At 49.7% G+C, this 288358-nt stretch overlaps 1 protein-coding gene across 1 annotated transcript; it reads left to right on the plus strand.

Annotated features, from left to right (window-relative positions):
* The first annotated feature begins 111982 nt into the window (after positions 1-111982).
* Positions 111983-235567, plus strand: SLC6A11 (solute carrier family 6 member 11). The gene is made up of 14 exons (XM_068982886.1): positions 111983-112237; positions 115234-115368; positions 115489-115629; positions 118955-119045; positions 138765-138897; positions 173686-173820; positions 204336-204439; positions 212680-212804; positions 223030-223142; positions 225788-225925; positions 228434-228536; positions 229245-229345; positions 230141-230311; positions 233378-235567. Exons 1-14 carry the CDS (start codon positions 111997-111999, stop codon positions 233528-233530), a joined length of 1884 nt encoding a protein of 627 aa, XP_068838987.1. The 5' UTR covers positions 111983-111996; the 3' UTR covers positions 233531-235567.
* The last annotated feature ends 52791 nt before the right edge of the window (positions 235568-288358 follow it).

Genomic DNA, 288358 nt, shown 5'->3' on the forward strand with positions numbered 1-288358 from the left:
TGACAGAAACAGTCGCTGAACTCTATTGAAGTGTCAATTACTGTTCTTAGAATTTTGAAAAGCCTGATTTCATCCTCCCAAGGAGTCTAGCAGGCAGGTATTTGTTAGCAGGTGCTGCCAGCATGCCACCCTCCCCCCGACCTGGCAGGTATGCCCAGCCCCTGGCTCTCTGGGGGCTGCCTTCTCACACCTGCGCCCTTCTCTGGAGGATATGGTCCTTGGCCAATGGGAACCACCAGGTAGCAACAGCCTATATGGTGCAAGTCACCCCCCCAGGACTCCCCAAGGGCTGAGGCTGAGGGTGCACTTGTCCTAAACCCTGAACCCACGTTTGCCAAGCGCCTTTCCCTTCCCTGTCCTGCCCTCATCCTTCCCCAGCAGGTTATTCCGGGAGCACTCCCTCAGTAAATTCCATGCACGAGCATGCCCATCCCAGGCTCTGCTTCTGGGGAACCAGACCTCAGACCCTTTTCTTATTCCCATTTTGCAGTTGAGGAAGTGAAGGCACTGATCTCGAAGAAGGAAGAGCCAGATCGTGGGCCTCTTCTCCATCCACAGGAGGATTTTTCTAAGGGGACAAGGGATCATGTCAAGGGCTCATGTCAGAGAGAGACGAGGAGACAGGGCATGAGAATGTGGGGTTGGGGTCTGAGGTAGATGGAGCGTGAGGGTGTCAAGTGAGAATGGACAGAGAGGCAGGAAGGATGATGACTTTGCAGTCATCGGCTCCACCTGAGCACGCATCCCTCTGTTTATCTGACGTGTGTGCTGGGTCCTTGCACGATGTGCAGGATTCAGAGATGTGTACGAATCCTTTTCCTCAAGAGGGGCTGGTGGGATGGGAGGGGATCAAGGAAAGGAGATAGACCCAAAGCCAAATGCTCAGCAAAGCAAAATCAGACAATGGGAGCTGGTTCTGCAATAAGAGAAGGGAGCCACAGAGTGAGACAGAACAAGGGAAGGTGGAAATAAGGGAAACGTGTTCAACTCCATCTCTCTGTGAAAGAGGATGACTCTTGGGCTGACCGTGGACCAGCCTGGCCAGGAGGGACAGGTCTATTCCCCTGTGTTATTGTTGTTCAGTCACTCCGTTGTGACCGACTCTTCGCGACCCCATGGACTACAGCACGCCAGGCTCCCCTTCCTTCACCATCTCCCGGAGCTTGCTCAAACTCCTGTCCCTTGAGTCAGTGATGCCATCCAACCATCTCGCCCTCTGTCATGCCCTTCTCCTCCTGTCTTCAATCTTTCCCTGCATCCAGGTCTTGACTATAGGCTTAATAAATGCCAGCATGGCTGCTGGGAAAGTTAATGCAGTTGGAGGCAGGAAACACTGGTCAGGGCAGGAACGGCAGCACAAGCTGAGGAGGGAGAGGAGGGTTCTCAGGCCACAGCTATGGATGGTGACCGAGCAGAGAGACCAGATGCATCAGCAGGAATTGGAAGGGCAGGATAGGGCCCCCAGGAATCTGACTGCAGTCCTGCCAGGGATGACCCTCCTACAGAGGAAGGCCCTCACAGAGTCAGAAGGTGCAGCAAGTAATCTCTGGGGTTTCCTCCAGCCTGGACCAGACCTGGAAGGCTAGCAGGGCCCCAGGAAACGAGAGCACGAGGGTGTGGGTGAGGAGAGCTGCCAAGCGCGGGGGAGGGAGGAGGAAGGCCTTCTCTCCTATAAATATGTGGTCTTTAAATGTCAGCTTGGGAGAAAACACAGCAACCTTTTGAGGGTGAGAGTCTGAGTGGCATCTGAAAAAGGTGCTGGTAGTGCCCCACTGCACCGCCCCCCAGCAAATGCAAAGTCCTTGCTGAGAATGTCTGCCTGACTGTGGGAGCGCCAGCCCACAGGCAGGGCAAGGCAGACAGACTGGAGGGCCATCCCCCACCCCACCCTGCCCAGGAGCAGCCTTCAGTAGCTGATGAAAGGAGCTGGGCTGTGAGCTCTGTGGCCCCCACACACGGCGGGCAGGATAACTCTGAGCCCGTTGGTCTCCACCAGCTCCCAGGCCACCTCAGTGGGAGTCAGCTCTGCTGGTCCCCGGGGTGAATGGTTTGATGAGGACGCTTTGCTGGCCTCCTCTCAGCCCTTTCCTGTCTCCCTTCCCTAGCCCCACCTGGCTTCCTGGAGTTACCTCCCAAGTAACCTACTCAAGCTTGAGTCCTGGTCTCAGGATCCGTTGGGGAGAACCCAAAGTTGGAAAGCATCACAGTGTAACTTGATGGGGTGTAACATCACAGGGGCTCTGCAGTCAGAGGACCCAGCTCTGGCCTTCACCTCGACCAGGTATTTAACTTCTCCAAGCATCCATCCCCTCATGCTTAAAATGAGGATGGGGTGATAATTGTGACTGCCTCATACATTTCATGTGAGCATTCATTCATTTCACAAATATTCACTGAACGCCTACAAGGTACCAGGCACTGTTCGAGCTCTAGGGACACAGCACGAAACAAAACTAAATTTCTGAGCTTGTGATGTTTACCTTGTTGAGGAAATCAGATACTAAATAAATATATAATATCAGGCAGTGATAAATAACCGAGGGAAAAACTAAAGCTGGATAGAGAATGATGGGGGTTATTTTAAATGTAAGTAAATTAAATGAGAGAATTCACACCATATTGAGCATATTGCAAGACATACAATAATCATTCAATAAATGTTTGCTAATAAAATCTCCAGGCTTCCCTGGTGGCTCAGTGGTAAAGAATCCACCTGCCAGTGCAGGAGACCCAGGTTTGATCCCTACGTTGGGAAGATCTCCTGGAGAAGGAAATGCCAACACACTCCAGTATTCTTGGCTGGGAAATCCCATGGACAGAGGAACTTGGTGGGCTACAGTCCACAGGGTTGCAAAAGAATTGGACACAACTAAGCAACTAAAACAACAATAAAATCTCCGCCACCATCGCCACCATCACCTTCTCTTCCCACCCACCCATGCCATTTGCTCATTGACTCAGACGAGAAATGTATGTATTGGTCCCTCCTCGAGGCCTGACCCTCTGTGGGGTGCTGAGGATACCGTGGTGAGCAAAACAAACATTATGGTGACTTTCGTGGACTCATGGTCTAGTGGAGGAGAACAATAGCAAATAAAAGCAGATATCGTTAGACATTTATATGCTAAAATCAGCACCTATGAGGGCGGACACACACACAGCAGAGTGCGAGAGGAATGTGCGCAGCATGTGCAGAGGCCCTGGGCCGGGGCAGCGAAAGGACAAGAGGAGGGTCCGAAAGAAGGGAAGTCTGAGCAGCCAGAGCAAGAGGGATCGTGGACAGGAAGAGGGAAGTAGAGGACAGACCATTCCAGGCCATTCCACTATTTATCAGGCACCAATCAACATGTCAGCCTCTGTTTTAAGCTCTTTGTGTATTTTATCTCATTAAACCTCAAACAACTCTTTGAGCTGAGTATCTTTATTATAAATCTTATACTCCCAAAACCCAGAGTCTCAGAGAGGCAAAACAGCTTGTCAAGGCCAGAACCTGAATCCACATCTCTCTGACTCCAGAGCTAAACGAGAACAATGATCTCCAGCTTCATGTTAAAAGCATCCAGGAACAGTGATTCAAGATATTGCCGTGGGGGTAAACTGGGTTTCGAAAGCTACACGGGATGTCTCCTATTTATTGCAATTGCGTGCAAATCTACGATTATAAATATAAAGTTTAAGGAATTTTCTGAAAAACAATAGGAAGCCTCTGAGAGTTCTTAAGCAGGAAGTTGCCCTGATCCAAAACGGCATTTGCATAGGATCCATTGGTTTCCCGGAGGATCAGAGCGGGGAGCAGTGCAGAGGCACTGAAACGATCAAGTGAGAGATGACACTGGCTTGAATCCTGCATGCGGGGGAAATACAGGGAATTAAGAGATGCTTGGGAGGTTCATGGTGCCTTCCATAAATGGTTTGGCTGGGACGCAGGGTGAGAGAGAGACTGGGAGCTGGTGGAGGATCAGAGAAACAGGCTCAGGCTCTAGTTCTCAGCCCAGAGTCTGACTTCCCGGGGACCTAGGGCGCCATCATTTCCTTGGGGCTCAGTGTTGTCAGGGTGTCATGTGGGGGTGAGGTGTGCCAGACAGCTTCCAGGGAAGCCTAGCTGGAGGAAACGCCACCCTCGGCATCAGGAAAGGGGCGTGTGGACCAGAAAGGCTCCCTGGTGCGCAGCCCGCCATACTGAGCACCGTGCTGCTGGTGTTCTCCCTGTCCATGCAGGCTCCCTCCTGCAAACTCAGCTCTCCTAGGGCAGGTGGGCTCTCCTGGCACTGGGCTCAGGGGCTGGATGAGGAACAGGCTCCAAAATGTTTGCCAAATGCTGCACAGCTCTTCCAGTGGCCTGATGGTTAAGAAGAGCTGATGGTCATACACCAGCCCAGACTTAGAGAAGGATCTCTAGGCTCCACAGAAAAGGCTTTTTTCCATTGCACAGTCTTCAGTGCAGGGTGGACTCCAAAGGCAGGGCCAAGTGCCCTCCTTGTCACATTGTCAGAAGAAAGAATAGCAGGCCTCCCACCCCACGTTCTGCACAAAGGGAGAGAACACCCCCCAGATACGGGAGGGCTGGGTCCATGGGCTGAAGTCTGAAAGGGGAAAGGAGACATCAGTCTCGGGGGGCTCTTGAGTGTCTGGGGTCCAAACAGGAGCACCCAGCCCTGAAAAGACATCCAAGTTCACTGCAGAATCACCGGTCCAAGGCCCAAGACATCTGGGAGGAGTCTGGGAGAAATGCCAGAAGGCTGGAGGCAGGGGAATTGTGTCTCGATTTTCAAACAAGGGAAAAGGCGACGTCCAGAAAACTACAGCCCTGTATGCTCACAGGCAACCTCTGTGATGAGACAGACGAATGTGGGTGTCAGCGGCCTGCCCCACGCCAGGCCCCGCCTCAAGCACCCTGGGTGAGCAGTTATACAGGGCAAGAACTTGTTTTTACTGAGCCTGCCGTCTGTCAGAGGCATGCAGGGCATTAAGAGCAGAGGGGAAAGGAAGTCCCATTTGTTTAAGGATCTTGAAAAGCATCATGAGGAGGCGGGTTTAAGTTGGATTCATACCCTGAAACCTCAGTCATTAAACCAGTGTAATACTGGCAAATATGGCAGATAGGCAGGCATACCCATGGAGCAGAAGAGAAAGTCCAGAAACAGGCTCAAATCCATACAGGAAGTTGGTAAATGATAAAGGAAACATCTCAAATCACTGGGGCTCAAATGGACTTGATAAATGGTATTGGGATGAATGGGCAATCATTTAGGAAAATATATGATTAGATCCATACCCTATACCATAGACAAAATGGATCAGGAAATTGAAATGCTGACTTAATAACCAAACATGAACCCATAAACTATCAATATCACGCTTGGGCAAACTCCTTTAACACTTCGAAATGGGTAAGGTCTTTCTATCACCCAAAATTCAAAAGTCAGACTGTCGAATTTAACAAGATAAAAAACCTTTAACAAGATAAAAAAAAATCTTTCACACTTCTAAGTGAGGAAAAAAAACATAAAATTACAAGAGGCGAATAACAAATAGGGGAGGAATAAAGTGTATCTTATGTCATAGACCAAGGGTTAATCGCCACAATATATAAAGTACTTCTAGAAATCAAGATGGAAAAGACCAGCAATGTAATAGGAAATGGGCAAAGGACATGAATAGGCAGTGCCACCCCTCGATAAACCTAAAGTGCTCTTAAATATATGAAAAGCTGCTCAACCACACTCATAAGAGAAATTCCATTTAAAACTGCACTGATAAAGCTTGACGCCAATTGTAGGCGAAGCTTGGGGAAGCAAGTACTCTCATGTACTGGGAGTGGGAGTGAAAATCAGTACAACTCTCTGGACGGAGGCTTGCAATATCTGTCAAAATGATAAATAGAGCTACCCTCTGACCCAGCAATCCACTTGTAGGAATCTGCCCTACAGTTCCCAGCCCACACAGGGAACATGTTATTTCTATAGCATTGTCCAGAGAAGCAAAAGGACTGGAATGATCCCAAGTGCCTGTCAGCTGCAGCCATGGTAAACAACGATGAAACATTTACACAGCGCAATCCACTGTGGCTATGTCAAGAATGAGGAAGCTCTGCAAATAGTGATGGGAAGAGAGCTCCAGGCTCTACCGTGAAATGGGAAGAGCAAGATACAAAACAGTCTGTATCAGTGAATGCAGCATCCTGAAAAAATGGGTTTGTTGAGATACCATTTGCCTATCCTAAGGTTCATCTGTTTAAGGTGATGATTCAACAGCTTTTAGTATATTTAAGGGTTTACGACTATCGCCATAATCTAAACTTTATAACATTTTCATCGAAGTTCCAGAAGGAACCTTAGTACTCTACGTTCTGCATAAGAGGAGAGATGAGAAAATAGACATGCAGGCATGCATCTGTACCCACAACACGCATATATGCATGTGCTCGTATAACCCTAGAGGGGAGCGCAAGACGCTAACACAGGTGTGACGGACACTAGCCATGTGACTGCTGCTGCTGTGTGCGTGGGAAGCGCTGGCGGGAAATGACCCGGGACAGGCCAGCTGAGGTGAGAATGCTTAAGGCCTTAAGTACTAGGCTAACCAGTTTGGATTTTAGCTCATAAAGTCCAGCGCTGTCCAGACAGAACTTCTGACAGTGAGGAAACATTCTATACCCATGCATTCCAATATGGTGGCCACGTGTGGCTCCTGAGCATGTGAGGTGTGGCTCACGGGACCGAGGAAGTGCATTTTACATTTTATCTCACGTTAGCTAACCTACATCTAAATGGCCACCTGTGTCTAGGGGCTGCTCCACTGGACAGCACGGTGTAGACCGGCGAGCCATGGAAGGTTCCGCAGGTGGGAAAACACAGCCTGATTTTAGTTTGAGGGGGTCTGTAAAGGATGGATTCCCGGGAAGCCAACAGAGGTTGGAGATAGCTGGAGGGGAAGGGCTATAGCAAAGTCATCCAGAGGGGAGGGAAACACCCTGACCTTAACCCAAAGCAGGGGCCCAGGGCTGGATAAGAAGGGATGGGTTTGAGAAACTTCTAGAAGGGGATGTGAACAGACGGTGAGGCTGAAGGCAGAGCTGAAGATGACTCTGCAGTCCTAGCTTGAGTGGGGAGGACAGGAAGGAAGGGGCCCTGGTGGGTGGAGCAGGTGAGGGTGGGACCAACCAAGAGCTCACACTGGGCCTCCTGGTCTTAGAGCAACCGAGGGCATCTGCATTTAGAACACAACCTCAAATGCCCCACAGGGCGCTGGGAGCCACCAAGCTCTGGCCATCACCCACCTCTCCACGCTCATCCGCCACTTCCCCAGCGCCCACTCATGCTGGCCCTTCCATTCCCCAACTCACCAACCCCTCCCACCACAGGATCTCTGCACCTGCTGCTCCACTTATCTCAGGGCCTGGCACACAGTAGGTCTCAAAAAATGCCCGGCGATGAACGAAGAAGGCAAAGGGCCAGCTTCCCCGAGAGGACTTTCCAGAGACCTGGGGAGGAGTGCCGCGGCTACTGTGGTGAGCACTCCCTGCGCTGACCACTCGGGGGACAGGGTCCTGGCTTTCCCAGCCTCACAAGACCGAGAGCAGGGACAATCCGGAAAACCAAGTCCACACACCTCACCAAAGCCGTTGCTGCTTGCTGAAGAGGGTGGGCACGCCATCAAAGTGAGACCTGCACGCCCATCAGAAAGAAGCCCCAAGGAGGACAGACCAGTGTGAGCACCGCAGCGCCCAGTGGGAGTGGAGGTGAAGAGAGCTCTGGCCCCGGTTCGATTCGGGCTCTGCCTCTGGCCAGCGTGGGAGCCTGGGCCTCAGTTTTCTAATCTGAAAAAATGGTGGTAATAAGACATCTATTGAGGGACAGTTGTTAGAAGTAAACACAAAACTTCCCTGATGGCTCAGAGAGTAAAGCGTCTGCCTCCAATGCGGGAGACTCGGGTTCAATCCCTAGGTTGGGAAGATCCCCTTGAGAAGGAAATGGCAACCCACTCCAGTATTCTTGTCTGGAGAATCCCATGGACGGAGGAGCCTGGTAGGCTACAGCCCACTGGGTCGCAAAGAGTCGGACACAACTGAGCGACTTCACTTTCACTTTCAAGACATATTGAGCGACAGTTGTTAGAAGTAAACACAAAAGGCTTGAAACATAGTAATGAGTTGGTCACTCAGACTCCTTGCAACCCCATGGACTGTAGCCCACCAGGATCCTCTATCCACAGGACTTCCCAGGCCAGAATACTGGAGTGAGTTGACATTTCCTTCTCCAGGGGATCTTCCCGATCCAGGGATCCAGCTTGGGTCTCCTGAATTACAGGTGGTCTCCTGCATGGCAGGCAGATTCTTTACTGTCTGAGCCACTAGGCAATCCCCTGATACACAGTAGAGCTATAATCTCTACTACGTGGAGTTTCCGAAACTCCATGACCTGTGGGACCTCAACTCATAGTAAAAAAATGTCACAGAGAGTGCAGCTGGGCAGGAGTGAGGATATTCTGCCTAGAAATGCCATGTCATAGTAGGAGAGACAATAATAAAAACAATGACAGTGATAAATGGTGATTATGTAGCTCTTATATTGTGCCACTTAAAACAGGTTTTAAGTGATTTGTTTTAAGTGGTTGGCTTTTATCAATTCATTTAATCCTCATGAGATCCCATTTCACAGATGAGGAAACTGAGACATGGAGAGCTGGAGATACTTGCCAGATCACAGCCTTTAAGTGGCAAGATGGCCCTGTCTGTGTTCTGAGCCAAGACTCTGCTGGCCCCCAGGAAACAGGGGCTTCAGGGGTAAGACCCATCTCTGCCCCTGAGCTAGACAACTGGGCATCAGCCATCCGGTTGGTCCTGTGTGTTGGACAAGAACCAGCCATTAGGCTGGAGTACAAACACTGCTGTTGTTCAGTCGTTCAGTTGTGTCTGACCGTTTGTGACCATGGACTGCAGCATGCCAGTTCCCCTGTCCTTCACTATCTCCTGAAGTTTGCTCAAACTCATGCCCATTGATTCAGCGATGCCATCCAACCATCTCATCCTCTGTCGTCCCCTTCTCCTCCTGCCCTCAACCTTTCCCAGTATCAGGGTCTTTTCCAATGAGTTAGCTCTTCACGTGAGGTGGCCAAAGTATTGGAGCTTCAGCATCAGCATCAGTCCTTCCGATGAATATTCAGGGCTGATTTCCTTTAGGATTGACTGCTTTGATCTCCTTGCAGTTCAAGGAACGAGCTGGACACGACCGAAGCGACTTAGCACACGTGCATGCAGGATGGGGTCTGAGGTGTGAGCTCCCGTGGGGAAAATCTGACCTTCACTGCATCAGTCATCAGTCCCGAACTCCTGGGGTACCAGGCCTCGTGCTGGTTGGAAGGAAACGCTTTCCTTCTGGTCCAGCACTCACAGGACTATGTGAGATTGAAACCAGACAGGACTGACAGACCATGGCCAGAGAGGCCTCTGGAAGGAGGAGAGAGCTGGAGGAGGTCAACCTCAGGTGACAAGCAGGAGTCTCGCAGGGCGTGCGCACAGGAATGAGTGGGTGGAAGGGCGGGCCTGGCAGCAGGAACAGCAGGGGCAAAGGCAGTGAGGTGGGAGGCAGCCTAGTGCGTGGAGGCGACTCGAGCAACTCAGCGTCTGGATGGAGTGGGAGCTTGTGGAAGGGGAGATGGGGCCTTGGAAGCCCCGTGAGGATGGCAGGATTCCACCCTGAGGGTGTCAGGAGCGGTGGGTGGGTTTAAGCCGCAGTGACAGGATCACAGTGACAGCGATGCGCGTTTCTGGGAGAGCTTCTGCCACCCCACACCCTATGCCCCAATGCCCCTGAACGCCACGGCCACGTGTGTGGCCTCAGGACTGAAGTCCTGTCCTGTGGGTGTCCACACCTCCCTGGCGATGGCTGACACCCACACCCCGACGTAACACAACCTGAAGAATCTTGACGTTCAAGGCTCCGGGTTCTGTGGAATGAATCAGTGCCCTTCTTCTTCTACATGACGCTGAGAAATGTGATGAAACAGGTGCCCCTGTAGATTGTCCAGGAAAGACGAATGGGGCAGAACGAGGGTGTGTGGGTCCAGAGCCAGGGAGGCAGACGTGGAGAAGGCGCGTGCTCTTACGCTCAGAGCTGCCCGGTGACCAAGCGGTCATCCTGGAGTCACACAGCGGAGGTGCCTGGCAGAGCCGGCTCCCCAGCTTCCAGACAGGCCCTGGGCAGTCATCCACCAAGGCGAGCACGGAAGAGAGGGTGTGACGAGGACTGCACACAGACAGAGCTCTGCCGGGTGAAAAAAGGATCACCTTCACCGACTCCACGGCTCCACTTCTCCAAACTGTGCCTGCTGCTTGCAGAACAGAACCTCTTAAAGGTTCACTAAGAGCACACCAAGACCTGTCAGCAAGTCTGAACCCACTTGTTAAAGGTAGTTTGTTGAAAAGTGAAGCTGATTCTCTCTTTTTTGTTGTTGTTTTGCCTCCTACTGTATATATTTTTTATCTCCTCTGGCATTCGACTAGACCAAAAAAAGAAGCTGACGGGCGAAAAAAGAGAACTCTGAATAACAAGTTCTCTGTGGGGTGGAGGAAATGTTCATTTCAAAAATAATCAGAGAGCATGGAGAGACAGTCCTCATTCCTCAAGGACAAGGCGAGATCTCAGTGACTCTCTTGAGCGTCCCATAAACTGAGTCACATTTAAAAGGCGCCTGCTTTCTTCACCTCTCATCGTGAATGTAGCTGTTTTCCTCAGTCCTGGGCTTCCTTCCCGGACAGCATCACACAGAGGGGGTGGAACACGCCGTCTTCTGGCCCCTCCCTGGCTGCCTCTGACCCTTCCCTCCTCTCTCCCCATGTTCCTGAAGAGGCTCAGGCTTCGTCCCTTCTCTGTCTTGAAGCCCCTGGACCACTGTGCCCGCAGGACATCTGGTCCTTGGTGGAGCAAGCACTAGAGCTGGCGCTGGGAAACAAGCCCGTGTTGGAGTCATGGCTTTGCTCCTTGGTAGCCATTTGACCTTGGACCTTGGACAAGAGGTTGGCCACACCGAGCCCCAGCCTCCCCAGCGGCTGAGTGGAGTTAGTCACCCCTCCCTCCCTGTGGTGCTGGAGAAGAGCGTGATGGAGGAGCCTGCAAAGCCTCAGATGGTTCCAGGCATGCATGCCAGGCTGCTCGGTGAGCTCGAGCTGGATCAGAGAGGGCCACCCACTGGTCAAGGCTTGGCTGCGGAGCAGCAGTGACAGGCTCTGAAGAGTCCAGGGGCTCCCCTCCTTTGCCAGCCCACCTTGCCATCAACTTGGGGCTGCCATGACCAGCCCCGGCGGATGGATCCCAAGCCCCTCCCTCTTCTCTTCCTTCTGTGCCATGGACATTTGCGGGGCCACAGGGGGAATGACCGAACCCAGAGGTCCTGGAGTCACCAGATGGAGAAAAGACTTTCCATGGGCAAGAAATGCACCTTTTTATTCCAAAGCCACTGAGATTTCAGAGGTTTGTCTGCTCCATTAATTAACATACCAGGTAAACCAAGCAACATTTGTTGGGCAGTTACTGTATATAATGACTTCCCAGGTGGCTCTGTGGTAAAGAACCTGCCTGCCAATGCAGGAAACCCAGGTTCGATCCCTGGGTTGGGAAGATCCCCTGGAGAAGGAAATGGCAACCTACTCCAGCACTCTTGTCTGGGAAATCCCATGGACAGAGGAGTCTGGCGGGCTACAGTTCATGGGGTCGTAAAGAGTTAGGCACGACTGCGTGTGGATGCATGCATCATACATAGTACATGCCAAGCACTGTGCCGGGTGTCACGGTTACAGCACCAATTGAGGGGTGTGTGCCACAGCAGAATCGCACATGACGTGGGGCTGGGCAGATGGAGTCAGGACGAGCACTAGACCCAGACTCAGACTTGCCCTGGAAAATCCTAACCGTTGCAGCGGTGTGGAGGGCGGAACTCTGCGTGGGTTACTCTTAGGTCCAGGAAAGTTAGCAAACCAGTGAGCCAGATGAGAGGGAGAAACACAGGGGAAAGACCCCACATCAGGGGCCTGGTTGTTCCAAAACTCTGAGGTGACAACTGCAGATGGCACACGTGCGTCCATCTGTCTGCCCCAGTCAGCTCTGTGCTCATACAGACTTCCCGGCACCAATCGCTCTGACGGGTGTTCCTGTGGGTGGAGCTAGGGTGGGGCATCTAAAGAGCAATGAGTCAAGTGTAATTCCACACCATTGTCCCTGCCCCCTGGGTCACAGAGCAAGGGGTCGCCTCCAGGCGAGATGAGTTTATTTGCATAGGTTTCTATGCAGCATTGTTCCACGTGGGGTTGGGTGATGATACAGTCTTCACCACTGCAGAGAGTGCCCTCATCTCTCCAATGATCATGTCCATAAGCCTGTCATGGGTACCAAGGATGGAGAGAGGTCAGGGAGCGTCTTTGAGACCCAGAGACTCTGCCCTGAGCTCAGGGACAAGGATAAGCTGGGAGCTAACTGACACCCCATTGTGCCCCCTCTGTGAGCTAAGAACATATAGACGGCCCCATGCAATTTTTATCCACTGCACAGAGTCCACCACCAAACCCAGAAGCACCTGCCCTCTGCTCACTTCCTAGTTCCCAAAGAGCTTTTCCATAGCAAGACTGAGGTCTCCATCTTGCAAGTGGGAAGCTGCATCGTGGAGCAGTCACACAACCAGCTGGTGAAACCGTCAAGACCCAAGTCCATGCGGTGATTCCTAACCCAGGCTTCTTTCCAGTCTACCAAGAAGGAACCCAAACCTCAAACCTGATCGGAAGAGAAGGCGGGCCCTGCCCCCAACCCTGCAGCCTCCTATTTACACGAGGGAGTGCCTGGCCCTAAAGTTAGCAAAGAGAACCACATCCCTGGCTTTAGCCTCCTGTTTCAAAGTGCTCAAGGGGCCGGATCTTTTCTCAAGCACCCCAGAGGCCCTGGGACATAAGGTACCATTTGCAGCCTGAATACATTAATCATTTAAACGCCGAGATCCAGTTTGGAGAGTGGCTGGGTATCCACTCATCCATCCTCACAAAGCACACCCCAGGTCGATGTGTGCCTTGGAGCCAAAATTGGAAACGCAGCCAGCCTAACCACGCAGGCCATTACTGGGAGCAGCTGAAAGTGGAAGGATTCAGAGAGGCTGCGGGCCCTGGGCGGGGGCCAGTCCTCCGTGGTAACACCCCACAGGGGCACCAAGCACAGGCAAAGCGTCCTCATGCTTCAGACCTGTTGTCATGGGTGATCCTCGCAGCACCCCCGAGAGGGTGAGTCGCACCAGCCCCTCACAGATGAGGACACTGAGGTTCAGAGAGGCTGAGGGACTCCCGCGGCCACGCAGCTGGTCAGTGGAGCGACCGCGGCAAACAGGGCTGAGCCCCCACTGCCCTTCTCCAAAGGGCCCAGAGTGGCCTCCCTGCACCTGCCCCGTCACCTGTGGGTCATCAGTTATAACACTGCGATGCGCCTGCGTCACGCGCGGAGCTGTGGATGCGCCACGGTCCAGGCAGGAGCTGCTGGAGACACGGGCCCACGGTGACGTGGCCTCATCCTACCCCGGCTCCTCCCCGCGTCCCCAGGTGAGCCGTGGGACAGCCGGGGCCAGGCCTTGAGAGGAGGGCGGGCACTGGACTGGAAGGTGATTGGGGGCACAAGTGGGAAGGCTGGGGTTCGGGAGGAGGGATGTGTTGGTTGTGATTGTGTCCTGGGGAGACCCCTCCAGATGCACTTCAGGGGCCAGGCCAGAGGGCCAAGGCTGCAGGCGGTGGGAGAAAGAGGGGCAATGAGAAGCTCGTGCCAGGAGGTGTGACCTGGGGGCTGGAGGGTCAAACAGGTGGCACCCAGGCTCTAGAGGCAGCATCGGACTGCCATCGAGGGTCTGTGCGAGGCGAGAAAGAACGGGCACAAGGAGCTGCACCCCACACCAACCTCGGTTCCAGCAAAGGAAGAGGAGACGCAAATTCGCTCATTCAAGGCAGATTTCCTGAGCACTTGTTCTGTGTTGGGTCCTGAGGTTAATAATTCAGTCTAGAATAAGAAGACCTTTAGAGAGCAGTCGGTTCAAACCCAACATCACACAGGGAAACAGAGACTCAGAGAAAGATGGACGTTGACTCAAGCACACAAGGCAGAGGGACACAGCTCCCTGGACCCCAGACCAAAGCCCTGGGTGCCACCCCAATGCATCCTTCTCAACACACCGTCTGGTGCCAGACAAGGATTTCTGGAAGGCATTTCCAGGTCTTGGATCCAACCCAGGGGGCTCACTCTCTGCAGCTATGCAAAGATCCTGTGTTTACACACAAGCTTGATGTCATCTCTCTGCTTCTTGGGTGCAAGACGGCTTTGCCTGGAGGTCTCAGAGGATCAGCTCCCCACGCTCCTTGAGATGGGATGCCAGTTTTGCTCCTCACTGGGGTTTTCTGACCTACCCGCCCTCTTTCTGACCTACCTGCTTCTTTCATTCCTGCCTTGGAGCTGGGATTCACACCATCTCCCTGTTGGGTAAATAACCTGAGGGGGAAAAAATAGAGGAAAACCTGGGCTATTTCACAATCCAGCAAGGCAAGCTCAACCAAATTACCTCCTCCAGGCCACAGACAGGTTTCGGGACCTGTGTTTAACGAGGTCTATGTTTTTATGAGATCTTTCGAGCCAGAGATCCTGCTTGGGTGGCCAGGCACTTCGCTGTGCCAGGCCTCAGCTTCCTCATCCGTAAAAGGAGAGGAACAGGGCCAGCACGTCTGCGGATCCCAGAGTGAGCCGTCAAGGAAGGGTTCAGCCCGGAGCCCAGCACACTGTCGGTTCCCGGTGGATGCCACCCTCGCGGGGACATGCTAGGACCTCTGTAAGAGTCAGGCTGCCCGCCAAAAGGCTGGCTGTTCTGCCGGTTCTTGGTGCCATTTCCCACAAGTTAGCCTGCCTGAAAGTCATGCGGGGAGACTGTGAAAGCCTACAACCTACAGATTTAGAGCTTCCCACCCCCAGAGTCTGGATGGGGACTGAGGACCTACGCATTCACCAGCTCCTCTGGGTGGCTGAGGACGCCAAAGGCCAGGCCGTGAAAAGGCACAATGTAGGTCGCTGCATCCTCAGGTGACCCTGCCGTGATGATGTGGCCTTTGAGAAGCAGAGCGCGCCAGCCTGATTCCACATCCTCCTATGACGAGGTGACAGGACGGGGAGCAGAGGACAGAGGTGGCCTTGGGCGCGCGTTCTCCATCGAGGGGGGAGGAAGGAACGGGAGGAGCGGGGACATTCGGGACCCCGCAGGTGAGTCACACCTGGGTGCCAGGGTGCTTCCTGGCTGGTCTTGGGGACCAGCTGTGGCCGCGCCTCAATTCCAGGGCCCCACTGGGTGCCAGGGCGCTTCCTTGCTGGTCTCGGGGGCCAGCTGTGGCCATGCCTCAATTCCCAGGACCCCCAGGACAGTCTTTTCTGTCAAGCCCAGCAAGGCTTTAGGACCCAGATCTGTGCTTCATTTCCTCATTCCGTCGCTCACTTGCTCAATCAACAAACACAACCTGAGCCCTTCCTTGGCACGTGGACTTACATGTGTTTGATGCTGGACTCTGTGGCAACGAAAGCAACGTGACCTTCAACTTCTCTCTCCTGTGAACCATCCGTAAAGGGCAAAGCGACAATATGCTCTAGAGGGTTGCCACGAGGGTTCTGTGAGATAACACATATGAAGCGCTGGGTCCAGGGCCCGACCCCCTGAACGTCAGGACTGCTCACGATTCCTGAAGCACGTGCTCCACACATACCATCTCATCCATCTGCCGAACCCCTCCAACTCTCTGTATCCCAGAAGCAATGAACTCTGCTCAGTTCCTCGGAGGATCCTGTTCTCTCTTTCCTACAGACCTTTGCAAAGCTGTTCCCTCGGCCAGGAACACTCTTCCAGCCCCCCAGGTTCCCTTTCTATAGACACATTCACTGCCTGGGCAACCTAACCTTGAGCTTTCTGTACTTACTCCTTCCGGGATGCCTTCCCTGACACCCTCCTTCCCAAGTTGAGGACCCCTGCCCTGCTCCTATAGCAGTGTTTCTCAACACTGGACTTTTGACATTTGGGGCTGTGCGATTCTTAGTTGCGGCAGTTGCTTGTGTATTATGGAATGTTGAGCAGCACCCCTGGCCTCCATACACAAAGGCCAATGGCACCACCATCCCCCCCAACTCTTCACAGCAAAGCTGTACAACCAAAGGCATCTGCAGACACGACCGAATATACACTGTGCGGAGGCAGGGCCGTCCCCAGTTGAAAACCACTGTCTCAGCGCCTTGTTTCTCCATCATGAACACACAGCCTGCAGCTCGCTAAGAGACCTTCCTGAGAGACAGCTCCATGTGGGTAGGATCTGGAATTGCCTTTCCTACTGATAAAATCCTCAGCATAGAACTCACTTGCAGGCAGAGAAAGTTCTCAAGAAATATTTTTTGAATGGACAGACAGACAGACAAAGGATGAGTGGATGAAGTGATTTGCCCAAACCCGCACTCCAAGCAGACAGCCCAGCTGGACTTTGAGCCCACTCTCTGCTGGTAGGACCCACAGTCCTTCGGCCTCACCTCCCGGGGCTGGCTCACAGTCAGGCATCAGAGCACGTGAGGCCTCCTGAGATGACAACCAGCATGCGCCCAGCTCAGTTCATGGCCCAGGCAAGGGACCAAGAGTGGGGTCATCAGCGCTGCCAGTGCAGCTGCATCAGGAGTGGCGAACACATGGGGAGGAAGGGAGGGCGCCCTCGGAGAGCACTCCAGACTAGAGGAACGTCATGATCCTACCAACAAGGAGCGAGTACCAAAAGGAGATGGGGCAGAAACAGCAAACATGAAGAGGCAATGTCAACGGAGGAAGGAGCCCAGACACAGAAGAAAGCGATCCAGGGGTCACAGAGGCTCACGAGGTGAGTCAACAATAGGATGCTGTTGGCATCCCTAATCAGCTCTCCTTTCTTCACCCTTTCCCTAGGCAGACCCAAATCTTATTTCCCCTAAAGCCACTCAGAGCTCACTCCTGTCTCATAAATCTCCATTGGTCCCCTTGCCTTCAGACCAAGTTCAAATTCATCCCTCCCAACAAGCCCACCCCACCCCATCTCTGCAAGCTTCATTCCTCAGGCTACCATATAGACCCAATACTAGGGTTATCCTGAAGAATAGGAAATGAGAGAGAGAATTCTCCCTTCCGCTGCCTTTTTGATCTGTTTGGGCTCTCGAAGGATTGGCTGATGCCTGCCCTGGAAGTTGTTTCCCTGCAACTCTAAGAGATGCCCTAAACCAGAACAATCTAGCTGAACCTTTCCTGATGACCTGACCCACAGAAACCATGAGAAAGAGCAAATTGTTATTATTTTGAGCCACTAATTTGGGGGTGATTTATAATAGACAGCCAGAACACTCACCCTGGCCCACTTTCAACTCCACAGCTTTCTCACTCTGCTCCTTCTGCCCGGCATATCTCCTTTTCATTTTCCTCTCTCACCACTTCTTTACCAGATTCAACCATCCTTCTCGGAGGCCCAGCTTGGGTTACTCCGCTTCCATGCAGACACCCCCAAATGCTGCAGTTCTTGGCCTCACTCCCGACATTACTCCCCGTGGCACTTACCCTCCCTTCTATTCATCTGCACTTAGCAGATGGATGGCTTTTATAATCACTGTCTTTCTAGGTTCATTCTCCTGCCCATCTTCAGGGACCAAACCTTTTCTGGCCATCCCCTGAGACCAATAGCAAACGAGTTCCATTACGCAGTGCTGCCCGGGAGTGAGATGCTCCCGCCCCCTCCCCCCACTCCTGCATAACAGTGCCTGTGTGTCCACAGCTGGACTGATGCTTGAAGGTCATGGAGAAGTCAGGAGAAGCAAAGAAAATCCTGCAGGTGACTAAAGGGGACGATCAGCAGGTCCTCCAGAGAAAGAGGAAAGTAATGAGGGTCACTTGTCCCAGATAAGAAGACTGCAAAATAATCCATGCAGGTTTCAGCTATCAGTGAACTGGGCTGAGGGCGACCAGGCCTTAGAGACAGACGATGCTGTAGCTCTCAGCTACCTAAATAACACGGGGCATTTGTCAAATTACAGTTTTCTGGGCCTCTTCCCAGACCTGTGATGGAGCCTATAATTCTGCATTTTAAATAAACATCCCAGTTGATTCTTACAAGTCTGGCCAATATTGCTCCTTGTTGCGAAGACAACATGTACAAACTAGAGTGAGAGGTGGCAAGCTTTCATTCATTTATCAAGCATTTAATGAGCACCTACTCTGTATCAGGCCCCATGTTAGGTGCAAGGGAATGAGCAACAAACAAAACAGATAGTTTCTCCCTTCAGGGAGCCCACAGTTTAGTGGACAAGACTTTAGTGATTTAGTGACATCGGTCACTAATTAATAATAGCTAAGAAGAAGTCCGGGTTACTATAAGCACGCAAGCAGGAAACCTAAACAAGACAGATATTTTTCATCCATATAGAAGCTGGATTCTATTTTTTTCAGCACATGATGTAAATCCTACCAATCAAATGCTCTCACTTAGGAGTCTTTTTTGTGTCTGGAGTGAGGGAAAAAAGGAGCAGAGAGAGTGTTTCTTCTTGAAGGGGCTGGAGGTAAGCATGGATTATCAGTCTAGTGAGCAGAGCTTCCCACAGTGGTTGCATTCTGTACGAGTTATCTATTGCTGCATAACAAATTACCCCAAACTGAGCAGCTTGAAAGAACACACATGACAAAGCTTAAAGGACAGCCTCAAAGGTATCAAGCTGTTTCTGCTAACTTTACTGCATCCCAGAACAAAGATCAAAAATATTTAAGGAAAATTTAATAAATCCATCATCCAACATTAAATCCTGAAATAACTTTTAAGGGAAGTACTAGGCATCCAAAGAAGCATAAAAAAGTGTGAGCCATAATGAGGAGAAAACTCATTCAATTGAAACAGATCCAGAAATGATGTAGGTGATAGAGGTAGTGGATTAACATTTAAACAGCTATTTTAAAATAGTCTATATATACAAGAAGATAAAGAAAAGCACAGGCATGTAAAGGAGTGATACGGAAGATATAAAAACCCCCAATCAAACATCTAGAGAGTAAAAGTAGAATGTCTGGAACACACACAGGATTAACAGCAAGTTTGTTCCAGCAGAAGAAAATATTAGTGAACTTTATGAATAGCGGTGAAAATTATCCAACATGAAATACAGGAAGAGGAAGAGGAGGAAGCGGAGAAGGGAAGGGGGCTGAATACAGCATTGTGGGCTATGAAACAAGGGGCCTAACATTCATAGTATTGCTGTCCCCAAAGGAAAGAAAAAAGAAGCTAGCTGATGGAAGCACTGAAAAAAATATCCTAAGAAATAATGGCCAGATACTTTTAAATGTCGTTGAAAACTATTAATCCACAGAATAAAGCAGCTCAACCAACGTCAAGCACAGGGAAGATAAAAATACACTATAAACAAGCTGCTTAAAACTAATGATAAAGAAAAGCTTTACAAGCAGTGAGAGAGAAAGCACTGACTGTAGAGACAAGGGAGAGAGAAGAGTAACAGCAGACTTTTCACTGGAAACACTGGAAGCACGGAGAGAGTGGAACAACAGGACCGGAAAACGAAGACAAAAATGTCACCCTATGATTCCATCCACAGTGGAAATGTCTCACGAAAATGAAGACAAACAATGAGGCAGGGTAAAGGTGTGGATAACTGGAACTGTGGTACATTGCCAGTGAGGCTGAAACGGTACAGGTACTGTGGAAAGCAGTCTCACTTAAGGGGTAAATACAGAGTTACTACACGTGTGCATGTTAAGTCCCTTCAGTCGTGTCTGACTCCTGGCAACCCCATGGACTGTAGCCCACCAGGATCCTCTGTCCACAGGATTTCCCAGGCAGGAATGTTGGAGTGGGTTGCCATGCCGTTCTCCAGGGGATCTTCCCAACCCAGAGACTGAACCTGTGTCTCTTACGTCTCCTGCATTGGCATGAGGGTTTTTTACCACTAGCACCCCCTGGGAAGCCTATGACCCAGCAATCCCACTCCTAGGTATATACTCAGGAGAAATGCAAACAAATTTCCACACAAAAACGTGCCCATGGGGGTACATATGTAACAGAATTATTTGTAGTAGGCAAGAGTGAAAACAACCCAAATCTTCATCAGCTGATGAACAGATAAGATAAGGAATGCCCCTATGATGGAATATTTTGCCATAAAAAGAATGAAGTATTGATACATGCTGTAACATGGACAGACGACAAAAACACACTAACCGAAAGAAGTCAGACACAAAATGCCACGTACTGTGTTTCCAATTACATGAAATGTCCAGAGTAGGCAAATCCATAGAGACAGAAAGTAGAACGATAGTTGCCCAAGGTTGTGGAGAGTGGAGAATTAAAAGTGGGTGCAAATGGGTATGGGCTTTCTTTTGTGGGTGACAAAAATGTTCTAAAATTAGAAAGTGGTAATTGTTGAATTATACATCAAACTGCACATTTGTAAAGGGTATATTTTATATGTAAATTATGCTTCAATGCAACTTAAAACAAAGACTCTTTTCAGACACACAAAAGCTGAAAGACCTCATGACAAGCACTGAAATGTTAAACAAACTCCTTTAGGAGGAAGGAGACTTGTAATCAGATGTAAAATACAGACCAATACAATGGAATGAAGAGTATTAGAAATGAGAAACAAGGGTTAATAATAAATACTCTTTTAAAAATCTCTTTAAAATACAACTGACCATTTGAACCTAAGATAGTAATTTATTATGGTTTCATAAAATAAGGAGGGTAAGATGCATGACAGTAATAGCTCAGAAAGTTGATGGAAAAATGAAATGTCCTATTTCAGGTTCTTCCATCCACGACAAGTGGGCATACTTGAATACAGAGACTGTAATAAGTTAAAGACGTCATACAGCACAGTGGTAAAGAATCTGTCTGCCAATGCGGGAGACGCGGGAGACACAGTTTCAATCCTTGGGTCAGGAAGATTCCCTGGAGAAAGAAATGGCAACCTATTCCAGTATTCTTGCCTGGAAAGTTCCATGGACAGAGGAGCCTGGAGGGCTACAGTCCATGGGGTCAGAAAAGCGTTGGACACGACTGCTTGCCACTGAGCATGCACGCATGCAAACCCAAAATCAACGGCTTAACAATCGGGCATGAAATAAGCCAACAAGGAAGAGAAAATAGAACCATAAAAGTAGTTGATTGGCCAAAAGAAGGGAAAAACAAAAAAAAGAGGTGAGGGCGAAATAAAGACTAGGTAGGACGAATTGGAAGCAAACAGCAAGATGGTAGATATAGACCCAATCATCTCAATAGTCACAGTAAGTTTCAATAGCATCTACACAGGAGGTAGGTATTGTCAGACTGGATAAAAAAGTAAGACTTAGCCATCTGTTGTCTACAGCAACCCACTTGGAGTATGAAGACACAAATCAGTTTTAAAGGAAAGTACAGGAAAGGATCTACCCAGCAAACACTAATCTAAGGAGAACTGAGGCAGCTATATTAATATCCTGCAGTGAAGCAGGATTCCTTGGGGTAAGCTGGTTTAAAAGTGGCTTCCGAGATTCTACCTGGGGACCAGACCACCCCCAGAGGGCTAGGAGGTAGTGAGCCTTGAATGCTTGGTTAAGGAGCTGGCACGGAGCAGGCAACAGTGTCCCACAGGGTTTGGAATGCATGGGGGCAGTGTGGCTGGAGACTGAGAGCCAGTTAGACAAGCATGATGGAGGCCTGGACCACTGCAGAGACAGCTGAGGGGCGTGATGTGGTTGAGAGACCACAGGGGGCACTGGAGGGCAGAAAGTGGAGGCCAGGAAAAGGAGACAATCTGAGACAGGGAAAATGGGAAAGTGAGGAGGAGTCAGCAAGTAAGGAGATTCAGTCTGGAGAAAGGATGCTGATCCACTCAGCATTTACTGTGGCTCTATGAGGGCTTCCCAGGTGTCACCAGTGGTAAAGAACCCTCCTGCCAATGCAGGAGACTTAAGAGACGCAGGTTCAATCCCCAGGTCGGGAAGATCCTCTGGAGAAGGGCATGGCAACCCACTCCAGGGGGTATTCTTGCCTGGAGAATCCCATGGACAGAGGAGGCTGGCCAGCTACAGACCATAGGTTCACAAACAGTTGGACACAACTAAAGCAAGCAACTTAGTGCACACACACACACACGCGTCTATCATGTGACAAGCCCTGAGCTATTGGCACTGGAGAGAGTTCAGAGACAGGGAAAGCTCAGATCCCAACTTCCAGAAGCAAAATACGTCTGTGTGACCAGCATCTGTGTTATCTCGCCCTGCATCATGAATCTCCAAGAATGCTCCATAATGCAACATGTCCCAAACTCATTCAACCATCTGAAGAGCAGCAGCATAGGAGTCGTCATCAGTCACTGAGCACTTGCTGTGTCCCAGGAGATTTCTCGGTAGCCGGGATGTCAGGGCATCTCTAAGAGGTCAGGGGTCCCCCTTACAAAGCCCCAGTGGCACAGGTCTCATTCCTATAGATGTCCTTCTTCCCCCACGACAAGGTGTTAGAAGACAGGGAATGAGCGTTAAGTCCTGTAGGGAGGAAAGAGATGTCAGCTCAGACGGATAAAGCATCCCACTGGTGAGCCCCATTGAGTTAGGGTCTCTAACTCAGCTCTGTACACTCTGCAGTGGGCCCAGGGGTCCCCTTCCCAATTTCCCAGCCACTGGTCACCTGCTGGTGCTGGTGGTGGTACATCATCGGCAGCAAAGTGAGCTCCGGGAGACAGCCACCCGTGTTTAGGAGAGGGCTCCCTCATTTCTTCTCCTTCGAGGCAACAGGACAATTGTGCCCATTTTACAGATGATGAAAGGCTCCTAGGTGTTTGAATGAGTTGCCCATGGAAATAGTAAGTGGTGGGATCTGAACCCAGGTCAGTCTGACCGCAGAGTCCAGTTTCTTCCCTCCTGCACTGTGAGGCTTCTGAGGGTTGGCGTGTTAGAGCAACAGAGTTTGAAAATGCCCCTCTGCAGGATGACAAATCCACATTTGTCATAAGTAGAGAAAACAGGGGCTGGAATATAAGATCAGCCTGCAACACCCTGTGCCAGAAAGTAAAGTGTTAGTTGCTCAGTCGTGTCCGACTCTTTGTGACCACATGGACTGTAGCCTGCCAGGCTCCTCTGTCCATGGGATTCTCTAGGCAAGAGTACTGGAGTGGGCTGCCGTTCCCTTGAGTTGCCATTCCCTTCTCCAGGGAATCTTCCCGGCCCAGGAATCGCACCTGGGTCTCCTGCATTACAGGCTGATTCTTTACCATCTGAGCCACCGGGGAAACCAGAAAATAAGGAAGTGTATAAAGAATATGGGTGCACACAGGAGGCAGTGTTAAGGGGCTCCCACGGGCCAGACCTGGGACCATTTGAGCGTCAAAATAAACCATCACAGTAACAGATCATAACCTATTAAACACAGCGGGAATCCATGCGTTCACACTGAGTCCACACATCCATGAGTGAGTAGCTGGGAGAGGAGAAAGCTTTTCCTTATTGTCGGATTGCTGATCGATCCATTAGAAGGGATGGCAGAATCAGAAAATCACCATTTGGTAACTGTTGAAGTACTTACTAACACTTGATTCAGGGTAAAATCAAGTATTGATTCTGATGTGGGGGCTTGAGGTGAGGCAGACACAGACTTTGTTTTTGTCACTCCCAAAATATCTGAGGTTGATAGGGTATACATCAGCAACTTACTTGCAAATGGTTTGGTGGGGGGGAGCTCTTTGTACTACTGCTGCAACTTTCTGTAAAATGTGAAATGATTCCAAAAAAGAAATGGAGCTACTTTGGGGGAACCTTGCTGAGCTGTCAGAAAAGGAAGGTGTCTGCCACGGAAGGAGGTAAGGGACTAATGCATGCTAAGTTGCTTCTGTCGTGTCCAACTCTTTGCAACCTCATGAACTGTAGCCTGCCAGGCTCCTCTGTCCATGGGATTCTCCAGGCAAGAGTACTGGAGTGGGCTGCCATGCCCTCCTCCAGGGGGTCGTCTCAGCCCAGGGATCAAACCTGCATCTCTTATGTCTCCTGTGTTGGCAGGTGGGTTCTTTACGGTTAGTACCACCTGGGAAGCCCAGGGGCCTATCTAAAGAGACCCATAAAAAGGCTTTCCCTTCCCCTCCCCAGCAGGCAGACACTAGGGGGCTTCCTAGGTCCCTCCCACCTCGGGAAGCACCAGGAGCTGCCAAGGGTGGGTCCAGAGGCCAGCAAACTGCAGATATCTCAGGCAAAGTCCTGGGGTTCACTCCAGAGACCTCGGCTTGAGGCCAGCCTTCTTCACTTGCACACCTATAGCCATGCAGAGCTCACCACCTGCATGGTAAGCTGACTATCATTGTCAGCAAGTTCTTCCTCTTATAACTGACAATCTGCGCCCTAGAAGGACAGGGTCCCTTCTGACTTAAGCATCAGGTCAGTTTCACTGGGAAGTGTTTTGAGTCCTTCAGGCTCTCAATGTGGGGACCGCAGTGATGGCGCCCCCTTGTGTCCAAGAAAGGATGTGCAGTTGCCTCAAGCCAAGATCCTTTCAGGGGAAAAGCATGATACCTCCCTGTTGTCCCCACCCCAAACTTACTCCCCCTTGGACTAGCCAGGCCACTTATTCCAATTCATTTAGGCATTAATTCTTTATTTTTTTGTTCATTTATTCATCCATTCAAGCAATCACTAGGTAGCTGGCTGTACCTCACCTAGGAAGTACATACTTGGGTCATTCCTAGGCCTTACTATCAAAGAGTTCTCAGTATGATAGACGGACAGAGTACTACACCACAGCAGAATCTGTGTCTCACAACTGGTAAGTGCAAGGGGCTCTGGGAGCACCCAAAACAATCTGGGAAGTCTTCCAGGAGGAGGTGACCACAATTCAGGTCCTTTCTGTCTTCTGCTGCCACCTGCTGGGGGCTCTCCAAAGCTCCCTGCCCTCTCCTCCCAGGCTTCTGGATCTGTCTAGGCCTGGCTGAAGCTAATGGAAGCAGACGAGATTAAGAAGAGGTGGCAAGAATACACAGAAGAACTATACAAAAAAGATCTTCATGATCCAGATAGCTATGATGGTGTGATTACTCACCTAGAGCCACACATCCTGGAGTGCGAAGTCAAGTGGGCCTTGGTGTTCATCACTGTGAATAAAGCTAGTGGAGGTGCTGGAATTCCAGCTGAGCTATTGCAAATCCTAAAAGATGATGGTGTCAAAGTGCTGCACTCAGTATGCAGCAAATGTGGAAAACTCAGCAGCGGCCAAGGGACTGGAAAAGGTCAGTTTTCATTCCAATCCCAAAGAAAGGCAATGCCAAAGAATGCTCAAACTACCACACAATTGCACTCATCTCACAGGCTAGCAAAATAATGCTTAAAATTTTCCAAGCCAGGCTTCAACAGTGTGTGAACTAAGAATTTCCAGATGTTCAAGCTGGATTTAGAAAAGGTAGAGGAATCAGATCAAATTGCCAACATCCATTGGATCACTGAAAAAGCAAGAGAGTTCCAGAAAAACATCTATTTCTGCTTTATTGACTATGCCAAAGCCTTTGACTGTGTGGATCACAACATACTGTGGAAAATTCTTATAGTGATGGGAATACCAGACCACCTTTCCTGCCTTTTGAGAGATCTGTATGCAGGTCAAGAAGCAACAGTTAGAACTGGACATGGAATAACGTACTGGTTCCAAACTGGGAAAGGAGTATGTCAAGGCTGTATATTGTCACCCTGTTTATTTAACATATATGCAGAGTACATCATGTGAAATGCCAGGCTGGAAGAAGCACAAGCTAGAATCAAGATTGCCAGGAGAAACAGCAATAACCTCAGATATGAAGAAGATACCACCCTTATGGCAGAAAGTGAAGAGGAACTAAAAAGCCTCTTGATGAAAGTGAAAGAGGAGAGTGAAAAAGCTGGCTTAAAACTCAACATTCAAAAAACGAAGATCATGACATCCGGTCCCAGCACTTCATGGCAAATAGATGTGGAAACAATGAAAAGAAATAGACTATTTTTTTGGGCTCCAAAATCACTGCAGATGGTGACTGCAGCCATGAAATCAAAAGATGCTTACTCCTTGGAAGAAAAGCTATGACCAACTGAGACAGCATATTAAAAAGCAGAGACATTACTTTGCCAACAAAGGTCCATCTAATCAGAACTATGCTTTTTCCAGTAGTCATGTATGGATGTGAGAGTTGGACCATAAAGAAGGCTGAGCACTGAAGAACTGATCCTTTTGAACTGTGGTGTTGGAGAAGACTCTTGAGAGTCCCTTGGACTGCAAGGAGATCGAACCAGTCCATCCTAAAGGAAATCAGTCCTGAATATTCATTGGAAGGACTGATGCTGAAGCTGAAGCTCCACTACTTTGGCAAGTGATGCAAAGAACTGACTCATTGGAAAAGACCCTGATGCCGGGAAAGACTGAAGGCAGGAGGAGAAGGGGACGACAGAGGATGAGATGGTTGGATGGCATCGCCAACTCAATGGACATGAGTTTGAGCAAGCTCCAGGAATTGTTGATGGACAGGGAAGCCTGGCGTGCTGCAGTCCATGGGTTCGCAAAGAGTTGGACATGACTGAGTGACTGAACTGAACTGAACTGAGGCCTGGCTGACAGAAGCCTGCTCTTCCAGGGTCCTATACTCAGAAGTATCACAGCTCAGTGAGTCCCTTCAGGCAGCCCAGGGACATAATTTCCCCTGCTGGCTATAGTAGTGATAACAATGATATTGATATTAATGATAGCAGCCGACATCATTGGAAAAGACATGATGCAGGGAAAGACTGAAGGCAGGAGGAGAGGGGAACAACAGAGGATGAGATGGTTGGAGGGCATCATGGACTCAATGGACACGAGTCTGAGCAAACCCTGGCACATAGTGAAGGACAAGGAACCCTGACGTGCCATCCATGGGGTCACAAAGAGGCGGGCACGACTCAGTGACTGAACAACAACAATCATTTAGTGAGTCTTGGTTTGTTTCAGGTGCTGTGCTCAGAACTGTATGATACTATGTCATGTAATTCTCACAACTACCACCAAGACTGTGCCCATTTTACAGATGAGGAAACTAAGACCCAGTGAAGTTAAGGAGGGAATCTCGCCAATCACCTTCCAGGCACTGGGTCTACAGCTGCACGTGGTCTGCACCCATTTTCTCCCTGCTGCTCCATCCCCCAAAGGTCTCCACTCATCTCAAAGTTCAGCTCTGATCCCATCACAGTGCATGCTCTGGGGGCCAACCCTGCAGTATTTTATAAGCTCGAATAGTGCTGGACGTCTCTGCCCACCACAGAGGAGACTGGGGGGACCACAAGCTGGTGAGAGCAGGACTGGGAAGTGCACTGGACACGAGAGCATTGTGCTTTCCCATGTCCCCCAAGTCTGTCCTCCTTACGTAGGCTCAATCCATATTTGCTATTTGAGGGACACTGCCTCCTGTTTGAACACCTGATATTGGTCTAAAGCCCTCAGAACTTTTATTTCTATTAAGAGTGCCCAAGCTGACTTTGATATTTGGCTGGACTCCTACGATGCCAGGAGGTACAGAGCTAGCATCTCGGGGCAGCGGTGGACATTTCCCGGGGCTTGGCCTGTGCCAGACTTGGTTACATTCATTATATCGGCAGTTCCTCACCACAGCCCTTCCATGGAGGATCATGGTGTCCCGGACACCCTCGGAGCTATATTCCAGGCTGCTGCCCTTCCTCCTGCTCACTTAACACATGCTCAACCCTGTGCACGGCCCTGCCCTCTGCTCGGCCCCCAGAACCGGGTCCTGACTGGCTCCTGCCTGTCATTCAGGTCTCAGCTCATCGTCCCCGGCTCTGACCACCCTGCCTGTCCCACATCCCCTTCTGCCTCACCTCCCCGTTCAGCCTGCTCCGTGGCTCCGACCACGCACTGAGATCCTAGTGTGTTCCCCGCCCCGCTCGCTCACTGCCTTCATCTCCTGCAGGTGCACGAACCCCACGAGGGCGAGGCCTCTGCCATCCACACAGCCGGCGTCTGGAGCAGGGCTGCCACATTGCAGGTGCTCAGGAAGTATTTGCTGGGTGAACCAACTTGCTTGCAATCCCTGTGCACCTGACTTCTGACAATTCTTTCACAAGGACCCCTCTCCCCAAACACACACACCTCTCTTGGCTGCCGCTCTAACCACAGCCCTGACCACTGGTGACGTTCGCAGTAGCTACTCAGGTGTTCAGCCCGGTCTACAGAGTTGTCTTTCTGCTCACACTTCTGCTCACACACCTCCTCTCTTCAAAAACATTATTATCATCATTATCATTAGGACTCTTCTCTGATGAAGACTGAATCTGCCACCATCGTTGGATTAAAAATACCCCCAGTGCCTCAAGCTTTTTGTGACTTCGTTTCATAGATAGGGGCACAGAAGTTCAGAGAGGTTAGTGACCTGACCGAGGTCATGCAGCAACTAAGTGGCAGCACCGGGGATTTGAGCCCTGGCCAGTGTGTTTCCCAAGGCCCCACTCTCTGCCACTGTATTCTTCTAGAGCTCAGCCCTCGCCACCATCAAACCAGAGCATGCATCAGGATCCTGGGACCTGTCAGAGCACAGATGCCTGGACCTTAGCCCCCGAGTGCACGACTTAGCAGGCCTAGGGCAGCGCATCTGCTAACAGGTGCCCAGGAGAGGCTGCTGCTGAGGGCTCTCACTACAAGAACCACCCAGTTAGAAACACCGTGTCTGTGACTTCAGCAGGTTCTTGGACCTCTCATAATCCCTCCACACACTTCAGGCAGCAGGAGGGTCTGAGGACCACGCCTGAGTCTCTCAGTCCTGCTCCTTTGGCAAATCGGACTCTTCCTTAATAAAACTGAGTTATCTGACCTTGAAACACACCATAGCTGACACTCCGTGGAAAGGCCTCTGCCTGTCTTAGCGACGTGATGATAAATATAGGGCCCGGAGCTTCGTGTCAGTATTTTAATAACTGTTGAGCAGAGCCTTGGGAGCCAATTTCAGAACTAGGACAGGTTTTTTTTTTTTTCCTTCTTCTTCTTCTTCTTCTAAAACTACTTGGTTTCCAGCTATTAAAACTTGTGGGCCTCTAAGACTGATGGGTCCAGAAGGGTTTTGACTTAGTTTCCCCCAAGTATGAGTGCTGCACAGGATTTGACATCTCGTTCCAGTAAAGCGGATGCCCCGATGCTTCCCTCCGCCAGGCCCCCTCCTCCTCTTCTTCCCCCTTGTCCACCTCCCTCACCTCCTTCTCCTCTTTCACCAGCCTCCTCTCTGAAGCGGAGTCAGCCCAGGATCTGAACAGGTGGGTGGAGCCCTGCCTGTCGCCAGCCTGCCTCCTCCTCCTCCCACGGGGCCAGAAGCTGGGAACCAGCACTCTCTGGAGGTGGGAGGAGCTGGGGGGCCGGGACCCTGGGGAGCTTGCCTGGCTCCCCCCTCCTCACCTGCAGACACCTGCGTCCTCCCAGGCCGTTGCAGTGGTGAGGGTGGAGCTGTTGCTGACTCAGTACAGACCAGTAACAGGCACTGGTCCTCAACGCTCCCGTTCTCCACTACCCCTGGAATAAAGCAAGCCTCCCGCTTGGTCCAGCCCCCACCACTCTCACTGACTGCACCACCCCTGTGCTCCCTCTCAAACCGTGCTCAGACACGCTGGCCTCCTTGCTGCCCTCCAAGTGCACCAGGTAAGACCTGTCTCAGGACCTTTGCATAGCCGTTCCCTCCTCCCCAGAGACCTGCACGGCTGGTTCCTCACATGATTCAGGTCTCTGCTCAAAGGCCACCTTCTCACACACCCCCATGAAGAAACTCCTCCCAGCCCTCTCTGCACACCCTGCTCTCCTTTCCTGGAGCACTAGTCACCATCCTCATTGCAGGACTCGCTCTGTGTCCATCATTGTAATCTCTCTCAGTAGAGTGTAGGGAACGCAGAGGCACAGCCACCAGGCTTGGGCTCAGCTCAGCACTGTATTCCCAGGGCTGGACTCATAGGAGATGCTCAGTAATCGTGAATGAGTGAACGCTGCCACCAACGGAGGAAAGCATGAGTGCTAGCTGGACGATTTTATGCCTATCCTCTCACCCATGCTGCAAAGTAGGAGTCACTGGCCCTTCTTTTTCATGTGATGATGGCTCAGCTAAGCAAGGGGACTGAGTTACCCAGGGTCACACAGCAGTCAGGGGACCTGGGCTAGGAACCCAAGTCTGTGTGCCTGCAGGCCCAGGGATGGGGAGTCGGCTGGACCCAAGTGTGGGTGCCTCCCAGGATGGGACCAGGCCCGTGGTGATGGAGGGCAGGTGGGAGGTCAGAACCTGGGGTCAGACAGCATGGGGTGGCTGTTGCCCTGGGTCTGGGGGTGCCCATAGAGGGAGACCGAGAGCTGAGGTAGGACCCCAGATGGACTTCACTATAGGACTTGGAGCAAAAGCTTAGTCCCCCAGAGTGGGGAGGGGGCTTGTAGAGACTATCTCGGGGCTAGGGTTGGCCAGGGTGGGCTGGCCCCAAACTTTTCCAAGCCCCACACACATGATTTATGGAGCTGGGCTTCTGACATGACCCTGTCCTGCCGGGATGGGATTGGGCCAACCAGCGTAAGAGATGGCATGTCAAGAGATGGGGTGTCAGCAGAGGCCGGAGCTGGGATCACACACCCTGCCAGAGGACTGTCAGCTCCCAGAGGGGCCATGGGGTCTCAATGGAGATGACGGGAATTGGCACTAAGTGGAAACAGTGCCCAGTGCCAGGATGACAGACAGGCAATCTCCCTGGGAGATGGAGAGGAAAGTCCAAAATGAACCAGCTCAGAATGACCTGACCGGGAGGGACTGGGGACCCGTCCCAGATTCAAGCCTCGGGGACTGTGGGCAGAGTCAGCAGCCTGGCCGGGTGGAAGGCAGCCGCCCTCTCCCATTCCTGCTCCTGCATATATGCGCCTTTCTCAGATTCCTCATCCCTGAGACAGGACAGCGACCCCAGCCTTGAGGGGGGTGGTGTATGTGTCCTAGGACGTATGAAAGGTGTCATCACAGTTCCTGACGCACAGTTGGAGCTCAAACCACGGTTATCCTACAGCTTCCTTTGGTCCCCCCAGAGGAGAACATCCGCTTCACTCCAAGAAGCGCCTGGCTCCCTTTGGAGAACTCATGTTCCGAGGCACCTGCAGGAACGGGGCTCGGGTGTCAACTCCAGGTCTGTGCTTGAGGCCCGAAGTGAACCAGGTGTGATTCTGCCTCAGGAGTCCCACGACTGGTGGAAGGGGCCTGCGAGCAAATTAATGATGACGTCGAATTCCAGTCCCTTTGAATATGTTCAGGACATGCAGACCCCACCCTGCAGCCGTGGATTCAGCCCTTGGCCACTTCACTCCCTGGGAGCCAAGGCCAGTGAACAAGGGGCATGACCCGGTTCAGAAACTCTGAAAGCTGTGGGCGTGGGCTCTGGAGTCAGACCTGGGTTCTTCCTCTGGCTGGGAAAGCGCCCCAACTTCTCTGAGCCTTAGTCTCTTCTGCTGTGAAATGGGTTGCCCCCCTGGACTCCACAGCTGGTGGCAAGGGGATGAGATTAAAGCCCCGAACGCTGAGTGAGCCCATGCCTGCCGGGTGGTGAGGGCTCTTACAGGTCCCAGCCTTTCTCAGGAAGTGAGAAGCCTGAGCCCCCCGGGTGGGCACAAAGGCGGGGGAGGGCAGGGCAGCAGATGAGCGTGGTAAGCGGAAGGGCAGTGCCACGCCAGCAGAGCCTCCTCCACTGTGGGGACACTGTGGGGACACTGGTGGCCTTAAAAGCAGGACAAGCCTGCCACCCAGTGCCGCTAGGTGCCACCACAGCGGCCGGGCCAAGCAGCCACCTCGCCTGGCTCCAGCTCCGTACCCCCTAGCTCGGGCCTGGGTCTGGGAACTACAGTGGCCTTTAGCGAGCTGATGACCCAAGGCTGCCACTGCCCATCCTCACCTGAGAACAATCACCCTCACATCTGATTCTCCAAACAACTCACAAGTCCCCAGGGAGGCTTAAGACTCCAGGCAGGAAGCCCAGCAAGTGCCAAGAAGGTCCCCCGTGGTTGGAGAGACTCCCAGCAGGAAATGACTGAGGATCCAGAGTGGCTGCTTCCTAAGGCGGATCAGTGGTAATATAACCCACCCACCAGTGTTGGAGACTCAAGAGTTGTGGATTCGATCCCTGGGTTGGTAAGATGCCCTGGAGAAGGGAATGGCAACCTACTCCAGTATTCTTGCCTGGGAAATTCCATGCACAGAGGACCCTGGCAGGCTACAGTCCATAGGGTTGCAAAAAAAGCTGGACACAAATTAGCGGCTAAACCATCCACATTATTTAAATTTTAAGTTTTTTCTTTTTTTTTTTTTGGCTGCACCATGCAGCTTGTGGGACCTCACTTCCCTGACCAGGGAGCAAACCCACGCCTCCTGCACTTGAAGTGTGGAGCCTTAAGCGCTGGCTCTCCAGGGAAATCCTACTCTTGCTTTATGATTAATAGTGCCCAGAACTGTTACAGGACTTTGAGACACATCATCTCATGAATGCTCACTCTCTGACCTGTGACCTAGGAACCATCACTTCCCCCACTTTACAGATGAGGAAACTGAGGCACGGAGAGGTGAAGTCATTGGTCCAGCATCATGGAGCCAGGAAGAGTCAGAGTGGGGATTTGAACCCTGATCCTGGCCTGAGTTTCTAAGCTGCAATAACACAGAGGCTTCTGGGTCTTACAAGCTTCTTCAGATCACCAATACAAATCTTGGAGGAAAAGACAGTTTCTTGAAAAAAAAAAAAAATTTTTTTTAGGGTCTGGTAAGAACCAGTTCCATACATTGCTTCTTTAGTCATCCTTTATAAACAGTGGGTCGCTGAGGGTCGGACAAGACTGAGCAACTTCACTTTCACTTTTCACTTTCATGCACTGGAGAAGGAAATGGCAACCCACTCCAGTGTTCTTGCCTGGAGAGTCCCAGGGACAGGGGAGCCTGGTGGGCTGCTGTCTATGGGGTCACACAGAGCCAGACACGACTGAAGTGACTTAGCAGCAGCAGCGTAAACAGTTTTATAATTTTAAAGGAGACAGAGCGGGGCGGAAAGAGGGAAATCACCCCCACCAACAGGACTGGTCCACAGTGGACTTGCGGAGGGAATGCTGACTTCTGACCCTCTGCCCTGCCTTTGGCCCTTTTTCTCCCTCAGCAGGGTCTGTCCCCATCCTTAGCCTTCCCTCCTCTTACTGTATAAACACTTGCTCTTGGGAAAAGTCCTGTTCAATGGATCATAAAAGAGAGGGGCTTTCCTGGTGGTCCAGGTGTTGGGACACTGAGCTTTCACTGCAAGGGGCACAGGTTCAATCTCTGGTTGGGGAACTAAGATCCCACATGCTGCACACAGTCAAAAAATATGGGGAAATAAGAGTGATGGGAAATAGGCTTTAAAGGCGGAATTCCAGGCAGAAGTGGGAGGCAAGAGAGAGGAAGACAGAATGAGAAGAGGAGGCCAACAGAGAGGAAGGGAGTCTGGGGTTTACTGAACACAGATTTGGTTCCAGATACATTCTCACATCCCCTTATGTGAACCCTGCTGCCAGCCTATGGAATGGGCACTGCTCCCATTTAAAAGATGGCAGGACTGAGGCTCCCAAGGGTGCAGAGACTAGTGTGAGGTCACCCACGAGGAAGTGCTAGAACCAAGACCCATACCCAGTCTCCTCGACTTCCTGTGTGGAGTTCACTGGGTGTTCTCTGAGCCCTGGAGTGAGCCTCAGGCATGCTGGGAGCTGGAGTGGGGGGCGTGGGCAGATAAACGAGACCTAGCCCCTGGCCTTCAGCAGCTTGGGCTGAAGCCTCATGTCCAGTGAGGCTCCGGTGCCTGGACTCCTAGTTCAGACTGGGCCAGTCCTGGCTTTTGGACTGTTGGAATATGGAATATTACACACCCAGCAGAAAGATTCTTAAGACAATGCTCTCCACTTGGACACTAAAAATTTAACAAAGGAAGAAGTGGAGCTCATGTTTAAAACAAAAGAAGAAGAGGTGAGATTCAGTGTTTTAAGTGGCTCTGCCTTGGTTATCTGTGTGATCTTGGGCAACACATTTGGGCAACAATCCATCTTGGCTAAGTCTCTTCATCTGTAAAATGGGTCAATGCCTTGGCTCAGGCTACTGCAGAAGGCTGGGGATAACATAACAGACACGCAAGCAATCTGTAAGTTGAAAAGCATTTCACTACACAGATGATATCACAGTAACAAAGAATCATGGATTGCTTTCTGAATTCCTCCTGTCAGTGAAGCTGCTTGTAAGCACTTGATCATTGGACTATGAGAATCTGAGAGTGGCCTGGACCTTGGTGACCCTCGCATGGGCTCAGAGACACTGCAGAAGAGCTAACGCCCCTACACTTGCTCCCCAGCTCCCATCATCGAACACGCTGATGCTGCTACACTCTCCAGGGCAGTAGGCATCTCCTCAAGTTTCGTAGGTGGAAAAACTAAGGTCGACTTGCCTCAGCCCATAAGCCACCGAGTCCAGACACACCAGATTCCCTGCCTCTTTCTACACCTCCTCCCACTCTTCCCCTCTCCCCAACCCCATCCTTCACAAGGATGAAGACAAGAGGCAAAGCTGACATGAAAAGGCAGCCCAGTGGCTTAGGACCAAGATCCCAGCGAGCAGAGACCTCATTTATAAAACCAACGAGAGTCCTGAGGAAAGTTAATTGAAGTGAACGAAATCCTGAAGAATTTAGTACTCAATTTGAGAGGCTATTTTTGGCTGAACCAAGATGAAAAGACAAAAGAAAGTGCACCAAAATTGAAGAGAAACTAATTTGGAAGACATAATAGGGAGCAAACTTCTCAAATTTCCTCAGCACCCGGGAGACGTGATTATTCAGGAAATAATTAGATGCTATCCTGGGGGTAATAAAAGCTAAAAATGAAGAGGAAAGAAATTGAAAACTGCCAGAAAGGTCATGGGCTGCTCTCAATATTTTTTTTCCTTTACAGATTTGAAGATGCAAGAATTAATTTGCAAAAAAAAAAAAAAAAAAAGCAGTACAAACTAATCAGAGAGGAAACTGAGTTGGGAGGATCTAAACACCTTGCACATCTGTTCGGGATGACTCTGCTGGGAAAGGTAGAGCTAGGTGTGTCCTGAGTCTGAAAAGGATGGCAGTCCCTCCTGAAGGTGCTGGAGGCACACAGAACCTTGACACTGCCCCAAAGCTGAACTGCCCCTGACCTGAGGGCTCAACACACTTCCGTAAAGAGCCAGATAGTGAATATCTCCAGTTTTGAGAGCTAGATAACGCTGCAATTAAATTCTACTGGTGTAGCACAAAGGCAATAGCAGTCAGAATGTCAATAAGTGGGTGTGGTCGTGTTCCAAATAAAACTTTATTTATAAAAACAGACAGCAGGCTGGATTTGGCTTTCTGGTGACAATCTAGTCCATCCCACCTGAATTAGCACACCTGGTCTTATTTGCAGTCTAATCCCGCTTCTATTTACACAAAAACACTGCCTATTAGATAGAACATGCTTTCTAAAACCCAACTAATAGTAATAATGATAATGATGATTAAAAAGATAGCTGCTAGCATAGAAACACAAGAGTTTCTGGTATATGCTAGTTGTGGTTCTTGGCACTTCAATAACACCTGCTATCTTCACAATGACCTTTATGAGGTAGGTGCAATTTTACAGATGGGTACTGATGCCCAGAGAGGTGAAGTAACTTGCCCAAGGTCACACAGTCAGTGAGGGTCAGAGGCAACATTTGAACTCACAGTACAGCTCCAGAGTCCATGCTCTCAGCCACTATGATTTATTGCCTCTAATAAGTTTGGGTCCAGATTCTTCAGGAGCTTCCCACTGCCTTCCCACTTCCCAAATCCAGCACACAATGCTCAGCAACAATGGCATCTGGGACTTAGCATTACATCTCACCTCTCTAGCCTCATCTTTCTCCAAGCCTCACCCTTGCCCCATGCGTCAGAACTGCTTGGAGAACCCTATATTCCCATGCCTTTATTCACGCTGTTCCCTCTGCCTGTGACCCCCTTCTCCTGCACTAATATCTGTTCTACCTTCCAAACCCAGCACAAGTGTCACCTCGAAACAGGTGTCTGTTCCAGGTTGATCAAGTCACTTCCTTTCTTTGGGTCCTAGTTTCAATGCCTTCAATGTAAGTGGTGGAAAGTAGGGGAATGACTGACTCCCTATTAGCCATTAACACTTTAGTATAAATTAGACCATCTGATTAGCTTAGTTTCCTAGAAGCATCTTTTTTTTTTTTTAAGATTTTTTTGATGTGGACCAATTTTAAGATCCCCTGGAGAAGGAAATGGCAATCCACTCCAGTACTACTGCCTTAAAAATCCCATGGACAGAGGAGCCTGGTAGGCTACAGTCCATGGGGTCGCAAAGAGTCGGACACGACTGAGCAATTTCACTTTCTCACTTTTAAAGTCTTTATTGAATTTGTTAAAACATTGTTTCTGTTCCATGCTTTTTGAGGATATTTGCTCCAAGGCATGTGAGGGCTTCCCTGATGGCTCAGACAGTAAAGAATCTGCCTGCAATGCTGGAGAGCTGGATTTAATCCCTGGATCAGAAAGATATGCTGGAGAAGGGAATCGCTACCCACTCCGGTATCCTTGCCTTCAGAATTCCATGGACAGAGAAGCCTGGTGGGCTATAGCCCATGGGGTCACAAAGAGTTGAACACGACTGAGTGACTAACACACACACATGGGATCCCAGACCAGGGATCCCAGTTTCCTGATCAGGGATGGAACCCACACCCCCTTGGAAGGCAAAGTCTTAACCACTGGACCACCAGGGAAGTCCTGCTAGGAGCATCTTGAAGGAATGAGATACAGAAGAAATAAGCCCAAGTGGAGGAGAGAAAAAGATTGTTCATCATATGGCTCAACTTAGGTTGAAAGTTTTGATTCTACCCAAACAAGCCTGACAACTTCTCTCTCCAGCCTATATTCTTCCAGGGCACTGAGCTCTGTCAGACTGAGCCCTGAGCTCTCTACCTGCTTAAGGAGAGCAATTGCTTCACCAGAACCCAGATTCCTTAACTCCAAGAAGAGTGTGACTTTCTTCCAACCCCATACTGCATAAAGAGCTGCACTTGTCAGGATAGGCAGCTTGATTAAAACATCCCTCCACGATGCCAACTCCTGCTCTAATTCCAATCCTCCAAGGAAACCTTGACCTATAAATTGGTTTTCATCCATAAATCTGATTCAAATTATTCCCAAGTGCACTACTCAAGAAAAAAAAATTTTTTTCTTTTACTCTTTCATGCATTCTTTCATTTCAAAGTAACTTTGAACTAGGAATGTTAACTCTGATTCTAGCATATTATGCTTCTGTCTTCTATCCATCCATCCTTCTATATAGAAAGACAGACAGACAGACAGACAGATATGGCTGCATCAGGTCTTACTGTGGTGCTTGGGCTCTCTAGTTGTGGCACAAGGGCTAAGTTGCCCTGTGACATGTAGGATCTTAGTTCTCTGACCAGGGATCGAACCTATTTCCTTGGCATTGGAAGGCAGATTCTCAACCACTGAACCACGAGGGAAGTCCCCATCCATCCTTCTTTCCATCTCTTCTTCCACCCATCTGACCTCCCATCCATTCTCCATCCACCTACCCTTCCTTTCATCCACTCTTCCATTCATCCTTCCCCCTACCCATCTTTCCAGCCAACCTTCCTTCCATCCATTTCATGCATTCATTCACACAAAAACTGGCTGGGTGCCCACTGTAAGCCCGGCCCATCACTGGGGCTCAGTGGTCAGTGCTGCACCCACAGGGAAGGGCCTGAGCTCTTGGGGCTTACCACAGGAGAGGGAAGGTACGGGAGGAAGCATTTGTTCTCCTTCTGTCTAAGCCTCTCTCCTCCCATGCCATTATGTCCATGAAGTGCTGGGTCCTGTTTCCTGGAGGCACTTGAGGTCCTGCCTGCTCATCCTCACTCTCCTTCACCTCTTACCCTACATGTCTCTGAGCCTCAGTGGGCTGTGTCTCCTCCACCCCTGCCGCCCTTCCCTTTCTAGGTGAACTCATATGCCTCACTTCAGTCCCTTCATCTCATTCTTTCCTGCCCTCTGCAGCCCCTTGCCTTTCCATTCATCACCCCACTAATTATTTTCACATTCCTGTCTATATGGTGTTTATATTCAGCAACTCCTTCTCTGGTCTGAGTCCCTGGGACTCTGGTCTGGACGCTTGAATAGCTGCCTCACTTATCTCTCTCGCTGCCATGAAGTCTTAACAGGATAGCCAAGGTTCTCCACATAAGATGACAATCAGGCATTAATATCTGTCTGCTCCAAACCCTCCACTGGAGCCCATTTCACTCCCTGTAAAATCTGAAGTCCTGACACGATCCCACCCAGCCCTTTAGGACCCCTGACTCTCCTGCTGCCCTCCCCCCAACCCCACTCCCACCCCAGGGCCTTTGCACGTGGATTCCTCCCACTTGGAGGCCTCTCATTTCAGCTCTCCCATGGTTCACTCCCCTTCATCTGGGGACTTACTCAAGTATTCCTCAGGCTTCCCTGGTGGCTCAGATGGTGAAGAATCTGCCTGCAGTGAGGAAGCCTCAGGTTCAATCCCTGGGTCGGGAAGATCCCCTGGAGAATGGGATGCCAACCCACTCCAGTATTCTTGCCTGGAGAATTCCATGGACAGAGGAGCCTGGCAAGCTACAGTCCACGGGGTCGCAAAGAGTCAAACACGATTGAGTGACTAACACACACACACACACACACACACACACACACACACACACACCCCTCATCAGCAAGGTTTTCTCAAACCACCATCACAGAATAACACTCCAGCCTTCATCACTCGCTATCTCATTTCCCTGCCTTATTTTCTCTCATGACATTTTCTCCCACTGGGCACACAATATATTTGTGTATCTCTTTGTGGCTGTCTTCTCCCACGAGGATGAAAACCCCTGAAAGCAGGGGTCTGTTCTGGTTTCGGTCACTGCTCTACCTGCAGCATCTCTCACGATGCCTGGCATAAAGTAGGGACTTGATACCTCCACGGAATGAATGAATGCAGGGGATGAATAAATGTCTCCCTCTCTAGCGAATCTCTCCCCTCGGGCTGCAAACACGTCGAAGCCTCTATTTTTCAAAACAAATTAAACAAAATAAAAACCTCCCCTTGCCTATGAAGCTTGTCACCTTTGTTTTCCTTTCACCACCAACCAGAGGCAGAACTTTTTTTCCCATAATTGCTATCAATGTGCACGGACAGTTTGGAGCTCCCCTTTCTCAACTCACCACCCCGTATATGCTGACTGATGTTCTGGAACAAGGTGGCTTGGGGGAAGGCTTCCCACAAGTCTCCAGCTCTGGGTCCACTTCCCAGCTTTTGCTACATCCTTAACACTCCCTTTACGTGCTTTGAGTCAGTATCTTTCTTGAAACAACTCATCTAATTATTTAAGCAAGGTTATTTGAAAAGAGATCTTATAATGCAACCGGAAATAGAAAATCTGGGCGACTAATCCTAATTGAGATGCAACCGCAAAAATAAAATGAAAACAAAGGCATTAAATTCTAGATGGAGGCTGTCACTTGCCGGGGGCTCTGGGCTAGAATGTCCCTCACCTCCTTTGCTCTTTGTGGAAAAAGAGCTCAGAGGGACATCAGAGACGCTGTGTCAGGCCTGTCCCACGGTGACTGCCGTGAACAGTGCTACGCTGGATCTTGGAAGTTAGCGAAGAGAGATCTTAAGACATGTATCACTTAGCCTGTAACCATTTCCCAGTGCATACGTATATCAAATCAAAGTGCTGTATACTTTAAATACATACAGTGTTATTTGTCAGTTATGTCTCAGTAAAGCTGGGAGGAAAATAGGACCTGGGAGTTCCCTATTAGTTGGAGTCACCAGGACTGGAGGAGGACCTGGGAAGTGCCAGACATTCTCGGCATCTCTCGATGGTATTTAATGTCCCTGAATTTATGGCACTTAATGTCCTGCCTGCGTGACCTCCCCCAGTTCAAACTCACTTTCTGAGTGAGGCATAAGCCTCTCCCTTTGGAAGATTCTAGAATGGTGGAAAGGGAGCTGGACTGTGAGTCACCCTGAGGCCAGTCCTTGCCCTGTTCCAGACCCGCAAGCAATCTCAGAGAACCCACTTCTCTCTCCAGGATGTGCTTTCCATGCAATTAACAGTAGAAGTTGATATTGAGCATTTTAGACATTTATAATCTGCTGAGACCTTGTGTTTATCATTTTAGTGATAAATTTAATATCCCACTAAATCAATATATCACAACTCACTTAACCCCACCATGAGACACTCATATAGTAGTGTTTGGCCTTTCACAGCTCTAATTCACACTGTTATGAATGTGTTTCCCCATTATACCAGCATGTTCCCTATTTCTGAGTCATTGCATAGGATAAATGTCCCGAATTGGTATTCCTAGACCAAAGCATGTGGGTCTAATCCTCTCTGGCCAACGACCCTCCTGCAGGCTTGGACCACTTCAGAACCACACACACAGAACCAGGGAGTGGCTCTGGGAATTGGCCACAAGTATTAGCAGCAAGGATATCCCCTTTAGACATCTTAAACACATGGAAGTTTAGGAAGATGTGAATTTAAAGGGAAGAACTAGTCTGTCATCAAGCAAATTTGTGACGTGGCTCAGAGCAGATCCCTTGAAAGCCCCAGGGGCCTCAAACCCTCCCCCAAATCTTGGTTCCTCCTCCCCAGTTGTCTGATGCCTGGAACAAAGGGTTCTGGGGAAAGAAACTTTTCCCCCTTGCTTTTTCTCCTGTCTCCATGAGACATATGAATGTCTCATGGTGGGGTTAAGTCACATCACCCGCTTCCCTCTAATGAAGAGACCCACAGCCAGGCTGCCTCTTATACCCACCAAGATGGAAATCTGAAACTTCACCCTTCGAGATCTCTGTGGAAGTCTGGGAGCATCTTATTCTTGGTTTTGAAGAAGGAGGTGTGTTTCTTCTACGTGAGTTCGCAGCTTCATCCAACAGCAGATCATACTGACACTGCCTTCCTCCTGAGGGACACGTCAGCTCCCTAAGGGCAGAGATTTGCGTCTGTCTCATTCACAGCTGCGGTCTCCGAATCTAGAGCGATTCCAGGTACAGAGTGGCGGATCAGCATATACTTTTTGAAGGAATGGCTGTTGCAATCCACCTCCTCCACTTTGAGTTGCATCTGGTGTAGGAAGTGGGTTCGAGCCATTCCAAGTCATATCGTTTCAGCTCCAATGGGCATGACGATGATCTAATAACGTGGAAGCTTATGGAGGAATACAGTGTTTCTAGTCTGAAGAAATGTAGGATTATTCAAGTTCAAATCCAGACTGAATACAGTGAAGTCACTGAGAATCATTTTTTTAAGAAGATGATTAGAATGTGATTCTTTCTGCCCCTGGAGGAAGTGGATATTCATTCTGAGAAGAAAGAGAAAAGAAAGAGAAAGGAGAAAGAGGGGGAAAGAGAGAGAGTGAAAGATGAAAGGGAGAAGAGACAGATAAGAGAGGAGAATATGTGACTCGGTGAACAGATGCAATCCAAGAACAGAAAGTTTAAAAGTTCCAGACCTATGTTGAAAACATTTGCTCACTATGTCAGTTTTAAATATTGGCAGGGAAAAGTAAAACAAGGTTTTAAAAATTGGGTTTAAAGCCGATTAGGTTTCTGAATGCATTCCAGGGTGGTGTGGCAGAGCTGCCCCCGAGCCCTGAGACCCGCTGTCAGGAACCTGGGTGGAGGAGCCGGCCTCCAGGGCAGGGAACCAATGCCAGAGCCAGGTCAGGACCCTGGAGAGCAGCGAGCCTGCAGGAGGCTGGGAGGTGCTCAGCTTGCCCAGCAAGGCAGGAGGAAGAAGGCTCCTTCCCCCAAACCCCTTCTGAGGATTAAGGATTGGACCCCTTTCCCCCTCACCGGGGCCCTGCAACTGGGGGGCGTGGAGACTAAAAAGCGGAACCGTGGAGCTGAAAAGTGGTTGTCACGGCTCTCCTTCTGAGATTCCAACCTCAGATCCAACTATGTCACGGATCACTCCTCCTCACTGCTGGCTTCTGGGTTCTGTGTGTACTTGATTCTAGACACCATGGGTCCTCTACTCTGCCCATAGTATAGGTGAGAAAACTGAGCTTCAGAAAAGTGAAATCAAAGTCACTCTGAGAAGATGCCTCACATTCTGAAGGGGAGGCAGATGCGCAAAAAGATTTTGGGGCCTGTTGGATGATGACTGTTCCTCAGAGGGCAATCCTGGACCCTTGGGGGTTCACAGATATCCCTGTCTAAAAATAGTCCCAGAGCCGCGGTGCACAAAGACGCTAGATTCTATGTCACTTTATCTTGCCTTTCCCCCTTTCCCTTTAGAAAGCCTACAACAGAGAAGCTAAGTAAAAACCAGCAAGTCGTTTACGTTCCATAAGGAGCACTTGCTGTGCCTGTCCAGGTTCCTTGCCGGTTGAACAACTTATGAAACCCCACACTGCCCCCAGATTTTCTTTGGTTCTGGTCTGGATAAAGTTTAGTCCCTTCTGGAGCTCATCGCTGGGCAGCAGTCAGCGGTGAGTGCAGGGAAAGCTAGGAGGCGCTGGTGGCCACAGCAGTGCCAGGTGGCTGGACCCTGACGCTGGGCCTCTGAGGCTAGAATCACAGAATGGCTTAGAGAGAGAAAAATGCTGAAGAGGTCAAGAGCAAGCACACAAGTTGCTGACCTAGTGCTGCAGACAGGGGCCGCTCTGAGCCCACAAGAGAGAGTCATGTCTCAAAGCAAAGCCATCAGTACTGGTCTTCAGGGGCCTGTGGGGTGCTGTTGAGTGTCTGGCACTGGGTCTCATTCCACTGCATGTTATGAGAAGCATAACATGAAGAGACTTGTCTCTGAGTGTCCCCTCCTCTAGGCACAATGAGGTCAAAAATTCCACTCATGCAGATGACAGTCTTTCTTTTGCATTGAGTCTTGCTTTTCTCTTTGTGCTCATTCAGAATGCAACTAGCACCTCCTAGATAAGACTTCCAGGGCTGGGTCTCTGGCCTTGGGAAGTGAGGCAGCGCACTAGCCAGGATACTCCAGAGAAACAGAACCAACGGGACACACAGATAGAGAGTACATATACAGACACGGATGGACAGGATACCCTGTCTGTATGTTTCTCCTTTATTTCTATAACATATATATGTATATACACATCGATATGACAGATGACAACAGATAGAGACGTGTCTGTCGATTCTGTTTCTTTGGAGAATCCTGACTAGTGTACTATCCCACTACCCAAGGCTAGAGACTCAGCCCTGGAAGTCTTTTATCTTGGAGGAGCTAGTTATACCATCTATACATGTGTGTGTGTGTGTGTGTGTGTGTGTGTGTATGTGTGTGTATGTGTATATATGTATGTGTGTATGTATGCACGTGTGTATGTATGTGTGTGTATGTATATGTATGTGTATGTGTGTATGTATGTGTGTGTGTGTGTGTGTATGTATGTGTATATGTGTGTGTGTGTGTGTGTGTGTGTGTGTGTGTGTATACTTATACATATATCAGTTCAGTTCAGTTGCTCAGTCGTGTCCAACTCTTTGCGACCGCATGGACTGCAGCACACCAGGCTTCCCTGTCCATCACCAACTTCCGGAGCTTGCTCAGACTCATGTCTATTGAGTCGGTGATGCCATCCAACCATCTCATCCTCTGTCATCCCCTTCTCCTCCTCCCTTCAATCTTTCCCAGCATCAGGGTCTTTTCCAATGAGTCAGTTCTTCACATCAGGTGGCCAAAGTATTGGAGTTTCAGCTTCAGCATCAGTCCTTCCAATGAATATTCAGGGCTGATTCCCTTTAGAATGGACTGGTTGGATCTCCTTGCAGTCCAAGGGACTCTCAAGAGTCTTCTCCAGCACCACAGTTCAAAAGCATCAATTGTTCAGCACTCAACTTTCTTTATGGTCCAACTCTCACATCCATACATGACTACTGGAAAAACCACAGCCTTGACTAGAAGGAGCTTTGTTGGCAAAGTAATGCCTCTGCTTTTTAATACGCTGTCTAGGTTGGTCACAGCTTTCCTTCCAGGGAGCAAGCGCCTTTTGAGTTCACGGCTGCAGTCACCATCTGTAGTGATTTTGGAGCCCCCAGAATAAAGTATGTCACTGTTTCCATTGTTTCCCCATCTATTTGCCATGAAATGATGGGACTGGATGCCATGACCTAAGTTTTTTGAAAGCTGAGTTTTAAGCCAGCTTTTTCACTCTCCTCTTTCACTTTTATCAAGAGGCTCTTTAGTTCCTCTTCACTTTCTGCCATAAGGGTGGTGTCATCTTCATATCTGAGGTTATTGCTGTTTCTCCCGGCAATCTTGATTTCATCCAGCCTAGCATTTCACACGATGTACTTTGCATATAAGTTAAATAAGCAGGGTGACAATATACAGCCTTGACATACTCCTTTCCCAATTTGGAACCAGTCTGTTGTTTGATGTTCAGTTCTAATTGTTGCTTCTTGACCTGCATATAGGTTTCTCAGGAGGCAGGTAAGGTGGTCTGGCATTCCTATCTGTTGAAGAATTTTTCAGTTTGTTGTGATCGACACAGTCAAAGGCTTTGGCATAGTCAAGAAAACTGAAGTAGATGTTTTTCTGGGACTCTCTTGCATTCTCGATGATCCAGTGGATATTGGCAATCTGATCTCTGGTTCCTCTGCTTTTTCTAAATCCAGCTTGAACATCTGGAAGTTCATGGTTCAGGTACTGTTAAAGCCTGGCTTGGAGAATTTTGAGCATTATTTTGCTGGCGTGTGAAATGAGTGTAATTGTGTGGTAGTTTGAACATTCTTTGGCATTGCCTTTCTTTGGGATTGGAATGAAAACTGACCTTTTCCAGTCCTGTGGCCACTGCTGAGTTTTCCAAATTTGCTGGCATACTGAGTCCAGCACTTTAACAGCATCATCTTTTAGGATTTGAAATAGCTTAACTGGAATTCCATCACCTCCACTAGCTTTGTTCGTAGTGATGCTTCCTAAAGCCCACTTGACTTTGCATTCCAGAATGTCTGGCTCTAAGTGAGTGATCACACCACTGTGGTTATCTAGGTCATGAAGACCTTTTTTGCATAGTTCTTCTGTATATTCTTGCCACCTCTTCTTAATATCTTCTGCTTCTGTTAGGTCCATACCATTTCTATCCATATATATATATAAAACCTGGGATATCTATCTATCTGTCTATCTCTATTTCTGAGCAAGCAAGTGAGTGAGAAGGAATGGGGGTGGTTATTATGAGAAATTGGCTCACATAATTATGGAGGCTGAAAGCCCTAGGATCTGCCATCTGCAGGCTAAAGCTCCAGGCAAGCCAGTGGTGTAGTTCAGTCCGAGTCTGACGGCCTGAGAACAGGGAGCTGATGAGGACAGCCCCAGTGTGAGGTCCAGAGAAGATGAGATTAAACCAGATGCCCAGCTCAAGCTGTGAGAATCTGAAAAAGGACAAATCCCTCCTTCCTGCACCTTCTGTTCTACTTAAGCCCTCAGCAGAGGGCAATCTCCATCTACTTGACTGACTCCACGGATCCAGATGCTAATCTCACCCAAAAACGCCCTCACCATAGGCCCCGTATACCCAGAAAAAATGCTTAATCAGGGCGCCTGGTGATCCAGTCAAGTCGACACAAAATTAGCCGTCACAGGCAGGGACCAGACCGTGTCCAGGCCCCTCGCGCCCGCGCCCGACGCTGGCGGCGGCCGGCTCCGTTCTCAGCCGTGCTCGGGGCTTCTCCGCTAATGAGAGTGTTGCTGCAGTGTTTCCAGTGCCCATGCGAGAGGGCGGCTTGCCCTGAGGCTGCACATGAGAGCCACAGGGCTTCTGCAAACCCCAGAGCTGTGGCCACACCCCGACCACCTCTGATGCTACAGCCATCTGACCAAGCCAGTATTTATCCGGGCATCTACTATGCTCCAGGTGCTTTATTCCCATTCACTGCACCACCCTGCAGAGCTACAGTCCTCCCCATTCTACAGAGGAGGAGCTGAGCCTTAGGCTAGCTGTCTGGTCAAGCTCACTCAGTGCCAGGACCAAGACTCAGGTATCTGATTGCACAGACCCCACTCCTAACTCTGCCCTGGCTCCTCTCGGAGAACTGACCTCTTTAATCATGCTGGGGTTGCAGGAGTAGACACAACACACCCAATCCCTGCCCGCGTGGAAGCTGCAGTCGGGGGGCAAGTGCAGTGGGGGAATTTCTGAGCACGTGCGCTCTGCTTACGCTCACTCGGTTGTTTATATGACAATCCTAAAAGGTAAAGGCATGATCATTCCCATTGGACACTCTGAGGCAGGGCTCAGAGAGGTCAAGTAACTTTCCCCAGGGTCACACAGCTCACAAGACATGGGAGGGGCAGGTGAAGAGCCCACCTGTGGTGTCTGGGTGACAGGTGAAGGTGCAGATGTGAGTACTGGGGCTTTTTCAAACCGCCCTGACTCCTCGCCCCTTCCAGAGCTGGAGTCCTCTGAATCGCAGCAGGGGAAGGCTGGTGCCTTCTTGCCGTAATCTGGAATTCCTAGAGGCAGTTTCCCTGCCCCCAGTTGGCTGTGTGGCTTTGAGCTCTCTGAGTCATCATGCTGCCCTCCCGGCAGGGTCAGTGTGATGGTCAAATCAGACAGGCCATGGACAAGTGGTAGCAGACAGGGCTGCCAACACCTATCAGTCAGTTCTCCCAAACCTCAGGACGGCGGTGAAGTCTTGGGAGATCCACACCCCCGACTGGGAGAACCATTAACTGATAGAGGGCATGCTAACAAGTGGCCCCAGGCCCAGAGATGCAGCCCCTCTGGACTCAGCGTTGGTTTTCCGGCGTCTGTGGCCTCGTGAGTACTGCCCAATGGGGCTCAAGGGGCAGAGGCCTTTCCAACACTAGTGCAATATTCATGTTGGCCACAGGAGGGCAGCATGCGCCCGTGCAACGCCCAGCTCCTGGAAAAGTGATTCTGGGGCAAGGAGCGCTTACTGCTTCTCCCAGGGGAAAGGGGAGCTTGAGCTCACGCACAGAAATTGGGGAGAGCCCTCCACCCATGCCCACCCCCCCCAACTCTGCCCAATGTTCTTCCTCCTTACCCTCCTGCTTCACAGGTACCACCAAGTCCTCTCTATAAGGTAAGTGCTTAGTTTAAGATTTACAGACACAAGGTAGATATTCTATCACCACATCCCAGTCAGCCATTTTTCACTGAACACCTGCTTCATGCCACTATTCCAGGCGCTGGGGGCTCAGCAGTCACAACCTAGGCAAAGGTCCCTGTTCTCACCGAGCTCACAGTCTAATGCCAAGTTATTAGCTGCCTCCGCTCCACATAATATCTTATTATGACATTTTTCAAACATGCATAAGAGTTGGAAGAACTGTCCAGGAAACACCCCCAGACTCACCACCTTAATTGCATCTCTATCCATTTATTTCTTCCTCTATTCACCCAGACTTTTTTTTTTTTTTGAGCACTTCAAAATGCACTGTAGGTCTCTCTCTCCCTGCTGTAAAGCATGGCTGGAGCTCATGCTCTTTTACAGGTAAAACTGACGCATAGTGAAGTGGACAGATCTTAAGTGAACCAGTGCATGAGTGAAGACAAGTGCACACGTACGCACCCAAATCTAATCAGGGCAGAAACCACTATTTGCTGCCTTTTGTTCGTTCTGCAGCTCTGAGCTGCTCATTCAACCTTTCTGATTTAGTCTCCTCAGTTTTTTTCTTTTCTAAGGAATTAGCTTGTTGGGCTTCACTGGTGGCTTCGTGGTAAAGCATCCATCTGCCAGTTCAGGACACACAGGTTCGATCCCTGATCTAGGAAGATCCCGCAGGCTGTTGGGCAACTAAGCCCATTTGCCACAGCTGTTGAGCCTGTGCGGTAGAGCCTGGGAACCACAGCTGCTGAAGCTCAAGCGCCCCAGAGCCTGGGCTCCACATCCAGAGAAGCCACCGCAGCGAGAAACCTGCACCCTGCAGGGAAGAGTAGCCCCCTCTCACTACAACTAGAGAAATTCCCACTGTCCAGCAACGAAGGCCTGAAGGCCCAGCACAGCCAAAAATAAACAAGACGACATTAAGCAAGAACCAACTTGTTGACAGCATGAAATGCAATGGTAATATGAGAGTCCCTGGACCATGATAAACCCACAGTTACACAGTCAGCCTGCCTGGCATGGGATTCACTCTCCTCCAGCTGTGTGACTTTGGGCAAGTCGCTTAATTTCTCTGAGCCTCTACTTCCTCCTCTGAAGTGAATCATAAAACTAACCTTTCAGCAATAATCTTAACCCTAGGTGAAAGTTAGAATCACCCAAGCAACTGTTAAACATAACCTACATGTCCCAAGTATTCGGAAATGTACAAGTATCCTTTCAGAAGGAGAATGACTAGAGCCAGGAGACCTGAGTTCAGGAACTCTTCTGCAGACGTGGCCCAGCCTTGGGTAAGAAGTACGGAAGGTCTCTGGGCCTCAGCTTTCTCACCCTTTGAACGGCCGCATCACGGGCTGCTTATGAAGTACAGACGAGCTGGCGGATGTGAGAGGAGGCTGGGAGCTGTAATGCATCCCACACCTATGCTGCTGGGTGTGCAGTTGCTCGGTCATGTCCTACTCTTTGTAACCCCGTGGGCTGTAGCCCATCAGGCTCCTCTGTCCATGGGACTTCCTGCAAGAATACTGGAGTGGGTTGCCACTTCCTTCTCCAGGGGATCATCCCCACCCAGGGATCAAATTTGTGTCTCTTGCATCTCCTGCACTGGCAGGGGGATTCTTTACCACTGAGCCACCCAGGAAGATTCTACACCTATGAGATGTGATTATTTAGGAACACTGGGAGTCAGAAGGGATCTTCCAGATCTAGTTTGACAGAATCAACTGTTTTAAAGAAGGGGAACCAAAGCACAGGGAAGAATCAAACTTTTTTTTTTTATTACATCTGAGTAAATTCAATCTGGTCCAGATGATACCTCAGACCCCAGGGGGTGCAGTGACCCCAGAAGTTCACCTCCTCCCTTCCTCAGGCAGCCTTTCCTTGGAGACATCAGTCTCTTTTCTCTGTTGTCTGCTTTACACAGTTAGGGACTTACAAAAACTCCCATGTTTTCCATTGTGTTCAGTTCAGTTGCTCAGTCATGTCAGATTCTTTGTGACCCCATGAACTGCAGCACATCAGGCTTCCCTGTCCATCACCAACTCCCAGAGCTTGCTCAAATTCACGTCCATCGAGTCGGTGATGCCATCCAATCTCATCCTCTGTCATCCCCTTCTCCTCCTGCTTTCAATCATTCCCAGCATTAGAGTCTTTTCCAATGAGTCAGATCTTCGCATCAAATGGTCAAAATATTGGAGCTCCAGCTTCAGCACCAGTCTTTCCAATGAATATTCAGGACTGATTTCCTTTAGGACTGACTGGTTTGATTTCCTTGCACTCCAAGGGACTCTCAAGAGTCTTCTCTAACACCGCAGTTCAAAAGCATCAATTCTTCAGTGCTCAGCTTTCCTTATAGTCCAACTCTCACAACTATACATGATTACTGGAAAAACCATAGCTTTGATTAGATGGGCCTTTGTTGGCAAAGTGATGTCTCTGCTCTTTAATATGCTGTCTAGGTTGGTCATAACTTTTCTTCCAAGGAGCAAGCATCTTTTGATTTCATGGCTACGGTCACCATCTGCAGAGACTGTGGAACCCAAGAAAATAAAGTCTCTCACTCTTTCCATTGTTTCTCCCTCTATTTGCCATGGAGTAATGGGACCGGATGCCATTCCATGGTATAGAAACAGAGAAATGAAATTTATGGCACATGGACCTTCAGTAGCCACTCCTGTGCCCCAGAGACATGAATAGCTGATCACTGAACTTCTCCCTACCGAATCCACAGCTGCCTTAGACATATAACCATACATCCACACTGTACTGAAGTCGACATCACCAGATAATCAGCATTGACAGCCGAAATGAAACCTCTTTCCTCTTTTTCCTGATATGAAGTTTCACAAGCCAGACATGCTCCCCTGAGCATGACACAGAATGAAAAAGTCACCTACCAGTGCCTGAAGACAGTGAGAGCTAGATAAGCACTTGTCACTTCACCCGGCAGCTAATGCAGGTATTTGTTACTGCAAGGGTGGCAATTTCTGAGACACAGCCAGAACAAGAAAAGCTGGGGTGAGATTGTGTCTGAGGAGCTCCTGGCACCCAGTAGAGAAGGAGGTTGAGGGCCTGGCCATGCCAACTGGCAGGAGCAGGGCAGGTGTGTCTGGGGAAGTATCGACCTGGAGGTGATGGGGAAGAAGGCAAGGCTGGAAGATTGGGTGGGGGCAGTGAGACAGTCCCATTCAGACTGCTGAAGGCAGCAAGGGGAAGGCGCCTGTGGGGGTCCCAGCAGGTGAGACAGAGATACCTGAGAGCAGGTGATGGGCACGGATCCAGGCAGTATGCCGTCAGTTGGTACTCACTGAGTTGGACCGTAGAGAAGGCTGGGCGCCAAAGAACTGATGCTTTCCAATTGTGGTGCTGTGAGAAGACTCTTGAGAGCCCCTTGGACAGCAAGGAGATCAAACCAGTCAATCCTGAAGGAAATCAACCCTGAATACTCACTGGACTGATGCTGAAGCTGAAGCTCTAATACTTTGGCCACCTGATGCAAAGAGCCAACTCACTGGAAAAGACCTTGATGCCGGGAAAGACTGAGGGCAGGAGGAGAAGAGGGCTGACAGAGGATGAGATGGTTGGATGGCATTACCAACTCTATGGACATGAGTTTGAGCATGCTCCAAGAGAGAGTGAAGGACAGTGAGGCCTGGTGTGCTGCAGTCCACGGGGTCACAAAGAGGCACACATGACTGAGCGACTGAACAACAACTCACTGAGTATGGAGGAGAGTCAGAGAAGAACAGGAGAGAGTGGAGCACCCAGCCAGGGCCTGGCTCAAAGAATGAGGCTTCCCTCAGTTCAGCTAAACGAACAGGCAAAGTCAGGAGGCTGGGTCATGCGTGCCCGCTCCCAGGATCGGCAGTCACTGGGGGCTGTGAACCCACCCCTCAGCTGCCCTCGTTGCTCTCAAGGTGCCTCGGCCACCAGCCTGGGGAGCTTCCCCGAGCAGCCCCCTCTGGCCCACAGAGCTGCACAAACTCTGCCCGCCTCTCCATCAGCAGCTGTCAGAGCACATTTGCCATCATAGCGTCATCCATGCTCCAGGAAGCCCGGGAGGCCGGGCACTTCAGGGAATGGCCAGATTTAGTGATGCCTCAGATCTCTGGATGACTTCAGTGGACTCGCGTCCTGGCTAAAACAGGGGAAGCTGGGACTCAGTGGGCTTCGGGGGGAAAAGGGAAGAACAATCTACTCAAATGCCACCGCCTTGGTCGCAGTGGGCCTTCCAAACACATCCTGAATGGAGTAAGAGCTGAGATCCCTCCATTCCTGTCCTCTGTTCCGTGATTAAGTTGCTGTGTGCTACAATGGTGTAGAAATCCGTTCAGCCACATCTGATTCTTTGCAACCCCATGGACTGTAGCCCACCAGGCTCCTTTAGTTGTGAATTTCTTCAGACAAGAATACTGGAGTGGGTTACCATTCCCTTCTTCAGGGGATCTTACCGACCCACGGATCAAACACACATCTGCTGCGCTGCAGGCAGATTCTTCACCCTGAGCTACAAGGGTGGTCTCCACATCTGGGAAATGACAACAGCTACACTTGCCCTGATGAATGGGGCAAAAAACAAGTCTCAGATGTGAGTGAGCTGTTTGGAGAACACAGACGGATGGACTAGGGACAACCAAGTTGTTCTGGGTGTCAGCTCTGCTTGGCAGTGGCTCCCTGATCACTGAGAAGGAGTCTGAAGCTGAGGTCAAGCCAGACCAGAAAGCGTGCTGTGATGGCTGAGCTGTGTCTGCTGTGGTGCGAGACAGGAGGGCACCCCCTCCTACGCAATCTTCCAGCATGCGCCTGCTCGGTCGCTTCCGGCGTGTCTGACTCTTTGTGCCCCCAGGGACCGTAGCCCTCCAGGCTCCTCTGCCCCTGGAATTTTCCAGGCAACAATACTGGAGTGGGTTGCCATTTTCTTCTCTGGGAGATCTTCCTGACCCAGGGATCAAATCCACGTCTCCTGGGTCTCCTGCCTTGCAAGAAGATTTTTACCACTGAGCCACTGGGCAAGCCCCCCTATGCTATCCACTTCCTATTTTTGTCCTAAATAGCTGTGAGATATCATTATTGGCATTTCTTCTTTAGGCCACTGCCAAAACCAGTCTGAGAAGAGGCCAATATGCAGAATTCACAACTCAGAGTCAGTCCACGGGCCCCCTTCTGGGCAGTGAGTGGGGAGCAGAGGGCCTGCCATCCTGAGTCATATCACATGGCTCCCCAGCCCTCACTGCTGCCTCATTTCCAGCTACATCCTTTCTTCATTCCAGTTAAAAACAAATGTTTCAGCTACTGTCTATCACACCATACACTTTCAGGCCTCAAAACTCCTCCTTCTGCCTGGAATGCACTTTCCTTCCCTGCCTGGCAAACTCCTACGCATCCTTCAAAACCCAATGTCCATGACAGTTCTTCTGGGAGGTCTCAGGATAGAACAAGTCTCTCTCTCTCTCTCTTTTTTTTTGTGCTGTACTAGAATGAGACTGGAGAGGCCAACCATCCCCGACCCACACACAGCAGGTATTTGGCCAGCACAGGGGTCTGCGCCACTACCCCCACCCCACTCACTCAAGACTGGCCATGTGTTCAGCTTCCAGAACACAACACAGGCTCTCTCCTGCCTGTTTACAAGCCCTTGATTCACGTTTGGCTTGGCCCCTGTTCTCCCAGACACCGTGGAGCAAGGCCGTACTGGGGGAGCCACGGGATGCTGTGTTCCTATGTGCCTGGGGTGTGCGGGAACAGAGGGGGCAGTGGTCACGGACGAGCCAACCGGGAGCTCTGAAGGCCGCCCATTGCCATGGAAACAGGGCCCCGTGGGCCAGCCAGGCCCGGGCTGGTCAGTGAATGAATAAACGTGGCCCATTTTTCTGCCTTTGTTAGGAGCCTCCCTGGGGCTTCCTGCTGTCAGCCCCAGCTGTGGGGAAGGCGGAATTTGCCTGATATCGCCGGGCCTCCGCCTGGCAGCGCTGAGCCCAGCCCGGGCTGCCCCACGCCAAGATTCATGCCCGGCTAACAAGCCCCACTTTGTTCCTGTGGGAAAGTCCAGCCCCTCAGGAAAGAGCCCTCTCTCTCCGGCCGGCCCCTGGTCTGGGGACTCAGCGAGCCAAACAAAGCTCCATCCGCTGGCGATGATTCACAGGCCCCAGTGTCTACCTCCATGCCCAGCGAGGCCAGCAGACCTGCTTGGAGAGGCAGAACTCTGGTGCATCCCTTTCCTGCTTCTCCAGGAGGCTGAGGTGGGAGCCACTCATTCTCAGACCTGGTCCCAGGTCTCCCCACCCACCTCCGCCTCTGGTTTCCAAATGAGGGCTGCGTGAGAGGCAGGTGGGCCTGGGCTGGGAGTGGCAGGAGCAGAGCTCAGCAGGTGCACATGTGAGGCGCGGGGGTCAGGGGAGGGGTTCAGCCTGGCCCCCTACCCCCATCCCCAAGGTTGAGGTTCAGTGGACTTGCATTCTCCCCTTCCCCTGCCCCAGGGCTGTGAGGGGTCCTGACCCAACCGCAGTCCACACGAGTGGCCTTGGCCTTATCATGTCACCTCGTCAGCCTCAAGACAAGGATGCTGATTCTGGCTGCCTCCCAGGACGTCACTGATAGAGGCTGTGATTACGGAGCAGCTGATGCTCCTTTGCCAGGCTCTCTGCAAAGGGCACCCGTGGGCTACCTCATTGCAGCATTTCTCGCGGTGAGAATTCACCAGCCCAGACGTCCATGGGGAATAGCGGGCAGGTAAATGAAGGAGTGCGGAGTCCAGGGAGCAGACAGCAGGAGCTCCAGGGACCAGGGGTCCTTGCGGATCCCTACACCACCTTCCCAGTCCATCCCCAATGACTCAGAGCTGACAACTGTTACCATGTGGGGATGTGGCTCCAGCCTGGTTAGGTCTTCTCACCCTCCTTACAGGAGATTGGAAAGGTGGGTTTTGATGAGAAATCCCAGGAGGCGCAGGGGTAAAGAATCTGCCTGCCAATGGAGGAGACTCAAGAGACGCAGGTTCAATCCCTGGGTTGGGATCAAACCCAGTATTCTTGCCTGGAGAATCCCCATAGACAGAGGAGCCTGGCAGGTTACAGTCTATGGGGTCACAAAGAGTCAGATATGACTCAGCAGACATACATGCATGCATCTCAATTTGTGAAAACGCAACACTAAACAGTGTGTCATTTACATCAAGAATAAAACTCTGGCTACAGGATGAGATGATATGCACAGAATTCATCACAGTGGTGACCTCTTGGGGGTTGCTGGGCAGTGAGGATCCAGGCATGCAGCAGTCTTGGGGCTGGTTTACTTCCAAAGCTAGAAGGTTGGTATGTAGGTGCTTATTATATGAATCTTTAAACAAACATCATATACTTTGGAATGCACGACACAGACTCCACAATAAACAATTTTAAAACTACCTGTTCACGCTAAGTCACTTCAGTCTTGTCCGACTCACTCCAACCCCATGGCCTGTAGCCTGCCAGATTCCTCTGTCCATGTGATTCTCCAGGCAAGAATACTGGAGTGGGTTGCCACTTTCTACTCCAGGGGATCTTGCCCACCAAGGGATTGAACCTGTGCTTACGTCTCCTGCCTTTACCACCAGCACCACCTGGGAAGCCCTAAAACTATCTGGAGACCAGATCAAACCTACTCGGAGGCCACATCCGGTCCTCAGGCCTCCTGTCTGTGACACCTGCCCGTGGCTCAGGTAACATTATCCCCATTTCACAGATGAGGAAACTTGAACCATGAGGGCTGAAGCCACTTGTCCAAGGTCTTACAGCTCCCACTGACTGTGTGGTTTGGGTGCTCCCAGAAGCAGCCTGAGCCAAGGGTTTCTGAGGAAGTGGTTTTGGGAGGTGAGGCCCAGAAACACAGCTAGGGAGCAGGAAGACAGACAGCGAAGGAAGCCAGACCATCAAGCAAGTGACCCCCATGGGCAACCGGAGCTCAGTCCTGCCAAGAACCTCTGGGAGACAGCATAAAACATTTACCCCCAAGGTCTCCTGCCCAACGGATGAGGGAGCTGGGTTATTTACGAGTGCTTAGTCGCTCAGTCATGTCTGACTCTTCGACCCCACGGACTGTAGTCCACCAGGCTCCGGTGTCCATGGGATTCTTGAGATAATACTGGAATGGGTTGCCATTCCCTTCTCCAGGGGGTCTTCCCAATCCAGGGACTGAACCTGGGTCTCCTTCCTGCATCACAGGTAGATTCTTTACCATCTGTTGTTATTGTTCAGTAGCTAAGTCAAATCCAACTCTTTGCGACCCCATGACTGCAGCACACCAGGCTTCCCTGTCCTTAACTCTCTCTTAGGGTTTGCTCAAACTCATGTCCATTGAGTCGGTGATGCCATCCAACCATCTCATCCTCTGTCGTCCCCTTCTTCTCCTGTCCTCAATCTTTCCCAGCGTCAGAGTCTTTTCCAATGAGTTGGCTCTTCCTATCAGGTTGCCAGAATATTGGAGCTTCAGCTTTACCATCAGTCCTTCCAATGAATGTTCAGGGTTGGTTTCCTTTCCAGGACTGGTTTGATCTCCTTGCTGTCCAAAGGGAGTCTCAAGAGTCTTTTCCAACACTGCAGTTCACAAGCATCAATTCCTCGGGGCTCAGCTTCTTTGTGGTCCAGCTCTCACATCCGTACATGGCCCTGGAAAGGCAGTACCGTCTGGTATTTATACCCGCTTCCTATCAGCATTGGCTCAGGACTGTTCTTAGGAGGTGTAAGTTCCCCTGGTGCTCTGTGCTGCTGTTGATGAGGAAGCATGGCTCTGGGGCACAAGAGTGTCCTCAAGAAAGGGACGGAGGGCTGGCAGGTGGAAGTCAGGCAGGTGTGTGCTAAGAGATCAGGGCAGGGCCTGGAGCAGGACTCTGATGACCGTGCCAGGACACTGGTGGCTGAGCATCCTACACTATGATGTCACCGCCTGCTTAAATTCACTTGCTGAGTAGCTCCCTACCCTATAGCTACTGAACATGAACTTGAGGGGAGGGGAGAAAGGATAGGCAGACATGTTTTCAAGATGATCCCATGTAATCCTCATGCATTAACATCTTGGCTGGGGAGGCTCTTTATATCCTACCCTGCCATTCACATTCAACCCCCACCCCTGCCTTCCTGCCCCAGCCCCCTAGGTTACAGCCCCCTAGGCCCCCTCAACCTGCCCAAGTATCTCTCCAAGAAACAACCAGCCCAGGAAATGCGATGCTTGCAGAAAAGTTCATGTGCAGCAATTTCAGACTCTGAGGATTTAAGAAACTGCCCAAATTGAGGGTTTCTGAAATTACTCCACTTATCTCTTCTTGGCCTTACGACTGCTTTTTATAAATTGAGATGATGGAAATGTTTCTCTCTTCCAAAGAGAGGCATAAAGGGAACCAATTCCATTCGGCAACCCAAAACAGAGGCCTTAATTTTCTATTTCCTCTGGAGCCACAGTAAAGCTGTTAATCTTTAAACCTGCACTGATGTTCTCATGTGGACGTCAAAGGAATCTGAAAGCTCATCCTGCCTCCCTGGAGCTTATCTGAATTCAGCCCTGAAAACAGACGTGGCAACCGAAGCCTTGAGTTCACTAGGGGTCCTTGGAGCCTGGAGGCATCTCTGCACTGTGTTGTCAGCATCGACTGAGCAGGAACTATGTGCCAGACATGGCGCTGGGTCACGGGGTGCCCGGGTGAGCGAGCAGCACCCTTGACTCGGGGACCTCAGCACGGTGGGTGGGGAGTCAGATGGAACAGCAGATCACGGGCTCACCGCTCGGTGCATGTGCTGCTTGCTGGGGTGATGTCTGAGGGGCAAGGGCATGACCTTGACCCGGGAGCCCTGGCACCACGAGGATACCACCCTCACCCGGGGTTGAGTCCAGGTTGAACCTTATGCAGAATCCACCCACCGCAGTGTCTACACGCACTCCCTTCTCACTCTTTCCAGTCACATTTCTAAAGATCACTGACGAGAGGAATCTGAGCACAAAACGCTTCAGAGACTGGAGCCTGCTTTTCCACTGGCTGTTCAACGTTTCTGACGCCTTGAGGACAGTGCCTCAGTTTGGCACTAAGGTGTCTTTAATACTCTCCTGTTCTACCAGAGCATGTGTGTGCTCTATCACTCAGTCCTGCCCAACTCTTTTTGACCCCATGGACTGTAGCCCACCAGGCTCCTCTGTTCATGGGATTTCCCAGGCAAGAATACGGGAAGGGGTTGCCATTTCCTCCTCCAGGGGGTCTTCCCAACCCAGGGATCAAACCTGCATCTCTTGTGTCTCCTGCATTGGCAGGCAGGTTCTTTACCACCGAGGCACCTGGGAATCCCTTCTAGCAGAGCAGGGCTCAGCCAAACGGGCATTTAAACCAGCCAAGCATTCAGTCAAAATCATCCCATGGAGGTGACATCTCATCCTTCCTGCCAGAGAGGAGTGCCAAGGTGGCACCATTCAAGAGAAGAAGAATGTCTCCTTAAGTGGGCTCCAAGTTCTCCTTATACACTTCCACACAAGCTTATTCTATGAGGCCAATGGGTCCGTGGAACACCAGTGCTCCATGCCCTCCAGCAAAAGGTTTATGATCCAGTAAGTCTGAGAACTTACAGGGGTCTCAGCAGGATGGACTAGGATGGACTGAAAGACACCAGTGACGTCACTGAAGAGTCCAATGTTTCCTTAGAGGCAAAGGCCATAGAAACAGACTGGTTTCATTTGGAGTTCAGAGACGAATCTGGGGCTATTCCGGCACATGTCTGGTGGGGACTCCAGGCCCCTGCACTTCGAAGTTCCTCCCAGAGACACCAGGTCACCTGTGCTGCCAATTATATAGTAGAAGTTTTCTGTCAGCATTGCAACATGAGATCATCAGTTTCTTTGGGGTAGGTATATTCCTCTTATATGTCTGAACCACCCTGAGCATTCTGGCTCGAGCTTGTCTGCTTAGTAGATGAAAGAAACTGCTAAAAATCAGTTGGCTGCTAGATCAAGCTTGTGCAAGGTCAGTTCCCAAATTTATCATCCGCCTAGAAGTGAGCTGCCATTGGAATCCATGGCTGCCAGGGGAGTGTTATGAAGCACATACACGGAATCTTACCCCCAAGAGATGCTTAGGCCATGAGTCTAGCGTGTGGCCTGCACATTAGGGCTTCTTTCAAATCTTCCCAGATGATTCCAGTGTGCAGCCAAAGTCAGGAACACTGGCCTAGAGGGACCAGGCAGTAGGCCCAGTTGACCCTCTCCTTCTTCAAAGGCAACAATTCACATTCTATTAAAGATTCTGAGAGCCGCTGTCTTAAAGACACCTCTTTATCCCAACATGTCCCAAACTTACTTGACCACAGAACCTTTTGTCTCCCAGCACTTATTGACATTGGAAAAATAGCATTCCACAGAATACACTTAGGATGTGCCAGCAACAAAGTATTCTATAGGGGGAAAGGGTTCATGGGGTGCTGGGAACAAAGGGCCAGCACCTTTATTGAGGACAGAAGATCATTCTGAACTTTGCCTATGATGAAAGGTTGAATAATTGACCAAAATATGTGGTGTCTCTACACTGACCTCTGGCGTGGCCATGAGCTCTATCCTGGCCAATGAAACATGAGAGGGAGAGACGCACGTCCTTTGCCAGCAGAAGGTTTAAGAGTCATTGCCTGGTGTCACTGAGTTCTATCTTTCCCTTCTGCTGTGAAAGGGAAAGTGTTAGTGGCTCCGTCATGTCCGACTCTTTGTAACTCCCTGGACCATAGCCTGCCAGGCTCCTCTGTCCATGGAATTCTCCAGGCAAGAACACTGGAGTGCTCAGCCGTCCCCTCCTCCAGGGGATCTTTCCAACCCAGGGATTGAACTCTGGTCTCCTATATTGCAGGTAGATTCTTTACCACTAGTGCCACCTGGAGACAGCGACATTTCAGACAGGGATGCTCTGTCCGCCTGGGTCGTAGAGTGAAAGAGACATGACACAGACCCACAGCCAATCCCCAGTGGACAAGCAGCTTGAGCAAGACGTAAATCTTGGTGGTTGTAGCCACTTAGATCTCGGGGTTACTTGTTACCAAGCATAACTTAGCTTATGCTGACTGATGAACCTATGGAAATGGTGCTGGTAACATGCTTGCTCTTGCCATAAATTCCTAAAAAATTAGGCTGGGTATTCAGATCTTCTGTTTTACTTGAATTTTTACTCTCAAGCATGTATTTCATTAAAAAAAAACAAAACTGATTTAAAAGTGTTTCAGATTTTACCCTCATATTGATCTTTGTGGATGGAATCTTTCGCCTGCTCAGGCTGGCAGGGTCAATTGGAATCTTTTTAAGGACATTTTTTTGCTTAGGCAACACAACAAAATGCCTTTCCTGGAGGAGATGCCTAACCTTTAAAAAATATCCTTTTGGAACTCGGATGTGCAGAAGGGAAATGCTCTGGGGGACATGGCTTTAAAAATCAGTGGATGCTATTTTTGGTCTCTGCCCAACATACACAGGACCTGGGTCACCCACCTGGAGGGGAAATAGCTCAGTCAACATGTCAAGGCAATAACTTCCACAAGACCTTTCAGTTTCCTTCTTCAGGGACAATTAGGCAGTGGAGAGTAATGTATATCCACCCTCTGGAAAGATGTCCAAGAGCAGTATGGAGCTCATCTTTTCACTGGTCCACTTAAGTCAGCTGGAGTCCCCTAGGTTGGACCCCCTGTGTGAACATCACTCAGTCCCTACCGTGGTGCCTGTAATTCCACCAAGGAAGCTTTGTGCCTTCCAGCCTCCCACCCCGGCCTGTGATGGAGCCAAACAGAGTGGGACAGTGAGCCTGCTGTCTCACGAACAGAGATGTGCAACTGCTATCAGGTTAGAGGATCTAAAGGGTAGATTGTGAGCTGGAGGAGTTACCTGGAGCTGTCCCTTCCAGAACCAGGCAAGACTGAGGCTAAGACAGGGATAAGCCTGACACCACAGACCTGGTCAGGGCTGAGCACTAAGCAAACCCTCTGCTACAACATGGGAATCGTGTCCTCATGTCACTAGCTGCTGTCCTTGAGGGTTGAAGCTCTAACAGTGTGATCTCAGGCACAGTGACCAGTGGTGGGAAGGACCCAGCCATTCTGTAAGGTCTGCCCCTGCAACCCTTCCCTCCATCTATTGACCAAAGGGAGTGGAGCCTCTTGGGCAGAAGATACGCTGAAAGTGATTTGGTTTCTACCAGCTGAACAGAAGGCCCATGGGAAGGGAACGTAGGTGGTAGACACCAAAAAGTGAAAAACAGGCACAGAGGGAGGTAGAGTAGGGAGGGGGCCCGAGACAAGGCTCTCTAGCTTCTACGTGCAGAGGACCACATTGTACTCTGAAGGGGAAGTGGCGGCAACAGGCTGGGAAGAGGATGTCTCTTGAATGCTTGTACTCAGGGGGTCTCTCAAGATCAGAGCTCCTGATGTACTCTGGGTGAAATGTCTAGGAGACAGGCAGGGCTTCTAAATCCCTAAAAACTTAAAGAGTATCCAAAATATATAAAGAGTTCCTACAAATCAATAAAATGATAGCTAGCCCACTAGACACTGGGGTAAAAGACTTAAATAGGTGGTGTACAAAGAGAATGTCCACAATGTCCTTGATGGTACAGTGGATAAGAATCTGCCTGCCAATGGGTTTGATCCCTGGTTTGGGAAGATTCCACATGCTGCATAGTAACTAAGCCTGTGCCCCACAATTACTGAGTCCAAGCTCTAGGGCCTGTGAGCCACAACCGCTGAGCCAGCATGCTGCAATTACTGAAGACCATGCACCACACAGCCTGTGCTCCACCGCACGAGAAGCCACCACAGTGAAAAGCCGGTGCACCACAACAGAGGGGAGCCCCCAATCACTGCAGCTAGAGAAAGCCCATGCGCAGGAACGAAGACCCAGCACAGCCAAAAAAAAAATTGGTAAATTTTTATAAAAGGGAATATCCAAATGCCCAACAGGTGTATAGCAGGAGGAATGACCTCATTACTGATCAAAGGAAGGAAAACTAACACCACAATAAGGTACCTCTGCGCACTCACCATGATGACTAAAATGCAAGACAGACAAGAGTGGGTGTGTGCAAGGCTGGGCTGACCATATTGGAAGTGTACGGATGGATCTCACCAACACAACACTGAAGGAAAGAAGGCAGGCACCAGCACCACACACTCTAAGAGTCTGTTCTTATCGAGTTCCAAAGCCAGAGTCAGGAGAGTGCATTGGGAAGGACATGATGGGGGCTTCTGGGATGGTGGTTCTGGTTCCAGAAGCTTCTTAACTTGGTGCTGGCTTCATGGATGTCATCAGCTAGTGAAATTCATGGAGCTAATCATGTGCATTTTGTGTTTTTCTGCATGTCTATAAGACTTTAGTAAAAATACCTTTAAGAAAGTGTTTCCGTGTTCATTCCCTCCATTAATTCACCTATGTCTGAGGACAGAAAAAGCACTATAAGAGATACCTATTTCCTGAAAAATATTTACCTGACTATACTCCTGTCCCCTTAGGCAACAATGAAAGAACCACCACGTCTAGCTAAAATATGCCTCTCTGAAAAGACTGCTTAGTCTGCGGAATCTCTCTGTGGAGGGGTGAGAGGGCTCTGCAAGTAACCAACACCCACAGTGTTTGAGAAACTTTCACCCACAGGATCTCATGTCACACTCCCAACAACCTGTGAAGGAGAGAGAGGATGACCCACATTTTAACAGATAAGGAAGCCAAGGCTCAGAGAGGGTGGACAGCATTCACAGGGCCACATGGTCACGTGCCAGACTGGGATGGGAGCCCTCGGATGTCTGGCTCTGAGTCTAGCTCTACTCTATCCCAGGTCACAGCTGCCCATTCACATTAGAGCAAAAGTTCTGAAACTTGAAAGGAAATTCTAAATCAAACACCATCTTTTATTAATTATAGATCGTTTCCCTTCCAGCCGTCTATTCCTGTTGAATGCACACAAACACACATGCAGCTCTGATCAAAGAAGTCTGGGGTCCCTGGGGGCCCCAGGAGTCCCCAAGTTGTTGGGGCGGGCCATGGGGAAAGGCAGGCCAGGGTCGTGCCCACACGGCCTAAGGGCAGCTGTGGCTTTTTCTTCTAGGACAGCACAGACCGCCTGCCCAGGGGCCTCTTACAATCTGCAGAGCAACGCTATGGATGTCAAGTCCAGACAAAGCTGGAGGGCAGGACTCTGTGCCACCTGGAGAGAGCGGGGAAGGGTTTCTGAGACTGAGTGGTGGCTGGGCAGGAAGCCTGGGATCAGGCACCAACTCCAGCCTTCCAAAGGTTGGGGGGGCTTCAAGCTAGTGAAGTGGCACCTCCGTTTCCTCGTACCTTCTCCAGGTACCGAGAACCCCACACCCCTCTCTCCTCTGGTCCTCACAAAGAGACAGAACCACTCTGGTGTGAGATCTTGGCCAAGTCTCCATCGTACTCTAAGCCTCAACCTTGTCATTTAGAAAACGGAAAATCTGGACAATACGAATCTCATAGCCCCTTTCAGTTTTCATGTTTGGGCATGTCTCAGACCTCAGTGAAAGCAAAACACACAGGCCCCCAACCCTGAAGATTCAAGGCAGCAACCAGGTTCCGGTGGAGCTGGAACTGCTGTGAGTTTCAACATGATCCCTGAGCACCTTCGCCAGTGCCTGTTGACCTCTAAGACCACGGGCCCCAGACGTGACTTGCACAGGTACTTTTAATCAGCTCCCAGAGAACCTGCCATGGGTAGAGGTATGTGAAACGTTGGGCCCCAGTTAAGACAACTACTGCTGGCAGAAGCTCCCCTAATTGGCACCCACATCAAGCGACCTAACTGTGCCTCGGTTTCCCGACCATTCTGTGGAAACAGTGGAGGTTCACTAGAGTTCCTGGAGTGGCACGGCAGGGCGCCAGACCCCGGATACCCATCAGAGAGCATTCTAGGCTGTATCTCCTGGACGAGGCAGGGTCAGGGCAGCAAGCCCAGCCCCACCTCATAAATCAAGAGCCAGGAAACTCTGAGCAGAGCCCTTGCCTCCATATATACCACACATTAGATGCTTCACTGGTGCCCCACAAGGGAGCTTTGTGAGGTGCAGCCCCGGGAAGAGGGGCAGGCAATTAACATAAATAAAACCGTGGGCCAGCTCTCCCCCAGGGTCCTCCAGCTCTTCAAGAAACCTCCTCACATGGGGGCTGGAAACACAGCTTTTTTTTTTTTAATTGGAGGGAGAGCATTTGGCTCTGAGTTTGAGGGCACACAAAAGGCTCTCAAAAAGGAGACAGAAATCTATTACCCGCCTGGCCAGAAATAGCCCTGTTGGAGGCTGGGCTGAGGCCAGGAGCTGAGAAGCCATCCCAGGGGGCCTGGGGAGGCCTCTGAGGGGAGACCAGGGGGTCACTCGCCGGGTCCCCGGGGGGCTGCCAGCTGCAGGGATGGCCTTGAGGGTGCAACTTCCCTCTAGAAACCGCAAACAGCACGTGTGCTCTCAGGTTCCCCACCAGCCAGGTGTCCAGCTGAAGAAGGACTCAGGGCATCTCTAAGGAGTGGTAACTCGGGGGCATCAGTTTTCAGGGGTGAAGCTATGTCCTAAGCAAGTACCAGGCCCAGGGTGGGGGAAGTTGCTCTGGTGAGGCTGAATACCCAGCCTGTGCCCCCCCACCCCAGAGGGGGCACCTCTGTCCACTTTACCTGCTCAGGGGGCAGCGCTTCGCCCCATATAGACAAAGGCTCAGTCTGGGTGGCAGGAGGCCCTGGCCAAGTTTGTTTGGTCAGATTAACAAAGATGGTGCCCACTTGGGAAGTAATTTCCAAGCACTGGAGGCTGCTTAGCCTACTGGTAAAGAAACAGCTTTAGAGTCAGAGCTAGCATTTCCTAGCTGTGTGACCTTGGCCATGTCACCTCACCTCTCTGTGCTAGGGTTTCTCCAGCTTCACGATGCAGTTAATGTGACTGCCTTGAGGATTCAAGAAGACCTTGCAAGTAAAAAGGGTCAGTACCCAGTTGTAAAAAGTACAGTGAGTGCTTATTAGAGTAGAGGTTCTCTGTGTTATCTTTTAGGTTCTTTACAACACGGAGATACGATTATGTATTGGTTAGCACAATGCGAGCTGCTGTAACAAATAAACCCCCATGATTCACTAGTTTAACAAATATTTTTACTCACATGCTCCAATGCTGGTGATTCTAGTTGGCAGGCAGCTTCGCTCCACATGGTGATTCAAGGACCCAGGCTTAGAACTCTGCATCTAGGAGGAAGCTGAAAGAGATGATGGAGAAGATACAGCTGCTTCTTAACCACACTGGGCCTGGAAGTCACACACATCCCTTCCATTCACATTCTGTTGGTGAGAACCCATCACCTAAGTGCAGGGAGCACTGAAAAATGCCATCCCAGGCCTGGGTGGCCCCTCCAGCTCTGTTGCAGAAGCGGGTGTACAAATCAGAGGACAGTTAACTTTCTCTGCCCCCTGTCATTCGGGGCTAAAAATGCTGAATCTCAGAGAGATGGACTTGCTCAAGCAGAGAAGTTTGTACATGGTGGTGCTGAGACCTGAGCTCAGTTCTGTCTGCCTCATAAACTTGTCCTTCCACTGTGCTACCCCGCCTCTGCCTGGGGCGTCGCATCTCCTCCTGGCTGAGGGGAAGGGCTGGGACTTGACTCTGAAATTGTGGCTGCACCAGCCACATGCTCTGAGCAGACTCAAGGGTCTTCGTGGATGCTGGCACAGGCTGCCATTGCAATCAGTGGGGCAGGACGGAGGGAACTCAGACTATGAGCAATGTTTGAGGTCCCAGCGGGCAAGATGCTGAATGGGAACCACGGTCTGGGTGGTGGGGTTGCAACAAGTAAGAAAGGAAGGGTCAGGAGACGAGGCTGAGCCCTTTGGGCTAAACCAGCGCGTGTCTTCCGGGGAGCCAGTCTCTGAGCTGGGGGAGGGGCCGCCAGGAGACTCTAGCAGTGCTGCAGAGTGCGCCTCACTTTGGTTTCCCCAGAAGCAGACTTGAGGCAAGTATTCCAGCATGAATTGAGTATCTGGGCGGTGATTCTAGAAAATTTCAGTAAGGGAGGTGGGGCAGGGGACAGGAAGGGGAAGGCTGTTATGAAGCAAAAGACCCCCATGGGCAACGAGAGCCCAGTTGTGCTGGAACTCCTGGGGGACAGTGTAGAATATGCCTCAGAAATATCCCAACATGGCTTTTAAGCCACCAGTCCCCCAAGTAGGCACCGTCAGCCCACAGGTGGGTACCGGTAGCAAATCAACAACATCTGCTCCCTGGGTACTGTCCTGGGGCTCAGAATTATGCAGAGGGACCAGATGTTGGTGCCAGGGCAGCTGGTGCATTTCCTGCCTTGGCCAGGACCGGCTTGGAAACTGGGGTGAATCCATGGCTGTGTGCAGGCAGCAAAGGGCCAGGTACGACCCTATGATGTGGGAGGGAGGAAGTAACAGGAGCCTCCGAGGAGGAGGATGAAGGCATGGAGGATGCCTGAGGCACCCCAGCCACTGCCCTGAGGCTCACCATCAAGGACACGCGCCCTCCCACCCCCCCTCTGCACTTTTCAAATCCACATCCACATTGCCAGACAGCCCAGAGCACGCAGCAACTCAACACTCGGCACAGCAGGACGGCCAGGCCTGCACCGTGCAAGCCAGGTGGCCAGGTGGCCAGGGCACCACCCTCCTAGGAGGCAGGGCCCTCCTAGGCAGCCAGTCCATCCCCAAGGCCAAAGACCCTTGAGGTCATACCTGTGAGGACTTTTCTCCCCTCGTTCAAAAGAGTCCATGGAAGACATCAGTCAGAACGAATGCTCAATTAAAAGCACTGAGAGGTAATTAAGTGCCATTTCCCTGCTGGAAATGCAAACACAGCTGGGGGGCTGGTGGGGACAGTGGCATCTTTCAGCCAATCCTTGGGCTCCCAGATATGTGGCCAGGGAGGTTTGAAGTTTGGGGGAGTGGAAAGTGTTGTGGGCCAGAGCCCATGACTCTGTCTCCCCAGAAGTGCACAGGGACACCCAGAAGGTATCTTGGTGCTCCATACAGAAGCGCAGGCTGACATCCAGGAGTGTCAGTACTGAAGCTCTTCAGCCTGCACACAGGGGGCTGAGATGGGGGGGTCTGATTGGAGATGGGGGTTCAACTTGGAGAGAGCACTCATGGTAAACCCACAAAAGAGACAGAGCTTTGGATCAAACATCCAAAGTTTCATTGATTATAAGGTATCTGACTTTGACCAGGTGATGTCAGCTCTGGAATCTGTTTCCTTAACTGCAAAATGGGAACTATGATAGCAGTACCTACCTTCCTGGTGACCAGGAGGATTAAGTGGGACAGGCTACAGAAAACGCCTGATATGTAGTGCACGCAAAGTCCTTTCAGTCGTGTCTGACTCTTTGCGACCCTATAGACTGTAGCCTACCAGGCTCCTCTGTCCATGGGATTCTCCAGGCAAGAAGACTGGAGTGGGTTGCTGGTTGCTGTTCCCTCCCGCAGGGACCTACCATCTTTGGACACTGCCAAATACTCTGGCCATTTGTTTGTTTTCTCCTCTACAGCAGGAGGCGGGGCTCAGATAAAAGTGGAGACTGGACAAACTAACTGACCATAAGGGGGGGTCCAGGGCGATGGTCAGCAGAGGGACAGTGGGCATAGCATACTTGGCGTTGGGGGCGGCAGGCTGCTATGTCAGCAGGAGCTGCCTCTGTGGGGCGAGCTGGAGACCCCCGGTTGCAGAGGCATCTGAAGTCTAAGGAGTGTGGCTTAACTGGGCCAAATCCGGGAACTGCTGCCACCACTCTGCAGCACCCATCACAGAGCGGTCCCGGAAGTCTCCCAATCCTTCTCAGTGGGAGTTTCAGATGAAGTTAGTTTGCTGTCTTTGTATCTATAGATGAACCCTTGGAGAAGGGGTGGGTGTGAGAGACAGAGTCCCTCACCTAACACTTGGGGTGCTGCTCTTGGACCGAGCCTTAGATGAAGTGTGGCTTCATCGTGCTGGCAGGGAAGAGATACCTAACACCTGCTTCCCCATACATACCCCTGTTGGCCAGGATTGACTAAGAAAGGCAGAGGGGGCTGAGTGTCCAAGTTCAAGAGCACTGGGACTGCAGCTGAGTAAAGGCAGGAGGTGGTAGAGGTCACTGACAGCCCATGAGCCGAACAGGGCTGCAACTTCCCCACCTGGAAAATGCCTTGGATGGAGTAAGCTCTCCAACAGCCTCCACTTTCCTAAAACCCAGTTGGCCAATCCTGATGCAGATGTGCCTCCAAAGAAGATGTTTGTGGCAATGAGCACAAACTTGAGTCTGGCTCCCAAGGAGCTTCCCTGGAAAGAATTGAGGGTGCAGAGCTGAGACCGGGAACCTCTGAAAGTTGGACAAAAGTCAAGCTTCATCAGGCATGTTAAGGCCATCTTCTCCAGTCTTCTCTAAGTGTGAACTGTTCATTTAACCTTTCCTCGGAGCCGTCATTCAATGAACCAGCCAGCAGGGACCACCTGCTCCATGCCACCTCGGGCACAATGTAGGAAGGGCCAGAAACTGGTGCCTTGCAAGGACCAGCGTTCCGTCCGTGTTCTGCTTTACTCAGACTCTGCCTGTCTCTTCTCCCTCACCTCTCTTCTCCACATGTTGTCTTCGGAATTTCTTTGATCCGCTCATCTGAGCATTCTCCCCTCCCAGTTGCACAACTGTGCCTTAATCCTTCTGCTGTTTGTTTTGTGTGCTTTCTGACTGCTGATGTGTGCTGATGCCTTCTTATAGGCTCTGTCAGTGAGTCAGGATGAGCATTTTCACGGGTTTTCAGAAAGCAGGAGAGAATCGCACAGAGCAGAATGTTGAAGTCATTACTGAGTGTTTGAAGTGGCAAGTCTCTCCACGTTATACCTAAAAGGTTCTTGCTCAAGGCCTCTGGCTTTCTGTCTCCCCTGGGTGCCTCTCCCTCTTACACCTGACCATTACCTGCCCAGGGTGATTTCTGCCTCTTATCATCACCTAGAATCAGATCCAGGCGGGGGTGAGCCAGCTGCGGCATCATTACAGAATCAGAAGGGGAAGGACTCCGTGGTTGCAGCCAGGAGGAGATGGAGTTCAGAAGCCAAGGTCGAGGGACGAGGGGTGTTTAGCTGAGGAGGCAGGGCCACAGCCACAGTTAATCAGTTGCTGGGGCAAAAACCAAGCGTGGTGATGAAAACCAAGAAAACCGCACGTCTTGTGGTGATGTGCTGTGCTCGGTCATTCAGTCGTGTCTGCCTCTTCGCAACCGCGTGGACTGTAGCCCGCCAGGCTCCTCTGTCCATGGGGATTCTTCAGGCAAGAATACTAGAGTGCGGTTGCCATGCCCTTCTCCTGGGGATCTTCCTGACCCAAAGATCAAACCCGCGTCTCCTGCGTCTTCTGCATCGGCAGGCAGATTCTTTTACCACTGAGTCACCTGGGAAGCTCCCTTGTGGTGATGTCTGAGACCAAAGCCTCCAGGACCACCTCCCCATGCATGGACTTTTCTGAGAAGCCTGGCTCCACCAAACAGTCAAGGGGTGTCTCTGAGAGCAGAGTCCAACAGCCCCATCCACACGGCAAGCAGGTCTATCAGCTTGACTGCCAGTTTTCCCACTTGGGTACATTTCGCCTTATGTTGTTCAGTCGCTCAGTCGTGCCCCACTCTGTGACCCCATGGACTACAGCACACCAGGCTTCCCTGTCCTTCACCATCTCCCGGAGTTCACTGAAACTCATGGCCATCGAGTCGGTGATGCCATCCAGCCATCTCATCCTCTGTCTTCCCCTTCTCCTATCCTCAGTCTTTCCCAGCGTCAGGGTCTTTTCCAATGAGTTGGCTCTTCACATCAGGTGGCCAAAGTAGTGGAGCTTGAGCTTCATCATCAGTCTTTCAGTGAATATTCAGGGTTGATTTCCTTTAGGTTTGATTGGTTTAATCTCCTTGCAGGCCAAAGGACTCTCAAGAGTCTTCTCCAACACCACAGTTCGAAAGCATCAATTCTCTGGCACTCAGCCTTCTTTATGGTCCAACTCTTACATCCATATGACTACTGGAAAAACCATAGCTTTGACTAGATGGACCTTTGTCAGCAAAGTAATTCATCTTATGAGCCATACACCAAGCCTGGCGTGGGAGGGTAGGGTCCTTTCTTCTTTCTAATACCCCAGGAGGTAAGTTCAGAGGACAGTAGACTTAACTGGGCCCCGAGAGCTGGCAGGGGCAGGTCTGGGACCAGCCCTGGGATGCTCGGCAAACCTGAAGCACCAAGGACAGAGTCGACGGCCTTCCCTAGACCCAGGAGTGGCGTGAGGCCCCCTTGCGCCCAGCGTGGGAGTCCCAGGCAGCTGCATCAGTGCTCCGCCTCTCTGTCCGCATCCCAACCCCACGGGCCCTCTCACAGGCTGCTGTACTGCTCACCCAACACATCCTCTCCTGCCTCTCACCTACCCCCTCGACCTAGACTCCAAGGATGCCCACATCCATATTTCTCACCCTGACCTCGCCCACAAACTCAAACCCACAGTTCCGAGAGCCTGCTGGACACATCCATCTGGCTATCCCATTGGCAAGAGACCCTTTCAGGTGTCAGTACCAAAGTTCTCATTTCCCCTGCCTGCCTGTCAGCTCTTTCTCCAGGGTCCCCCAGCTCAGGGCTGACCATCCATCCAGCTGCCCCAGCAAGGACAAGAGGACCACCCTGGACTATTCCTTCTCATTCTTTCATCTCCCACGTCTCTCCCTCTATCCCTCCCTGGACTGGACCACTGGCATCTGTTGCCAGGACAACAGCAACACTCCTTCCCTGATGGTCCTTGCCTACATTGGAATCTCTCTCCTCACTGTCATCCAGGGTTTTTTTTTCCCCCAAAACATAAATATGCAATGCAATCATTCTCCTGCTTAAACAAGTTCAAGTGGACTAGATGGTAAGTTGCATGAGAGTGAGGACCTCATCTGCCATTTGTATGAGTCCTGGGAGGAGATGGATGGCACCCATGCCAAGCTGGGTAACTGAGGGCAGCTTAATGAAGGGACTACTTAGAAGAGTGTGTAGAGTTTAAGGAGAGCAACGGAGATGGTGCAGCACCCCAGACAAGAATCAGCAGGGAGCCATCGCCAGCCCAGCCGGGCTGAAGGGTCAAGGGGAAGGAGTAGTTTCCTGACCCCGAGAGATGTATGTGGAGAGGGCAGAATGACAGCAGCCATGGCTGAGAGATTTGGGTGCTGCAGCCCCACAGGCAGGGGACCAGGCTGACAAATACCCCGATCCGTTTCTCCCTTCACCTTCTGCTGTCTTGCTAATGCTCTAATTCCCCACCTCTAGCCAGCACCCAGGAGGCGTCCCAGGTGGCTCACCTGCTGGTAAAGAACCCGCCTGCCAATGCAGGAGATGCAAGTTTGATCCCTGGATCAGGAAGATCTCCTGGAGGAGGAAATGGCAAGCCACTCCAGTATTCTTACCTGGGAAATCCCCATGGACAGAGGAGCCCAGTGGGCTACAGTCTCTGGGGTCACAAAGGGTCAGACGCGACTCCGCGATGGGGCATGCACGCACACAACCAGCACCCCAGCTGATGCAATCTGTGCAGGTCAGCTTCCTGGGGCCCAGGGCGGTGCAGAGGAAGGTTCCCGGTGGGCCTGAAGGCGCTAACGGGAGGTCCTAGAGCACCAGTGGCTCCACTGGCACCCAGGGGCCAACCACTCAGATACGCAATAAACCAAGGAACCAGTGAACGTTTCCAAACACGCACGAGGACGACGGAGGCCTGACTTGCAGGCCAGGTATTTGGAGACTCTCACACATCTGATCCAAAACCCCTTTCTAATTGCTCCACTTCCAGTGATGACACTGCTCCTTATTCAAGGCGCTTCTCAAATGCCACCTCTTCTGGGAAGCCTTATCTCACTTCTCCGGAAAGTTATCTGCTCAATACAGACCTCATTTACCCTTGCCTTTATTACATCAGGCTTCCCCACTGGCTCAGCTGGAAACGAATCTTGTCTCCCAATGCAGGAGACACAAGAGACGTGGGTTTGATCCCCGGGTCAGGAAGATTCCCTGGAGAAGGGAACAGCAACCCACTCCTGTATTCTTGCCTGGAAGATTCCACAGACAGAGGAGCCTGGCAGCTACAGTCCATGTGGCCGCAAAGAGTTGGACACAGCTGAGCACACATGCCTTCATTACATCAGGCCACGCGCTCTGTTCAGATCTCTTCACGCCTCTCTCTTCATCAGCAGGAGCACCATCATATTTCTCTCCACATCCCCAGCATCCGGTCCACATTAAGGTCTCAACAAAATGCCCACTAGTTAATAAGACAGCGTGACCTTGTGAGCTATGATCGTTCCTAGCAGCCACACTGGAGATAATGAGCTTTTCTATCCATTGCCAAAGACACTGAGGGTTTTTCTACCTTCTGATTTTTTTTTTTTAATCAATGTGCTATCTTACAGACTTGAGATCAATGCTGATGTAATTTTTTACTGTATAATAACCAAGGTAAAAGATGAGTAGGTGCTTCAGTTTGTATCTAAGCAAAGCCAAAGCCAGTGAAGCTGAAGCCAGAGAAGCCGGCACCAAGGGAGAAGTTACCCACTGCAGGGGAGTGCCGACAGCTCAGCTCCTCAAGCCTCATAAACTGATGGAAATGAAAACCACCACTTGGAAGCAGCGTTTACAGTCCACTGACTGACGGAGAGGCACTTTTTGAGCACAGGCAGTGAAACTTGTTTTCATCTTCAAGTTTTAAAAATCTAATTTCCATTGCAAATAGGAGAGGATGCGTCAAAGTGTGGAACTTGGGATGTTTGAGCACCAGGCAGCATGACTAATATTTGGGGCTTGGAAAGTGGCCAGGGACACTTAAGGAATCCCAGCGTTACAAAGGAAACCAAATATGTTGTTATTAGAGCATTCACTGTCTCAAGCAAATAAATGAGCTGGCTCAGAAGAGGAGCCGCTCTGCACTGCCCATCGGCTTCTGAGCCATTCTGCTCCCAAGAACCTGTGGTCGTGTAAGAACCATTGTTCAAACTTTGGTTAAAAACTCCTGTATTCAAATGTTTTGAAAATAGGTTTTTAAATATTCAGAGGAAGGAAAAAGGGAAAAACGTTAGGCCTGAGGGACAGAGACCTAACTGAGTTTTAAAAAGTAATCTACTTTTGTATTCCATCATGGTGAGTCTGATGCTGGGAAAGACTGAAGGCAGGAGGAGAAGGGGACGACAGAGAATGAGATGGTTGGATGGCATCACCGATTCTATGGACATGAGTTTGAGTAAACTCCAGGAGTTGGTGATGGACAGGGAAGCCTGGCGTGCTGCAGCCCATGGGGTCTCAAAGAGTCAGACACGACTGAGCAACTGAACTGAACTGATGGTGAGCCTGAACTTGGAAAGTAAGAAGGGAGAGCTAAGGATTGAGATGCCTGGAGTCAGTCTCCTGACTAAAAAGGGAAAGAATCATGAAGAATCTGCTATAAAGATGTAAGAAAGCCCCAGGTTTTAAGAAATCATTCTAGGAATCCAGAATTCAGCTTGCCTTCAAATGGGACGCAAAAAGGATAAGAAAGCAAAAGTCGCTCAGCTGTGTCCGACTCTTTGCGACACCATGGACTATACAGTCTATGAAATTCTCCAGTACAGAATACTGGAGTGGGTAGCCTTTCCCTTCTCCAGGGGATCTTCCCAACCCAGGGATCGAACTCAGGTCTCCCACATTCACACAGATTCTTTACCAGCTGAGCCACCAGGGAAGAGAAGTTATTTGAGTAAGGCGGGGCTGGGGTAGGGTGGGGTGAGGAAGGAGAGACAGCATAGGAAGTTCTCAAGCAGAAATAGTTTGAAAAGGGCACTTACCTCATTCTATCTGAAAGAGCAAGTAAATAGCCAAAGACTTAAAACAATCAATCTAAAGTCTCTACAGAGAAAAGCAAGATGTTGGGCTGGGGACTCAGGAGGCCCAGAAAGCCACTGTGTCTTTCTAACGCCACACCAAGGACCAACCTGAACGACAGATACTGAAGTTTAATGTGAGAAAAGATGCAACTTGGATCTAGATGTTTGTAATTTTCCCTATCTTGGCCCAAATCTGATACTGCAGTTGAATCATAGTCCTATTGTTGTGATAAAGAGCTAGCTCTGTGTGTGTGAGAGGGGGAGGGAAAGAGAGAGTGAGAGTGGGAATTCTATATATGCTTAGTCACTCAGTAGCCCCCTGGGCTCCTTTTTCCATGGAATTCTCTGGGCAAGAATACTGGAGTGAGTTGCCATTTCCTTCTCCAAGGGATCTTCCCAACCCAGGGACTGAACCCAGGTCTCCTGCATTGCAGGGGGATTCTTTACCACTGAGCCGCCAGGGAAGCGCATATATATATAATAGAGTGTAGACAGTGTTAGCTCCTCAGTCGTGTCTGACTCTGCCAATCTCATGGACCGTAGCCCGCCATGTTCCTCTGTCCATGGAATTCTCCAGGCAAGAATACTGGAATGGGTTGCCATTTCCTTCTCCAGGGGATCTTCCTGACTCAAGGACTGAGCCTGGGTCTCCTGCATTGCAGGCAGTTTCTTTTACCATCTGAGTCACCAGGAAGATCTCATACATATAATATATCTTGGTCCATTGCCCCAAATCTGCAGTAATCACTACCTCCCCTAGTGGCTGTATCCATAATTGCAGGCCTGCATCTGCACAGCCCCTCAGTGAAGCTGGAGTTTTGTTTTACAATGATTTCTGGTCTATTGTTTGTCTCAGGGTACAAATGACATGGGAACATGAGTAACAAATGCTCTGAAGGTTCCAATTAATAGGACTGTGATTTCCTTATCACATGCCTGGGACTTACAGTTTGAAGTGGAACTCCTGGCTCTGGAGGGACTGAACAACGACTCTCCCAATTTCCTTCTGACTTCTTGGCACGCAGCAACAGAAGTACTGCTACAAGCCCCTTGTCCCAGGAGGAGAACCACGTTCATTAACGTTAGGTCTCCTTAAAGGGCTAGACAGCTATCGTCCTATCTTCCTGCACCAGAAAAGCTGGTGGTATGCGAAAGATCTGTGGCCTGACATCTACTGATCTCAGTTTGTGTTTCATTCCTATTTATGCTCAAACAACTCCTAGTTTGCATTTCTGTCGCTGTTTTAGCCTAGTATCCTGGCAACCACCTCCAAGGCTCTTACTGTCTGACAAGCAAGGCAGCAAGGAGGGAGGAATGGGAGAAATGTGTCTTAAGTTGGGGGGAAGGGGAGTAGAAGGTAGACATGAGGGAGGGTAAGATGGAGAGAAGGGAGGAAAAAAGGGGAGGAGAGAGGAAGCAGGAGTGATGAGAAGGGAGAGAAAGCATGAGTTGAGAAAGAAAAGGGGATGAGACGGGGACTGTTAGGGGAAGGAGGTTTGTATCCACCAGGATAGAATTTCCAGGGCCCTGGAATCTCAGTGGTGACCCAAGACAAGCAAGTGGATAAATGAAGTGATGTCCTAACATCTGACCCACTCTAGCCAGGGATGGCTAACTTGGTGACTCTGGAATCCAGGACAGCCTCTGCTCCCTGAGATGGGGGGATAGGAAGGCGACCCATCAGGCCCCTCAGTTAGGAGGTGACTTTAGCTCGGGGCTCATGGCCCCCCCGGCCCTCACCCTGACCTCACTGCTACCTCTAGTCCACACCCGGATTCTGGAGAATCCTTCTGGTTTCTGACTCATGCACTATTTCTCCTGGCTCCAGCTTCCAGGGAGCTGCTGATTGAAGGAAATGATTTCCAGTGAGGTGTCTTCTCCCCTCAAAAGGAGCTCTAAATCCTGGCTACCATGAACCTGGTGATGCAAACGTGTATACCAGTGTTCCTTGGATGCTTGGAGACTCTTGTTCAGTCACTAAGTTGTGTCTGACTCTTTGGGACCCCATGGACTATAGCACGCCAGGCTTCCTTTTCCTTCACTCTCTCCCAGAGTTTGCTCAAACTCATGTTCTATGAGGAGACTCTTAGCAAGCTGTATTTTCCAACCCATCTTGGCACAGTACACACACACAGAGCAGACAGACTTAGCCAACAAGCATCTCAGGCATTCCAAACTATGTTTTCACCTCGCTAAAAACCCAACAACAATCTGTATGCATTCACTTAACAGCGTGTAAAGTGTAGTTGAAAGTGAAAGTTGCTCAGCTGTATCCGACTCTTGGCAACCCAAACCAGGATACTGGAGTGGGTAGCTGTTCCCTTCTCCAGGTGATCTTCCCAAGCCAGGGATTGAACCCAGGTCTCCTGCATTGCAGGCAGATTCTTCACTGTCTAAGCCACCAGGGAAGCCCAAGAATACTAGGGTGGATAGCCTATCCTTTCTCCAGCGGATCTTCCCAACTTAGGAATCAAATTGGGGTCTCCTGCATTGCAGGCAGATTCTTCACTGTCTAAGCCACCAGGGAAGCCCAAGAATACTGGGGTGGATAGCCTATCCCTTCTCCAGCGGATCTTCCCGACTTAGGAATCAAATTGGGGTCTCCTGCATTGCAGGCAGATTCTTTACCAGCTGAGCTACCAGGGAAGCCCAAAAGTGTTGTTACATGCTACCATTTTTCTCCTCAAGTGGTGGGATGACTTTCCTGGTCTTGCCTTTGGCCAGTGGGTATGCTGATAAAATAAAACTGACACACTGTGCTACAGGCAACTTTACATGAGTGGATGTTCATGTTGCTAAAAGAGGCAATTTTATGCCATCATTCTTTGAAAAAGATAACTTGCCAAAATGAAAACAAGAAAAAACACTAGATCTGAATAGTCCTATATTCTTTTAAAAAGACAAACAATTCCTTCTACATATTTAAAAAATACCAATATACAGCGTCTTGTCCCAAAAATAAAGAGGGGAAGTTTCTCAACATTTTACTTTGAAACGAACTCAACCCTGGTACAAAACCAAACAAAGAGATTACAAGAAAATAAAATTACTGGTCAATACCATTCATGAATAGAGATGCAAAAATGCTATACAATATTAGCAAATTGAATATAATGGTAGATTTTTTAAAAGGATAATCTAGCATGACTGAGTGAAGTTTATTTGAAAAATACCAGTATAATTTAATACACAAATATCGGTCAATGCATTTTTCCATGTTGAGAAAAATCATATCTCAAAAGATTATTAAAAACACTTGATAAAATTAATGCCTATTTATATAAAATTCCTCAGCACTAGGAATAGAAGGGAACTTCTTTAACTATACGATGAATATGTGTAAAATGCATGCATGCGTGCTAAGTGATTCAGTCGTGTGCAACTCTATGGACTTCAGCTTGCCAGGACCCTTGGTCCATGGGATTCTCTAGGCAAGAGTACTAGAGTGGGTTGCCGTGCCCTCCTCCAGTGGACCTTCCTGACCCAGGGGTTGAATCCCTGTCTTCTACATCTAACCTGCATTGGCAGGCGGGTTCTTTACCACTAGTGCCACCTGGGAAATAAGATATCCACAGCTAAATTAAAGTTAATGATGAAATACTGCGTTCTTTCCTCCTATGGCTGGGAACAAGATAAGGATGTCCACTGTTTCATTCGCATTCTTGGGAGCAAACTATTATAATTAATAAGTGAAATTTTCAAGGCCACTAGATACAGGATCAATGTAAAAATCAATGCATTTAGCATTTCCTTGATGGTCCAGTGGTTAAGAGGCCACCTGCCAATGCAAGGGACACAGGTCGGGTGTCTGGTCCAGGAAGATTCCACCTGCCACATGGCAAGTAAGCCGTGTGCCACAACTACTGAGCTCCCTGCTGTGACTACTAAGCCAAGCACCCTTGAGCCCACGCCCTGCAACATGAAAAGCCACCGCAGTGAGAAGCCGGTGCATGACCAGGGAGCAGCCCCTGCTCACCGCAGTGAGAAGCTGGTGCACAGCTAGGGAGCAGCCCCTGCTCACTGCAGTGAGAAGCCGGTGCACGGCTAGGGAGCAGAAAAGCCGCCGCAGTGGGAAGCCGGTGCTCGGCTAGGGTGTAGCCCCTGCTCACTGCAGTGAGAAGCTGGTGCACAGCTAGGGAGCAGCCCCTGCTCACTGCAGTGAGAAGCCGGTGCACGGCTAGGGAGCAGAAAAGCCGCCGCAGTGGGAAGCCGGTGCTCGGCTAGGGAGTAGCCCCTGCTCACCGCAGTGAGAAGCTGGTGCACAGCTAGGGAGCAGCCCCTGCTCACTGCAGTGAGAACCCGGTGCACGGCTAGGGTGTAGCCCCTGCTCACTGCAGCTGGAGAAAAGCTGCACACAGAAACGAAGACTTACTACAGCTGGAAGTTAACTTTTAAATCAACACATTTAAAAGAATTTAAATAACATCAGATATGTTCTTAAACTACAATGGAATTAACTTATAAATCAGTAACAGATCTGGAAAATCCTCAAATACAGGAAGTTAAACAACACGCTTCTACTTAACTTATTGATCAAAGAAGAAATTTTTAAAAATAAATTACAAGGGAAATTACAAAATGAATTGAAAGAAAGTAAAAATACAACACATCAAAGTTTGTAGGATGTGGCTAAAATAGCACTTAAAGGGAAATTTATAGTAATATGTGCTTAGAGTAGAAAAGAATTGCAAATCAATGCCTTTGGTTTCTAAATTGATATTCTAATCAAACTTATTCTGAGAATAGCAACTTAAATCTAAAATGAGCAGATGAAAATAGAGAAAAAAACATCAGTGAAACTGAAACTTAAAAGTAACAAAGAAAAAGAAAATTATTCAAATTGACAAACCACTGGCCAGACTTATCAAGGAAAAAAAAAAAGATGACACAAATTACTAATACCAGGAATAAAAGGTCATGACTACAAATCCTACAAATGGTAAAGGTTAATGGGGAATATTACGTATAAATATATAACAATATACAAGGGCTTCCCTCATAGCTTAGTTGGTGAAGAATCTGCCTGCAATGCAGGAGACCTGGGTTCAATCCCTGAGTCAGGAAGATCCCCTGGAGGAGGAAATGGCAACCCACTCCAATAGTATTGCCTAGAGAATCCCATGGACAGAGGAGCCTGGAAGGTTACAGTCAATGGGGTTGCAAGAGTCGGACCCAGGCACCCTAGAGCCTCTGCCCTGCAAGAGAAGCCACTGCAATAAGAAGCCAGTGGTTTACTAAACCACTGCCGTATAACAATAAATTCAGCATTTTTAATGAAACGGATAAACTTCTTGCAAGATACAAATTACCAAAGCTCACTCAAGAATAAATGTGTATCCTACATAGCCCTATATCTAGTAGGAACTTTTTCTGGTAGTTAAAACCCTTCCCACTCCAGGGCCAGATGGTTTCACCAGTGAATTCTATGAAACCTGTAATAGAGATCATATCAATTTAACACAAATTCTTCTTCAAAATCAAGGAGAAGGAGCACTCACTTCCCAACAAATTCTATGAGGCCAACATTAACCTGATAGCAAAACCAGACAAACACATTACAAGAAAGAGGAAAACAAAACCATAGATCGTATCTTTCATGAACGTAGGTGCAAAAATATGAGTTTAGTAAATCATAACTACAACATGTAAAAGGAATGACCAAGTAGAGTTTACCCCTGGAATGCAAGGTTGGTTTTACACTTAACACAAATACAAATGTGATTCATCATACTTATGGAAGGAAAAGAAGAAAAGAAGCATTTACCATCTCAAACGATGTGATGAAGAGGAAGAGGAGAAAGAAGAATAAGGAAGGGGGAACAGGAAGAGGAGGAAGCAGGCACAACAGCAGTATTTGATAGAATCCAACGACCAACCAGGGCAGAAACTCTAGGCAAACTAGGGAGAGACGGGAACTTCCTCACCCTGGTAAAGGTGACCCGTAAAAACACATGGCTATTAATAATATCATCATACCTAATTGCGACAGACTGAATACATTCCCCACAAAGGTCAGCGGACAGGCAAAGATGTCTATTCTTAAAATGTATATGACATTATACTGGGGGTTCTATCCAGCATAACAGACAAGAAACCTTGTAAGATGTGTATAATTCCAAAAGGAAGAAATAAAACAGTCTTCATTTGTAGACAAAATTATAAGAAATATTTTCCATTTTCTGCCCTTAGGGCAGAAAATCCTAAGGAATTTACCAAAAAATGCTGAAATAAGTGAACTTAGGAAGGTAACAAGATACCAAGTTAACAACTAATTATATGTATATTTATACATATTTATATGTATACATATATATACACATATATATACATATAAATTTATACATATAATTTATACGTATTTATATGTACCAGGAAAAGACAATTTGGAATTGCTACTTGTAAAGAACAATATGATAGCATCAAAAATATAAAATACTTACCAAATCTTTACATAAAAGTTACACAAGACTTGCACATCAAAAACTTCAAAACACTGCTAACAGAAGTGACAGAAAATCTAAATAGATGGAAAAATACATCATGTTTAAGAAATGGCAAAATCAATACTAAGATAGCAATTCTCAGCAAATAAATCTATAGACACAATCAATCTCAATCAAAATTCCAGCAGGATTTGTTTTTTGTGGAAATTGACAGCTTGATTTTAAAATTTATATTAAAATGTGAAGGACCTTGAATATCCAAAATAATTTTGAAAATGAAGAACAAAGTTGGAAGGCTTAGACTACTTGATTTCAAGATTTATTATAAAGCAATTCTATAAAGGCAGAGTGATCGCTGCATAAAGATACAATATCAGTGAAATAGAATGGAAAGTCCAGAAATAGACCCACATCAGTTCAGTTCAGTTTAGTTGCTCAGTGGTGTCCGACTCTGCGACCCCATGAACTGCAGTGTGCTAGGCCTCCCTGTCCATCATCAACTCCTGGAGTTTACTCAAACTCATGTCCATTGAATCAGTGATGGCATCCAACCATCTCATCTTCTGTCTTCCCCTTCTCCTCCTGCCCTCAATCTTTCCCAGCATCAGGATTTGATTTAAGTCATACTTGAATGGTCTAGTGGTTTTCTCTGCTTTCTTCAATTTAAGTCTGAATTTGGCAATAAGGAGTTCATGTTCTGAGCCACAGTCAGCTCCTGGTCTTGTTTTTGGTGACTGTATAGAGCTTCTCCATCTTTGGCTGCAAAGAATATAATCAACCTGAATTCAGTGTTGATCATCTGGTGATGTCCATGTGTAGAGTATTCTCTTGTGTTGTTGGAAGAGGGTGTTTGCTATGACCAGTGCGTTCTCTTGGCAGAACTCTATTAGCCTTTGCCCTGCTTCATTCTGTACTCCAAGCCCCAATTTGCCTGCTACTCCAGGTGTTTCTTGACTTCCTACTTTTGCATTCCAGTCCCCTGAAAAGGACATCTTTTTTGGGTATTAGCTCTAGAAGATCTTGTAGGTCTCCATAGAACTGTTCAACTTCAGCTTCTTCAGCATTACTGGTTAGGGCATAGACTTGGATTAGTGTGATATTGAATGGTTTGCCTTGGAAACGAACAGAGATCATTCTGTCGTTTTTGAGATTGCATCCAAGTACTGCATTTCAGACTATTTTCTTGACTATGATGGCTACTCCATTTCTTCTAAGGGATTCCTGCCCACAGTAGTAGATATAATGGTCATCTGAGTTAAATTCACCTATTCCAGTCCATCTTAGTTCACAGATTCCTAGAATGTCGACATTCACTCTTGCCATCTCCTGTTTGACCACTTCCAATTTGCCTTGATTCATGGACCTGACATTCCAGGTTCCTATGCAATATTGCTCTTTACAGCACTGGACTTTGCTTCTATCACTGGTCACATCCACAACTGGGTGTTGTTTTTGCTTTGGCTCCATCCCTTCATTCTTTCTGGAGTTATTTCTCCAGTGATCCCCAGTAGCATATTGGGCACCTACTGACCTGGGGAGTTCATCTTTCAGTGTCCTATCTTTTTGCCTTTTCATACTGTTCATGGGGTTCTCAAGGAAAGAATACTGAAGTGGTTTGCCATTCCCTTTTCCAGTGGATCACATTCTGTCAGACCTCTCCAGCATGACCCATCCATCTTGGGTGGCCCCACATGGCATGGCTTAGTTTTGTTGAGTTAGACAAGGTGTGGTCTGTGTGATCAGATTGCCTAGTTGTCTGTGATTGTGGTTTCAGTCTGTCTACCCTCTGATGCACTCTCTCAGTGCCTACCATCTTACTTGGGTTTCTCGTACCTTGGACATGGGGTATCTCTTCACTGCTGCTCCAGCAAAGTGCAGCTGCTGCTCCTTACCTAGGAGGGGTAGCTCCTCTCGGCCACCGCCTCTGACATTGGATGTGGGGTAGCTCCTCTTGGCCGCCCCTGCCTCTCGCAGCCCCAGCTCCTGTGCTGCGCAGATAGACCCCCATACCCGTGGTCAATTAATTTTCAACAAAAGTGCCAAGGGAGTTTGATGGACAAAGGATAATCTTTTCAACAAATGGTTCTGAAACAGTTGAATATTTGAAATAAAAAATCAACCAGATAAGTACTCAAACCATAAATAGAAATTACTTACAATGGATCATAGATCTAGGTGTAAAATCGTAAACTATAAAACTTCTAGAAGAAACCATGAGATAATTCCTTTGTAATCTTATATTTGGCAAAAATTATTAAATATAATACAAAAAGCATAAACTATAAAAGGAAAAATAATTTAACTAATGTCTAGCAAAATTGAAAACATTTGGTCTTCAACAGATACTGTTATAAGAATGAAAAGGCATGCCACAGACCGGGAGAAAATATTTGTAAAACATAATCAACAAAGCATTTGTATGTAGAATATGTTCTTAAAATGTATAACTCAATAGTAAGACAAACAGCCCAAAGAAAATGGTAAAGGATTTGATCTGATATTTCAAAAAGAGAAGATGTCAAATAAGTACATCAAAATATGCCTCACATCATTAGTCATTAGGGAAAAGTAATTCAAAACCACAATGAGATACCACTTCACAATCTCTATGACATTGTATATGCACTATATGCTCACTCATGTCTGACTGTATGCGACCCCATGGACTATACCCCCCCCAGGGTCCTCTGTCCATGGTATTCTGCAGGCAAGAATACTGGAGTGGGCTGCCATGCCCTGCTCCAGGCTATCTTCCCAACCCAGGGATTGAACTTGCATCTCTTACGTCTCCTACATTGGCAGGTTGGTTCTTTACCACTAGCACCATCTGGAACTAGGATGGTTCCAGTTAAAAAGACTGACCACTCCAAGTGTTAGTGAGGATGTGGAGCAATCGGAACTTTCATACTCTGCTTGTGGGAATATAAAATGGTATGGTCACCTTGAAAAACAGATTACAGTTGTTCAAAAAGTTAAAAATACCTCTTCCTTTCCTCTTTGGATTCCTTTTATTTCATTTTCTTCCCTGATTGCTTTGGCTGTGTGTATGCCAGTCGCTCTGTTGTGTCTGACACTTTACGACCACATGGACTGTAGCCCACCAGGCTCCTATGTCCTTAGAATTCTCCAGGCAAGAATACTGGAGTGTGTTGCCATTTCCTTCTCCAAGTGACCTTCTCGATCCAGAGATTGAACCTGAGTCTCCTGTGGGTGGACGCTTTACCATCTGAGCTACTAGCGAAGACTGACTGCTTTGGTTAGGACTTCCAAAACTAGGCTGAATAAAAGCATTGAGAGTGCATATCCTTGTGGTCTTCCTGATCGTAGAGAAAATGCTTTCAGCTTTTCACCACTGACTATGATGTTAGCTGTGAGTTTTCCATATATGGCCCTTACTATATTACAGTATGCTACCTCTATGCCCATAAAATTGTCACTGTTTGCAGGTGACGTGATACTATACATAGAAAATCCTAAAGACCCTACCTGAAGACTATTCAGTTCAGTTCAGTTCAGTCGCTCAGTCGTGTCCGACTCTTTGCGACCCCATGAATCGCAGCACACCAGGCCTCCCTGTCCATCACCATCTCCCGGAGTTCACTCAGACTCACATCCATCGAGTCTGTGATGCCATCCAGGCATCTCATCCTGGGTCGTCCCCTTCTCCTCCTGCCCCCAATCTCTCCCAGCATCAGAGTCTTTTCCAATGAGTCAACTCTTCGCATGAGGTGTCCAAAGTATTGGAGCGTCAGCTTTAGCATCATTCCTTCCAAAGAAATCCCAGGGTTGATCTCCTTCAGAATGGGCTGGTTGGATCTCCTTGCAGTCCAAGGGACCCTCAAGTGTCTTCTCCAACACCACAGTTCAAACGCATCAATTCTTCGGTGCTCAGCCTTCTTCACAGTCCAACTCTCACATTCATACATGACCACTGGAAAAACCATAGCCTTGACTAGTCAGACCTTAGTTGGCAGGGTAATGTCTCTGCTTTTGAATATACTATCTAGGTTGGTCATAACTTTTCTTCCAAGGAGCAAGCGTCTTTTAATTTCATGGCTGAAGACTATTAGGGCTCATCAATGAACTTGGTAAAGTTTCAGGGTACAAAATTAACACAGAAATCTGTTGCATTTCTATACATAAAAATGAACTATCACAGAAATTAAGGAAACAATCCCATTTACCATCACATCAAAAAGACTAAAATACCTAGAAATGAACCTACATAAGGTAGGGAAACTCAGCTGGGAAAGAATCCACCTGCAATGCAGGAGACCCTGTTTCATTTCCTGGAGTGGGGAGTTCTCCCGGAGAAGGGATAGGCTACCCACTCCAGTATTCTTGTGGCTCAGATGGTAAAGAATCCATCTGCAATGTGGGAGACCTGGGTTAGGAAGATTCCCTGGAAGAGAGCAAGGCAACCCACTCCAGTATTCTTGCCTGGAGAATCCCCATGGACAGAGGAGCCTGGTTGGGTACAGTCCATGGGGTCACAAAGAGCCAGACACAACTTAGCAACTAAGCACACAGCACAAGGCAGTAAAAGAACTGTATGTGGAACACTATAAGACAGTGATTAAAGAAACTGAGGATGACACAAAGAGATGGAAATGTATACCAATTTCTTGGATCAAAAGAATTACTATTGTTAAAATGACCATACTTACCCAAGGCAATCTACAGATTCAGTGCAATCCCTATCAAAACACCAAGGGCGTTTTTCACAGAACTAGAACTAATAATTTTAAAATTGTGTAGAAAAACACAAAAGACCCCAAATTGGCAAAGCAATCTTGAGAAAGAAGAACAGAGCTGGAAGAATCATGGTCCCTGACTTCAAACTATACTACAAAGTTATAGTAATCAGAATGGTATGGTGCATGCTAGGTTGCTTCAGTAGTGTCCAAGTCTTTGAGAACACATGGACTGGAGCCCTCCAGGCTCCTCTGTCCATAGGATTCTCTAGGCAAGAATACTGGAATGGTTTGCCTTGCCCGCCTCCAGACCACATTCCTGACCCAGGGACTGAACCTGCATCTCTATGTCTCCTGCATTGGCAGGTGGGTTCTTTATCACTAGCTCCACCTGGGAAGCCTGTTTTTATGGCACTGGCATAAAAACAGACACATAGCTCAGATAGAATGTAGAGCTCAGAAACAAGCCACACAGTTATGATCAATTAGTGGGAACAGTGTCAGACTTTATTCTTTGGGCTCCAAAATCACTGCAGATGGTGACTGCAGCCATGAAATTAAAAGACGCTTACTCCTTGGAAGGAAAGTTATGACCAACCTAGATAGCATATTCAAAAGCAGAGACATTACTTTGCCAACAAAGGTCTGTCTAGTCAAGGCTATGGTTTTTCCAGTGGTCATGTATGAATGTGAAAGTTGGACTGTGAAGAAAGCTGAGCACTGAAGAATTGATGCTTTTGAACTGTGGTGTTGGAGAAGATTCTTTAGTCCCTTGGACTGCAAGGAGATCCAACCAGTCAATTCTAAAGGAGATCAGTCCTGGGTGTTCATTGGAAGGACTGATGTTAAAGCTGAAACTCCAGTACTTTGGCCACCTAATGCAAAGAGTTGACTCACTGGAAACGACCCTGATGCTGCGAGGGATTGGGGGCAGAAGGCTAAGGGGATGACAGAGGACGAGATGGCTGGATGGTATCACCGACTCGATGGACGTGAGTTTGAGTGAACTCCGGGAGATGGTGTTGGACAGGGAGGCCTGGCGTGCTGCAATTCATGGGGTCTGAACTGAACTGAACTGAACTATGACAAAAGAGGCAAGAATACACAGTGGAAAAAAACACCAGTCTCTTCAATAAGTGGTGCTGGGAAAGCTCAACAGTTACTTGAAATTAGAAGATTCTCTAACATGATATATAAAAGAAAGAACAAAAACAAAACTTCAAAATGGATTAAAGGCCTGAATGTTAGACTGGATACTAGAAAACTCTCAGAGGAAAACATAGGCAGAATAGTCTTTGACAAAAATTGCAGCAATATTTTTTGTGGATCTGTCTCTTAAAGTAACGGAAATAAAAGCAAAAATAAACAAATGAGGCCTAATTAAACTTAAAAGCTTTCACACAGCAAAGGAAACCATTGACAAAATAAAAAGACAACCTACTAAATGGGAGAACATATTTGCAAATGACATGACTGATAAGGGGTTGATATCTAATATATGTAAACAGCTTATACAACTCAAAAACTTTTTAAAAAACTGATGAAAAAATGGACAGAAGAACTGAACAAACATTTTTCTAAAGAGGAAATGCAGATAGCCAACAGGAAAAGATGTTAATCATCAGGGAAACGCAAATCAAACTCACCATGAGATATCACTTCACACCTGTCAGAATGGTTACCATCAAAAAGAAAGTAAAGAAAAGATGTTGGCAAGTATGTGGAGAAAAGGCGGCCCTCCTATACTGTTGGTGGAAATGTATATTGGTGCAGCCACTGTAACAGTATGGAGGTTTCCTTAAAAACTGAAAATAGAACTACCATTTGACCCAGCAATTACACTCCTGAGTGTGTATTTGGAAAAACAAAACAAAACAATTCAACCTGATGCTGCTACTGCTAAGTTGCTTCAGTCGTGTCCGACTCTGTGCAACCCCATAGACGGAAGCCCACCAGGCTCCCCCGTCCCCAGGACGCTCCAGGCAAGAACACTGGAGTGGGTTGCCATTTCCTTCTCCAATGCATGAACGTGAAAAGTGAAAGTGAAGTTGCTCAGTCGTGTCCGACTCTTAGCGACCTTATGGACTGCAGCCTACCAGACTCCTCCATCCATGGGATTTTCCAGGCAAGAGTACTGGAGTGGGGTGCCATTGCCTCCTCCATTCAACCTGATACATATACCCTCATGTTCACAGCAGCATCACTTACATTTGCCAAGGTATGGAAGAAACCTAGGTATCCAACAACAGATGAATGGATAAAGAAGATGTGATATGTTCAATATACAATGGAATACTACTCAGCTATAAAAAAGAATGAAATTTTGCCATTTGCAACAACATAGAAGGACTTGAAGGATATTATGCTAAAAGAAGTCAGTCAGACAGAGAAAGACAAATATTGCAGGACATCACTTTTACATAGCATCTAAAAAATACAACAAACTAGTGGATATACCGAAAAAGAAGACTCACAGATACAGAGGGCAAATTATTAGTCACCAATAGGGAGACAGGAGTGGAAAGGGGCAATACAGAGGCAACGGAAAAAAAGGTTATTCCTGGATGTTATGAAAGCACGCTTGTGAAACTTTTACAAACTGTATAGCACTACAGAATTTACAGAATCTTTCATTCAATAAAAAGTTAAAGTATCTTATTTAATTTCCATATAAAAAAGTTTACAATATCATATATTCCATCCAATTCATACTCAAGACATGAGAAATGAAAATAAATGTCCACAGAAAGATTCGTACAAAAATATTTGTAGCTGTTTTATTTGCAACAGCACAAAACTGGAAATAGTTAAAATATCCATCAATTGATGAGTATGATGAAGATGGATAAATGAACTGTGTTACATGTATGTAATAAATACTAACTAAACAACAAAAACAGAAGTCAACTACTGATACATGAAGCGGGACTAAATCTCAAGATAATTATCTTTGTGAAAGAACTCCTATTCCCCTCCCCCAAATAAGTACATATAATATGAATTGCAACTTACATAAAAATCTATAAAATGCAAATTAATCTATATTGACAGAGCAGATGGGCTGTTGCATGTGACAGTCTAGGGTAGGAAGATATGGAAAGCAGCGTGATAAGTTTTGGGAGTGACAGACATCTTCATTATTTTGATTATGGCAATAGTTTCACAGTATATATGTATGTCACAACTTATCATTTGTACACTTTTCCCAGTGGTCATGTCTGGATGTGAGAGTTGGACTGTGAAGAAGGCTGAGTGCCGAAGAATTGATGCTTTTGAACTTTGGTGCTGGAGAAGACTCTTGCGAGCCTCTTGGACTGTAAGGAGATCCAACCAGTCCATCCTAAAGGAGATCAGTCCTGGGTGTTCACTGGAAGGACTGATGGTGAAGCTGAAACTCCAATACTTTGGGCCACCTCATGCGAAGAATTGACTCATTGGAAAAGACCCTGATGCTGCGAGGGATTAGGGGCAAGAGGAGAAGGGGATGACGGAGGATGAGATGGCTGGATGGCATCACCGGCTTGATGGACATGAGTTTGGGTGAACTCCGGGAGTTGGTGATTGACAGGGAGGCCTGGCATGCTGCAATTTATGGGGTTGCAAAGAGTCAGACATGACTGAGCAACTGAACTGAACTGAACTGAAACATGTACAACTTACTGTACCTCAACTATACTTCAAAAAGCTTTTAAAAAAAATCAATTGTGCCTCAATGTGTTTTCATGAAACAAGAAATGGGAAAAAGATTTTAAATACCATCTCCAACCATCAGATCAGAAAAGGAGTATGTCAGGGCTGTATATTGTCACCCTGCTTATTTAACTTACATCCAGAGTTCAGTTCAGTCACTCAGTCGTGTCTGACTCTTTGTGACTCCATGGACTGCGGCACACCAAGCCTCCCTGTCCATTCCCAGCTCCTGGAGTTTACTCAAACTCATGTCCACTGAGCAGAGTATATCATGGAAAATGCTGGACTGGATGAAGCACAAGCTGGAATCAATACTGTCAGGAGAAATGTCAAAAAGATATGCAAATGACACCACACTTCTGGCAGAAAGCGAAGAAGAACAAAAGAATCTCTTTTTTTAAATATAAATTTATTTATTTTAATTGGAGGCTAATTACTTTACAATATTGTATTGGTTTTGCCATACATCAACATGCATCTGCCACGGGTATACACATGTTCCCCATCCTGAACCCCCCTCCCACCTCCCTCCCCATCCCATCCCTCTGGGTCATCCCAGTGCACCAGCCCCGAGCATCCTGTATCATGCATCGAACCTGGACTGGCGATTCGTTTCACATATGATATTATACATGTTTCAGTGCCATTCTTCCAAATTATCCCACCCTCGCCCTCTCCCACAGAGTCCAAAAGACTGTTCTATACATCTGTGTCTCTTTTGCTGTCTCGCATACAGGGTTATCGTTACCATCTTTCTAAATTCCATATATATGTGTTAGTATACTGTATTGGTTTTTCTCTCTGGCTTACTTCACTCGGCTCCAGTTTCATCCACCTCATTAGAACTGATTCAAATGTATTCTTTTTAATGGCTGAGTAATACTCCACTGTGTATATGTACCACAGCTTTCTTATCCATTCATCTGCTGATGGACATCTAGGTTGCTTCCATGTCCTGACTGTTACAAACAGTGCTGTGATGAACATTGGGGTATACATGTCTCTTTCAATTCTGGTTTCCTCGGTGTGTATGCCCAGCAGTGGGACTGCTGGGTCATATGGCAGTTCTATTTCCAGTTTTTCAAGGAATCTCCACACTGTTCTCCATAGTGGCTGTACTAGTTTGCATTCCCACCAGCAGTGTAAGAGGGTTCCCTTTTCTCCACACCCTCTCCAGCATTTATTGCTTGTAGACTTTTGGATAGCTGCCATTCTGGCTGGCATGAAATGGTACCTCATTGTGGTTTTGATTTGCATTTCTCTGATAATGAGTGATGTTGAGCATCTTGATGAAAGTTAAAGAGGAAAGTGAAAAAGTTGGCTTAAAACTCAACATTCAGAAAACTAAGATCATGGCATCTGGTCCCATCACTTCATAGCAAACAGATGGGGAAACAATGGAAACAGTGACAGACTTTATTTTGGGGGGCTCCAAAATCACTGCAGATGGTGACTGCAGCCATGAATTTAAAAGACGCTTGTTCTTTGGAAGAAAAATTATGATCAACCTAGACAGCATATTAAAAAGCAGAGACAGTACTTTGCCAACAAAGGTCCATCTAGTTAAAGCTTTTGTTTTTCTAGTAGTCATGTATGGATGTAAGAGTTGGACTATAAAGAAAGCTGAGCACAGAATTGATGCTTTTGAACTGTGGTGTTGGAAAAGACTCTTGAGAGTCCCTTGGACAGCAAGGAGATCAAACCAGTCCATCCTAAAGGAAATCAGTCCTGAATATTCATTGGAAGGACTGATGCTGAAGCTGAAACTCCAATACTTTGGCTACCTGATGCAAACTGACTCGTTGGAAAAGACCTTGATGCTGGGAAAGATTGAAGGTGGGAGGAAAAGGGTAAGACAGAAGATGAGATGGTTTGATGGCATCACTGACTCAATGGACATGAATCTGAGTAAGCTCTGGGAATTGGTGATGGCCAGGGAAGCCTGGTGTGCTGCAGTCCATGGGGTCACAAAGAGTCGGACACGACTGAGCAACCGAACTGAACTGAAAACCATCAGAAATGTCAAATACAGAAGAATAAAGCCACCAAAACATGTTTAAGACCTCTAGACTGAAAATTACAAACATGAGTGAGAACAATCAAAGTGGAACTGAATAAAAGGAGAGAAATTCCACGTTCATGATAAGAAGACTCAGTATTGTTGAGATGTTAATTATCTTTCATGTGACTGCATTCAGTGCAATCTACATCAAAACTCCTAATTGGTTTTTTATGGAAATTGAGAAATTATTTTAAAAATATGTATGGAAATGCAAAGGATCTAGATAGCCATCTTGAAGAACCAAACAAAGTTGCAGGACTTATGTTACCAGATTTCAACTTGTAGTAAAAAAAAAAATATAGCAAGTAAGACAGCATGGTATTAGTACAGATACAGACAAACAGACCAATGAAACAAAACAGAGGGTCCATAAAAGACCCACACATACAGGGTAACACAGTGGAGTCACTGCAATTCGGTGATGAACAAATGATCTTTTTAATAAATGCTGCCGCAGCAATTAGATTACCATCTGGGGAAAGAAGAATCCTTCTAGCTCATATCATACACAAAAATAAATTCCAGACGGATTGCAGATCTACATGTGAAAGATAAAACAATATTACTTTTAGAAGAAAAATGAGAAAATACCTATATGCCCTTAAGTATGCAAAGACTTCTTAAACTAAAAATAAAAACACATAAAAGTTATTGCAAAGGAAAGCCACATAGTGGGAGAAGATATTTATGATACGTGCATCTGACAAGACTCATATCTAGAATTTAATAGCAACTCCTACAAGTAAATAAAACAGCAAAAAAAAAAACTGAGTGGAAAAATGGGCACACAACCTAAACAGCATTTCACAAAATAAAACATCTAAATGTTCAGTAGACATGAGAAAAGTACAAAAAATATAAAAATGAAAATTAAAAACCCAATACAATACCATTATTCACCCATCAGAATGGCTAAAATTAAAAAGGCAGAAAATACTAAATGTTGGCAAGAATGTAGACCAGTTAGTAGTAGTCTCACATATTGTTGGTAGAAGTGTTAACCGTGTAACCATGTTGAAAACTCTTGGCCAGGATCTATTAAATCAAACATACAAGTACCCTATGATCCAGCATTTCTACTTAGGAATATATCTGACAAGGATGTGTGCGTGTGTTCAAGCGTGCATGCTTAGTCACCCAGTCATGTCTGACCCTTTGCCACCTCATGGACTGCAGCCTGCCAGGCTCCTCTGTCCATGGGATTCTCCAGGCCAAAATACTGGACTGGGTTTCCATGCCTTCCTTCAAGGGATCTTCCCAACCCAGGGACTGAACCCAGGTCTCCCGCATTGCAGGTGGATTCTTTACTGCCTGAGCCACCAGGGAAGGCCAAGAATACTGCAGTGGGTAGCCCTATCTCTTCTCCAGGGGATCTTCCTGACTGAGGAATCAAACTGGGGTTTCCTGAATTGCAGGTGGATTCTTTACCAGCTGAGCTACCAGGGAAGCCCAAAAAGGAGATGCTCTACTTGCATGGGCTTGGAATATGTTTTGTATATGTTCAAGACATATACAAAAATGTTCACAGAAGCACCATTCCTCATAGCCAGAACTGGAAACAACTCAAATGATCATCAACTGTAGAATTAATAAATGCAATATATTCACACCATGGGAACAAACAAGCTACAAACATGTAGATGAAGGCTACGCTGATGATACTGAGTAAAACCGCCAGCCAGACATGTAAAATGACCTGCAGTAGGACTCATTTCTATCAAGTTCACAAGCAGGGAAGGGTAATCTACACGTGCTGAAAGTCAAGGTAGTGGTACTCTTAGGAGCAGGAGCAACTGAGACGGGGCATAAGGGGTCCTCTAGTACTGTTCTGTTACTTGATCTGGGTGCTGGTTATGATGGGCTCACCCTGTGAAATTCACTCATATGTATACTTATGACTTGAATATTTTTCTTATGAATGTCACACTTATCAAAAAAAGGTGACTCTCTGAGTGCAAAGGGTTTCCTTGGTGACTCAGATGGTAAAGACTCTGCCTGCAAAGCAGGAGACCCAGGTTCGATTCCTAGGTGGAGAAGATGCCCTGGAGAAAGAAACAGCTACCCACACCAGTATTCTTCCCTAGAGAATTCCAGGGACAGAGGAGCCTGGTGGGCTACGGAGCATAGGGTCGCGGAGTAGGAAACGACTGAGCGACTAACACGCTTGAGTGCCTGATGAAAGCCAACAGAATTCTGGAGAGAGAATTTGGGATGTTTATTTAGCTGTTATTTAAAGAAAACTAAGACTATGATATCTGGTCCCATCACTTCAAGACAAATGGAAGGGGAAAAAGTGGAAGCAGTGACAAGTTTTCTTTTCTTGAGCTCCAAAATCACTGCAGACGGTGACTGCAGCCATGAAATTAAAAGACGCTTGTCTTTGGAAGGAAAGCTATGACAAACCTAGACAGCATATTAAAAAGCAGAGACATCATTTTGCCAACAAAGGTCCTTATAATCAAAGCTATGGTTTTTCCAGTAGTCGTGGACAGAGGTGAAGAGTTGGACCATAAAGAAGGCTGAGTATCGTTAAAGAATTGATGTTTTTGAAGTCTGATGCTGGAGAAAACTTGAGAGTCCCTTGACTGCAAGGAGATCAAACCAGTCAATCCTAAAGGAAATTAACCCTGAATATTCATTGGAAGAACTGATGCTCAAGCTGAAGCTCTAATACTTTGGCCACCTGATTTGAAGAGCAGATTCACTGGAAAAGACCCTGATGCTGGGAAAGATTGGGAGCAGGAGGAGAAGGGGGCAGCAGAGGATGAGATGGTTGGATGGTATCATTGACCCAATGGACACGAATTTGCACAAACTCTAAAAGCTCCTCTGGTGGCTCAGATGGTAAAGCATCTGCCCACAATGCAGGAGACCTGGGTTCAATCCCTGCATTGGGAAGATCCCCTGGAGAAAGAAATGGCAACCCACTCCAGTATGCTTGCCTGGAAAATCCCATGGGCCGAGGAGCCTGGTGGGCTACAGTCCATGGGGTCGCAAAGAGTTGGGCATGACTGAGTGACTAACACTAGGAGATACTGGAGGACAAAGGAGCCTGGAGTGCTGCAGAGAAGCCTGGCATTCATGGGGTCTCAGAGTCAGACATGACTTAGCAACTGAACAACAACAAATAATTACGACATCCTGGAGTCCTGACTTTGGCCCTCAGCTTTCTTCTCTCTGCTACTGGAAAAAAAAAAAAAAGAAAGATTCTTTCTTCAAAAGCAATCACTTGTCTGGTTAGTCACCCTTAGCTGTTCACTACTTGTCTTCAGTATAGAGTAAGAATGAGCAAACCACGGCTCATGGATCAAATCTGGCAGACAGCCTGTTTGGGGAAGGTTTTATTGGTTGTTGACATATTGTCTACTGCTGCTTTGTGCCACAACAGGAGAGCCGAGTGTTACAACAGACTGCATGGGCTGCAAAGGCTAAAATATCTGCTGTCTGGCCCTTAAGGAAAAAGTCTGTGACCCCTGGGTATAAAGCTTCAGTGGTGCCTGGGCATGGCCATCAACCCTGTCTGCCCCATTGTGTCCTCCATCCCTGTCAGTCTCCCAGTGCACCACGCACACTAGTGCATTCCTTCCACAGATCCGGCTTGGATCCCCTTCTCGTGAAAGTTTTAACAAGTGGGCTGTCTCTGCTGTGTCGGCCACCAGCCACAGGCCCTCTCACCACCCAGGCAGTGAGGGCTCTAGCTCCAACAGCCCGTGACCTGCCTTCTCCGACCAGCTCTGGCACCAAATGTTGGAGGTTTTCCAACAGTAAATGCCCGGATAGAGTTTGGGGTGCAAGATGACCCTTTTGCCATTTTTATTTTTAACCAGAATATCTATTACTCTTTGGTATTATTTATTTTTCATTCCTTACTACAATATAAAGAAGCTTCTTGAAAAGAGGGGCTCTGTCTGATCTCTTGACCACTGTTGTCAAGTGTCTAGGACAGGTCTTGGCATTTAAAGGTGATCAATAAATATTTCTGAATTAAAAATGAGTATGGGAGGAATTTCCAAAGGATCTGGAAGAGGACAAAGGCAAAGTGTGCTGCTGCTGCTAAGTCGCTTCAGTCATGTCCAACTCTGTGCGACCCCATAGACGGCAGCCCACCAGGCTTCACTGTCCCTGGGATTCTCCAGGCAAGAACACTGGAGTGGGTTGCCCTTCTCCAATGCATGAAAGTGAAGTTGCTCAGTCGTGTTCGACTCTTAGCAACCCCATGGACTGCAGCCCACCAGGCTCCTCCATCCATGGGATTTTCCAGGCAAGAGTACTGGAGTGGGGTGCCATTGCCTTCTCCCAAAGCCTGCTGGACAGATATAAAACATCACCTTAGAGCAGCCACCACTGAATTCTTAGCGATTCATTTTTAGGAAAATCGACAAAGCAACTGCTTTTTCAGTGAGCAATAAGTACACACATAAATAAAAGCCAGTGATCGGTCAGTGATCTCTGGTTTCTCATCTGTTTCCCTGACTGGCCTGAGAGCTTCTGCTTGCTTAGCATGTACTAGAGCCCAGCAGACAGCAGGTGCTAAAATAAAGGTAATCTCTTAATCCAGGTTTCTGAAACAAGAATGTGCATTCAGATGACCTACTGTTGGTGTTCAGTCTCTCAGTTGTGTCTGACTCTTTGCGACCTCATGAACTGCAGCACCCCAGGCTTTCCTGTCCTTCACCATCTCCAGGAGTTTGCTCAAACCCACATCCATTAAGTAGGTGATGCCATCCAGCCACCTCATCCTCTGACACCCCCTTCTCCTTTAGCCTTCAATCTTTCCCTAGCATCGGTGTCTTTCCCAATGAGTGAGCTCTTTACATCAGTTGGCCAAAGTATTGCAGCTTCAGCTTCAGCATCAGTCTTTCCAGTGGATATTCAGGGTTGATTTCCTTTAGGATTGGCTGGTTTGATCTCCTTGCTGTCCAAGGGAATTCTCAGGAGTCTTCTCCAGTGCCACAATTCAAAAGCATCAGTTCTTTGGCACTCAGCCTTCATTATGCTCTAATCTTACCTCCATCCATGACTACTTGAAAAACCATAGCTTTGACTATACGACTATACAGACTTTTGTTGGTGAAGTGATGTCTCTACTTTTTAATACACTGTCTAGGTTTGTCATAGCTTTTCTTCCAAGAAGCAAGCATCTTTTAATTTATATTACCTGGGGATTTGTTAAAATGCAGGTTCTGATTTCAGTAAGTCTGGGTGGGGCTGAAGAGTCTGTATTTCTAGCAAGCTCCCAGATGCTGCTGCTGGTGTGAACCACACTGTGAGCAGAAAATCTCAGTCTACTAGCAAGAAATCTGTGGGCATCTCACAATACAAACAGGTGAAATGAAGAGCCAAGAAGACCTTTCCAGAAAGAAACATGGTAGGAGGGTCATGGAACCCAGATTTTAATCCCAGGTCTCCTGTCTATAAACCTGTGAACTTGGACAAGTTCCTGTACCCTCTGAACCTCACCTGCCAGGTCAGGACTCCCTGACCAGCCCCATGCTCCTCAAACACTGTCTGAGCAGAATTACTGAGGGTGGGGAAAGGTGTCTAAGGTTGAATCAGACCCAGTGCTGCCCCTCTGAGCTCTAAGAACATAGACGGTAGCCTGCCTTGCAAGTATGAGAAAAGGAGTTAAGATCAACAAGGACTGCAGAAAAGCACCCCTGAACTCTCACTGCTGCCAGACAGCAGGTTTTACATCTAACACTACTTCATAAATCCTCGCCATCCACATGCTGGTTGTTTTCAGTTTCCTAAGGCTGCTCTCTACCACTAGCTGGACCTCTCTCTTCAACATGGATCTTCGGATCTCTGCATCTTACCCTACCCTCTTCCTGGAAAAACACAACACAACACAACACAAGACTCTCTTCTGCCTATGCAGCTCCACACGTATTACCTAGACTATATTCAAGTTTCCCAAAATGCAGTAAACATCAACTACAGCCTGTGATACACAGACAAGTGTCACCCTGATAGTTATGTTATTAAGGGGTTACCACCTGTTTATGGTAAATGATAGTCTTTCCACTTAGAGTAACAATGTAAAATCTCCTTTAAATGTAAACAAAATGAGTCTATAACAAGGAAAAGCAAATCAAAACCACAATTAGATACCACTTCACACCAACTAGAATGGCTACAATTTTTCAAAAAAGATAATTCAGTATCTATTGAAGAAATTGTAACCCTCATACAACAGTCTAACAGATCCTCAAAAGGCTAAACATAGATTTATCATATGACCAGGTAATTTCACTCCTAAATATAGCCAGGAGAACTGAACACATATGTCCACACAAAAATGTTCATAGCAATAGTCACGATAGTGAAAAACTGAAAACAATCCTGATGTTCATCGAGAGACAAATGAATAAATAGAATGTGACCTATCCATACAATGGTTTTTCCACCTATAAAAAATAAAGTTCTGATATATGCTACATGTAGATGAATCTTGAAAACATTATGTAAATATAAAAAGCCAGACACAAAAGGCCACATATTTTTATGATTTCATTTATATAAAGCGTCCATAATGGGAAAGTCCACAGAGATAGAGAGCACATCAGAGGTTTCCCAGGGCTGGAGATTGGGTGAGCTGGGGAAAATGGAGTGATTGCTAACGTATACATGGCTTCTTTCTAGGGTGATGAAAATTGGGGTGTTCAAAAACTGATGAGAGTAATACTTAAACAGCTGTGAATATACTAAAATCATTAAATTGTACACCTTAAATGGGCAAGTTGTATTATGTGAACTATATATCAATAAAGATGCTATAAAGTATATAAAAATATTAGGTAACTCTACAGATGGCATACAAATATGAAAAAAGCATTAAGGAGACAAAGCAAAGATTAGGTAACACTGGATTAGATCAACAGGCCTAATAATCCTACGAGGCAAATGCCTTTTTCTTGTTATAAGGAAACTGGTTATGGTTTTCCCAGTAGTCATACACAGATGGAAAAGCTGGACCATAAAAAGGCCTGAGCACCAAAGAATTGATGCTTTCAAATTGTGGTGCTGGAGAAGACTCTCGAGAGTCCCTTGGACAGAAAGGAGATCAAACCAGTCAATCCTAAAGGAAATCAATCCTGATTATTCATTGGAAGAACTGATGCTGAAGCTGAAGCTCCAATACATTGGCCACCTGATGTGAAGAGACGACTCATTGGAAAAGACTCTGATGCTGGGAAAGATTGAGGACAGGAGGAAAAGGGGGTAAGAGGATGAGATGGTTGGATGGCATCACTGACTCAATGGACGTGAGTTTGAGCAAACTCTGGGAGATAGTGAAGGTCAGGGAAGTCTGGCCTGCTGCAGTTCATGGGGCCACAAAGAGTTGGACATGACTTAGCAACTCTATAACAGCAAAAGAAAATGGACTAGTGAGAGGTGAGAGTGTTCATTTAAGAACAAAGAATTTTAAGTGGATTTTGAACCCAAGCTGTTGACCCCAAGACCAGTGCTCTTACCTGACATGCTCTGCCACTTCCTGGGGTCCCAGTCCCAGAATTCAACTCCCATCCATACTTTTTCTCATGATGCCTCTCAGAGACTTGGGTCTGAACTATACCACTGAGTATCACCTACACTCTGACCTGTGTAACCAGAATAACATATAAATGATGGTGTATAATTTCTGAGGTTAGGTTGGATCCCTTACTTTGGAGAATTGTGTGTGCGTATGCTCAGTCATGTCTGACTCTTTGCAGCCCCATGGACTATAGCCCACCAGGCTCCTCTGTTTATGGGATTTCCCAGGGAAGAATACTGGAGTGGGTTGCCATTTCCTACTCCAAGGAATCCTCCCAGCCCAGGAATCGAACGAACCGATGTCTCTTGCATCTCCTTCATTGGCAGGGGGGTTCTTGACCACTGAGCCACAAGGGAAGCCCCTTGGAGAATATTAGTTGACATTCTGAGGAGACTCAATGAGCCTTAGGCAAAGATCTACATGGCAAAGAGAACTGAGGCCTTTTGCCAACAGTCATCTGATTGAGATATGTTGGAAGAAGGTCCTCTGCAGTCTCATGAGAGGCCCTGAGCCAGAACCACTCAGTGAATCTGCTCCTTATTTCCTGACCCTAGAAATCATAAGGTATTATATATTTGGGCTTCCCTGGTGGCTCAGAGGTAAAAAATTCACCTGCTAATGCAGGAGACGTGGGTTTGATCCCTGAGTCAGGAAGATCCTCTGGAGAAGGGAATGGCAATCCACTCCAGTATTCTTGGCTGGAAAATCCCATGGACTGGTGGGCGAGTCCATGGGGTTGCAAAGAGTAGGACGTGGAACTCAGCAGCTAAACAACCACATCTATGTATGTATGTTTTTATGCCACTGAGTTTTGGGGTAACTTGTTATTCAGCAACAGATAACTAGTACACACTATGACTAGTTTCTGCCAATGATACATGAGTTGAAAAGTTGCACACTACTTCCAGGTCCAGGATGCGAGCGTGCCATTTCTACCTCCTCTTCCTCTTCCTGTGGAGACCTTTTCTTCATAGCAGCATTACTCACAATGGCCAAAAGGTGGAAGCAACCCAAGCGTCCATCAGCAAATGAGTTGGTAAAAAAATGTGATCCGTCCATACACAGAATATTATTCAGCCTTAAAAAAGGAGATTCTGACAAGTGAATGAACTTTGAGGACATTATGTCAAGTGAAATAAGCCAGTCACAAAAGGACAAAGACTGTGATTCTACTTCCATGCGGTCCCGAGAGCAGTCAGAGTCCCAGAGACAGAGAATAGAAGGGTGGTTGCCAGTGGGTGGAGGAAGGGAGAAGGGGGAGTTATAGAGGAAGAGTGTTCTGGAGATGACGGTGGTGATGGCGAAACAACAGTGTTGTACTTAATGCGCCTGAACTGGTCTCTTAAAAATAGTTAAGATGGTAAATTTATGTTCAGTTCAGTTCAGTCACTCAGTCGTGTCTGACCCCATGGACTGCAGCATGCCAGGCTTCCCTGTCCATCACCAGCTCCCAGAGCTTGTTCAAACTCATGTTCATTGAGTCTGTGATGCCATCCAACCAAGTAGGTTATATCTACTTCATCACAGTAAGAAGCGTCATGATATGCCCAAACGGCGTTATTCCCTCTGCTGACCCCCTGAGCACCTGAGCTAAGGTCTGAGGCTTGTGGGCTAACTCTTTTTCCATCCACTGTTTGCCCAGAGTCCTGTTGTGGACAAAAAGAGTGGGCTCCCTGTATTCAGGATAGAGGTTCAACTGCATGGATGAGGTATGTGAAACAACAGTGGCTTAAATGAGACGGATACCCTTTTCTCCTGCATACAGTCTGGAGGCAGGTAGTACTGGCTGGCCCCATGTAGTTATTCAGGGACTCAGCCTAGGTTCACGTGCTCTGCCATCCCCAGGGTAATTTTCTCAACCATGTGGCTCAAGGTGCCTCAAGACCGTGTCTGCGTCCTGAGCAGCAGGGTAAAGAAGGCAGGGAAGAGGGGCAAACCTCCTCTATTTACGACATCGCCATCTGGGGTCTCTGCCCTAGAAGTGGAATGCCAATGCTGCCTGATGTTTTCTCCCCAAACAGAAAGTGAAATTGAAAGTGTTAGTTACTCAGTCATGACGATTCCTTGTGACCTCATAGACTGTAGCCCACCAGGCTCCTCTGTCCATGGAATTCTCCAGGCAAGAATATTGGAGTGGGTTGCCATTTCCTTCTCCAGGGGCTCTTCCCAACCCAGGGATCGAACACGGCTCTCCCACATTGCAGGCCGACTACCCACTGGGCCACCAGGGAAGCCCTGTGACAGCCCTAAACACGATCTTGGCTGTGTTCTGTCCTTTCACACAGCCATGGGGGCTTCTTCCCGGGTGGCTCCAGGGTAAAGAATCCACCTGCAATGCAGGAGTTGCAGGAGACGCAGTTTCAATCCCTGGGTCGAGAAGATTCCCTGCAGGAGGGCATGGCGACCCACTCCAGCATTCTTGCCTGGAGAATCCCATGGACAGAGGAGCCTGGTGGGCTACAGTCCATAGGGTTGCAAAGAGTTGGACACAACTAAAGTGACTTAGCATGCACATGCACCCAGGGAGGTGACTGGCAGAGATCTTAGGAGCCCCATATGAAAATTAATAGGACCTCAACATGGGTGGCACCTGGGCCCTTGTGTCACTGCATGGAAAATGCCTGATTGGGCTTTGCATACTGAGAGTAAATCTCAAATATATGTAAGCACTGGGATTTCTGTGTTCATGTGTTACAGCCACCAGCATTCTCTTAACTAACACAGAGCTCTGGGACAGGAGCTTGGGAAGTGTTCCTAACACAACCAGGCTGAGGCCAGGTCAACAGCCTTGGGAGGCAACAGGAAGATGGCTTTGAAAGCCATAGCAGCCCCGCTTATGAGCTATGTGGGTCATTCAAACTCTTTCAGCCTGGTTTGCTCAAATGTAAATTGGAGGAGACAAAGATATGCAAACCACACACTATTTGTGGTTGGGAACTGAGTGAGGGAATCTGCAAGAAAGACAGTTGAGAAAAATCTACTTGGGGAAGCGACAGACACCTGTCCCCTTGCCACTCTCCAAAAAGGAGAACAGATGGGCATTTAGAAATGGGCACAGTGCACCGTAACTCACAGCTTGATGAGAAGCAAATGGCCCACTGGGCGGGGTGGGGGCTGGGGGCTGATCTCTAAGTCAGGGCTGTATCCTCAGCCTCCGGCAGGAAGCTGTCTGTCTCGGCTTGGCAACAGCTTTGATTCAAGACCTCAAATGGGCCCCTGAGAGCTTCCTTGGTTGGGACTCAGACTGGGTTTATAGCATAGACCGGGCAGCCCAGGAATGCGAGTCTGGACCTCTTCTCAATATGTCTCAACAGGGCAGCACCGGTCTGGAAAAGCTGGGACATTCAAGGTCTGGCTGCCACTCTGGGGACTGTGGCCACCACGGCGCTACAGCAGCATTGAAAGCACACATGCTTCAGGGACTGCACAGAGCGCTTATCAGTGTGAAGAGGCTGGCTGCCATATAACAGTGAGTGACTGGTACTCTGAACTGTGCAGCAAATCGGGCATGCATACAGGCTCATTTCAGCCCACAGCCGAACTAAAGGCTCAGATCTGAATTTATTGCCCCCTATGGCTCCAGTTTTTATAAACTAATAGAAATATGTCACATAAGTAATTTAAACTGTTCTAGTAGCCACATTTAAAAAGTGTGACGAGAAAGATGAAATTAATTTTAATATCCTATTATACTTTACCCAATAGATGATTCTGATCACCAATTCCAATATGGGTGGGGCTTTTCTGCTCCCAACAAGCAACTCTCAAGACACCAGCTCAGTGTCTTACCATTCAGATCAATTCTAACGTTATCTACCCAGAAATAGCATCAGATTCTTCAGACTAAGGGCTCTGTCCCACAAGACTGCACCCTCCCCAACTTCAGATGCCAATCACAAGTGCAGGCTGTCACCCTTGCTTCTGGCCAACAGGCTATAAATCCCAGGATCCCACTCCCCCCTCCTTGGGTCTGATTACTGCGCTAGAGCTCAGAGAACTCAGAGAAACAGCTTACTTACTAGATAATTGGCTTATTATAAATGGATGTAACTAAGGAATAGCAGATAGAAGACATGCACAGGGCAAGGTATGGGAAGGACGTCCTTGTGATACTAATCTAGAAGTGATTAGTCCGTCCATTTGGGTTTTACAGAGGCTTCATGATATAGGTCCCATCACTTCACGGCAAATAGAAGTGGGAAAAGTGGAAGCGGTGATTTTATTTTCTTGGACTCCAAAATCATTGCAGATGGTGACTGCAGCCATGAAATTAAAAGATACTTGCTCCTTATAAGGAAAGCTATGACAAACCTAGACAGCATATTAAAAAGCAGAAATATCACTTTACCAACAAAGATCCATGTAGTTCCATAGCTTTTCCATAGTTTTTCCATGTATGGATTTGAGAGTTGGATCATAAGAAGGCTGAGCACTGAAGAACTGAAGCTTTCAAACTGTGGTGCTGGAGAAAACTGTATGTTGAGAGTCCCTTGGAAAGCAAGTCAATCCTAAAGGAAATCAGTCCTGAATATTCATTGGAAGGGCTGATGCTGAAGCTGAAGCCAAGGCTCCAATAGTTTGACCACCTGACGTGAACAGGTGACTCACTGGAAAAGACCCTGATGCTGGGAAAGATTGAGGGCAAGAGAAGAAGGGGGAAACAGAGGATGAGATGGTTGGATGCCATCACCTACTCAATGGACATGAGTTTGAGCAAACTCTGGGAGATAGTGAAGGACAGGGAAGCTTGGTACACTGCAGTTCATGGGGTCGCAAAGAGCTGGACATGACTGAGCGACTGAACAACAATAAAGGATAACTGAGGAACAGCACACAGAAGAGATGTGTGGGGTGAGGCATGGGAAGGATGCTCTGTGTCCACTAGTCTAGAAGCTCTCCCTGTTTTATCCAGTTGGGTTTTATGGAGTCTTCATGATACAGGCACAATTCATTGACCATTAGTGAGTAATCTGACCTCCAACCCCTCTCCCCTCCATAGAATCAGGGAGTGAGAATGAAAGCTCCACCCCTCTATTAATGGTTGGGTCTCCTGGCCATCAGACCTCATTTTTAGGTGTTTACCAAAAATCACCTCATGCTATGACTGGAAGCTGTGGTGGAAAGAGACTCGCTATGAATAACCATTCCATTTCCCTGTCACGGCTCCCAAGGATTTTAGGGACTGAGGACAAGAGATCAAATATGACACAAGATGTTTCTATTGCCCTTTTCATTCAGGAAATCCCAAGGGTTTTGAGTGCTATGAGCCAGAAACTGTGGATGAAGACTAAAAATATATGAGAACTAGAGTTTGATCATCTGAATGATTAAATGCATATTTCTTATAAGTCACAATATCACACCCACTAATCCAAAATATTACCATTTCTACATATAATCAATGTTAAAAATATTGATGAGCTGTTTTACATTCTTCATTTTTATACTAAGTCTTCAAAATCTGGACTGTGCTTTATTTCTCCAGTAAGACCAGCCACGTTTAAAGCACTTAGTAACCACGTGCAGCTGGTGGCTGCTCTGCCAGACACTTCAGTCTTAGGTAGTTGTGTGTGTGTGCACTCAATCATGTCCAACTCTTTGCAACCCCGTGGACTGTACCAACCAGGCTCCTCTGTCCCTGGAATTTCTCAAGCAAGAATACTGGAGTGGGTTGCCATTTCCTCCTCCAGGGGATCTTCCTAACCCAGAGATCGAACCTGTGTCTCTTGCATCTCCTGCACTGACAGGCAAATTCTTTACCACTAGAGTTACCTGGGTTGGCATGCCCCAAACCAGTGGGCATCTCCACACCTCCATACCTCTGCCTATACTGTTACTTCTGCGTGGCACAGCCTCCTCCCCTTTGCCCACCTGAATGCCTGCTCATACTTCAAGTTCAGTTCAGTCGCTCAGTCATGTCCAACTCTTTGCGACCCCATGAATCGCAGCATGCCAGGCCTCCCTGTCCATCACCAACTCCCAGAGTTCACTCAGACTCACATCCATCGAGTCAGTGATGCCATCCAGCCATCTCATCCTCTGTCATCCCCTTCTCCTCCTGCCCCCAATCCCTCCCAGCATCAGAGTCTTTTCCAATGAGTCAACTCTTCACATGAGGTGGCCAAAGTACTGGAGTTTCAGCTTTAGCAGCAGTCCTTCCAAAGAAATCCCAGGGTTGATCTCCTTCAGAATGGATTTCAAGGGCTTAGTGCAAATGACACCTCCTCCCTGAAGCCTTATCCGGTTCCCTAGGATGAGGACACTCTTCCCCCTGTGCTCCCATAGGACCTTGTTTCCACCTCTATCTGAGCACCCACCACACTGGATTATGTTTGTCAACTTGCTGAAAGGCCAGTATCACATCTAAGCCATCACTAGTACCCAGTACCTTGCTTAGCACACAGCAGACTGTGGAGGCAACTGCAGGCTCTTTCTGGGATGAGGAAATTAGGGCACCAGGAAAATTTCTTTAAACGTTCCCCATTGATTTTTTTTTTTTTGGACAACAAAAAACCAAGGTGGTGTAGAGAACATTGCTTGGGATTACTGTTAAGAGAGAAATGGACCCAGAGAGCTATGATTTGGGGCTGGATGTATCGTTGACTGTCACCCAGTTCTTAGCTTATGCTCCTCACTGGAAATATCTGAGCAATCTCGATGCACAGCTGTAAGGCACTGTATATCTGGAGCCCAGGGGGAGCGTAGCCATCTCCCAGCTGTGTAACCTAGGGTCGGGGTTTCCATGTGTCCTAACAGGGTCAGGGCCACCACGTTGCACAATTCCCGAGTGACGATGTGAATGGTGCCGCTAGGGCTGAGCACACACAGCCTGCTGGCCAGATGTGGTCATTCTGTAAGCCCCACCCATAGGTAAACATAAAGGTCTTGACATGTCACTGGCTTCAGACGTCTGAGCCAGGACATCAGGGAGATGAGATACAAGCACAGGGAAGCTCAGAAGTGAGGAACCACGAGTGTTCACAGCACAGAGGCCACCCAGCTCCAGAAGGGCTGTGGCTCAAAGTCCAAGTGTAAAATCAGGGTTTGGAAACTTGGACAGACTCTCCTCCAGAAACGGCCCAGATGGGGCTGTTCTTCCCAGGTTCACATCCAGGATGTAGTGATTAAATTTTGAGCTAATGATCTCAGGCTCAGATAAGGAAGAGGACAAGGACTTCTTCCTTTGTCCCCTCCTTTTTCTGCTTAGATCAGACAGGGGAAGGCAAAGCTGTGGGTGAAATCACTGGCTGGAAGAGGACTGTGGTCAGAGCTGGCAGGTCAAAGAGTAAGTCAGAGAAAGAACAGAGGTTCAATTCTGGTTCCACTGGACGAGGGGCTCAACCTCTCTGAGCTTCAGTTTCGCTATCTGTAGAATGGAAATATTACATTATTCCTCCCCCAGAGTGGTGGTGTACAACGTAACAGAGGAGGAGTCCACAAGGCACCAAGTGCAGCCCGTGAAAACTGTGTCAGTCAGGGACTTGCCTGGTGGTCCAGTGGCTACGGATCCACCTGCCAGTGCTGGGCACATGGGTTCAATCCCTGGTCCAAGGAAGATCCCAAATGCCTTGGAGCAACGAAGTCTAGGTGCCACAGTTACTGGAGCCCACATGCTCTAGAGCCGGTGCTCCGCAACAAGAGAAGCCGCCACAACGAGGAGCCCATGTACGGCAACTCGAGAGTAGCCCCTGCTCGCCACAACGAGAGAAAGCTCTCGCGAAGCAACGAAGACCCAGTGCAGCCCAAAATACAATTGTGTAAAAAGCATATCAGCCCCTTGTGTAACGAGGCCCATTGTCTACTTCTGGGTAGGGGCTGTGAGGACAGCAGCCATGTGGGGAGTGTTCTTCTCACAATAATGTCAGCAGATAAAGAGGGCAAAGCCAACTGTGTAGAACAGTCAAACCACTGCTTGGCCACTGTGAATCACATGGGTGAGCCCAAAGTCAAGGCAAGGAGAAGGACAGTCTGCCCCTCATGCGGCCACAGCAAGAATGAGGATATGAACACAGCTACGGGGGAGTGAAGAGACAGGACCAATCGTTCCATCTACTACAGTATACAGCCAGATCTGTCATCTACGGGTGCTCATTCATGCGAACATTTCAGTGGAAAATCACGTAGTTCTTTCAGTATTTCTTTCCTATAAAAGACGCTGTCCCAGACACTGTGGCAGGAGATAAGTAGATGGAGTGAAGACTTAACGGAGATTGCTAGTGGTCAAGGAGAGGGATGCACCACCAGCAAGTCTCCCCCGTCCTTCCGTCTAAATTCTGGTGCTACCAGTAAAGACCTTGCCTGAAGCCAACACTGAGGGCTTGCAGGGGAAAATGTTTCTACAGGGACCTGCCTGGAGGCATGTCCTAGGTCTGATGCGTAAGGGTTGCAAAACAAAGCCTCATGCTGGAAGATTCAGTCATCAAGGAGCCCCAAGAGTTCAGAAGGTGGAGAAAGAATTTTAGAATTTGTGAAGAAGGTGAGCATTAATATGGTCTTGAGGGAATGAGCTGCTCATCCCTAAGGCATAAACGGGGGTGTTAAAGAACAGGAAGGACCTGAACAAATGTGTATAAGCCTCACCTAAATCAGTGGCTCAAAACAACAGGCTTTGACTATTATGGCTTTTTTTTTTTAATTTTTATTTTTACTTTATTTTACTTTACAATACTGTATTGGTTTTGCCATACATTGACATGAATCCGCCATGGGTGTACATGAGTTCCCAATCCTGAACCCCCCTCCCACCTCCCTCCCCAAATCATCTCTCTGGATCATCCCCGTGCACCAGCCCCAAGCATCCTGTATCCTGTATTGAACACTGACTGGCGATTCGTTTCATATATGATAGTATACATGTTTCAGTGCCATTCTCCCAAGTCATCGTCAGGAGGCAGCCTGGGCTGGGTTTGCTCATCCTTCTGTGGGTCACTGCAGACTCTGCTTCAGTTTGGGTTTGTCTGGGGGCACCTCAGCTGGGGAGGTTCTGCTCTGTATCTTGTTTTCCTCCTGGACCAGCAGACTGACTTGGAAAATACTTTTGAAGAAGCAGGTGAAGAAAAAGACAGTCTGTCGAGGCTTGGAACTCACACATCCATCAGTGGATTGTAGACTTATTAGAAAAATGTAAGCTTATCAGAAAAAGGATGGTGGTAATAATGATGAATTGATGCTTTCCAACTGTGGTGCTGGAGAAGACTCTTGAGAGTCCCTTGGACTGCAAGATCAAACCAGTCAATTCTAAAGGAAATCAATTCTGAATATTCTTTGGAAGGATGTTGCTGAAGCTGAAGCTCCAATACTTCGGGCACCTGATGCAAAAAACCAACTCACTGGAAGAGACCCTGATGCTGGGAAAGATTGAAGGCAAAAGGAGAAGGCGGAGACAGGGGATGAGATGGTTAGATGGCATCACTGACTCAATGGACATGAGTTTGAGCAAACTCTGGGAGATAGTGAAGGACCTGGGAGTCTGGTGTGCTGCAGACCATGGCGTCACAAAAAATTGGACATGACTTAGCGACTGAACAACAACTGGGCAAGGTATTTCCAGAAAACTGTGTTCTCTGTGCCTCCCATAGTTGGGGAATCCCATCCCTAAGTTCCTTGCGGTGTCCCTGCCACATGCTGGTCCAGCTTCTACCTGGACATTCCAGCTCTGAGGAGCTCACCACCCCCTGGAACAGACTATTCAGACCAGACAACTTGCAGGAAGTTCTTTCCAGTACCCAATGCCTTTTTGCTTCCTGTCTTTGATCCTGGTCCTGCCATGCAGGTTTTCAGTCCGGCAGTCATTCACACGGTTGAGGACCGTGCTCAAGTCCCCGAGTGAGCCAGTGGTGGACACACCCGGACAAAGGTGAGCAGGACCATCACCCCACCAAGGGGTGCTGAGCTCCACCCACCGGGAGATTTACCTGACACCGCGCCTTCCCTCGTCCTCCGTATCCAGTCCCAGGCTGAGCCCTCTGCATTTCACCCCTGCCATCTCACTCCACTCCACCGTCTTCCGTTCTTCTCCAAGGACACCTCCCTCCTCTAAGCTGCCATCCTCTCCTCTGGCCAGGATCACTGCAGTAGCCTCTTCACTGTCCCCACCCTGACCCATAGCCCACTTCTCACCCTGCAGCAGCAGTAATCTCGTTATAACACAAAGCTGCTCATACTGCCCACTGCTAAAGCTTTCCCCACTCTGTGCTCCAGCCTCAGCCCGGGGAATCATTTATCAGGACCCTCACATCCTTCCTCCTCCTGGCCACTGCTCTTGTCCCTTCAGGCTCTGGCTCACAAGTCACCTGCCCGGACCTCCTTGACGAGGTCGAACCTCTCAGTTACAAGGTCTCCGAGCGCCGAAGACCTTTCCTTCGTGGTGCATACCACCGACTTTCCATTCACTACTGTGACTACTTGACTAGCAGCTGCCTCCTCCCATAACAGCAGGTGGTACGCTGGCTGGGTAGGGTGGGTAGGACTGATTGATAGTGTCTGCAGCATCTGCAGTGCAGACTTCTGTGGTGTAAATACAACTACCCTGACAGATTTCCAGCTACCAGCAACTGTGGCTTGCAAAAACCCTGACAATGTCACCATCAGCTTCCCCCAGGTGGTCTGAGGGGGTTTCTAGCATCCCCCTGGGGCAGGCCTTGTATCCGCCCCCCTCAAGACCTGAAAAACAGCTCAGGAACCATTAAGTATTTGGTAAATGAATGAACAATGCTGAAGTTTAAATAAGCCTTCAGGACAGCAATTGCTGATTCTAGAAGATAAAAGACTTCTAATGCTTGCCTCAGGAATGGGACTTCCCAGGTGGTACAGTGGTAAAGAATCTGCCTGCCAATGCAGGAGACGCAGGTTCAATCCCTGGGTCAGCAAGATCCCCTGGAGGAGGAAATGGCAACCCACTCCAATATTCTTGCCTGGGAAATCCCATGGACAGAGGAGTTTGGTGGCCTGCAGTTCATGGGATCACAAAGAGACATACACACACACACCCCTCCAAGAAGAGTAGGGAGTCATGGCATTTCTGTTCTCTGAAGAACTATTTCTACATTTGTTTAACAAAATGTCTACATCAGGTACAAGTTCCAAGTGCTTTTCAAATGCTAACCCATTTACTTCTCATAGCAGTTAAAAGGCGGATATGTCCAGTATTCTCATTTTACGGATAAGGAAACTGAAGCTTAGCGTAATCTGCCTAGGTGGTGGAGCTGGGCTCTGAACACAGGACGTATGATGGTAGAACCCATGTTCCTAACAACTATGCTATGTTGCATCAGGACCAGCTCTGGAAATAAGCCATGCCTCGTACCCCCATCTCTGCTCCAGCCTAAGGACATCCAGCCCATGGATATGGTGTGCACTCATCAGGTCACTGAACCTAAACAAAGAAATAACCTAATAGAAAAGGTCCAAAGTTGAGGCTGTGAAACGATAAGGGAGATGTGGGCTCTTCCGGATAAAGACAGAGAAAAAAGAGGAAGGCTTTTCAAGAGCCATGAAATAATCATGGAGATGGACTTTAAATATTTATTTACTGAATTCTAGCAAGAGGACACTGACCTGGTTAAGTTTCATAAAGGGAAAAGCTAAAACTCGAGAGGTGAGTTTGGGACATCAGGATTTGCACAGAGTTCTCCACATACGGTCTTGCTTCATCTTGAAGACCACCATGGGAGATGAGGATAATCAGCTCATGTTAATGAACTGGAGACATCAAAGCTCAGAAGTTAGGGGCGGTAGCCAATGCCACGGAACCCATCAGCAGAACTGAGCCCGGGTTCCCCACCCCCTCGTGCTGCTAGTTCACGTTACTTCCCACACAGGTTTTGTAAAACCATAGCTGCTCAGAGGAAGTCAATTTCTGTAGCTAACTATGCTGATGGGCTGTACAAAGAGAAAATGTAATTAGATTTAAAGGAGGTTTACATAGATTCTGGGGTATAGCCTAATACTGCAATAACAAAATCCAGGAATATATCTCTAATTTCAGATGTAGCTGTTCACCTAACAAATGAACACCTAGGCACTTATTATGTGTAGGGACCATCAAGGTCAAAGACGATCTTGACTGCTCATTCTGTATGCAGCACTGAGGATCACTGCAAAGAAAATGAAAATGCTGATGCAGAGCTTTTAGCATGGGAGAATATGGAATCAATCTAGAAGGAAAGTCTGGGACTATCAGATTGTGGGCATAATTCAAAATGCCAGGGTCAGGGATTTGATTTTATCCTGTAGGAAAAAAAGGACCAATGAAGGCGTTTAAGCAGAGGAATGACATCACCACCACCTTCATCCTGATCACAATAAAAATAAAAAATAGTACTCACAGAGCACCAACTGTGCTCAAGACAACTATCCCTCAAACTCAGCCCATGAGGTCATAACTAATATTAACCCCACATTACAGAGGAGAAGCCTGAGGCAGAGGTAATACAGCTTGTAAGGGGCAGAGCCTGGATCTACCTGAGTCCAGTTCACTCTCACCCTAAACACTCCACAGGATCTCTGCTTTTGAGTAAATGCAGGACAGCACCTGGGAGTGGAGGTTTGGGAGCTATCAGCGTTTAGTTGGATGGCTAATGTAATGAGAAAGACCCAATTTCTTTGGGAGGGGGACCAGAGAAAGAGAGGAGGACCAGAGAAGTGGAAAGAGAAACAGTTAAAAAAAAATAAAAAGGCAGTGCCAAGGAAACCAGGCACGTAGAAATTTTAAGAAGGAAAGACAGGTATAATGGTGCAGAAAGCTACCTAGAGATCAGGCAGGATGGGGAGGGACAAGGAACTGTAGGATCTGCCAACTTAAGAGGGCTTCCGGGACTTCACAGACAGCATTTTCAGGGGAGTGGCGGGGGTGGATGCCAGATTGCTGTGGGCTGAGGAATGAGTGGGAGGTGAAGACGGGGCAGGCAGCATGTAAACTTACTCTTTCAAGAAATATGATAGTGAAGGGGAGGGGAGGGAGGAAGCCTGAAAGGGGAAGATGGTAGCTGGAAGCATTTTCTTGGGGAGCTAGAGGTGTGAAGGGACTCAAGCAGGTGTACACCATAATGAAGGAGAAGCTGAGGCCACGAGACAGGGAGGCTCTTCTCCAGAGCCCCAGAGAGAGCTCTAAGGGATGGATGGAGGGCTCAGTGGGTGGCGTTACAGACAGCTCACTTGGCTGGACTTCTTCAGGGCTGTGAAATCACAGAGCGAGGGTCTATCTCTGTGGCTCCTTGCAAACCTTACCTTCTTTTGCTTTTTTCTTCCTTCCTCTAGCCTTTCCTTCTTCTCTCCACAAATACTTAATGAGCACCTACTATGTGCAGGTTCTTGTGTTAGGTTCTATGCCTCTTATAATAAACAAGGCAGGGTACATCACCCTCTCAGTTGAGTGGGAAGACAGATATTAAACACGATGATACATAACTATATGTGACTATATAGCATAGGATAATATTCATAAAGCAGTTCCAATATACTAAATACTTTATAAGCATTTTCGCATTAACTCCACACACACATTTGTAACAAAAGCACTATTTGCAATATTGGTATTCCTATTTGCAAACCAGGAAACTGAGGCACAGAAATGTCAGATGACTTCACACGACTAAAAAGACTAAGATGGATGGCGGTTCAAATTAGATTCGCCCATTTCCACAGGCAAATCTAACTGCCACACTGTCCTGAGTCACTGTGTTTAGAACGGTGGGCGTCAGGATGGACAAGATCTGGAGGCGTCACTAGCCTAGGGGAGCTCACAGTCTGAGCGCTGGGAACAAAGTTCATTTTCTTCCCAGAAGTTCATTTTCTTCCTTCTTCCACACTGTGGTCCCTGCCAACATTACTAGCATCACCTGGGCGCACACGTTCCAACAAACGCAAAAGCTCCAGTCCTGCCCCACCCACTAGATCAGGGTCTGCAGTTTAACAGGCCGCGCAGGCGCTCAGACTGCAGAAGCCTGCTTTACAGCCGCTCCTCTTATTAGAGGTGAGAAAGTGAGACCCAGAAATTCGGAGATCACAGAGTGGGGAAACTTCAGGGCTTGGTGTCTGGAGCCCAGCCTAGGCCTGAATACACGCTTCCACTCTTAAAGAAGCCAGTGGGTAGGACACGGGGAGGGAGGGGGCGCGCGCAAGGTGCTCGGCGCGCGCAAGGTGCTCGGCGCGCGCAAGGTGCTCGGCGCGCGCAAGGTGCTCGGCGCGCGCAAGGTGCTCGGCGCGCGCAAGGTGCTCGGCGCGCGCAAGGTGCTCGGCGCGCGCAAGGTGCTCGCGGGCTCCCGGGCCCAGCCTAGCCGGGCTGAGGCGACGCGGGCGCCCGGCAGGGCCGGGCCGCCGCGTCCCCGTCCCCGTCTCCGCGCTGGCCCGGCCCGGCCCGGCCCCTCAGCTCCACCCCCTGCCTCCCCCTCCCGCCCGCTCGCGCCTCCTGAAAAGCCAGCCCGCCCGGGGCGGCGGCGCAGAGCCGGGCCCGGCGCACGAGGAGGCAGCCAGCGCGGCCATGACGGCGGAGAAGGCGCTGCCTCTGGGCAACGGGAAGGCTGCCGAGGAGGCGCGGGAGTCTGAGGTGCTGAGCGGCGGCGGCGGGGGCGCGGTGTCCGCGCGCGACAAGCGCGACAAGGCGGTCCACGAGCGCGGCCACTGGAATAACAAGGTGGAGTTCGTGCTGAGCGTGGCGGGGGAGATCATCGGGCTGGGCAACGTGTGGCGCTTCCCCTACCTGTGCTACAAGAACGGCGGAGGTGAGGCGGCGCGCGGCCCCGCGGAGGACAGGGTGGGGAGAAGGCGGCCCTGCGGGGGCGGGGAGCCGCCCCTCCCGCGCCTGCGTGCGGCGGGACCCCAGTCTCGCGGGGACGCCGGCCGGCCGCCCGGCCCCGGGGCCGCCCGGCGCGAGAGCCGACCCCCGCGCGACGCTCGCCGCCCAGTGCGCATGCTCGCGCCGCCGCTTCGCACCTGAGCGCGCCACCTGCTCGCACGCGGGCCCCCGGCCGCCGGCTGTGTGTCCCGCCCGCGGGGGCGTGCGGTGCCGACCGCGGCCGGGAGCCCTTGGCGGGAGTTCGGGGGCAGGAGGCAGTCCCCTGGAGCCTCCGCTTTCCTGACTGGAAACGCGCGTGAAGGAAAGGGGACTTTGGTCATCCGAGCCGCTTCGGGGTTCTGAGGGCTTCCCGAAATGCCAGCCTCTGGACTCGACTTAACTTACCTCATCTCGTTTCACCGTCGCCTTTGTAGGTGGGGGTATATACCCCGTTTTGCAGGGGAGGAAACTGAGGGACAGAGAAGTCGCTCACTCCCCTAGGGGGAAGGGTGGGGTTCCGACACCACAGGCCTGGTTTTAAAGTGCGACTGGACGCACAAGCGGGAGAACTTTCTTAGGTGAGGCCCGTTGCCGTTTGGTTTTCCTTCCTTTCATTTGCCCGTAGGGCCCTTTCTAGGACTGTCTGGTGGGAAGATGGGCACCGAGCAGCTTCTTTGACTGGTCTCAGAACAGTCAGCAGCAGTACTGACTTGCTGCTTAGAAGGTGCTTAGAGCTTGCCGGGGTCAGGGAAACGAAGGTGAGCACAGAGTCGTTTCTAGTGACAGCATGTCCGAGGCTGCGTGGTGGAGACGCGAGAGTTAAGTCCTCAGATGTCCCAGCTCCAAGAAGGGCGCGGGGGGTGGGGGGTGGGGGGCTCCAGACTTGAGGAGCCCCCACCTGTCATATCAACAGGAGAGCTGGCAGGGCCCTGGCAAGGGACCCTGTGAAACCTCAAGGGGCACAGTTTCCGCAGAGAAAAGCCCATGTCCGTGTAATCCTCCTTCTCTTTGCTGTGTCCCTCCAGCGGATCCCCAGAGCCCAGGCAAAGGTGCCTCAGAGGTTTGGCAGGAACAGTCTGAGTGAACTCCGGGAGATGGTGATGGACAGGGAGGCCTGGCGTGCTGCGATTCATGGGGTCGCAAAGAGTCGACACGACTGAGCGACTGAACTGAGCTGAACTGAACACTGTCGGGCTTTACGGGGCAGGACTTCCTGTGCGGGCAGCTGCAGGGAGAACGAGAAGGGGACTGCTTGGCCAGGGCCCTTTTCTTTGGAGACATTCATCCTGAAGGCACAGGCTGCTCCAAGCCTGCTCTGCACTGGTAATGAAGTGGCCGCCGGTGTCGGTGGCTTGGCACGGGGAGAGAGGGAGTGGCCTCAGAGACCCCGAACGTGCCCTGAGCCCTCCGCTGGGAACCTGCCTCTCCTTTTTGCGCATTCAGCCTGTGTAAGCTGCTGTGTCCGCTTAGACGCCTGTGGAAACCCTTTAGGATCGTCCCAGGCAAGAGTTGTTTAAACCTCTCCTTTTTTTTTAAAGCAGGAAATTGTTATACCAAAACCAGAAATACATTCTTAAAATCAGAACATTGTATAAGCTGCATTAATTACAAACTCTCAGATTAAAAAAAAAAAAGTTTGTAGTGAGTACAATTTAAAAATGAGTCTTTTTTTTAACTCTAACTCAACAAGAATCTCCGCTGGGTGTACAGATATCCTGGTTTAATTATCTTAAGGATTACTGGCTTTGTGAATAGAGAGGCCACAAGGCTTTCAGAAAGTGTCATTTTATTTTAAATTACAGCATGTTAGGGAAACTTCTGTGGCTTGTCTTAATCAGATTCAGCAAACAGACCCTTTTATCTTTTAGGCACTTTTTGCTTTCTAATATAGTTGGGGTATCTGCTTATCAACTGTTTAACTTTCTTTTAAAAAAAATCTACACGACTCTACTCTTAAGTTGCAACAATACTTTAGTATTTCTTTCCCAATGTGAAACTTTGTAAAAATAGAAAAGCTAAGACCCTTTCACAACCTGGTAAATATTGTTCTATTACCAGGATTGATCAAAATCATTGCTGTTAATCCTGGGTTAAAGGGACTTCATTTAGCAAAAAGCAATTTCAGTGAAAGCCTTCATTCGCAAGATCAGATGGTGGGGAATAGCTTGTGTTTTCATGCTTTGTTATTAGACAGGAGAGGGAGAATGAGGGATTTGGAAAAATCCCTTTCTGCTTGTAATGGCTCATGTTCACCTCAGTTATTTAATTTGTTTCACAGAAAGGCCCAGGCGGTGGGTATTGTGTTTCAAAATGGGAGCACTAAAGCTTACGGTGGTCTTTTCTCCAGACTGATTCAAAGCCAGCCTCTCTGGCTGTATTCTTGCTATGAACTCCTCGTATCTCAGCTCCATACCTGGTGCTCATGTACAGGGACCTGTTACTGCTCATTGTGTATTTCCTTAAGAATGCCTTTCTTTATAAAGATTTTTTGCAGGTTACTTCCAAAGTAAAAAGAAGAGGCCCCCTCCCCTGGCCGGTTGAGGTTACTTTGTAATATAAAAGGAGGCTGCAGCATTCAGGGAGGGAATAGATTGACTTGTGCTGGAGGGTCCAATGCGTAAATGAAAGAGTCAAGCATATTACGCAGTTTCTTAAACTTTATCATCTTAACTGTGCAACCATTCTGTGAGATAAGTGGTGCAGTTCGTACGTATTAAAGGCTTATTTTACAGGTGAAGAAGTTGAGGCTGAAAGATGTGACATGGACTTACTCAAGGGAGTAGGTGGCAGAGAGCCCAAACCCAGGCTCACATTGTCTGACTCTGGTCCTCATAGCAGGAACTCAAGCTCAGAGCATATGCTGTCTTGCCTCTAACAGGTTATTCAAGGGCTGAAGTAGCAGAAGCAACTTTAACTTCATTCCTTTCCTTTGCATCTTTGCAGGGGCATTCCTGATTCCCTATGTGGTGTTTTTTATATGCTGTGGGATTCCTGTTTTTTTCCTGGAAACAGCTCTGGGACAGTTTACGAGTGAAGGTGGCATTACATGTTGGAGGAAAGTGTGCCCTTTATTTGAAGGTACGTGCTGAGTTAATCAGAATATGAAAGAATGCCTGGGTATTGTCAGGCTGTGAAGGGCAGCTTTTTTTAACAAGTTGGAGAGGGACTCAGATCACTGCCTTTTCTTTGTTCTTTCAGGCATTGGTTATGCAACGCAGGTGATTGAGGCCCATCTAAACGTGTACTACATTATCATCCTGGCATGGGCCATTTTCTACCTGAGCAACTGCTTCACCACCGAGCTCCCCTGGGCCACCTGTGGCCACGAGTGGAACACAGGTATGGCCTCCCTAGAGGCTCTCTCTGCTGGTCTTACTGGGCGAGCTGGGATTGCTGGTGTGTCACGTGTCTTGCTGTGAGTTCAGGTTCCACTGAAGCTGGGGGTCATTTCTGTGCCTCATCTGCTTACTCGCATGAGCTGAGCACTGGCCCAGGGACTGGTGCAAGGAGAAGAATTGTGGCTTTCTTACCTTGCTTTGCCAAATATAGAGGCTGCATCCTTTGGGCACACAGTAAGGATGCAAGTATGAAGTGCTAAACTGAGATCCAGGGCTTCAGGCTGCGATTCCAGCCCTGCCTCTGAGTGTCAGATTTTCCTCTCTAAAATGAAGGGGTTAGACTAGATCAAGGGTTGCAGACAGGAGGGCTATCAGCCAATTAGGCTTTAAATCGGTGACCAGCCCATTTCAAAAATGTATTTGTTGTATTTGTATTTTCAAAAGTTGCAAAATCAGAAGGCCGGGGATGAAAATCCAGATTCCCAGCTTCTCTTGAAAAGTTAAAAAGGTCTGGCAACAGCAGAGCCATATTCCCACAGTCACACTTGGCAGCAGTGGCTGCAGCTGAGAAACGGCTGCTGTCTGTGGGTGAAGCATCCATCCTCAAGCTGGCCACAGTCCCCACCCAGCTCATACAGCTCCTTTATTCTACCTGTCCACCCCAGTAGACACTTGCATTCACCCCCCTCCTCCTCCCTTCAATGGGTAACTTTTGAGATTACTTTGGATTCTGATATACTGCTTACTTATCAATTTGTCAACCTGTCAGGACTGAGTCTTACAATCTAGGGAAGACAAATACTTCTCAACCCCTGTGTATGGAGATGGCTCTGTACAGACATCACTAATCGATGGCAGAACTCTTTTGTTTTGAGTCTAGTTTTGACCGCGGAGCTCTGCTCAGGACTGCTCTAGACAGTCACTGCCTTTTGACTGCAGTCAACATACCTGCTCTAATCTATTCACCATCTGTGTTGTAACCTGTGGTTAGGTTGTCCCTGTAAGTGGCCAGTCATCCTGAAAGCTGAGATACAGTAGACAGGGCAGGATGCTGCTCACTGGCAGAAGGAACAGCAGTCATTAGGCCAAGAAAATGCTGTGAACTAGCTTTTATCCCTGCAAAAGCTTACCTTGTTTCCCCACCCAGCACATATTTTGGGGGGGTTGAGGGGAGTCTCATTTTCTTTCCCTGGTTCTTCACCTTTCTTTGCCCAGAGGCATAATCAAGATGTTTATCAAACTAAAATTCAAGGACATATTCTTGGAAGTCTGCAAGTTGTCCATGATAAATTAATTGGGCAAGTTTATTTTGAGGGTACTCTAAAAATAGGTGCATGTTCTAATCATCTGTACATTCACTTTATAAATGAGGATGGTTGGGGATCTCAGTGCCTGACGTTGTCCACCTTGACAATTTAAGATGCATTCTTGGTGAATAGGATGATGGTGACCAAGGGAAAAAGAGATTTAATTCATAAATGGTCACTGATACTAAGTCCAGACAAGAATGCAATGAACTGTAGGAACAAAGGTTCTGCAAACCAGAGAAAAATGCCGATAGAACTGAATCTCAAATAGCGCGTGGAAAAATAAGCAAGTTTAACTCCACAGACCTTGCCTCCTACCTGTCAGGTCCATTTTTCTGTTGGGAAGTCAGTTTAATCTCACAAGATGGCATTATCGTGCACACCCATTTTATGCTATCAATTTGAATTGTGTTGGTTCAGTAATATGGTTGGTATTTAGATTGTAAAATCTGGCTTTAGAGTTGTTTGAATACTTGAATCACATAGGCTTTATAACTCATTGCTTATTTTTTATAAATGATTAAATGTCATTTTAATAAAAATGCCTTGTCAACTTTGGTTGTCTGAGAAATTTTTTTACTCTAGAAAAAAAAAATTTGAGAGATACTGTATTCGAGAATCTGATTAAAGCCAAGGGCTCCTTGCTCTAGAAAAAGGCACAAGGGCACATTCAGGCATTTTGTTTATAATTTTAGGTTCCCAGACTTCTCTTAGGATTGGCTGTGGACCCCACAGACCATCTCCCTTCCTGGTATGGTTAGCACTTGTCCAGAGAAGTGGGAAGGGAGCAGACACTTGGGGGGCTTTTCCCCCAGTGGGCTGCAAAGCTTTCTTCCACTAATTTGCACTCCCCTTTCTCTGAAGGCATGTCAACACTTGTAATGTGTGAAGTGTCATGTACAGGAGGGCTTCATGCTCCAGTGATTATAGATGTAGTTGGAGGGTTTGTGCATACATGGGCGGAGTGAAGGGCCAGCATGAAGCTAAATGCAGGCTTCAGGCTGGTCACTGTGCTGGGGGCAGGGGCTTTGAAGTGAGTGGGCGCATGCGACGCTGTCCTCAGGGAGCTCACAGCCTGGTGACTAAGGCAGCTCTATGAACAGGGAGGTGCTGTAAAGAGACCTGGATTCCACGGTGGCAGACAGAACCAGGGAATAACCATGGCAAAGGAGTGGAGCCTTGGCTGGACTGTTTTCTTCCCCTAACTGGCTGGTGACTTGTGAGCAGGGAGAAGGTATGGGCAGGGGTCCCTTGACTACTTCTGACCCTTGATTCATCCTCTTCAAAATAAAGGAAGTTGGAGAAGGAAGTTTCTTGGAGGACCTTTAAGTTCTAACTGCCTTAGAATTCAGGAGAGGGAGATCAAAGAAGGCTTCCTGGAGGAGAGGACAATAGGCTGATCTGGGTTCAAATGACGGACACTCATGTTTTTACCTTGAGATTCAAATCCCCTTTGGTCATCAAGTCTCATGAAATGAGAAGAGATATTCAATAAATCCTTTCTTAGATTGAGTGAGTGAGGGAATGATGAAGGAACCAGGGATTCTTTACATATTCGGATATTGTTTCATCTAATTGTCGGGTCTTTATGAAGCAGCTGTGACTTTAGCCTGAGTCTCACCTGCGTGATTGGCTCAGGGACAACATGGCTGATGCCCTTTTTTATCCCTCATGTTCCTGCCAGGGTGGAACAGGTAGATGCCATGAACAAGCCTTAGGCAGGGAAGTGGAAAAGGTGAAAGATTCAGGAGGAAAGAATTGGACAGGGCGTACTAGTGGGAAATAGAGGGAAGAGGTGCCCTACCCCCAAAACTTCTTCTCTGGTTGGAATCAAGTCAAGCCTCCCTGTTAAACTGTTTGTACGTGATTGATTTTCCCCACAGCGCTCTCTGAGGCATGTTTACCTGGAGCGGCTGGGTAAAAACCACCTGGTTGCACCATCGGCTCTGAATGTTGTCTAAGCTCCAGCCCTTGCAGAGGGTAATCTTCTTGTGTTTCTTGTCCTGTTTCCCACTGCAGAGAACTGCGTGGAGTTCCAGAAACTGAACGTGACCAACCACAGCCACGTGTCCTTGCAGAACGCCACCTCTCCTGTCATGGAGTTTTGGGAGTAAGTGGAAACATCTTGTCTCCTTCGGCCTGTGGAGTCTCTGCCCTGGTTGCCCCCACCCCACCCCTGAAAAAAGCCTGACCCTGCTTCCAGCCTCCAGCCTGGAACTTCCTGGCTTCTGTGGGCATTTCTTTAGAAGACAGAATGGAGATCTTGAGAGGTTTTCCAAAGGGGCACAGATGAGAAAAATGCTTTCTCGTTCTTTGTTGACGTGTCAGCATGCCTGGTTACTTACTATGGCAAGAAGTGCTTGGTAAAATGATGAGCAGTTTAAAAGTTCATTTTTAGCAAAAGAGAAGGTTTGGACTGTTTGCGATAAACCAAGTCAAGAGTATATTTAGCCTGGAAAGCAGAAGTCTCCTGAGGGGACAGGTTGGCTTTCATTCAGTAGCTGCAAGGTCACGTGGAAAGGACGTAGATCACCTTGAATGGGGAGAGGCTGTAAAGAAACAAGTACTTAAGGAAGCGTGCAGCCCACAGTGTTGCCTGCAAGTACTTTCACAGGTTGTGAGCCCTCATACCTGGAAGTGTTTGACCAACAGAAGGCTGTTGATGGTTTTGGGGACAGTGCCTGAATCCACTGACTTTATAGGCAGTAGTTGTGTGGGTGGGCATTTTCCCAGAGACGGGCATTTTTCATCAGTGTTCCAGAGGGATCTGTGGCCCTTGGAGTTGCAGGGCTGCCATATACAGTTGTATAAGTTGTTCACTGCACAACCCTAGAGGGCAACATTTACATTGTGAATGTGCAGAATTGTGCAGTGCCCCAGGAATTGAAGAAAAGTCTCCTCTATGGGTTGAAGACTGGATAAAGGCTCACTGAGGCTTTTCAGTTTGAAAAGGTCTGACTTCATTGAGGAACCTCCCCTACCCTAGTGCTGATGAATAGTAGTGTAGAGAAGCAATGGTTTTATGAGTGATTTTTAAAAAAAATTTAACCAGATACCATTCTTAGGGTGTGGGTTTTCTTCATTATTTATGTGTAGTATACAGAAGTTTCAACTATATTGAATTCAAAGCTGCCAGTATTTTTCTTTTTGGTTTGCACAGTGAGTGTCTTATTTAAGATATAGTTCCCTACCTCAAAGTTGCAAAACAAACAAAGAAACAAATATGTATATATATATTTCTGGGTTTTCTTCTAAGAGTTTTAAAGTTTTTTTCACATTCAGGAATATAATCTACCTGGAATATTATTTCGTATAAGATATGAAGTAGGAATCCAGTTTTGTTTTTTATATAAATAACCAATTTCTCCAGCGGTATTTGCTGAATCATTCATCCTTTCCTTACTAATTTGTAATGCCATCTTCCATATAAAGTTTTACTAAAAGCATAGATCTGTTTGAGGGCACTGTGATCTCTTCATCTGTTTTGCCACCTGTGTGTCAGTACTATACCTAAAGTTTAATTTTAAGCCTTGAACCCACAAGACAGGTCCCTTACTTTGCTGTTTTCTGAAATTATCTTAGTCTTCCAGATGAATTTTAGAATAAGCTTGTCAGGTTAAAAATACAATAACAAGAAAGAACAACTCTGTGGGGACTTCGGTTGGGAGGATAATGAATTTATAGGTTAATCTGAGAAAACTGACACCTTTGTGATTAAGCCCCTCTGTTCATGAACATGGTATAGCCCTCAGTTTACTTAGGTCGTTTAAAATGCCTGATGAAGTAGTGCTACCTACTGTGGTTGGCAAAGAAGCATCGCGTGGTTGGAAATGCAAACTCGCCAGCTCTATCCAGACCTACTGTTGTTGTTCAGTTGCTCAGTCATGTCTGATTCTTCACGACCCCATGGATTGTAGCATGCCCAGCTTCCCCCCTTCACTATGTCTCGGAGTTTGCTCAAACTCATATCCACTGAGTCAGTGATGCTCTATTTGACTATGACCTACGGAGTCAGTCGAATTGATCATGTATGCGACATTGTGCCGGGGTGGAGGCTGCTTTGTGTGTGGGGGGGTGGGAGGGGCGCTACCTGGCCTTTTCCAGCCCCAGTGGACTATAGTTTCCTATAGGAATGTTTTGGACCTGCACATTTGAGGATGGCAAAAGATGGTCTCTGTGGTCCCTTAGAGAACAGAACCCGAAGTCCTACACTGGACGAGGTCTCTAGGTAACTTACATTGTTGCGTACCATTGATTTCCTTTGTAATGTGTATGGGAAACCTGGATTAAGTTCTTATTTGTGCAGCGTGTTTGTCTGAATTCCCCAGGAGGCTGTCATGAAGCAGCACCTTTTCTGGTTTTGCTCCCCACTGCTGGTATATGGAAGACCCTCAGTGAATATTTACCGAATGTAAAGGTACATGGGAGGAAGGCAAGCAGACAGTATTTTCTAGAAAATAGTACATGAGGAGAGTCAAAGAGGGCTCTGGCAAGTACTCATCTTATCCCTAAGCTCCTCAGAACAGCACTGACTGCTTCGAGGACCCCTTAGTAATATCCGTGTGTGCATGCATACTTAATCGCCTCAGTCATGTCCAGTTCTTTGCAACACCAGGCTCCTCCGATCATGGCATTCTCCAGGCAGGAATCCTGGAGTGTGTTGCTGTGCCCTCCTCCAGGGAAGCTTCCCGACCTAGGGGTTAAACCTGAGTCTCTTGCATCTGCTGCATAGGCAGGTGAGTTCTTTAGCACTGAGCCACCTGGGAAGCCCATAGTATCCATGTTACCCAAGCATTTGGACACCAAGTGGTGGGAGGGGACAGTTAGTCTGTGTCCTCACGTGTAACTGGGCCTTTTTGCCTGCTACTCGGTCATTCAAGATGAAAGTCGATGGCAGAATGAGCCCATGGTTCCAATTTTCTACTCTGATTGTATTTGTATTATCTATGTTGTGCATTTCCCTGGTGGCTCAGACGGTAAAGCGTCTGCCTACAATGTGGGAGACCCGGGTTCGATCCCTGCATCGGGAAGATCCTCTGAAGAAGGAAATGGCAACCCACTCCAGTACTCTTGCCTGGAAAATCCTGTGGACAGAGGAGCCTGGTGGGCTGCAGTCCACGGGGTCGCAAAGAGTTGGACACGACTGAGTGACTAAACTTTCACTTTTCAGGCAGTGTTGAATTCTGCATCCTTAAAGCCGTCCAATTCTGGTGTGACACTCCTTCCTTCCTTCGTAAGATGTTGGTATCAGACAGCTCTAATTCATCTTTTCCCCAGAGGTGAACTTGGAACATAAGACACTCTGTGAGATGTTTGTAGCATCCTGTGAAAAACTGTTTGGGGCCACATAAACTTGAGAAGGGCTGAAAGCTGTGCCCTCCAATAAGAATATCCATTACCTTTGATTAACTCAAATTTCCGAACGTATTTTCCCGTGCAGTTTGGAACCTTTCCCCTCATCCGCCTGCCCTCCGCAACCCCGGAATGCTAGCATTCCACTAAACGCAGCCTGGCAAATGCCACGCTAGGAGGAAGTTCTTGAATTCAGCCAAAGCTTGGCTTTTGGGGTTTAGAGGGAATGTGCCTGATTCCTTTCCTATGTGACGACGCTCCAAGTATTGGATCAAGTGTCCTCGAAGGTGTGTCTTTCCTGGTTCTCTTTGCTATTTCCTCATGTGTCTGATTCCTGCCTACACTGTGCTCTTAGTGTCCTGTCCCTGCTGCCTCTAACCCCAGGTCCTCATCAGGGCCACACGGCTTGGTCAGAATAGACTACCTCGGCTGGGTGCTTGTTCATTCGTTCAGCAAACACCTGAGCTCCTGGTGCATGTGAGAAGGAAACTGGCATAGCTGGGAGTGGTGAAAGTGGAAGCTGTGGCCCTAGCCCTCTAGAAACGGAGGAGAAACAAGCCTGTGGATCTCAGTTATAAGGTGCTACTTCCCTGCCCATGGCTGGCCATGCCTTTACCCTGACCTTGGGCTTCTGACATCTTGAAGGTTCATTTCCCCTTTCAGGGAATAATTAATAACTGTCTTAGCCACTGAGAACAGCTCAGGCTCTGGATCAGTCCCGGGTTCTGGGTCGGGCAGGGGGCCTGTGGGGCAGGGGCGGCTTGTCTTCCTGATGTCAGATTTCAAAATCAGGCCACCCTGGTTTCCCTTAGTAACTCATTATGCGTCTGGCACCTGTACATCTATCTCAATATGTTTGCAATCCTGCGTTTTGAGCCCATGTGCCCTGTGGGGATTGAGTGCTATAAGAGTGTAACCAGCATTGTGGCATCAGATGGACTGTGTTCTGTTTTCACTTTCTTTTCTAGGCACTCTCATCTCTCTTGTCCACGGCTTTGCAAGCAAGTGCATGTTCGCCATGCGTACAATTGAAAGTGTTTTTTGCATGGCGTCCGTTCAGCACACATTTGTTGTGAGCATATTGTGTGCTAAGCCTGCATTAAGCTCTAAAGGGTAATTTCTTCTCTGTCTTTATTCAGAAGGATGCAGTCTTGTCTTTTTGGTTTCTTTTACTGGAGGAGGTTTTAAAAATTTGTGTATTTCTAAATCACATGGCCACTTGAGTTGATTTTCATTTGGACACAGAATTTGGGCTCAGAGTTGCTGAAGTGAAACTGTTAATTCTTTCTGTGGTTCTGGGGCTGCCCCTGCCTCCCTCACAGCCTCATCTGCCCTTCTGCCCACCCCCCTTCTCTGGACTGGTGCCCTTTGTATGTCCTGGGCTTGTCCTAGGCTCAGTCGCAGGCTTTTGTAGAGAAGAGTCGTTTTGCTTAGAAGATTCCTCACCAGTTTCTCATGTATCTGGCTCTTTCTTATCATCAGGTCTTAATTCAAATGTCATTCAGTAAGCTCTCCCAGCCCATCCAGCTGAGTCAGTACCCTAGTCCTTCTCCACCCCATCTGTCTGTTTTGTTGTCTACATAGGACTATCTGAAATCCTTGTGCCTTTATTTACTAGTTTATTCTCTTTCTGTCTCTCTGTTAGACTGAAAGCCCTATGCCAGCAAGGACTGTCCTGTTTAGAGCACATTCTAAGTGCTCAATAAATATTTATTAACATGCATGGATGGACGAGTGAATGAATAAGTGAATGAGTTTCTAAACCCTGTGGAGGTCAGTGTCGTCTTAGTTCGCTCTTGCCCCGTGTATTGAAGTGTATTCCCAGGTTCAGAAGCATCATTCGTCTCTTAGATCAGCTCCCCTTTATAGAAGTGGGTTCTCTGGTGAACACTTGATTTCCTTATTGCCAAAGTCACCTGTGCTTTCTTGTAGAAAAATGTAGGAAGTATGTCTGAGTAGAAGGGAAAAACTGCATACAATGCGATTTTATTTTCCATGATGCTAAAGCAGGGAGGGGTTACCTGCCTAAGTCTGATGTTCAGACTTGCTAGTATCCACCAGACCCTCCCTGGATAGCCGTGCCTGAAGCACAAACCAGGCCTCCCCCCGCAGAGCAGAGAGCAGTGCTTCTTCACTCTCGCTGCTGCTGGCAACTGTCTGCCCCGACTTGTCAGCACCAGGGGTCCCTGCTTGCCCAGAGCCCCCGCGGCCCTAGAAGGACCAGTAGATAGATGAGGAGGTCTGAACACGATGCTGAGAGCGGAAGCTCGGGGTAGAGGCACTGCTTGTATATCCAGGTGCCGAGATGTTCCAGAGAAGTGTAGTGATAAGATGTGAGGATGCAGACAGAGACCTGGGCTTTAAAGCCAGACAGCAAGAATTTAAATACTGTTGCTTCCGCTTATCAGCTTTGGGCTCACTGCTTGAATCTGTTTGCAGCTCATTTTCTTTGTCTGGAAAATGAGAGGAGGAGGAGGAAGAGGAGGAGGAGGAACAGTTGGGCTTAGTAACTGCGGAAGAGCTGTGATCTATAAAATATTACTCATTCTTGAACATTAGAGTAAAGATACTCGTATATAAAATCTGCTATGAGGAGATTTGTTTTCATAAATAGTGGGTGTCTCACACTGAGTCATGGGAGGCAGGGATTTACTGAACTGCAAGAGTTGTGTCTGAGGTTCCTTTTACATCCTGATGCGTGCAGGAAGAGAAAGGAGGTCACGGTTAGTTACTAAGCACTTGCTGTGTTCCCTGGCCCCAAGCATGGTCCTCCAGGCCCATCGCTTCATTTACTCCACCTGCCCATGGGAGAGATGGTACGGCATCACTGGACAGATTCTCATCTCAGGGGATTCTGAGGCAGGAAGAGGTTAAGGGGCTCATCCAGAGTGCCTTTCTTGGTGAGCAAGAGCCGGAGCTGGGCTGAGAGCCGGCCTCTCTGATCCCTGCTGTGTCCCTCCACCCTTCCTTGCATGCTCCTCTTGCCCGTGACTGAAACGCCATCAGCTGCCTGTTTTATCTCAGGGCAGAATCCCACTGGCCTGTCCCTCCTCTCTGCAGTCCTGAGGCACTAGGTTCTCAAAGGGAGAGTTTTGCAGCAGATTGTAGTTGTTCAGTCACTAAGTCGTGTTTGAGCCTTGGCGACCCCATGGACTGCATCATGCCAGGCCTCCCTGTCCTTCATTATCTCCTGGAGTTGGCTCAGACTCATGTCCATTGATTCAGTGATGCCATCCAACCATCTCATCCTCTGCTGCCGGCTTCTCCTGCCCTCACTCTTTCCCAGCATCAGGGTCTTTTCCAACAAGTCGGCTCTTCATATCAGGTGGCCAAAGTATTGGAGGTTCAGCATGAGCATCAGTCCTTCCAGTGAATCTTCAGGGTTGGTTTCCTTTAGGATTGGCTGGTTTGATCTCCTTGCAGTCCACGGGACTCTCAAGAGTCTTCTCCAGCCCCACAGCTGTATATAATTGGTGGAGGGAGGGAGGGATGAACGAGGAAGGACTTAAGTCTCCAGTGCCCAGCACAACCAAAACACAGAAAACTTGTTGGCTTATGTCTTCTTGGATTTCAAGAGGCACCTTTAGGAAATGACTTGAACCTTGCTTTTAGCAGAATACTGGTTTCCAGCTGAGCCAGGCGTGTGTGAGGCCAGCGGGCTCTGATCTGCTGTGATGACAGATGGAGATTGAGGCTGGCCCCCCAGTGTGTATTGTGGCCCCGCAGCTGGTGGCACAAGGGGTTCATGAATGGCTTTAATTCAGGCTCAGGCAGAGAGTCACACAGAAGGGCCTGCTCCCAAATTTTAGTGCATCATCTCAATTCCGTATTCTGATAAAGCCAAGAGAAAGTGTTTGAAACTCTCCAGATTTTACACACACACTCAGCTCCATGCTTTCCCTGGAAGACCTGGAAGATTAGGAAGAAACCCCAGAGCTGGGACCTGACTCTCCTACTCACTCATGGGGACCCTGACATGCAATTCTGAACTTGAGCTTCCTCCCTGGAGAAACAGGTGTGCCCTGCCACCCTTCCAGGTGCAGGCGCAGTCAGCATACAGTGATGGAGGTGGGGCGGGGGCCAGTAGTCCATCAACGGTAGTAGCTCCTCTCACCCCTGCATCTTACCCATCCTCAGCCTGTCCCCGCTGCCACCCCACAGCTCAGGTGGTTCAGGTGACATTCAAAGAATGGAGGCCTCCCGGTGGGATAGCCTGGACCGGTGGGGTTTGGGGAAGGACCGGGGCGGTGGGGGAAGACCCCCGACCCCCCCACACTGCCATGCCGGATCTCTCATCCAGGACTTTTCCCATGTCATATGTGTTTCCTGCCCACCACCCCCTCTGTAGCAGACAGTGACTCTGCCAGCCTTAACACTGAATGTGGTGTCAGACCCTCTCTGAGCCTTTGGCCACTTGTAATACAGAGCTGCTATACTCGGGGAGGTGTGGAAGGCTTGGGCAGCACTTTGAAGCTATGCTGAGTCCTGCCAAGGGGGAGAAGGGCAGGAACCCGAGGGACCTGGGACCCCAGCCTCGGGGCAGCGAGGCCCTTTCCACTGCGTGGGATCCCTGCGTATAGATGCCTCTCCTTATTGCCTCCTGGGTTGCTGGGTCTTACCCTCCAGCCACGTGGGACTGGAATAGGTGTTGAGCTTGGGGTCAGGAGATGGGGGTGCAAGGCCAGGCTCTGCCACTCACTGCCTGTGGTCCGTGGCAAGGTCCACACCTTCCTGGAGCCTGAGTCTGCTCTGCAGTGAGTGTGACACAGGATAACCTGCACGGTGTTGTCTCTGCCAGGGCACGTTCTGTACACTCTGGACGTATTGCTTTGGAAAGGCAGAAGCCTGGTGGGGCACTTGCTTCTTAATAGCCTTTAAATGACTTGGTGGTATATTTACATACCATAAACTGTACCCCTTTTCGGTGTATAATTCATGACCTTTGAGTAAACTTGCCAAATGTGAAGCTGTCACCACAGGACTGTTTTGGACTATGTTCATCATCCTAACAAGATCTCTCATGCCCATGTATAGTTCATCTCAGTCCCACTGCCAGGCAACTACTCACCTGCTGTCTGTTTCTTGGGTTCATATAGTCTGGATATCACATACTCATTGGGGTCCTACAATGTGTGGTCCTTGCTCAACGTCCTCTTTCACTTACTTAGCAAAATGTTTCTAGGCTTCATTCATGTTCCAGCCTGTGTCACTGCTTTATTCCTTTTGTGGCTAATATTCCTAGTTTCATTTGTCTGACTGTGGGTTGATGGACATTTGGGTAGTTTTCAGTTTGGGGCTATTTTTGAATAACCAGTCACTCAGTCATGTCTGGCTCTTTGCAACCCCATGGACTGCAGCATGCCAGGCTCCCCTGTCCATCACCAACTCCCAGAGGTTGCTCAAACTAATGTCCATCGAGTCGGTGATGCCATCTGACCATTTCATCCTCTGTCGTTCCCCTTCTCCTCCTGCCTTCAGTCTTTCCCAGCATCAGGGTCTTTTCCAATGAGTCAGTTCTTCGCAACAGGTGACCAAAGTATTGGAGCTTCAGCTTCAGCATCAGTCCTTCCAATATTCAGTCCTCAGGACTGATTTCCTTTAGGATTGACTGTTTTGATCTCCTTGCAGTCCAAGGGACTCTCAAGAGTCTTCTCCAACACTACAGTTCAAAAGCATCAATTCTTCAGCATTCAGCTCTCTTTATAGTCCAACTCTCACAGTCATACATCAATGTTGGAAAAACCATAGCTTTGACTAGATGGACCTTTGTCAGCAAAGTAATATCTCTGCTTTTTAATAAGCTGTCTAGGTTGGACATAGCTTTTCTTCCAAGAAGCAAGTGTCTTTTAATTTCATGGCTGCTGTCACCATCTGCAGTGATTTTGGAGCCCCCCAAAATAAAGTTTGTCACTGTTTTCATTGTTTCCCCATCTATTTGCCATGAAGTGATGGGACTGGATGCCATGATGTTTTTAACTGGATGCCATTAGTTTTTTGAATGTTGAGTTTTAAGCCAGCTTTTTCACTCTCCTCTTTTACTTTCATCAAGAGGGTCTTTAGCTCCTCTTCACTTTCTGCCATAAAGGGTGGTTTCATTTGCATGTCTGAGGTATTTCTCCTAGCAATCTTGATTCCAGCTTGTGCTTCATCCAGCATGGCATTTTGCATGATGTACTCTGCATGTAAGTTAAATAAGCAGGGTGACAATATATAGCCTTGATGTACTCCTTTTTCAATTTGGAACCAGTCTGTTGTTCCATGTTTGGTTCTAACTGTTGCTTCTTGACTTGCATACAGATTTCTCAAGAGGCAGGAAAGGTGGTCTGGTATTTCTATCACTTGAAGAATTTTCCACAGTATGTTGTGATCCTCACAGTCAAGGGCTTTGGTGTAATCAATAAAGCAGAAATTTATATTTTTCCGGAGCTCTTGCTTTTTCGATGATCCAGTGGATGTTGGCAATTTGAGCTCTGGTTCCTCTGCCATTTCTAATTCCAGCTTGAACATTTGAAAGTTCATGGTTCAGGTACTGTTAAAGCTTGGCTTGGAGAATTCTGAGCATTACTTTGCTGGAGTGTAAGATGAGTGCAATTGTTTGGTAGTTTGAACATTCTTTGGCATTGTCTTTCTTTGGGATTGGAATGGAAACTGATATTTTCCAATCCTGTGACCACTGCTGAGTTTTCTAATTTTGCTGGCATATTGAATGCAGCACTTTAACAGCAACATCTTTTAGGATTTGAATGAACTCAACTAGAATTCCGTCACTTCCAGTAGCTTTGTTTGTAGTGATGCTTCCTAAGGCCCACTTGACTTCACATTCCAGGATGTCTGGCTCTAGGTGAGTGATCACACCATCGTGATTATCTTGGTTGTGAAGATCTTTTTTGTATAGTTCTTCTGTGTATTCTTGCCACCTCTTCTTAATATCTTCTGTTTCTGTTAGATCCATACTGTTTCTGTCGTTTATTGTCCCCATCTTTGCATGAAATATTCCCTTGGTATCTCTAGTTTTCTTGAAGAGATCTCTAGTCTTTCCCATTCTGTTGTTTTCCTCTATTTCTTTGCATTGATCCCTGAGGAAGGCTTTCTCATCTCTCCTTGCTATTGGCACTCTGCATTCAGATGGGGTTTGAAGAACCTAGGGGTTTTGCAAAGGCTAAGTTTTATGTTTACCTTTTTAACAAACTGGCAAACTTTCCCAATGTGGCTAAACTGTTTTACATTCCTGCCAGAAATATATGAGTTCCATTTCTCTGTATCCCTTTTTTTTTCTTTTTTTAGCAAATGCTCTTGATTTATTCAGATTGGCTAGGAATATAGTTTTTATGGGTCTATCTTAAGGAGTTACTCCAAATATTATTTTTTATACTAATTAACAAGGAAGTGACAAGATAGAAAAAATTATACTGGAAGAATAGTACATTTTTAGGAGTCAAAGTTCAACAAAAATTCTTGAATATATATGAGTGATATTATGATTTCGATATGTTGACAGAAAAGACTGTAATTTTTGGTGGGACGAGTGCACATTTTGGTTTCTCTGGTCCCAGTGTGATTGCTTGTCTTGGTGTAATTTTTTTTAATTTATTCATTTTAATTGGAGGCTAATTACTTTAAAATATTGTGGTGGTTTTTGCCATACATTGACATGAATGAACCGCGGTGTACGTGTGTCCCCCCGTCTTGAATCCCCCCCTCCCACCTCCCTCCCTATTCCACCCCTCTGGGTTGTCCCAGTACCTTGACTTTGAGTGCCCTGTTTCATGCATCGAACTTGGACTGCTCATCTATTTCACATCGGTTCTTGAAGATACTTATTATTGTCTAGCTTTTGGATTAAGCCATCCTCGTGGGTGTACCCTTGTGGGCATGAAGTGGCATCTCATTTTGGTTTTAATTTGCACTTTAATGAAGACTAGTTCTAAGTAAGTTTGGGTTAGACAGAGCTATTGTTAGTTACTCAGTCACATCCAACTCTTTTTGACCCCATGGACTGTACCCTGCCAAGCTCCTCTGTCCATGGAATTCTCCAGGCAAGAATACGGGACTGGGTAGCCATTCCCTTCTCCAGGGGATCTTCCTGACCCAGGGATTGAGCCCTGTCTCCTGTACTGCAGGCAAATTCCTTACCATCTCAGCCACCAGGGAAGCCCAGAGAGACAGAGCTATAGAGATGCCTCTATTGTGGGACTTCTCAGAGCTTTCAATATTCTAATGAGCACTGGGACTCTCTGAAGAGGGCCACAGTATGTAGCCATTCCTCAGGGAGCTCCCTGTATGACCTCAGGGTGCCATACAGGATTAGTGTTCTTTGGGAAGCATTAGCCTAGGACAGAGGTCAGAAAACCGTGGACCAAACCCATCTGCTGCCTGTTTTTGTAAATAAAGTTTTATTGGAAGACAGCCACAGCATTTGTTTAATTGTCTCCGGCTGCTTTCACACAGCAAGGGTAGAGTTAAATAGTTGGAATAGAGACCATACACCTTGTGAAGCCTAAATCCATACTGTCTGGCATTTTATATAGAAACAGTTTGTGCACCAGGCATTTCTAGGTCAGAGGTCAACACAGATGCTCACTGCATCTTCAGGGTGAAGGAGGTTCCCGGTTTACAGGTACAGACCAAGGAAGCACTTGGTAAGGCTTTGTATTATTTGAGCTGATGCTTGAAGGACAGGCACAATTGTGAAGGCATGTGAGAATTGAGAGGGACGTTCCTGGTAGAAAGAACTGTGGGATGGATCCTGGGGAACGGAAGAGTATAGGATGTGTTAAGGACTGGAGGGGACTTCCACACGATCTGGGAGGATTTCTGCAGCCACAGAAGAAACTGGTGTGGGGAACTCCACACATTACAGACCAGCTTCATTGCCTTGTTGTCAACCCTGAGTGACACATTTCTGGTCCATCTTCCCAAGACAGGGCTGTGGGACTGAGCTCTGTCTCTCAAGTTGAGCACTTGTGGCTTCAGCCTCTGCCTTTCTGGGCACATTGCTTCCCTAAGCCACGGTTTTCCCATCTGTAAACTGGGAATCATGGTTGCACTGACCTCAGTGACCAGGAAGGAAATGCCAACTGTCCCTGTCCTTGTCATCACCTGTCTCCTCCCTGAGGGCAAAAGTCACCTGCCTTCCTCATCACCGCAGCCCCTGTTCTCAGCGCACTGAGCAGCCCGCAGGTAACACTCGGTCATTTTCTCGAGGGAACGCGTGATGCGGAGGCCTGAGTTTCCTGCCAGGAGGGTTCTTGCCCTGAGTCCCCAGCTCGGTTTGGTGCCTCCACCAAGGGCCCTGCAGGAACAGACCTCTGACACGGGGAGAGTTGATGGCCCACACTGGGCCAGGGAGGTGAGAGCAGGACCCCGAGGGGGCAGGGAACGCGCATTTGTTTGGGTGATCAACGGTTTTTTTGTTTGTTTGTTTGTTGCTTTGGGAGACCGGAGAGGCGGCCCGAGCAAGGCTGTTTATAGCTCGGCCCCTCAGTGCCAGTATTTAGGGCGGTCTCCACTTCCCCGGCAGCGCTCCCGTCCATGACAGGTTAAAGAAAGGTGATGTGTACACCAGCTATGTGCTGGACATTAAGATGAGGGCCCCCTCACCAGCTGGGGGCCTGTTCCCACACCGCCTGCCCCAGGCTCTCTGCCGTGGTGGGAGAAGGACCTGCTCCACCTCTTCTTCCTCAGGTCAAACCACTCTCAGGTCTGGAAGCTGGTGTTTGGAAGGGAGTTGCTGGGTGTGGAGCTCCCCTCCAGACTCAGCCCCTCTGTGTGTAAGGGGCGGGGAGGGGGTATGAAGAGGGTAATTAGGGTGTTTCAGGATCAGATCTAGATACTTCCTTGAGACTGTGGAGGACAGAGGAGAAGCCTTGAGCAGAAGGCCTCCTCTCTCTGGGGCCAGCTTCTGCCAAGGCTGTGGGCATCATCATCAGAAACCTGTTTTGGGTCCCAATCTGGGTCAGTTGCTTGGCCTTTCTGGACCTCAGTTGCCCCACCTGTAGAATGGGTATAAGAATGTCCTTGGAGTGGTTACGTTGCCGTGAAGACTGAATGTGTGAGATATGAGGACTTTTGCGTGGCACCCACCACAGTCACTTCTGCCACCAGCTCCTTCTTGTTCCTTCCTCCGAGAATCTCTTAACAAGAATGGTTTGCTTTTAAACTCACCTGTTGGATTCCCCAACTCTTTCCCTCCTCTTCCCGCAGAAATGACGCCTCCCCCTGTGGACTTTGCCCCTGTTGCCCATCTCAGAAACTTCTACTCACTCCTTCCTCCCTTGTCCCCATTCCATCCTGTATTTGAAACTTTTCCCTCCCTCCTGACTCTTTCCCAGTCATGCCAACCTGCAAAGACAGCTCTGATACCCTGTGGCCAAGAACTACCAGCCTCCGACCCCGTCAGAGCAGCTTCCCCAAAGATCTGTCTCAGCAGGTCTCACCTCCCCACATGCACCACTGTCTGAAGCCTGCCCCACCAGGGCTGAGCAGCTCTCCTTCGTTCCCCCACCTCCTGGGTTCCGAACCCCACAGCACTGTCCCTCTCAACAGGCTGCTGGAAAGATCCCCTCTGCCTGCAGATGCCACCTTCTCCAGGGATGCTCAGCCCTTCTCTGTCCCCTAAAAGGGCTCCTCTGTCGTCCTCTCTGCCTGTAAATGATGGGGCTCTGGGTGCCCCTCCTGCTCATTTCTCCACCTCTGCCCAGCTGACCTCATGCTCTCCCCGGACGCTTGATGGCCAAGGGCTCAGGTCTGATCTCCTCCCTGCATCTCTGTTGTGAGCTTTTATAGCCAGAGACTCAGCTGCTTCTGGCCCTTGCAGCCTCCTGGGTGTTCCACAGGCATCTCAAAATCACCTTATCTAAAAGACTGGCTGACTCTCCACCTCCTCCTCTTCTATCCTACTTAACAGTTCACTCCTGCTCAGCTAACGAGTCCCCCCGCCACCCCCGTGTATCCATTCAGGTACACAGTTGGTGTCAGCCTGGACCTCCCACTTCCCTGCTACCTGCTACCCCCAGGGAGCCACCTGGTGTCCCTGCTGCTCCTCAGCCCCGCTCTTCCCCTCCAAAGTCATTTCCCTACCTTAGTCCAGCCCCTCCTTCTTTATTGTCCTAGTTAATGCAAAAGTTTCCACACTGGGCACCTTGCTCCATTCCACGCCTACCATCCAGTCTTCCCACTGCAACCAAAGAGAGCTTTCCAAAACATGCACCTGATGGAGCCTTGCCCCTTTGTAAGGTTCTCCTAGGCTTCCATCACCCTCAGGAGGGGGGCAAGGCTCACCTGCTCATCACTCCAGCCTTGTCCTCGCCCTTGCGTCTCATCCCGCTGCCTGCTGCACACTGAGCCTTTTTCTGGCCTCCGGGAGCCCTGGTTCCAGCCTCCCGGCTTTTGCCTTTGGTGGCCTTTCTGCCCACAATGCCTCCCTCTTCTTTGTTAACTGTCCTCCTGCTCCCCGGGACCTCCCCACCCCACCCCCACATCCTGACACTGGCCAGACTTGCAGTGAGGGGCCCCTGCTGCTCCCTGTCCTCACCCTCTCCGGACTCTGCTCTGTTCAGTGGGCTGTCTTCCCCGGTGGACCGTGAGCGCCTGAAGGGCGCCAAGTGTAGCGCAGTACCCGACACACTGAAGACACCTTCATAAGCACCGCTTGAATAAATTGACAAATGCATGAAGGATGTGTGCCGGGTACTGCTTTTACCCAGCACACAAAGACACGTGAAGTAGCTTTGGGGTACGTGCCTTTGATTTGTAAAGAGAGGAAGGGGTGATTTTCATGTCATGGGGGAGTCTAAGGAGCAGGCACCACGGGTGAATGTCTGGGCCCTGGAGCCAGGATCTTTGGGTTCAGATCCCGACCCTGTCACTTGCTCTCAGTGACTTTGGGCAAGTTACCTGACTGCCTGGCACGTCAGTTTCCCCATCTTTGAAATGATGATAACAACTGTACCTTCCTCAAGGATTGTTAGGAGGGTAAGATGAGTTCCTGCTTGAAAACCAATGGAGACACAGACCTAGAGGGCAGACTGGTGGACATGGCAGGGGGGAGAAGGAGGCGGTGGGACAAATGGAGAGAAGAGCATTGAAACATAGACACTACTGCATGTGAAAGTAGGTGACCGGTGGAAATTTGCTACATGGCGCAGGAGGCTTGAATCCCACCTAGACGGGTGGGGTGGGCTGGGAGGTGGGTGGGAGTCTCAGGAGGGAGGGAACATGTCTATACCTATGGCTGATTCATGTCGATGTATGGCAGGAGCCAACATAATATTGTAAAGCAATTATCTTCCAATTAAAAATAAATAAATGGTTAAAAAAAAAAAAAGACTAAGGACAAAAATACAACAACAAAGAGAAAACCTATGGAAAGGGGTGATGTCCCTTCCCCAGGGTCACGCAGCTGGTCAGGAGCAGAGCTCGGTTTCAAGCCCAGGCATTTCTGTATGTGCTGAGGGCTGAAGAAGCAGAGACGTTACACCTCCAAGTGCTGAGTGGAAATCTCCAGGCATAGTCTTAATGGCCTGAAAAAAAAAATGCCACGTGAAGAACCTGCCTTCCTGCCTGTCTCACAGTAGGTGCACAGTAGGTGCACAGTGTAACCCAGGTCAATGAATGCCTCCGAAGGGCCCCATGCAGTCTTCAGCATCTCCTGCCCCTTGAACGGTGTCGGAAGGTCTGTTCCCGGGTCCTTTTCGGCCAGGGTGTTGGCAGCAGACTCTTAATTTATTCAGACCCTTCTTCTGTCCCAGCACTTCTTGGGGGAGGGTCATTAAGAAAGTTTCCCCCCCGCCCTGCCGCCCAGGAAAAGCTGTGCCTTCTCCAAGTCTCCGGAGTTGAGTGTCCCGGCCCCCAGGCTCTCAAAGGCTGTCCTTGTGGGTTTGAAAACAACCCCACAGCCCTGCAGGCTGAGAACCTGGCCCCCTGAGCCTCCTTTCTTTGGAAACTCAAGGTCCATTGCTAGTTAGAGTCAGCGCTGGTAAAACCTAAAGAAAATAGTTTGAGGATGTTTTCAAATAGTGTCTGGTGGAACAAAAGAGCCATTCATCCCGCGTAGCTTTTAGTAATGTGCTTCCTATTCTGGGAACTAGATTGTTCAATTAAGCGAGAGGGCACTGAAGCCAGCTGCATGACTCGAAAGTGTGCAGCCTCCAAAATGTGGCAGAGGGGGCCTGCGCCAGCTCACTCCTGGCAGGTCTAACCCCTTCTTTGTCCCTGGGTCCCCGTGCTGTCTCCAGGTTCAGGTGCTCCGTTCAAAAAAAACACGACATCAGTCAGAGGGCATGTGTGTGCGTGCAGCCCTGCTAGATCTGAGTCCTCGGTACCCTGGACATCTCCCTCTTCCTCGGCCACTTTCTCTTCTGCTCCGGGTTGTCCTTTCCCATTCACCAGCTGATGGATGTTCTAGAAGCTTTCAGGGGCCAGGGGTGGGGAGATCTCATGCAGTATGTCCAGTGGGAGTATGCATCCTCGGCTACGAGGCTCTTGGTCTGGAGACAAGGAAGTCGGTGAGCACCCTGAAGTTCTTGCAGAAGTTTGAGGGTGAGTGGGCACAGCAGTATATTGCTCTGTTCTGGGGAAACAGTGCATCCCTTCAGTAACTTCTCAGAGGACCCCTACTCCCTCTTCAAGTAGTGATAGTGGTAGTGAAAGTCGCTCAGTCGTGTCCGACTCTTTGCGACCTCGTGGATTATAGCCCGTCATTCTCCTCTGTCCATGGGATTCTCCAGGCAAGAATACTGGAGTGGGTTGCCATTCCCTTCTCCAGGGGATCTTTCCGACCCAGGAATCAAACCTGGGTCTTCTGCATTGCAGGTGGATTTTTTACTGTCTGAGGCATTAGAGAAGCCCCCCTCCCTTCATGTTCTCTCTCTCAAAAAAGAAAAAGCCTTGTTGTTTCTGTTATTCCTTCATTACCAGGAAATTCTACTTCTGCAGTGATAGCCAAGCCTTGCCCTGCGTGAGCAATCCTTGGGAAAATGTAACAAAATGCAAGCTTCCTCAGAACCATTCCATAAGGATTCAGACCTGATGGGTCCAGGATGGGACCCAGGAATTTTTACATTTTCAGCAGGCGTCCCACAAGGACCATGCTCTGGATCTTGCTGCTCGGTTATAAGAATGTGCTCAGTTGCTCAGTTGTATCTGACTTTTTGTGATCCCATGGACTGTAGCCCGCCAGGCTCCTCTGTCCATGGGATTTCCCAGACAAGAATACTGGAGTGGGTTGCCATTTCTTTCTCCAGGATGTTATAAGAATAGATATTCATAGAAGTTTCATTTAATACAGCCCCTCACTTTAAAATGAATTAAAGCCAAAGACTGCTAAGGCATGAGAAACAAATAAAGTAATCCTTATAATGAAGCAGCTGTTTCCTTTCTTTCTCAAACAGCTTGTACTTCTTTTTGCCCAATTCCTCCTAGTATAGGGCAAGAGCTGCACCATGCATGCTTCTTTATCCTCAGTATAATTGTAGTGCCTGGCACCTAGAATGTGCTCAATAAATATGTTTTTAAGTAGATGTTCCCCTTTCTGGCTATCAGTCTAGTGAGAGCTGGCTTTCTTGAGAGTAAATCCCTGACTGTACATAGCCCAGTTTTGTCTGGGGGCCTGCCTGATTTCCCCAGCAGGGTTTGGGGCTGGAGGGAGCCTGCAGACCAGGGCTAATTATTGTCACGGAGTCATTAATGCAGAATCAGGCCCCGAGTAGATTCCCAGGGAGATAGACACTGAGGGAGGCTTTCATGCTTGGTGGAATGGGAGCTGCTTTTCTCAGAGGACGTTCCCAGAGCACCCAGGCGACTGGCGTGGTCTGGTGGGGGTGGCTTGGCAGCTGAAATGGGGTTCATGGAGCAAATGTGGAGGGGGCTAGTATTGATGCCACAGTTCTGGACAATATGGAGCGTGGCGAGTCTGACTCTGGAGAAACACAAGCCCCAGGATCTGCTGTGAGAGACAGGCCTGTGTCAGCTCTGAAGGACGGGTGGGTTCCAGGAGAGGCTGTGGGTGGATGCATCCTGTGGCCTGGGCCCCTGGACACCACTGCCCCTTGGCCCGCTGTTCAGCGCTCCCGGTGATGCTGCCTCTGTCTATCTGCCCAGCTTTTCCCTTCTGCTCTCTGGGCCCCCACGTTCCCCGAGTACCCCATGCTCTGTTTTCTGGCCATTGCTCGTTCTTGTCCCTGGACCCGAAACTATCTCTCCCCACTCCCTCTTCTGGCTAAACTCGATCATCCTTCAAACTCTAGCTCAAATGTCGCTTCTTCCGCACAGCTTTCTCTGACCCCATGGCAGTCGGGATAGTCTGGGTTGTGTTGCAGTAACGAAGATCCTACTAGCTTGAAGAAATCGAGGTCTGGTGTTTTTTGAATGATTGGTTATTTAAATTCCACAGTGCTTTACAACTTTGAAAATTTCACACACATGACTTTCTATATTCCCACGTGTGTTAGTTGCTCAGTCATATCTGACTCTTTTGCAATCCCAGGGACTGTGTATCCCAGCAGGCTCCTCTGTCCATGGAGTTTCCCAGGTACGAATCCTGGAGTGGGTAGCCATTCCCTTCTGCAAGGGATCTTCTCAACCCAGGGACTGAAACTGTGTCTCCTGCATTGCAGGAAGACTCTTTACCATCTGAGCCACCAAGGAAGTCCTGGAATAACCCTGTAATAATTTTTTTTTTTTAAAAGAAGCTCCTACCCTGTATCTCCCCTTGCCCTGCCTTCCTTCTCCCCACTGGTAAGCACTAGTTTGTTCTCTGTATCTGTGAATCTGCTGCTCTTTGGTTTTATTCACTAGTTTGCTGTATTTTTAGATTCCTCGTACAAGTAACATCATCCAGCACTTGTCTTTCAGCACTTTCTTTCTTGCTCATACAGCGGCACTGACCTAGGGTGGCCGGAAGGCTCACGTATTGTTTCATGAACTTGAGCTTCTAGTGGGTCGCTTGGACACATGCTTCTATTAGGACAGCAGCACTCGTGTGAAGGAACAGGGCAGACCACACCGCCTGGCTCTGAATGCCGCCGTCTGAAGGGCCGTGTGTGCCTTCGGCCACAGCAGGTCCTCTGGCCAGAGCTGAGCTCAGCAGGAGTGTGTCATCACTGCTCACCCCTCAGGGAGGGACCTGGAGTGTTTGTGGACAGTCCTGCCATCTCCTGGGATCCCTGAAGTAGGTTCAGTGCTTCCCCTGGACGTCCTCCACATGGCTCTTACCATACTGTCCCATACGCCATCTCCAAACCCCCATCCGGTCCCCTTCACCCCACAGGGTGAATCCAGGATGGCTAGGGGCTGGGTCTCGTTCCTTTCTGAGACCCCCACACCCGGCCCTGGTATGACCCAGAGGAGACGCTTGGTGAACGGTGGGCGCATGGCTGAGTGACCTGCCCCTGCCCCTCGGCAGCACTAGCCCCTGCCCACGGTGGGGGCCGTGTGGCCCATCTCCAGCCCCCATGACTCTGGGCCCTCCGTTCTGCAGGCGCCGGGTCCTGGCCATCTCAAATGGGATCGAGCACATTGGGGACCTTCGCTGGGAGCTGGCCTTGTGTCTGCTGGCAGCCTGGACCATCTGTTACTTCTGCATCTGGAAGGGGACCAAGTCCACGGGAAAGGTAAGAGATGGATCTTCAGCTCGCTGCAGGAGGGGAGGGGGCGAGTGGTCCTCGTGCAGGCTCACAGGTGACCCAGCACCCGGGGCATCAGCTCCTGATTGGGAGCCAGGAGGAGCACGGTGCAGCACTCTGGAGCCCAGAGTTGAAACGCCCTGTCCACCGGCTGTTCGCCACACGCCTCGGGGCTGTTCACGTCCCCCTTCTGTGCCTTGGTTTGCTCACCTGTGAATTAGCGAAGCCTCGTCCTGTTTTCTTGCTCGGTTGAGAGCCATATACGGAAAGGGGAGCTGAAGTGCTTTAGAAACCAGGCAGTGCTAAACTAGAACCACGGGGGATTCTGCGATGAGGACCTGGGCCCCAGGAGTGTGCTCGGGCGGGTGGCGCGGGCTGCCTCCACTGATGGAGCTGGGTCTCACCCGCCTGCGGTCTGTGAGGGCAAGGCCAGCCGCCCCCATCCTGCTGCGCTGTCTGCACCACGTGGCCGCTGGTGCCTTGCTGTTGCTTGTTTGTTTTCTAGTCAGTCGGTCGTGTCCGACCCTCTGCAACTCCGTGGATGTAGCCCTCCAGGTTCCTCTGTCCATAGGATTTCCCAGGCACGAATACTGGAGTAGGTTACTATTCCCTTTTCCAGGGGATCTTCCTGACCCAGGGATCAAACCCGCATCTCCTGCATTGCAGGAGCCACCAGGGACCATAGGAGAAGAAAGATGGGAGCAGACAGCAAGCTCTGAGCTGCCCTGGCCTGAAAGTCACAGCGGCTCTTCCACTCCCAACCCGCTGCCCAGAGCCTGAGACACAGCCTCACCAGCTGCCAGGGAGGCTTAGACATGAGGGGACCAGAGGGATGTCTGATGACTGTGGCCGTCTGTGCCACAAGGGTCACATGTGCAGCTCATGGCCAAGTCCAGCCCATCCGTGTATTTTATTAAAAAAAAAAAAAGGGGAGGAGAATTCGTTACCAAGATGTAGAAACCAGGTAATTTCATTTGAAATATATGAAAAAACCAACAGGTTCTCCCTTGGAAAGTTGGAAGACTGGGCACCACTGGGCTTGTGTACCTGCCTGGCAGCCTTGGGCTGAGCTGAACAGCGGCCACCTGCTTCTACGGGTACTCGGTTGGCCACAGTCCACAGTCCTGTGGCTGAGTGTCAATGACATGAACAGCGTTAGTTGCTCAGTCATGTCTGACTCTGTGTGAACCCATAGGTGATAGCCCGCCAGGCTCTTCTGTCCATGGAATTCTCCAGGCAAGAATACTGGAGTAGGTAGTCATTCCCTTCTCCAGAGGATCTTCCCGACCCAGGGATCAAGCACAGGTCTCCCATATTGCAGGCAGATTCTTTACCATCTGAGCCACCATTGGCTTCCTCATTTGTGGGAAAGAAGAAGACAGGGCTTTTTAAAATGCCTGTGTCACCCTGACTGTGTCATGGTCTCTGGCTGCTGGCTTCTGGTAGGCAGTTGCTCGTAAGCTTTACTCTTAAGTCATTGGCGGAGGCAATGCGTGGAGACAAAACCTCTGAGGAAGTAAGAACTTAATGACTCTGGGACCTTTTGCAAAGCATGGTCCCCTCAGCTCCCAAGGTGGCAGGTGGGATGAAGAACCAACTGCTAAAATGTGGGAGGTGGGCAGACCTGAGTGAGAGGACTTAGAAGAACACAGAAGAGACGTCAACAAGCCTCATGTTATGAGCTATCAGGAGGCTGAGGACGTACTAGAAAGTAATCATGACTGTGCCTCAGGGGCCAGAAAGTAGGACAGAGACTCTCGTGTCCCTTCAGGCGAGATGATTTTGCCGATCTTTGCTTTCTCTGATTTGTGTCTTCAAGACAATAGGATTTTTTTTCTCTTCCAAAATATAAAAATCACTGCATTATCAATCTACTATTTTAGACTACGTGCATCCTGCTCCCATGCACCACTCCCTTCCTTCCCCCCGCCCCCAGCCACTGCCTTTTTTGGCCAAAAAAGAGGAGACAGACTGCAGGGGGTGAGAACCAGGATTTAAAATCAGGGTCCACATCCCAGGTCTGTCTCTCGCTGACTGAGACCTGGGGTGAATCACTTACCTTCTCTGAGCCTGTTTCCTCTTTGGCCAAATAGAGATTGGTAAGTGAGCTCATCTCACGGGGTGGTTACAAGACTGAAATGCATGGCTGCACATTTTAACGCTTAGCAGAATGGAGAACTGATCGTAAGTGTGAGAAGCAGATGGTGATTTTTTAAAATCTTGTTGTCAAACTTATTCATCCAAGAAATAGCTTCTGAGTATCTGCTTGATACCTGGCATTATTCAGTGGGCATCTAAGACGAACAAAACACAGCCTCTACGCTCCGCAGGTGATCTGTGTGACAGTGCTTCGTGAACCATCTGAAACAGGGGGGAGGGCTGTCATGCTTGGTGCTCTTGTTGCTTCTACTACGATGACCAGCTTTTCGGGTGTTCACGCGGGGCCAGTGGGGCCTGGCTGGGTGGCAGTTGTCCAGGGCTGTGGGGAGGACAGTACGGATGAGGTTTTGATGTGTGCACATGTGTGGGCTGTCCACGTGAATGTGTGGCCTTGGGCTCTCGGGCCTGGGCGTGGGCCATGGTGGGAGGAAGTTCAGTCCCAAGGCAGGACTGCTTGCCACTGGCGGGACCATCAAGCCGGTGTGTCAGAGAATCCTAAGGCAGGGACCCAGTATCAAGGAAGGACCAGCAGGCTACATGCTGAAGGACTTCAGAAGAGGTTTAGGGGGAGGCAGGATGATGGTTACTGAGTGCTTCACAAGCCTATTCCATTCAGAGCTTGAAACAGCTGCATGAGACACAGGGGCCGGCATTATCTCCATTGTACAGATGAGGAAACTGAAGATTTGTGGGGTTATATAACCCCACAAGGACACTCAGGAACACTCAAGTGGGGAAGGGGGAGGGGCTGGGATTGACCTCACGCCTTGGTGACTGCATAGCCCAGGCTCTGGGTGAGTGCACCATCAATCCTGTCACGTGTGACCTGAGGACAGTGACAGTTTCCTTACAGGTGGCTTATGAAGAGGCTGTTAAGAGCACATAGTAGGTGCTCTGTGACTGTTGGATGCAGCTAAATGGTCCTATTAAGGGAAATGTTGACATGAGCAATTAAGTCCTTTCCTTAAGACTGGGCTTCATGGGCTCTTCTCCATGTTCCATGCCCAAGACCAGGGTGAGTGTCCAGGATGAGATGTGGGTTTCAGGACCTGCAAGGCTCCTTGGAGACGATCTGGTCCATCCACACCCATATTTTATGGATGAGGAAACTGAAGTTCAGAGAGCAAAAGGGACTTGTTCACAGTTACATGGTGAGTAAGTGTCAGGTCAGGACCTGCTCTGATGGCCCAGCTCCCTTGTTGTTCAGTGGCTTAGTTGTGTCTGACTCTTTGCAACCCCGTGGACTGCAGCACGCCAGGCTTCCTTGTCCATCACCATCTCCCAGAGCTTGCTCAAACTCATGTCCATCAAGTCGGTGATGCCCTCCAACCATCTCATCCTCTGTCACCCACTTCTCCTCCTGCCCTTAGTCTTTCCTTCCCAGCATGAGGGACTTCCCTGGCTGCTTATTAGTAAGGTTCTGGAGGTCACGTCTGACAGCTCAAGGAGACTAGGAGGCCCCAGATCAGCATGTGGGCTCTAGGGTCTGATGCTTTTATTTATTTTTTTACTGTTTGTTCACCTCACCTTGGATGTGAGCCCAGCACCCAAAGACTTCAGATTTTATGTAAAAGCAGTTAAAAATAAACGCAGGTCACCTGAGTCTTAGTGAGTGGGCAGAGGTCGCCCCTGCCACCTGCCTGCAGGACTCTGGCCAGAGTCGCCCCCAGGGGTCAGTTCAAGGAAGCGGGAGGGACTCCATCTTCCTGCTGTTGTCCAGGCCATGCCCGAGCTGGCATTTCCTCTTCACCCAAGTTCCAGCCTGCTATCCATACCTGGGCCTCAGGAGAAATTTCTGAAATTTCATCAAGTTGAGGGAAAGTTCCTGGCTCCATCCCATCTCCAAGGCAAAAACTGTAACCCCGACTGTAACTCAGTTGAGACCACAACCCTTGCTCAGGAGTGAATGCAGACACTGTAGGCTCAGCCTCTTGGCAGGTGCTTCTGTAAGTGTGGATTTGGGATCAGGGCTTCCCTGGTGGCTCAGATGGTAAAGAATCTGCCTGCAATGCAGGAGACCCAGGTTAAATCCCTGGATCGGGAAGATCCCCTGGAGGAGGGTGTGGCAACCCACTCCAGTGTTCTTCCCTGGAGAACCCCATGCACAGAGGAGCCTGGTGGGCTACAGTCCATGGGGTCACAAAGAGTGAGACACAGCTGATAGACTAACACTGTCTTTTCACTTCACAAATAAGTAGATCCCAGATGAGGCTGTGGCAAGGCCGCAGGTGGAGGTGTGACAGTGCTCTCCGTTGGTCTGCGGGGCGGTATGTGGGCCCCGAGGCTGTGTTGGCATCGGTGTCCCCTACCCCACGAAGGATAATCGCTGCATGTGACCTTCAGCTCCATCCTCTCCTGTACCTTCCTCAGCACTTTCCATCCTTCTGACATCACAGACCCACATTCAGGGTCTCCCAGGGTCTGAGTGAGCAACCTGGACACTCAGAAGAGGCTGATCTGGCTGGAGAGATGGTCTCTGGGTTCCAGCTTCAGTGTAGAGCTAGTGGGGCACGCCTGCTGCTTAGTAGGCTTTTGTGGAAAGGCTGAATCCCGCCTGTGTGGGGCTCCCCGCGAGGTGCCAGATGCACCCAGGAGGACGGTGGACAGTCTTGCCCCCGCAGAGTGTGCACTCCCCCCTGGGTGCGGTAGACACCGACAGGTGAGCAATTATGGTTCTGTGTAGTAGTGCTCACATGAAGCAGTAGAACTAGAGAATCAGGTCCTGTGAGCAAGGGGATTCTAACAGCAGAGACCCAGCTCTGGAATATTAGAATACAGCTTGTCTGGGCTGGGAGGGTTTAAGTCCAAACCCTATTGTACAAGTAAGGAGGTGGAGGCCCAGAGAGGTCACGAAATTTGCCTAAGGCCATCCCGCTTGGAAGGAGCAAAGCTAGAATTCAGTTCTGGGTCTCTGCTTTCCCTAAAACTTGTCCTCATCTGTTACGATACCTCCAGCTGGGGGCTTATGTCCAGCTTCAAAGACAACATGTAGACCCGATTTCTGAGCATGTGGCAAGGGCTTAGTAAGCCATTTATTTTCTTGCCCCAGTTTTAGTTCCACACAGTTATTCATCCCCTCACTCTAGACGGTATTGAAAATTCCCAGAAGTCTGGATTAACAAAATAAATACGAACATTTCTCAATTCTAAATGAGTAAATCTAGGATTCTGAAACACTTGGTTTCTTTAGGAAGAAACTTCCAAGTTGTTAATAGGTTGTCATCTTCTGGATGATAAACATTTTCAGTCTGGATAATTGAAATCAAGTGGCTAAGACATGGAGACAGCTTTGTGATTTTCCTGTGTTCTTGATTTTTTGTTTTGTTTTTGGAGATTTTCTCTTTTTAGAGCAGTTTTAGGTTCACAGCAGAGTGAAGCAGAAGGTACAGGGATTTCTCATCTACTCCCTGCCCTGACACTGTGTTCCCCCTCCCCCATTATCAACAACCCCCACCAGAGTGGTACATTGGTTAAAACTGATGAGCCTATATAGGCATATCATATTCTCCCAAAGTCTATAATTTATATTAGGGCTCACTTTTGGTGTTGTACAGTCTGTGAATTTGGACAAATGTGTAATCCTGGCAGGCTACAGTCCATGGGGTCATGAAATGTCGCACGCGACTGAGCAACTAAGCACACACATAACGCTTACTGCCTAAATCACTCATGGGTCAGACAGTAAAGAATCTGCCTGCAGTGCAGGAGACCCTGGCTTGATCCCTGGGTGGGGAAGATCCCCTGGAGAAGGGAATGGTAAGCAACTCCAGTATTCTTGCCTGGAGAATTCCATGGACAGAGGAGCCTAGCAGGATACAGTCCGCGGGATTGCAAAGAGTTTTACACGACTGAGCGATTAACACTCTCACTTTCCTAATGTATAATGATGTGGATCTAATATTAAAGTCTCATATAAAGTAGTTCTACTACCCTAAAAATCTGTGCACTTCCTGTTCATCTCCCCCTACTTCCCCATCCCTGGCAACCACCAAAACCCAATCTTTTTGCTGTCTCCATACTTCTGACTTTTCCAGAATGCCGTATCATTGGAATGATACTGTTTGTAGCTTTTTTTCAGATTGACTTCTTTCACTCAGCAAGGTGCATTGAAGTTTCCTCCATGTCTTTTTGTGTCTTGATAGCTCGTGTCTTTTTATCGCTGACTAATAATATCCCGTTGTCTGGATTTGTACCACATTCACCTGTGGATGGACTCTTGGGTACTTCCAAGTTTGACAACTAGGAATAAAGCTGTTATGAACATTCATGTATAAGCATTTGTATGGGCTTAAGTTTTCAACTCTTTGGATAAATACCAAGGAACTTAACTGCTGGTTCTTATGGTAAGAGTATGTTTAATTTTATATGAAGCTACTGGACTATCTCCAAAGCGGCTGTACCAGCTTATGTTCCCACTTTCAGTGTAAGAGAGCCCCTGTTGCTCTGTATCCTTGCCAGCATTTGGTTTCATCAGTGTTTTGGATTTGAGCTGTCCTACATCCTGACTGGTATGTGGGGCCTCCCTGGTGGCACTGTGGTAAAGAATCCACTTGCCAAGCAGGACACTCGGGTTTGATCTCTGGTTCAGGAAGATTGCCTGGAAAAGGAAAAGGCAACCCACTCCAGTATTCTTGCCTGGGAAATCCCATGGACAGAGGAGCCTGGCGGGCTGCAGTCCATGGGGGCGCAAAGAGTCGGACACGACTCAGCAACTAAACAACAATAGATGTGCAGTGGTATTTCCTGATCATAGTAACTTGCATTTCCCTGAGCATAGGTGATGGGGAGCATCTTTCCATACGCATATTTACTATCCGTGTATCTCTTTGGTGAGGTGTCCGTTGAGATTTTTGGCCCATTTCGTAATTGGTTGTTTGTTTTCTTATTGTTGAGCTTTAAGAGCTCCTTGTATGTTTTGAATAACAGTACTTTATCAGATGTGTCTTTCGCAAATATTTTCTCCTTGTCTGTGGCTTGCTTTCACATACTTTTGAGACTGTCTTTTGTGTAACAGAAATTTTTAATTCAATGGAGTCCAACCTAGTTCCTTCCCAGATTGTGCTTTTGGTGTTATATTTTGTCTAAAAGTCTCTGCCATATGCAAAGTCTAGGTTTTCCCCAGATGACTTTTTATAGTTGTGCATTTTGCATTTAGATCTATGACCCATTTTGAGTAAATTTTTGTGAAGGGTGTAGGGTATGTGTCTCAATTCATTTCTGCATATGAATGTCTGTTTGTTGAAAAGTCTTTGCTTTTTACTCATTTTTTGTCACCAGATTCATCTTGCTCATCCCTGCCACCGGGTCCTTTCTATGGCCTCATAGGCCTGAAACCGCTAACTCATTTGGACGACTTCTCCTCTAACATCTCGTCTAAGTATTAGCCAAGTCTGCCTTATAACCACCTTAGAAAACACCTTGTCTTCTCCATCCATCCACTCACCCACCCACCTAGACATTTAACAATAGCTCCTCAGGTCCTCCAGAGAGAAAATTGCTCTTAGAATTTCCCATTTGCACAAACATATTGAAAGTGAAAGTCACTCAGTCTTGTCCAACTCTGCAACCCCACAGACTATACAGTCCGAGGAATGCTCCAGGCCGGAATACTGGAGTGGGTAGCCTTTCCCTTCTCCAGGGGATCATCCCAACCCAGGGATCGAACCCAGGTCTCCCGCATTGCAGGAGGATTCTTTACCAACTGAGCTATCAGGGAAGCCTGTTGCTGACATGCAAAGTGACACGACAGAAATCCTTTACCCTCTACAAAACAATAATTTAAAATAAATTCCAGGTGTTCTTGTCTTTATTCTGTGTTGTTGTGCTGCAGCATGGGAACATTAGAGGAGGGTGGCCCCAGCACCTGCTCTGCATGCTTGCCGAAGGTTGTGAGGACTCGTCTTTACTATGTGTCCTTCTCTTGTGGCTTTGCTAGGCCTTAGCCTGACCCACGGATCAGTCAGCATCGGTCTTTCACAGAAAATCTGACCCATGACCTGCTTTTGTAAATAAGGTTTTGCTGGAGCACAGCCACATCCATCTTTCTGCATCGCTGTCAACTTCTTTTGTGCTGGTACAATGCCAGAGTTGAGTAATTGCAGCGGAGTATGTGGACCCACAAAGCCTGAAATATGCACTATCTGGCCCTTCACAGAAAAAGTTCTTGGATCTCTAATCTGTTAAACTAATCCATGAAAACTGTTTGCCACGCAAAAAGAAACTAACATCAAAATTGTTGTCACCCAAAGCACGGACCATTTGAGATACAGAAAAGTTACAGTGATGATTTGGGATGGAGAGCTTTTCCGAAGGATCCTTAAAAATCTCACCCCAGCTTTGCAGCTCCCAAATGTGCTGGGTTTTTGTATCTAAATGCTCACTTGCAGTGAGTGTTACTCATTGATTATTTTATTAATCCACTAAGTGCCTTATTGCTCACCTACTGTGTGCCAGGTACGAGACTGGGGGGTGCTCTTTTTAGGGGTGAGTGAGTCAGACTGTGAAGCTGATTGTCAGATGAAGAATGAGCAGTTATAGGAATATTTGGGGTAGAGAATGGGGGCTGGAGGGGGAAGAATGAAGGCAGGAGGTCCCCTTGGGGTGAGGGGAGTAAAGGAAAGCAGTACTGAGTGGGCCCCCCATCTATGATGGCAAGGATGGGAAGGGACTGTCCAGGGAGCAGCATAGATGAAATTCTCAAGTGGGGGAAGGACCTGGTGAATTGGAGAGGTGACACAGAACTGGGGCCAGATGGAGTAGATGGTGGCATGTGATAGGGCAGGGCTCAGACCTTGCAGACTTTCTCAGCTGTGCTGAGCGGTCGGGGATTTTATTCTAAGGGCAGTGGAGAACCACTGGAAGATTTTAAGCAAGGGTGACATGATCTGACTTTGATCCTTAAAAACTGGCTCTGGCTACTCATTGTGAATGGGTGGTGGGGGTGGGGGGGCTGCAGAATGGAGAGGTTAGGGAACCCAGTTAGTGTGTGTCCAGGGTGGAGGTGCAGTGCACAGAGAGAGGTGATCCAATCAGAGACACCTTCCAGTGTGGCATCCTTGTTCTGCAGGACTTGATGGTGCACCCGAGTTTGAGAACTTTCTCTTTTTTGACCTTTTTTAAAAAAAATGTATCTATCTATGGCTGCGCTGGGTCTTCGTTGCTGCTGGTGGACTTTCTCTCATTGCAGAGAGCTTGGGCTACACTCCAGTTGCAGGGCACAGGCCTCTCACTGTGGTCGCTTCTCTTGCTGTGGAACCCAGGCTGTAGAGCACACAGGCTTCAGTAGTTGCTGCATGCGGGCTCAGTGGTTGTGGCTTATGGGCTTAGTTGTCCCACAGCTTGTGGGATCTTCCTGGACCAGGGATCGAACTGGTGTCCCCTGCATTGCAAGGTGGATTCCTAACCACTGGACCACCAGGGAAGCCCTCTTTTTTTGACTTTTGAACGGGGTGACTGGCCCAGCTCTTGCCTGGATGCTTTGCCCTCTGCAGGCAGCCCTCCCTGCCCACCAGATAGTCAGGTGCCCTCTCCTGCTGCCCCTACACCCCCCGGGCTGGCTCCTGTTCTCTGTTCTGTCTCCCTGAGCGTTCCCCCTTCTGTCCTCTTCTGGAGAATGATTTATGGATTTTTCCCCCTCGTTTCCTGGTCTCCAGGAGCAGTGGTTGGGAGGGGAGGGTGCTGCAAAAACAGTTCTGGGCCCCTCCCCCTCCTCCTGCTGCCACTTTAAAGGAAGCTGCAGGATTAGCTGGGATTTTAAGAAGAATCCTGCCTTTTCACTGCTTTAGGCCGCTGGTTTTATCCTTTTCAGAGCTCCAGGACACCAAGGCAGGAAAAAAAGAAAACACACAGGCAGACAGACGCACCCGCACAGAAACAGCTGCAAATAGCCTTGAATTGATTTTTTTTTTCTTTTCCTTCCTTCATTCACCAACAAGTAGAGGAGTTGGAGGTGGTACAAGGACTCTTTTTTTTTTTTTCCATTTATTAAAGTGTAGTTGACTTACAATATTAGTTTCAGGTGTACAACATAGTGGTTCAGTAATTTTATAGATTAAACTCCAGATGAAGTTATTTTGAAATATTGGCTCCACTTCCTATGCTGTGCTTACATCCTTGTAACTTATTCATTTTATACCTAGTAGTTTGTACCTCTTGGTTCCCTTCGCCTGTCCTCCTACTGGTAACCACTAGTTTGTTCTCTGTATCTGTGAGTCTGCTTCTGTTTGTTACATCTGTACAAAGACTCTTTTTTTTCTTTTTAATTTCATTTATTTATTTAATTGTGGCTCTGCTGGGTCTTGGTTGCCGTGTGTGGGCTTTCTCTAGTTGCAGTGAGCGGGTCTACTGTTTCATTGTGTCATGCCAACTTCTCATTGTAGTGCCTCCTCTTGTTGCACACAGAAGCGTGGTGGGCTAGAGCCCATGGGGTTGCAAAGAGTCAGACCTGCCTTAGCAACTAAACAACAACAAACATTCTTGTTGCAGAGCATGGGATCTAGGGTGTCTGGGCCTCAGTAGTTGCAGTGCGTTGGCTCCGTAGTTGTGGTGCAGGGGCTAAGTTGCTCCACAGCATGTGGGATCTTCCCAGACCAGGCATCAAACCGTTATCCCCTGTGTTGCAAGGTGGGCTCAACCACTGGCCCGCCAGGGAAGCCCAGTACAACGACTCTTAAACAGCCTGCCTCCTCTGCATGATGCTAATGGTAAAGAAGATGCTTAAGTGGCACTTTGATCCAGGCCTGGTTCCAAGGCCCTTGCTACATTAACGCACTGAGCATTCCCTGGTGACTCAGATGGTAAAGAATCTGCCTGAAATGTGGGAGACCCGGGTTCAGTCCCTGGAGAGGGAAATGGCAACCCACTCCAGTATTCTTGCCTGCAGAATTCCATGGACAGAGGAGCCTGGAGGGCTACAGTCCATGGGGTCGCAGAGTCAGACAAGACCGAGTGACCAACACACACGCAGATGAGAACGGTACGCTTGTTATCCCCATTTTGCAGATGAGAAGACAGAGGCTCACAGGGCTTAAGCTGCTTATGCTAAGCTCCTGGGGGAACGGATGCCTCCAGGATTGGGGAGGAGCAGGGTGGGGCCCCTTGGCAGGTGAGGGTGCCTGCTCCAGCCAGCTTACCCCTGACCTGCCAGATGGAGATGCAGGCTGGGGGGCAGGTATCAATAGCTCCTCCTCAAGTGTGTGCCTTTCCCCGCCCCCTCCACCCTACTGCCACCAAGGCAGGCCGGAGCTGCCAGCAGGGGAGCCATCAGGAGCCCCACACAGAAAATTTATTCTTCAGGAGCACCCTGTAAAGTGGCTGATGGATTCAATGAGGCGTAAAGCAGTAGCAAAAGGGGCAGGGGGAGTGAAAGGGAAAGATGTGTGAAAGGGAAGAGAACAGGCCCAGGAAAGGAACTGGGCAGCGCTGTCTCTGGGCCCTCAAGTGCCCTTTGTTGCAGCCCGAAGCAAGCGGGAACGGCGTTGGTGGTGGGGCTCTCCCAGCACCCGCTGCTGTCTGCATTCAGAGAGGAAACTAGAGCGTTCATGAGATGCATGCAGAGAGCCCCGCAAGGAGATCTCCTGCCCTCCAGCCCCGGGGCCCGAGGACACCCGAAGCTGCTGCCGAGGGTCCTTTGTGCGGCGTTGGGAGCTCTCACACCGCTGGTCTGGGGAGAGCCGTCGATTGTCACATGAAGTCAAAAGAGTTTAGCGTCTTGATTCAGCCCTTTCTTTGGCCTTGAATGACAGCGCTTCACCTTTAGCGGGAACCCTGGCAGCGAGGAGGGTTGGAAAGGAGGGAAGCTTTGCGACTGGGTAATACTGTCTTTATTGAAGCACAAAGGCCCCCCCAAAGTCCGAGTGGTTGCTGGTGGGAGGGGTCCTACAGGGCTGGCTGCCTCCTGAGAAAGCCCTCAGCACACAGAGGGGGGCCTGAGGGGACTGGGTGCTGTTAACCCTTCCAGAGCACCCCAAGGAGCCCAGCCCCTCCAGGGCCCATCCATGTGTACCCGTGTCACTGGGAAATGAGCTCCCCTCCTGAGTGGCAGAGGCAAGGAGTCCAGATGGCTTTGAGCTCCACGTGAGATCAGGCATGATGCCACAGATTCAACCAGAAATGGGCAGAGGTATTTGTGGTGTGCCACTTCAGTCTTAGTGCCAGGCTGAGCACTGCAGGGGAAATTTAAAAACATTGCTAGCTGGGACTTCTGTGGTGGTCCAGTGGTTAAGACTCCATGCTTCCAGTGCTGGGGACACAGGTTTGATCCCTGCTTGGGGACCTAAGATCCCACATGCCACTTGGCATAGCCAAAAAAAAAAAGTAAAAAATGAGATAAATAAATAAAAATAGAAGACTTACTCACCGTGTACCCTGCCTTCAAGAATCGGGCAAAGAAGCCAAAGACAGAGCTGGCAGTGGAGAACGGAATGAGCCCGTGTTTGGAGTCAGGAGTCCTGCCCCACCACGTGGCAGCAGCGTGGGTCAGTGCAGGCCATCACCAGCCTCACTGGCTGTTCCCATCACTCCATTTCTCTCGGCCTCAGTTTCCCCTTCTTTCAAGTGTAGTGTAACAGGTGCGGTGACAGGTGGCGGGTACTGTGTTGGTGTCACTAGAACCTTTGAACCACAGCTTGCCTGGGAGGTGCAGGACGTGGGGTCAGCATGTCCAGGAGGCTCTGGGCAGGTGACATGTGGGCTGGCTCTGACAGGTGTGGCGGGAAAAGTGACAGGCAAAGACCCAGAGAGGCACCGGGGGAGCAGAGAGGGAAGGTGTGAGCCTGTGCAGAGTGCAGGCTGGGCGGCTAAGCTGAGGCTGGCCTGTTGTGGCGGCAGCAGTCACTCCAGTGTACTTGTCTCCCTCCAGGGGGCCTGTTGTGGTGGCAGCAGTCACTCCAGTGTACTTGTCTCCCTCCAGGGGGCCTGCCGCGCCCCCTGCTCTGCACCCCTGTGGCCACCTCTGTCGGTCAGCATTCAGCCAGAGAAGCAGAACCAGCAGATTCTGTACGAAGCGTTGGTGTTGTGAGGTGGGCCGAGCAAGGCTGGCGTGCAGAGGGCAGGCTGCAGCTCTCTGTAGGAGACCGTGGCAGTGACCACAGGTGAACCTTCCTCATTAGAGAAACCTCAGTTCTGCTATTAAGGCCTTTCCATCAATTGCATCAGCCTACCCAGGTCATGTAGAACAGTCTCTCTTACTTAAAGTCAACTGATTTTGGACTTTGATGCTATCTATAAGACACCTTCAGAAAACTAAGATCATGGCATTCAGTCCCATCACTTCACGGCAAATAGATTGGGAAAGAGTAGAAGCAGTGACAGGCGTTATTTTCTTGGGCTCCGGAATCACTGCCGATGGTGACTGCAGCCGTGAAATTAAAAGACGCTTGCTCCTTGGAAGGAAAGCTATGATACACCTAGACAGCGTATTAAAAAAACAGAAAAATCACTTTGCCAATCACGGTCCGTATAGTCAAAGCTGTGGCTTTTCCAGGAGTCATGTACAGATGTGAAAGTTGGACCATAAAGAAGGCTGAGCACTGAAGAATTGGTGCTTTCCAGTTAAGACTCTTGAGAGTCCCTTGGACTGCAAGGAGATCAAACCAGTCAATCCTAATGGAAATCAGTCCCGAATATTCATTGGAAGGACTGATGCTAATGATGAAGCTCCAATACTTGGGCCACGTGATGTGAAGAGGCAACTCGTTGGCAAAGACCCTGATGCTAGGAAAGATTAAAGTCAGGAGGAGAAGGAGGTGACAGAGAATGAGATGGATGGCATCACTGACTCAATGGACATGAGTTTGAGCTGACTCTGGGAAGGACAGGGAAGCCTGGTGTGTTGCAGTCCATGGGGTCACAAAGAATTGCATATGACTGAGCAACTGAACAACAAGCTCTTCCTTCCCTACCACCCTGCTTTCTCTTCCGCCTCCTCCAGGAGGCCTTCTGGGGCCCCGCACCCCCATCCTTCTCAACCTCCTCTTCCCTTCACTGATGGCTCTCGCCCACAGCAGCTTCCAACTGTCCTGTGTTAGCCTCTCATTGTCTCATGACTGCTGGGCTTGTGGGTCCAGAGACATTTCTTACCCCGTAGGGCAAATATTTATGAAACATTCCTGTGTACCATGTCCTGTGCCCAGGACACAGATATCAACTCTAAACAAGTTTAGAGGCTGGGCGTGTAGGCAGAGAAGTAAACAGACAGTTACAAAATGTCCCTGTGCTGGAGATGAATGCGGCCCCAGGAGGCAGTGGGATCCAAGCTGGCTGGGGAGGTGCAGATGGTTATTAATTACCCAAAGGCAGAGGAGAAAGGAGATTCTAGGTCAAAGGGCCCAGGTACAAAGGCCAAAAAGCTAGCGTACTCCCCCTCCCTATTTTCTTCTTTCCCTCCTCCTTCCTCCTCCTATATGTTGGCAGAGCATCCATTGCATGATGGGCTGTTTAGTTGCTCAGTTGCGTCCGACTCTTTTCAACCCCATGGACAACTACAGTCTGTGGGATTTCCCAGGCAAGAATATAGGCGTGGGTTGTCATTTCCTTCTCCAGGGGATCTTCCCAACCCAGGGATTAAACTTGGTTCCCCCGCACTGGCAGGCAGATTCATTACCCCTGAGCCACCTGGGAAGCCCTGCATGACCAGGGCCCTTGTGCATTTTTCTGTGTCCAGGGTAACCCACATGGTAGATACTGGGAACCATCGCGTGTCGATTTCAGTCAGCAAACAAATGTGTGTTTGCTCGTCACGTGGTAGGACCTGTTTGATTGAGGTAAAAGTTCTGAAGTCTTTCCTGGCAGTCACACAACCAAGCTTTCTCCCCTGACCTCCCCTGCGGGTAAAGAAACAGCAAAAGGAAAACCCGTCTTGGGGGAGAGGGGTGGAAAATGGAGCAGGGTGAATGGGAATGTGCGCGGTCCGGCTGCAGCTGTAGGTGCGAGACCCTCAGTGGGGACGAGGTGCAGATGAGGGGCAATTAATGGTGGGGAGGGGTGCAGGGAGATGGGCAGGGGGCCACAGAAGCTGAAGAGTCACGCAGCCCAGGTTCTAAATGCGGATCCTTCCCCCAGCTAAGCAAATGACTTTGGCTTTACAAAGCGCCAACCGTGTGCCTGACGTTGGGCTCAGTGCTTCTGTTCATTGTCTAATTTAACCGCCCCCCCAACAGATGGACAGGGGAGTATCAGCAAGTCCACTTTAAAAGTGAAGTCCTGGAGGGCTAAGTGATGTGCTCGGATAGGTCACATGGCTAGCGGAGACAAGATTTGATCCTACACTTGATCTTAGCCAAAAGGCCGAGAAGCGATCGGAGACAAGATTTGAACCCAGGTCTACAGAGGGTCGCAGAGAGTTAGACACAACTGAGCGATAAAGCACGCACGCTACCTAGGTGGCTCCCCAGCCAGTGTTCTTCCCAGTGGTGAAGGCAGAGCCTTCAGTAAGTGAGCCTCCACCCGCCTGCCAGCCTAAGTGCGCACCATTCGCCCAGCACTGTTGGTGGGGGCCGGGGAGGTGGGGTGGGGAGACCAGAGCCAGGTGGACAGAGTTTGCGCCATGGCCCTGCCTCCAGCGTGACCTCCGGTGTGCGCCTTTCTTTGCCCTGGAGCTGCTTCCTCGGCCTTCACCACAGGGTCGTCGGTGCACACATCTCATTGGGTTGCTCTAGACCTTGAACGAGGTGATGCCTGTAAGTTACCTGCTTGTCACACAGTAAACACACGAATTGCAGTTGTTTTTATTTTATGGCTGAGATTTCTATAAACCCATGCTCCAACTTCATAGAGTTTTCAGTCTAGTGGGGCAGTAAGACTGGATTCATTCACTTGAAGATAATAACAGGAGTTTGTAGTACAGATCACAGGGCCCCCAACCTCTAGGCCACTGAATGGTACTTCCTGTCAGATCAGTGGCAAAATTAGAAGTAAAGTGCACAATAAATGTAATACGCTTGAATCATCCTGAAACCGTCCCCCATCCCCACCCTGGACCATGGGAAAACTGTCTTCCATGAAACCAATCCCTGGTGCTGGAAAAGTTGGGGACCGCTGGATAGATGATGGCCCAGTCACTGCTGGGATGGAGTTTCAATAAGGAAGTTGCTGTGGACCACAGCATTCTGGAAGGACCTCCTGGGAGGAGGTGTGAGCAGCACGTTGAAAGACAGCCACGTGGAGGGCAGGGCTGTGCCTTCCTGGGGTACGGAGAAGGGGCATCAGGGGTGGCCGTGGAGGCTGGGACGTGATCGGCTGGGCCAGGCTCCAGGGTTGGGCTAGACTAGGTCCTGTGGGCCGTGGGGAGCCACTGAGAGTCTTGTACACACTTGTGTATGCTCAGTCACTCAGTCGTGGCCGACTCTGAGACCCTATGGACTGTGTAGCCCACCGGGCTCCTCTGCCCATGGGATTCTGTCCAGTATTAGGCAAGAATACTGGAGGGGGTAGCCATTTTCCCTCCTCTAGGGGATCTTCCCAGCCCAGGAATTGAACCCGTGTTTCCCACATCTCCTGCATTGCAGGCAGATTCTTTACTGCTGAGCAACTGGGGAAGCCCTTGAGAGTTCTTGAGCAGGGGTGTATTGGAGAGTAGAGGGGTCACTGATAGGCCCTTGCATTGCTGTCTGTGCTGGGCAGCATCTCTCTTCCTTCCTGATTGACAGCAACTCTCCCCCAATGGATAATAAACAAGACCCCCCCCTCCCCACCTAGTGAGAACATAGCAGCAGATGGTAACTCACTCTGCAAAAGCCAGGCGTGACCGTGGTCCTGAATCACAACCATGCTGTGTCACAGTTTGACTGGCCTAGTACTCTGGTGGTTATCATATCAAAACCAGGAAGCCAGGGCTGACTCCATGCCCGCCCTGGCACCACGGCCTTCATGAGCCCTGTTGATAGACCCAGCACCCTGTTGATGATGAGGTTTGTATTAATGCCTCCTTACCACCTGGAAATGCAGGTCGTCAATAATCTACCAGCCCAGGTTAAGTCCAAGAAAATCTATAGAATACCCCCTTAATATTTTAAAGGACGAGCAGAAAGGAAGCAACATATACTAAAACAATATGTGTTTTGACATGTAAACGCTCAGGTACAAACATGCCAGACTCAACAGGGGCGGGCACCACCCTGGTGTGATTGCATTCAACTATGAGATGCGAGAGCCGAGGTTCCACTGAATGTTGTCGGTTCTTTTTCTCTGCAGTTTATATCTTGAAATAAGAGCTGAGCAATACATTATGATAGAATCACCATGAATGCCACAACCACAAGCGGGGACTGATAGGAAGAGGTGGCACTGGCACTTGGGTTCCACCAGTAGCATTGCCAGTAGTGACATGATTTTCTCAAGTGATGGATAACATTTGGTAAAGCACCAAATTAAAGAGAGCATAGTCCACTTTCCATTCATATGGTAAATTGCATTTCTGGAACATTCAGTTTCTATTAAAATGAGGTGAAAATACTTTGAGGTTATATATAAAACAGAGTTAGATTCTAGGCTTAATAATTATAAGCAGGACTTCTCTGGCGGGCCAGTGGTTAAGACTCTGAGTTTCCAATGCAGCGGGGCTCAGGTTTGACCCCTAGATGAGGGACTGAGATCCCACATGCTATGTGGCATGGCCAAAAAAATATTACAAGCTACACACATGAGTGTCTGGTGGCACATTTGGAAATCCCGAGAAATAGGGCAGTACTGTGCCCATGCATGTAGGATTGCCAGCTTACCTTGGTCATTAAATGCTGACCCTCAGTCTTTATGGTCACCTAAAATAGCCCTTGGGCTTCCCTTGTGGCTTGGCAGGTAAAGAATCCACCTCCAATGCAGGAGATGCAAGAGATTCAGTTTCTGTCCCTGGGTGGGGAAGATCCCCTGGAGGAGGGCATGGCAACCCACTCCTCTATTCTTGCCTGGAGAATCCCATGGACAGAGGAGCCTGGTGGGCTACACTCCATGGGGTCACCAAGAGTCAGACACGACTGAAGCAACTGCGCATGCATGCAAAACAGCCTTATATGTCCCCTGGTGGCCCTTTAGAGGCCAATACTGCTTTTGCAGCAACTGCCAACTTGTATTAAATTATTTAAGCTTCACAATCATCCTAGGAAGTCGATGTTTTCATTCCCACCTCCTGGATGTGCCCACTGAGGCTTGAAGAAGTGCCGTAACCTGCTTAAGGCCCCAGAGCTGGGACCAGAACCATCTCTGTTTTCATAACTCAGCATTTATTACTGAATTCGTGTTTTGTGGGACTATGTGCCCTAGGATTACTTCAGCATGCATTTATTAAGCGCCTACTGGATTACAGGCACCCTGGTGAGTCCTGGAGACAGAAAGGCAAATATCTAAGATGTGGTCCCTGTGGACGACGTGGGCTGGTACAGAGAATGGATGGGATGAGGGTTGTGGCTCAGGAGGGGAACAGAAAGCAGTTCAGAGTGGCCAGTGCACAGACCTTGAAAGGGGACAAAGAGAAACAGGCTGGAGTGGCAGGGAGGAGTGGCTTAGGAAGGGCTTGTAGGCAAGCCTCGTAATAAGATGAAAGCGGTGGAATGCCGCAAAGGGCTTAACATAGAGGGGGTGTCATGGCCAGGATTTCTTTATAGGAAGACCACTGTGGTTGCAGCGTGGGGAGTGGGTGCACAGGGGCCAAGGTTGGATTCCACATAGTGGTCATTCAGGAGAAGGTGGTGGCAGCTTTGAGGAGAGAAGAGGGTGGTTTGGGAAATATGCAAGCGTGAGAATCCATCCATCCATTCCCGGTACCTGAATGAAGAGGGCATAGGGGGCTGGAGAGGCCCAGGCTGCTTCCTGGCTTTAGTGGCTGTGCTTGGTGGTGCCATTGGTGGGTCAGGATAGTGTCAGAGCGGGGAGAGCTGTGGCTGGAGTTGGGGGACATGTGCCTCTCTTTGGGGACCCATTAGGTTTGTGATGCCTCTGAGGCTGCAAGTAGGGATGTCTGGGTGGTGGACGGGAAGCCTGGAGCACTGCAGAGAGAGGGATGTGGAGGGGAGTCATCAGCTTTCATGTTTGGATTTCTTTACCTGGGACCCAGAATGCTTCAAGAAGCCCCCGAACCCCATGGAATTGTGTAAAAATGATGGAGTCATGAGAATAAGTACATTTTGCTAGGGTGTGAGTCCATAGCTATCATCTGATTTTTGAAAGGGCCTGTGTCCCCTAAAAGATGAGAAACTTCTGACGTGCCATATTTCACCTGATCTGAGTTGCACCATATGGTCAGTCAGCTGTGTCTGACTCTTTGTGACCCCACCGACTGTAGCCCGCCAGGCTCTTCTGTCCACAGAATTCTCCAGCCCAGAATACTGGAGTGAGTTGCCATGCCGTTCTCCAGGGGATCTTCCCAACCCAGTGATCAAACCCGAGTTTCCCACCTTGCAGACAGATTCTTTACAGTCTGAGCCTCCAGGGAACCCCCGAGAATGCTGGAGTGGGTAGCCACGGCCTTCTCCGGGGGATCTTCCTGACCCAGGGATCAAGCCCAGGTTTCCTACCCTGCAGGCAGACTCTTTAGCTAAGTCTGGGCCACCAGGGAAGTCCATCTTATACACCAGAAGGCACCTAATGTGTCCGGTTAAGAGGAATGGACATCAGAAGCAGAAGCACTACTAGTTAATCTGCTCTGCGTTGACTTGATGTTGGTTACTCCCTGTGACATGTGAGATACCACACCAGACTCCTGTTGCTTTGAAGATTCTTTATCCCTCCTAAAGGAATCGGCAGGTTCTCCGGTCTGCAGGTGTGTTGTTTGAGGTGCCATAGTAATCAGCTTGCATGTGCCGCAGTAACAGTGTGATCCAGCTACATCTGCTGGTGGGTATCTTCTCAGATTCATAAAGTTGTTTCTTTGCAAGAAAATGTGTGATCGTTTCTCTATGATTTATATTTGCTTTACAGTATCAACTTTCACTCCCGTGTCTGAAACACAGTATGATCTTTTTAGAAAAGACATCGTAAACCTTCAAACACCAATTGATTTAAATTGATTTAAAATATTTTAGCCCAGCGAGCCCATAACTCAACTGAAGTGGTGATAATAGGATCAGCTCTGACCCCAGTCCCTTCTGCTCAGAGGGGTGGCATCCTGATTTCAGAGATAATAAGGTGAATAGTGCTAAATGCATGCATCTTAGAAATGATGGAATTAGAGCTCTGGGAACAGGTGGGATACCTAGGGAAAGAATTCAAGAGAAGGATGAAGGGTAAGGTCCGTATAGTCAAAGCATGGTTTTTTCAGTAGTCATGTATGGATGTGAGAGTTGGACCATAAAGAAGGCTGAGCACTGAAGAACTGATGTTTTCCAATTGTGGTGCTGGAGAAGACTCTTGAGAGTCCCTTAGACAGCAAGGAGATCCAACCAATCCATCCTAAAGGAAATCAACCCTGAATATTCATTAGAAGGACTGATGCTGAAGCTGAAGCTCTGATACTTTGGCCACCTGATGCAAAGAGCCAACTCACCAGAAAAGATACTGATGCTGGGAAAGACTGAAGGCAGGAGGAGAAGGGGGTGACAGAGGATGAGATGGGTTGGATGGCATCACTGAATCAAAGGACAGAAGTTTCAGCAATCTCTGGGAGATAGCGAAGGACAGGGAAGCCTGGCATGCTGCAGTCCATGGGTCACAAAGAGTTGAACACAACTTAGCAACTAAATAACAGTAAAAGATATGGGACTTTGGGAGCTGAGAGATGAGGGAAGTAGAGAAGGGCTAGAAGGGGGGCCTGGAGGGGAGCAGGAGAGGGAGGGCCCCCTGAAGCTGGCCACGCCTGCAGAGGGCTATGAAGGGCTACAGGGCAGTGGACCCCAACTGTGTATCTCTCTTCCTTTCAAAGGCTTTATTCATTTGCATTCAGAAGCTGGACTCAAAAGAGGATGCAGTGAGGTCGTCATGTAGGTGACACTGTTATCCAAGAAAGAGACACAGAGGGAGGAAAAGATGACGGGAGAAAGTGACGGTTTTGATTTTGAGCATGTGAGATTGTAGATAGGAAATCCAAGTGGATGTTCAGAAAAGGGAGTTGAAAATATGGGTCTTAAACTCAAGAGATACCACTGGGCTGGTGAGAGACACTGAAGACCATCAGTGCATCAGTGGTTCCGAAAACCATGTGTGTGTGTGCTGAGTCACTTCAGTTGTGTCCGACTCTTTGCGACTCTGTGGGCTGTAGCCCACCAGGCTCCTGTCCATGGGGATTCTCCAGGCAAGAATACTGGAGTGGGTTGCCATGCCCTCTTCCAGGGCATCTTCCCAACCCGGGGATCAAACCCATGTCTCCTGCATCTCCTGCACTGCAGGCGGATTCTTAACCCCTGAGCTACCGGGGAAGCCCTCCATAGGAATAGGTAAGAAAAGCCACGGGAGCGTGTAGAGAAAGAACAGATGTGAGAGGAGGCCGGTCTTCCGGGAAGCAGCTTAGAAATCTGCAGACACAGCAGGCAGCCGCCAGAACAACTAGAGGGCGGGGCTCGTCCCCATCTACCTTGGCATCCACTGTGCCCACTGCAGTGTCTGGCACATAACAGATCAAAACTGGCCGACTGGTTGATTAGCTGATGGAAAGAATGTGTGAGATGAACCTGAGAATGACTTTTAAAAAATTACGAGGAAAGGAAGCAGGAAAGCAGAAACTTTCTAATGGGGATAAGTGTTTAAGCTGGGAACTGGGAGAAAGACAAAGGCTAAGAAGCTATTAGACTTGACTTAATGGGGGCCTCTGGTGTCCTTGGGGGTGGCCCCTGGGTGGAGAGGTGGGAGATAAGGCACCTGAGGCAAGGACAGGAAGCAACGTAGATTGTTCTTTTAACAAATGAAGTTGTTTTGGAAGGAGCATGTTATGGCTACTGCAGGTGGTCTGGGAGGGACCTGTGTTGCTGAGGACGCCTGAGGAAGGGCCCAGGAGAGCCCCCAGTAAGTGGCCTGTGGGATAGACGGGAGGCAGTCTGTCTCAGTGAACAGGTGATGTTTACAGGATGCAGGCAGCATCTTGCCTTTCTGGCTAAGACACAGCTCCCACGCATGGATGCTCTTCTTCCCCCTCCATCACCAAGAGCGTGTTGGATATTGGAGGAAGAGGACACAGAGTGGTATTTCTGGCCCAACAGCCTCCTTGCACCTGTAGAGCCCTGCCCGGGATTTAAGGGTGTGTTTTCATGGTGCCCTTGGTCGCCATGGTGACAGCAGCCTTCCAGTCCAAGGGAGATGGATAATGTTTAAATCATTATTAGCCAAGGTACCAATGTGTTTTCCAGGCAGTAAATAATAGCTCCTAATGCTGGTGGAAGCTTCGCTGGGCACTGCCTGGAATATTTATATCATTTGGACTATTCTGGGGATTTGTTTTCATTTTTTTGGTCTTCACGGTGGAGCTATGTAAAAATCAATAGCATTGACTCTCTCACTAATCTTAATTCACCGTGAAATAGGCTTAATACCAGATTCCCCTTCCAGTGATTTTTCTTTTTCAGATGTCCTGTGGACAAGGACTTGAATTGGGCTCAGCCATCTTCATGGATGTCGTTGTTCTTCAAGCCTCTTGTTTGCTCCAGGCCCAGCTTCCCCGTCCCTGTGCAGATCTTGTTTCTTTCTTAGAGGTGCAGTTCTTCCTAGGCTGAAGCTCCCTGGGTGCTCACTCTTCTTGCTGTGAGGAATTTACTCACAGAGCACATTGTAGGTCCAGAGTCCTTGGAGCAACAGGACAGCCCATGCCCCTTTCAAAGCCGAGCTCCAGGAGGGCTGCCCTCCAGGAGGGCACCGCCCAGCTCAGGTGCCACCTGAGTTGCCTGCACGTGTCCCTAAGCTCCCATTACCATCCACCGAATGGTCTGTTGACACGACTGTCACTGTCTGGGGCTGGCTCATTCACCAGCATAATCTCCGAGGCCCGCCCAGCAGCTGGCACCCAGGGGGGCTTACAAAACAGCTGGTGAATTGAACTGGACAGAAAGCCCTTCACACTCAGATGGAGAGGCTCGGGCAAGAACAGAGCCTGTTTGCACCAAAAGCCCATTGTAGACTGATGGGCATATGTCCTGTTCCGTTCATTCTTGCTGGGTTATTGGGGTTTGAGTGTGCTCATTCACCAAGTGTTTACAGCCTTCATGGGCCTCTGTGAGAAGCAGTCAGAACCACAGAGATACGGCTCAGTACGGGAGAGGCAGGCGCAGGAGAGGGCAGAGTGAGAAAAGAGCTCAGTAGAGAGAGGAGGCTCTGAGAGGTGTTGACTAAGGGCCACTGTGCCTGCTGCGGTGGAGATGCTAGTTCCCGAGGGAGGTGGGAACTCAGCCACGTTCCATGGACTTGAGAACCTGCTTTATTATTGTTCCCACTTCACAGAGGAGAATATCAAGCCCTTGAAATACAGAGCTTGCCCCAGATCAGTCACAGATGTAGACAGTGCCAGAAGTTAGGTTTTTGTACTTAGTTTTCCCAGAAAAGTGAAAGTGTTAGTCGCGCAATTGTATCCAGTTCTTTCCAACTCCATGGACTCTAATCCGCCAGGCTCCTCTGTCCATGGGATTCTCCAGGTAAGAATACTGGAGTAGGTAGTCATTCCCTTCTCCGGAGGATCTTCCCGACCCAGGGATTGGGCCTAGGACTCCTGCACTGCAGTAGCGTCTTTACCATCTGAGCCACCAGGGAATTTACCACGTGGGGGGATGCGCTGATCCCATACCTGTGTGCCGTGTCAGCCAGTGTGCAGCAGACCGGGGAAGGTGCCTTGTCTTCCTGGCTGGCGGCTTCATGCTGAGTCCTGGAAGACACAGTCACTGAACTGGCCTTGAAGGCTGGCAAGCTTTTGATGAGTTCAGAAGGGGGACAGGACCTTCCGGGTAAAGGGAATGACAGAAGGAAAGGCTTACACGTCGGGAAGTGCAGGATTTGTTCAGGGAGCAGAGGGAGACCTGGTGTGAGATGAGGCTGCACTTGAACTCCCCTTGGGTCTAGGTAGTGGCTGAGCGTCAGACTTTGGAGGTGGGTGGATCTGAACTTGAATCCTACGTTTTTCTAGCTGGGCAGCTATGGGCCAAATACTCCAGTTTGGGTGCCTCCATTTCCACCTCTGTAATGATACTAGTTTCCATCTTTGAGAACAAGCAGTGCCTGCAGTTGTCATTCACTCGCTCAGTCGTGTCCAACTCTGCGACGCCATGAACTGCAACACTCCAGGCTTCCCTACCCTTCATTATCTCCCAAAGTTTGCTTCTGTTCATGTCCATTGAGTCAGTGATGCTATCTAACCATCTCATCCTCTGCAACCCCCTTCTCCTTTTGCCTTCAGTCTTTCCCAGCCTAAGGGTCTTTTCCAGTGAGTTGGCTCATCGCATTAGGTGGCCAATGTATTGGAGCTTCAGCATCAGTCCAGTGAATATTCAGGGTTGATTTCCTTTAGGATGGACTGGTTTGATAAGAGTCTTCTCCAGCACCACAATTCAAAAGCATCAGTTCTTCAGCATTCAGCCTTCTCTGTGGTCCAGCTCTCAGACCCATACATGACTACTAGAAAAACTAGCTTTGACTATATAGGCCTTCACTGGCAAAGTGATGTCTCTATATTTTAATATGCTGTCTATGTTTGTCACAACTTTCTTTCCAAGGAGCGAGCATCTTTTAATTTTATGGCTGTAGTCATCATCTGCAGTGATTTTAAAGTTTAAAAAAATAAAATCTGTCACTGCTTCCACTTCCCCCCCACCATCTATTTGCCATGAAGTGGTGGGACTGGACGCCATAATCTTAGTTTTTTAAATGTTGTGTTTTACTTTTCCCCTCTCCTCTTTCACCATCAAGAGGCTCTTTAGTTCCTCTTCACTTCCTGACATTAGAATGTAGAGCCAACAGAAATTATTTTTCCCATCATTGTATCTTTACTCGATGTCTCCTGATCTTCCATTTGTCCCCAGCCAGCACGTTCCCTCTTGAGCCCTCTGCTTTCAACCAGGATGTCCCTGACTACACAATAATAAAGCCATGGAATCTCAAGGTCAGAATAGGCCATGGGTGAAGGTGATCTTTTTGGTCCCAACCATCAGCCAGAAGTAAGAGTAATACTATTCACTGGTCTCCTAAGATGTTGGGTTTCTTGCCCACAATATCCCAACCCTGAAGATGACGTTAGATGTTGAGCGAATCCTTCTGTCTTGACCTCACCAGGGCTGGGAGTGGCATTTTGGGGTCAGTATCTGAGAAGTCTCTGCACATTTCTCACCATAAGCTGCACCCAAGCAACTTGGCTGCAGAGAACAGCACGTTTCCTCATGGAAATATTGCTTCACTGCTAAAGGACTGTCGGGCTTCCCTGGAGGCTCAGTGGTCAAGCATCTGCCTGCGATGCAGGAGACTCTCGTTCAGTCCCTGGGTTGGGAAGATCCCCTGGAGCAGAAAATGGCAACCCACTCCAGTATTCTTGCCTGGGAAATTGCATGGACAGAGGAGCCTGGTGGGCTACAGGCCATGGCGTCGCAAAGAGTTGGACATGACCAAGTGACCAAAGCACCACCGCCGAAAGACTGTTACCTCCTTGAATAGTGAGTACCTTCAGTCTTTTCTTTTTAAGACATTACTTCCTGTACCTGTTTAGAATGTGGTTACTTGAAGCAGAGGGAATGCTGTATTTCTTCATTTAGTGTTTCTGATAGACTGGTCTAAGAACATCTCTGAAACTGGTAAAGAGGAGAGGTGTGTCTCTGGTGACCGCCCTTTTCCGATTCTCATCCCCCTGGCATCTTGTTCCTGGAGATCAATAGCATCTTAGTGGCGGTTCTGCCAGACTGTTTGGCACCTGCTATAGTGTTCTCTCATGGGAATTCAGGTAGTACTCTCTCAGAATCCCAATCTGGGAAAAGTCTGTTGGTATTCAAAGCAGTGGTTCTCTTAAGATTGAATGTTCAATACTGTGCTTTCCAACCATATGGGATGTGCAGCTATGCCCCAGACAGAGGCAAGCATGCCTGGAAGGAAAGGGGGACGGGGCTAGGCTACCACAGCGTTACCCAGTCTGGGGTAGCTGGTAATGAGATGCTGCCCAGAGTCAGGCAGGATGGACCCTTGAGGTTAAAGGACAGACAGAGGAGCACAAAGAAGTTGAAAGCAGGACTGTATCGTGTGGCCAGGTTTGAGGCAGAGAGCCCGGCACGTGTGGTGGAGAAGGCAGACTTCTGATCACTGACTGACAGCTCTGTTCTGTTTAGTTCAGTCACTCAGTCTTGTCCGACACTTTGCAACCCCGTGACTGCAGTACTCCAGGGTTCCCTGTTCATCACCAGTTCCCAGAGCTTGCTCAAACTCATGTCCATCAAGTCCGTGATGCCACCCAACCATCTCATCCTCTGTCGTCCCCTTCTCCTCCTGCCTTGTCTTTCCCAGTATCAGGGTCTTTTCCAATGAGTCATTTCTTCACAACAGGTGGCCAAAGTATTGGAGCTTCAGCATCAGCCCTTCCAATGAATATTCAGGACTGATTTCCTTTAGGATTGACTGGTTGGATCTCCCTGCAGTCCAAGGGATTATCAAGAGTCTTCTTCAATACCACAGTTCAAAAACTTCAATTCTTTGGTGCTCAGCTTTCTTAATAGTCCAACTCTCACATCCATACATGACTACTGGAAAAAAATCATAGCTTTGACTAGACAGACCTTCGTTGGCAAAGTAATGTCTCTGCTTTATATTATGCTGTCTAGGTTGGCCATGGCTTTTCTTCCAAGGAGCAAGCGTCTTTTAATTTCATGGCTGTAGTAGCCATCTGCAATGATTTTGGAGCCCAAGAAAATAAAGTCTGTCACTGTTTCTATTTTTCCCCATCTATTTTGGGACCAGATACCATGATCTTCATTTTTTGATTGTTGAGTTTTAAGCCAGCTTTTTCACTCTTCTTTTTCACTTTCATCAAGACGCTCTTTAGTTCCTCTTAGCTTTCTGCCATAAGGGTGGTGTCATCTGCATATCCGAGGTTATTGCTGTTTCTCCTGGCAATCTTGATTCCAGCTTGTGCTTCATCCAGCCTGGCATTTTGCATGATGTACTCTGCATATAAGTTAAATATTCAGGATGGCAATATACAGCCTTGACATACTCCTTTCCCAATTTGGAACCAGTCTGTTGTTCCAGGTCTGGTTTTAACTGTTGCTTCTTGACCTGCATATAGATTTCTCAGGAGGCAGGTCAGGTAGTCTGGTATTCCCATCTCTTGAAGAATTTTCCACAGTATGTTGTGATCCACACAGTCAAAGGCTTTGCCGTGATCATTAAAGCAGAAGTAGATGTTTTTCTGGAACTCTTGCTTTTTTGACGATCCAGTGGATGTTGGCAATTTGATCTCTGGTTCCTCTGCCATTTCTAAATCCAGCTTGAACATCTGGAAGTTCTCAGTTCATGTGCTGTTGAAGCCTAGCTTGGAGAATTTTGAGCATTATTTTGCTAGCATGTGAGATGAGTGCAATTGTGCGGTAATTTGAACATTCTTTGGCATTGCATTTCTTTGGGATGGAATGAACACTGATCTTTTTCAGTCCTGTGGTCAGTGCTAAGTTTACCAAGTTTGCTAGCATATTGAGTGCAGCACCTTAACAGCATCTTTTAGGATTTGAAATAGCTCAGCCGGAATTCCATCACCTCCACTAGCTTTGTTCATTGTGATGCTTCCTAAGGCCCACTTGACTTCAGACTCCAGGATGTCTGGCTCTATGTGAGTGATCACACCATTGTGGTTATCTGAGTCATTAAGATCTTTTTTGTATAGTCCTTCTGTGTATTCTTGCCACCTTTTCTTAATGTCTTCCGCTTCTGTTAGGTCCATGCCATTTCTGTCCTTTATTGTGCCCACCTTTGCATGAAATGTTCCCTTGGGATCTCTAATTTTCTTGAAGCAATCTCTAGTCTTTCCCATTCTGTTGTTTTCCTCTATTTCTTTGCATTGATCACTGAGGAAGGTCTTCTTATCTCTTCTTGCTCTGTGACTGGGAACAAAGCAGTTCTCTCTCAAACGTCAGTTTTCTCTTCATCTTCAAAATGAGGATAGAGCTTATTCAGGTGGTATGCAGATCAGTTAGTGGTTTGCGACATATCTCAGGCACCGGGTTGGTGCTCAGCCAACCTCAGGGTCTCCCAAGCTGCAGGTAGCTGGCTCAAGGAAGGTTCAGCCCAAGTCAGAATCAGGACCCCGGAGAGCTCCCAGGAGTCCTCCTGGTCCTTTGAAAAGGATTGCATTCTAGAAAACACTGTAGTTGCTAGGATAGACCTCAACGATCATCTGTCTTTCTCAGGAATGTGGGAAAGGCTCTTTCTCCTGGCGGTCCGCAGGGTGATTTTAGTGATGCATGAACCTGGATCAAAGAACATGCCCATGCGTCTTAAGGTGCAGTAAGCTTTTTAGCTATTTTAGTAACTCTCTGACACTTGCTAGTCTTGCTTTTGAACTGAGAACACAGTGCAGTCTCAGAGCCTTTGGCTAGAATTTAATCACATTTTATCTTCATTGCATTTATTTTTGCTTTTACTTTCTGTTTGTGATAAGAGATAAAGATTTTCAGTTTATGGTAAAAAAATCACAGTTTTCTTATTATATACTATTTATTTAATGCAAGAGAGCATATTGATGTATAGAAGATACTAAGAAAATAAAGATGACACATGTATATAGCAAAAAAATCATTGGGAAGATGGTAAGAGTGATTGCACTTCAGATTCGTTTACCCTTGCCTCATTGTCCACGGTAAAATGCCAGCCCAGAGAGGGTGTGTAACTCGCCTACACTGCCCTGCAAATTGTCTTCTGACCCTGTGGTCTTGGGTCCCTGGCGCTACACCACCCTTCCAGCTCAGTGCCTTTTGATTGATGCTTCTAGCTGACTCCATCGAAGAGACCGCCCTTCTGAACTTTCACGGCATTCTCAGTGATCACACAGTTCCCTCCCCATCCTGAAATAAATAGCAGTGTGCTGGAAGTAGGGAGAAAACACCCCTCGATTCCAGTATTGGAATGCAAATGAGCAATTAGAGTCAATTAAAACAGGATACAGTATAATTACCACCAATTGTGCTAACCTTTATATTCAGTAGGACTTGACCTGCTGAAAGGAAATTAAACAATAGTTTAAAAAAAAAAACAAAAAAACAAACCTCTTTCTTAACCCAAGGGTGTGCTTTGGTCAGGGATCTCCTTTCAGAGGCCCAAGTGGTCTGATAGCTGAGACCACCCCTGCTTCCCCTACGCCCACCTCTCCGGGTCCACACCACTACTGACAGCGGCCAGGAACCGGCCTCCGAAATAGTACCTTGTCAGTGACCTTATTTTTGTCTGTAACCAGATCCTGTATCATTTAGCATAATGCCTGACCCTGCTTGGCTCTTCCAGACGGATCCTAGGGCCTCAGACACAGTGAAACTGAACTCTGCACCTGAACGTCTTAGCCCTCCGTCATTGAACTGGTCCATCTTTTAAAGCCACATTTACTGTGATTTCCTTATTCTTGTGTGTATGTGTGCGTGTGTGCGCGCTTAGTTGCTCAGTCAGTCGTATGTGACTCTTTGCAACCCTTTGGACTGTAGCCTGTCAGGCTCCTCTGTCCATGGGATTCTCCAGGCAAGAATACTGGAATGGGTTGCCATGCCTTCCTGCAGGGGATCTTCCAGACCCAGGAACTGAACCCTCATCTACTGTGTCTTCTGCGTTGCAGGCAGATTCTTTACCTGCTCAGCCATCAGGGAAGCCATGAACGCTCCTTAAAATCCGATGCAATTTTCTGAACCCCATTTTATGTGGATCTGGCATTTCCAGTGGACAAAGCATGGGAGCTGTTCTGAAGACCTACATCTAATCTCAGGGTTCAGATATCAGCCTGCTGATTTGTCTCTCTCACAGATGTTTTTTGGGCTCGTTTTGTGAAACGTAGGCTGGCCTGGGCACTGTGGATACAGCAGGGAAAGGAAAAGATGAAACTCCCGTGTTTTTGTGGAACTTGCATTTTAGAAATCTTAAACTGACACGACAGTGATTTAAACAGCTGGCAGAGAAGAACTCTAGTGCCGGGAGAATGCAGGCGTGAGTGGGGGTGCATGTGGGTGGGGTGGCGGTTGGGGAGGACAGGGCACACGGCGTGGTTTCTAGCGAATTGGGCAGCCCCTGACGTGAGACCAAGGAACTTCAGACCCACCGCTGGGGCCACCCTGCTTAACGTGGACAGTAATGGGACCAGGACATCACAGCTGGAAGGCAGGGCCCCTGCCTTTGAGGGGCCCTCAGAGCCGTGGGGAGTCGGGCATACCCAGGACTGACGCCGTGGGTGGCCCAGGAGCTGGGGGTGGACGTTCGGACAAAGGGAGGCATGAAAAGGCAGGGAGGCCTGCAGGAGGCCTGGCCTGCGCCCCAGCAGCGAGGGGCCTGGCACAGCTGAGAGCGGAGTGGCTGGGGGTGGGGGTGGGGTGCAGTGGAGACTGGTTGAGCCGCACGGCAAGTGGGGGCAGTGCCAGGACTGGAGCGCAGGGTCCCTGACTCAGAGCCCAGCTCTCGGCTCTGTATCCCACAGCCTGGGTTGTGTGGCTGGGGGTTTGGACTCAGGGGAGCAGGAAGACACATGCCAGAGTCTTCTTTGTAAACCTCGGGCCACAGAAAGGGGCTGTCACATGGCTGAGAAGAAGGGTGATGGAGGGCCCTGATGACAGGGATGAAGACGGGTCTGTAGTTTCAGAATACAGTTGGAGGTCAGGTTGGCAGGACCTGATGCTACTGCTGGGATGTGGAGGAAGCAGAGGGAAGTGACAAGGCTGACTCCAGCTGAGCACCAGGGGACAACCTGGAGGTGCCTAGACATCCTGGGGGACCAGATCTGTGCTTGCGTCCACATCCTCAGCTGGTTCCATACCTTCCCCGCCCGACTGGCCTCTCCCGTTCCTGCCGAACCTCAGAGACCCAGCTCCAGCCTCGCCGACCTGGCCAGGAGAAGGCCAGAGCCCTTCCTGAGACCCTCCAACCTGTCTCTCTGGCCTCTGGCCCTGGTTTCACGCTGCTGCGGTGGGCTCGTGACCCCAGGTTCTTCATCCGTGTGCATGCATCCAGCAGTTGTTTCCTTGAGCTCAAGACCTGGTCTCACCACTCTGGGGGCCAGAACTAAGGATCCGCAGTGGAAGGCAAAGGCATGAGTGAAAAATGGGCTAGAGCAAGGAGAGCAGATAGCAGGTCTCGTCCCAACCGAGAACGGTGCTGCCTAGAGTCCCGCGCAGAGGGTTCTGGGGCTGCATCCGGGCTTAGCTGCAGACGAAGGTGGCCCATTAGTGATATCTGGCATGGGCACGGGAAAGGTGTGGCCGCGTGTGAGCCATTTACAGGCGCGCTCTCGATGACGTGGTCTGTATTGTTTGGACAGCCTGTAGCTGCTTTCGGGAGAAATCGAAGGTGCTGTTCACGTGTCTGGAATGGCTGAGAGGAGAGACAGACTGGGAGGGCCCTTTAGGAGAGCTGGGTCAGCACTGCATCTCACCTTTCATGGCACTCTCCACTTGCGTCCATTACGTAATGATGCCCCCGAACCACCTTTTGTACCCTGACTCTGGGCTCACAAACACTGGCTTACAGAAGGGATTGTTTTCGCCAGCGCCTGCCAGCCAGAGGTTTTCTTCTGGCGGCCGGACTCATTGTCCACACCCTGGTCTTTGGGCACTGTACCTGAATGTCTTATTTCCCTGATGGTTTTACACAGTGAATGTTGAAAAGGAGGGTGTGGGTGCCAGCAGAGAGAGGAGAGTTCTCCCAAATGGTGTGTGGAAGCAGAGCATCCATTTAGGACTCTGAACATTGGGATTGCTTCAGAATAGTGATCAGTCACTTCATAAACTGTGCCCCTGTGCTGACTGTCTGCTCTGTGTGCTTCCAGGACCCTGCACAGGTACGTGCGGCCAGATTATAAGTGACATCTAATGACACACCATTGGCCTAGTCCACTCACTACAGACCAGGCAGAGAATAAGCAGAATGCCAAGTCACACCAAGATGGTCCCACAGATCGAAGCACAAATGTCTATGCTTTTCCTTTGTTCTTACGTTTCACATAGTAACACTTTTTTCCCTCCTGATTTAGTGAGCACTTAGAGTTAAACTCCAGAAATATCATTAATCAGGTCCTAGGCATTCTGGATAATTAATCTTCCACCATATAGCAGAATCAGAAGTGGAAATTATACAATGAAAGCAATGGAGTTTAGCCTCCCCAGCTTCATAGACATAAGCTAGTTGACTAGGGGGCCTTCATTTTGAAGGCAGGAGAATCAAGCTTTTAGCTGAAATGCTGAAGATCTGTGATAGACTGGGCTAAGGGAGGTGGAGATTCTATAGCACTCTTAGCTCTCACTCTTAGCAACACTTTTTGCTGATTGGTCTCCAATTTTTTATTAATGTTACTATTATGTACGTAGTATGTATACAGCCCTATAGACTGTAGCCCACCAGGCTCCTCTGTCCATGGGATTTTTCAGGCAAGAATACTGCAGGGGGTTGCCATTCCCTTCTCCAGGGGATCTTTCTGACCCAGGGATCAAACCTGTGTCTCCTGCATTTGAAGGCAGATTCTTTACCCCTAGTGCAACCTGGGATGTTTTATTATACTACTGATAATGACTGCTGGTCTCTCATTATATATTTAACTTGCATTTATCTTCTCTGGATTACATTTGTGATGGCAAGAGATTGTTTGCATTGATTACGTGACATGTGGATTGAACACGGATGCCAAAATCTGCGGGGCAGGACTGTGGGTGGCCTGAGGGTGGTGTGGTCACCGCAGGTTGGGGACAGTGTCTGGAAGAGGTTATCCAGCCTTCCAGGTTGTCTCAGTGGCGGGACCCATTGACACCACCTTTATTTTTTTATTTTTGAGGACTGAGTTAACATTGCCCATCAAATGACTGGACTTCTCTGAGAGTCACATCTCTAAACATGGGGGAAATAACACTGAATTCGCATTGCTGTCATAAGAGTCACATACACAGCCCAGTGGTTGATCACATGACCTTGAAGCCGTGACCTTTACCACAGGCCTCCTTCTAAATCCACATCAGCTATTCCTTAGCTGGGCCATCCTGACTTAGCATCTAGGATGCTAGATATCTTCTTCATATCTAATAAGAGGATAATCATAGCTATCTGAAGAATGAATGACTGGTGTGTAAAAGTGGTGAATAAACCTAGCCATTTCTGTCGTCATGTGTAAAGTGTCCAGCATGCGGTAGGATCTTACTGGTTCCTTCTTCCTTTTCTCCAAGTTTCCTGTGTCCTGAAACCCCTCCTCATCTTTTATGGGTCCACAGCTGGGTCACCTCCTTGGAGAAGCCCTCCCTTACTGTCCCTGAGCTTAGCTACTGGCTTTTCTGTGCCCCATCATCCTCTGTTCCCCCAGTTACACAGTGGATGCTGTATCTGCCTACATACATGTCTATCTTTCTTTTTTTTTACCAGTAGGGAAGCCTCTTGAACAGAGACCCACATTCTGTGACCACCCCCCACTTAATCCAGAAGTCTAGCTCAGTGTTCCGTTCATAAGAGTGTTGGGGGTGGGTGTGAGTGAGTAGAGGGATGACTGAGTAAATATTGTAAATAAATGAGTAGCGTGAAGGCCTGAGCCGCTGGTAGAAGAAGCCCTGCCTTGCAAAGGGATGAGAGGCTCCAGAGTGCTGGTGGGATTAAGATCATACATAGGTCCTTTACTTGAGGAATCAGAGCCTCTGGGCCATCCAAAAGCTGGTGTGCGTGATCTGTGAACGGAGAGGGGGAGTCTGTCCACAGTTGTCAGGAGAGTCTCTGAAGTGTCTGCGGCCCCCAGAGGTTAACAAGTTGCTGCTCTAGATAGAGGAGCCAAGTAATTGGAGGAGAGGACGTGCGGGAGGACGAGCGTGGCCAGGAGCAGGCACCCCAGGCAGACAGGAATTCCCGCGATCCGTCACGGTGTGGCCATTTCCTTCGAAGCTGCTCCTGCTCAAGGACGCATGGGGAAGATTCTGTCTCTTTCCCTGCCTTGATTCGTGCACAAAATCCTTGGGCTGCAGGGGCCAATCAGGTTCATCAGTCTCCTCCTTCCAGGCAGACCATGCCAGAATGATTCTGGGAAAACAGCGCCCTAAACAGCTCCCCAGCCTCCTCTCCCCTTCCCGTTCCCTTCTCTGTTTTATTCTATCTTCTTCTGTCCTGGCTTTGGCTATAAAAACTTGATTTTCTGTTAAGAGCAGTGATTTTCAAAAACGTGGGTCTTGACCCGTTGGTAAATCATGACGTGAATTTAAAGATCATGACCAGTTTTTTTTGTTTTTGTTTTTGTTTTTCAAATGGAACCGTCTGACTTCCTGTCTTGGCTCTTCATGTGTACGGTTGTGGTATCGTATGTATTTCTTTCTCCGGTGCCGGTCAGAAGAAGGTTGGAGAGGACCGCTGATCCAGCACCATCCACGGGCTCTCAGGAGATGCTTGTTGCAAGATCTGGCCTTGAGGGGAGAACGCGTGTGTTAGGGCTCTTGCTGCTGCACTGGGCAGCCCTTTGCTGCCGGCAAGAAGTTAGGGGCAGGGAGCTGCTGCTTTGCCCATCATCATCACCCCTTCTTGACTCTTGCCCTCCTCTCCTGGCAGGTGGTGTATGTCACTGCGACATTCCCCTATGTCATGCTGCTGATCCTCCTGATCCGAGGGATCACGTTGCCCGGGGCCTCTGAAGGCGTCAAGTTCTACCTGTACCCCGACCTCTCCCGGCTCTCCGACCCACAGGTAAGGGTTGCTGGCTCCGTCCACAGCCACCTGCCACCTCCAGAGGCTTCTCCTTGGAGGCTCAGTGGCCCTGTCGAGTAGTTGGAAGGTCAATGGCCTCCTTCTCAGAATAATGCTTCTCAATGCATAAAACAGGGAATCAGATATATTGAAATACAATCACCAAAACATGAAAAAAGACAGATTTTGTGACACGGTCAAGTAGCAAGCAACTTAGCACAGCACAATGTAGCAAGATCCAGCATATGATGAATAATTTCCATGATTTCAAAGCAGTGATGAGCATAAATGATATTTGGAGATATCTATACCGTGATATGAAAATACCTGGGGTTTCTACTGCTAACAGTGCTTCCCTAGTGGCTCCAACAGTAAAGAATCTGTCTATAATGCAGGAGACCCAGGTTCATTCCCTAGGTCAGGAAAATCTGGAGAAGGGCATGGCAACCCACTCCAGTATTCTTGCCTGGAGGATTCCATGGACAGAGGAGCCTGGCAGGCTACAGTCTTTGGGGTTGCAGAGAGTTGGACACAGCTGAGCAACTAAGCATGCGTATGAATACTGTTGCTTGGACTGTGGTCTATTGCCTGCATTCATAATTGAAGGAATTGCTCAGTTAGAGGCCAGTAAAAATAAAAATACACCTTTTTCCCCCACCTGAGGACACAGATCTCTGCAGCCGTGGTTCTCTGAGAGAAACTGGGTCTTGGTGATTTTCTTTGCAGGGAGTTTGCTCACAGAAAGAAAATAACCGGTAACTTGTGAGCAAACCCCCCACAAAGAAAATCGCCAAGACCCAGTTTCTCTCAGAAACTGGCCAGGCTGTTAGTTGTCTTTGGAAAGGCATCAGCCATTCTGAATCCTGGGTGGAACTGTTTATGCTGAAGCATCTCCAGGTGGGCAGGGGTGTTGTGTGTGCCTGAGGGTGTTAGACAAGAGATGAAGATAACATCTTAGGGGATCAAGTCTTTCCAACCCCCACCATTTGTTAGAAAGCCCTGGGGAGCTTTAGAAAATCCCGATTCCCAGAGCACAACCCAGAGCAATGAAAGCAAACTCTCTGGAGGCGGGTCCCAGGTCTCAGTGTTATTTGAGGGCCCCCTGGCAGCTCCAACATGTGAAATAACATACAGATATCCCAGTGGGTGAGGAGGCACTCGTTTTTCTGTGAAAACAAACACAGATTACAGAGTAGAGTGTAGAATCTGTGTTGAGCTGATTACAAAGCTTGTAAGAGATGTGTCAAATAAAAAACACAGTCACAACCTCAAAGTAGAAAGTTTATTTGGTGGGAATGTTTAGGACTCCAAGCCTGGGAAGACCAACATCTCAGCAGCTCTGACAGAACTGCTCCAAGGAGACAGGAGGGGAAGTCAAGCTGTCTACAAGTTTGCAACAAAGGGAGCAGGCGGTCTGAACAGCAAAGATCAGCTATCAAATTAAAGAATTTAGCGTTCTGTATATGGGAAGATGCAAGCCTCTGGGCTCACTGAATTCATTCCTTTCCTATGCACCTCAGCTGTCTGGGGACAATCCTGTCTCCCCCTTCACCCTGCTTCTTGCATTCCCCCAGCACCTCAGCAGTCACCTTGGAGGGGTGGCAGCATCTGCTGGGTTGCAGTTTGGGCAGCCCTCATTCACATTTGGAGGCCAGAAATCTCTGATGGCTGTGACATTTCTTGTTTGTTAATATGGCAGGAGATATTTTCATTTCACAGATGTCACGTCTGTGGTCTCGGCTGAGGCTGCCCCCTGTTAGGAAGGTAGGGGCGGGAATGTTTGAGGAGGCCTGGTTTGTGCAGCTCAGGTATAGCTCATTACGGCGGATTAAAGCGGATGGTGGCACGGGCCTGTGTGTTCATTTCTGTCTCAGTTTGCCACACCTTGAGGGCCCCAAGGCTCAGACCCTACCAGGCTGCTGACAACAGCCACCTGAGCTGCAGGCAGAATCCCTAGGAAGAAGGAAATGAGCTCCTGATGGTTGGCCTCTCCAACTCCAACCTCTGATGCCAGGGGCTCAGTTGAAGAAGCAGTTTTGGAAAACAGATTTCCAAAATCACCGGTCTGTGTATTTTTGTTAGGTCCACGAATTCTGCCTTGACCCAGGACAGCTGTCCTGTTCTCTCCTCCGCTCACTGGCTTCCTTCTCCTGGGTCAAGGCAGGAGAAGGTCCCAAGCATCTCCCAGAGCTTCCAAACCTGGCTGATCCCCGAGACACCTTGGCACACACTGAGAAGCATTGTTGGGGGGCTGAGATGGCACATGGGCATCTATATTATTAAGAGGCTTCAGTGACCACCCTGATGATCAGAAAAGTTTGTGAAAACCCAACTGTGATACCTACAGTCTTAGTGTTGTTCAGATGTTAAGTCGTGTCTGACTCTCTGTGACCCCACAGGCTGCAGCATGCCAGGCTTCCCTGACCTCCACTATCTCCCAGAGTTTACTCAAACTCATGTCCTTTGAGTTAGTGATGCCATCCAGCCATCTCACCCTCTGTTGCCCCTTCCTCTCCCTCCCTCAGTCTTTCCCAGCCTTGGAGCCCTGCACATGGACACACGTGCACACACAGACACACGCATGCCCACAGGCCGAAGAACAAAGGTGAGGCCAGGCAGTTCCCCATTCAGACCATCTGCCCTAATCATCCCAGTGACCTACCAGCCCTTCCTTTAATACAAAGTCTGGGTCCCCGGCCAGCACTCACCTGCAAGGCTGTTCTGTGGAGCGTGGCCACTTTGAGTGATGGAGCTGGGAGTCAGGGCTTGGGTTCTTCCTCTGGTCCTGAGTGACCTTGGACAACTTCCTTCTCCTTTCTCCTTCTGGGCCTCAGTTCCCCACAGATGACATGAAAGGGTGAATTCACTCAATGGTTTTCAAAATAGACTTGGAGAGTTTTCTATGAGTGTGGGTTGGCAAACTATGACCTTCTGGTCAAATTCAGCCCTCTGCCCGTCTATATAAATAAGGTCTTACTGGAGCATTGAACATGGTATTATTATTTTTTTACGTATTGTCTGTGGCTCTCCAAAGGCATGAGTCAAAGGTAGAATTGAATAGTGGAGGCAGAAACCATGTGACCACCTTTATCAAGGGTTCCAAGACCTCCCACCCTTACCATCCTGCATTTGGTGGAAAGGGGTTAGCAAAACGCAGAAGGTCCTGTTACACAGTAGCTCAATAAATGTTTGCTGAATGAATGTAACAGCCAGAGCTATTTTGGCTTTTAAAGAAATGTTTTGTTGCTTCAGCAAGAAGTCTAAAAACCTCTAGCTCACCAGATCTGTGAGCTGTAATAGTTGCTGTTTCTCCATGAGTAATGGCCAAGACATGGATATGTTTGGTCTTTGTGGCCTTGTTGCTCAGTCACTAAGTCACGTCCGACTCTTTGTGACCCTATGGACTGCAGCATGCCAGGCTTCCCTGTCCTGTACTGTCTCCTAGAGTTTGCTCAAAGTCATGTCCATCGAGTCAGTGATGCCATCCAACCATCTCAATCCTCTGTTGTCCCCTTCTCCTCCCACCTTCAGTCTTTCCCAGCATCAGAGTCTTTTCCACTGAGTCAGCTCTTCAAATCAGGTGGCCAAAATATTGGAGTTTCAGCGTCAGTCCTTCCAACAAATCTTCAGGGTTGATTTCCTTTAGGATGGACAGGCTTGGTCTGCTTGCTGTCCGGGCGTCTCTGGAGAGTCTTCTCCCGCACCGCCATGTGTGTAGCCCCACCAAAAAGCAACAGTCATCGCTGACTGTCTGGTGCATAGATAAGGTTAGTGACCCCAAAGGGAATGGCAAACAGCACTCCATGTAGGTAGTGTTTTTGAAAGCTGGGTGTGTTGCAGGAAGGGCTCAGCATGGCTGGAAAGCGAGATGGGAGCAGCCCTGAACCAGCTCTCTATCTGCTTTGGGGGCTGAAAGGCAGGCAGTGGAGCGTACAGGCACGCTGAGTGTGTGTAAGGGTTTTGACAGTTCCTGCACCTTTGGAGACAGATGCACCATGAACAGCTTGTCTCCTTGTGCCGAGAGAGGGCCACCCATGAGCAGGACAGCAGAGTCACAGTGCCCCAGCTAGAGCATCCGCTTGGCAGGCAGAGAGACTCAGATCAAAGAGGCTGGGACACTTGCCTGTGGCCACACAGCAACTGAGCAACCCAATGAGGACTCACAGCCTAGAGTCCCTGGGTTCTGGGTGGGACAACTCCTAAATGAAAGGAGGTGAGTATCCATACCACCCAGTTACGACATGTTCCAGACCATGAAGAAGCAAAGGGCACTATTTTTTTTTTCACTTCTTAAAACTATTTTAATATCCTCCCCTCCCACCCCACCCCAAATTGGGAAAGGCCAAAAGAGTCTGGGTGGGTTTAATTACCAGTTGATACACACTTTTTGTCATTGTTTATTTATTTATTTTTTGCGTTTATTTTTAAAATATTTATTTATTTATTTATTTTAACTTTACAATATTGTATTGGTTTTGCCACACATCAACATGAATCCACCACGGGTGTACACATGTTCCCAATCCCAAACCCCCCTCCCACCTCCCCCATGGCAATAAGGGATTATCCTTGGAAAAAGTGAAACCCATATTAACAAAGTACTCCGCTTTGTGATGGAAGAACTCCACTTAGTGATTTCACTGGCTACTTACAAGTCTAGAAAAGGTCACTATTCTGCCTGTTCCCTGGGGCTTATCCATGCTGTGGAAAGAGGCCTTGCCCACAGGCCTTGCCCATACTGAACCAAGCCCTGAACCCAATACGAACACAAGTGTCAGACACTCAGTGTGTAGAATGAGCAAGACCCCCTTCCCTGCAGGTGTCCTACCGCCTGGTGCAAGAGAGCAGTCTCCCCTCCTCACCCGAGTTCCTCTCCCTGTGAAAAGATGTTACCGATGACCGTCCTTGTGGCAAAGCCAGGGACCGATCAGCCTTGTCTACACCCATCCCAGGGGATGGGGAGCGGCTGCACTCTTGCTGTTGCTCTCCCGCTCTTGCCTTCCCAGAGGCTCGCTCTTGCCTTCCCAGAGGCTCGCTGCGTGGGGGCTTCAGGGATGCTGATGCCTAGCCTGCAGGCGTTGGACAGGACCCCCAAGTCACCTGGTCTCTTCTGCTGCAGCCAGCCCTGTCCCGAGGCTCCACTGATAACTGGGGGGCTGCACCTTACCGTCAGAGTGTCACTTTTCTGCAGACATGTTTGGCATTCCCTAAAGTCTGGGGCCTGTGGTGGGAGGGGTGGTGCCTGTGCAGGTCAACAGGGGAGGGGAGGCAGTGACGCACAGAAGGGGGATCCCCGGGGTGTCTTCCCGCCCCATGGGGATGCTCTTCTGCCAGCATCCCAACCAGGGTGACAAGGAGTTCAGACGCAGCCTCTGCAGGGTCCGGGATCTCCGTTAATTCGAGATCTGGCCCGGCCCCCCTTCCTTCCCACTTACAAGGGGCTCAGACACAGCTATTTGCTGTGTCATTTACGTTTGCAAAGGGACAGAGGGAGCCTGACTGGTGCAGAGCTCTAGACACCAGCTCCCAGGGCCTTTTAACAAGGGACAGTTCCCTTTGAGGGGCCCTCCTGGCCCCTCTGAGCTTGTATGGCAGGGATTCTCCATGAAAACTGATTGTGGGGCTGGGCAGGGGTGGGGAGGCAGTGTTCACAGCAGTCTCCTTCTCCTGGCTCCCAGGCTAGTGAGGCAGCAGAGAGAACTCCAGAAATGGAAAACAGGTGAAGAGCTGAGTGCTGGGAGCTTGGGAGCCAGGAGAAAGCCTTTGTCATGGGACACTGTGGTGTCGAGAGAGCCATGGACGTGGTCTCCAGGTCTGCAGGGCTGTCGTGTCCCTGAGGGCTTCCTGCCTGCCTGGTTTCAAACCGCCGCTCCCTCCCACCCCCCGCACATCCCGTCCACCTTCCCGGCTTTGACTTCTCCGTGGCCCTCGCCAACATTCGGGCTTTATTCATTGTGTATCACTGTCTGCCACGCGCGACAGTGTAGGGTCTGTGAGGGCAGGGATTGGCCCGGTACAGTCGCTGTTGGATCTCCAGTACCTGCAGCACCGTGCACGCTCAGTAAGTCGACTTTGAAGGAATGAATGAAGAGAGGAAGGACAGTTGCCACCAGAGTCTGTGTGACTTTGCATTATGGTGACATGGCGTGTGCCGTGCTTGGGTGTTCAGACAGAGGGATTGTCCGTGCAGTGGGAAGGAAATCTGAGACACTCCTGCCATTGAGTTCCTGGGCCGCCTTCAGCCCATCCCTCTCTGAGCTCAGGGCTGTCACCTGTCCATCCAGGTATGAACATCTGCTGCACACAGCAGCCGTGAAGCCAGTGCGCCTGGGAAGGCAAACACACTTCCAGTTTTCAGTGTGGGTGCCTGGCCAGGGCCTGGCACATAGTAGGGCATCGGGCATTCGGCAGCGTTCCTCCTTCTGTGTCCATGCCACTGGCTCTGGCCAGGATGAGCCCAGGCCCCGCAGCCCAAGGGGGAGGCCTTGAACTCAGAACCGAGCGCCTCTAATCGTGGGTCCAGTAATTAAGTTTCTCGTCAAGCACTTGAAGCGACACAGCAGCTCGCCGCCTTTGTCCCCTGGCAATTTGCATTCCGAGGTCTGTTATAACTTTCTAAACATCTATTTGTCTTCTCTGTCAGCCCTGTGTTCTCTCTCAAGTGTGAAGTGCTTCCACTCCATTGTCCCCCCCCTCAAATTTTTATTTTCTGCCTTTTCAGTCTTTGGGCGAGTGGAGGGGCTCTTGCAGGAAATCACATTTTCCCTGCCCCAGATTTCTGCCACTCTCGCTCTTCATTGTGTTTCGAGTGTGTGTTTTCAGGGCAGGAACAGAAAGGCCTGTCACAGATCCAAGTCCCGGGGTCTGCTTTCCCAAGTCAGGGACAAGCACCCCAAGACAGCCTCCTCTCTGGAGGGAACTGGAGCCTGAAGCTAAGGGTCAGGGTTGGACGATGCCCAGAGAAAGCCCTCAGAACGCCAAGGCTTCCCCTCTCTCCACCTCACCGGGGGACAAGTCAGGGAAAATAAGACCCCGGTTTAAAACCCTATCTGATGTATATGGAACCTGGAAAGATGGCACCGACGATCCTAGGTGCAGGGCAGCAAAGGAGAAACAGACATAAAGAACCGGCTTTTGGACACAGTGGGAGAAGGAGAGGGTGGGATGATTTGAGAGAACAGCATTGAAACATCCATTACCCCATGTAAAATCGATAGCCAATGGGCGTTTGATGTATGATGCAGGGAACCCAAAGCTGGTGCTCTGTGACAACCTGAGGGATGGGGTGGGGAAGGCAGTGGGAGGCGGGGTTCGGGAGGGAGGGATCACACGTATGCCTATGACTGATTCATGTTGATGTACAGCAAAAGCCATCCCAATGTTGTAAAGTAATTATCCTACAATTAAAGTAAATAATTTTTAAAAAAAACCTACCTGATGAATCAGTCCTGAATATTCCTTGGAAGGACTGATGCTGAAGCTGAAACTCCAATCCTTTGGCCACCTGATGCCAAGAACCTACTCGTTGGAAAAGACCCTGATGCTGGGAAGGATTGAAGGCGGAAGAAGAAGGGGATGACAGAGGATGAGATGGTTGGATGGCGTCACCGACGTGATGGACATGAGTCTGAGCAGGCTCCGGGAGTTGGTGATGGACAGGGAGGCCTGGCGTGCTGCAGTCCATGGGGTCGCAAAGAGTCAGACACAAGGGAGCAACTGAACTGAACTGAACTGAACTGGTGAACCTCAGGGATGGGACCATGGAATTGCTGCCCCCTGGTGGCAGTATACTCTGATTCCGGGTTCGGACCCTAGGCAAAATGGGCCTCTTAGCTGTCGGACGTTCAAACCAGTATTTACAGAACTGATACTGACTTAGAGACATTGGAGATATTTTGGAAAAGATTGCAAACCTCACTGACATGGGTGCTTGCAAACCTCACTCCTTGGGACTGAAAATCCCCTAAAGTTTTCCTTTCGCTTTATTTGATCCTGGGTTATGGTCATGGTTCCACCACGCAGATGTATTTTCCGCTCAGAACCAAGCAGGGGGAGGCAGAATCAGATCACATGTTGTTCTTATCTTCAAGGGGTTGGTTGACAGTCTCCTCGGAAAGAGACACAGTAAAGTCGGTGATGACAGCGGTGATGGGCTGTGCGGGGGCTGGAATGCACCTGAAGGTGCACTCCTTCCAGTCATCAGGCAGACGCCTCGGGAACTTGAGGGGTGTTATCAACCTAAGCACCATGTGCCTGCCAAGTCACCTCAGCTGTGTCCAGCTCTGTGCAACCCTATGGACGGTGACTGCAGCCAAGAAATGAAAAGACGCTTGCTCCTTGGAAGAAAAGCTATGACCAACCTAGACAGCATATTAAAAAGCAGAGGTATTACTTTGCTGACAAAGGTCCATCTAGTCAAAGCTATGGTTTTTCCAGTAGTCATGTATGGATGTGAGAGTTGGACCATAAAGAAAGCTGAGTGCCGAAGAATTGATGCCTTTGAATTGTGGTGTTGGAGAGGACTCTTGAGAGTCCCTTGGACTGCAAAGAGATCCAACCAGTCAATCCCAAAGGAAATCCGTCCTGAATATTCATTGGAAGGACTGATGCTGAAGCTGCAATATTTTGGCTACCTGAAGGAAGAACTGACTCATTGGAAAAGATCCTGATGCGGGGAAAGATTGAAGGCGGGAAGAGAAGGGGACGACAGAGGATGAGATGGTTGGATGGCATCACCAACTCAATGGATGTGAGTTTGCGCTAGCTCCAGGAGTTGGTGAAGGGTAGGGAAGCCTGGCATGCTAGAGTCCATGGGGTCGCAAAGGGTTGGACATGACTGAGCAACTGAACAACAACAATGAATGGTCTGGAGCCAGCCAGGCTCCTCTGTCCATGGGATTCTCCAGGCAAGGATACTGGAGTGGGTTGCCATGCCCTCCTGCAGGGCATCTTCCAGACCCAGGGATCGAATCCACGTCTCTTACATCTCCTGCTGTGGTGGATGGGTTCTTTACCACTTGTGCCACCTGGGAAGCCCAGTTTAATATCATATGCACCTAAGATAGTGAATGGTTTTTTCTTTACTGCTTGCAAGTCCTTAAGAGTTGCTTGTTGGTGGAATCGGAATTTCTGTACACACCCTGAAATGCCGTGCATGGCTGGGCACCCACTAAATTGTTCCAGCCAGAGATTTACTCGTGGTGAAGGTGTGTGCTGTTTAGTCTTCAGCAGTTTAGTGGCGCCTTATTAATCTGCACTCTCGGTGCTTGAAGAGCTGCTCAGCTATCCCTCAAGAGCAGTGATACCGGCTACTGGTTACCGTCTCTTGATGGCTGAGTCTGTCAGATACTGTGCTTTACAAGCTCGCCATCTAATTTATTAATTCCCTCAATCAGAAAATAGTCAGATGTTGAGAATTATTATGTTCCAGACTCAGGAGCTATGTGCTACATGCTGTATAGTCGCTAAGTCATGTCTGACTCTCTTGTGACCCCAGGGACTGTAGCCCGCCAAGTTCCTTTGTCCATGGGATTTCCCAGGCAAGAAAGCTGGAGTGGGTTTGTCATTTCCTTCCCCAGGGATCTTTGTGATCCAGGGATCAAACCTGCGTCTCTTGCCTCTCCTGCATGAGCAGATGGATTCTTTACCCCTGAGCTGCCAGGGAAGCCCCATGTCCGGTAGTTTTTGACTAAATATTGTGGATAATATGTTGTCAACATTCTGGGTTTGTTATCTTCCTCTGACGAGTAGTTGTTTTTTATTTTAATAGATAATTCAGCTACTGGCTGATCACCTTAAACTTGTGTAAGTTCAGATTTGTTTTTTAGTGTGAGTCGGTTTGTCAAGCTGTTTGTCAAGCTCCTCTAACTTACTAGGACTGAGTAGGGCTTAATGGGATTCTCAACTCCGTCTCCCCTGTAGATCTTTCCAGGGCTTGGCTTTAGGCTTTTTAAGGATGGCTCTAGAGTAGTGATTAGTCTAGAGTGATGGTTCTCAACTAGGGAAGTTTTGCCTCCCAGGAGACACTTGGAAATGTCTGCAAACATTATTGGAGGTTGCAGCTTGATTGTGGGGAGGGATGGCTACTGGCGTCTAGTGAGTAGAGGCTGGGGATGCTGTTAAATGTTCTAACAAGGCACAGGACAGCCCCTGCGACCAAGAATTGTGAGTCACAAATGTCCACAGTGCCACAGTACAAAAACCCTGCTTTAGGACATGGTTCTTTCCCCTAAGGGAAGGTCTTGCTTTGTCTCAGCCAGGTACCAAGGATGAATGAATGCTTGGTGTTGGCCAGACCTGTCCACTCCGGCAGGGTGGGAGCCCGACCCTCTGACTCTGCTCTCTTCGGCAGTGTCTGGCCTTGAGTGCTCCCTGGGGAGCCTTTGTGGTCTCACCCTGGATGTTTGCAGCCCAGCCATCAGCCACAGCCTCTCAGGAACCTCCACATGGACATACGGGGCCCCTGCTCTGCCCAGCTCCCCCTTCCCTGTGCCGCCCACTGTAATGTCCAGTTACATCAGCTGCCCTACCCTCTGGCCCTGCCTGTTCAGCGTGATGGGACTCTGTGCTCTGTTTGGGCTCCAGTTCTTGTCCCCAGGCAGAGGGCTCAGCATACCCCTCTTGGCATCACCCCATCTCTCAGGGGTAATAGTCTTGCCCTGAGTGTTATCCACTGCCTGAAAATGGTTCTGTTCTTGTCTGTTCTGATAGCTGCTTATGGCAGGAGGGCCATTCCTTTCCAGTCGCTCAGTCAGGACCGGAAGCAGAAATCTGACTCTCCTGCTTATAAGTCCTAGCAGCTTTTCCTTACACTAGAATTAGAATTCAGACCACTCAACCATGACCAAGGCTAAGGAACCCCTCTGTGGCCTGGTCCCATCTCCAACATGGCCCTGGACATCCAAGGCTCTTTCCAGAGCATCACAGACCCTATCTGTCTGGACCACTGTCCCATCAGATATTCCCATGGCTGGCTCCGTCTCACCCTATAGTCTCTGCTCCACAGTTATATCTGATCAGCTGGGCTCAAGCACCCCCACTAAACCTCATGACTTTAACCAAGCCTCTGTATTATTTTATGCATAGGGCAGATGGCTGTTTGAAGCAATCTTGTGTTCATTTGTTGAAGCTTCACTGTTAACCTCCCTGCATTAGATTGTCAGCTCTATGTAAGCTGAGGATGTGTTTGTCTTATCCACTGCGACTCCCTGGCACCTGTCAGAGAACCTGGCACATGTTAGGCTCCCAGTCAATATAGGATGAGTAGGTGGGTGGTTGAATGAGTGGATGGATAGGTGGATGAGTAGGTGAACTGATAGATACGGGGATGGATGAGTGAGTGAGTGGATGGATGGATGGATGGATGGATCAGTAGGTGGGTGAGTGCATGAGTGGGGGGATGGATGGACGGTTGGGTTGGTGAATGGGTAGATAGAAGGATGGATGAATGGATGGTTGGGTTGGTGAATGGGTAGATAGAGGGATGGATGCATGGATGGTTGTTGGGTTGGTGAATGGGTAGATAGAGGGATGGATGGATGGATGGTTGGGTTGGTGAATGGGTAGATAGAAGGATGGATGCATGGATGGGTGTTGGGTTGGTGAATGGGTAGATAGAGGGATGGATGGATGAGTGGATGGGAGGATGGGTAGGTGGGTGAACAGGTCGATGAGTGTATGGTGTACAGTGATTTAGATAAAGGACTGCAAACAGAGGAGACCAAAATTATTTCCAGTTGGATGTCCCAGAGAAGATTTTATGAAACCATAAAATCTTTTATTTGATCCTTGAAGTATGGGGAAGGGAAGACTATTTGGAGATAAAGCAAAGCCCAGAAAGTCTACATATATGGAGGAAAAGGTAAGTAGTTCATTGTGGCCACGGGATAGATTTTGTGACAGGTAATCACAAGAAATAAGGTTCAGACAGCAGACTGTGACCCCTTCGTTGGAAACACCAGATGTCAAGCCCAGAGAGCAGAAGATTTTATCCAGTGGTCTACAGGGAGCCGTTGAGTATTTCAGTACAAGGGGGTGACTGTCATGAACAGAGCTGTAACTTCAGAAGATTATGCAGATGAGAGGCTCAGCAGAACTCCGTGACAAAGAGCTTTAGAGTCACAAGGAACTCCATTTGATTGCCTGACCCTTCTTCATCTGCTGTGTGACCTTGAGCAGACAGCTCACTCTCTCTGAGGCTCAGTTTGTCTCTTGTAAGCTTCTCGTGGGCAGAGTCCAATCTTTCACTCACCTCCTGCCCCCTCATAGATGTGATAAGGGTAGATGAATCAGCACAAGCAAACTTCTCTGGGTGCATAGAAGGAGCGAGCGAATAGAGTAAGTTTGGAGACAGAGAGGGACGAAGTGGAGACATGCATCCAGTGACCTTGCCGTGGGGATGGGAGAGCGGTTTGCGGTGTGGGAGGGGATGTGGGAAGGTCCCTCCTGCTGTGACGTCACAGAGTCACGGGCAGTTGTGTGAGTATGTCTGGCTACCTGCAGCAGCCCACGAGCCAGGTATCAGCAAGCATTCAGGACGCACCTACTGTGTACAAGGCCTGCCTGTGGGGTAGGAGTATGAGAGATGAATCGGGCAGTGGTTTTGCCCTTGAGATGCCACTGGGAGGGGCCACAGCTGGGGCTGGCGAGAGCAACGGAGGATGAGGCCTCGGCTGTACCAGCACAGGAAGGGAACAGCTGTGAGCCCGTCTCCGGGCGTCCTTAGGCCACTTTTTCAGAATTCCAGCCTTACGTTTGTTCATCTGGCAGGTATTACTGACACCTGTGCCAGGCATTATGCTGGGTCTTTGCTTTTAAAATGAATTGACAGAAATGTACAAAGTATCCACTCCTGCCAGACCTTTGCTGGGCTCTGGGGGAGTGGGGTGGAGTGGCTGGATGAGTGATATATTCTGGGACAGGAGTTTGGTCATTGCTGGAGGCTCTTTGGCCCCCCTCTCCAAAGTTAGATATAAAAATGTGCGCATTAAGCGTGTTCTTTTTCAATTAATAAACTTTTTAAAAGCAGGTTTTACAGAATAATTAGGCAGAAAATACAGAGAGTTCCCATATATCTCCTCTCCCTTGGCCACACTTTTCCCTACTATTAACATCCTATATATGTGTGGTGGGCTTCCCAAGTGGCTCATTGGTAAAGAATCCGCCTGCAATGCAGGAGATGCAGATTCAATCCCTGGGTTGGGAAGATCCCCAGAGGAAGGCATGGCAACCCACTCCAGGAACCTGGCGGGCTACAGTCCATGGGGTCCCCAAAGAGTCGAGACTAAACAACAACAAATGTGTGTAGCCTTTGATTTAATCCTTGAAAGGTGAGAAGGTACGTTTGTTACAATTGAAAAGCAGTGCTGATACAGTATTATTAGCTCAACAAGCCCGTATTTGACATTCGGGCTCACTGTTTGTGTCGTGCAGGCAGTGGGTTTTGGCAGATGCATCATGTCATGTATCCGCGTTACAGCATCATCCAGGATAGTCTCACTACCTTAAAGTTGCTCCACCTGTTCATCCCTCCCCCTTTCTCCCCAAACCCCTGGCAACCGCTGATCCTTTTCCTGTCTCCATAGTTTTGCCTTTTCCAGAATGCCGTACATTATGTAGCCTTTTCAGACTGGCTTCTTTCACTTAGTAATATGAATTTAACTTTCCTGTATGTCTTTATGTGTCCTTAAGCTCTTATCTTTTTATCTCTGACTAATATTCTGTTGTCTGGATAATGCGTAATTTGTTTATTCTTTCACCTATTGGTGGGCACCTTGGGTACTTCCAAGTTTGATCATTGTGAATAAAGCCACTGTGAATACCTGTGGGCAGGTATTTCATTAGAATCTGTTTCTCTAAAAGAGTCCATTGACTTGCATAGAGATGCCCTGATCTTAAGCTTTCAACCAAAGCTGCTGGTACAGGGTGGGGGTCCCATCAGACTACTTGGATTCCATGGCTCATCTGCTTACTAGCTGTATGACCACAGGCACATTACTTGGCCTATCTGTGCCTTGATTTTGTCTTCTGTGAAAAGGGTTGTTATGAGGATTAAATGAGACAATACTCATTCATTGTATGCATAGCACTGTGTCCAGCACATGGCAAATGCTCAATAAACGTTGGCTATAATTTTCGGTAAGAGACAAATATGCATTTAATTTTGTTTTCTTGACCAAAGCTTCAGGCATTTTTGTGGGACCGCACAGCATGAACTGATCTAACCCATCCTGTTCTCACAGAGTATGCTTTTAAAAGCCTTTAGAGAACAGATACGGCAAAAAGATGAGGTACAGATGTTAACGTAAGCTATTATGCTAGCTGTCATGGCAGGTGGTGGTGGTGTCGTTCCACCACTCAGTCATGTCCAACTCTTTGCAACCCCATGAACTGCAGCATGCCAGGCTTCCCTGTCCTTCACCATCTCCCAGAGTTTGCTCAAACTCACGTCCATTGAATCAGTGATGCCGTGCAACCATCCCATCCTCTGTCATCCCCTTCGCCTCCTGCCTTCTGTCTTCCCCAGCATCAGGGTCTTTTCTAATGATTCAGCTCTTCACATTAGGTGCCCAAAGTATTTGCACCTTCAGCTTCGGCATGATATGTGTAGGAAGAACAAACTGACATTTCAAGACAACTGTCTACAACCTTACTGCTCAAAGTGTGGTCCCCAGACTGGCAGTAGCATCAGTCTTATATGGGAGCTTATTAGAAATGTGGACCCTCAGGCCCCATTGCCAACCTGCCCCATCAGAGTCTGCATCTCAGCAGTGTCTTCTGCAGGTTTTACAGTGCCAGAGTCTGAGGAGCACTGGTCTAAGAGCACTCAGCGTTCAGCATTCTGAGACCTGTCAGACACATCAGTGAGTGGTGTGGTCAGGGAGGCAGAGATGCTGGGGCCAAACAAGGTGAGCAAGGATGTCCTGGGTGTTGGGGTCACCTCCCTGCTCTCGCTCATGCTCCAGGGCAGAGGGTGGGAGAAACTTGCACCCGTCTCTCTCAGGGTGATCTGGGAATGGGATGGATCCCTTCAGGGAGTGCCCACCCTCTAGAACTATACCATCCAGCACACTGACCACAAGCCACATCTAACCATTTAAATTGAAAGTACTTGAAATTAAGTGCAAGCCAATATTCAGTTCCTCGGTTTCACACATCAGACTTCAGGTGCTCAATAGCCACCTGGGCCTGGGCCCTCCCTTACTGGACAGAGCAGATACAGAATGTTTCTATCATTGCAGAACATTCTATTGGACATTCATGCTCTAGAGGGAAAGAGGCCCAAGAAGCAGAAGAGTCTGTGGAAACTCAAGCTCAGATTGCACCGTGTCCAAGTGAGCCCTGGCTCTCTGAAGGCCTGCTGTCAGCATTGTGGGTTTCTTTCCTCTACCCGTTAGAGTGTGTTAGAAAGTGTTAGCCGCTCAGTCGTGTCCGACTCTTTGTGACTGCATGGACTGTAGCCCACCAGGTTCCTCTGTCCATGGAATTCTCCAGGCAAGAATGCTGGAGTGGATTGCCATTTCCTTCTCCAGGGGATCTTCCCGACTTGGGGATTGAACCTGGCTGTCGCACATTGCAGGCAGACTGTTTACCATCTGAGCCACCAGAGAAGACCTCTGCCCCTTAGAGGGGCCTGGTCATTTCAAGAAGAGTTCTAAGACTGCACGTTGAAGGGTCAGGACCAGAACTGGGGCCACCGCTGCCTCGGGCAGAGAGGACTGCAGTGGAGGTCCACCCAGGGACGTGTCACGGAGGCTGTAGTAGCTGCATTTGCAGTGGCCCCAGGATGGGAGGAGAGAATCTCCCCCCCAGTGCATTGGGAAGACAGAAGATGCAGCAGCCCGGTTAGTCAGAGTGGCTCTTAACTAGCTTTGTCCTCTTTCTCAACAGGAAAATACCACAGGACACAAATTTCTTTCCAGCTCCACTCTCTCCCTATCCTTGTGATTGTTTTCCACCCCTTTAAGAATTCTGCTTTATTACCATTTAAAGTTGATATTTACTTGAATTTTACAAGGTGTCTACTGATTGCTTTGCTTCCTATTTTCACTCCTTTCTAATGGATTACATTTCCTTCTTATTGGAATACATCCTTTAGTAGTTCTTTCAGCAAAGGCTTGGGAAAACCAGGCTCTCTTAATTCATGCAAAGGACAGTGATTTTAAAGTGTCAGCTTAAAGTCGGATGCCCACTTTGCAGGAGCAGTGTGTGATCACACCCATACCTGTCACTCCTAGCCCAAGTCCTGGCCTGAGGCACGGAGTTTCCTGATACATGGTTCACTACAGGGCAACTCCATTCTGGCTCCTACATTTTAGAGTGCAACCACTCAGCATCTGGTCATGCCCAGGGCTTGAAATCTGTTTTAGAAATAGTTTGTTTTACTGAGGTACAGTCGTTGTACAGTATTATGTAATTTACGGGTGTACAACATAGTGGCTTGTGATATAGTGATTTTTAAAGTTTAGACTGCAGTTATACTTATTACAAAATACTGGCCACATTCCCAGTGTTGTATAATATATCCTTGCAGCTTCTTTTATACATAGGAGTTTGTGCCTCTTCATCTTCTACCCCTGTGCTTCCTCCCTTCCCTCTCCCCACTGGAAACCACTAGCTTGTTCTGTGTGTCTGTGAGTCTGGTTCTTTTCTTGTCAGATTCACTAGTTTGTTGTATATGTTAGATTCCACATACAAGTGATAGCACGTAGTGTTTGTCTTTCTCGGTTTTAGTTATCGCACTTAGCATTATTATCCTCCAAGTCCATCCATGTTGCTACAAATGGCATGGTTTCATTCTTTTTTATGACTGAGTAATATCCCGCTGTATAAATGCACCCCATCTTCTTTATCCGTTCATCTGTTGATGGGCACTTAGACTGCTTCCATAGCTCAGCAATTGTAGATAATACTGCTACGAATATATGTATTTTTTCAAATTAGTGTTTTTATTTATTTTTTTTTTCAGATATGTACTCAGGAGTGAAACTGCTGGGTCATATGGTGGTTCTGTTTCTAGTTAGTTGGGAAACCTCCCCCCCCATACTGTTTTTCCACAGTATTTGCACCTGTGGATATATGTACTGTATACCAACAGTATACAAGGGTTTCCTATTCTCTATATCCTCGCCAGCACTTGTTATTTGTGTTTCTTTTGGTGATAGCCATTCCAACAGGTGTGAGGTGATCGCTCATCGTGGTTTTGATCTGCGTTTCCCTGATGATTAATGGTGATGAGCTTCTTTTCATGAGGCCACCTGTATGTCCTCTTTAGAAACATGTCTATTCTGCCCATTTTTTAATTGGCTTGTTTGTTTTTTTCCTTTTATGTTGAGTTGTGTGAACTGTTTATATATGTTGGGTATTAAAACATTATTGGTCATATAATTTGCAAACATCTCCTCCCATTCAGTAGATTGTCTTTTCATTTTTTTGATGATTTCTTTTCTATGCAAAAGTTTTTAAGTTAAATTAGGTCCCATTTGTTCATTTTTGCTTTTATTTCCTTTACTTTAGGAAACAGAGCAAAAAAAAAAAAATATATTGCTGTGACTTAGGTCAAACAGTGTTCTACCTAAGTTTTCCTCTAGGAATTTTATGATTTCCAGTCTCACGTTTGGATCCTTAATCCATTTTGAGTCTATTTTTGTCTATGGTGTTAGAGAATATACTAATTTCATTCTTTTACATTTAGCTGTCCAGTTTTCCCATGGCCAGTTATTGGAAAGTCTGTCTATTCTCCTTTGGGTTTTCTTTGCCAGGGCCTGAGATTTTAACTCTATCATTGGGAAGGAATTTAAACCCCAGCCACTCGGATATCTGTCTACTTGGGCATCCCCACGGGTTACTGAGTCTTTTCCTTCTCCTCATCTTTTAGCTTTGATCTCTCTCATTTCTGGCATCTGGGGGACTTTTCTATCTTCCTTTCCAGCCAGGTTATGAATTTTCACTGTATATTATATTTCATAATGACTTGTTTCCTGTATCTCTCATAAAAAACAAATTTGACCCTTGGCATTTGCTACTCTTCATCTGCTGGTCTTGAACACAACACTCTGAAAATTCAAGCAGGAAATTAAAATTAAAGAAAGTCGCCTTGAGTCATTCATGCTTAATTCAACAGTTCAGTTTTATTCATAAAGTCATACATTTGCGAGGATGATTTCACATTTCATACTATCCATGATTATGTTTTCTGATAGTAAATTTGTTTCTAACACATGAAGTAAAATCATATTCACCAAGGTATTTGGCAGAAGTGCCCCATGGCCCATTTCTTTGCTGTCTTAACAAGTTTGAGAGTCAGTTTCTAGATTCACCTTCTTTGGTGGACAAGTTTGGGTTTCAGTCCCAGAGCAAGGAGATGACTTGCCCCCAGCCACAGCTGGGAGAGAACTGGACGAGAGAATAGAATCTCCAATTGAAACATCTATTACCCTTCCACCCTTTGAGCCTGTTTCCTCAACTATGAAACCAAGAGGTTAGACCAGATGTGGAATGACGTCCTCACTCACTAGCTTCACAACCTCGAGCACGTCACTGAACCTCTCTGGGCTTCTGTCCTTACAAGCTTGACCCTCTCCACCTCGGCTGACCGGTGAGAGTATCAAGGGGGCTGACCTGGACGATGGTGCCCTGAGGAACACAGGGCTGCCGAGAGGTGTACGCCGTTCCTATCTTGAAGGTGCTGGGTCTGCCTCCCCGGACACCTCCTTGGTGAGGAAGGTGCGTGCTTTGCAAGGGCGACGTAGTCTGATGATTCCTAACCCAGCGCAGGTTGGGGCAGGGAGAGCAAGGCTTTCTTCTCTCTGTGAGCAGCACGATGATGAGGCTTTGATTCATCTGAGTTTGCTGGGGATTGTGACTTTTGGTGCTGAAAACTCGCTGGTGTGTGAATCTCATGTTCTGCCTCCCTTCCTTCTCGTGTGTAAGCAAGCGCGGAAAAGAGCCCCCAGGGCAAGCGCTGAGTCCTGCGGGACATTGACAAAGAGGGCAGACGCTGCTCCCGCTCCTTGCCTAGTGCCTAGAGATGTCTCGCATGGCTCAGCTCCTTCCTCTGTGCCTTTGCCTCCCTCTCCTGCCCACCGGAGGCAGTGTTGCCTAGTGGGAAAGTCCCAGGCTCAGGATCAGGGACCCAGCGCCATCACTGACCTGGAAGGGCCATTGTCCTTCCTTGTACTGAGTTCCCTCAGTCATAAAATGAGGGCATTGAGTAAAATCAACTGATTTTCAAACTTTTCCATGTTCAGTGACCCTTGACTTTTCTTTCTCCCCTTATGACCCGTTCTCCTGGTTTATTTCATGCTGACAGGAAGTTTCTATTAGTGGGTGGTTGTGTGTGACCAATAAAAGGTGTCAGAGCCCAGAAATTACTCTTTAAAATATCCTCTGTGAAAGTAAGACTGAGATGGGAGATGATTTATCTGTGGGCATGTGAATGTGTTTATGTTATAAATCATCCACGTGTCTTCAAGGTTAGAGATGGTGGCACATTAAGAGTTTTCAAGGCCAGCACAGGGAACTCTGTTCAATATTATGTGACAGCCTGGATGGGAGGGGAGTTAGGGGGAGAATGGATACAGGTATATGTATGGCTGAGTCCCTTTGCCGTCCACCTGCAACTATCACAGCTTAACTAAGTTAAGTTGTGATATTAACTGGCTATACTCCAATACAAAATAAAAAGTTTAAAAATAAATTCATCATTTGAAAAAAAAGAATTTTCAAGGCCATGTGAATAAGTGGGGAGGGAGGGTTGGATGAATGTCATTCTAAGCAAGAGTAGTTAACATCCCTAGAGAGATGATCTAAAATACACCATCCAAGACTACCCATGCCGCACGCGGGCCACATCTGATCCAACCATACCTCCGCCATGGGGGCCGCCATGCTGCCCAGCACACAGGACGTGCTCCCTAAATACCCGCTGTAGGAGGCCTTCATTTTCTCAGTGCTGTGCCGCTGCCTGGGACAGGGGCTACCGTGGTCACTGTTTATGCCTCGAAATAGGTGGCAGCGTAGAGAAGATGCAAAAGGAGGCGATAAGTAAAGATCCTCTAAGGAAGACAGATGAGGACAGCAAGTTACAGACACGGGCTTCTGAGTGAATGCCTCAGAGACAGTGTCACGTGCACCTGGGAAGTCGTGCAGCGAGCGATGGTGCCTTCTCAGTCACCACTCCTGCTCCTCTCTTGAACCCTGGAAACCTGTTCTGCCTCAGCCAGAAAGGAATCATGGCTGACAGTGAGGTTTAAGCCCTGCTCAGATAAATCCAACCCCCTCATCCTCTGTCACGCTCTTCTCCTCCTGCCCTCAGTCTTTCCCAGCATCAGAGTCTTTTCCAATGAGTTGGCTGTTTGCATCAGGTGGCCAAAGTATTGGAGCTTCAGCTTCACTGTTTCAGTGGACATGAACTTGGGCAAACTCCGAGAGATGGTAAGGGACAGGGAAGCCTGGTGTCCTGCAGTCCATGGGGTCACAAACAGTCAGACACGACTTGGCGACTGAAGAACAACAGATACATCCATGAATCACAATGGATGTGTTTTTAATCTTTGAGGTGAGGTCAAGGAGACTTGTAACTCCCAGGAAGCTCCTAGGTTTTCTGTTTGGGAACTGAACACTGGCTTTGGCTGTTGAATGTCACCTGGGCAGAGCAGGGATTTCCTTAGTTCACCCGCAGTGTCTTGGTCATGAGGTGTTGGTCACAGAGTACACGTTTTCTCGCAGACACGGTCCTCCTGGAAGTTCTGGACCCATCTCCACAGTGAACCTGCCAGTCCCCTCTGCTGGGCTGAGAGCATCCCGCCCAGCGTCCTATTGGTTCTAGCTGCACAGGGAACACCCCCACTTTACCCACCACCTAGATTCTGCCTCGACATTTTGCCATGTTGGCTCCATCCAGTATCTTCCCAAGATTTGTATCCATCGATCCATTTTATTTCCTTATATACATTTCAAAGTAAGGGTTTCCCTGGTGGCTCAGATGGTAAAGAATCTGCCTGCAGTGTGGGAGACACGGATTCGATCCCTGGGTCGGGAAGATTCCCCTGGAGAAGCAAATGAGGACCCACTCCAGTATTCTTGCCTGGAGAATCCTACAGACAGAAGAGCCTGGTGGGCTACAGTCCAAGGGGCCACAAAGAGTCGGACAGGACTGAGCGACTAACACTTTCACTGTCTCTCATTTCAAAATAAGTCGCAGATATCGGCACGCTTGCTCCCCTGAACACTGCCACATCCATATCTTGACTTATTTTTAGCCTGGTCATCCTGGGTTTTGTTGCTCAAGCAGATGCCCAGGGATGTCACTGAGGGAGGTCTGAGGGTGAGGACCGTCCTGTGTCGGGTGGCTCTGCCCAGAGCTGAGGCCACTGTCCTGCAGCATCAGTGGGGAGGGACTGCTGTGGCCGCCTGTCTCGTCTCCCGTGAGTCCACATGTGACCTTACCCATCCCTTCAGTTTTCCCGTCCTCCATGACCTTGACCTTGTGTGGTCAGGAAGACAGCCTCAGCGCTTGTGGGTGAGGGGGTGGCTGGCCATATACTGCCGGTCGTCCACTCACCCGGTCTTCAGATCTGCTTCGGCATTCTTCCTGGGTGCCCTGGGCTTGCTGCTCTGTTAGTCAGCTTCCCGAGGATCTGGTGTTGTTTAAAGCTGTCACCTCTCCATTCAGATGAGCAGGGGAGAGGTGGTGCAGAGCAGATGGCCGTGTGACCACAGAGATTGGCTGGGACACGGGGCAGGGGGGATGAAAGGAGAGTGTGTGAGTGGACAAGGCAGGCCCCGGACACTAAGGGCCACATCCGCTGGGACATGGACGTGGGAGGAGCAGGGACCGGCAGCAGGCTGCTTGCCCTGGCTGCTCCCTCTTGGCTGAGATAGTGAGAGTCTTCAGGGAGACTGAAGGCAGGGGCTTTGGGGTCAGCAGTGGGGTTGTGATCGTCCCCCTGCCTGCTGGCTGACCCAGGCCCACTGCCGTAGCCTCTCTGGGTCCTTGTTACTGTCGTTTAGTCGCCAAGTTGTGTCAGGCCCTTGTGACCCCATGGACACTTGCTCGGATGACACAGGAGAATGTGTCAGTTCGGAGCTCGATTTGGCCCAGAAGACCCTGGGCTTGTGTGCCCAGTGAAGGCAGTTGGGTTCTGCAGCTCCACCACGGATGCCAGCTCAGGCTCCCCCACCTCCATGATTCTCCCACGGGGGAGGTAGGACCACTACCATGGGGTCATTTAGAAATACATGGAGGTGTGATTCAGGTTCCTCTCTGATGGGGCAGCTCTGACGTTTAGAGAGTTGGACCCAGTGATGCTGAACCTCCTACAATGAACAGGACCATCCTATGTGATGAGTGTCCTGTCCAGAGTAGCACTCTCTTAAAGGAACACTTTGTGAGAGGAGAAGACGTTGCCCTCAAATGTAGCCCCCAAGGCCAGGTGGACAGCCCTGGGAACAGTTCAGACCAAACCTCCTCTGTTTAGTCCCATAGTAAAGTGGGGCTCAGAGCTTCCCAGGTTGCTCAGTGGTAACGAATCCACCTGCCAATGCAGGAGACGCAGGATACTCGGTTCAAAAGATCCCCTGGTGAAGGAAATGGCAACCCACTCCAGTATTCTTGCCTGGAGAATCCCAAGGACAAAGGAGCCTGGCAGACTACAGTCCATGGGGTCGCACAGTTAGACACAACTTAGCGACTAAATAACAATGGAATTGGGGCTCAGTTGCCTCACGCTGTGGTTTAAAGGGTAGACGTGCACAGCCCCAGGGTTCTACCATATAAAGCACAGAAATCGTTGCCATTGCCCCATGCCAGCAACTGCTTGTCCACTCCCTCCATACTCTGTGACTAGGACACGGCTGTCCAGCCTCTGGGCAAAGGCCCGGCCCAGTGACCCCGCTGCCTGCTCTGCACGAAGGGGCCGCCAGGGTCAGGCGACACACCAAGGCTCCCCTCACCACCCACGGTGCCACCTTCAACCCAGTGACACTGCGCTGGCAGGGCCTCTGGCTGGGCTCGAGTCGGCCAGCAGGGCTGGCTGCCCGAGGACAGGCTGGCACTGGAGCCAGAGGCCACAGAACGTGTTTCCAGTGGGGCTCCCAGGCCAAGAGCCTCTGCCCCTTCCCACCACTGTTCCTGCTGGACCTGCCCGGCTGCCCAGCACATTAGCATTTAAATACGTCCAGAATCCCAGAATCATCTTCCCCCGGAGCCCTCTGGAGCCCTCTTCCTGCACTGAATCCATGGGGGAGGGGCCGCTCAAGTCTGCCCCAGTCCTGCACTCCCTTCCCTCCGAATGGCCCTTACTGTATTCACCAGCATCTGTATGTGGCATTAGCTGAGCAGAGGAGACAGGGCGCCTAGCAACCCGGAGGGGGCTGCAAAAGAGGTGGGAAGGAAGTGATTTTCATGTAATTATTCACTCCTACAAAGGCCGTTGTCAGGTACACACTGGAAACACAGCTGTTGTATTATTCTCCTAACCTACTTTTAATCTTTTGAGAATATTTACCCATATAAACAGCCCAGAGAAAGAGCTTAATTTCAGCCCTTTTCTGCCAGGCTGTATGGAGCCCTCAGTGGAGGGCTTTATTTACAGAAGTTGTGTTGTGTGTGTGTATTTGTGTGTCTGTGTGTGGCTGTCCGTCTGAAAGGGAAATGTTAAAGAAAGAAAAGGCTGTGGGTCATCATGGGCCCAAGACGGCCACCGAGCTCTGTCCTGGCAGCGTGGACAGCCAAACGCCACGTGTGCCATCGGGTCTGGCGGTTTGAGCACCGTCTTGGCCTGGTACTGGGCGGGCTGGGGTGGAGGGAAAGCCCCGGGAGCCTGTTTTCATAGCATGTGTATTGGAGAAGTGTTAACCGCCAAGAAGAGGCAGAGTAAGGGAGTTGTATGGTGCTTTTGAACTGTGGTGTTGGAGGAAACTCTTGAGAGTCCCTTGGACTGCAAGGAGATCCAGCCAGTCCATCCTAAAGGAAATCAGTCCTGAATATTCATTGGAAGGACTGATGCTAAAGCTGAAACTCCAATACTTTGGCCACCTGATGCGAAGAACCAACACATTGGAAGAGACCCTGATGCTGGGAAAGATTGAAAGCTGGAGGAGAAGGGGACGACAGAGGATGAGATGGTTGGATGGCATCACTGACATGATGGACATGGGTTTGAGTAAGCTCCGGGAGTTGGAGATGCACAGGGAGGCCTGGCGTGCTGCAGTGCCTGGGGTCGCAGAGTCGAACACGACTGAGCGACTGACTGACTGACTGACTTGGTACCCCGCTGTGTACTTTGCATTCATTGTGTCTTTTGTGGACAAGGGAGTTGGGGCTCAGAGAAGTGAGGTAACATGCAGATAAGTGGCAGCCTGGGTCTACCTGACCCCAGAGCCCAGGCCCTATCCACAAAGCCCCAGGGAGATGGGGAACCAGGCACCTGGGAAGAGCCATCTCGTCTAACGTAGTCTCCTTTGCATGAAGCTTCAGTGCCGTCCCCCCACAGCAGGCTGGGTTACAGAGGTTTGTTTGTCTCTTTAGTGTGTACATCTCTCCAAGGCTAAATAGACAAGAAATGCCCCCTTCCTGGGAGTTAGTTTTTTCTCATGCATAAAAGGGGGATAATCATTGCACCAGACCGCAGCAGTGAGTCTCATGCCTGTGAAGTGTGTGGAACTCCCCACCCTCTCCCCGGCATGTCATCTGTGCTTCTGGAGGTGAAGCTGATGTATGATTGCTGCCTGATTGCTGGCTTCTCTTGCTGGTACTTCCCTGGCAGGTTGGGTCACCACTGGGTTTGTCAGAGACCTTGGAGCATCAATGCGGCAAGCACCACCTCCTCCAGGGTGCAGGGAAGGTCAGACCAGGCCCACCTGCTGGCACCGGCTTTGATCCCAGACAGAAGTGCTGCCCTTATGCTCGGCCGGGTGGCTGTTTGTAGACATGAAAGCGGGTTACTGGGAGAGCTTCTGTCTGCAGCCTGCTCTGCCTTAGACACGGCAGCAAGTCACGTCTGCAGCTCCCGTCCCCTTCCAGCTGCCTGAGCAGCAGGTGCCATGCCCCTCACGGAGCAGAGCCCTCGCCCCTGCTGCCCTGTGCTCCATGCCCCACCTCACGCCATCCTTCGCGCTCCCCTCTCCACCGGATGATGTGTTCCGGAGTATCTGCTTGCCTTTGTTGTCTTTCTCTCCTGCTCTTAAGAGAGGGGAGGGCTTTAGCCCCTGGGACTTCGCCTGGCACATAGTGGACACCCCGCCTTGTGTACTGTGGGCAGAAAAGGGAAGAGAGGCTCTTCTCTCCAGATTTGTGAGGACTGCTGGATCCTGAGAAGGGATGAACATTGACTAAGCAACCTGCTGTCGCTTGGAGCTCACGGCTGGGTTTCTGAGCACGTTTTCTGCACTCTCCGAGAGCCAGGCGCTATGCTGAGTATTTGTTCCACACACATCTCACTGAGGGGCTTCCCCGAGGGCTCAGCAGGTAAAGAATCCTCCTATAATGCAGGAGACATGGATCGATCCCTGATTCGGGAAGATCCCCTGGAGGAGGAAATGGCAACCCACTGCAGTGTTCTTGCCTGGAGAATCCCATGGACAGAGGAGCCTGGTGGGCTACAGTCCATGGGGTCACAAAGAATCGAACATGACTCAACAACTAAGCACGACGCATCTCATTGAATCATCTGTGCTTGAGAGAAAAAGGGAGGGACTCACCACACATGCACCATGACCCTCTCTCCGTCTTCCCAGTCGGGAGGTCCCTTCTCTCCAAGAGGTGAGAGAAAGACGTGAACCGTTCCCCCAAACTTCTAGGAGATTAGACACTCTGTTGATACATGTAAAGGTCAAGGTGGGCAGGCATGTTCCCCCCACACACAGCGGTCTCTAACCTGGCTGTGATGACGCCCTCCCCAGGGCAGGGGCCAGGTCACAGGACGCGGACGATGCCTTGTACACTGTAGAGTGCGGTCCATGGGGACGAGACAGCAGGAAGTACATGCCCAGCTTGACAGTGTGCCTCCTGATCTTGGTAGAGGAGGCTGTGTCCTCATCCGCCCATCCTTCCTTGCTTCTCCCAACTGGGCCCTGGTGGTCCAGTGGGGAGGGAAGGTTACACCCCAGTCTGTTGTTCTTGGCACCTGCTATGCGCCAGGGCTCACTGGAATCAGTCACTCTGAACTGGTTGCCCCAGAGCTAGAGGGCGGGACCACCTCTCTTCCAAAGGGGCCCTGCCCCCCAGATTCCCATGCAAATTTGTTCTCCAGACCTCTGAATGAAGACTGCCCCCAGCTACAGGGCCAGAACGCCCCCCATTCACTGCCGCAGATCATGGGGACTGATCCGGTTCTCAGCGGCTGACCCAGCTTCCTTAGGGTTGGTTTGTTCAGTGGAGGCTGTTTCCCCTTCAGATTGTGTCAAGAACTCAGAAGCCCTTTGGGCTTAGCAGTTCCCTTTGTTGCAGGAGATGCCGGTCAGTCAGTGGGACTCAGTGGCCTGGTCTTCCTTTCATGGAGGAGATGTTGCCTTTGTCCTGTTGACCTCACAGTCACAGAGCTGTGTGAACCCCTGCCGAAAGTCCAGGCCTGCCCAGCACACCAGAATGCCCTGGCTTCTCTCTTCAAAATGTGGAGCCAGGACACCTTGGGTTCAAACCTGACCCTGTCCCTCATTAGCTGCTTGACCATCTATGGGTCCATTTCCTCTTCTCTGAATATGGAGATAACAATACTCCCTAGTGAGATGGTTATGCAAATTATGAGATTGTCCCCAGAGAGCCTCGCATACACAGTAAGGTTTTCAACAAATGGCCACTCAGGATTCCCGCTTCCTAAGGCATCACCAGACTGGTCGATGGATCATGAATGTCCTGTTGGCCTGCTCTGTTGGCCCTACTTTGCCCCCCTTCTGTTAGATCATCGCAGTGGCTTTACAATATTGTGTTGGTTTCTGCCATACATCAATATGAATGAGCCATAGGCATACATAGTCCCATTTCTCCTGAGCCTCCCTGCCTCCTCCCACCCCACCCCACCCCTGTAGGTTGCCACAGAGCACCAGGCTGGAGCTCCCTGCATCTTACAGCAAATTCCCACTGGCTGGCTGTTTCACATACGGTAATGTGTATGTTTCAGCACTGCTCTCAGTTTGTCCCATCCTCTCCTTCCCCCACTGTGTCCACAAGTTTGCTCTCTGTATCTGTGTCTCCATTGCCGTCTCCTGCAAATAGGTTCATAAGTGCCATCTTTCCAGATTCCATGTACATGTGTTAATACAGAATATTTGCTTTTCTCTTTCTGATTTTTATAATGAGGCTCTAGGTTCGTCCGCCTCATTAGCACTAACTCAAGTGTGTTTCTTTTCGTGGCAGAGTAATATTCCATTGTATGTACCACGTTGTATGTATGTACCACAGCTTCTTTATCCATTCATCTGTTGATCAACATCTAGGTTTCTTCCATGTCCTAGATATTGTAGATAGGGAAGCACAGAGTCTTAACCCCTGGACCACCACGAAAGTCCTGCAGAGGCTATACATACGGTGCTTGGTCGAGTGCTGAGCATCCTCACACCATGCTCCTGGGATCTGACTTTGCTTCCCGGTTCAGCAGCAAACCTGTCTTTTGCTTCTTCATAACATTTCCTGGCCTTCCCAAGGAGAAAAGGGAATCCACTGAGGTGGCAAGTGGGGAGACCAAGGCAGAGGAGGACTTTAAAATATACCCATTTCTCTCTCAAATCTTTTTTTTTTAACACTTTTTCCCTACCCTGGGTTGTTTCTTTCAACATTTAAGTATCCTAAAGTTTCTACCATTTGGAAAAAATGCTCTCTGAATGTGTTTACTCTCACGGCTATCCTATCTCCCAACTCCCCTTTCTTGAAAAATGATTTTAATGATTCTTCTTCCCATTTGCCCCTCACCATATCTCAGTCAACTGTGATCTGCTGGCATCCTCCCCCATTGCGCCCAACTCACACACACACACACACACACACACACACACACACACACACACACTTCATGAAATAGCTTCCCCTAAGCTCCTCACTTAGTTCCAAAAACACTAAACCCAAAAGCTCTGTGTTACAGGGGGAAAAAAATGTATGCACTTCTTAGATCAAGAGACAGCATTGTGAACTTTGCTCATAATAAGTATTTGTTGAATGATTTAACAAGCAAGCAAATCCAGGGTAAAGTAACATGGGCTGTGTAATCAAATCCCCAGAAAAGAGGAAATAGTGATAATTTGCCTAGAAAAGGGAGTGTCCTAGAGGGTTCTTCAAATCTGCAAGGTGATTCCACATGGGAGAGGAAGATATGGCCTGGGTGGCCCCAGATTTGGGAACTCAAAAGGTAGATTTCCTCTCATTTTAATAAATGTACTAATGGTCAGCATTCTCTGAAGAGGAAAGGGGCTGTGTCAAAAGTTAGTGAGCTCCCTGTCACTGGCAGCAATCAAGCAGAGACGGTTTTGTCAGAAGTTCCGGAGGAGAGTCCTGTGTTGCGTGGGAACTCGCAGCAGAAGGCGTCTGGAATTCCGGGACTGGTTCGGCGTGCTTCTCCAGAGGCAGGTTTCCCTGGATTCATTTCTGCCACTCTCAGCTGTGTGGTCTTGAGCAAGTTACTCAACCTCTCTGCGCCTCAGTCTCCTCAGTTGTAGAAGGGGCTAATAATAGCAGCTCCTGCATGGCGTTGGTGTGAATATTCAAGTGTAGTAACGCAAACAGGGTTCACAGCAGTGCCTGGCACGTCGGACGTGCTTAGCAAATGTTTGCTAGTATTTGAATTGGTATAAAACTGTATTCCCTTTTTTTAATATAAATTTATTTATTTTAATTGGAGGTTAATTACTTTACAGTATTGTATTGGTTTTGCCATACATCAGCATGCATCCGCCACAGGTGTACACATGTTCCCCATCCTGAACCCCCCTCCCTCCTCCTTCCCCGTACCATCCCTCTGGGTCATCCCAGTGCATCAGCCCCAAGCATCCAGTATCATGCATCGAACGTGGACTGGCGATTCGTTTCATATATGATATCATACATGTTTCAATGCCATTCTCCCAAATCATCCCACCCTCGCCCTCTCCCAGAGTCCAAAAGACTGTTCTATACATCTGTGTCTCTTTTGCTGTCTCGCATACAGGGTTATCGTTACCATCTTTCTAAATTCCATATATATGCGTTAGTATACTGTATTGGTGTTTTTCTTTCTGGCTTGCTTCACTTTCTATAATAGGCTCCAGTTTCATCCACCTCATTAGAACGGATTCAAATGTATTATTTTTAATGGCTGAGTAATACTCCATTGTGTATATGTACCACAGCTTTCTTATCCATTCATCTGCTGATGGACATCTAGGTTGCTTCCATGTCCTGGCTATTATAAACAGTGCTGTGATGAACGTTGGGGTACACGTGTCTCTTTCAATTCTGGTTTCCTCAGTGTGTATGCCCAGCAGTGGGATTAAAAATCTAAATGTAAGATCAGAAACTATAAAACTCCTAGAAGAGAACATAGGCAAAACACTCTCCGACATAAATCACAGCAGGATCCTCTATGACCCACCTCCCAGAATATTGGAAATAAAAGCAAAAATAAACAATTGGGACCTCATTAAACTTAAAAGCTTCTTCACAATAAAACCTTATTCTCTAGATGACACTGGATTCTCAAGCATCAGTCTCATCAGCTGCATTTGAGTTGGAGCTGTGGCGTTTCCTGATGACTTCTAAAGTGGAGCTCAAAGAGAGCCCGAAGGAGTGTTAGACAAATTACCATAATTCCTCTTGCGTGTGTCACGCCATCCCCTGGCAGTTCTGTCAGAGGGACACTTGGAGATTGAGAAAGGAGTTTCCACATGTACCACACAGGAAGCCCCCAAGTAACAGCTCTCTGGAAAAGTGATCAAGAGGTGGTGCCTATCCCCTTTCTTGTCCTTTCACTGTCCCCTGGCTGAGTGCATGGGGCAGAGTGGGAGAAGCCTCCAGACCTGTAGGAAAACTGGGGGCTTCATTGTAACTGGGCCCCCTGGTGAATGCCCCCAACCCCCGCTAGACGCTATAAAACTCTGTGAGTTCAAAGATACCCAAGAGAGCTTCTCTCATGATGGTCTCAGCCATCAGAAGAAAAATTTCTCTTGGCTTCAGTAGTCCTGAGAGGGAAGTTTATTCCCTACTTTGCTGGTGGCGAGACTAAGCCTCCGAGAGGTTAAGTAACTTTTCCAAGCTCACACAGCTGCAGCAGTGTCCTAACACCCAAATTATTGCTGCTTGGTGAACTACTGTCCAAAACCTCCAGAAATTTCTGGATTTAATTAAGGACATTTATATTTAATCATCCTGAGAATAGAACTTCTAAAAACCACGTTCCTGAGATGAGGACATTTGATTGTCTCTTTTTGGAGTCTTTTGTGGGGGTTGGGCGTGGGCGGGGGATTTCAGAGAACGGGGCCACCCCGCCTCCCTACCCCCTGGCCGTGCATCTGACTTCTCTCTCTGCCAACTTCTTTGTGCCATCCTACAGGTCTGGGTAGATGCTGGGACGCAAATCTTCTTCTCCTATGCCATCTGCCTGGGTTGTCTGACCGCTCTGGGAAGTTATAACAATTATAACAACAACTGCTACAGGTGAGCATGTCCCCAGCCCTGCCCACCCGCTCTCCACAGAACCTGGGAGCCCTCCACGCTGCCTGGCTAGTTCCTTGTCATCTCCCCTCACCCTTGCAAGGCTGGGTGAGGGAAACAGGCCTGTCAGAGGAGGAGAGGCAGGGTGCCAGCCATCCAGGTAGGGCAGGGGAGGACCCTGGGCGATCTGATAGCCTCTCCCAGCCCAGAGTCTAAGAGTGGTCCATCAGAGGAGCTCAGAGAATGACAAACGTGATCAGAGCAATTTCCAGGCTTCAGAGGGAGTCCATGCCAGGAATTGTATTCAGGCCTCCATCCCACCCTCTCCAGCAGAGCTTTATCCCAGGGCAGATAAGGGTTTGGCCCAAGGTCACACTAAGGTCACACAGCTAGTTGAACCCAGGTCTTCCAAAACTGAGGGCCTTCTTCTGCTTTCTGGTCAGGAATTTCTTTCCTGCTTCCTTTCGCTTGACTGTAGGGTCCTGTCCAGTCTGACCTGGAGTGGCCAGTGCCCTGCTGCCTTTTTCTTAATGGCCCTTCCTCCCCACCCCCAGCCTCCTGCAACTGCTGCACCCGGTGTGGAGAGGGGACCCACGCTGGGGGTGAGCCCGGGCTGAGTGACCCTGGCTGCCTGGTCCTCATGCCTGCAGCCTGGATTCTGCCCTGAGGCTGAGACCACAGAAGTCCAAGGACTTGCCCAAGGTCAGCCAAAAGTGTCTGGCAGAAGTGGACTTGGCACGTTGGTCTCTAACCATAGGCCAGTGGCTTGTTTGCTGAGGTCTCTACACCTCTGATTCCATGTCTGTCACAGACACAGATGGTGAATATGCAGGGCTGGGCAGATGGCACATCTCTGCCCCCAAGATCAAGAGCTCCTCATTGTAATGTGAAAACTCGCAGACTCATGGCGATGATGCTGTCCCTCAACACAGATTCACTGGAAAAGGAAGGATTTTTCAGCAAATGTTTCTGAGCTAGGATAAGTATTTTGGTAGAAATAGTTAGGATGGAGCCTAATACTTTGTCCCACATATGCACCATAGTAAGTACAGGAAAACTAAAGAGTTAAATACTTTTTTAAAAAAGGAAACCATCCTAAAATGAGGAGTAAAATACTGTTTTCATAATGAAAAAGATATGGAAACACCCAAAATGATTAGGTCAGGAACGGAGATGACACACTGATTCACATAAATATCTAGAACTTCAAATTTTCTAGAAAGACATAAGAAACTATTAAAGAGCCACCTCTGAAGAGAAGCATTGAGATGGAATGATGGACTTTTTCTACTTGTACTTTCCCATACAATTTAAATGTTTTGTCTTGTCTTTACTCTTGAGTACATATAGATTTTATAATCCTTAAAAAGTCACATTAATACAAAGGTTATCTATATACATTCTGCATAACATCTCCAGACAAAATATGAAAATCATCTACAAAATTAAAGGACATAATAACATGCAATTCAGTTCAGTTCAGTTACTCAGTTGCGTCTGGCTCTTTGCGACCCCATGGACTGCAGCACACCCAGCTTCCCTGTACATCACCAGCCCGCAAAGCTTGCTCAAAGTCATGTTCCATCAAGTCATCACTTGATGGCATCAAGTGATGCCATCCAACCATCTCATCCTCTGTCGTCCCCTTCTCCTCCTGCCTTCAATCTTTCCCAATATCAGGATCTTTTCCAATGAGTCAGTTCTTCACATCAGCCTGGAGTACTGGGGCTTCAGCTTCAGCATCCGTCCTTCCAGTGAATATTCAGGACTGATTTCCTTTAGGATGGACTGGTTTGATCTGCTTGCAGTCCAAGGGACTCTCAAGAGTCTTCTCCAACACCACAGTTCAAAAGTCTCAATTCTTCAGCGCTCAGCTTTCTTTATAGTCCAACTCTCACCTCCATACGTGACTACTGGAAAAACCATAGCTTTGATTATGTTTGCCTTTGTTGGCAAAGTACTGTCTCTGCTTTTTAACATGCTGTCTAGGTTTGTTGTAGCTTTTCTGCCAAGGAGCAAGCGTCTTTTCATTTCATGGCTGCAGTTACTACTGCAGTGATTTTGGAGCCCAAGAAAATAAAGTCTCACTGTTTCCATTGTTTCCCCGTCTATTTGTTGTGAAGTTATGGGACTGGATATGCCATGATCTTAGTTTTCTGAATGTTGAGTTTTAAGCCATTTTTTTTTCACACTTCTCTTTCCCTTTCATCAAGAGGCTTTTTAGTTCCTCTTCGCTTTCTGTCATAACAGTGGTGCCTCTGCATATCTGAGGTTATTGATATTTCTCCTGGCAGTCTTGATGCCAGGTTGTGCTTCTTCTAGCCTGGCATTTCACATGAGGTACTCTTCATATAAGTTAAATAAGCAAGGTGACAATATATACCTTAACCTACTCCTTTCCCTATTTGGAACCAGTCTGTGTTCCATGTCTGGTTCTAACTGTTGCTTCGTGATCTGTATACAGGTTTCTCAGGAGGCAGGTCAGGCAGTCTGGTATTCCCACCTCTTTAAGAATTTTCCACAGTTTGTTTTGATCCACACAGTCAAAGGCTTTGGCGTAGTCAATGAAGCAGAAGTAGATGTTTTTCTGGAATCCTCTTGCTTTTGCTATGATCCAGTGGATATTGGCAATTTGATCTCTGGTTCCTCTGCCATTTCTAAATCCAGCTTGAAAATCTGGAAGTCCTTGGTTCACATACTGTTGAAGCCTTGCTTGAGAGTTTTGAGCATTGTTTTGCTAGCATGTGAGATGAGTGCAGTTGTGAGGTAGTTTGAACATTCTTTGGCATTGCTTTTGAGATTAGAATGAAAACTGACCTTTTCCAGTCCTGTGGTCACTGCTGAGTTTTCCAAGTTTGCTGGCATATTGAGTGCAGCACTTTCACAGCATCTTTTAGGATTTGACATAGTGTAGCTGGAATTCCATCACCTGCACTAGCTTTGTTTGTAGTGATGCTTCCTAAGACCCACTTGACTTTGCACTCCAGGGTGGTTCTCGGTGAGTGATTATAGCATTGTGGTTATCTGGGTTGTGAAGATCTTTTTTGTACAGTTCTGTGTATTCTTGCCACTCTTCTTACTATCTTCTGCTTCTGTTAGGTCCATACCGTTTCTGTCCTTTATCGAGCCCATCTTTGCATGAAATGTTCCTTTGGTATCTCTAGTTTTCTTGAAGAGATCTCTAGTCTTTCCCATCTTATTGTTTTCCTCTGTTTCTTTGTGTTGATCACTTAGGAAGCCTTTCTTATCTCTCATTGCTGTTCTTTGGAACTCTGCATTCAAATGGGTATGTCTTTCTTTTTCTCCTTGGCCTTTTGCTTCTCTTCTTCTCTCAGCTATTTGTAAGGCCTCCTTACACAACTGTGTTGCCTTTTTTGCGTTTCTTTTTCTTAGGGATGGTTTTGAACACCACCTCCTGTACAACGTTACGAACCTCTGTCCATAGTTTTTCAGGCACTGTTTCAGATCTAACCCCTTGAATCTATTTGTTACTTCCAGTGTATAATTGTAAGGGATTTAGGTCACAGCTGAGTGGTCTAGTAGTTTTCCCTACTTTTTTCAATTTAAGTCAGTTAACGTGTAACATGATACTCAAAATCAATTAACATGTAATACGATACTCAAAAGGGTTAGTTCCCTACCAATGTAAAGAATAGAAACAGATCTAAATGAAAAATCCTAAAACACCAAGAAAAAGATCATAACACGTGCTTAAAATAATCAGCTCGTTTTCCTCCACCAGCAAATGAGCTGTGATCTGAAAATGAACCCTCGGTGTAGGTGAGGGTACAGTGGGAGGAGCCATGTCAGCGTGTGGTGGTGGGATGGGGCCTTGGATGTGGCAGCCGCATGATTCGATTATTGTGAGGCTCAAGTGGGTGCCTCGTTTCTGAGGACTTTGGTCAGTGGTGAAGTCCCTCTCATGTTATCCCCATCTTCGAGGGAAGGGAAATTGAAGCTCATGGATATGGTCCCCCCCGCCACCTGCCAGCTAGGTGTGGTGGACCTGGACCCTGGCCACGGTCTGCTAACCTCCACCCCAACACTCCGCCACATATTCTCAGAAAGCTGAGTTTGTGATGGCTTTGCGCACCCACTTGTTAAGCCAACCATGTGCTCTGTGTGCCACTAAGTGTGAGACCCCCAATCGCTACCTTGAGAGGTACAGCTCCAGTCTATAGAGGTTGCACCTTGGCCAAACTGAGGCAAAGGAAGGGGGCAGATCCCACATGCTGGAGGAAAGGCCACAGGGGAAGCCGGCGAGCTCTCTTAAGAGTCCCTGGGCTGTTGGGCAGAGAGGTCACTGGGGACCACTGGACAGAGGGATGCGAGAGACGGGGGAGGTCAGGCCAGGTTGTGAGGTAGACTCTCTCATCCTTCACGGGGTTTACAGGAGGCAGGTCTGGGACGTGGTAGGTAGAGCACTATCAGCAGTGAGGCAGATAGAACCAGGGTCAGAGGAGAGGCGTGGGCACAGGGAAAGCACCAGCAGGCCTCTGGTTCAGGCTGAGGGTGACCCCCTTGGGATGCTAGAGAGAGATGCCGTCCGCATCCGTCTGTCTGCACATCAGCCGCCAGCCTGCCTCTGTTGTGTGCCGGGCGTGACAGAGATCTCTAGGTCACCTCCTGCTCAGCCTTCAGCTCCATGAGGACGCAGTCTGAGTCCTCTCGTTCATCATCGTCCCTCCAACCTAGGAGAGCGCTGGCCGAAGTATAAGGAAGCGAGGAAGGAGCCACGCCGTTATGCAGATGGGGACACTGAGGCTCGATGCAACGTGGTGGCTTTGAACCTGCGCCTTTCTGGCTCCTGCACCCTTATTCTGCACTCCCAGGCTTAGCCATTTCTTTCCCAACTACTAAAATAAGCAAGGATTTGGCCAAGACTGCATGTCATCAGGCTGTGTCTTGGGACAGCGGCAGCTTTCTTGCCCGCCGAGCACGTGGGTGAAATATGCCGACCGCCCCAGACCCCTTCAGCTCCCCCATCCAACAGGCAGGTTTTTTTCCCCTTCCCATCAGCAGAAGAAAGCAAATCCCCTAAATGACATTGCAAAAGTCTGAGGGCTCCTTTTATTTCCATTTCCAAATTGTTCTGTGAACGGATCTTCCTGACTCAGAGGGAGTAAATTAATACCCTCTTCCGACAGCATAATAGCTTCTGGAGGTCTTCAAAGCCCAGCTCAGCTCCTGCCAACTTCAAAGTGCATGTTATGTAGCTTTTCACCTAGAAGGTGCCCTATGGGGAAGGAATTAGAGGGCTGCAAATGGAGCAAACCAGATGGGGAAAATCCTCACTTCAGAACACAGGCTGCTAGGCTCTCTGCTTGTAGGTGTAGGTGGGGGTGCTCTGAAGAAGGGGAGCAAGGGCACAGAGCTGGAAGGGGCCTTGGATCTGCTCAGAGCCTGTGCCCCTCTGTGGTCAGGAAGTCACTTGAGGCAGGTGGGCTCTGAGGGAAGGTGGGGACCTTGCAATAAGGGACATTTGTTTCCAGCAACCACATGAATACCCAAAGGTTATTTTCCAAAAGTCAGGATTTAGAAGTCTGAATTCTTAGGGAGCACTGTTTCTGTGTAGCTCCTAGGGAAAAAGTAGGCTTTTGTGTCTGGGACAGCTGGATTCATATCTCAGCCTCAGTGTTGTTCAGTCTCTAAGTCGTGTCCAGCTCTTTGCGACCCCGTGGCTCCTCTGTCCTCCGGTATCTCCCGAGTCTGCTCAAATTCGTGCCCACTGCGTCAGTGATGCTCTCTAACCATCTCATCCCCATCTTCTCCTTTTGCTTTCAGTCTTTCCCAGCATCAGGGTCTCTTCCAGCTTCACCAGCAGATGACAGAGAGCTTGAGTGTGTGTCTGCCCTCCCTGGGCCTCAGGATTCAGTGACAGTGCTCAGCACTTCCTGTCCAAAACCACAGAAGAATCCCAGCATGGAGAGGCTGTGGAGAAAACCCTTTCCTCAGCCGTGCTGCCTTGCTTTGCACTGTTTCCAGGGGCGGGAAACAGGCATGCAGGACAGACTTATCTCAGCCTTAGGAATAACTTGGCCTTCCTGGGCTGAGCTGACTTTCCCTCAGAGTGGAGGTGATCATGCGTGCTAAGTTGTTATAGTCGTGTCCAACTCTTTGCAACCCTATGGACTGTTGCCCACCAGGCTCCTCTGTCCATGGGATTCTCCAGGCAAAAATACTGGAGTGGGTTACCATGCCCTTATCCAGGGGATCATTGCAATCCAGGGATCAAACCTGTGTCTCTTAGGTCTCCTGCATTGGCAGTTGGGTTCTTTACCACTGGCACCATGTGGGAAGCCCAGAAGGTGATCAAGCCTGCAGATAAAGTCTCCAGGCTTGGTAGCCCAGTTTCTGTCCACAGTGCCTGAAGAGTTCTGTAGAAAAGGCCTGTATCAGTCAGTCACTGCTGCAAGAATGCTGTGTAACAAGCATCCCCAGAACTCAGTAGCTAACCACCAAAACCACAGCATTTGCTTTTATTGCTTATAAGTCTGTTGGGGACTCTGTCTTTCAGGCTGTAGGTTGGACAGGTTTGGCTCCAGGGTCCAGGCCAGGCTCAAGGCCATGCCATGTGTACATTCTGGAGTCCAGGCTGCAGAGATAGGAGCTACTTTTGGAAAGGGCTTCTCATGGCAAATCACAGAAGGGGTGAGGACAAGACCAATTGCACAAGTGCATCTCAACTCTCTGTTTATGTCACATCTGTTGCTATCTCATTGGTCAAACAAAGTCACCTGGGTAAGCCCTCAGTCAATGGGGCTGGGAAATACACTCCACCCCAGGGAGGAAGGCGTGGAAGTGACTGCTTGCTGGAAAATGACTTAATTGATCACAAGGCCCAAGAGACCCTCTTATCCAAGCCACCTTGTCATCTAGCCAATGAGAGCAGGCCCAGAGAGAAGATACTGCCGGGAGAATTGGAACCCTAGTCTAATGCTCTTCCCACCGTGCCCTTGATTCCCAGGGTCAATGCAAGGCAACTGGGGGTCACAGTCACCGACATCAGTGTAACCTTTGATTGCATTGCAAAAAGTATGGTGTCAGGAGAAGAGGAGGTGAGAGTCCTGCCCTGTTCTTGAGTCTAGTGCTCAGTCCTGGATGTGACACTCTTGAAGAGGGATGAGCTGGGCTGAATTTCAGAGCACAAACAGGGTCGCTGGTAAGGGACCTGGGGGGTTCAACTGAGCGAGCTGAAGCCTCAAGGAGCTTTAGGGCCTCTGTCTTCAGGCCTTTAGGCTGTCGGGGAGGTTAGAACTAACACTTCCCAGAGAAGGTGGATTTGGGTCGAACAGAGCATGAGGAAGTTCTTACACTGTCAGCGGCAGGAGCCATCCGAGGAGCGAAGCGCCGTGGAGTAAGGTGGGTGGTCCTGCTGGCTAGGGTCGTGGTGGGGATGCTCCGGGCTGGTGCTGCTCCAGGGAGGAGACTGGACAGCCCACCCAGGGCCCTCCCTTTAAAGTGAAGCGTCATGGGTGTTCTAAGCCTGACTCCCACGTGCATGCTCTGTGGTGGCCGAGGTCCCGGGAGTCTGATCCCCTGACCCGCCTGCGTGCGGGCGCACAGCCCCAGGTTGGAGGGGCCGGGAGGTACGGGCTCCGTCTTCTTCCTCTTGGCGGAGCCTCGTCGTTTGTAGTCCGGAATCTCCTGCATCACGGCTTTGTGCTGGTGCTTCTTTGCTGTGAATCCTGGCCAGGAGCAGGGGGCAGTCACTGCCCTGGTGAAGCAGCCCCCCACCACCCAACTCCATGAGGGGTCTGGCCTGGGAGGGTCTGCTCCTTGCAGCATCAGAGTGGAGGCTTGTGTGAGGTCTGGGAGACGCTGGGCCAGGAGGGGTGTCTCTCCTGAGGCCTCTGTGCTGGCTGGGAAGCAGCCCTTTCTTTCAGAGGTTGCTATCTTCATGCTTTGAGCTCCCAGAAAATCAATCCTCTCTCACTTCCCTTGGTTTTCTCTCCTGCCAGGAGTTTGGAGAAGCGTTGGTTTGTCTCCAAGTCTTTCCTTCCTGGTGTACATTTTCCTACTTGCCAGCCTCCCTTCTTTCCCACCCCCTGTCTGTGCTTCCGGTCTGCGACTGACCTTACCTTCTAGGAAAATGCAGGAGAAGCTGTGTGACTGTGGGCCAGCCACCTCCCCTCTCTGAACCCTGAGGGCTTCCTTGGCGCTAAGACAAAACATGCCTGTGCTGCGCCGGTTCCGCCCACCGGATTCTGACCCGAGCCCCTCTCCCTGCTTCCCCCCGCCAGGGACTGCGTCATGCTCTGTTGCTTGAACAGCGGCACCAGCTTCGTGGCCGGGTTTGCCATCTTCTCAGTCCTGGGCTTCATGGCATATGAGCAGGGGGTGCCCATCGCCGAGGTGGCAGAGTCAGGTGAGTTTGCCGAAGTGGAACCATGGCCTTCCTCCTCAGCTCGCTCTTCTCCTGGGCTCAGGTCTCAGGAGGGGGCCCCCGTCCCTCTGCAGAGCAGGCTCCTGAGGGGGAAGCCGCCAGCCCAGAGCACCACCACTGTCGTCTCGAGAACCACAGGAGCCCCCACTGGCCTCCCTGCCTCCACTGTCGTCCCCTCTGTCCTGAGCATCACGCTCCTGCAGAGTGACTGGGCTTTGAAATGCAAAGCTGACCGTGTGCTCCCCTGGTGAACAGTCTGTTTTGGCTTCTCATAAGGCTGACCTCTCGGCGTGGCCCCCAAGGCCCTGCCCTGCCCTGCCCAGCTCCTGTGGTCTCACCGCGCACCTCGCTCCCCCAGGCTCACTCGTGGTCCCCTTTCACGTCTGTGGTTGCCACCTCCCTCCCACCCCAGTGCTTTTGCCCATACTGTTCTCCCTCTGCTGAAAGGACCCCTTTCCCTTTCTTCATTCTACGGGTAGACTCACCATGAGTGTGACATTCTTCATGTAAAATGACACGTGTTTGTATCAAACACACCACAGGTAGGGTAGTTGCTGCTGAAGAGATTGTGCAAAATGGTAAAGAAGTCTCCCCTTGATTCACCTGGTTTTGAATCCTGGGACAATTCATTGTATAGTATTTTAAAGTACAAAAATAGTTTGTATCTACATGACAGAGTTAGACGCTAACCTCCATACATCTAAATAGGTTTCTCAGCTACAGGAATGTCTGGTGAGGCAGTCAGGAGCATCACAGGGGGTCCAGCCTCCCTGGCTTCTGTCTGCTCAAGGCTGCTCATGACCCCCGTTTGTTATGACAACCCCTGCCACCTGCAGGGCTGCGTTGCCTCCGTTGAGAACTCTAGTCCATGGCGTGGCTGCTTTTGCCTGACATGCACAGATAGGAAGTACCCCTCTGACCCACCAAGCTGGGCAGGGTGGTGGGTGTGGACCCTGGATCAGGAAGCCGGTTGCTGAGCTCGGCTTCATGGCCCCTGGGGCTCCACCTTCTTCTACATGATATCTGTCAGAAAGAGAGAGAGACAGTCCCTGCTGAAATCAGGGGACCAGACCTGGACCAGAGGATATTAACATGACCAAAGCTGTCTATCATAGATTGCACACTCAGGGCAGGAACTGCCTCATATGATCCTCAACTCAGCCCCCCAAGGTGGCACTTTCGCTACCCCTGTTTTACCAGTGAGGAAGCTGAGGCTCAGAGAGGTGTGGTCGCTTACCTAAGGTCACATACACTGCAAGGAACAGAGCTATTGGATTTGATCCAAGCCACGCTCTGAGTGCTCTGTCCTGCAGCCCACGCTCCGAGTGCTCTGTCCTGCAGCCCACGGTAGGCAGGCACCTGGCACTTCACACAACGTCCATGTTCCTTCATGGCAGTAAACCGCAGCGCGGCCCTGCGAAGAGGGAGTGGCACCTCCTCCACGGGACCTATGCCTGCTCAGAGAACCTGCCTCTTCCTCTGCAAAATGAGCAAACCAATTCCCAGCTCAGGTGTTGAGTGACACAGCGTATCTGTGGCACTGTTGTTGCTCTTTTTATCGTTACTCCCGTTTGACAGATGCGCTTTAAAGATGAAGCTCAGAGTGGAGGTAGAAAGGAAAAGAGCCAACTAAGACAAATTGTTTTCTTTTTTCAAATTGTAAGCATACTTACTGTAGGAAAATGTTTAAATATTGACAAAGGAAAAAGTCACCAGTCTGACTCAGACTGCCCTGTGAGGTTCTCTTGCCAGATTTCCATACATATACTGCTGTACCTATACTAATGAAAACTGGATCGTATTCGGTTTTATTTTTCCATTCACAATAAAGCATGAGAGTTTTCTTCCTCAGTAAGGAGAGATCTCAGCATCCCAGGTGGCTCATTGGTAAAGAATCTGCCTGCAGTGCAGGAGCTGTGGGCTCAGTCCCTGGGTCAGGAAGATTCCCCTGGAGGAGAAAATGCCAAGCCACTCCAGTATTCTTTCTGGGATAATCCCATGGACAGAGGAGCCTGCCAGGCTACAGTCAATGGAGTAGCAAAGAGTCAGAGATGGGTGAGCACAGATAGAGAGCTTAATCGTGACTTTTCACGGTCAAGTGAGATTCCACAGAGTGGGTGTGCCATAGTTGATGTGTGGTATTCCCCTAAACAGATGTACCAGGAGTGATTTACTCTGTCTCACCTATCAGGCCCCAGGCTGGTTGTTCATACAGCACTTCGTGAAGCACCTACAGCGCCTCTGCAGGGCAGGTTTTATGGAGGCTGTGCAGAATGTGCCCTGCACGGCTACAGGGGCCGCCATTCATGTAGACAGCAGTCCTGGGCTTTATGCTGCCCGTTAGAGATGAGGACGCCGCTCTGTGGCTCAGAGCATGGAGTGGTTCCTCTAAGGCCGCACAGAACATAGGTGGTACAGCCGGCTTGGCTGCCATCTCTTCTGCTTCTCCCTCTGTGTCACTTCAGGTGCTAAGGAGGTAAACCTGCTCTGTGCTTAGGGGTGTGAATCAGACCAAGATGCCCTTTAGGAGTTCCTGCCTTCTGCAGAAATTGCATATTGCAAGTATGTAGCCCTCTCATGTTGCTCAGCAGGATCTTACAGGGAAAATTGTAACTTTCAATACCTAATTAGAAGGATTTAAAGTAAACACTTTTAAGTATTTATCAGAAGAAGCTAGGGGAAAGAAAGGAATACAAAGTAAGTAGAGAATGTTAGAAGTGTTAGTCAGTTTGTTGTATCCAACTCTTTGCTACTCTGTGGACTGTAGCTCACCAAGCTCCTCTGTCCGTGGAACTCTCCAGCCAAGAATACTGGAATCAGTACCCATTCCCTTCTCCAGGGGATCTTCCCAACCCACGGATTATACCCGGGTCTCCTGCATTGCAGGTAGATTCTCAACTGCCTGAGCCACCAGGGAAGCCCAGAGTAAGTAGAAGCAAAGAACTAATTAAGGTAAGACATGCAAGCAATAGGGAAAATTTCAAAGTGAAAATTTTGTATTATAAAAGATAGCAAAATTTATAACACCTTGACAGGACTAATGAAAGGAAAAAGGAGAGAAAATATAAATTACTGATATCAGAAATGAAAGAGGAGATGTGGCTATAGGTCCTGCAGACATTAAAAATGGGAATAAGGAAATACCATGAACAACTTCAAACTAATACTTGATAATGTAAATTAAATGGGCAACTTCCTAAAAAAATACTACATAATTTAGTTAAGCTAACTCAAGAAGAAACAGAAAAACTAAATGGCTTTGTATTTCCAAAAGAAATTGAATTCATTGTCAAAAATCTTTCTACCAAGAAGACTCCAGGCCCTGCTGTTTCACTGCTGAATTCTACTAAATATTTAAGTAGAAATAATGTCAGTCTTCTTGTTCAGTCACTCAGTCATGTCCAACTGTTTGTGACCCCATGGACTGCAGCACACCAGGCTTCTCTGTCCTTTACTATCTCCTGGAGTTTGCTCAAAATCATATCCATTGAGTCAGTGATGCCATCCAACCATCTCATCCTCTGTCGCCTCCCTTCTCCTCTTGCCCTCAATCTTTCCCAGCATCAGTCTTTTCCAATAAGTTGGCTCTTCGCATCAGGTGGCCAAAGTATTGGAGCCTCAGCTTCAACATCAGTCCTTCCAATGAATATTCAGGGTTGATTCCTTTAGGATTGACTGGTTTGATCTCCTTGCAGTCCAAGGGACTCTCAATAGTCTTCTCAAGTACCACAGTTCGAAAGCATCAGTTCTTCAGTGCTCAGCTTTCTTCATAGTCCAACTCTCACATCCATACATGACTACTGGAAAAACTATAGCTTTGACTAGATGGATCTTATCAGTCTTACACAAAGTCTTTTAAAAATTAGAGGAAGTAAGAGTATCTGAGGACAGTGACAACTGTATAGCTTCTTATTATCCCAATTTTTTCCCGCAAACAACAAGATAAAACAGGAAGGAAAAAGTATATTCTACACAAAACTGTGCCTCCTGGATAATTTGAAGACAGAAAATGTTGAAGCTGCAGATAACTGTGACAGAAAGAAAAATCACCAATCCCAGCACACAATATCTGCTGCAAAGGCAAGCTGAGAAAAACCGTGGGACAGAGAAGAAGAGGGAAAGGATGTGGGAGTGATTTGGTGCAGTCACCAGGAAGAGTGAATCTACTCTCAATCTGAAAGTCCTGGAAAGGATCTTAACAGATCCTTTAGCAGGGACTACAGGGGTTCAAAGTAGGTGTGATTTCAAGGAGTAAGGACCATTTAAAGGCATAGGCACATTTTAAAGGAGCCATTTGAAACATAAACCTTGCTGAGAAAAAAAGAGGCAGGGGGCAAAAAGAAAGAAGAGCATCCTTTTATAGGGAGATGGTGAACACATGCATAGTGAAGGGAGCCCAAGAAAAAGAGGTAAAATGTAAAGGCCTGCAAAACAAAAGAGAACCAGGGGCTTTCCTGGTGGTCCAGTGGCTAGGACTCCACGCTCCCAGTGCAGTGGGCCAAATTTCAGAGAAATAGATACAATCCTCAAGGCTTCCAGGCAAGAAAAGATCATAACAGCGAAAGTATTAACCTCGCACCATACTTTTTGAAACCACCGTACAAAGCAAGGCAACTATGGTATAGCATTTTTTTAAATTCATGTTAATAAGTAAAAACCAGGATTTAATATCCAGTCATGTCTTCATGTATCTTATGGCTATATATGTTACATATAGTATGTTAAAGCTATATAGAAAAGCCATTTTTAATATGAAAGAACTTAGAGGCTTCTTGTGATGTTCTGACATTCTTCTATCAGAGCATGAATGTCATCCAACCCAATAATGACTGGTAAAACTCCAGAAAAAGACTTATGTTGAGCTCTTAAAATATATAAAATGTATTAATATGCATGTATATATATAACATCAAAACAAAGGTGGGGAAGAAAATAGAGAACCAGTGTAGAAATACACTGCATACTGTTACAAAGTAGGGTTCATTCAACCAAACAATAGAAAGAGGAGGCAAGAGAAGGTAGAAAACACTTCCTGGTGTGTGAGTAATAAGTGGTGGTAGATACTCGTGGGTGTGGGGGACCTGGAAAGACATATTAAAGGTTTAAATAAGAGACTAAGGGCCTAAGAGCATTAAAAAGAGTACAAGTATGAAGTTAACCACTAGAATAAAAACATTGTTATTGTTCAGTTGCTAAATGAGTCTGACTCTGCTACCCCATGGACTGTAGCATGCCAGGCTCCTCTCTGCATGGGCTTCTCCAGGCAAGAATCCTAGAGTGAGTTGTCATTTCCTTCTCCAGAGGATCTTCCCAGACCAAGGACCAAACCTGCATCTCCTGCATTGGCATTTTTTTTTTTTTTTTTACCACTGAGCTACCAGAAGAGCAACATAAGCCTTCCTAAATAATAATTAAAAAAAAAAAAACAGAATACACAACTCATATACATATGAAATATACATAATTATATATTGTCAGTCAAGACCAAATATATCAATCTTGTCAGTAAAGGTGAATGACCTTAACTCATCTATTGAAAGAAAAAGATTTTCAGTTTGACTCAAAAAGTAAAACCTATGCATAGGCATACCGTGTTTTATTGTGTTTCACTTGCTTTATTTTTGAATTTTTCACAAACTCATGGTTTGTGGCAACTCTGCATCAAGCCACATCTACCAGCACAATTTTTCCAACAGCATTTACTCACTTCGTGTCTCTGTGTCACATTTTGGTAATTCTCACAGTATTTCAAACTTTTAAATTAGTATTAAAACTAGTGGATGAGGAGTTGCTTTTCATGAGTGAGTAAAGAAAGTGGTTTCTTGAGATCGAATACACTACTGGTAAAGATGTTGTGGCGTTTGTTGAAATGACAGCAGAAGTGCTGGAGAGGACTCTTGAGAGTCCCTTGGACAGCATGGAGATCAAACCAGTCAGTCCTAAGGGAAATCAACCCTGAATATTCATTGGAAGGACTGACACTGAAGCTCCAATACTTTGGCCACCTGATGCGAAGAGCTGACTCACTGCAAAAGACCCTGATGCTAGGAAAGATTGGGAGCAGAAGGAGAAGAGGGTGTCAGAGATGAGATGGCTAGATGGCATCATGGTGCAATGGAAATGAACTTCAGCAAACTTTGGGAAATGGTGAGGGACAAGGAGGCCTGGCGTGCCACAGCCCATGGGGTCACAAAGAGTCAGACATGACTGAGCAACTGGACAACAACAGTAAACATAACTGCTAAAGCAGCAGCAGAATTTAAGAGGATCGACTCCAGCTTTGAAAGAAGTTCTACTCTGGGTGAAAATGCTATCCAACAGTCCTGCACGCTACAGAGAAATCACTTGTGAAGAGTCTGTCGATGGCAGCAAACTTCATTCTTGTCTTATTTTAAGAAATTGCCGCAGCCACCCCAGCCTTCAGCAACCACCACCCTGATCAGTCAGCAGCCATCAACATCGCGGCAAGACCTTCCCCCAGCAAAAAGACTACGACTCACTGAAGACTCAGATGATGGTTAGCATTCTTCAGCAATAAACTATTTTTTAATCACTGTACATACCTTTTCTTAGACCTACTGGTATTGTTCACTTAGTCGACTAGAGTATAGTGTAAACATAACTTTTATATTTGCTGGGAAACCTAAAAAATTCATGTGACTCGCTGTACTGGGATGTTCAATTTGCCGTCGTAGTCTGGAGCTAAACCTACAACATCTCTGAGGTATGCTTATCTATTCTGTATATAAGAGACACACCCAGAACAAAGTGACTCACAAAGGCCATAAATAAAGACAGAGTAGCATTCAAGCCCACATGCATTAAGGATGACAAAGGATAATACTTTTTTTAATGTTAAAAACCACAATTCACAGTGAAGACATAACACACACAAATGTATGGACCAAATAACACAGCAATAATCTTCATGAAGCAAAGAACTGCAGACAGTGCAAGGGGACATAGAAATAAACTAAGAATAAGAACTTTACTAAACACACTTGTCAATAAAAGTGCAGGAATGGAAGTAATTACATTCCTTGTGCAAAAAAATAAGAACAGCAACAAAATGAACTAAAAGACAGTTCAAGGAAGGAAATAATAAAAAGCAGAAAGTAATGAAGTAGAGAACTGGGTTTTTTTTTTTAAATAATAAGTGAAAATTCTAGGTTTTTCAAAATAAAAATAGGCAAATCACCAGATGATCAAGGTGGGGGCGGGGGGGGGGGGCGCGGAACAAGGTTGGAGGGTAGAGAACATACAAATAACAAAATAAGAAATTACAAAGGGGAACTAACCATTGGAGCAGAAGACATTTTTTAAAATCATAAGAGATTACTTTGCAATCCTCTTTGCATATAAATTCGAAGACCTAGATGAAATGAATATTTTCCTAGGGAAATGGAGATTGCTAAACTGACCCCATTTGACTTAGAAAGCTTAAACAAGCCAATTTCCATAGAAGAAACAGACAAAGTTACTGAAGAGCAACCTCACAAGAAAACATCAGGCCCTGATGGCTTCTCAGAGGAATTCTACCAAACCTTTGAGACCAGATAAGATAGGCCCAGTGCTCTATAAATTATTCCAAGTTACTGAAAATGGAGGAAACTTTCCTAATTCATTATCTGAAACACATAGTATTGAAACCTAAACCAAATAGAAAATGCCAAGAAAGAAAACTACAGATTAATATCACTCATGCATGTTGATGCCAAAATACCAAATAAAGTATTAGCAAACTCAAATCTAAAATATTAGAATCCAAAATCGCATTAAGAAGGTAATATATACCATGTCCAGGTAAGATTTATTCAGGAATAATGGAAGGTTGATTTAATGCTAAAGCCATTAATATCACACACCATATTAATAGTCCAAACAAAGTAAATCATAAAATTATCTCCATAGATGCGGAAAAAGTCCTTGAAAAATTCAACATTCATTAATTATAAAAAATAATCAAGTAAATGGAAATTAAAGGATATTTTTTTAAAATAGGTGTGTGCATAAAAGTTTTAAAAGTAAAGAGAATGGTTGCCTACAGTGGTGAGTGGAAAAAGGATAGAAAAAGGTGAGAAATTAAGAAGTAAGGAGAAGGAAGAACACCTTCTCTGAGTATTTATCTTTGGTAGCTCTTACTGAGAGCCACAGTATTGTTTGACAGAGCACCCAAGAAAAATAGTTACTTTTGTGTGGGTGGAACCAAACATAATACAAATAGTAATGAATGAACTTCACTATATTACAAATGCATAATGCAGTCATTCTGAAAAGAATGGGACAGAAAAGAGCTAACAAAAGTGAATTTCAGGAAGCAGTATGTTGACTGAACATTGTAAAGCTAAAAACATGTTCCATATTATACTGAAATTCCTAGAGAGTATAATAAGGCAAGAAAAAGTAAAAGTATTAAGATTATAAAGGAAGAATAAAAACTGTCTTCATTCATAAACAACATGATTGACCACACTGAAAATCCTAAGAAATCTACAAAAAAAATTTTTAAACCAACAACAAACAATTGCGAAATTTTTATATTCTGCTTTTCACAAAATGTAATTTTAAAACGAAAAGGTAAGCAACAGACTTGGAGAAGATAATCATAATTCATAAAGGGTTTGGAGAAGGAAATGGCAACCCACTCCAGTGTTCTTGCCTGGAGAATCCTGGGGACAGAGCCTGGTGGGCTGCCATCTATGGGGTTGCACAGAGTCGGACGCGACTGAAGCAACTTGCAGCAGCAGCGGCATCCCAAATATATTAGGAATTCTCACAATTCAGTAAAAAGGAGCTAACCCAAGTGAAAATGGGCAAGAGCACAGGAGGTACTTCACAAAAGAAGATGTTGATATGTAGCAAATCCTTGATAGTCCAGTGATCAGGACTCCTTGCTTTCACTGCTGAGGATCTGGGTTCAGTCCTTGGCTGGGGAACTGAGATCCTGCAAGTCACAACATGGGCGAGAAATAAATAAATTGAAATTTTAAAAAAAATAATAAAAAGATTTATTAATGGACAATAAAGATATGTGAAGATACTTCACACTGTTAGTCATCAGGGAAATACAAATTAGAAACATATAACACTTCATATCCACTATAATGACTAAATTTAAAAGACTGACAACCTCAAGTGTTGACAAGGATGTGGAGCCCCTGAAACTCTCAATTGTTGCTGGTAGGACTGTAAAATGACAGAGTCACTTTGGAAATATGTTTGGCATTTCTTAGAAAGTTAAACAGATGATTCCCATATGACCTGGTAATTCCCCTCCTAGGTAGGATGAACAAAGCTAATCTCAGGTGGGAAAAAGAACGATCAGTAGTTGCCCAGTACAGAGACAGGGAGTGAGGGTGGAGAGACTGGGTGTCTCCACATTTCAAAACGCATTGAATCATACCCTTGAAATGAACACTTATGATAGGTAAAGTGACTCTAATAAGGCTGTTTGTAAAGGTAGAAGATAGTGAGGATAAGCGTTTCGTGAACATTTACCTTTTTAAGTGCTTTCCGTATTTCTGCATCGTCACACTGAACTCCGCCACCGGCCTTCTTAGGTAGGGATCCATTGTTCCCATTTTCTAGCTGAGGGGTGGGTGAAGCTCCCAGTAAAGAACGGGGACTTGAACCCTTGGCCACCGTGCTGCAGGGCTAGAACCTCCCATCCTGAGGCTGTGCTGTCAGGCCCCCTTTCGGGAGCAGTCAAGAGGAGTGAGTGTGGACCTGGGAGACGCTCCAAGGAGAAGGCTGCCTGGGTGGACCAGCATTTGCCCAAGCCCTGACTGCTCACATAGGAGCCACTGGTCCTTCTGTCACCCGAGACTGACTGAATTAGGATCTCTAGGTGGGCCTGAGAACCTGCATTTTAATAAGAATGCCTCCCACCACCACCTCTCTTCACCTACCCCAGTAAGAATAGAGACACGTCTGTGCAGAGGAGGGTCTGGGTGTCAGACTAACCTGGACTTGAGTCTTGACCCTTCCAGATCCTTGCTTCCTTCTCTCTGCCTCAGCTTGCTCATCTCTACAATGGATATCCTTGTAGAACCAGGAGCATGCGGTGGCTGTGAGATGTACATGATTCAAGGAAGAATTCAGCACAGCACCTGGCACAAAAGAAACGCTTAATCCATTTTAGACGAACACAGTAATTGAATGAGGCACTGAACTCCACTCAGCCCGCTTCTCTCTGCTCCCTCTCCAGGCCCTGGCCTGGCCTTTATCGCCTACCCAAAGGCCGTCACCATGATGCCCCTCTCCCCACTCTGGGCCGCCTTGTTCTTCATGATGCTCATCTTTCTGGGCCTGGACAGCCAGGTAAGCGGGGAGCCCAGGGGCCAGCAGCACTGGGGGCAGGTGCTGCTCCCAGGAACAGATCTGGGGCCTGCACACCACGTCCTGGTTCTGGTCAGTCAGGACCAACCAGATCGTAAAAGACTTGGGAACACAGAAAAGCATCTGCTTTCTTCCCTGATCTCCGCATCGGGGCTCCCATGACATGCCCCAGGTGGACACCTGGGTGGGTCCTGGGTACCACCACCAGCTCCCACTCCCCCCACATCTGCACCCTGCTCCCACCCACCTCTGTTCTCCTGCCTCTCCCAGACCCACCCCCACTTGGCAGCCCACCTTCCTCCATGAAGGATGTGGAGTTAGAACTAACAGTTTATCTGTCTGCATTTTCCTTTCTCTTAACGCAAATGTGTGCACTTGCATCTTTTCACCCCCGTCCACCCTCCCACCCTCTTTCAATCCCCTCTTCGGTTTTCCTGCTGGAATCCTGTGGCCTCTTCATCTCCAGAAATCAACCCTTGGTCCTGCTGCTGTATTGTGCCTGGCCTTCCTAAGAGCCCCAGAGAAGGTCTTCCAGCCAAAGCCAGGCACTCTGAGGCTCTCAGACAGGGGTCTCTTGGCAAGGTGCTCCCCTCCCCCTACCTGTGACCTTGTGCGAGTCACTCAGCATCCAGGCCCCATGGCTGGTGTGGCTGTCAATCCAGCCACGTCCTATTTCTTCCCCTGGATGATTTCTCAGAAACTGCTAAGCCGAGCTGCAGAAGCAACCGGGTGTTTTTGCTGATAACTGTCCCTCCATTGTCACCGGCAGAGGCCTCAGGAGGGATCAGCAGCTTGTGTGACAGTGACGGGCTTGTCTCCTCAGAGGGGTGTGGAGGCCGGGCCTGGGCTCTGCAAGCCCCTGGGCTGAGCCAAACCAACACTAGGGCTGCGGTACTCTGTTTGCAAAGGGGGCCTGGGGCCCCAGGGCAGGGGGTGGCTGCTCAGACCACCCCCAGGTGTGCCTGGGCTGTGTCCCCAGTTTTTAACCATGATAGCCATATGGGTGGTGGGGGCAGGGCTTCTGTTATCCCCATTTTACAGAGGAAGAAACTGAGGCTCAGAAAGGCCAAGTGACTTGACAGGATATGCTCCCAGGTCTCTGCACCTCGTAGCCCATCTGCTCTGATGCCTTTTCAGTTTAAGTGCTGGATCAACAGCGTCCCCTGAGTCCCCTTCCTTCCCTATAGACCCTAGAGAAAGGACGAGCACAGCTAGTCTTCCCCTAGAGACAGGACAGCTTGGAGGCCAGGAGCCTGGGCATTGGAGTCTAGGCTGAGTTAAGTCCCAACTCTTGCCAGCTGGGTGACTCTGGGCTGTGCTCAGTCCCTTTGCACAATGAGGATGGAAATACCTTCCCTGGGGAGATAGACATGGACCAGAAAGGACATGGAGCCAAGCAGTGGCTCCACGGATGGGGGTGCCCCCAAATAATGACCTCACAGTGCCCCACAGTGGTGACAGCCCAGCCTCTGGAAGAAGATTGCCAGGTTCAAATTCAGGCCCTAAAAGAGTAGACCTTTGTGACCTCAGGGCAAGTTCCCTACACTGCTATGCTTCTGTGTCTTCTTCACAAAAGAGGGACAGTGGTAGAGCTTAATACATAGAGATTGAAGAAATTAACATCTGTTAACTACCTAGAACTGAGCCTGGCACACAGTGAGCACCATGTGTTCACCACTGTTGTTATTATTCATTCATCAAACATTTTCTGAGCGTCTGCTCTGTGCCACTTGAAGTAGATGTCAGTGACGTGGCCCTTGCCTTCCTTTTTGTAAGGAGACAGATCTGAGCAAGCATGGACCCTACAGATGAGGGGTATGGACTGGGCCTGGAATAGGGGTTGGGGTCTGTTCTGCCCAAGTTGAGGGCAAGAAGCAGCAGTCAGGAAAAGGCTCATGCAGGAGACCTGCCTGCAGTGCTGGGAGAACTCGGGGAGGGGGTGAGGGATATGCTGGGCTATTTGGTCTGGGTGTTGATGGTTGAGTAGGAGTGTGACTGATCTCATTCCTGGCCCTCCCTCAGCATGGTGGGACACATATGCATAGTGCCTCAAGCTCTGCCATCTAAACTTGCCCAGCCCAAACACAAGAGCTGGGTATTAGCTCCCCTGGTTGCCCTCCCCCCAGCAGAAGGCCACCCGCCCTCCAGAAGCAAAGGGCAGGGGCACTGTCACGGGCCTGGAAGATGAAGTAAGTCAGGCCCCCACAGACTGATCAGAGCCCTCAGCTCTCAAGACAGTTACCCAAACTGCCATCTTGCTTCCCAGGCCAAGACTGGGTCTCATTTACTTCGTCCACCCTAGAACAAGGCCCAGCACATGGGCACATGACTGGCAGCATAAGGGAGAAGGAATTCCAGCTTCAGAGTCAGGAGGACTCTGCTGCTTCCTAGCTGAGAGACTTTGGGCTGGTCACCTTCCCTCTCTGAGCCTCAGGGTCCTCTTGTGTTGAATGGGCCTGCTGGCATTCTGTAAGCGCGGGGGATACTGTTGTTATTCTCGGATCCTCCGTCAGGGTGAGAAAGTGTGGCAGTGAAGGCGAGGCCCGGCGGGGAGGGAAGCCCGGGCTTTAGGGCTGCTGTGTCTGCCTGGAGCCAGGGCCTCACACCGTCGTTTCTGCCCCATCCAGTTCGTATGCGTGGAGAGCCTGGTGACCGCCGTGGTAGACATGTACCCCAAGGTCTTCCGGAGGGGCTATCGGCGGGAGCTGCTCATCCTGGCCCTGTCGGCCACCTCCTACTTTCTGGGTCTTGTGATGTTAACAGAGGTGAGTGATAGCCACACAGGTAAGTGGCATGGACAGGGTAACACGAGGGGTAAGTGCCTGGGCTTTGGTGGCGCTAGTGGTAAAGAACCCCCTTGCCAATGCAGGAGACATAAGAGACGCGAGTTTGATGCCTGGGTCCGGAAGATCCCCTGGAGGCAGACATGGCAACCCACCCCAGTATTCTTGCCTGGAGAACCCCATGGACAGAGGAGCCTGGCAGACTACAGTCCATGAGGCTGTGAAGTGTCGGACACAACTGAAGTGACTTAGCATGGACACGTTTGGGTTAGGCAGATCTGACATCACATGCCAGCTCTGACCTTGACTATCTGGGTGACCCTGCCTCCAGGTCTGGCCCTTCTCAGCAACACTGTGTTCTCGTGCTCATGATGAATCATCGTGAGATGCCATGGAAGTTCTCATTCAGCACTTGTATAAATGCTCAGCTCCAGGTCTCCCCCGCCAGAAGGAATAACAATCACAGTGAGGAAGGGTGGGTTTACCTGGTCATTATGAGCAGCCATGGCAACCCACTCCAGTATTCTTGCCTGGAGAACCCCATGGACAGAGGGAGCCTGGCGGACTAGAGTCCATGGGGTCGCAAAGAGTCAGACACGACTGAGCAGCTAAGCCCATGAGTATCCAGATGCCCAGGCTACCCGTTTTAGTGAAACTTCTGGGCGAAGGAGGCACTGTCTCCTGAGAACCCCCAGCTAGTGGCTTTCACTGGCCTCAAGTTCAGAACAGGCTTCATCACTGAGGAACCTGGACACCTTCAGGTGCTGCGTGTTCCAGCTCCAACCCTCCACATGTCCCCTCTTATCTCTGCCAGGCCTGTGAGCAAGGAGGGGCTCATCACACCCCCAAACTCAGACAGTCTCATAAAGCCATGATTCTCTTCCCTCCTGCAGCATCCTGTCTAATAAATACTTTCTTAAGTACCTTGGGAAGGCGAAATTAGGTATCTTTTTACTCACACTCACAAAATTAATTTTAAAAACCAAGCTGCTCTCCCCCTCCAAATAACCAAAAAACTGTTGCCAGGAGACACAAAGGGGTTTTGTAAGGAACATGGAAAAAGTGAGGGAATTTAGAATCTGTCAGAGCAGCTGATGTGGTACTGAGGTCGGTCTGCTGATCTTCATCATTCTCTGCCTCTCAATTCAAAAAGGCCACCTCCTCCTGGAAGCCTCCTCTGCTTTCCTTCCCACCCAGGACTTCATTCTAAGCTCGATCCAGACTCCATCTGGACATTACAGTGACCTGTCTATTCACCTGCCCCACCAGGCCCCAAGGTCCTCAAGAATAGGAGCCAGCCTTGATCTGTTCTGTGCCCTTGGGGCCTGGCCAGGGTGTATAATTCCTGCTCCTAGTCATTGTCACATTAATGGGAGGATAATCAGCATTGGAGCAAATGAATGGTGCCACACTTCCCCCCTGCCTTTCTCCACACAACCAGTGAGCAGGGCCTCATTAAGTGCTGATTAATTACACAAAGTAGAGTCTTTTGTCACGCACAAACTGGGGGGTTACCTGATGCCTTCAAGAGGCTGGTGGGGCTACGGGAAAAGCAGGCATTCGTGGGCATCCTCGGCTTGCAGCAGGCCCATCGGTGGAGGGCTCTCCTGGACGCCAACTGGCCAGCCCTGGTACCCTGGCTCACAGAGCCCTCTCCCAGGCCTTGGGCCCCAGGCCCATCACGGAGCCAGCACTGTGCCTGCCCTGGACCAGGAATCAGCAGACACTCAGGCCCCACACACTCACCTTCGCCCTCTGCAGAGGCATGTCTGTGAGTGACCACACTGGGAACTTAAACCTGCCAAATGGGCCATGGCAGACTCAGTAATTGCTGGAATGATCTTCTCCCTCATTTAAACACATTTAAAGCTCTGCTGTAGGGGAAAATAATCTGCAAATATCTGCTCCTCCACGGAGGTGAGGGGGTAGGCGGCGAAGGTCACAGGCTCTGTAGCCGGACGCCTGGGCCTGGTCCTCAGGCCCACAGCTGGGTGACCTGTGGTGACCGGTGGTGCGGGTTCTCAGCACCCTGGAGCTCCGCTTCCCTGCATGCGCACTAAGGACCCCAGCAACACCGGCCTTATGACTGCACAAGGCAGGACCTACGAAAGCTGCTGTGTGGACGCGTAGGAGAGGGCGAGGCTAGAGGCAGGGAGGCCTGTGGGGAGGCCGTCACAGCCCCCTGGAGAGAGGTGCTGAGCCTGCCTGACCTCCAGTCTCCAGTTTTCTGTGTTGTGTCTAGCATTCAGGGAGCAGAGACAAGACAAACCTCTGAGATCCCAGCAACCCCTGAGGGTGGTCTAAGGGGGCACCCAGCTGCGGTGGGTGCGACATTCAGAATGCTGGAGAGACCAGTCTGCCCTGGTGGACGTGACTCCAGGGTGGGAGGTGACCACAGGGCGGGGCGCCCTCGCCGAGGCCAGCCGGCTAACCCCGCTCTCCCGTATGTCTGTCTGTCCCCCTTCCCTGCGTCTGTCCTCCACCCCGCAGGGCGGTATGTACATCTTCCAGCTCTTTGACTCCTACGCCGCCAGCGGAATGTGCCTTCTCTTTGTGGCCATCTTCGAGTGCATCTGCATCGGCTGGGTGTACGGTGAGTGGAGGCCAAGCCCGCCACCCCCCAGCGCCCGGGACCTGGGTGGGCTGGGCTTCCCTGTGGCCCGTCTCCATCTCCATCAGCCTCTTCCCCTCAGGGACGTCTTGGGTTCTCCCACCTGTTGGAAGACCCTCCTGCTTATATACCCTTTTGCAGCACAGGGAGGGGTTCCAGGCTCAGGCACTGTAACCTTGGGTCCATCCTCCTGCCCCTGAGGCTCAGTTTTCCCATCTGTATAATGGAGTAGTCATCACGGTGGCTCCTGGTAGGAGGGAGTGTAGACAAACCAGCCAGCCCAGTGACCGGCCCTTAGCACCTGCCTTTGGGTCTTCCTGTTCCCCAGACCGAGTGAGTGGATGAGAGTTGCTGGGCTTGTGAATAGACGCCCACCAGCCCTTCTGTCTGAGCCCCGACCCCCACCCCACCCATGCAGGTCAGCCAGCCTGACCCTGCTCAGAGCGACCACCTTCCACCTTTTCCCCAGAAACTCCTGACTGAGTCAGGAGGGGTCTCTTCAGAGCCCCTTCCACCACAGTTTGTCCTCACGCCGCACATCACTAACACCCTGGTAGTTTCTAAGCAGTAAGTAGGGTCCCTGCCACAGTTTGTCTCCTGCTGGGGAGCGTAGACACTCATCGCCTTTCCTCTGAGGCTTGTACAGAAATTCTCTGGGGTGTGTGTGCCCGTCTGCTTTATTCTGGACAGGAAGCAACCGCTTCTATGATAACATCGAAGACATGATTGGCTACCGGCCGTTGTCACTCATTAAATGGTGCTGGAAGGTCGTGACCCCCGGGATCTGTGCGGTAAGGGTGCTGCCGGGAGCCACCTGCAGCCCACCACTCCCCTACTTCTCCACCCCCCACCCACTTCTTCATCCCAGAGCCCAGGCCTGACTGAGGCCAAAACTGAGGAGGTGATGTCCTCCTGGGGGACCCTCTGTGCACTCAGAAAGTCCAAGGCAACTGATACCTTTCCAAGCCCATGTTTTTTTTGGGAGTCAGTCTCTGGGCTGGGCTAGGGGCCCTCACTAAGACCCCAGTCATGCCACCAGCTTGCTGTAACAGTAAGCAAGTCACCTCTCTTCTTGGGGCCTCAGATTCTGAACCCACAAGCCTGGGCAGATGGCACCCACCTCTGTAGGGGATGAGGCGTGAAAGACATCTGGCTCTGCTGTGAACAATGAAGCAACAGCTTGAGAGGCTCACGCTTTGCCCCTCAGACCAAACTGCGGAGAGGCCTTGGTGAAAGGATGTTTAATTAAAGAAACAAAACCGCTGCTCTTCACCCAGTCCTTGGCGCTGGAAGTATCTCAGAGCATCTTCACCGACCATCTTAGTTCTGAAAGTCAGCTTTGAAACCAGCCCTGAGAAGTAGCTAGAAAAAAAAAATTTTTGACTGTTTAGAGGCTGGGGATCAGGCTCCTGGGGGGTCGAGAAGAGTCTCCTGGGACCTATGAGGCCTGTTCCCTGTGCTTCTCGCTGAGAACAGGCAGGGTGCCACCTCTCCGAGGCCAGTGCACAGGGTCGACCATCTCCCCTGCCAGCCGCTCGCACCCAGGCTGAGGGCCGCCCCAGGGACCTCTCCCCATCTCTCTGCAGGGCATCTTCATTTTCTTCCTGGTCAAATACAAGCCTCTCAAGTACAACAACGTGTACACCTACCCCGCCTGGGGCTACGGCATTGGCTGGCTCATGGCCCTGTCCTCCATGCTCTGCATCCCGGTCTGGGTCTGCATCAAGGTGTGGAAGACGGAAGGGACGCTGCCAGAGGTGAGCGGCCCGGGAGGAGGAGTCAGTGAGGCTGGGGCAGCGGGGGGTGTGACACAGGGCGGGGCTGGCTATGCTGGGGAGGGCTCTGCTGGTGAGTGTGAGTGTGGCCACGGGAGTCTCTGGGTTCCCGCTTCCTCATCTGGGCCACGGGCATGATGAGAACGTGCCTCCACGTGTCTCCTGGGGAAGCCTGGCCAGCTCCTCCACGGCAGGGATTCATCAGTACTGCTGCGCTAAGGCCTGGAGATTGAGCTGGCTTCCCTGAGTTCTGCCTTCCCTGAGTTCGGTTTTCCCATCTGCAAAATGGGTCAGCAGCAGTCCCTCACTTGCAGAGGTTGTTTGAGGACTCAGGGAGTGCCCAGAGGGACAGCACTTGAGCCAGGACTTGGGAGAGAGAGGGGCCAAGTGTCAGCTCCTGGTGTCCTGTCGATCCCGTTCATTAAGGACCCTGTTTCCAGGGTGCAGGGAGAGGATCTGCCATCTGGGGGCATCTATCCTGTGCCTTCATCATGCAGAGCTCTCTCTGTTCTGCATCTCCTCTATCGTCAGAGAAATGCAGGCACTTGCCTGAGATCAGACTGCCAAGAATTAGCAAACCGACCATTTTCAACAATTCTATTGAAGTATGTCCTCTGCATCATAAACTTCACCCGTTTCTGGTTCAGTGGCATATTTTTTGTAGCAGTGTTCTGTGCCGTGCTGTTATCACCATAAATCCATTTGCAAACATTTTTATTTATTTACATGTATTCTTAGGTATTCATAAGATTCCCAGTGCCTGTTCCCAGTAAGCCCTGTCCCAAGCCCCAGACCCAGAAATCTCTCTGTATGTGCTTCTTTGGGGCATTTCCTGCCAATGGAATCGTGCTGCCCATGGTCTCCTGGTTGTTTAGTGAATTTGGACCCCAGCCCATCATAGCCTGGACACCCTCTCTCTTCACTCTCCTTTCCCACCTGCTGGGGGATCAGGAGGTCTGAGTCAGCTTCATGCCCCTTTTGCTAACTGTGTGCTCTGTGCCAGACACCACTCTAAGCCGTTGACAGTCAGTAGACTGCCGAATCCTCCCTCACAGCTGTCCTGTGAGGTGGAGGTGCTTCCTGTCCCCACGTCACAAGTGAGGAAGCTGAGCACAGAAAGGGAAAGCAAATTACCCCAGGGCACACAGCCTTGGAGTGGTAGAGCAGGTACCTGAGGCTGTGCCTTCATGCCCCATACCCCTTGCCTGGTTCCGGCCCCAGTGCAGCACCCCAGGGTCTCAGGGCTGAGCTGTGTCTCACAGATGTGCGGCCTGTGTGGCAATGCCCCCCAAGGCGAGTGCCAGCCCAGAGTCAGCTCCAGCCAGCCCTGCTGTCCACCCAGGGAAGAGCCAGCACCCAGCCAGGGGGAGCAAGCCGAGAGGGAAGGTCCCTTTCTCCAGCCTGCTCCTGCCCCCAGAGCAAGGCCGGGTCCTCCGCTCCTGCAGGGAATGTAGGGCAAGGGCAGTTGTTGATTCTGACTTGGGGCCAGGCGTGTGCAGAGGAGAGCTGCTCTGGAGCCTGGATACCTTGGCCCTGGCTGGCCCCTGCCAGCACATTCACATCCCTCCATTTCCAGAGGGGCTTCCCAGGTGGTGCTAGCGGTAAAGAACCTGCCTGCCAGTGCAGGGAATGTAAGTGGTGCAGGTTGTATTCCTGGGAATAGATCCCCTGGAAAGGGAAATGGCAACCCACTCCAGTTTTCGTGCCTGGGAGAATCCTATGGACAGAAGAGCCTGGCGGGCTACAAGTCCATAGGGTGTCAAGAGTCAGACATGACTGAAGACACTTAGCACACATGCACGCATTTCCAGAAGGTTCTGCCAGCTGGTGAGAAGGATCTGGAAGGAAAGATGGGGATCAGAGAGTTGCTATGAGGGTGGGTAGTCTATGCTAAGAACCATGCACAGGTCAACAAATCTGAGGACACCTCAGGAAAATGACGCTCAAGGCAGGTGCCGCTGTGAACCTCTTTGACAGATGAGGGACCGAGATGCAGAGGGTTAAGTTCTTGCCTCAGTGAAGCGGTGGAACTGGGAGTCCAGCCCAGGCACCTGGCTCCAGAGCCTATGCTCCCAGCTCCTATCCTGTGTCAAGATCCTAGCGCCTTGCCTGGCACCTAGGAGATGCTCCGCATGATGGTATTATGGGGGGAAGAGGGGCATCCTGCTGGTTAATCCCTCTTGGGCAGAATAGGCCCAGCCTATTAGGCGTGGCAGGATCTGAACATGAAAACAGGACCTTGATCGTAAGAAACCAGCACCCCAAAGTCCTTCCAGCCTTCCTGGGGAAAGGCCCAGGAAGGACCTCTCAAATCCTGGCCTGACGTCTTCTGGATGTGCACATGAGGCTGAGGTATTGCAGCGGGGCAGGCAGGATCAAGGGGCAGGAGCGTGTGTCAGGGGTAGAGTGGACGATGGCTACCTCGTTCGCCCAGCACACTGCCGGCCACTCTGCGGGGCTGGGGCCTTAGCGAGAATGTTTCCATCTTCAGACACACACCTCCTGTTCCCTTGACGGGGATGACGGGTATGATGACGGCCTTCTATGGGAAACATACCCATTTATGCAGAGACCACTGTATAAATGGCCCTGGAGGTGGTGTAGCTCACCCTCACAGCAGAGTCTACAGGAGGAACAGCTGGCCCATCTCACAGGTGGGACAGCACGGCTCAGTGGCGTTAGGTGACTGGCCCTGCACGTAGCGAGGCCAAGCAGGGACTCAGACGCCAGCCTCAGTCTGCCCAGGAAGGAAGGATGCGGCCTGGGTATAGCTCCTGCGTCCTGGTCACCTGCAGCGGGCCAGGTACAGGGCAGGCAACTCTGTTCATCCTCTCCTTCCTCACCCAGCGCTGGTACCCTGTCGTCCCCATGTCCCGGGGTGGGGGCGGGAAATAGATCTCCAGGTCGACGCATTCCCCAGGGCAGAGCTCCAAGCCCGGCCTGCCGTTTCCATGGCCCTCCGCCCCCAGAAGTGTTGCTGAGGCAGGCCCCCCGGGGACCCCAACAGCCGCTCTTCTCAGACAGCTCTTCTCCTCTCCAACCGTGTAGAGATTCCGCAAGTTGATGATCCCCAGCGCCGACCTGAAAATGCGGGGCTCGCTTGGGGCAGGCCCACGGACGGTGGCGGTTAATGACTGTGACGCCAAACTCAAGGGCGATGGGGCCGTTGCGGCCATTACAGAGAAGGAGACGCACTTCTGAGCGCCCCGCCACCTCGGTGTCCCGCCTGCTCGCCCCCTGCCGTCCACCGCCGTGTGTACAAATGAACACCTGAACCGCGTACTTCACCTAGTGGTAGAGGCTTGCTCGTTTCTGTTTTGTTTCGGGGTTTTTTTGCACAGGATTTATTAACAAGTTAATTTTAAGGTGGCAGTGCCCACTCTGGTTTCAAGTCATGCCCCTTCCTTGTCCCATCCCCCCAGCTGCCGTGAGAGTAGCGACGCGAAGAGATAACCCTATACAGGGGCTTCTCATCCGAGGAGGGAGTAACCAGCATTCCCTCGGGGTTAGGGAGAAGTTGTACCATAGGACCGGACTTTTTTATCCTCGGGCTGTAGGGTGAGCGGGTGGGAGCGACGTCTGCCTCCTCCGTCAGCCTCTGAACCAACCTGTCCTCTGTGCCCCGCGTCAGCCCAGTCTGTCTGTCTCCATGCCTCCAGGCTTCCCCTGAAGCCCCTCCCTTGCCCATCCTCCCGGGCTTCCCAGAAGTGGTGGGTTTGCAGACAGCGAGGCTGTGTCAGAGAAGAAAACATCCCGGCCAACTCAGGACTCCTGGGCGACAGGCCCCCCTCTGCCCTGGTCCCACCGAGTGACCTGGGCTCTTCCCAGCCCTCCTGAGTCTCCCCAGTGGGGACAGCTGGGTCAGGTGAGCTCTGGGGGTTTCTGCCTGGCCTGGCTGCACTTCTCCGGGGATCCTTTGCGTGCCTCCTGGGCGTGCAGACCTGCTGTTGATCTTGGATTCTTCTGAAGACTTGCCACTCGTCACTCCCTTCTTTAAAGCAAGTTTATCCTGGAAACCATGGGGCTTGATTTCCTCCGTGAGAGGTTCCCTCCCGTGGAGACCAGCCTGGTCCTCGGCTCCGCAGACGGCAGGGCTCCTCCAGGCCATCTGCTCGTGCTCTCGGCTCTGCCACTCCATCCTCCTCAGCAGGCTGGCTGGAGGCACCTGGCTGATGGTTCCTGGGCTCTGTCCTGCTTGTGGCTGTCTGTCCTACCACTGCCCCTGCCGGGGCCTGCACCATGTGACCCCCCCACCAGCCTCCGGGGTCAGAGCTGCAGTCGGGCCTGGAGCCGGGTTTCGTCCTCCGGCCCCTTCATCCCCTGACCTCGTCTCCTCCCTCTGGGCATCCCCCTGCCCTCTTCCCTCGCCTGCATTCCTGTGACCCGCCCCCCCGTCCCTGCCCACCCTTCCTGCCACCAGCAGAGCCCTGGGATCTTCACAAGGCTTCTCCTCTACCTTTTCCCCAGGAACCGGCCCTCCTGCCTCTCTGGCCAAGGGGCTGAGGAGCCTCAGAGCTCACTGGTGTGGAGTCCTGGGCTCCCATCCCCTCCCTCCCTTGAACAGCTCCAGGGTCTGGGGCAGCAGCTGGCACTGCTCCGGGCCTCCCTGGCTGGTCCCTCTCTTCCTGAATTGGCTTTGATGTCGAGCCTCTGACTTGGATCCTGAGTTATCTGGGGACAGGCAAGGAGCATCCTTTATCCTTCTACTTTCCGTGCCCAGTCTTATGCGGTGGCAATGCAAGCCTTCTCCAAACAGAGGATTTAGTTTCCTGGAATAAACCTGCGTGTCTGATTCACCCAAACGCCCAGCTGCTCGGCACCCAGCAGTCCCCGTCTGAAGCCCGCGTTTGCTAAGAGAGAGGCCAAGCACCGCCGCCACCCAGGCAGGTCGGGATGTCCAGTTCCAGGGCTCCCCCTTTTGCACACACAGCCCGGCATCTCCTTGACCTGTCTGCTCCGGTGGACCCCGGAAATGGACGCAGGAAGATCGGGGCCCTGGCTGAGCCCCTGCCTGCGTCTGCCCTCCTTGGCTCTTCTCACAATACGCTGGGGCGGGGTCTCCCCACTTCTGCTGCTACCGATTCCCCACCCACCGTGGTCACCGAAGTACCGCCCCTCTGCCTCGCTGGGGACGTGCTGCTCGTGTGGCACTCAACACTTCACTCACTTAACGGGACTCGTGGGCCAGGGCGGAGGGAGGGCTTTTGTTCTTCGCTTTTTATAATTTCCTACTAGTATCTGGGTAACTTGGGGCGGGGGGCAGGGAGGGAAACATGGGGGCAGGCAAAACGTCATCACGGTGACTCTTTTTGATATTCATTAGAAACAATACATCCTTTCTGAGATATTTACAGTATTATTAAAAACTGAAAAAGGTTGTACTGTTTTGCATAATGAACGTTTTTATGGGGTATTCAAAGGGTACACAATTGTCTGCTTACTCATTTTTAAAAATTAAAAGAAATGAACCAACTCTCTGTGGCTCTTCCTGGCGGAGTGGTTGTAACTCGTCGGGTGATTCTCCCGGTTCTCTGACTTCCGTGAGGTTCCTGCAAAACCGTCTGGGTTCCATATTTGGGGGTGGTTGTTTCAACGGAGGGGTTTATCAGTTAGAAACACCCAGGGCTGTTTCAGAAGCCCACACTGCCTTTCATGTGATCACCATACAATGAATGGCTACTGTCTGCTAAGTGCTTTACAAGAGTTGTCTTTCTAATCCAGCCACAACCCCACTTTGCTTATTCGTTTCCCCAGGTTGGCTGAGGGCTGCAAATTTTGGAAAACAGGGTTGGGTTTGGTGTTCGGTGGGTTCTATTGAGCACCCCGCATGTTCCCTGCGTGGACCCAGGACTAGGAGTCCTTGGACAAGTGGAAGAGCCCTTTGTCTGAGTGCTTCTGCCCTTCCTAGTCATGCGGAAGGGTGCCTGTGCCGCTCCAGACTGGGGGCGCGTAGAGGGAGAAGCCCTCTGCCTTGGCCGGTCTTCTCCAGCCAGTCGAGCTCCGCAGTGCGGCCCTTGGCAAGGTTGCCCACTTGTCTGGGCCTTGGCTTGGCCGTCAGTAGAGTGGTGAAGAAAATGTGACCCAGAGAGGAAACATGACCGGCTCGGGATTCCCCCAGAAGCCATCTACCCTCCTGTCTCGTACTCAGCCCCTGGCACCCTCTCAGGCTGTGAACACTCAAGCGAGCCCTTGGCCTGGGCACCTCTTGACCCCGTAGGGAGCCGAATCAGGCTCTGTTGCAACTCCTGGCCTTCTCTCTCTCATTTAGAATAAGGTCTACTTCGTGAAGGCGACTGGGAGGAGCCACACAGGCACCGCCCTCAGTGTCAGGCTAGGTGGACTGTCAGAACCACCCCGCAGGAGAGACTGCAGGGCAGAGCGTGCCAGGGAGTGCCAGGGGCAGGAGCAGGACAGTTTATTGAGCACCCACTATGTTCCAGGGGTCACGCCGGCATTACCTCGTCTGAGCCCCACAACAAACCTAACAGGTAAGACTTATTCATCTCATTGCTTAATGCAAGGAACTAATGTTCAGAAACTGTAAATAATTTGCCCCCCCCAAAAAAATGACACCAGGGGCTTCCCTGGTGGTCCAGTGGTTAAGACTCTGAGCGTCCAAGTCAGGGAACTAGGGTTCAATTCCTGATCTGGGAAATAAGATCCCATAAGCTGCACAACTTATTTAAAAAAAAAAAGACACCAGATACGCCTCGTGGAAAGTGGAGGAGCTGAGTAGGATCGCCGTTTGCTAGGTCTGCACGGGGCCCACACGCCCAAGCACTGAACCAGGGGCTGGGGACTGGAGCGGCATGGAGAGAGATGGAGAGAACTTGCTGGGCAGGGAAGCCCGTCTGAGATGGGGAACAGCCTGAGCAAAAGCAGAGGCAAGAAGAAGTCTTTGGGGAGACACGGCGAAGAGCAGAGTCCCTCCCCCACCAGCTCTGGGTGGCTCTTATAACCCACTCAGCTCCTGTGCAGCGGCCCCTCCCCAGGGTCTCAGAGGGAGGGGTCTGGGTAAAACCAGCATCGGTGCAGCTCCTCACACAGAACATGTGCTTCCAGGAGCAGGGGCTTCCACGAGTGAGTGCTCAGCTTACCTGAGAGGGGGGCGCTGTGGGACAGGCAGTGAGTAGGCAGTGAAGACCTCCCTGGTGCTGGACACCATGCTGGCCCTCCCGTAGGTATTGCCTTCCCTCAATCCCCTTGTGGGTTGGCACGGTGGTCACGTTCCACCAATGAGCACACAGGCTGCCTGGGTCTCAGCACTGAATGCTGCTGAGCAACAGCCCCGGGGTGCCTGGCTGCAAGGCCTGCACGCTTCCCACGCTCCCCCTTTGGAAAGCACTGAGTGCCTCACTAGCAGTGACAGGTCATTCAGGCCCATCAAGGATGAGTGACGGCAGGAGGCCTGTCGGGGCAAGTCCGAGGATCTTCAGGAGCCTTGAAACCCCTTTGCTGGTACTTGGGACCTCTGGAAGTCTCCAGTCTCCCAGGAATGATATCCTGCCACTGGGTTCACTGAGATAGACGAGAGGGATGTTTGAAGGGACCACTGGGATCCCTGGGCACCTAAGAGTGAGGTTGGGGGCTTTAGGGAGGCAGCATAGCTGCGTGAAGCCATTGGTGGGCGATGGAGCCCTTTGGGGGTTCGGAGGGGTTCAGAGTACTGGAGGGGACCCGTGCTCCTGTGAATAGGGGATCACTGGGGGAAATGGAGGATCACTGAAGAGCAAGTCAGAGTTACTGAGGTCGTCAGGAGCTGGGCTTCCTAGGTGGCGCTAGTGGTAAAAAACCTGCTTGCCAGTGCAGGAGATGTAAAAGACACGGGTTCGATCCCTGGGTCAGTAAGATCCCCTGGAGGAGGACATGGCAACCCACTCCAGTATCCTTGCCTAGAGAATCCCATGGATAGAGGAGCCTGGCGGACTACACTCCATGGGGTCACAAAGAGTTGGACATGACTGAAGTGACTTAGCATGCATGCATCAGGAGCTATAAAAATATCTTGGTCTTTACTGGGGGGCTTTGGAGCCATCTAGCATTCTAGGGGGACTCTTGGGGTCTCAGTGTGGAAAGCGAGCTTCTGAAGAACACCCTGCAGGGCGCAACCTTGAGGAAGGGGAGGAGGGGCGCTCGGAAGTGCTTTCAGGGGTTGGGTGGGCAAAGTGAACCTGATGTAATGTGAACAGAGGTGGGCCTGCCCACCCGGCAGTGATGGGGAAGCCAGCCAGACTGCAGACCACTTAAGGTGGCGGGCAAGACGGATCTGGGCAAAGGACTCAGCAGGCAACTTTGACCTTGAGAGAGTGGAACAAGCTTGGCTCTCCCAGAGAAACCACGCAGCCCCCCGGCCCCACCAGTGTGTCAGACCAGTTCTAGCCAACACTCGACTTTTCTTGTTTTCCGGTGGATTTTCTCTGCCTTCCTTTTGAGTATCTTCCCCAAGTGAGCTGTTTCTAGAATGGGAAGGCTCTCTTAGCCTGGTCTGGACAGAAGCTTGGGCCCCACTAGCTGGGTGACTAAGGAGAAGCCTGAAAGAGGGTCTGGGCGTGATCTGTGGGTGACTGTGGGGGGAGGCAGGTATTTTCTATCAGCCTCAGAACTACCCTGCGACTGTGTTTCATACCCATTTTACAGATGTGAAAACTCAAAGTCCAAACTCAAGATAAATGAGTGGAGGAGCTTGGCTGACATCACACAGACTAAGCTGGAATTCAAAGCCAAGTTTACAAAACCCAGAGCCCCTTTTCTTCTCTATACCAGGCAACTGTTGGGTGACCCAGGGCTCCAACGTGGGAGAATGAGCTAGGGGGCTTCCCCCACCCCTCCATCACTGCCCTCCCACCCAGAGTCCTGGGCTCAGACGGGCTCTTGTGGCAGAATCAGCCACCAGGTGGTGCTGTTGCTAAACCCAACCCCCATTCCCGTGGTCCAGGCCATGACCAGTGAGGTCAGGACCGGAGCAGACTGGAATCGAGACAAGAGGGTCCTGAGGCTCCACTCTGGGTGCCCAGATGAGGGACAAAGAGGCTGCCCGTGACAGAACAGTCACCCTTCTTATTCCAGCCCGTCCAGAGCTCCTGTTTGCAGCCAGACACACCTGCCTCCAATTCTCAACAGCCCTGGGTGTGTGGCCTTAGGCAAATGACCTCACCTTTCTGACTTCAGTTTCCTCATCTGTGCAACTGGACAGATGGACAGAATCAACCCCTCTGGCAGGGATGTTGAGGGTGTGTGTCTGGCACGTGAAAAGAATGTGCTTCTTGTTACATGTAGCTCTGCTTAGCATGCTGGTGTCAGGAGACCTGGATCCTGGTTCTGAACTCACGCCATGCCTTGGACAGTCATTTTGCCTCCCTGGGCCTCAGTCTCTTCATCTGTAAAATGGAACTAATAACAGGAACTCGCTGTTTTGGTTATTCTAAAGATTAAATGAGATAGTGGCTATATGGTGTTTGTTTTATAGAGCTTCAGACAAGCAGGAAAAGTATTAAAGATATAATAGGGGTTGTGGTGAGGTGAATATACAAATGATGATAAAATCTGAGGAGTGCAAGGCAGCTTCTCAGGTGCTGATGTGGCACGTGAGACAGACTGTGGGTTTGCTCTGACCACGTACCAGCAACTACACAGGCCCCGACACCAGTTACCTGCATTGGTACCTGTCCACCTCCCCACAGCCCACCTTGCTCCATCTGCCCCAGGGTCCTGCCCCAAACCCACTGGGACACAAAGACACAGCACGGAAATGCGAAGGTCAAATCCTGAAATGTAGATGATTATTATCTCTGGGTGATAAAGTTTGGGCTGATTTTAATTTTATTTCTATACCGTCTAATTTTTCCTTTAACAAAGAACATCTATTGCTTTTATCTTCCAAAAAATAAAATCAATAAAGCTATTTTTAAAAATCCTCCCCTCACCACTGGGAGGTTGGTTACAAATGCAGGCCCACAGGGAACGGAAAATGATTCCCATGTGGTTGGAAGAAATGATGACAGGGAGAAGGGGGGGATTTGCCACTGCACACGGTCCTCAACCTCAGCTCCAGCCTCTGCTGGGGCCTCTGGGCACCCTGTGAGCTGAACCTCAGAAAGGGGGAGAAGCAAAGGGGGCAGGACCCCTCCTCCAGGCCACATAATCCTCCAAACATTTATGGACATGCCGGCGGCTTCATGCTTGTCACAGGGAACTTGTCACAACAAACTTGTCATAGCTGTTGGAAGGGAGAAGGAAACACACAAGCAAGGAAGCCATGCTTTGTTGAGGACTGACTGTGTGCTAAGTACTGCCGCCCTTGTATCTCAACAGACCTGCCCTCCCCACACACATACCCATTGAGGGAGCTGAGATTATCAGCCCAATTTACAGATGAAGAAACTAAGGTCTTTGCTTAGATTTTTTTTTTTTTACTGCTTTCTGAAAGCTGCTCCTGGGTGCCCATAGGGACATTTCAGACTCAAATTTCCCAGGTGAATTCATCTCCTCCAGCACCCACACCCACCAGTCCATTCTTCCCTATCTCTATAAATGACACCGCCCTCCAACCACTTCCTTCACTCAGCAAATACTGATTGAGGACCCACAGTGACTCTGCCCTCATCGTGCTTGCATCCTAATGGGAGGACCAGACCGTGATTTTTTTTTAAATTGAAGTCTACGTGATTTATAAGGTTTCAAGTGTACCGGAAAATGATTTGGTTGTGTGTGTGTGTGTGTGTGTGTGTGTGTGCTTTTTCGGATTCTTTTCCATTGTAGGTTATTACAAGATGACAATAAATATTTTAAAGAGTAAAAATAGACAGTGTATAGGATGATAAATAATAGGGCTAGAAATAAAATAGGGAGGAAGTATCAGGAGGGCCCGGGAGTGTGGAGTGGTGTTGGAATTTTAAATAAGATGATCAGGGCAAGGGAAAGAAGAAAGGGGAAGGGAGTCTGGCCTGTCTGGAGCCTGTCTGGGGAAGGGTGTTCCGGGGCAGGGGAAACAGCACGTGCAAAGGCCCTGGGATGAGTGCTTATCTGCACTGTTCCCAGAGTGAGGAGGAAGCCAGCATGGCTGAAGCGTGGGGAGCAAGGGGACCATGTAGAAAGGAAGTGAGAGACGTGGTGGGCAGGTCACCAGCTGGGAGGCTGGTGTAGATGTGAGCCCACTGAGCAGAAGAGGGACGTAACCTGACTCCTGTTTCCATCTGGCTGCTGTCGGGGGGATTGGGTGGAAGTGGGGAGATCAGTGAGGAGTGTCGTGTAGGCAAGAGGTGAGGAGACAGAGAAGGGTGGATGTGGTCAGATGGTGGCCGTATTTCGAAGGTAGGATTTCCTGGGATTGTGAGGGGAGCCAGGGATGCCTGGGGGGAGGAGCCAGTTGGTCAAGTGAGACTCTCCCCACTCCCCACGCTCCACCAGTCAGCCGGCCTCCTCAGACCTTGCTCCTCCAAACCTCCCAGATCCACTCACTTCCTCTGCTCCAGCCACTTCCCTGGACCATCTGCCCTCCCCTGGCCGCTGCTGGGGCCTCTTGCCTGGTCTGCACCCCGCCTCCCTGCTGTGTTCTCCCCTTGAGATCCTGCCCATCACCCCTGTCAGAGCCCCTGACTGACCGCTGGCTGTCAGGGAGGTTACCTTCAGCCTGGGAGTTACTCTCCAAAACGGGAAATCAGGGGGCATCAGTACTGACAGAGAGAGGGAATGATGCGGGGCCGCCAAAACCCCAGAAGTTCTCCAGCCAGCCATACCCGACCACCAGGCCAGTTCCACAACCAAGCGTCACTCAGAGGGGCAGCCCCGGAGTTGGCAGGGAAAGCTTCCTGGTGGCTGTGGCGCTGGCTGGGGCCTTGGAGAAACCCAGAGCTTGCTGATTTCAAGAGGCTCTAGCCTCTCACAGACACGGGTTTGAGCGCTGGCTCTACCACTTCCCAGGCGGAACCCACCCCAGACTTTGCCAGGGCTACCGGGACTACTTGGAGACTCACCATGGGCTGTTTGAGGACCCCCATGGGCCTTTAACGTTCGTGCGAGAGAAGGGATCCCAAAGTGGAGGTCTTGGAGGTGCAGGGCCAGGACTGTAAGGAGAGGCGCCTGGGCAACAGCGGCAACTGAGGTGGGCGGGGCCGGCGGGCAGGTGGGCGGGCCTCAGAGGCGTTTCTCTTTCAGTGGCTCCTCAGCTTCCCAGGTGGCTCTGCCTTATAGAATCAGCCTGCAATGAGGGAGACACGGGTTCGACCCCAAGGTCGGGAAGATCCTCTGGAGGAGGGCATGGCAACCCACTCCAGTATTCTTGCCTGGAGAATCCCATGGACAGAGGAGCCTGGAGGGCTGCAGTCCATGGGGTCGGAAAGAGTCAGACACGAGCGGGCACCTATACAGGCTTGCTCTACCACATACACCATCTGGATGACCTTGAGCAAGTCTCTGTATCTCTCTGAGCCTCAGTTTGCCTCATCTGCAGACTGGAACCAGTTATCCCCAGGCTTTGACATATTTTCAAGGCCTGAGAGTCCCATTAGGGTGTTGGCTTAACTCAGGATAAGGTCTCCTAGGGTCAGAAGGTCCCCCATAAAAGGAAGAGCCTCAAGGTCTGTCGTAGGATAGACTGTATTTCCATCCCGGCTCAGCCACTTACCAGCCAGGTGACCCACCATGAAACTCCCCACCTCACTGAGCCTCCACCACCCGCCCCGCCTCTTGTAAAGTAGAGCCCTGTCCCTGCACGCTAAGTCGCTTCAGTCCTGTCCGAATCTTTTCGACCCCATGGACTGCAGCCCTCCAGCCTCCTCTGCCATAGGATTCTCCAGGCAAGAATACTGGAGTGGGTTGCCATGCCCTCCTCCAGAGGATCTTCCAGACCCTGGGATCGAACTCGTGTCTCTAACGTCTTCTGCACTGATAGGCGGGTTCTTTACCACTAGCGCCACCTGTGAAGCCCAAAATGGAGCCCACTGGTCACCAAAAAAGCAGCCCTCTGTGCACCCAGTACATAGTAGGGGCCCAGCCAAAGTGCTGGAGAGTTTGGACTTCACCCCGGAGGCAGCTGGACCCACTGCCTGAACGCCCCCCTTCCTGGGCGGGGGCAGCTGCAGCCCCCAATGGGGTGTTTTTTATCTCCAAGCCGCAGTGGGCTCCGCAGAGCTCGGCAAAGTCCCTGCGCGCGGACAAAGAGCTGTTGTTCCCGCAGATCTAAAATTGCCTCCCTCTTGATTGCCGCTATACAAACCCAGGCGGCTGCTCGCTTCCCCCATCCAGTTGGGTCTATTTCAAGAACACGCTGATTAGCGCTGATTGCGCCTTGATGATGGCGAGCGCATCGCCCAGCCCCCTCCCCAGGCTCCCCGGGGCGTCCGTGCTCCCGCTCCGGGGACCGTGGCCCTGCCACCCACCAGCACCCAGAGACCCTGGACCCGCGAGGGGGTGCAGCACAGCCGGGCTGGGCTCCTCATTCTGCCTCCACCGCCGGTGGGACATGGGGAGGTCACGTCGTCCCCCACCCGCGCACCCCTGCCCCGCCCCCAGCCTCTATTTCCTCCCCTGCAAAGTTCTGTGCTCAAGAAGGCAAGGAACAAAATAGTGCCTAGGGAAGGGTAGTTTTCACAGTGGGCTTCCAGATACTGTGGTCATGATTGGTCATGAGCCGAAGGAGCATAGTTTTAGCCTTCCCTCTCTCTCTTTCTTGCACACATACAAACTCACAGAGATGTCTCTGCTCCTGCCAGTACTTGGTGCAGTGGGATGATTTACTGAGCACATTGCCATGTACCTGGGACACCTTACCTTGTGCAAACACCACGGTCATCTTTGGCACCTATTTCGTGTCTCCTGAAATAGGTGCCGCTCCTGAGGCTCCTGAGGCTCCCAGAGGTGATATCGCTTACCCACGATGGCCCAGCCAGGGCATGGTGAAGTCTGGATTTGAACCAAGGTCATTGCAAGGGCAAAGTCTATGCTTCCCAGCACACCAGAGCCTGCTCAGGGCTCTTGGCCAGACTTAAGGGAAACCATGAATTAGAATAATAGAGCAGAGGTCTAATGCTGCTTATTTCTACTATACCAGTCCTGTGTGTGATCCTGGAAATGTTTTTTGTTTTTTTTTCTACTCCAGAAATCTGTTTCTTCCTCCTTAAAATTGGGAGTCGACTCAGGGTACCCCAAGTTCTAGCCATTGCCCATGATGGATGGACTGATTCCTGGAATAATCTGAATGTCCCTTTGGAAAATGTAGATTCTGCACCCAGCCTTAGAGACCTGAAATCAATAGGCCTGGATGGGCCCAGGAATCAGTGTTTTAAGATACTCTCCAGAGGTGGGTCAGTGGTTCTGTCTGACAGCAGTCAATTCTGCCCCCAGACCCCCGCCCCCCACCCCAGCCCCATCCATCCACACGACCTGTCTGCTCTACTCTCAAATGGGCCTCCAGTCCGCCTGGTTCTCCACACCCTCACACTCCCCGCCGCCAGCCCAAGCCCCCATCATCACGTAGCAGCCTCCTCCCTTCCTGGACTCCCTGCTGCCACTTGGACACCCTCTTGTCTGTTTGCTACACAGCAGATTGAAGGGTCTTCTTAAAACGCAAATCTGAACACCACCGCCACCTCCCAGCCTGAGCCATCCATGGCTCCCCATTTCTTCAGAGACAGAGACTTCTCGAAGCCCACAATTTGCTCTTTGGTCTCCAGAACCATACAGGGCCTGGTGCCTTCCCCAGAGTCACTTTACACCACCCGCCCCTTCCCTGCAGTGCTGCGGTCTCCTTTCAGTCTTCAACCCACTATGTGACTGTCCGCCAGAGGACATTGCTGCTGCTTCTTAGAGCACCTCCTCTCCCTTTTCTTGTCCAGTGAACTCCTGCTCATTTATTAGGTGGAGTTAAGCCTTGCTTCCTGGGGCTTGCCTGGGAGAAAGTGGGGTGCCCTGGGGGTAGTGAACTCCCCATGCAGAGAGGAGGGCAAGAAGCTTGTGAGTATTCACTGGGAAGGAGGCCATGGAGGGGATGTCTGCTTTGGGTCTGAACCCTAGGTCCTTCTCCCTACCTCAGAGAGCCTGTGGGCCTCTAGGACGAGGGAGCTCTGCCTGCCCTCCTGGGATACAGGGAGTGAGGAGGCAGTGGAGACCTGGCCCTGGCTGCCAGGAGGCCAGGCAGCCTAAGCAAGGGCCTGTGGGCAGCAACAAGGCTTCAGAGCTCTGGCAAAAGGGACTGGAGTTCCCCTCAATGCCTGCCCTGGCCCCTGGGTGCTGGGCAGCCCTGGGGAGTGGATCACTGCTGTCTCCTGGTTGATGGCCCTTTCTAGCCCACAGAAGTTTCTGAGGAGCACGCGCATCAGTTCACCCCTCCGCTCTCTGCTACCCTAAGGCCCCTTCTCTCTCCAGCATCCCTCAGCTCCTCCCCTACCCGCCTTTCTCTCCTCTTCAGCATTTCTGCTCCCTCCCCGCTCCCCGTCTTTTTATACCCCTCTTTGTCTGAAGACCTCATCCCTAATTATCTCCCTCTGTGCAGATCCCCACCTAACGACCCTGCTCCCATCTCTTCACGAGGCGAGGGACCTCTGTCCATCCTGCCCAGGGTCCCGGGCTGGGCTGCAAGGATCAGACCAGGCCAGGCCAGGATGGACCATCCTGAGGAGGGAGATGCAAGCCCTAAGTCCTCCCCTGATGTCCTGAGCACCCGCCTGACACACAGTGGTTCTCAGGAACTGTAATAAGAGGCTCAAGACCGACCTTGACCCCAGACGTGATCTCTGGGCAGGGAAATGAATGTGTGAGCCACTCTCAGTTTCTACACGAGCCCTCAGAGGGAAGCAGAGGGTCTGGAGGGTTAAGGTTTTCCAAGGCACCTTCACACCCATTATCTTTGTAACCCTTCCCATGCCTCAGCCAGGTTGGGTGAGTCATCTGTGTTCTACATAAAGACACTCAGCTCAGGAAGGTGAAGCCATGAGCCCCTAGTCTGCAGCAGGTCGAGTCCACAGCAGCTATATGGCCTGTCCTAGGCCCCAGCTCTGGGGACCCTCACAGGGATGGTTCCGGGTCTCCAAGGCCCATGCTTGGGATGTGAGAGATAGGCAGAATGTTTGCCCAGATTCTGGGATTCTACAAACCCCTCCAAGCCTCCCACCCCCTGTTGCTAGGCAACAGCTGCTCAAGGCTGAAGGTAAAGGCAGAGGTTGAGTCGAGGGAGGCCGAGCAGCTGGCTCCATCCTTCACAAAGGGGCTGGTGGAAGGCGTTCCCCGCCTGGGCCTAGGGAGAACCTGAGCATCAGAGGTGTGCAGGGACTTACCCAAGGCCACTGGGGGTGAGGGTTTACTCATTCTAGCACCAAAACATCAGAGCTGGCAGGACCGTTAGAAATCAGCTCCATAAGAAGACGTGTGCTACAACCCACAATTCCTGAGCCAGGGCAGACGTTGCTAGTGGATGACTGACCTCCTTCCCACTGAGCCCAGCCTGAGCTCAGAATTCTCAGCATGGTGGTCAGGCGGTTCTAATAGCAGACCAGAGTCGTCATGCAAGATAATCCTGTTTATTCTCTCTTATCTGTTCTGACCTCATTTACAGATGGGTAAACTGAGGCCCAGAGAAATGTGGCAGAATGAAATATGCATGGGACCTAGGATTCAGAGGCTCAGGTCTTAGCCATGTGCTGTCTTCTTGCTGGGTGACTGTGGGCAAGCCCCTCCACCTCTCTGGACCTCAGGCTGTCTGCTATAGAATGGGTTTGATGACGGCAAGCCTGTAAAAAGAAAGCCAGGGATTGCGTGCAAGCACTCCCCAGGCACCTAGCCCAGAGGAGGTGTCTGAGGACACTTTACCCCTTCTCCCCTTCCTTGTTTGCCTTCCCCCAGGCACACCTCCACCTTCCAGCTCTGCCGGCCACTCCCTTCCTGGGGCAGATGTTGGCCCAGCCAGTGAGGTTAAGTGTGAGGCTGAAGGGGGGACCTGAGCTGAGCACGCGAGTCTTGGTGAAACTGGAGAGGGAAGGACACGAGGGAGCTGGGGGACGGGTATCAGCTGGGGAGGGGTGACCACTGCTGGGTTCTCTTGAACAGCTGGCTGGCTGCTCAGGGGGAGTCAACAGCTTCCCTCCATCGACTTCTTTTTCTCTCCCGACTCCAGACTCAGACCCCACCCCACTCTGCCTCTTCGTGGCTGTTGGGGAGAGGCTGGCTTGGGCTCCCCCTTCACACTCACACGCCAACTCATTAGAAAAGACCCTGATGCTGGGAAAGATTGAGGGCAGGAAGAGAAGGGGAAGACAGAGGACGAGATGGTTGGATGGCATCACCGACTCAATGGACATGAGTTTGAGCAAACTCCAGGAGTTGGTGATGGACAGGGAAGCCCGGTGTGCTGCAGTCCATGGGGTTGCAAAGAGTCAGTCACGACTGAGCAACTGAACAACGACATGGGGAAGAGAAGGGAGACAGTCGACCTGCCCAGTGCTGCGGTGCGTGGGTCCAACTTGTCCGCCCTTTGCTGGACACAGGCCCTCTGCCGGAGCAGGAAGGACATCGTGACATAGTCTGCCCTGCAGACCAGGTGCTGAGCGTTGAGAGAGGTGTTAGCAGAGAATCAGGCTGGAGGGAGCTTCCTGGGAAGATCTTCTAAACAGGCAGACTTGAAATGAGAAGTTCTAAGGGAAATGTGCCTGCATGTGCACCTGTACACACACACAAACACATCACACACACCACATCACACAGACACCACACACCACATCATACATCATACACACACATCACACACACATCGCACACACCACACACCACACACCACATCACACACACCACACACCACATCACACACACACACACCACACACCACATCACACCACACACATCACACACACACACATCAAACACACACCACACACCACATCACACCACACACATCACACACATACCACACAGTACATCACACACACACATCACACACCACAATCACACACACACCACATCACACACACATCACATACACACCACACACCACACACCACATCACACACACCACATACCACATCATGCATCATACACACACCACATCACACACACACACACCACACACCACATCACACACACACATCACACACCACACACATCACACACCACATCTCACACACATACACATCACATACCACACACCACATCACACCACACACCACATCACACACACACACATAGCACACACCACATACTCCACATCACACCCACACATCACACACCACACATACCACATCATACACACACATCACACACCATACACACCACACACACACACATGCATACACAAATCACACAGACACACACACACACCACCTCACACACACATGCACACACACACAAACACCCCGCACCACACATGCTGACTTTTCCTAGGAGCTGTTTGGCTTTTCTCCCCGTGAGATGTTTCCATCATTTCATCATCTTCTTGGTGTTCTCGTCTCAGATACGGTCATTCTGACCCGGTCAAGAAACACAGGGGCCCCCACGTGGGCCAGCACCGCCAGGGCCTCCAGTGGAGCTGAGGCTGGCCACGCAGGCCCTGCAGAGGCGGGGTGGCTAAGAGCAGCGAGCAGACACAGGGAGCAGGCAGCAGGCCCCCGTGGTCAGCCCTGCTGGGACTCAGGGCTTGGTCCACCGGCAGGGACGGGCTGAAGGCCTTCCTGGGGGGCGGGGGCTCCCCTGACCCCAGCCTGGCGGGCCTCTCTGCCCAGCCTCTTGCTCCGGCAGCACTGGCTCTCACGCTCCTGGTTTGGACGGAGGTCTTTGTCACAGCCTCGGCATGTCTGTCTGGATGGGCCTGGAGACTTTCACCAGATTGCCCTTGCCCAGATTTCTCTTTACATTTTGTTAAAGTCATCTCTTCACTGTGACTGTGTCAGTCCCTTTCATCTTCCATTTCCAAAAGATCTAGTAGGGGCAGGGGCCAGGAGCAGGAGGGAAGGCCTTCAGTTAGAGGTGCGGGTTGGGGATCGTTTGTTAACTGTTCATTAACTCACTAAATAAAACCTTGTGGAGCACCTGCTATGAGCCAGCCACCACGCTAGATGCACATTCTTGCTGTGTGGAGGATATACCTTAATGTATCCACCTGGAAGTAAGCAGAACAATGACAGTGCTGCTTGCTAGGAAGGGGTCAGTGGCCTGAGATACTGAGTCTTAAGCCTGGCGGTGGGCTGCTCCTGACAGTGGTCAGGAAAGACTGCTCTGAAGGAGACACCAGCAGGAGAAGGCGCCAGCCAGGCAGGGTGGAGACAGCAACATGGTCAGGAAAGGAAAGAGCAGATGCAACTCCCCGGGTGTGTGTGGACTACACAGAGGAGGCCGGAGCCACTGGACGGCGGTGAGTGAGGCAAGGTGGCGGGGTGTGGGCTGCACGGGGGGACAGGGGCAGCGGCCGGGAGGCAGGGCTGTCGGGGCATAGCCGGAATCAGGGACCAGTCGGTTTCCGCTTTGGGCAAGTGGAGGCCAGTGCTGTGACTTGTTGAGGGCCTACTGTGCGCCACACCTGGCTGCCTCACCATAAGTGAACCCCCCCCCCCAGCCAGGAGACAGAGTCCACAGGCCAGGTGGGGCCTCGGGGGTGCTGTTCAGGGCAGCAGCTGCAAAAACAGCCCCTCCTTGCTACCTTCACCTGACCCATGGCCGCTCTAGGCACACGGGCCCAGGCAGAGATGCTCATCTGAGGCCCGCCTGCTGGGGTCAAAACAAGAGCTTTTAAGAGGTCTGGCGCTCAGACAACAAATTCCCTCACGTCCCAGCAGTTTCGCCGTCTGGTTTCCTGGATTCCCTATCCAGCTGAAGCAAACCGGGTAAAGGCAGCCTGAAACCCAGTCTGCAGTTACTAGGACCGCGCCCTAGAGCTCACCTTCCACGTTCCGATCAGCGTGGGGCTCCCAACCCCACCGGAAACTTCTAAAAGCTCTGGCTTCCCATGGCCCATCCCTGACTTGCCAGTTCAGGATTTTCTAGGGAACCCTGTATTTTTAACAGATTTCTTTGTGATTGGGAAAACACCACTCTGGAGTAGAGACCTGGCAAGTCTCAGGACAGAGGGGATAGCTGGGGGGCCCTGGAGACAGAAAAGCCAGCAGTCTGCTCTAACAGACATACTGTGTGATCCTGGGACAGTTGCTGAACCTCTCTGAGCCTTGCTTTCCTCATCTGTAATGGGAAAATGGGATATAACTCTGGTCTCTGCATTCATTGCAGATTCTATATGAGTTGCATCAAGTTCCCAGCACACAGGGGTGCTTAATCAAGGGCAGGAGTTGTCACGGTTGTCTTTGAGAGATGTCCTTCTTGTGGATGTTCAGAGAGAAACCACTGGTTTGTAACGGCTGCCCAATGGATTCCCAGGGCCCATGGAGCCAGCCCCTTGTTCCTGCTCAGATGGGCGTGCTGAAATCTCTCAGGCAGGTCTCCTTGGCGCCAAGGGTACCAGGCACGTGCTTTCCACAAGAGAGGCAAAGAGAGAAGGATCAACCCAGTGTCCCTGGCTTCCCTGTGGGTGGGGGCAAGCCCACTCACCCAGTCCTGACGGGCAGGGGAGGAGGAGCCTGAGCAAGGCTTAGAGAGAGGAAACGAGCCCCAAAGTGGGTCAGCGCTGCCCTGGACGCTAACCCACTTCCATTCCCTCCTGCCCGCAGGCCCGCCGGCCACGGGGCTGTCATCTTGCATTCGCTCCTCTCCTGCCACAGACTTTGACCCCAATTTCTACCTCTTGCCGCTGTAGGGAGAGGCAGGTTTGCACAACTCAAGCACAGCCCATGGTGGGGGGTGGTGGGCTGCCGGGAGAGCCTTTGGCTTATGCTGAGTGTTCTGGAAGGCTTTTCCCCTGTGTGTCCCAACTTTATTTGGAGTGGGGAGTATGGGGGAGGGGCAGTATGGTGGTCAAAATGATACATTTGTATCAAATGTATACAAGATACATCAAATTTTGATACAAATGATACAGCCAGAGATGGGCTGCAAACCCGACTCCCTCCTTTCTGGGCCCTCTGTGGTCTTGCGCAATTGACTTCTTTCTTCCCAGTCTGTTTCCTCCCCCATAACATGGGCTGTTGCAAAGATTCAGTGAAATAGTATCTATAAACTTCCTGGGAGGGGGGCCTGCTGAGAAGTCTGCTCCATAAGCAGCAGCTGTGAGTCTCATCCTAGTGTACCAGAAGCTGAGGGGCTCGGCTCCGGAGCTAGCTGGACCTAGGCTGGACTCCAGGCTCTGGCCATCGGAGCAGTGAGATCTGGGACAGGTGGCTTAATTCCTTTCATCCTGTTTCTTTATCTGTAAAATGGAGACCTTCCCAGAGGCAGTGATGCTGAAACAGCCTTATTCAGAGTAGACTTTCAGCCAGTGATAAATATTAATAATGGTAATCAGCAATGGCGTGTGATTCTGTAGACGGCACGTTTATGCAGCACTTACCTGCATGCACGCCCCTGGGGGTCTAGGATGAAAGAAAACATTTGGCTGTGGGCCCCGAGACAGAGCTTGCAGACAAGGGGATGAGCGCCCCAGTTCAGGTTATTACCCTGCTCCATCCTCTGTGACCCCCAGCAGGGAGACCTGGTGCAGCCCCATCTCTCTGCTCTCCACAGAGAAGCCCAGGGGAGGGTGATGGACCCTAAGTCAGCTGGCCAGGCATGAGGATAGGTGCCCCAGGACACCATACTGTCTCCCCCACCACCCCGACGCCTCTTTAAAAGCCGTGGCCCCTCCCCCGGGGACAGAGGGGAGCTGAGGGGAGCTGGCCTTGAGTGGTGCATTCAGAAGCAGTTAACAGTCGCTGGTGGCTTGGAGGGCTTCCCGGCTGTAAATGACCCAGCAACTCCCCTGCCACGGCTGCTGGGAATCAAGCTGTGGAGGCCACCAGATATGGGTAGCTATATCTCAACAGTTCTGTGCCTGCACCTCCAGGGTGCAAGACAAGGTTCTGTGGAGACCCAGGCCCAGGGCGGTGGCCAGAGACAGAGGAAAGGGCTGGATGAGGTCTGTAAAAGCAGTCCCTGGGAAGGCCTTCAGTTCAGTTCAGTTCAGTCGCTCAGTCGTGTCCGACTCTTTGCGACCCCATGAATCGCAGCACGCCAGGCCTCCCTGTCCATCACTGTCTCCTGGAGTTCACTCAGACTCACGTCCATTGAGTCCGTGATGCCATCCAGCCATCTCATCCTGGGTCGTCCCCTTCTCCTCCTGCCCCCAATCCCTCCCAGTATCAGAGTCTTTTCCAATGAGTCAGCTCTTCTCATGAGGTGGCCAAAGTTCTGGAGTTTCAGCTTTAGCATCCTTCCTTCCAAAGAAATCCCAGGGTTGATCTCCTTCAGAATGGACTGGTTGGATCTCCTTGCAGTCCAAGGGACTCTCAAGAGTCTTCTCCAACACCACAGTTCAAAAGCATCAATTCTTCGGCGCTCAGCCTTCTTCACAGTCCAACTCTCACAGCCATACATGACCACAGGAAAAACCATAGCCTTGACTAGACAGACCTTAGTCGGCAAAGTAATGTCTCTGCTTTTGAATATACTATCTAGGTTGGTCATAACTTTTCTTCCAAGGAGTAAGCATCTTTTAATTTCATGGCTGCAATCACCATCTGCAGTGATTTTGGACCCCCAAAAAATAAAGTCTGACACTGTTTCCACTGTTTCCCCATAAAGCCTGCAGGGGTGAAAAAAGGTACCTACCCCAGGCTTCTCGAGTCCCACTTCCCCCCGGCATCCCGGTGCTGGGAACTTGCTCTGCCCCAGTCCTCCGCATGAAGTGATCTGAGCTAGTGGAGGGCCACATGATGCTGAGGCAGCGTGCGTGTGTGCTAAGTCGCTTCAGCCCTGTCCGACTCTTGCAACCCCAAGGACTGTAGCCCACCAGGCCTCTCTGTCCCCAGGCAAGAATACTAGAGTGGGTTGTCATGCCCTTCTCCAGTGGACCTTTCCAATCCAGGGATCAAACCCGTGTCTCTTATGTCTCCTGCATTGGGAGGCAATTTCTTAACCATTAAGTGCCGCGTGGCTAGTCCAACGCTGACGTAGAAATATCCCAAATATTCTCCTGATGTGCCCAGCAACTTGGAATTTGGAGTATCACAGAAGAGTAATTAGAGGCTCAGACTTTGGGGCCAAATTTGTATCCAACTTTCCCCACTTAACTAGCTGGACCTCAGTTTTCTCATCTGTAAAATGGAAACAATAACAATAACAGTACTTGCAGAATGGTCGGGAAGTTTAAAAGAGTTCACAGATGGAAAGCGACGAGAACAGAACTTGGCACCTAGCAAAGCTTAGTGAGTGTTATCTGGTCTATTGAGTGAGGCAGTCATGCCAAAGGTGGGGAATCAAGGACATACTTAAAGGAAGTCCAGTGAATGGCAAGTGCATTCTGGTGCCTGGAATAATTCCAACTCACATGCTCTCCATTTCCTGCCCCCCATGACCCCCCCATCCCATTCCCCCCACCCCATCTGGTCCCCCTTCCACTGGCTCCTGATCTCAGCACAGCTGTCTGTGCAGGCTCCTTTTCTCTTTGCTTAAAGTTATGCCAACATCTTAGCCTAAATAAGGGGGGTGGCCAGGAAGTTCACAGGGCTTCCAGGGAACTCCCGTGGGAGGGCACAGTTCTGATGGCACTGTGCCTCAGGAGGCACTGGCAGATTTGGCTCCCATTTTCTGCTGAAGGCCCCCCTCCCCTGTTCCTGTCCCTTCAGCGGCACTCATCAGAATTTTGCCCTCGACTCTCTAAAGTGTAAGTCAGTGTTTCTGGAGGCCTCATCCTCACCCTCCCCCAAGTGCACCCACTGCTCAAAAGCAGAACCTTGGAGAAGGCAGCTAAGGTCACGCGAGCTCCCCTCCCAGCCTCTCAGAGACAAAAATAAAGTGTGTTAACTGTCAGAAGCATTATGGAACTGTCAAAGGTGTATGGAATCACTCCTGTGAATTATTAAAAAGACACGGGCCTAACTAATCGGTGACAGCATAAAAAATGACAAAAATGTGTATCAAGAGATAAAGAGTTTAAAAAATAAAAGATATGAGCTGTGGGGATAGTTGTCCTTGAGTTTCTGGAACCAGGAGCCCAGGGTTAGGTGAAACCATGAGCCCTAGGGCAGAGTGTTTCAGGACCATGGAAAGCGACACGGATTGGGGGAAAGGGGACTTCCGGTCACCATGGCTCCTCTGATCCTAGACCAGCCGTCACAGCTGTCTTGACCTCCACTCTAGTGGCCTCCTGCTCCAACTGCATTGTTGTTGTTTAGTCACCAAGTCATGTCCGACTCTGTGACTCCATGGACCCCAGCGTGCCAGGCCAACTGCATTGCCTTTGCCTAAACCACAGTCAGAGCTGGTGACCCCCCGACTGTGTCTTCATCTCCCTAGACTCTGGCTCACTGTTGAAACCATTGAGTCCGATGCCGCCATAATCCAAGAGACACTGTGGGTGCACCCTGATGATAACTGACTTTCTCTAAGCAACTCGAGGTAACTAATCAGCACCATGATGGTGGCAGCTGTGACTGCTAATGGAGTCAGATGCTGTCAAACTGAAGGTAATAACTGTCTCCTTTATTTAAAAAAAATTACTTAATTAGCATAATTAGGGCATAAATGGGCCAATATTCTTAACCCACCATGGGAGATGAATATGAATTATGGTGCCTTCGGGGTCTCTGGTAGAGTTATCAATACCAGCCAAGGGTTGTGGTCATCAGTTCAGAAGGTAGAGGAGAAAAGGGCAGCTAGATCTGTGTTTAGGAGTGATGCTGTGTAACTGTTCCCAGGAGATGTTGTTTTATGTAAAATGCACCCCTGTTTTCAAGGCAGTGATGTTCATCCTGGCATTTTTCCAATCCATCTTTTCATGTGTATTTACTGAGCACGTGCTGGGAAGGCAGCCAGGATTCATTCTTGGCAAAAAAAATGTTTTTAAATGAAGTTCATAGAGTGTGTTCCCCTCCCCCCAGACCCCGCATCTCCCTTCCCACTCCCAAGGAGCTTTGCTCTCTGCATCATCCGGGTGAGGTGAGACCTTGTTCCAAGTTATACATGTTTGGTAAGGGTCCCCAAGGGGCTCTGGGAGTTGAAAGAAATCAGGTCTCGTGTCTCTCAAAGTCATCTACCAAATCAATAGTTATTTGAGTTGTGTGCCATCTGAAGATGGGAGGGTGGAGGCGCATCTGAAATGGTCCTGGCCACACAGACCCTGATACAGCACTCCCTAAGTGCTGGGTGTTGACCAAGACTATACACACATTTGTTTAGTCAAAGCTATGGTTTTTCCAGGAGTCATGTATGGATGTGAGCGTTGGATCATAAGGAAAGCTGAGTGTTGTAGAATTGATGCTTTTGACCTGTGGTGTTAGAGAAGACTCTTGAGAGTTCTTTGGTCTGCAAGGAGATCAAACCAGTCAATTCTAAAGGAAATCAGTCCTGAATATTCATTGCAAGGACTGATGCTGAAGCTGAAGCTCCAATACTTTGGCCACCTGATGTGAAGACCCAACTCATTGGAAAAGACCCTGATGCTGGGAAGGACTGAAGGCAGGAGAAGAAGGGGATAACAGGATGAGATGGTTGGATGGCATCACCGACTCGATGGATATGAGTTTGAGCAAGCTCCAGGAGTTGGTAATGGACAGAGAGGCCTGGCATGCTGAGTTCATGGGGTCTCAAAGAGTCAGACACAACTGAGAGACAGAACTGAACTGATACACACATTTATTTCAGTTATTTGCCATTATCTCAGTGAGGTAGTTACCATATCACCCCATTTTATAGAGGAACAAAGGTTCAAAATGATTGAATAACTTGCCCAAAGTCGCCCTGGTAGTGAATTCCAGAATCAGGATTTGAACACAGCCTAAATCCTTAGTTCAGAGACTTAAATCTCGATATAAACAGGAGAGCTATGCTCTGAAGTCAAACATCCATAATCAAGGGCAGGAACATATACTGAGCACCTCATGTGTGAAAGGCACTGAGCTGGGTGTGGAGGCCACTAAAGGGGCCAAGATTATAGGCTCCTATAGACGATAGGGTCCCTGTAACCAAGGTGCTTGTAGGCTGCAGCTAAGAGTGACTGACACGTACAGCTCTGAACCCTTGAGCTGTCACTTCACATACTGTGGGTGTGAATCCTGGCTTGTCCACTTACCAGGCAGATGTCCTTGGCTAGAGGTCTGAGTTTGGCTTCCTCTGAGAGCTAAGGCTGAAATGAGGATTCAAGTTTACATAGTTCATTTGAGAACTGAATTCAGGAAACCTTGATAGTGGAATAAGAAAGTGTATTAGTTAACAATCACCATAACAAATTACCTCGAAACTTAGCAGTGTCAAACAAGTGTCTATTATCTAATGGTTTCTGAAGTTGGGAATCTGGAAGTTGTTTAGCTCAGGGCTGCTTATGCGGTTTTGATCAAACTGTCAGCCAGAGCTGATGATTTGAAGAATTGACTGAGACTGCAGCCATGAAATTAAAAGACACTTACTCTTTGGAAGAGGGTTTCCCTGGTGGCTCAGAGGTTAAAGCGTCTGCCTGCAATGCAGGAGACCTGGGTTCGATCCCTGGGTTCGATCCCTGGGTTGGGAAGATCCCCTGGAGTGACTAGTCTAAACAGCATATTAAAAAGCAGAGACATCACTTTGCTGACAAAGGTCTGTTTAGTCAAAGCTAGGTTTTCCCAGTAGTCATGTATGGCTATAAGAGTTGGACCATAAAGAAGGCTGAGTGCCGAAGAACTGATGCTTTCGAATTGTGTTGGAGAAGACTCCTGAGAGTCCCTTGGACTACAAGGAGATCAAACCAGTCCATCCTCAAGGAAATCAACCCTGAATATTCATTGGAAGGACTGATGCTGAAGTTCCAATACTTTGGTCACCTGATGCAAAGAGCCGACTCATTGGAAAAGACCCTGATGCTGGGGAGGATTGAGGGCAGGAGGAGAAGGGGGTTGACAGAGGATGAGATTATTAAATAGCAAAATCAACTCAAAGGACATAAGTTTGAGCAAACGCCTGGAGATGGTGAAGGACAGGGAAGCCTGGCTGCTGTAGTCCATGGGCTCTTAAAGAGTGAGCCATGACTTAGTGACTGGATAACAAGTGAGGCTGAAGGTTCACCGCTAAGCTCACTCTCATAGTTCTGGGCAGCTCTGGGATCCTCGCAGGCTGCTGGCTGAGGGCTTCAGCACCTCACAATATTGGCTTCTCCGTAGTGCTTTCCATGATATGGAAGCAGGCTCTCCCCAGAGTGAGTGACGGGAGAGAGAGAGAGAGAGAGAGCCAGAGATCTCCAGACAGGAGCCATACGTACCATCACTTTTGTTCCACTTTATTGGTCACACAAACCAACTCCGATATAGTGTGGGAGGGGCTACTCGAGTTTGAATACCAGGAGGTGGGGGTCACGGGGGTCACCTTAGAGGTTGGCTGAGACAGAAAGTGAGACAGAGGAAGCAAAGGATGCCAGCAGAGGGTGTGGTAGCAAGCCAGATCCCACTGTTGGCAACTGGAGCTTAAGCCCACAGAAGGACCCTGGAAGACACTGCAGAACATGCCTCAGCATCATCCCAACCTCAAGGTGAGGACACAGGGGTGTTTGTCCTTCCAACCCCAGCCTGTCATTGATTGAGCACTGTTTCCATGGGCATCAGCTCCAGCATTTTCAGCTTTCCCTGTGCACAGAGCAAGCATCGTGGAATCTACTGCAGTGGTGACTGTCTCTTGCCCTAAGATTCCTTGTCCATGAGTGAGGATGATAACAACGCTTATACGATAGAGTAACTGTGCAGTGGTTAAGCCTGCCTAGTAGAGAGTGTTCAGTCAAGCCTGTGATGTGGCTACAGTGGTACTTCTGAGCAGCGGTCCCTAACCTTTTTGGCACCAGGGACCGGTTTCATGGAAGACAGTTTTTCCATGGACCAGCAGGGTTGGGGGGTTGGTGAATGGTTTGGGGATGATTCAAGCACATTGCACTTATTGTGCATTTTATATCTTCTATTATGATATCAGATCCACGTGAGAGCACCAGGTGTTAGATTCCAGAGGCTGGGGACCCCTCATCCTGAGGGATGGCTGTGGGGATGAGATGAGATGATGCCAACACTGCCCTTGTTAAACCTCCATTTCCTGACTCCCATTGCTGTGCTCTTTCCAGCTCACCACATCGCACACTCCAGACAATAACACTTCACGTCTCTGTGTTCTGACACTTAGAGGAGCCCAGAGACAGGCTGGGAGTGGAAATAGGCTATTTTAAAAGCTATTGCCTTCCTAAACATCCAAGAGACACTCGGGCGGCCCAGGGAGCCCAATGGCATACCAGCACCTCGGACAGCTCTCAGAGTCTCTGCTTGGCTAGCCAGCTTTCATCCCCCTTGTTCTTAGCAACGCCTCTACGGTAGTCAGATGTCTTGAGACCCTCCTGTAGGGCAGGAAAGTGTTTTGTCCGAGGCTCTGTGCTAGAAGGGCAGAGCCAGGACTCGAAGCCCAAGTATAACTGCCTTAGATAAAGCACCTTACCGCTCTGTGTCTCAGTCTCTCCATCGGTAACGAGGGAACAAGGTTGGCTCCAGGGGCACGTGACATGGTTTAATTTTCTCCTGTCACTGTCTTGAAATTCTCAATAACTGTTTAACGGGGGGGATCGGCATTTTCATTTTGCACTGAGCCCTGCACCTCACACTCAGCTAGTCCTGCGTGGGAGTGGCAGTCACAGCTCCTCTCTCTACTGGACGTGTGTTTTCCCTGCAGCCCTGCTCTCCAGCATTCTTCCCCTGCCCTATGGCCCAGGACACTGGCTTTTAAGAACTAGCCCTCAGTCTCCCTTGTCCCCTGTTGAACAGTTGGGTTCAGCGCATGGGAGACCGGAGGGCGGGAGGAGGGGGGGTGCTTGGGTCCAAGGGCATGCTGCCCATCCCCCCACTGGGGTGTTTGCCCTGTCTCCTCCCTGCAATTTGGCCACATCCTTCCATCGAAGCCACAGCTCCTGGCAGGCAGCCCTCTCCTGAGCTTCAGCCACTCTCTCTGTACTCCTTTTCAGGCCCACAGCTGCTGAACTTAGGCGCTTCATCATCCCTATTGGTTTCCCTGCCTCTTTTGTTAAACTCTCCTGACTTTCTCCATAATGTGTGGACCTCCTCTTTCCCATCAGGACCCTGCCTGATACAGTCTCCCATGGAGCTACCAGGAAAGCTTAGAAAAATCTCACAAGTAACAAACACATTCAGCATGGTCCAGATACACAGTATGTACTGAGTGAAAATTCACTGTGATTATTGGTTATCTAGCTCCAAAGACTTAAAGCTCTTACTCAGTATCCTACCCAGTCACAAATCCCCCCCTGCCCAGTACACACACACACACATGCACACACACACACACACATGCACAAGCCACTCTATGAAAATAGTTCATTCGATGGAGTGCAGACAACCAGAAAGAGCTGTGTCTACAGGTTTCTGGCTTCAGGAGTGAAGCTTGGAATGTAAATAGCTCCCAAGGACATCTTGTTTCTAGCCCATGGGCTGTAGGCTGCTCTGTGACTCCAGTTTTGGGTCGGTCTCTCTCTTTCTCAAAGGGAAACTCAAAAGGCACTTTTAAGAAAACCACAGAGACAACTGTCGTGGTGGACAGGCTTGGCTGGGCTGGGAGAGGGGGCATATTTAGGTGCTCTAGGCAGACCTTCCAGGAATCCGCTCGCCTCAGGTTGGATTCACCAGAATCAGACCTTGAGACAAGGATTCGAATGGAAGCAACTAATTAGCTGGTGACCCCAGGAAGCCCTTGTTGGGGAAGCTGGGGAGGGAGGGAGTAAAGAAAAGGCTCACTGCTGAGTAGGTTCCTGCCATGTGCCTCTGGGGCTTCGGGCTCCCGTCAAGCCATGCTGGAGGGGCAGGGAGCTGGACTACATTCTCCCGCTCCCGTCCACCGTCCGCCTTTGGCCGGGGCTGCTTCCAGGAGGGCGCCCGACCTGACCTGCATGGCCAAGAAAGAGCAACTGGGTGGAGAGGGGCAGAGCCCACAGCAGGAAGTACCGGCACCTCTTCCACTTGAAACACACCCTCAGTCAGAGGAGCAAGGCAGAGCCTCCGGTGACGGGAGTCCTGGGTTTGCGTGGCCGGCGTCTGTGCAGGGGTCTGTCCCTTAACATACGCTGTGTGGGGTCCTCTCACAGCGCTGTGAGGTGAGCTTGTGGGGACAGTCTCCTGCACTTGACAGACAAGGAAACTGACGCATAGAGGTTGCATGGCTTCTGTAAGGTCAGACAGCTGGTAAATGAACAAAATAAATGATAACTCCTGCCCTGGTGTCCTTTTAATTCTGATAAATAGATAGACAAGCAAATATGTGGGCCTTTAAAAGGCAACAAATGCTACAGAAAACTTAAGGAGACAGGTGTGTGTGTATATATATACGGACTACCTATAATATGTGTGTGTAAAATAGAGAAGACTGGGAATGCTGGGGGATGGCTAAAAATAGAACAGAGTGATCAGAGAAAGATTCTAAAGATGGTAGCATTTAAGGGCTCACTGGAGGTGAGGGCAGGAGGGTCCCGTGTGAGGGAACCATGTCCCAGGTGAAGGGGGTGTGAACAGAGGCTGCTGAGGCAAGAGCCGGCCCGTGTGCGGAGCACAGAAGCAGCCAGGAGGTCGGTGTGGCTGAGACCAGGGGTGGGCTTCCCAGGAGAGGGCACTACCAGCCCAGTTCCTGCCTCAAAGGCCACTTCAGGGGCTTTGATTTCTACTCTGAGGGTAGTGGCTTCTGAACAGAGGAGGGGTCTGATCATTTAACAGAATCCCCCTGGCTACCAGGTTGAGAAGAGAATTTAGTAACGCATGAATGAGTGAGTGAGAATCCTTGTACCTCTTCACAGTTTAGCCACTTACTTTATGGAGGGACAAGAGGCAGCAAAGGGCGGGGAGCTGGTAGAAGCCACACTGCACACAGAGTCTGGAATCCAGGCCCTGCAGACAGACAGCTGGGCCTGGCGGGAGGCTGGCGGTCTTTGCTGTGATCCAGCTGCCCCGCCAGCCCTGTGTTCCCACCACCAGCGTAGCCTCAGGGGGCCGGTGTGATCATAGACATGAAAGCCAGCCCCACACAGGGACGATGATCAGAAGCCTTGTGACAACTGTTTCCCCTCAGAACACCGCTTTCAGGAGGCACCAGGCCATCAGAGCAGCCCTTCTCATCCTCCTCCAGCTCCCTGGGCTGCCTGCCAGTCCCCCAGGCAGCAGGCTGAGGCCGTGGCACTCCTACCGAACAGGAGAAACAGTCGCAGTTGCTCAAATACTAACCTTCTGCTGAAGGCAGGCCTGCTCTGAAGGGAGGAGCCCATAGTTGCAGATGAGGCTGCTCAGAGTGTGGCCATCGCAGGTGCCTGATCGCAGCAGATGTGCCTAGGGCTACACTGTTGAATGAGAAGGTCCCTGCCCTCAAGGAGCTCTCAGCCAGGCTTCCAGCGTGCCTATGTGCTTGGTAAGTCACTTCAGTCATGTCCGACTCTTTGTGACCTCATAGACTCTAGCCCGCCAGACTCCTCTGTCCATGGGATTCTCCAGGCAAGAATACTGGAGTGGGTTGCCATGCCCTCCTCCAGGGGATCTTCCTGACCCAGGGATCACAACTGGGTCTTCTGCAGTGCTGGCCATCTGAGCCACCAGGGAAGCCCTGAGGCAATAGTGTTTTGTTTTTTTTTTAAGTATGTTCCCATACCATTTTAAAACATAATCTTGTTTACTTATGTCTATGCTGGGTCTTCACTGCTGCACAGGCATTTCTCTCGTGCTGAGCAGGGGCTCCTCTCTAGCTGTGGTACACAGGCTTCTCACTGTGGCAGCTTCTCTTGTTGTAGAGCATGGGCTTCGTAGTTGTGGCGCGTGGGCTCATTTGTTGTGATTTCCAGACTCCAGAGCACAGACTCAGTAGTTGGGACACACGGGCTTAGTTACTCCACGGCATGTAGGATCTTCCTAGACCAGGGATCGAACCCATGTCTCCTCCACTGGCAGGAGGATTCTTTACTACCAAGCCCCCAGGGAAGCCCCCAAAGTTTTTCTTTTTAAGGAACTTTTGTTCTTTTTTTAGAAAATTTTATTAGAGTATACTTCATTTACAGTGTCGTGTTAATTTCAAGTGTGTAGCAAAGTGTTTCAGTTATACACGTATTCATTCTTTTTCAAATTCTGTACACATATAGGTTACTTTCATCGGTGTTTTTATAGTTTTCAGAGTATAGGTCTTTCGACTCCTCAGGTAGGTTTATTCCTAGGTATTTTATTCTTTTTCATGCAATGGTGAATGGAATTGTTTCCTTAATTTCACCTCTGAGGCAGTCTTTTCAGAGTTGAGTGGAAACCTATAAAGGGTTAATTGGAGAATGTAGAGTGGGCTTTGAAGTATGATTAGGAGTTGTCTTGAACCAAGAAGAGAGGCCTGGGCATTCCAAGTAGAGGGAGAAGCTCAAGCAAAGGCCCAGGGGTGTGAAAGGTCACGGAGTGGTCAAGGAATTGCCAAAAGGCCAAGACAGAAGCAGCAACCAGAATATGTCTGCATCTCTTCCTTTCTCTTCTCCCCACATAGTCTCTAAAAATCCTCCTTACTGCTCAAACAATTCTGCTCTGCCCTCAGTTTGCATTCCTCACCCCAATCCGCCCCAAAAGTATATAAATATTCATCCAAACAAAACACCTGTCTTCCCGGGGAGGAAATGAGCTTCTGAGAGCATGCGATTTTCAGCACATTGTTGCCCAAGAGATGAGATAGTGTTTCGACATTCACCCACTATTCTAACTGGGGGGTGCTGAATGATCTGGCCTGGGTGGGACTGGATTAGGAATCAAGAAAAAGTGGTGGATGGAAAGGAACGAGGGTGGAGTCGATTAAAGAGGCCGAGAACCCAGGCTGAGCTGCTGAAACGCTGCTGAGGGCGAGGGGTGGCCTGGGCCCCGGGCGGCTCAGCCAGCGGCCACCCGAGGCTTGCTGTGAGGATGAGCACAGAGTCAGCCTTCAGAGCTGTCAGAAGTGATTAATTCATCAATGGCACAGTGCACTGGAAACCTGGCTCTGACTCAATGGCTCATTAATACCTGGACTCTGATCAGCCCACAGATGCTAATGCAAGTCGCCCCAGACAAAGGGCGGCCTTCCGAGAGCTCAGCATTAACCCTCTGCAGCTTCCTCTGCAAGACACAGTCAGGGCCCGGGGGAGATGAGCCTGGGGTGGGCTCTGGGCCGCCCACTGTCCTCCCAAGTGAGGACAGGCTCATGCTCAACAGCTCTGCAGGGCCAGCGCCCAGGGGCACCTAGAGTATCAGGCCCAGCCCCTGGCAGGCCCAACCCCTGTCATTTGGCATGCAGGTAGAGGCACTGAGGCTCAGGGAGGTCCTGGGCTTGCCCAAGGTCACAGAGTAAGAAAGGAACAGAGCTTAGACATGACTGCAGGCCAGAGTCCTTCCCACCCTGCCCTTCTGTCTCCCAGTCCCTAGGGCAGCCCTGTGTCTCTGTCTCTGAGCCCCACAAACAGTGGGGAAAAACAGAGCTTGGCCACGGCCTCAGCCTGATAACAGGCACATGGGCGGGGCATTTGGGGAGGGCAGCGACCTCCAACTCACCCCCACACTCCAGCCCCTAGCCCTGGGCCTGATACAGAGATGGGTCTTAAGAAAACACACAATTCCCAACTTAGTAAATGCTAATTCTCCAGGGTAATGTGGCTCAGCTGGTAAAGAACCCGCCTGCCACTGCAGGAGACAGAGACACAGGTTCAGTCCCTGGGTGGGAAAGATCCCCTGGAGAAGAGAATGGCACCCCAATCCAGTATTCTTGCCTGGGAAATCCCAAGGATAGGGAAGCCTGGCGGGCTGCAGTCTATGGAGTTGCAAAGAGTCAGACACAACTAAGCGCGTGTGCGTGTGCACACACACACGCACACACACAAACTCTAATTCAAGCTCAGTGGGAATGGTGTTTTAATTAGGTACAAACTGCTCCATAAGTTCAGAGGGGAAAGAGATCTTGGAAGGCTTCCTGGAGGAAGGAGCATCAGATATGAGCCTTTAAGCAAAGACAGGCCCTGCCTGGGGCTGTTCTGAGCATCTTCTCATTTCATCCTTGCCACAAAAACCCAACAATGATTATAACATGATTATATCCACTTTACAGATGAGGAACCTGGTCAGGGTAAGTCCTTACCCAAAGTTCCATATCTAGGAAGCAGCGGAGTTGAGACGTGAATCCAGGTCTTTCTGTCACCAAAACGCATGTCCTCGTTAGCTTCTGAAGGCCCGGCTTAGTTAGCCCTGCTGAGGGAAACCAGACTTCCCCAAGATGTGTCCACTTGTCCCTGGGACCGCATGTCATTCCATCCCAAGATCATGTGTGCCCCTCCTGCCGTGGATTCCGGTCAGCTGTGCCTATGAGCACGGGGGGTCACTGTGACTTCACTCACACCCAGCACCAGCATTTGCAGGCTGGGAGCCACCCGCAGATATCTGCTGAGGGGACTTTAATCCATTGACCCTGAGATCTCAGAGGGCCCCTGTGAGGGCTTCACCAGTGGACTCCAGCTCAGGAAGAGGCTGACTCCGTGCCAGGGGAAGGCTGTGTTGGGCTGTTTACTATTATCGTTCAGATTTGACCAGCCTCCTTCCTTCCTGGATTCAAAGCAATGCCCGTCCCCAGGGAGGTGCAGAGCAGAGAAGGGGACACGGCCACGCAAGGCCCAACGCCAAGTTTCCTGACTCCTGACTCTCCGGGAAGCACTCCTTGACCTTCAGAAACTTGCCTCACTCGAGCTCTGCATCCTTTGACAACAGAAAATCCCCTAATAAGGAAACAATTCGACCACAGCTCTGTTGGCTTCCCAGGTGGTGCAGTGGTTAAGAATCCACCTACCGGTGCAGGAGATGCAAGAGACTCAGGTGCGATCCCTGGATCAGAAAGATCCCCTGGAGGAAGAAATGGCAACCCACCCCAGTATTCTTGCCTGGAGAATCCCATGGACAGAGGAGCCTGGCGGGCTACAGTCCCTGGGGTCGCAAGGAGTCAGACAGGACTGAGCGACTGAGTCCACACACACAGCCCCATCACCAACCTACACGTCCGTTCCCACCTCATCCTGTCCCGGCTGCTAGCCCTGATCCTGACCAGAGGCTGGATGTACTACTTGTCAGACTAACCTGGTGTGTGCTGGGAAGAGCGTGTGAGCACAGGGGAGTGGTGTGTGTGTGTGTGTGTGTGTACCCTGCAGGACCCCTGAGCCTCTGTGTACATAAGAAACGATGCTCCCTGCTGTGTTTCTCCTCTGCTCTCACACTGTGACCACACTCACAGTACTTTTGACTCCAGATTGTGGGTTTTGCACACCTCAAGCAATTCTGCATCCCCAGCCGGGAGTCCTCCAACTGAACTCAGTGCCGACGCTGTCTACCTGGAGTCAGAGTCAGATCCCACAGGTTATGGCCTCAGTCCCCCGAGACTGCCCCCACTTCAGACACCAGTCGCATGTCCTGAGTGCACTTCTGTCCATCTGGGCACAGGTCCTGAGTGCACCCGTACCTCTCACCAACCAGACAGAAGTCAGGTCCCCGTGACTCCCACCTTGGGGTTGATCACTTGCCAGAATGGCTCATAGGACTCAGGGGAACACATACTTGAGTTACTGCTTTTTTATATAACAAAGGATATGGATGAACAGCTAGATGAAGAGGTGCGCACAGAAAGGTCCAGAAGAGTCTCAGGTTTCCCAGGTGGCAGTAGTGGTAAAGAATCTGTTAGTGCAGGGAATATAAGAGACACAGACTCTACCCCTGGGTCGGGAAGATCCCCGGGAGAAGGGCACGGCGACTTATTCCAGTGTTCTTGCCTGTAGAATCCCATGGTCAGAGGAACCTGGCAGGCTATAGACCATGGGGTCGCAAGAGTCAGACATGCCCTAGCAACTCAGCCCCCACCACCACCATCATATAGTCCCAATTAACTCAATCTCCAGACCCTCTTCTTTTCCTAGAGGGTAAGGGGCGGGGCTGAAAGTTCCAAGCTTCTGATCATGGCTTGGTCTTTCTGCGGACCAGCACCTATCCTAAAGTCATCCAGGAGCCCACCTAATGTCACATAATTAGGGGAAAAAACCACTCCTGTCATTTAGGAAGTTCCAAGGGTTTCAGGAGCTCTGTGCCAGGAACTCGGGGCAGAGATCAATCAACAAGTGTGTGTGTGTATATATATATATATATATATATATATATATAGTATGTTTGTGAGACGTGTTTGTGTGTGTGTGTGTTGTCTCTCTTAGCCGAGGCTACTCCATGTTGCAGTAACAAGTGGTCCCCAGATCACAGTAGCTCATAACAATGAAGATTTACTTCCCAGCATGATTTACTTCTAGGGTCGCTTCTGGCTCTGCACCCTGCCAGCTGCTCCCTGGGCCAAGAGTAAATGGGCAGCATCTACCCGGAGTGCCGCTGATCCCCACAAGCAGAGGCAAAGGAGAGCATGGAGGAACTGGGAGCTGGCTCTGGAGGCTCCCACCCAGAGGGGCACACAGTTCTTCCCCTCCAGTTTCAGGGGCTGGCGCTGGTCACATGATTGGGCCTGTTCTCATGGGAAGTGGCCCCTCCCTCCGGGAGAGCCAGGAAGCACCCTTGAATGGGAGCCATCCTACCCCACTCAGGTGCAGGGCTGTGCGAAGCTGTGTGTGTCATTGTTGTCTCTAGCTGCTCAGTTGTGCCAAGCCTTTACGACCCCATGTACTGCACACACCAGGCTTGCCTATCCTTCACCATCTCCCAGAGTTTGTTCAAACTCACGTCCATTGAGTCAGTGATGCCATCCAGCCATCTCATCCTCTGTCATCCCCTTCTCCTGCCCTCAATCTCTCCCAGCATCAGGGTCTTTTCCAGTGAGTCACCTCTTCGCATCAGGTGGCCAAAGTACTGGAGCTTTAGCTTCAGCATCAATCCTTCCAATGAATATTCAGGGTTGATTCCTTTAGGATTGACTGGTTTGATCTCCTGGCAGTCTGAGGGACTCTCGAGAGTCTTCCCGAACACCACAGTTGGAAAGCATCCGTTCTTCGATGCTCAGCCTTCTTTAGGGTCCAACTCTCTTATCCATACGTAACTACTGTGTGTCTCAGTGGCTCTTGGTGACTGTGAGAAAGTACAGCGGCACAAATCTATCTGTGTGGGTACCTTGTGCTTCTGGGTGTACGCAGGTGTCAGTTGGTGTTTCTGGGTATAAAAAAAAAAAGTGTGTAAATGGTGTGTGTAAGAAACGCCGCGGGAAGAAGGAACCACCCCTATGGACCGTTGTTCAGGGCCTTTTATTGGGCGGTCGCTCTCGGGCAGAACTCCCGGGGCAGGTAAGCAGGGAAGCGAGGGGGGGGGGGGTCTGCAAAGCAAAGGGAGTCAGCGGGGTAAAGGGAGTCTGCGGAGTCTGCGAGGTGTGAGGGGTGGGGAAGGGGTTTTATAGCCCGGGCCGGGGCTCCCATATAAGGAAGAAAACGCAGGCTCAGCGGTGATTGGTGTTCAAGGGCTCCGTGTCGGTTCCTGATTGGACGGCGAGGGCTTCGTGTCGGCTCCTGATTGGTCGGCTTGGTTGCCGGCCCGTCTCCGGGGTGTGTCTGCAGCGCCCTCTGCCGGGACATGTCCCGACATGCCCGGGCATGCCTCAGCACGCCTGACCTTTCCCTGACCTTTCGTCCTGACCTCGCCCTGACCTTTCGTCCTGACCTCGCCCTGACCTTTCAGTGTGCACAAGAGCCTGTGCTTGAATGGACAAATGAGAGTGTGTGTGATGGGAAGAATGTGAGTCAGGGGAGGGTGTGAGCATGTGTGTGCAAGTTTATGTGTGTGCATACGAGTAAGTGTGTGCACACACATGCAAGCATGTATGTACCTGTGTGCCACAAGCCCACACCACAGCACTGCGTCCATCTGCATGTACAGCAAATGCCCCCCACGCTCACACCCCAACATATGCTCCCGTCCCCGGAGAAGCCGTCACAGATGGGAGGCGAGATGCTCAATTTCCCAGCTGATGATTTAGCAGGTTCATTCACCCCTCATTTGTGGCCATCTGTCGCTGTCCACGCAGCCGCTGGGCCGTCTCCACCTGGCTCGAGCACCGAGGCTGCACAGCGACGGCGGCAGGACCGGCCGGCAGCTCCAGAGGCTGAGGTGCCTCCCAGACCCAGGACTGACTCTCAGAGCTGCCCCGGGGGAATGGGAGCCCAGCAGACAGACGCAGTCCTGAGCCACCGCCAAAGACAGATCTTCCAGAAGGGATTCGGAGGTCTCCAAAATCCCTTGTGCATGATTAGTCGCTCAGTCGTGTCTGACTCTTTGTATCCCCATGGACTGTAGTCCCCCAGGCACCTCTGTCCGTGGGATTCTCCAGGCAAGAATACTGCAGTGGGTTGCCATTTGCTACTCCAGGGGATCTTCCCAATCCAGAGATCAAACCTGCCTCTCCTGCCTTGGCAGGTGGATTCTTTACCACTAGCACCACCTGGGAAGCCCCCCAAATGCCTTAGGCTGCCCCAGACCTCCAGCAACACTCTCCCACTCCCAACTCACCTCTCCCCGCCTGCCACATAGGAACCTTTGTGGGGCAGAACAAGCCAGCCCCTGATAGTCACCCCTGCCAGGTTCTAGTCCTGGCTCTGTGCTCAGCACTTGACCTGCACCGTCTCATTTAGGCCCAAGACAGAGATGCTGCTCCTCGCCCTGTTCAGCCGATGAGGAAACCGAGGCGCTGAGAGGTGTACACGTTTACACACCCCACTGGGAGCAAAACCGAGTCTCTCGCTAAGGTCTCCCTGTTCACACTGCGGCCAGGGCTGCTCCAGGCCACCTCTTCCGGGAAGCTGCCTGATTAGCAGCCTGGAGGGGCCAGGCCTGGGCTACAGCAGGACCGCAGCCCTGAATGTGGCTGCTGGTGCGGCGGTGCAGCAGAGGACACAGGTCACCCCGTCTGCTTCTCTGGTGACCACACTCCCCCTTTCCAGGAGGGAAGATGACCCCACCAACTTGGTCCTGATTTCTGATTCCAATACATCCTTGAAATGAGCCTCTCATGCCCAGGGCAGCCTTTGTCATGCCCCTGCTCAACCGCTGTCCTGGCCTGGGATGGAGTCCAGCCTCCCTCAGAGCTGAGGCTGGCCCTGGCCTTGAGGCTCGCCCACCTGTCTGGCCTCTCAGCCCCACCTCCCCTCTGCTCTTTTTATTTTTCAAATACATGTATTTATTTGGCTGTGCTGGGTCTTAGTTGTGGCCCTTGGGATCCTTGGTTGCGGCAGGTGGGATCTTGTTCCCGGACCAGGGATTGAACCTGGGCCCTCTGCACTGGGCGCCCGGAGCCTTAGCCACGGGACCGCCAGGGAAGTCCCTGCTCTCTGCTCTAGCACTGAGTCCCTCCCCCACGCTCCCTCAACTCTGATGCTTCCCTCCTCCAGTCTCCTTCACACTTTCCCAGCTCACTCCTGCCCACCCTGCCCTCCTCCAGGAAGTCTCCCCTGCCTCCTAAGGGCTGCCTTCCCTGCAGCGCCCCGTCCCTTCGTGGGGCCACTCACCCCGCAGGGGGCTCGTGTCTCCCCCACTAAACTGTAAGCTCCTGGGGGGACGTGCTGCTTCCTCAGTCACTCGCTTAACAAACACTACTGATCTCTCCCTGCCCCAGGCCAGGGACAATTCTAGAGGCCAGAGATGGATGAAAACAAGGAGGACGAGAGGGAGACCAACTAGGCCCAGGCAGCAGCTTTCAGGTAGGTGGTGACGGAAGGCTTCTCAGAGGTGGTGACAAGCATGCTGAGACCCAATAATGAGAAGAAACCAGCAACGCAAAGGTCTGAGGCTCAGGGACTCCTGGCTGGGCGGACAGCAGCTGCAAATGTCCCGAGGCAGGAGTGGGTCTGGCATGTTTGGGTTATGCCCGTGTGGCTGGAGTGTGGACAGCTGGGGGCGGGCAGGGTTCAGAGAGGTAGCAAAGGTTTTCCTGAGCATTTCCTGAACATTTTTTACTCTGAATACTCTAGACTGCCTCCTCCAGGGAACCTTCTGTGACTGCAAATTCCTTATGCCTCTGAGCCCTCCCAGCTCTACCCACAGTGATCCAAATCACCTCCCAGCCTCCTTAAGATAGCTGTTGTTCAGTCGCTCAGTCATGTCCGACTCTCTGCAACCCCATGGACTCCCACATGCCAAGCTTCCCTGTACTTCACTATCTCCTGGAGTTTGCTCAAACTCATGTCCACTGAGTCGGTGATGCCATTCTACCGTCTCAATCATCTGTCGCCCCCTTCTCCTCCTGCCATCAGTCTTTCCCAGCATCAGGGTCTTTTCCAGTGAGTCAGCTCTTCACATCAGGTGGCCAAAGACCTGGAGTTTCAGCTTCAGCATCGGCCCTTCCAATGATTATTCAGAGTTGATTTCCTTTAGAATTGACTGGTTTGATCTTGCAGTCCAAGGGACTCTCAAGAGTCTCCTCCAGCACCGCAGTTCAAAACCATGTTCAGTGCTTGGTCTTCTTTACGGTCCAACTCCCACATTTATAAAGAACTACTGGAAAAACCATAGCTTTGACTATATGGACTTTGTCGGCAAAGTGATGTCTCTGCTTTTTAATACACTGTCTAGGTTTGTCATAGCTTTTCTTCCAAGGAGCAAGCATCTTTTAATTTCATGGCTGCAGTCACTGTCTGCTGTGATTTTGGAGGCTAGGAAAATAGTCTGTCACTCTTTCTATTTTTTCCCCATCTATTTGCCATGAAGTGATGGGAAGATGCATGAGTCTCCAAACCCCTACCTTGTCTTGTTTAAATGATGTTAAAGCATTTTATCAATACAAGTGGGCCGTCCCCTGTTCCTGGGCCCCCTGGCCAGGAGGGCACCTGCGGGATGCGGACGGGGTCCCCATCAGGGCAATCATCCTCCGTGTCTGCTCCAGTTCCATTTAGCAGGTCGCTAGGGGAGGCAGGAAGGACCGGCTGGGCTGTCAGGCTTGGTTATTTATGGAATTCAATTTCCCCGGCTCCCTGCCACTCCCAGGAGCTTCACGGCGAGGCCACAGAGAAGGATTTTGTTTGGGCCTACAAAGGGGATTCAACTATGAAGTGAACCAAACACCTTCCAGAAGGACACATGGACACTTCAGGGCAGTGTCTGGGGACAAGCAGAGGCAGAACCAGGCACTCCAGCCTGGGTGTCAGAAAATCTGGATTCTAGGCTGGTTCCGCCCCAGTGTTAGGCAAGCCCTTCTCTGGGCTCCAGTTTCCACCTTAGTAAAGAGGTGAGAGAGATTGAGCTAGGTCATGTGTTGATGTATGTTTTTGTAAAAGTCCATATAAAAAAATGTGGTAGGCTTTGTGGGTCATAGGGTCTCTGCCAGAACTACTCAATTCTGCCTTGCAATGCAAGAACAGCCATAGACAACACGCAAACAGATGGGCAGGGCTGTGTTCCAAAACAACTCTACTTATGAAGAGTAGGCGGTAGGCTGACCTTGGCCCACGGGCTGTAGATTGCTGACCCCGATGCAGGTGACTGGTGTGTCAGGCAGGACACTTGAGGAGAAAGAGTGCCTGTGTGTGCTTGGTCGTGTCCAACTGTTTGCCACCCTGCAGGCTGCTCTGTCTATGGAATTTTCTAGGCAAGAATACTGGAGTGGGTTGCCATTTCCTACTCCAGGGGATCTTCCCCACCCAAGGATTGAACCCGTGTCTTTTTGTTTAATTAATTTAATTGGAGGCTAATTACTTTACAATATCATGGTGGTTTCTGCCATACATCGAGATGAATCAGCCATGGGTGGACATGTGTCCCACCATCCTGAACCTCTCTCCCACCTCCCTCCCCACCCCATCCCTCTGGGTTGTCCCAGAGTACCAGCTTTGAGTGCTCTGCTTCATGCATAGAATTTGCACTGGTCATTTTTTTTACGTAAGGTAATGTACATGTTTCAGTGCTATTCTCCCAAATCATCCCACCCTCGCCCTCTCCCACAGACTCCAAAAGTCTGTTCTTTACACCTGTGTCTCTTTTGCTATCTTGCATGTAGGTCATCATTACTGTCTTTCTAAATTCCATATATATGCATTAATATACTGTATTGGTGTTTCTCTTTCTGACGTACTTCAGTCTGTATAATAGGCTCCAGTTTCATCCACCTAATTAGAGCTGACTCAGATGTGTTCTTTTTTATAGCTGAGTAATATTCCATTGTGTATATGTACCACAAATTGCTTATCCATTTGTCTGCCGATGGACATGTAAGTTGCTTCCATGTCCTGGCTATTGTAAACAGTGCTGCAATGAACATTGGGGTACATGTGTCTCTTTCAATTCTGGTTTCCTCAGTGTGTATGCCTAACAGTGGGATTGCTGGGTCATATGACAGTTCTATTTCCAGTTTTTTAAGGAATCCCCGGACTTTTCTCCACAGTGGCTATACTAGTTTGCATTCCCTCCAACAGTGTAAGAGGGTTCCCTTTACTTCACATCCTCTCCAGCATTTATTGTTTGTAGACTTTTGGATAGCAGCCATTCTGTGTGAGATGGTACCTCATTGTGGTTTTGAGGTACCATTTGCGCACTTTTCTGATAATGAGTGATGTTAAGCATCTTTTCATGTGTTTGTTAGCTATGTGGACGTCTTATTCGGAGAAATGTCTGTTTAGTTCTTTGGCCCGTCTTTTGATTGGGTCATTTATTTTTCTGTGAACCCATGTCTTTTGCATCTCCTGCACTGGCAGGTGGATTCTTTCCCACTAGTGCCACCTGGACAGCCCCCAGGACACTTTAGGTTGTATGAAAAGAATCCCAGTGCAGACTAGCTTATACTAAACATTGTTTAGGGGAGGAGGGCTTTTGGGGTCACATAAGAAAAAAAGTTCCAAGGGGACTTCAGGCATGGCTAGATCCAGGAGCTCAGATGACATCATTAGGACTCATTATGACTGAGTTTCACTCTCACTAGTTTGCCTCTAGTTTGGCCTTGACTTTAGACAGGCACCCTTCATCAGCAAAAGTCTGGGATTCATTCATTCTGGGCCAGCTTTCATCACATGCTCCTTCCTGAACTAATCACCCCTATGGGGATGATGAATTTATCCTGGTCGGCCAGGCTTGGGGCCTGTGCCCATCTCTAGAGCCAGCAGTGAGTCCAGCTCCATGATATGACATGCATCATGGTATATGGACTGGCCCCAGGAGTGGCCCTCCTAGTGGACAGTTGGGAGTTCTTTGTGCAGGGCTGGTTGTTAGGGTTTCTCTTCATGACACCATCATTCCTTCCTGGATAATTGCAGCCACCTCCTGAATGCCTCTCGATTCCCACACCTCTCCCTCCGTCAAACTCACAGCACATACCAACACCAGATTAATCTTCCCAAGGCTTCCCAGTCACTCTGCTGCTCAAGAACCCTCTTTGGCTCCCCGTTGCCATCAGGACAAGATCCTTGTGCCTCAGCCTGGTTCTCAAGGCCCCCCCGTGATCCCACCTTAGCTGTTCTTCTCATGCTTGTCTCCTCCCCTCTTCCATGCTGGAATAAGAGTCCAAGCCTTGAGTTAGTGCCACTGGTCACTAGTCGTATAACCTTGAAAGTGAAACAACATTGAAGAAGAACAAAGTTGGGGGACAGGCCCTACTTGACGTTAAGACTTGCTATAAAGTTAGAGTAATCAAGACAGTGTGCTAATAATGAAAGAACAGACAAATAGATCAATGGAACACAATGGAGAGCCCAGAAATAGATCCAGATGAATACAATCAACTGATCCTTGATAAATGAGCGAAGGCGTCGAAATGGAGCAATGGTAGCCTCTCCAGCAAATGGTTCTGCAACAACTATACGTCCACACGTAGAAGAATGAATCCAGACACAGACCTGACACCCTTCACAAAAACTAACTTACAGTGGGTCATAGATCCTAAATACACATACATATAAAAGGCAAAATGAGAAAACTCCTTGAAGATAATACAGGGTAAAATGTATACAACTTTGGGTGTGGTGATGACTTGTTATTGTTGCTGTTCAATCGCGCAGTCACGTCTGACTCTTTGCGACCCCATGGACTGCAGCACGCCAGGCTTCTCTCTCTTTCACCATCTCCTGGAGCTTGCTCAGACTCATGCCCTTTGAGTTGGTGATGCCATCCAGCCACCTCGTTTTCTGTCATCACCTTCTCCTCCTGCCTTCCATCTTTCCCAGCATCAGGGTCTTTTCTAATAAGGCTTTTGACATCAGGCAGCCAAAGTATTGGAGCTTAAGCTTCAGTATCAGTCCTTGCAATGAATATTCAAGGTTGATTTCCTTTGGGTACGATGATGACTTTTTAAACAACACCAAAGGAACAATCCATGAAGGAAATAATTGATTGGACTGAACTCCACTAAAATTAAAAGCTTCTGCTCTGCAGAAGATGATATCAAAAGAATGAGAAGGCAAGTCATAGACTGGGAAAAATATTTGCAGAAGACATATCCAAAATGCACAAAGAACTCTTAAAACTCAGCAATAAGAAAAAAAACTACCCAATTTAAAAATCATAAGATCTTAACAGACATCTCACCGAAGAAGATATGCAGATAGTAAATAAGCATACGAAAAGATGCCCCACATCATATGTCATCAGGGAAATGCAAATTGAAATGACAGTGAGCTACCTATTAGAATGGCTAAAATCTGGAACACTGACAGCATCAAATGCGGGTGGGGATTTAGAGCACAGGGGGTTCTCATTTATCGCTGGTGGGAATGCAGAATGGTGCAGTCACTGTGGAAGACATTCTGCTGCTGCTGCTGCTGCTAAGTCGCTTCAGTCGTGTCCAACTCTGTGCGACCCCATAGACAAAAGCCCACCAGGCTCCCCTGTCCCTGGGATTCTCCAGGCAAGAACACTGGAGCGGGTTGCCACGTCCTTCTCCAAGGCATGAACGTGAAAAGTGAAGTCGCTCAGTCGTGTCCAACTCCTGGCGACCCCATGGACTGCAGCCTACCAGGCTCCTCCGTCCATGGGATTTTCCATGCAAGAGTACTGGAGTGGGCTGCCATTGCCTTCTCCAGACGTTTTGCTGGCTTCTTACAAAGCTAAACATATTCTGGCAATGCTATGCAGCAATACCACTCATTGTTATTTACCCGAAGGAGTTGAAACTTACGTCCATAAACTCGCATAGATATTTATAGCAGCTTTATTCATAACTGCCAGAACTTGGAAGCAGCCAAGATGTCCATTCAGTAGGTGAATGGAAACATAAATTGAGGTACATCCAGACAATGGAAAGCTTTTCAGCACTGAAAGGAAATGAGCTATCAAGCCGTGAAAAGACATATTAAATGCATATTATTACTAAGTGAAAGAAGACAATCTGAAAAGGCTACATATTGCACGGTTCCGATTCTACGACGTTGCGGAAAAGGCAAAATTATGGAGACAGTGAGCAGATCAGTGGTTGCTTGGGAATGAGGGGTGGGGAACGGAGATGAATAGGTAGAGCACTGAGGATGTTTAGGGCAGTGGATGCTATTGGGTTGGCCAAAAAGTTCATTGGATATAACAGAAAACCTGAATGACCTTTCTGGCCAACCCAGTGTAATAACGGTACATGTTTGCGCAAACCCACAGAATGTACAAAGCCAAGACGGAACCGTAAGGTAAACTGTGGGCTTAGGGTGCTAACCTTGTGTCCTGCAAGTTCATCAGTTGTAACAAGTGGACCACTTTGCAGGAGGTGTTGATACTGAGGGAAGCTTTGCTTGCGCAGGGGCAGGAGGTGTGGGGGAAACCTCTGTACCTTCCTCTTAATTTTGCAGGAGCCAAAGCATCTCTCTTTTTTAAAAGAGTCTTTATTTATTTTTGGCTGTGCTGGGGCCTCACTGCAGTGCGTGGGGCCGTCAGTGGGGTGGTCTCTCTTGTTGCAGAGTACATGCTCTAGGCATGTGGGCTCACTAGCTGCAGCTCCTGGGGGCTCTAGAGCACAGACTCAGTAGTTGTGGCATGCGAGCTTAGTTGCCCCACCACATGTAGAATATTCCCAGACCAGGGATCAGACTCGTGTCCCCTGCATTGACAGGTGGATTCTTAACCACTGGACCACCAAGGAAGTCCCCCAAAACTTCTCTTCTAAAAAAAGCTTGTTTTTTTTTTTTAATGTTTATTTTTCTTTATTTATTTGGCTGTGCCTCATGGCATGTGGGATCTTTAGTTGAAACACGTGAACACTTTGTTGCAGCACATGGGGTCTAGTTTCCCACCCAGGGATGGAACTAGAGCCCCCTGCGTTGGGAGCACGGAGGCTTAGCTGCTGGACCACCAGGGAAGTCCTGTTGTTTTTAAAAAAATAAGCAAGCGATAGAATGACAACTAGAGTATGATACTATTTTTATAACATAAACGACACACACCAAAAACATATTTACTAGGTGTATATAGATATATGCAAAAGGAAAGAAAGAAAGCTCGGAAAGGGCACACAGCAAACTCTTCCTGTCTGCTAAGGGGAGGAGGAGTAAGCGAGGATTGCATTTGGAAGATCAAAAGGAACATCTGCCTTAAATACTGTGGTAGTTTACAAGGAGTAAATACCAGAAATACTCGGGTAATTAAGAGTGATTTTTAAAGAGGAAAAACGAAGGAAAACAAAATAAGGAAAGAAGAGAGGGAGGGAGAGAAAAGGCCGGTAAAAAGAGAAGACAGAGAGTCAGAGAGAAAGGGATGGGGTGGACGGCAGAGGGGAACAGAAAGGGGCAGGACTCCCCAGGGCCCATCTTCTCCCACCTGTGACGATGCCCCCAGCCCACGTCAGCTGGGGCAGGCAAGCTGCAGCCCCAGGGCCCTGCAGTGTTGTCTCCCATTAAGATGTCAGCTCTCTGCTGGCTCCTGCCCGCCCCTGGCCCCGGCCTCCAGTGGAAGCTTTCTTTATTCCCCTTATCAGTGAGAACCAGCAGGGACCACATCCCTGGACCCACGCCTGGCCCACTGATTGCAAATTGTTTCTGAAGGAGCATTTTGCAATGGGCTTTCCCTCTCCAGGGACTATTCTAGGAATGTCAACCGCTTCTGTTCGGAATAAAAATGCTGAATCCATCGCTCTCATAAATAACGATAGTGTGATTAGCAGCCATTCTGATGGCAGATAATGAAAGCGGAGCAGGCGTTTGCTGCTTCTGGATTTCTGAAGATAGAGACGGATGGATGGGTGCCAGTGCTTTCATGGGGCATCCACTCCATGCCAGGGTTTGAGCACCATGAACTCCTCCGGCCCTCTCAGCAGACTCTCCTGGGTCATCACGGCTGTGCCTTGTAACAGAGAAACTGTGGCCCGGGGATGTCACTGAGCCTGGGTTGATTGTCAGATGCCCACAGGTGAGACTGACACTCAGCTCCATCCTGAGAGTGACTGATTCCCATGCTTGCCAACAGGCAGGGTTTTCACTTCCAGGAGTGCTCAGGGGAGAAAAAGACAGGATTTTCAGAACTCTGAGCCCTACTCACGCCTGGTCTGTCCCAGGGACCAGCAGGCAGGTCCTTAAGAATCTGCCACTTGAGTGAGACAAGAGCCTGTTGTCTTCATGTGTGTATTTCTCTTCGGGCTTCCCAGGTGGCGCTAGTGGGAAAGAATCTGCCTGTAGTGCAGAAGATGTGTGTTTGATCCCTGGGTCCTCGGAAAGATCCCCTGGAGGAGGGCATGGCAACCCACTCCAACGTTCTTGCCTGGAGAATTCCATGGGCAGAGGAGCCTGACGGGCTACAGTCCATGGAGCCACAAAGAGTTGGACACGACTGGGCAACTGAGCACGCATGTATTTCTCTCTTCATCAGATATTTAGCGAGCACTTCCTGTGTGCTGAGCACTGGGCTGTGTACCCATCCCTGACCTCGTAGAGCTTACAGACGAGCTGGAGAGAGAGAGGATGAAGCCAGTAGTTAAGCAACCCAGTGCGTGCATGTCTATGATGGGGAAATACGCAGAGTGGATCCAACCGGGGAACTCAACCGGGCCAGGGGGCAGGACTCATGCTGCTGGCATCCGAGCAGGAGCGAGCATGGTACAGGTGAGTCCACGAGAGAAGAGGGTAAGGGAACAGTGCTCTTGGCAGAGGCAACAGCCATGGGTAAAGGCCCAGAGGTGGGCACCTCTTGATGAGTGCTGAAGTCAGGCTCACAAGGCTGCATGTCCACAAGCAGCGTGGAAGGAACCCAGAGGCCCCGGTTCTCTGCCCTGGGAGCAGATATTAACAAAGTCTCAGTGGGTATTGAGCCGATATTGTGTGCAAGGCTCCTGGAGGGCAATCCCTACTCCCACCGAAGGGAGAGTGGTGAGTACCTGAAGGGAGGCAGGAACAAGATCTCTGTGGGAACTGGAGCAGAAGGAATCCTACGCAGTTGGGTGAAAGTCAGACAAGATTCTTGGAGGTGGTGGCATTTGAGACTGCCTTCAACCCTCAAGTAGAGTCTTCTGAGTCAGGTGGCGAAGAGCTTGCAAATGGCACCTGAATAACTGGAGCGTTCCCCACACACCAGAACAGGAGCTAGCTTTCTCCCACCAATATTGTCAGGTAAAAGCTATAGCTATTGTTATTTTTTAAAAATATGTCTTTCTTTGTTTGGCTGCACCAGGTCTTGGCTTTCCCAGGTGGTGCTGGTGGTAAAGGGCCCACCCGCCAATGCAGGTAGACGTAAGAGATGTGGTTAGATCCCTGGATCAGGAAGATCCCCTGGAGGGGAGAATGGCAACCCGCTCCAGTATTCTTGCCTGGAGAATCCCACGGACAGAGGGGCCTGGTGGGCTACAGTCCTTGGGGCCATACGGAGCCGGACACAACTGAGCAACTCAGCACTCCCGCACCAGCTCTTAGTTCCCACACCAGGGATGGAACCCGGGCCCCTGCATTGGGAGTGTGGGTCTAACCCACTGGACCAACGGGGAAGTCCCTATAACTATTGTTATTATTCCCATTCTGTAGATGAGGAAACTGACGCCCAGGAACGTGAGGTCATTTTCCAAGGTCTGTCTAGCTCCGCAGACTGCACGTAACCCACAGACTGGACACTGTGAAGAAATGTTATCGGGCTGTGTCCTTGGGACAGGCTCTGTCTACACCGAGCACAGCCTGCTCTTTACCTTTGAGGGATGTCTGTTCAGAAGCAGCAGTCTGTCAGAGTGTTTCTGTGTTGAGTTCAGCATGGTGAGACATGAATAAATATTTCAATGTTCAGCGAAAAGGACCTGCCCCAGCGTGACTCAAGAGCAGGGTAACAAAATGATCTTCAGTTCAGTTCAGTTGCTCAGTCGTGTCTGACTCTTTGAGACCCCATGGACTGCAGCACACCAGGCTTCCCTGTCCATCACCAACTCCTGGAGCTTGCTCAGACTCCTGTCCATCAAGTTGGTGATGCCATCCAGTCATCCCATCCTCTGTCGTCCCCTTCTCCTCCTGCTTTCAACCTTTCCCAGCATCAGGGTCTTTTCCAATAAGTCAGTTCTTAGGATCAGGTGGCTAAAGTGTTGGAGCTTCAGCATTAGTTCTTCCAATGGATGTTCAGGATTGATTTCTTTTAAGATTGACGTGTATGATCTTCTTGCAGTCTAAGGGACTCTCAAGAGTCTCTTCCAACACCACAGTTCTAAAGCATCAGTTCTTCAGTGCTCAGTCTTCTTTATGGTCCAGCTCTCTCATCCATACACGACTACTGGAAAAACCATAGTGTTTACTAGACGGACCTTTGTCGGTAATATCTCTGCTTTTTAATATGCTGTCTAGGCATGTCACAGCTTTTCTTCCAAGGAGCAAGCATCTTTTAATTACATGGCTGCAGTCAGCATCCACAGTGATACTGGAGCTGAAGAAAATAAATTCTGTCACTGTTTCCATTTTTTTCCCTATCTATTTTCCATGAAGTGATGGGACTGAATGCTGGGATCTTAGTTTTTTTGAATGTTGAGTTTTAAGCCAGCTTTTTCACTCTCCTCCTTCACTTTCATCAGGAGGCTCTTTGGTTCCTTTAGGACCATAACAAAATTATCTTACCTCCCATTATCTCCCGCGAGGCTTATTGTGGTTTATCAAGTGGTTATACACATTAATGTGCTGGCCCTTTTGCTGATGGAGGAATTCCTTGCATGGAGGGGGATGTGGTTAAGGTAATAGCACCATTTCTGAAAACAAAACACAAAGCCTTGTTTCTCTTAGGGAGATGTTTTCTTAGGTCAAAGAGAGGCTTCTCAGTCTTACTAGAGCCTCAGAGAAGCTGGTGGAGGGAATTCTGTTGTCCAGGGAGAGAGTCTGTTCTGAGCAGCTGAAGGCATCAGGGCGGAGGTGAGGCATGGGGAACAGACTCAGGCATGGCCTTTCCTCCTGAGCCCCTCACCCCTGGTGGCCAGTTGTTACTGTTGTTGGGTCACTCATGGACTGCAGCCCACCAGGCTCCTCCGTCCATGGGATTTCCCAGGCAAGAATACTGGGGTGGGTAGCCATTTCCTTCTCCAGGGGATCCTCCTGAGCCAAGGATCAAAATTGTGACATCTCCTGCATTGGCAGGTGGGTTCGTTACCCCTGCGTCCCCAGGGAAGCCCAAGGAATGGCAGAAGGGAGGTGCCAGCTCTTTAATTTACAGGTGAGGAAACTGGGGCTCAGAGAGGGAAAGGGACTTGCCAAAGCACGCACAGAGGGCTGGTGATAGATTTGAGTATCCTAACCCCCCCAAATCAGGTCTCCACCCACGGCATCACCCGTGGCCTGACAAGGGGTTGACTGGGATGGCAGGAAAGCCCTGGCGGCAAGATTGATGAACTTAATGGCACAGCATGCTAGCTTTGGAGGCTTGAATGGGGACCCCAGCTCTGTTCTACTCGGTGACTTTGGGCCACTGACTCTCTGAGCCTCTGCTCCCCCAGTTGTCAGTGATGAGCATGGAACAGTGCTCCAAAATACAGCTAGCAGTTATGACCTTCCTGGCTCTGGTACCAGGTAGCCCAATGCTCACAGGCAAGGTACTTTTCCTCTCGGGACCTCAATTTTGTTGTTATTGTCTAGTCGCTAAGTCATGTCCGACTCTTGGTGACCCCAAGATCCTCCACTATCTCCTGGAGTTTGCTCAAACTCATGCCCATTGAGCCGGTGATGCCATCCAACCATCTCATCCTCTGTAATGCCCTTCTCCTCCTCCCTTCAGTCTTCCCCAGCATCAGGGTCTTTTCCAATGAGTTGGCTCTTTGCATCAGGCGGCCAAAGTGTTGGAGCTTCCGCATCAGTCCCTGAATATTCAGGGTTGATTTCCTTTAGGGTTGATCTCCATGCAGTCCAAGGGACTCTCAAGAGTCTTCTCCAGCACACAATTCAAAAGCATCAGGTTTTGGTGCTCAGCATCTTTATGGTTCAACTCTCACATCTGGACATGACTACTGGAAAAAGCACAGCTTTGACCAAACAAACCTCAATTTGCCCATTTCTAAAATAAAAGGATTTGACTAGGTAGTATCTCAAGGCCATCTCCAGTCTGGTGCCTTGTAAGTCTATGACTCAGAGAACCACCCTGAGTCAAGGGAAGGGAGGGGACTACCGCAACAATATTAGCAATAATCGTCTTAGCCGTGCATTGAATGCCCACTGTTAGGCGCTGGTTCTCCCTTCCTGCCTGGTCTACAGTATCACAACAGCCACCTCCTGGCCTCCCGGCTTCCAGTCCTCTCTTTAATTCACCATGCATACCTGGCCTGTCTCAGCCATCTTCAACCCTACTTTACTCTCTGCTTTAGCACATTCAATGGCTCCGCAGAGCCACCCCCTGCCAAGGTGAGGTCCAGCTCCTCCACATGGTGTGAAGCCTTCCGTGCTCAGGCCCTGCCCTCTCTAATGGGATTTCGTACCAGCTGTGTTGTCTCTTCGTCCAGTCTGCCCCCGAGTCTCGTCTCAGAGGTGCTCAATGAACATTGGTGACTGAATGAACACATGGGTGAAATGTTTCTCTAAATTAAGGCTACGCAAACTTTAGTCATTTGCAGACCAGCCGCAAGAGTTTTGCAGAAATCTGTGCATTGTGTCTATTTTTGTTTACTTAAGTATTTTCCTTATTTAGATTAAATAAATGTATCTGAAAAGGAAACCATACATCATACTGTAACCAGAGGATCAGTATTACTTGCCAGAAATAGGTCTCCACTAAAATAGACACAAGGACAGATGAGCACTGTGTTCAGTTCCAACTACATATTGCTGTCTACCAGGGCTGCAGGCCTAGGGCTGCTCTCTCTCTCAGTTAACATGGGGTGGCTCAGCACCGTGAGAGGCGGTGGAGACAAAGGAGCACCATCCTGAGACTTGCCTGTGGACAGCGATTGCAAGCGTGCTACAGGGGATGAAGACAGAAGAGCTCTTTCACGCCAAGTTATTTCACCCCACTGAAAATTATCCTAACTACCGCCAGTGCTTGCTGCCCACATTTTGGGAACTCTGCTAACAGAACCCATGCCTCTAAGCCCACAAGGGAAGCATGTGAATTCTCTGGAAGACTTCAACTGGGCCTTTAGGAAGGACATGGAGATGGTGCCTTGGCCATTTCAACTTTATAGTATGGGGTCCTTTATCTGAAGCCACCCCTGCACAGCAGCCAGACAGTCTTCAGAACTCCACTGAGATAAGAGTTTGTGGGCTGAAGCCATCTGCCTGGAGGAATAATGAGTTCCCCATCATTGGAGAGGTGCAGACAGATGCTACACAGTTATGGGCAGGTGGGGTGGGGAGGGGAGGCCGGGAGCAGGGGGTGTGATGCAGATAATTCAAGCATCAAATGGCCAGTCTATGAAACTGACCTGACAGCTAGACAGACTTTCCTTTCAAAAGTAGGCAAAACACACTGAGAGCAATGAAAACAGAGGTGAGTTAACTTCTGAACAGAAATACAGAAGCAAAGAGAGATGATTGTGAGGAAGAGAGACTTGAGGGAAGAAAGGGGAGTGGAAATGGTTATTATAATTCGTTTCTCTTGGTAATATTTCCTGTTTCTCAATCCAGCACTGGATTCTTCGGGACTATTTTGGTCTTAAGCAACATAAACTGAACTCAAATCTGTGTAAATGACAAAAAAAAAAAGGAACTTAATGAGATTTAAATAATAAAACTGCCTTTGGGCATGGCTGAGTCCAGGGACTCAGACAATATTCATCAGTCCTGTCCCTTCCCCATCACTCAGCTCTGCCTTCCTCTGTGTTGGCTCCCCTTTCAGACTTAACCTGCTCAGTTCAGTTCAGTAAATTGCTCAGTCGTGTCCAACTCTGCGACCCCATGGACTGCAGCACACCAGGCTTCCCTGTCTGTCACCAACTCCCAGAGCTTACTCAAACTCATGTCCATTGAGTTGGTGATGCCATCCAACCATCTCATCCTCTGTTGTCCCCTTCTCCTCCTGTCTTAAATCTTTCCCAGCATCAGGGTCTTTTCCAGTGATTCAGTTCTGCACATCAGGTGGCCAAAGTACTGGAGGTTCAGCTTCAGCATCAGTCCTTCCAATGAATATTCAGAACTGATTTCCTTCAGGATGGGCTGGTTGGATCTCCTTGCAGTCCAAGGGGCTCTCAGGAGTCTTCTCAGCATCACAGTTCCAAAGCATGCATTCTTCAGCGCTCCTGACCTGCTCAAGGAATGACCACACGCTGCCCGCAGCTCCAGGCTCAGAAACTGTGGCTGTCATTTTCGTTTAGTCGCTCAGTCGTGTCCGACTCTGCAACCCCATGAACTGTAGCCCTCCAGGCTCCTCTGTCAATGGGAGTCTCCAGGCAAGAATACTGCAGGGGGTTGCCATTTCCCAATTCAGGGAATCTTCCCGACCCAGGAATCGAATCTGCATCTCCTGCATTGGCAGGCGGGCTATTTACCATTGAACCACCAGGGAAGCCCCCACCATGTCCAAGCTCTTTCCAAATCCTAGGTCGACAGCCTCTCATGCCCACCTGGCAGCTCAGAGGTGCTCAGGAGGGGCTCAGCAAAGGCTTCTCCTGAGATCCTAGCTAGCAGCGGGCTGGGGCTGGCTTATGGGTGGGCATGGCCCCTTGGCCAGGGAATGTGGCCCACGGGCCTGGGCAGCTGCTCTGGGTGGGCCCCCTGTGAGTGATCAGCCACACACATTTCTTAAGCTCAGTCTGCCTGAAGGTTGCTTTCTCAGGCCTGGAAGAAATCACTGTGTGAAGAAGATTGCTGGAGGCCGAGACCTCGGACGGCTCTCCAGTCAGATACCATGAGGAAGCCCATGCCACCCGCCACTGGGTGGACGCACTCATGTGCTTTGAGCATTTGGGGGAGCCCTCAACGGGTTTTAACCTGTGCCTGCAAGCTGCACAGACCCTTAGGCGTCACTCAGCACCAGGGCCCTTTCCAGGCCCTGGTCATCCCTAGACGGGCCCTCTTTCCTGCTGCGGCAGTCGGCTTCCTCCTCCCAGGGCTGGTTTGTGGGGCAAGAGCCCTGCCTTTCAGCTCCCCTCTGGCCTCAAGGGCCCTCGAGGACATCCATGGATTCTGTGGTGGAGATCAAACTTCTGTCTGACAGTCCTTTTAGCCAAAGTCCCAGGAAGAATTCTCATCAACTCAGGATCCATCACACATTCCTCCCAGCGAGGTTGGGGTGATGTGCGATGGCTGTGCCCACGTTACATGCCATCTCTGAAAGGCGGAAACCCCATCCAACCCGATGAATGCAAACGGAGGAGGAGTCCCCAAATCAAAACCGAGGTGCTGTCACCCAAACCGAAATGAATGTCAGGCAAGGAAAAGACAGCTTCTGTTTTTGCTACCTTCATTAGTTCAGTTCAGTCGCTCAGTCATGACCGACTCTTTGCGACCCCATGAACTGCAGCATGCCAGGCCTCCCTGTCCATCACCAACTCCCAGAGTCCACCCAAACCCATGTCCACTGAGTTGCTGATGCCATCCAACCATCTCATCCTCTGTTGTCCTCTTGTCCTCCCGCCCTCAGTCTTTCCCAGCATCAGGGTCTTTTCAAATGAATTAGCTCTTTGCATCAGGTGGCCAAAGTATTGGAGTTTCAGCTTCAACATTAGTCCTTCCAATGAACACCCAGGATTGATCACCTTTAGGATGGACTGGTTGGATTTCCAAGGGACTCTCAAGAGTCTTCTCCAACAACACAGTTCAATAGCATCAATTCTTCTGCACTCAGCTTTCTTTATAGTCCAACTTTCACATCCATACATGACTATTGGAAAAACCATAGCCTTGACTAGACGGACCTTTGTTGGCAAAGTAATGTCTCTGCTTTTTAATATGCTGTCTAGGTTGGTCATAACTTTCCTTCCCAGGAATAAGCATCTTTTAATTTCATGGCTGCAGTCACCATCTGCAGTGATTTTGGAGCCCAATAGTTTAGTTACCCTCATGCTGCTGCTGCTGCTGCTGCTAAGCTGGTTCTGCTAAGACTCTGTGCAACTCCATAGACGGTAGCCCACCAGGCTCCTCCGTCCCTGGGATTCTCTAGGCAAGAACACAGGACTGGGCTGCCATCTCCTTCTCTAATGCATGAAAGTGAAAAGTGAAAGTAAAGTCGCTCAGTCGTGTCCGACTCTTAGCAACCCCATGGACTGCAGCCCACCAGGCTCCTCTGTCCATGGGATTTTCCAGGCAAGAGTACTGGAGTGGGGTGCCATTGCCTCATAACCTTGCTCAAATTTGTGCCCGGTGTTTCCATCCAGACAGCATCTGTCCATCCTTTGGCCATTGGTTCAAATGGCATTTCCTTGAGGAAACCTTTCCCAACCATCCCAAGTTGGACTGGGATGGATTGAGATTGGCTCCCAACCTGAATGTGCGTTCCTGGCAGAGCTTGTCTGCCTGGGCTTGTGTGATTATTTGACAGAAGCCTGTCTCCCACCCTCCACCAGGACCTAGGGGTCTGTGACCTGTCTTGTTCCCCATACTGTCTCCAGGACTCAGGACAGTGCCTGGCAAGTAGGAGGAGTTCAATAGACACTGAAGTACAGGTGGAGGTCATAGCATGGGACTGGTGACCAGTGATGGGGGAGGGTGGGCCAGTCAGGGAAGATATCAGGATTCCATGCTTGTGGGTGAGAATGTGGGAAAGAGGCAGGAGCAGTTAGGGTCACCTTTAGGAGACCCCACAGTGGATGACAGGCTTGCGTGCGTGCTAAGTCATGTCCAACTCTTTGTGACCCCATGGACTGTAGCCCGCCAGGCTCCTCTGTCCATGGGACTCTCCAGGCAAGATTACTGGAGTGGGGTTGCCATGCCCTCCTCCAGGGGATCTGCCCCACCCAGGGATGGAGCCTGCATCTTCTGCAGCTCCAGCACTGCAGGCGGATTCTTTGCCACTGAGCCACCTGGGAAGCCCATGGATGATGGGGGTGGGGGTCAATGTGGGGTGGGGGATGGCAAGTCTATTGGCTAATGCCAGACCTGGGGCCAGAGAGAGGAGGCCAAGAGTAGGCTAGAGGGAGGAGATCCTTTCTGTGAGTCCTTGGGGAACCTGGAGGGAAGGGCAGTCGCAGCCCCAATACCAGGAGTCTTTGTGAAAGGGGTCAGGGGTCAAGGGGAAGGGAGGCGTCAGGCACGGGGTGAACACTGACTGGGAAAGAGGTGTCTCTGGGCAGGGCCTCTCAAACCCCAAGACCTGGAAGGAGGGTGGGTATCTGGGGGGTGGGGGTGGGGCGCGCTCAGCTCCCATTCCCGGGGGTTGCTGCAGGCTGTGTTTCCATTCTTAATCATCTGTGTATCCATCTGTCCATCCACACACTGAGCCAGTTGCGTCTCCACCACCACCACCACCCTACTCCCGGCAGCAGCCAGGGAGTCCTCCCCAAGCCGCACCTCCCTGCCACGTGCACGCCTGGGCCCCAGAGCCTGGGCGCTCCAGCTCAAAAACTTCCCAGCGTTAGCAGGCATGGATGCGGGGCGGGGGAGGGGGGCTGCCCCTGGGAGGAGAGCAGAGAGGGGGCAGGGGCGCACCCTCCATCCACCCCCCAAGAGGGCCTGGCGACCTACGGGGAGAGAAGAAGGTGATAGAGAAAAGAGACAGAGCAGATCGGCAGGGCTGGGAGGAGAAAAGCCCCGAGGGAAATCCTTGTGGCAAAGGACTGGGACAGAGACCCAGACACCCGGCCCGAACCAGGAAAGAGGCCGCCAGACTGAAGGCGAAGGAAGAAGGAGCGTGCGGAGGGCGCGGGGAGAGGGGAGCGGGCGAGGCGGATGGGGCGGGGCAGAGAAGAGAGAAGAAAAGGAGAGGACGGGGGGCGGCAGGGGCGGGAGACCGGGGCGATGGGGACAGAGGAACGGGAAGCGGGAGCAGGGAGAGGGGAGGCGAGGAGGGGAGCGAAGGGGGCGGGATGAAGGGGCCGGAGGGCGGGGCGGCGCGGGCGGCGAGGCGGCGCCCCTCCCCGGGCTGGGCGGGCTCCCGCGCCCCGGCCCCGCCCCCAGCGCTCCCCGCCCCTCTCCTCCGCGTCCCTGCGCCCGCCCTCGGAAGACCTAGCGCGCGGCGGGGTTGCGGGCGAGAAGCGCGGAGCGGAGGAACGGAGGAACGGAGGAGCCCGGGAGCGCAGCGCGGCCCGAGCCGGGAGCGGCCCCGCGCCCGGAGCGCACCGGAGCGGCCGAGCTGCCCGCGCAGCGCCCGCCGCGGGCAGCGCAGCCCCGGCCGCAGGTAGGAGAGGGGCGGCCGGCGTCGGGGCGCTGAGTCTGGGACGGCCGGACGGCGAGACCGGGCGCCCAGAGCTGCCGCCACGGGCCGGGCGGGATGGGGTCGGGCTCGCCGAGTTTCCAGACCCGCGCGCCTCGCCCGGCCTCGGGCCCACAGGAAGGAGCCCGAGGCGCCGCTCCGACAGTCGACGCGCACCCGGGCCATCCCTCTGGGATGCGCGAGGGGGCCGGGGGAGCACGCACGAGGGTCACCAAAATCTCCGGCTTTTTTCCAAGGGGTCGCGGGCCCCTTGGCCCCCCCACCCCCAGCTGATGCTAAATTCTGCTGGAGCCGTCGAAGCGCCCCGTTCACCCCCAGGGGACGGCGGGGGACCCGGGAAAGAATGATAGCG

This window comes from Capricornis sumatraensis, chromosome 10, assembly GCF_032405125.1.
Source record: "Capricornis sumatraensis isolate serow.1 chromosome 10, serow.2, whole genome shotgun sequence".
In the NCBI taxonomy this organism is placed as follows: Eukaryota; Metazoa; Chordata; class Mammalia; order Artiodactyla; family Bovidae; genus Capricornis; species Capricornis sumatraensis.

Excerpts from the sequence above, each read along its gene's own strand:
- SLC6A11 (XM_068982886.1), top strand. The coding sequence starts at position 111,997 with ATGACGGCGGAGAAGGCGCTGCCTCTGGGCAACGGGAAGGCTGCCGAG. Across the intron at positions 138,898-173,685 it reads GGACCAAGTCCACGGGAAAG|GTGGTGTATGTCACTGCGAC; the intron begins GTAAGAGATGGA and ends CTCTCCTGGCAG. Across the intron at positions 212,805-223,029 it reads CGCCGAGGTGGCAGAGTCAG|GCCCTGGCCTGGCCTTTATC; the intron begins GTGAGTTTGCCG and ends CTCCCTCTCCAG.